We start from the raw sequence: 254,570 nt of genomic DNA, 5'->3' as shown, positions 1-254,570 counted from the left end.
ATTCATTTGTAACATTTAATGATCACAAAAAAAAGTTATCTTCTTTATAAGAGCATATTTTATAATATTTTATACTTTTATTGCATTTATTGCCATGAATCTGAAGACCTTTGTTCATATCAACAGAAATAAACAGAATATTTTATTAGCATTTAAAATAACACTTAATAAAACATGTTATCTTTTTATAAGAGCATATTTTATAATATTTTATACTTTTATTTGATTTATTGCCATGAATCTGAAGACCTTTGTTCATATCAACAGAAATAAGATAATATTTTATTAGCATTTAAACTATCTAACACTTATAAAGCATGTTACCTTCTTTATAAGAACATATTTTATAATATTTTATACTTTTATTGCATTTATTAGTCTAAATCTGAAGACATTTTAATATAAACAGAAATATACATAATATTAATTCATTTGTAACATTTAATGATATTTATCTTTATAGAGCATATTTTATAATTTTTTATACTTTTAATGTATTTATTGCAATGAATCTGAAGACTTTTTTATATAAACAGAAATATACATAATATTAAACTATTTGTAACATTTATAAATAACAAAAAGCATGTTATCTTCTTTATGAGAGCATTTTTATATATATTTTCTATTTTCTACTTTTATTGCATTTATTAGTTTGAATCTGAAGACATTTGTATATCAACAGAAATTAACATTATATTAAACTATCTGTAACACTTTATAATAACAAATAAAACATGTTCTCTTCTTTATAATAGGTTATTTTATCATATTTTATGATGTTATTGAATTTATTGTTACAAATCTGAAGACATTTTTATATTAACATAAATAAACACTTTATTCTATCTGCATTTAAACTATCTGTAACTTTTTCTTATAACAAATACAAAACACAAATCATGTTATCTTCTTTATAAGAGCATATTTTATAGTATTTTCTACTTTTAGTGCATTTATTAGTATGAATCTGAAGACCTGTTTTATATTAACAGAAATAAACATAATATTTTATCATCATTTAAACTATCTATGTAGATTCAGAGACGAAATTCCAACTCTAACATTTAAAATATTAAGAAGGGTATAATACAAACTCAGAAATATTCATTTTTCCCTAAAAAAAATTAGAAACAAGCTGTTCTCAGAGGAAAATATGTGTCTGAAGCTAGAAATGTGGCAGGGTCCGCCACATATAATACTTTAAAAGTCAAGTTTGTTTATTCAGGCATAAATGAAAAATCAGTCAGGAAGATCTTTTTAAAATACTCTTCCTTAAAACTACATAGTGCCCCTTTAAGTACAGTTTTGAGGTACTTGTACTTTACTTGAGTATTTCCATTGCATCAGATTTTTCTGTCTGATAATTGGTCAATAGTATATTAATATTTACAATAAATATTATTAAGTTAATATGACTTTATGTGATTAATTCACACCTGTGGATCATCAGTTAAGATATGTTAAGTCACAGTTACTGAATTACTATTAATAATCAATTGATATGATTCAGGTTAGCTGGATTTGGTCTTTATGAAGAGAAAATACAAGATATCAATCTCGTCTAACAATGACATTATTGACCGATTTACCCGACCTGTTCAACAAGTATGATAATGAATCTCTTTGTTTATTGAGAGTCAGTGAAATAAATCAAATAAATAAAACAAATCAGGGAAAATGAAAATGAGAAACCAGCAACAGTTAACAAATTCCTGGATAAACTCAATGACAAGGGTGCAAACTCCACTGGCTATCAACACCCTGAGATGTGCTTGAAAGCTTTATAATAAAGTAAGTGGCTCTTGTCTGAAGAGGGAGAGGAAAGGGAAGTATTTAGCTCTCAAGAAACAAGCAGAGTGCACGTTCCTTTACGTCAAGCCTCTGCTCGTCTGAACCCACACAGGTAATTTCCGTTTTATAATTCTCAGGAGCTCTTCTCAGGACGTGCAGGATGAGCTTGATTAACATGCAGAGAGCTGCATTCACATAATTCATGCCACCATCCATCCAGGCAGCGGTCTCAGCTGCCAGGATCACTGAGCACACCTGTGTGGGTGTGCAGGGCCTTTGATGAATGTGGTTTACATGTACAACAGGTGTGCTCTCCTGCACGGAATTTAATGTGGAAGAGAATAAAAAAAAAGATTCATCATTCAGAATATGACTGTGTGGTATTTCTGTAGCAGCTTTCAGAGTCTCTTTTAGAAGCTAATCCCTCTCAGGTTTATTACAAATACCCAAAAAAGGACTTAATTACAGCAATTCAAGTAACTGTAATTAGTTATTCCACCCTAAGTCGACATATATTTGACAATACATACCAATCACTGTATATAATGTATGCATATATCTAAAAATATATTACTCAAATATATATTTTTATATATTAACAGATGATTTATTTAGGAAAATGTATTTTTCAACATATAAAAATGTTATAAATAGCTTAGCTGATGTACACATATATGTATATGTGTATATATATATATAAACATATGTATATATGTGTATATTAGGGGTGTACCAAAATATCGATACTACGATATATCGCAATATTTCGTCTTAAGATTAGTTATTGATACACTGGCGCCAAATATCGATATTTAATAATATTTAAGTTGCGGTCAGTGTGTGTGTTAAGAAGAGGCACTGTGCAGTAAACACTTTGTTTTACTTGGCTGTCATTCATGTGAAATTGATTGACAATGTTTTGTAATTCCTGTGAAATGGATTCAGTGCAGTCAATAAATTCTGAATTTCTTCAGTGACACAGATATCGTGATGTATCGTGGATGACATTTCTTGCAATATATCGATTATCGCAGAATCGCTGTATCGTGATATTATCGTTATTGGTGGCAAAAAAATATCCTGATAGTAGTATCGTATCGCGAGGTACCTGGTGGTATACAGCCCTAGTGTTTATATAAACTCTCTCCATAACACTCAAATAATGTGCTTTAAATGTGTTATTACTGTAATACTGCACCTTATGTTCCTCTCACCTTTTCTCTTCTACCTCAGTATTTTATTTAAAAGGCTACTAAAGCATTTTATTGTATATAGTATTTATTTTAATTTATTCATGTTGTACATAGTATTTTATTGTTTCTATGTTGTATTTTGATTGTATTTGTATTTGAATGTACCGGCTGCTACAATAACCTAATTTCCCTTCGGGGATTAATAAAGTTATCTATCTATCTATCTATCTATCTATCTATCTATCTATCTATCTATCAAAATAGGATATATATGTATAATTTGTACATTTGTGTCTATTACTTTACTAATTAACTTACATTTCTGTACCTCTAAAGATGACACTACTTTCAAACATGAGCCTGTATTAACATATCGTGTTAGTGTAATATGTAATTAATATCTAGTAACAAGGTGATAAATCATTACACTGTTTAAAACACAAAAACCTGCAATGTTAACATATTAGATCACTTTAGATTAATTACATATGATTAATGAGACTGTGTTTTTATGCATTACAAGTTGTATTTTCTTCTGGTTAAGTAATATAAAAAATGTGATGTGAATTATTACTATAACAGGTGTTTAAAGAAGGATATACGCCTGTTTTCACATGAGTCTTAACTCTGGTGTTTGCCTAACGATGATCAGGCGATAATAATGATCCGACCTCCCAGCAGCGCCCCCACAGACTTCACACCAAGGACACCAAACTGTACAAACGGTATAGAACAGTTTATTAAATCTTAGACTTGTAAGAAGTCATCATATTCCAACGCGCTCGCTCGCATGAAGCGCATTCATAATAACACCAACCCAAAAAAAGGATTGATCACGTCATCAGAACATAAATAAAAAGCAAATAAACATATTTACAATTCAACATGGACAGAGGGATGAGGGGTTTGTGCACGAGAACACGCGACTACATCTCCAGACAGAGTCATCAGAGACTGAGAAGAGGAGGAGGAAGAGGAGGAAGAGGAGGAGGGGTCTGACTTATTAAATCGATCTATCCTCAGGAGCAGATACCTGGACGGCAGGAGCGTGAGGAGTGTGAACACAACTGAACAAAGCATGAATGAACTACCGTATAATCACATTTTCTTAGTTTGAGTAAAAAGGAGGAAATATGAAGAACCCCAGATAATACACTATTGTTAATAATGCTGTTTTCAGTGTTAACGGCATGAAGCTGATAAGATATTTACTACAGTAGGTGATTGAAGTTGTGAAAGCTTCCTTTCTTACTTGCTGTTAATCATCCACCAACAAATCTTCAAATCAGAACTCAGTCGGGAATAAACTTCTTGAAAAAAGGAGGACAACAAAGTTTCCAGATCTTTTCAGCTAATTTTGTAAGAAGGAAGGATTTGTCCTTGATTTCATTATTGACTTCCAACATTAACTCTACAAAAAAAAAAAAAAAAAAAAGGCGTTGAAACGTCGACAAAGGAACTCGGAAGAAATCCGCGCCGACACACTGTCGTTCACAAAGCAACTCCTGCCTGAATTTCGGCATCGAGTTTTCACATTTTTCCGCCTAACTTGAGGACGTGTCATCATGGAACAAAAAAAAAAAAAAAAGCTCTCCAGCTTCCACCTTCATCGTGGTGGGAGTACAGTCCAGTTCTGAAAACACTGAAGAGAGAAAAATGAGCATTTTACAACGAGAGTGACTCATCTTCAGTGGGCTGAGTGGACGGACGAAGCGAAAACATCAGTTTGACTTCCGGCTATGAGACACGGCCGAGACTTAACAGTGATCAAAAAACCCTGCAGAATAATCAAAAAACTGCGCTTATTATTATTATTATTATTATTATTATTTAAAAAAAAAGAGAGAGAGAGGATTCCTAGAAAAGTACAATCATTGAAAGCACATTACAATTAGCAGTTTGTGTGTGTGTGTGTGGTTAAAGACGGGTCATGTGACTTTCCCAGCACTTCTTATGTACATAAAACAATGCTCATGTGGATCACATGACCAGCATCAGGTCCAGGTCCCCCGGTAGACGACGCAGAGGGGATAAAAAACTGTTTCACCTTCTCGACTAAATGCTATTTCTCCAGCAGAGCTCAGTTTTTGGGTTTTTTTTCTTCTGCTTTCATTGGAAACACCAGCTGGATGCGGCACATCTCCGAAGAAATGTGAGGCGAGTTATCAGTTACAGAGAAGTACACTTTACTGACTTTCAAAAAATGGCACTCTGGTTCTCTTCTGGTGCTCGGGAAAAACAAACACTGGGAATCATTTCAAAAACAGCTAGAAGAGGTGACCACCATCATCATCTGTCTCTGGAGGTCACACTGTAACATTCAGCTATCCGTTAATGGCAGAGATCGTCTCCTCTCCCGCAGTATATCACACTATCTTACAGTCGCCTCATGGGGAAAAAAAAAAAAGCCATTTACAAGCAATGGCGCCTTACAATATGTACAGGATTGATCAAACATATCTTCTTGATTATTAAAGAAAAAAAAAAAAAGATATAAACAGATTTTTCCCTTCGATTATGTACACAGAGCAAAGAGGAGGTGTTGGAAAATGATTGAGCACCTCGTTGTGTAAATTTACACACAGAAAAACTGCTTCCAAGTACTCGCTTTAAGATCACAAACTCTCACTCACCGCTTCACTTTCCTATCAGGTACATGCAGAAAAGACGGGGAGCCCGGAGGCTCGGCATTCATTCAGAAGGGGGCCGCGGACCCCTTTTTCTAAAGGCAAATCATATCTGATGAACTGGATTCATAAACTCTTCTCTACGCAATACATCACCTTTCTCTTATCAATAAAAAACACATAGGAAAACGAGATGGTCTTTTTTGGTCTCCCAAATCAGGCATATTGGGTGTCGGAACACCAAGTTAGTGCTCGTACCAGTGATGAGTACTCGTCACTAGTCGATAGGATGATCAAGCATCAAAGGCCCCTTTGGAGTGTCCTCTTGGTTTTGATACCTGAGGTGTAGTGTGGGTGAGTGAACACTGGCTGAATGTGAGCAAGCAGCGTGTTGTGACCAGACCGGCGTCGGAAAAAATCACATCTGAAACGGTTCTCAGCGGCCTCTTAATGATCTCGGAGCACCAGATGATTGAGTTTGTTGATTACGACAATCGCAGGTTCAACATTTTCAGAAATCAATTCTAATGTTCCGCGGGTAACGGCCCGGTCCACACTGAGCCGACTGGCTGCAGTAAACGCTGCCCATCTGGCGCTCGGAGCCATTTAGAATAACCACTAAGAATTATTTGCAAGTAGCACTTGAGCCAAGTCTGGTCGTGAACATTACAGAACGGCTGTCGCTTTTTAAAAGACTCTTTCACTTGTAAGTGTGATTAAAATTGGGGACGTGGGCAGCATAATGGTGTGCAAATATGTAACGGCATGTTGTGTTTGCCAAGAAGAGGAAGTGTGCGGGCCTCCGTCTCGCTGCTCTAAAGCCACAGAGATCGATTTCTGCACATTTGTCATCCTAGGCCATTAAAGTGATGCTGTCTGAGGCAGTGTGTGATGGCAGGGGGGGCTGAGGTGTTTCTCTTGGGTGGCAAGACCAGCTGGGGGATGAAGGGAAACAATGTGGGGGGGGGGGTCTATATATTGCGTCGTGTGATTTTCAGGTAGATGATGACTGGCGCGACGGGCGGCCCATGGATGAGGCGCTGTAGGTGCGGGAGCGCTGCCTCACGGCCAGTCGGCAGGTCAGCTCCAGCTCCAGCTCCTGGAAGAGGGGCGTCCCGATGATCTCGGCTGCCTCGGGTCGCTCGCCAGGGCTCCACGACAGCATGCTGTGCACCATACTCAGCTAAACAACACAGAAAAACAGGAAAGTGAATGTCTTTGAGGAAAGCACCATGCTGCAGTATCCATTAGTTCAACTCAGTCGCTCCACTTAGCGCTCATGTAACACAGCAGAACCGGCACAAACGTGGAGACACTGAAGGAGGAAACACAAATCTTTTCCTGCACTGATCCATTTAGAGATTTTCGTCTTAGGGACTAGTGGAAAAAAAAGGTGTTTAGTTTTGTTCAGATTTCTGTTCTGAACACACATCAGAAAAAATAAATAATTTGGGAGGTTCACATGAGATTTACTAGATAAAATTGTATCCTTGTCTTCCCTTAAAACACTCTCATGACCTATATGATGAAATTCAGTTACATGTATGCACTCGGTGTTCAGGACATCTTAAAATAGGACCGTTCACGACTAGTAAAGTGGGATACTTGGACGACGGGACGACGGGATTTCCCGTGTTGGAGAATCACAGATTATGTTTTGGGATTATGTTAATCTCATTACAAAGTAAACAGGTAAACAAGGCGGGTGTGAACAGCAAACAGGCCTACGGGCGGCTGGTGTGTGTGAGGAAGTGGAAGTGACAGAAGATAAATCAAATTAAATCAAATCAGTTGATAATGTAATCACTCTCCTCTTCATTGTTTTGACCATTTTTTATACCTCAATTTTTCAATTCACATGAATTTTCATCATCTCTGTTTTTATAAAAATGTATATTTGTTACTTCCAACACTCATTGCTTGTATTTACCTAAATTTTATATTTCAATGTGTACAATTATGATATTTAACTTTATTTTATCGCCAAATAATCAACTATACATCCTAAGTGAATCATTTTGGCAGGTTTGACTCACGCAGTGAATCATTTTGTTGTGGACGGACTACATAACAGCTCTGGTTGTGTCCCATTTTTTTTTTTTTTGTGCTTGTTCTCGGGATAAACAACTGTCTGGGTTCAGGCGCAGTTTGCGTTGGCAGCCACTAGGTGGCAGCAGACAGCCACTCACCTCCTGCACGTTGTTTTTGGAGAAGACCTCTGGGAAGCGCAGCGCTCTCACCTCCGTCAGCGTCTGGAAGAAGAGGGATGTAAACACCTGTGAGTGTGAGTGGAGCCGCGCTAATGGGCTTATCAGGCCCTTTGTTAGCGAGACAAAGACGTTACTGTCGACAGCACACACGGGGGGCAAAGAGCATCTACCATCTAAACTGACTCTAGTGATCATTCGCATGACAATAGCGATTATGTAGCACTGTTTCCCCAACAGAGTTTTCACAATAGACAAAACAGAGCGATTGTCTGATGAAGAGAAGAGACACAAAGATTCACCTCCTCGTCAGAAAGTCTCTCTTTTCATCATCTTAATTAAACGGCAGCAGCAGCAGCAGCAGAGATCCTCGCTGAAGCCACAATCACATCCAATCATCTCCATTCTAACCGCCTTCATCACGGGTGAAGAAGATTTTAATGCATTCTGACTTTTTAATAGTTTGTGTTGAGTAGATTTGGCTCGTAACATAAAGCTATTCTCCAAACACACTTCTTTAATCATGCTTTCGTTGAATAAGACATTATGACTCCCGATCTGCCTTTTAGTTTGTTTTCTTTTTGCTCTGCTTAAAAAAAACTGTTTGTTTCTACCGACGTTTTGAATTAATGCCTCACAAACCAATTTGGGACTTACACTACAAACACTGGATTATAAACAGGAAAACACAATTCTAGACAAATAAAGTCCAAACTGATTATAGCCATAAAGTTCAAGGCAGCTAACAGGGTATTTGTTTTGCCGTTTAACAATCCTTTCGGAGTCTAATTAAAGGGGAGAGACAAACCAAAGTAAACTGAGCACATGATTATGTGCTCATGTGTTTGCTGACTCACCCTGACTCTCTCCATCTGGGTCCTGAACGGATACAGCAGCTCAAACAGGATCAGACCCAGAGAGTAAATGTCCACTTTGTGAGAGTACGAGTTTCCAGAGAGCTGTCGGGGGAGAACGGAGAGGAATCCAACGTGAGATTAAAGTCCACATTTCTTTTAACCACGGAGGCATTTGTAGATTCGGTTCACGTTGTCGCTGCTCACCTGCTCTGGGCTCATGTAGAGCTTGGTGCCGACCTGGCCCGTGTGCCGGGTCAGAAGCGGGGCGGGCGTCAGGGCGCTCGGCTCGTCCTCGTCCTCCTCCTGGTCCATGGCCGTCACCAGGCCGAAGTCTCCCACCTTCACCACGTCGTCCATGGTGAAGAAGATGTTCGAGGGCTGGGGGAGCGATGGCGACATGTGTGTTACGTGACATGTAGCAAACAGTAAACACCTGAAGGCAGCCATCTTTACAAGAACATGTGCAGACAATAGATCACATCATGTATAGAGATTAAACCAGAACCACGCAGCTTTGCACTTTCACAGGAATAATTTGTGTTTCTTTGAGTGATTGCAGCTTTTCCTTTCCATGAAATGCAAAAGATGTCGCGCAGGAAACTAACATGCAGCTTCACCTGTGAGCCTGGTTTAATATTTCGAACCGTAGCCGGATTGTTTTCCTTTTGTTTCACTGGTAAATACACTGGAAGGCTCACCTTTATTTGTCTGTACAGAGGACAGTATGTAGTGCGCGTGCTCACCTTGAGGTCTCTGTGCATGAGCCCTTTGCTGTGCAGGAAGTCGACAGCCTCTGCGATCTGGAGGAAGATATCCAGACACTGGTTGTGCTCTCTCTGCTCCGGGAGGCAGCGCTGGGCCATCCAGTCCTTCAGGTTCTCCTTCCGACAGAGCTGCATCTGGATGTACAGATACACCTGCAGACAGGAGGAGGTTCAGAACATTACAATTCACGTTAATATGTGCAGCTATTGTCCATTAAGGGATTTTCCCTGAATGATAGATGTGACTTTGGGAGACAAATGGGGTAATAAATCATGAATAATCTCAGTATTTCATTGTTTTTAAATTACAGCATTTACTATTTGAGCTAAAGAGGACAAACACTGTTATCTTGTAAAGCTGTACCTTTAACAACAAACCTGTCGGTAGAACAGAACAGGACTCATGATAAGATTCAACCAGCTGAGATAAGACTGGAACAACAGTTCCTTACAGCTGATTCAGTGAATGATTGACTGACCTTGGGAGACGGTTGGACCCGCTGGGTTGGAGGAGTTGTGGGGAGGGCCAGAGTAAGTGTGGTTGGTCTGGGGGGACTGGAAGAGGACGGGGGGACAGACTCCTGCTGTCTGGTGTGCGAGGAAGACGAGCTGTTCTTCTCCGTCACCGTGCCCGGGCTGGCCGCGCTGGAAGCAGAGTCCGTGTCCGCGTCGGCGTCCCGGTCGCAGCCCGAGTCCTCGAACACGATGTCGAAGGAAGAAGAGGTGCAGTCGCTGGGACCGCGCGGAGGACAGAGCTCGAAGGAGTGGGGGGTGTCCGAGGCGTCCGGGTCCGCCTGGCTGTCCCTCTCGGACATGAGGCTGTCGTGGCCCAGCAGCGGGTGGAAGGACAGGTCCGCCATATCGACACCGAACCCGACAGAACCACCTGCGCTGCTGGAGAGCAGGGCCTGGGCGCTGACGGACGACTCCAGAGATTCTCCTCCAGGTCCAGAGACGGGTGACACAGAGCTGGACACTGGAACTTTAACTGACAGCGCCTCCATGTGGTCGAGGAAGCTCATTGGCCAGTCGGTGGTGCTGAAAGAGGGAAAGGAGAGTCATTCCTGACAGACTGGTAGACAATGTGATAATATCAGTCCTGTGTCAATCAGCATCTCTGGGGCTTCTATTCCTATTTATCTATTCTTCCATTTTCTTTTGTCAGTCCACTGAACAAACATGACATGTGATCGCTGCTTATAACATGTTGGACAGCAGTGCAGGGAGATCGGCTATGTTGACGTTCGACAGTGACGACAGAGAAGAATGGGAACAATACGAGGTTGTCATATTGATGTAGAGCCACGCGACACCTGATACTAGATCCAAACGAGCTGCAAATGTGTATTTACACCTGCGACACGTGGAAAAACTGAGCAAAACAACTCTAAACTCTATTATTAATGTGGCTGCTGAAGAACAGACGCTCTGCCTCAGAATCACAGATGTTACGCAGAGCCTCGGCATCATCTCCGTGGGATAATGTCAGTGAATTTAAGTAAAATACAGACTTTAATTATCCCGTACAAATGCACAGCATGAAACCCAGATATGGAGGCGTAATAATTTGTAAATCACAAGGTCCCCTGGTAATACTAGTCCTGTGCGAATAGGGCTTATGTCAACATAACCGCTAATTATTCAAGATTAATGTGCAAAAAAAGAAGTAGTTTGTTTACAAAAAAGCTCAAATAATCAACCTTGTGCAAATAAAATATGTCCGATTCAGCGTGGAACCACCCCGACGATTCGTTTCATTTAGCAAAGACACCATTTACTGTGCACCAACTTAGTGCATGGGTGAAGAGAAATTGAGTCACTGCATGATGCATGCTGCCACTTTTAGCTCTAATCTGCCCGAGAAAGCTAACAGAAAGGAGTAAACACACACCAGACTTTCACTGAACTGCTGCAAACATGCTCGTGTGAATCCTCCCTCCCCTGGCATTTAAACATCTGCCTTAATCAACCGGTGAATTGAGGCGAGTCATGTAAAGTCGGCGGTGTAATAAATGTCTCAATTCCTCCAGAGAGGAGGGTTAAATTTCTTCGCACGGATACCAGCAGTATCAGCTGCCATGCTCCACCTGCTGAGCTGCACGGGATAACTCACCTGGCGTCTTTCAGCCACCTCTGGTCCATCTCCTCCTGCCAGCCCTCGGGTGGGCTCTCCTGCCAGGCGTTGAAGTAGCGGATGATCCCCGGGTGCTCCAGCTTGGCCAGAGCCTTCACCTCGCGCATCACCTTCTCCCGGGCCAGCTCTCTGAAAAAAAGTGAGCGTCAGGGTTCAATCCTCAGTCGGAACAACTGCTCCCAGTTATTTATTTAGCTGATTATTAGATTTTTACACACATGATTTGTTTACTAAATGCAGACACAACCGATCTGAGACCAAAAGTGAGCTCAGTCTTGACACGCCGAGGTCTAAATAAGTGCCTCGACAAAAACACCAGGCGTGAAAATAACTGGCTTGTTTGTGCACCGTGTGATGCACGAGTCAACAACACAAACGGAGCTCGATCCTCGCTTCCATTTCTGGTAAATAATGCTTGTACCAAAATCTCAGCTCAGCCTCTACACACCTCTTACATAACTCAGTCCAACTGCTTTAAAGAAAACAGAGATGAAGGGAGAGCTAATAGCCTCCAGCAAGGAAGCGCGCGGCGCGAGCTGGCGAGCGGTTGCTACCTGTTGGGCAGACGGATCCTTTTGATGGCGTAGTTGCAGTCGTCCACTTTGTTGCGGGCTTCAAACACAACGCCGAACCCCCCGCGGCCAAGGCACTGCACGGGCTCAAAGTCGGTCAGGTACCTGAGGAGAGGACACTCTGGTTGTTATTATGCAAAAAGAAGAATCACACCTCTGTCAGCTGCGGGTGACGAGCGTGCTATCAGCCGGATTCAAAGAGCGGAGATTGCACATTTCACCCCGGTCAAGGAGGTTTATTAAGTGATATCAAACGAAGGTGCCGAGTCTCTGTCGAGGCCGGCTGTGGCTGCTGAGCTGGCGGGAATCCAACTCACAGCTTCACTGTGTCGCTTAACAGGATGATTACTTTATGGCACAAAAGGCTTTCCGTACATCCCTCGTCATCCAGTCCGAACTCTCTGATGAACCGTGTGGTGGACTGGACTTCACTGGACTTCACTGGGTGCAGTGAAGCCTCGTTTTTAGGGATCAGTGCCTTGCTCAAGGGCAAGCAGAGATCATTTGAGGATTAACAGCCTATTTTGAAGTTTAAACATGTTATATTTATTTGAAGGTTCTCTGTTTTTCTGTGCAGTCTAAAAGAAATTACATAATTGACCTTGCTTCGCAGCGGGATGCCACCAAAATGAAAGGTAAAAAAAATGTCTAATTTTAATCCCGATGCTTCTGTTCATATATTAGTTATCCTAGGGAGAAACTTCCTGCTCATAGCTTTAACTTTGGTCTAAGTTTTGAGTTCAAACATTTCAAAACCGAAGACTTTGACGTGGTAAAGTGAACAGATCAGACTGAAGCGACTGACTGAGTGCTCGTGGAGGACAGGCATCCATCATCGTCGGTGGAGTCAGACCTGCAGGTTGTGTTTTCTCTCACCTCATCAGAGAGCGAGCGCAGAAGCCTCACAGGTCACATTAAAATGCCTGCAAGCATTTTGTTTTTGTCACATATTTAACTGCATCCATTATTTATTTTAAGGGAAATATTTATGTGTAAATTGGCAGTTCACCTGTTGGCTTTAAGTCACAGTGGATGAAAATGGGTCTACATTATTAACCTTAACGAATTAATACTATATATTAATGATAATCATCATCAGTGTGCATGTATGAGTGTTATATTTGGCGACATCCCGTCTCAGACTCGGGGATTAAAGGCTGTCACATGAGGGGACTGTGTGGGCACGTTTGACTCAGGCCGTGTCTCCTGATCTCCATCTCCCCCCGTAACGATCCTGACTCATGTTTGCTTCAGCTGCTGCAACAGCCACCGGTTTTATTTCGGGAAACTTCTTCGGCGAAAAGCAATTTGCATGGACTGCAGCAGCAGCGGCAGCCGCAGCAGCAGCTTGAGAGGGAGAGGGGCGGGAGGGGTGCTTGTCATTTTTAGGGTGGATCAAAAAGAGGAGAATGTGCGAGTGATGACAGGAGGAGAGAAAAAATGCGGAGTTTAATCAGATTTTGGCTGGTGTTTGTCGGGCGGGGGGGGTTAGATCCATATTATTCAGCGAACAAATGTAAACATGCAACCTCCATCGATCACACTGCAGGAGGTCGGTGGCAGCCCCATAAATTATGGCTGCTGATCATATTTGGGATGTCCGAAAATAACCAAAAAAGACTTCTGACAATGTGCTGACAGTGATGTAAAGTGACACTCCGACCCCGTGGCAGATGCTGCGGGGTATGGCGGGCTCAGCGGGGGCCAAGGTCATTTTCATTTGATGGCAAACAGCTGAGTTATCCAATCATGCACTACTACGAGTCGTATCTCCCATCTCTGCCTTGTCCTATCAAGGCAGGCTGGGAAGACCGGTGGTCACCATGGTAACAGTGCCGAAAATCTGTAGCTACACCTTGAAAGGGTGAGACTCGTCTTTTTCAAGTGTGAGGATAACACTCCCCGGCACAGCGGTGGTGTTACATGAAGTTCTCCTGAGTCATGACCAAAAAAAAAAAACATTTACACCGAGCATGTTTCTGTTCGGCCGTCACAGACGTACCTGGACACGTATTCGCTGGAGCGGGTCTCCATGGCAACGGGCTCTTTGGATTCAACAACCTCAAGGTCAAACTTGGAGTCTGTCTGGCACTGTGTCTCCGACTCTTTCCGTTGCTTTGAGGGGACAGAAGGGGGACACAAAATTAGAAGTGTCAATGTAGTTTTGGATAAAAAAGAAACAAAACAAAAAAACAGGATTAACTTCTTGTTCTTTTTGTGGGGAAACTACAGGTGATATATGACACAGAGGGCAGACATAAACAATTAAAATCAATGCACTAATGTAAAAACAACTGAGGAGAATCACCTATTTTTATCTCGCTTTAAAAATAGAGAATTTACAGGGTCAGTTCATGGTTTGAGGCCTTGTTGTTTTGGCCTCAAATCGTCTTCTAGGTCACTAAAACGCCGTCTGCAGTGCCGGTTTCTGGCACATAGCGCCAAAAAAATGTCAAACTTCTGGGTTTACTTTCTGGTTATGCGACTCACTTAATATGTCTCGCCCACGAGTTCCCATCCAGCTCAAACTTTACACTTAGATCACAAATTACTTTCAAGTTGAGCAAAGTTTCGCAAGTATAAAAATATCCATGGATCACCTGGAGTTGTCCTGGAACATTTGTACGTGCTTTTTGGGTAGCTGTTGTGTGCAATGTCTGCAGGCTGTGTCTGTGGTCTTACCCTCACGTAGGCCACGGGGGCAGGGGGGTGGAAGAACTTGCGGACGATGTAGGTGGTGGCGGCGATGCAGAAGACGATGGTGCCGAGGATTTCCTTCCACCATGGCAGCAGCAGCACGGGGTCCTTTCTCCTGCGAGTCTCGCCGCCCGCCCCGTTTCCCTTTATCACGCTCACGGCGCTGTCACGCCTGTAGCGCCTAGTGTAGGGGAAGTAGTAGCCGTTGTCTACAGAGGGGAAAAGAAGGAATCAGTGAGCGGGGGTTCTGTTCACTTTGTTGCTGTCTTTTCCAGCCACAGTACCAGGTTCTTACCGTATGGATACTGGAGGATGGACAGCGCTCCGTTGCTGTACTCATCATGGGAAAACTTGTCGTTATTCAGACACTTGTCGAATTCGTCAGAGCCGACCAGGGCCGGAGTCCGAGACGGGGAATCTGTGTCAAGGACAAGATGAGTAAGTCTTTTGATCTCAGTAGAGAGAGCCATCAAATGAGTCAGCATGACAGTCAGAGGATAGTCGAACATTAAGGGGAATAAAGACCGAGCTCTGAGCAAAAAGGGAGCAAGCCCAAAAGACTATTGATTATTTCCTTAAAAACAAGATACAGCATCACTTTGTGGTTGAAGACACAATAATGAAGTCAGTCTTTGGTCACTGCTCACAAACTTAAGTTGCCTTGGTGATTAGATGCTTAGGGACGTGTGGACTTACGGATTAGAGGCTTCCATTTGACGGTGGGGAGAGGAATTATGTCCTTCTCAGACGCGATAGCTTGAGAAGGGAACTTTTCAGTGATCCTCACAGAGGACTGGAGGTAGAGCTGTCCCTGGAACATCCCTGTGAACCAAGGGCAGAGGGGTCACACATGCGCTCCATTCATCGGTATCTAAAATCTCTGCATGTGTATGAACGTACCGAGGTAAACACTGGACTCCGCAGCTCCTCTGGTCTTCGTTGGATCGTCCTCATCCTCCTCCTCCTCGGGATCGACCTGGCTGCTGTAGGCGTTGTCGTCAAACAGGGCGATTGGCGTGACTTTGCCGCCGCCCACCAGCCAAGCCGAGGCGATGGGCGTGCAGAACTACACAAGACAAGTGATAAAGAACGAGTCGATGAAGCGTATTGATTTTTCCAGGCTGAGGGTCATACAGCAAGCTCATAGTGAACTTTATCATGCCTCACCTGACGTTCCCAGACCAGCTGTCCACCAGGCTCGGGACTGAAGGCCATGACCTTCCAATCAGGGACGGACACTTTGATGACGAGGTCCAGATGCTGGTTCTGGTTTGGCTGGTTTCTCGTCTGCTCCCTCTCTTTCGGCTCGTCGGCGATGACCCGCACGCTCTCCCTCCAGGCGTCACCATTCGCAACTTCTCCCTCCAGGAAGTTCATCCCAGACTGCATCTCAGGAAGCAGCTTCAGCTCGAAGTTTCCAACGCTGAAGTTCCACCTAACATAACGGGTGATAATACAAGTGATTATTACTTTTATCAGTGTCAACCTAAAGGCTTGATCATTATTTATTTCCCAATGTAAACAAGATTCAGTTAAAATAATCAGTATCGTTAGAAAAAAAAAAGACTTCTAACTCCCAGTGGCTGAAAAGTTACCTGACTTTATTTAAAACCACTGACAGAAAGTCAATCAAGTGTCTGCGACGCTTCCTGAAATGCCACACAAGCTACAGTAGCTGCTCCGTGACTCGCGCTGACTGACTGGCTGGCTGACTGACAACGACAGATTGATCGACTGATTAAATAAAACTCACTTCTCCATCCCTGATCGGGGCCTGATGGCTCGCACGGTCTTCTGAGTCCTCTGCAGCAGCAGCACGTCTTCGCTCTCCAGCTCTTCTTCCCCCCAGCGACTGCAGCCCACCGCGGAGCAGATGTACCGAAGCTGAGACGAACGAGACGAGAGGGGGGGGAAAGTACAAAGAGGGTTATTCTACTGTGTTAATGTGGTGAGGACCAGTTTGTGTTGGCCTCTTTCAAAAGACATTTGCTGTGATTACTTTCACTCGCTCTCTCAGTAAAACCCAGGAGGAAGAAAACGGCATTTTGTTCTTTCTGAAGCACGATGAAAACTTAGTGGAAGTGATTTCACTGACCTTGCCAGTGTAGGCCCCCAGGCCATAGGTAGTGAGGGATTTGCCCCCGACCAAGACCGTGTCCTCTCCGATTCGGTAGGACGACTCCAGCAGGGACTCCACGCTGAAAGGCACTGCCTCCATACTCTCCCTGTCCCGGTTCCACTGAAACAAGGCACCGTCCAGTGAAGGGATGACCATCTTATTGCCAAACACCTGCGGGGAAGAAGAAATTTGTTAGAAAATGTTACAATTAATACCGTTTATCCCGACAGAAAGCATCTAAAAAGCAGGGATTTGCTGCTTTTCTTGTTCAGTGAATTAGCAGCCTTCAAGTTTTGGCCTGCTGAAGAGAAAAAGCAATCCGTAGACGTCACTTTGGACGGATAAATCAAACATGACTAAGTGAAATCAGCATGAAATAGAAGCATTAGCTGCAGCTCTTATCTGAATCAAGCATCTACAGACAGGGTTTTTTTTTTTTGATGCCGTGCAGATTTAAAGCCCCTTAATTTGAGATATCTAAATAAAATTGACCCGCTGTTATTAAATCTTCTGCCTCTGTGCAGGTTTATCTCGATTTGCCTGTTGTCTGTGGTACATTAATAATACAGATGCTGCTGTGCGAGACCTGGACTCCCAGCTAAAGTCGTCTAACAAGCCTGTCGTACGCAGAACAGCATGTGAAGCACCGTTTCCACTGCTCACTGTGACACTGTGCTCCAGTGTCAACCAGCAAAAGAAAAACGATTCCCAACTTTTATTACTCGCGTCTGATGTAACCGCTTTTAACACACATTAAACCTCCTGTAATATCTTTTTTTTTTTTTTTTTTACAGTTTTCAAAAAGTCGCATTCAGCTCAGACAGACAATCGTTCGAAACACAAAAAACACTTGCCCACACAGACAACAGCGGCCCGACACACATCCACCCACACAGCAGCAGCTTTGAGCCCCCGCACACTTGGACTCAATCCACCGCAGGCTCGGGACCATTACACAACTAAGAGGCTAAGTAATTAACCTGGATCTTTATAAAAGTGTGCATCCGTGGATAAAGTGTGTGCGGGCCGTTAGGTGCTCACTGTAGGGGGGGGGGGGGGCAGCGAGGATGACATCATTGCAACAACCTGAGCCTAATCCTGATTTAACCTCCACAGCTTTAGCTCATCAGGGGGTGCGTGGACGACTGACTGAAGTCCTCGAAGAAAACAAAGACTGTCATCGAGTTTGTTTGGATATCCATGTTGTGACTCACTCCTCAACTGTTCGGTGACATAACCAACAGTTTAGGACCAATTAGCGAGTTGTTCTTTCTACTTTTTAAGTGACAGACGCACGGAGGTGCCGTTCTCGAACCAGCGACCTGCCAATCAGGTTGATTTGGAAATCCTATCTGACTCTAAAAAAAAGGTCAGAGCAGTTGCTTTGTGGTGGATAAAAAAAAATAAAAAAAAAATGCCAGGAGGGGAGACATGTGTGGCAGGATGATTTACTACAGAGCAGCCCGGAGCAGAGGTGATGTCATCTTTTTTAGATGGGAGGGGGTGGGGGTGGTTTGGAGACGAGATGAGGATAAATTTAGCTAGTGAAAGGAGGAGGGGTTAACAATCTGACCATCACACCATGAGGGGGGGTGCAAAGAGGTTTACAGCGGAGGGGAACTTATCAGAGCCGTGGATGAGTCATCCAGCTCCTGATGCCTTAATCCTCGTCTCTGATCCGGGCCCGCTGCTCTGACACCATTTACCCCGGATCTCTTCTCTCAGCTTCTTCATCTGCTGCATGTCTACAGTCAAACAGACACTAATGAGCCCATTCCGCTGATTTCTACACCGACTGGTCGACAAAACACTCAGCGCAGCGTGAAGTGAAACTGAGGAAAAACCAACAGAAGTCGCCAGAAGTTATGTAAGAGTTTGTATCTTCTGTACAGACCAATCAGCCACGACATCGAAAAGCATTAACCTGGCCTCCAAATTCTGCAGATCTCAATCTGAACGGGCATCTGTTAGACAAACCGGAACAACATTGGCTCCTGGAAGACCCAACTTGAAACTCACAGGACTGTTTATTGTTTCAGAGCAAAGTCTGATCCATTGAGGGGCCAGCAAGTCCCTGCACTCATCACAGATGCTTGATCAGATTGGGATTTAAGGACATTTCGTCAGGGTGATGCCTTAAGCTCATGTCACATTCCATGGATCATGTCCAAGTGGTTTCTGCTGTGTGGCCGGGGGGGGGGCCACTAAGATCTGGGAGTGCCATCAGAAGGGGGGTGGGAGGTTGGGCTACTACGATGTTTGGGTGCTTGGTACTTGTCAAGTGGCATCCACATGAATACCAGGACCCAAGGTTTCCCAGCCCAACATTGCACTATAACAAGATCCATCCAACCATCCTTTTTATGTTGCTTATCCGGGGTCAGGTCACAGGCTGAGCAGGGTATTCCAGACATCCCTCTACCCAGCAACTTTCCAGCTCCTCCTCAGGGGATCCCAATCTATTCGTAGGCAAGATGAGATATGCAATCGCTCCAGCAATTCTAGGCCTCGGGGTCTCCCCTCCGTTTGTCGTGCCTGGAAAACCTCCAAAGGAAAGCTACTAGTTTCTACTTCTTGCTCCTTCTGAGCTCCTGACGCCATCTTTAAGACTGAACCCAGTCATCCTATGTTGGAAACTAATTTCAACCGCTTCTATCTAGGGGTGTGCCAAAATATCGATACTACGATATATCGCGATATTTCGTCTTGAGGTACGTTATCGATACACTGGTGCCAAATATCGATATTTAAAAATGTGGCCCACCACCACCACCCCTCTTCGGAGGACAGCTTTATCTTTATTCAAACATAGGTATACAACCAAATAAAATTAAAAAAAATGGTTTAAGTAGCTCTGAAACCTACACATATAGATATTTAATGATAGTTGTAGTCAGTGTGTGTGTTAAGAAGAGACACTGTGCAATATACTCTTTGTTTACTTGGCTGTCAGTCATGTGAAATTGATTGACAATGTTTTGTAATTCCTGTGAAATGGATTCAGTGCAGTCAATAAATTCTGAATTTCTTCAGTGACACAGATATCGTGATGTATCGTGGATGAAATTTCTTGCAATATATCAATTATCGCAGAATCGCTGTATCGTATTATTATCGTTATCGTGGGCAAAATATCGTGATAGTATCGTATCGCGAGGTACCTGGTGATGCCCTACTTGTATCCACAATCTCCTTCTTTTGCTCATGACCACAGGTGAGGGTTGGAACGTAGATTGCCCAATTAGTCCTTTCAATGTTGTGGCCGATTAGATTGTATTGAAATCCAGAATTACGGTCTTCTACTTGTAAATAAATAACGGATTCACTCCAGGTCACTGCATTCTAACTTCCTCACACCAGATAATAACACACCGGTGTTTACGTCACCTGGCTGTTCAATAACTTTCTCCACTGCAGTCTGAACAGGTGGTGAGTTATCACTTTCAGCACATTCCAGTAAATTATTAACCATCTCTCTGTTGGAACTTGGTTCCAGGGGGCTTGACAACCATCACATCTCAGCACAGCTTAGTGAGAACGGGTCCGTGGAGGTTCTTGTGGCATGTGGGATGACTCACTTTGACATATTGTGACAGCGATGAAGTCTGTCTATATGGAAGCCATCAAGGAAAGGCACTTAGGGCATAGTGATTAAAAACGGCTGAGACAAGATAAGACTGATGACCTCAAGGTACTCGGCGCTAACGGACTTTACAGAATCGACTTTAATGGCCAGCGGCTGTTCCCTAAAATCCCTAAAAGATTTTAACAGATGAGAACCTCTACATTGATTTATGTAGAAGTGATGCTACTGTATGACACAACAGCTCTACTGCAAACCTTTTTTTGTTGTGGTTTAGAGGAAGAGGGGGAAATTCCAACAATCCTCTTTGCTGTGACAGATTTTTTAGGACTTTGGCATCAGCCCAGCATAACATTATCTTACATTACTCCTCTCCCAATAGATCCTGATATAATTCATGTCTGCTGGGTACACTTAAAAATCTCAATCTTTTGAGTATCGATGCCATGACGCTCAGAAAATTTCCTGCTAGCTACAGCTAAGAAAATGTATTCCATTAAAATGGAAATATGTTGCTCTGCCAATCAGAATTAAGTGATTTAAAAATTTGTAGCTGTTTAGTATTCGAATAACAAACAACATCGGAGGAAATGGGTGTTTTTGTCTGAGATATAGGGCGATACTATGATCCTGATTATAAGAAACACCCGACATCAAAACAAATTAAAGGTATCCTTTGATGAACTGCGTATGAAATTATTATGAACTTCCCACCCCCACTCTGTTCTTTAACGTCTTTGTCTTGTCTGTTTGTATTCACCAGTCTTTGTTGTTTCTGAAAGGGATTTCTGTGACGTATCTGTGTTACGCACATGAACCGGAACAGGGCTCGGATATTGTATTTTGTTTTAACCTTCACGGAACGATACAATTAAAGATTTAAAAGGAGCCCATCACTTAAAAAAATACCCTAAATGATTTAAAATGGAAAAAACTGACTTCTCAGCATGAGCGTGATCTCCGCGTGCCTCTATGAATCTATGAATTCGCAATGCTTATGAATCTTTAAAGAGCTTAAACTCAGACTCATTCAAGTCTTACCCACGCCTTCTTCTAAAAAAAACCCCTCCACTATCACTCCGATCCCAAAACCATTCAGTTATTTTGAGATATCATCACCCGTTGCTGGAGGGAGCCTCCGGCGTACGTCTCCACCGCGTAAGGTCAAACGCAGATTCACAGCTTTGTTTTTGCGCTTCAAAACCATACGTGCAAGAAATCTCTGGCGATAAATTATTCTGTGTTTGTGCCGCTTTTAAAAATGATTGTTTCTTAATTCTATTTCAGGAAAGCTGGAGCACTTGATGATTACTCGATAATGGTAATCATGTCAGCGTATTCCACCCGTGGGGAAATATGGGGGTGGAGGTTCAGAGGGAGTGAAGTGGGAGCAGGGGGGGGGGAGTTTGGTTTGTGCCGACGCTCCAGCAATCCTGTCAAACAGTGTCAGCTCTCACCCGCCGCTCATGTGCCACTGTGGGCCCACAAGGCTAGCGCTGCACTTAAAGGCGGCAGACTGTGTGAGACCGAGTGCTGCTGCTGCTGCTGCTGCTGCTGCTGCTGGTTTGAGCGTTAAGCGCAAACACACAGAACAATAATCACAACAAAATCGCAGCGGCTGGAATAAAAATCGACTTTCTGCCCAAAATATCGCCCGTCTGGCCCTTTTTTCATTTCCTCCGCCTGCGCTGGAAGAATTATTGCTTGTCACATTAGTCACAGCCGGGCGATCAATCGTCGGGGCCCATTGTGTAGCGATCAATCAAATTCTCCCCATTCATTCACGCTGCATGCCGGCAGAGGTGTGTGTGTGTGTGTGTGTGTATTGTCTATTGCTGTGATGACATCATCTCTGGGTCTGTGGCATTACTTCACCACCCTGATCACCCAACCTCCTCCCCCTCCTCCGTCCTCATCCCTTTAACCCCGCCCTCCAACCCCCCCCCCCCAGCATGACTCACCCCACGCTGGCACAGGCTCCCTGCATGTAACCCCCCACACCACACACACACACACACACACCACACACACACACACTTCACCACCCTCCAGCAACTCCTAGCTTTTTGAAAGTGATGGCTTCTTTTTCTGCAGACAATGCTGTTTGTGGCTCTGCTGTCCCTTGTTTCACTAAGGGGAGAAAAAAAAAAATAGAGAGACATAAACACACTCCGCAGGATGCAGCAGGTGACTGGCTGCTTCCTCCCCGGCGTGCCGAGGCCAGCCAATGGCACGGCAGCAGACCCCCCCCTAGCCCTCTAATCACCGAGCAGACTGGTGTCTCAGGGACCCGGCAAGCACCAATGAAACCGTTGCTAAGAGCTCAGGAGGCGTTTGGGTGGTTGGGAGACGAGTGGCAGCACCCCCCCACACGCCACCAACACACAACACAGGAAGGCATCCCAGGTTACAGAGGGCAGAGAGGGCAAGGCTACATCTGAAACTTACATAAAAGTACATGAACATGAAGAAAAAACACACAACACTCAAACAAGAGACACACGCGCAAGCACACACTCCCGAGGATCATAACAAATGACGTCACAGCGAGTCACTGGGTTCAGAGCTGACAGGCATCTCTCCTCGTTCCGCTCCGTCAGCCAAATGAGAGCCAACAGGTGAAAACACACAGATAGAGGAGTCCAACACACACACACACACACAGACATACACCACAGAGAGTCAGCATCCTCTGTCACAACACGAGCACACTGGAGGATGACAGGAGGACGCTACATGTGTGTGTGTGTCTCTATGAATCGCTTGACACCTCTTGTGAAGTCTCGCAGATGTTATGAGAAGGAAAGCAAAGCGCCGTCCTCGGAGACGGTAAAGCAGCTGTGGAAAGTGGGGACGCAAAAAAAATATCTTTTTTTTTACTCTCTTCTCCTGGTTTTGCTCTACTTCACTTTTAATTCTACATATCTGGAGTCACGCTTTCTAGAGAGAACGTCTGCTTTGTGCTACAGAATGTTCTCAGAGCATAAACAAAACTGTTAGACCATGATTTTAAATAGGAGATGTTTATTTTGTCCGACCAATACCGATATCTGGGAGTAAAGAATTCTGATATATTGGGTCGATACACATAATATGTTTTGCGATAATCTCTCAAACGTGGTTATCAAGCACTTGTGGCGAAGGCAGGAAAATTTACAGTTCAAGAATAAACTTTATCGTCCAAAAATGACATCAGTGCTCTGAACTTACTGGGAATTTAATCATTTAAAAATGAGCCCAATCGTCTTTTTCTGCACAGAGAAAAGAACTGAAAAAAACTGGTCCAGCTCTACTTTGGATTAAAATTATTACAGTTAAGAGTTCTTATAGTTTTGATACAGTTCAGTATAATATGTGTAAACTTACTTACACTCAAAGATTGAATTTGGTGGGTGGCATCTACGTTTTACGCATGTATTTATGTGTCGATCTAAGTTGAGAGAAAGCAAAGATGTGCACATTTTTTCAAAGTAAGTCATAAGTAAGTTGAAGTCTTTCATCTAACCATATAGAATCATATTATTCATGCCTTCAGTTGAAGGATATCACCAAAAACAGCAGCTCCTATATAACAAGGGGGTTATCTTTTAATTCAGCGTCGCGGGGTGCAACTTTAAATTCAAGGTCAAATTTGCATTCTGATACATTCAGCGGAGAAGCTCTACAACTGCGCTCCCACAGTCTAGACCCGCAGAAACCAACAGCGCTCCGAGGAACCTTTAGGGGATCTCCTCCACATTATAACCTCGGAGGAGCATGGGTAAAAAAATAAAATAAAAAAAATAAAATAAATGTAAAAAATGGGCTCCTGAATTCTGATTTTCTAATTCTCAAACACAGCAGAAGAAGCACGTGTTGGAAGTTTGTTTTTTTTTCTGTTTCCACTCCAGCAGCTGATTTCAGTGATTAGTTCCCCTCCTTCTAATTGTAGGTTTCAGCGAACCTCTCAGACTTCGCGGGGCTGAATGGCACACACACACTTGAGAAACCACTTCACACACGCAGGATCTCAAAACACTTGAATGAGATTCGTCTGCGGTGACTAAAACCCTGAAGTTCCTACATTTGATAGATAGTTGAAGATCAGCTCATTTTTTTAACACATTTTCATCGTTTCAGACCCGTCAATCAAACAGTTTGGGTCGGCTTTTTAACCCAACTTACCCGCCGACCAACTTTTTTTGTCTGTAAAGCCCGACCTGTCAAAAAGCGTTAACTCTGGTGAACTGCTTCTAGGTTGCTTTTTTCTTGTTATCCTCGACTAATAAAGCAGAAACGCATTTATGTGACAGAGCCAGAGAGTTCATTAAACTCAAAAACGTGCCTTAGCAGCACCAGAAGACTAATATTAAACTGATCTCAGCAGCCACCCAGACCCTTGTTAGTATCTGAGGCTTTTTCCCCGAGGCGAAACTCTTACAGACACCGAGCGAGTCCAGATCAAAGCCAAACCACGAGCGCCTCTCTGGCATGGATCTGGGAGAGCAGCGCTCTGGTCTCGCTCTGGGCTACACTTCACTTTCAGCATGTCGGTGTGGGCGGTGTAAGCTTCTGTATACATGTACAGGCGAGGGTCTTGCTGCGCTCGTATGTGTAAACCACCACAGTCAACAAAGAGGCTAATCCTCCAGGCGGAACAGCTCCTCTCAGATATATATGTGGGGGTGTACAGTATGTCTGGTGTGTGCTTGTGTTTTGTGCGTACATGAAATGAATGTAAGCAAAAGCCAACGCTCGGTCGGGCTGTTCAAAGTGCACCGAGTTCAATTATTGGTCTCCCCGTCTGCAGAGAGGTCGCCAGAGGGGACGGCCCTTTTGTTTGGAGGCGAAGACTCAGATGAGACGGCGTCCTTAACCTCAGACTGACAGGTCAGGACTGAGGAAATGGACTTTTTCATCTCCCGGTAGATTGTAATCAGCTGAGCAACATCAGTTAACCTGTTTAATTGGCTGTCGTTGGCTGTAAACTGTAATTTTTTTATCTAGATTTTTCCACGTGTGCCTGCTCAAAATGAGGGCTGCAGATAATGATGATGATTTATTTCATTGTTGATTATTTTGTTTGGTCTATAAAATGTCAGAAAATTGTGAAAAAATTTGATTTAAAGGGATATTCCGGTGTAAATTTAATCCATGGTCTAAATCACCGTGAAACTGTGTTAGACTCCCTCTCCAGAGATCAAGTTAGCAGACCGCTAATTTACGGAGTTTTATCAACCTCAGAAACGACCGCACGACAACAATACACTGCAGTAAATGGATCCAAATATAAACCGCCACCAAAAAGCCACAAATAATGCTCAGAACAGCACCAAACTTCAGCAACAGTACAAATAGGGTCTCAGCACATAGTCCGGGGCATCTAACCTCCGCTAGCTTAGCTGGATTTCTACTGAAAAGCTGACTAAATTTACCTCTCTTCTGCAGCAGCTTCCTGTTGACGGGAAGTCCCGACGAGTCGATTACCGAGTGCAGTAGAGTTCCGCGGCTCATGGATGAAAATGTATGATTATGACTCCATGGAAAAGCAATCAAAGTTCATATGTGTCTTACCTGCCAGTTTATAACAGTTATTATCGAGAGCGGACAGGGAAAAGAACGGAATTGAGCATTTCTAACTGCACTCGATAATCGTCGCGTCGGGACTTCCCCGACCCGGAAGCTGATGGAGGAGAGTTGAAGTCTGTTTTTAGCTTCACAATAGAAATCCAGCTAAGCTAGCGGAGGTTAGATGCCCCGGACTATGTGCTGAGACCCTATTTGTACTGTTGCTGAAGTTTGGTGCTGTTCTGAGCATTATTTGTGGCTTTTTGGTGGCGGTTTATATTTGGATCCATTTACTGCAGTGTATTGTTGTCTTGCGGTCGTTTCTGAGGTTGATAAAACTCCGTAAATTAGCGGTCTGCTAACTTGATCTCTGGAGAGGGAGTCTAACACAGTTTCACGGTGTGTTAGACCATGGATTAAATTTACACCGGAATATCCCTTTAAGTCCAACATGACGGCCTCAAATGTCTCGTTTTGTCTACAAGCTGATGATATTCAGTTAACGGTCATAGCGGAGGAACTTTCTGGAGACACCATCCCAAAGTGTCAGCATTTGACCACCCAAGGATGAGACTCTGCCATCGGCCATTTTTCTCTCCAGAAAGTTATATTTTGTCGCTGGAAACAGATCATTTTGACTTTTCCCCTCCTTAAGCTCGTGCTGAATTTAATGGTTGACAACTAATAGATTAATTGTTGCAGCTCCATTCAATAATAGATAGGTTTCCTCTTTCCCCCCACATTTAAAATGAATGAAACAGAAACACGGGCGTTGGTGTACCTCAGGTTTGCTGAGGCTGGAGGACACCAGGCACCCTGAGCCGACATCGAGGTCCCACTGCTTCCTGCCCTGGTTGTGAGGATCCAGGGCCGAGATCCGCCCATCCAGGGTGCTGATGATCACGAGAGACCTGTGGACGGACAGCAAACACTTCAGCACACTCACTAATAAAGACAAGTAGACGCCTATTGCAGCTTTACATACAATGTTTTCATCTCCGCCTTTTGCACTTGTTAGCTCAGAAGACAAAGCTACAGCGGCGCCGTCCTTTAACGCCATCTTCCCAGCGGGGGGGGGGTTCCAGTTTAACGCCATCGCAGACAAGACACTAAAGGGTGAAGAATTGTTCGGCGGCGGTGCAGATGTTGTCTCGCTCTCTTTAATCCTCAGTCCTTGTTTGCAATCAGGGTGACCTTCAACGGCAGCCAACAGCACACCTGTGCCACAACAAACCCTCCTGTCAGCTCGATCGGGTGGCACGTTGATTAAAGACGGGACCAGACCAGGGGATTATTAAAATCTGAACATCCCAGACAGGGTTGTCTCATTTCCATAAAGAAAAAAAAAACCAACAAGACAATATTAACGTGTGAGATTGTTAGCGAACCAAAACGGGACTCCACTTAGATCACGTCTGTTGTAGAAGGACTGTAAACTCTGCTGATAGAGTTAAAAGTTAGAAAGCTATATTCACAGCCCATCACTCGACTATTCACCTTTTTTTTTTATCATCACTTTTATCCGACTCTGACAAAGAAAGCACGCTGAAATCACCTGGGACCGAATTTAAGATAAGTCTTAAGATCCAAAGAAAACAAAGCTCCTTCTCCGTTTTTACGAGCACTGAAACTAATTTGCTTTCCTTTACAACAACAAACTTCATCATTATCCTCTTTACTTCGGCGGAGACAGGAGACTCTGGCGCACTCAGGTATGAGACGTGCACACCAACGGCGCTCTGAAACAGATGGTAACAGCGACTGTTAAGAGCACACAGGGGGATTTGACATGCCTACTTTTTTTTTCTCAGGCTTAAAACTGTTATTACCGCCATAAAATTAAGCCCCCCTTTTTTTTTTAACATGTAAAAAGTTCCAATAAACGTTTTTACGTGCCCGACAAAGAGCGTCTTTTATTTGGCGTCGATGGATTTGTGACATTTCTGATTAGTCGCGGCTCTCCGGGCGCTGGCAGAAGAATTAGCGCTCTCGGATATTGGCTTGACTGCCCACGATTGACAGCTCAGAGAGAAACCATATCAGCGCTGTTAAGACAACAACCAAAGAGAAAAAAAAAACCCCCCTTCAGAGACTGAATTCCACTGTCTCACATCTATGAGTTGAAATCATTATTTTGATTCCTCAAAAAACAGTTTTTCAGGATTCCAAAAGATTCAAAACACTGAATATTCCCATTGTCGACGCATTTTTTCACATATTTCATTCAGCGACATTGTTGACAGAGACACAGTGAGCAGCTAAAAATAAGACGCAGGGAGGGAAATAAGATGCAGGGGGTGAGAGTGTTTTCCCTTAGATGATGTATGGGCTCAGGATTCCTCTCAGCACCGGCGCGCTCCACCTCTGAGAATTCTTTTCTTTTTTTTTTTTTTTATTACGGAGGCTCTGAAGCTCCACCAAAAGTTATCTTGATGAGGGTTTTTTTTTTTTGCGTATTGGTAGTAAAGTGCACATTATCCAAACGAATGTGCCCACACAGCAAGATTCCTCACCGGTTTCTTCTCTGTTTTCGTCTGGTAACTCTGGGCTAAAACTGTCTGACTGATTTGAATTAATGGAGACACCCGGCCCCACCCTTTCGCCTCACTCTTAAGCTTCTGCCGCATTGCTTGTCAATCCCGTCCTGAGCTCTGGCAGGGGCCACCTTCTGACTATTGATTTGTATCTGTCAGGAGGAGACCGCTGTCAACGGGGCTTTTAGCTTTATTTAACCAGCGAGGGTCGGACGAGCACGCATGCGGTCTCTGAGCTCCACAGCCGAGCAGCTGGGACCCAACCTGCTTCCCTCCGTTGGCCACGGGGGTATATGGAGTTTTCTTACCGCCTCCCTCGAGGGCAACTAGACCGCAGTTACAGAGGGAAGAGACAGTGTTACACTTGTTCACTTTCCCAGCGCAGGCTGGAGAGAAAAAAAAAAAAAAAGGTCTCGTCATCATCCATCATTTTTATTCACATGCACTGCGACAGTCGTCATCTAACCCGAGTGTATTTAACGCCGGCATCACCTGCGCCACCTGTCTCTCAGACTGAGCAGGTGAAGCGCTATCGACGAGCTATAATCCCTCATTGATTTCACCTATCGAACGCTCTTCAGTCACGGCGGGGAAGGAGCATGTTCGAGGATGTGAAAGCCTCAGGAAAACTAAGAGATGGATTGTTTCAGACGCTGCAAATCAATTCCAGGAAGCTTTTTCTTATGTTTCTCTGTAGTCACCGGCACGCTCACAGGGAGTCACAACTGGGCCGGCTAGTTGCTTCAGCTCAACTAGAGCTGTTGGGTTTTGCATAAAAATGCAAATAGGATCACTTAACAGTAATGAGCCATGTGTCTTTCAGCCCCATCAAAGCCAAGATTATCTCCCCCAAAATCTGCTCCGAGCATCACCAGCCACGCCACCAGCGCTGGAGTGTGGAGCGCTAAGAAAAACATTGTTTTTCCACACAGCCACCAATAAAAACAGAGCGCCAAAGCCCGCTCTCACCCCCTCGATTGGCTGCCAGACTCTGCCAAAAATATTAGGCTGATTGGTTGTTGCTAAGCAGTCGGCTCTCTGAGAGGGTGGAAGCTTTGGCGGCCCTCGCTCAGGCGGGCCCCGCCCCCCCTCCCAAGTCATGCTGTGAATGTAGAAGTGAGGACGAAGTCACCGAGAGCATCGAGTTCAACTTCAGAGATGGAAAAGAGGGTGAGCAAGAGATAGAGGAATTTCATTCTGAGGGGGGGGATCAAAGGCTCGTGTGGACTCTTTGTACTCCAGATAAAGGATGAGGAGGAGCCGAGCGGGGGGCTGGGACGGGGGGGCACTTAACTCTACAACCAAGGTATCATGATGGTAATGGAGAAAACGAGCAGCGGAGGAGTGGAGTATGAAAATAGCACTAAACTCAACAATAAAAACAACTGGCACAAAACAAACAGCCCCCATCATTTACAACTCGGGGCAATTTATTTTCCACATCTGAGCCCCGAGACGCCACCGCTCTGCTCGTCACCAAAGGGATCACATGCAGCCTGTGGGGCCGATGCTGCTGCTGCAGCCGCCGCCGATGTGTCAGATGCAGGCGGCGGAGACGCAGATGAAGACGTTGTAAAAGGAGAATGAAGACGGAGAAAGAGGGAGAGCAGCGAGGCTGCCAGCAGACTGAGGGTTGTTAGTGTCCTCGGCTGTAATGCTGTCAAAGTGTCATAATAGTGCAGAGAGCTTCTTCAATCACAAAGCGTATGGCAGAGCAGGGAGCCAATTAGCCTCCCTCTCACCAGACCCTCAGCTCCTCAGAGACGCTCAGCCTCGGTCTGCACACACCGGCAGAACCGAGCTGCTGGTAAACACACTCCATTGAAAGAAACAACCAGGATGTTTACACAGGCCGAGTCTCCAAGGAGCGGGAGCCGCGGAGACGGACCAATCGCAACGCGCTGCTACTTTGCCACAGCCAATGGAAGGAGTGTTTTTCGACTCCCTGAGCCAATGCGCGGGCAGCTCTGCAGACCCGGAGCGAATGGCAGGGCAGGGCTGCCTGTAACCATGCAACAGCGAGCAGCCTGAATGCACGCTGGAGTGTGGAGTTCTGCTGCCGCGCAGCTGCCACTCAGCCTGCCGCGCAGCCACCGAGAGGCAGAACGAAAATACGAGAGCATGGGGAGCACGTGGGGAAGAAAGTTATGGATGAAGCTCGGAGCGGGCCGCGCCCAGCACCAGCACCAGCACCAGCAGCTGCAGCAGCACCAGCAGGAGGGGAGAGGAGAGACGGGCGCATTCCTTCAAACCGTGCACATTCTGACGGATAACGCCCGGGATGATTTAAACATTTCATTTGACATCATTTATTCAGAGTCGGAATTAATATTTCACAAATATGTGGAGAGGAAAACAAAACATGTAATTGTGGTTACAGTGAGAACAAATACTTAAAGAGCCTCGCAGCACGTTTGAAACACTATCAGAGCCTCTTTAAGTCTTTGAATTGTGCTAATCCCATCATTCAATAGAGGATATTTTAAGGCTTAAGGAGCTGCAGGCAGTTAAAACAACACAGCGTGAAACAGGAGGCTGGTCGTCTCTTCAGCACACATGAATCTGCCTCACGATACAGAATACCAGAACCAGATTTAAAGTTGACAACAGAAAAACAAACCGTCCGTCTGGTGTCACTGACACGGCAGTAATGTGCCACTAAGTCCAAAACAGACATTAATAATAATCAGATGTGACGTAACAGCCGTAGTAAACACATTTTAATTTTCCGGGAAGGTTTATATAACCGTCCTCCAGACCAGCCGAATAAACAAGATCACTTTTTAATGTCTTTGTCACAGCAGGCTGAAGCCCGGCAGACCTTCCGTGTGCAGTCGGCTTTGAAAATCGACCTCACATCCATCAGGGTCACTGCAGCACGGAGCAGAGGGTGTGGTTTTATAAAAAAAAAAAAAAGGAGAAAAAACTTAAAAAACACACAGCATTTAAAAGCCATCCCCCTCTCCCCCTCTCTCTCTCTCTATCTCTCTAACTCAGCTCACACGTGGTAAAATCCAAACTCTATGGCGCCACGCTCCTGCCAGCCGATTGGCCGGGCTGCGGCTCCGATCCGACGATCTGATTCGTTGTTGCTAAGCAGTGAGGAGCCATCGAGAGTGAAAACAAGACAGCGTGGTCCTGATAACTACCAGCGAACTCCTTGTTTTCATCCTTCCACTCCCTCCCCATCCTTCCCCTCACACTCTCCCTCTCTCTCTCTTCCAGTATCCCACCTTTCTGCCTCTGCCCCACCCATACTGCAGTGCTGCAGGATGGGTCCTGCCGACTTACCGAAATAGCCACTGACCCAATAAATTCACTCATCCTGATAATCAGATTCGAAGCCAGACTTGTTTAGCAGTCACATTTTCTTTTTTTTTTTTTCACAAAGAACTAGTTACTATCTCTGTCGTCACACACGGTTATGAAAGATTTATGAAAAACATCACGTCAGAGGCGCTTCTCCGACCCAGACAGAGTTCACCAGGTGCAGGGGAGAGTCAGGAAGTTACGAGAGGTCATCGCATCCCGACGTCAACAACCGAGGGTCTGGTTTGTTTTTGTTGTTGTTTTTTTTAGGCAGCTTCTCCACGTCGAACAGTCGGATTATTACAGGAAGCAATAACACGAGAAGGATTTGAATTAAAAGCACCAGACGTGATTTACAAAAACACGCTTACATAAGGAACAGACAATGAGGATGTAATGGGTTCAAACTGATTATATAAGCTTGTTTGAAGTGACACCGAGTTCAGCAGCAAGAGTTTTTTTTTTACATCGAGACCTCTTCAGTGTAAAAAAAAAAAAAAAAGAAAAAAAAAAAACACAAGTGCAACACGCGGTCTGAGCATCAAGAACCGGTCTTTTTGAGTGCTCAATTAAAACTTCCCGGAGGGAGTTCAATCATCTTCATCTTGACCTGTTATTCTGGGGAAAGTTTCTATTAATAAAACCCACAACATCTCCCTGGTTACAGAGAGCAGACGAGCGAAACAAAGTGAGAATGAATAAAAAAGAAAAAAAACAACAAGGAAATGAACTCTCCCCTCCCCAAAAAAATATTCCACTCCTCCTCCTCCTCCTCCTCCTCCCTCCTTCTTCTTTACCTAACTATATCCAGACCCATGCGGCCAACTCAAATTCTGAGCACTAGCCCGTCTCTCCGACGCAATTGGCCGACAAGTCGCCCGGCTTGGCCGATTGGCTGTTGCTAAGCAGTAGGCTGGTGGGAGCCAGCCGGCGAGCGCGGCGGCCCAGAAGAGCTGTTGCCTCTACAGGGCCCTGAGGGGTGTGTGTGAGTGTGTGTGTGTGTGTGTGTGTGTGTGTGTGTGTGTGTGTGTTGGGGGGGGGGGGGGTTAAGGGGATGGGAGTCGGTGGGGGGAGCAGGTTCAAACAAAGCTGCTGTCCTCTCTCCTCTCACCTCCAAGTGCTCCCTAAGGTGACGGAGGCCCCGGTGGAGCGGTCGCTGGCGGAGACATCAAAACCGTCACATGCATGATTCACACACAAAGACACACACGCCTATATACACACACACACACACGCATGCATACATGCGCGGAGACGGATGTAAACACCAAGTCTCCAGAGCAGAGTTTGTAACCTATAGACGGCAGCGCTAAAAAAGGGTGAGGTGACAGCCGTCAAGCCGACACGACGGCAGCGCTCGTCACAAACTGAAGGCCGGATCAAAGCGCACATCTGGAATATTTATAGATTACAGGATACAGGAGCGGAGGAGGAGGAGGGAGGGAAGGAGGGAGGGAGGAAACTTAAAAATGTTCATATCTGAAGCTGAAATGTTTTCAAGGGTGTGTGTGTGTGTTTGAAGTGCTCCGCTCCGACATCTCAATCGGAAAGAAACTACAACAAAAATAAAAAGGCCTTCGCTGGAGGTCCAGTCTCTCTAAAACACAAAGAGATCGGCGCTGTGAGAGTTATAACGTCGTCAACGAAGCTCTGAAGTGGAGTAAGTGGCTCATTGGTTTGAGTACAAGTTCATGATTCTTCTTTTCCGTCATTTAATCCACAGCTCTGTAAAGTTGTCCCTGCAGCCACGGTGATTCAGGGTGTGTTAGCTTTATCGTCGTCACAGGGCGGCACTTATTATCACAGCAGCCGGCATGTTTGACTTGGAGAACAGCGTCCGCCGCAGGTAAAGCCTTGAAAAGGTCACCAGAGGAGGCGGCGGCGGCGGCGGCGTGTTTTCAACAAGCTGACCCAAATAACGCTGGAGGACTAGTTTCCAAAAAAAAACACAAAACAAAAGAGGTGCCTGAATCTACCGTCTCACACCTCCTCACCACGTTCACCGTCATTACTTCTAATGTTTTACAATCTCTTTTTTCCCCCCCGTCTCGTTGTAAATGTATTTCCTGACATTTGCGCAGTCCTTTTTTGTTTAAATTGGCCCATTCGAGAGGGGAAACGCGCCTAAATCCAACCCACCGCTCGTGACTCTCTCTAAAGTTCAACCCACAATCCTCCTGACAGATGGAAGGATGGAAAGAGAGCGGTACGGTATATACTCAGGGGGTGACATTAAGAAGAGGTGTGAATGTGTGAAGGTAAAGGCGAGTGTAGGATGAGAGCGAGAGCGTAAAGAGACAAAGAGAGTAAACGCAAGAGGAGACGCGGAGGAGACGCAGGCAGACGGGGCTGATGGGAGATCTTGGCGCGTTTTTGACACTTGAAAAACATAAAAAAACTTTTCCTCAAGTTCATTATTTTCTCACTTCAGAAGCAAATCTTTCATGTTTTACAATTGGCTGTTGTTGTTTTACAGACAGGCTTTATGATGAATAATTCAGCTCTTCATTCACGCCGCAGCCGCTTCACAGCGCACTTTGTTAATTCTTTATGTTATTGACGCGTACGTATCGGGGCGCCTGCTCGTCTTTGTGACGATACGTTCAGCCATTCCCTTTGAGGAAGCCTGGCAGATATAAAACTTCATTCAATGTTGTTATTAAAAAAGGTAATTACATAATGAGACAAGTTGCTCAAAGCTCAATATTTCAAATAACACATTGAGAATATTCTGAATCTTGAAAAACAGAAGAACGAAGGATTAAGGATTAGTTTGTTGTTTTCCAGGAAACAGAAAACTTTCACATTTAAGAAGCTGGATCAGGGGAAACTACTCAAATAGACTAATCGATTATCAAAATAGTTGGCCATTGATTTAATAGCTGACAACTAAAAGATTAACTGATTAATCGTTGAAGAATAATCTCCTTTTTTTTAAACGTTTTTCTACAATATTTGGAATGTAATAAATGAAAACAAATGACGGAAAGGAAGACATTAAACTAAAGTAAAGGATTACATTCTCATTTTCTCGATTAATCCATCTGTTGTTCCGTCTATAAGTTGGTGGAACGATATCGATCAGCGTTTCCTAAGACGACGTCCTCAACTCAAAGATGTTCTACCGTCACAGAGGAAAGAAACCAGAAAACATTCACGTTTAAAGAAGCAGGACTCAGAGAATTAAGATTATAAATATTCAAGCGGACTAACTGATTATTAAAACAGTTGGCCCCTGATTTAATAGTTGACAACTTGGTTGATGGTTGAAGAAAAATGTCCTTCTGTAATATGTTTCAAGAATATTTTGAATGTAATAAACCGAAACAAAAGACAGAAAGGGATAAATTGCACTTGTTGGGATGCAACGAGGGATTAGTTTGTCATTTTCTCAATCAACCCATCTGTTGTTCGGTCTATAAATTGGTGCAACGATATCGATCAGAGTTTCCCAAAACACAAGATGACGTCCTCTGACTTTGTGTTTTGCTCACGACCGAAAAATATTCAGTTTTCCTGACACAGAGGAGGAAAGAAACCAGAAAACGTTCACATTTAAGAAGCTGGAATCAGAGGAAACTACTCAAACAGACTAACTGATTATCAAAAAAGTCGGCCCTTGATTTAATAGTTGACGACTTAAAGATTAACTGATTAATCATTGAAGATAATTATACAATACTAGAATATTTTGAATGTTATAAACCAAAAATAGAAGTCAGAAAGGAACACATTGAACTTTTAACACTCTGCACAATCTATTCTGAGATCGATTTACAATAACTGAGTGTTTGCAGACAAACTGTGAATGTGTGAGAGAGATCACGAGAGAGACAACAGAGGAAGTGGAAGGAGGCAGACTGTGGCAGAGTGAGAAAAGGACCGCAGATAGAAGCCCGACGTGTCAGGCGCAGGTACGCTCTCTACACCGGGGCGGGAGCAGACGCAGGAGTGCGAGCACAGCGAGCCGAGCGGTGGCAGGGTGTGACCAGCAGCAGGATGACACTCAGGAGTTCTCCTGCAGCGGGGGAATAAGCCTCGCTTCTACCAGAGCAAAAAAAAAGAGAAAAACTGCTCTGCTAATTACTTTCGATTTCCTCTTGATACTGTGCTGCTGATGATGGACAGGAGCCTCATCCGTCCTGAAGCCCCGTTGCCTCCACACCGCAGTTATTTCGTCATGACTCTTCACCCTCATAAGTTTTTTCTCTGCCCTCGGTAAACACCTCGTGGAAAAAAACCCATCTTTTTCTTTATTCTGCCTCGCACGATTTCCTCAAACTAACATCCGCGACACCTATTCGTCTTGACTCCAGCATCCTGCGGGGCTGACTGCGCCGCGTGCTCAGTCGCTCCCTGTTGTGACAAAGCTGGGTTTGTTTATCATCCCACCTAACAAGCGCCGGTGCGGGGATGTCAGCGCGCCTCGAAATGAGGCTCAAGATTAAAAATGTTGACAGCAAGACGGGGAACACGCCGCAGCTTTTCTTTTTTTTCTTTAAGCCAACCGGCAGCAGAAGTTTTTTGCATTAAGGGGGGAGAAAAAGCATGGTGTTCTAACAAGGTTGTCAAATCCACCGACTTGGATCCAACTTTTTCTTGAAAAGCAGACGCCACATTTATAAAAAAAAATAAATAAAACTACACAGAGAATAATTTAGCGGAAGACCTCGTGTGCTTCTGCAAAGACAAGCGAGTGCGCGGGAATAAAAGAGCCGTGTTTCAGTCAGACGTTTCCCGTAATGACTGCCATGGCAGAAGAGGAGTAACATCATGAGGAACACACTGCGCCAAACATCTAAAAGGTGGGCGTCAAACCTACTGTTTACCAAGGAAGACAAAATCAATGCCCTACCCACTGCGCCAAGAACTGCATCTCACTTTGGGCAGCAACAGCAGGTCTGACAGGGTTCAGCCAGAACCTGTGGACTCTGTGAGAGGCTGGAAACTTTTGACCTGCAGGACTCTGGGGGGGGGGGGATTTTTTTTTTTTTTCTCTCTCTCTCTCTCTCAACTTGAGTGACATGCCGTGTCAGGAAACAGGAAACAAGCACTTGTCATGTGTGATTTGCGGTTACTGCGTAGATACAGATCACAACAAATGTTAGTCAGCGATCACTTCCACGTGCGAGATAAATTCCCCTACCCAGGACAGGATCGTGCATCTAAAAAACTCCACTTTTTAACTTCTTATTCGTCAGATCAGGCAGAATCGACACGTGCAAACTCAAACACCTTCAATGTTTAATGACATTTTACCCTCCTGCTGCAGAGTCACCACCAACATCCTCACACCTAAATCATCCCCCTCCCCAATTAACCGCCATTAATCAAATGAACACACTCTGACTTTCTTTCAACTTCTCCTCTCATCTTGAGAGGCACAGCCTGCCGATCCGCTGACAGCCGGAGATAAGCGGTGGGATGGTTTTAGAGGATTGCTATCTCTGCTGTCAAGTGATTAAGGGAAAATGTTCCCTTCATGTGATGTGATTTATTCTATATATGATAATAAATGGGAAAAAAAAAGGGATAATTAACTCAACAGGGCTGGAAAAAAAACTGGAAGGCTGCATGAGGAAGAGGAGATCTGATAAGTGAGGATAAACAGGGAGGGAGGGTCGAATCCATCACTACTGGTTTTGCTCGCACACTCATGTGACTTCATGCACATCACTGCAACTGTGTGAAGAACTTCTGACAAACCTCCCAGAATAACACACAAAGCTTTGCACGTCCAATGCGTCACGGTGGAAACAGGAGGAGTCTTCATCTTCATCTTCATCAGAACTTTCAAAATCGATACTTCCTCAAAAAAACTTTCACCTGCATCAGTAAGAACTACATCAAGTGTGCAAACCTGAGAGCTGCACATGCACCCCCGCCTGTGTTTCCCTTCCCTTTCCTCCCTTCCTCCTCCCCTCGAACTTATCACGCGATTTCCATCCGAACTTGCTCGTAAACTTGTTTTCTCTCACATGTCTGCACTGACACGTCCTCCATGACCACTCATCCGTATTATAAAGAGATATTCTGCGTTATAAACAGGGTGCAACACAAGTTTTCACCGTGGCACAAGTGAAATGGTCCGATAATAGGTGTCCTGCTCTATAGCTTGCATGTCACACCTCGCTGTGTGTACTTGAACGCACCTTGTGGGTCGGAAGTTTCCGCTACTTTCTCCATATGATTCGTCGTTCTCCCCCGCCGACCCGTTGTCGTCGTCCTCCACCGTTACGTCCGCTACAATCACCGGGGCGCCCACGTTACCCAAGCCCCGCTTCATGACTCCTGTGCCGTCATCCTCCGAGGTCGTACCGGAGCCCCGAGCGGCGGACTGCGGCTCCCTCCCGATGGCGGAGCCCTGAGTTAGCGAGGTCCCGAATCCGGTGAGCGCTTTCAGCAACAACAGGAGCACCAGGGAAATGCTCACGTTTCCAAAGTGAAGCCCCCTTTCCATTTGTAAGACTGGCACATTAGTGAAATATGAGATTCACATGCCACTGGCCGTGTAAACCTGAACATAAAAAACTTAAAGTGGTAAAAAAAGAACCGCGAGGGGAAGTCGGCCGTGTGTCGCAGGACGCCCTGTTCAAAAATCTGTTCTTTAAGTAAGCATAAACAGCCGCTGGGACACCATGTTATTCCCTTTATACTTCACTCAAGACTTGCCTTAGTAACGACAAGCCCCGCCCTGTTTCTACACTGGGATTGGACGGAGATATCTCCACACTCATTAAAAATTCATACGCCCACTTTTCATTGGGCGAACTCGCTGTCAATCACGCGCACTCGCATACTAAGCAGAATATGATTGCATCAGCCGGCTGTCGCTCAAAAAGGCGGGCTCGCACTGTTCCAGCCCCCCAAACAGTGCGCCTCATTGGCTAATCCGCTGTCCGTTAAACCCGCGCATGCGCGCTGGCGGGTGACAGCAAGAAGGTGACGCAAAAAAGTCCCCGATGGCGAATCGTGTGGCGGATGTGTGATTGGTGGGATGTGGCGTCTCCCGGCCAATCAGATAGGCGACGCGGACAAACAGCGATGTGATTGGTCCAGGTTTGCCAAATGTGACCTCTGATTGGATGTCAGAGCTGTCACTCATGTGTAGTTGTCAAGACGGCCGATATTGAAAGCGTCAACGTGGCTCGAGGATGATAGGTGCGTTTCCTGTTCCTGATCACGAGTTTATGTCTCCTCACAAACAAACAGAGGATGTGACAGAAAATCTGGAGACTAAACTGACGAAGGTGTTTAGTTTTATAAAAAGGAAGCTCGTATAGAAGCTGCACGAGCTTCCGGTTCCTTTGTTGTGTTTTTTATTCACATAAGCTTCATGAAGTTACTTTAAAAGTATCATATGAAGCATTTAAAGTGTTTTTGAACAGCTGCTCAGTTCACCTGGGACGTGATTGATAATGACTCTGAGGGTATTTAAGGTCATTTATCAGCCACATCAGATTTGCAATGATTGAACACCTTGCAGCAGAATCAACCTGCTCTGCATTTCTGGCGCCCCCAAGTGGCCAAAAAGGAGAACAGCATCAAGGTTTTCATTCAAATGGCTGGAAAAAGTAGTTTTTTTTTCACATTTTCTTTAAGTTTTCAGTGCAGATGTAGCAGTGCTGACTTTAAAAAAAACAACTTTTTCAACTCTTCTGATAACTACAAGGTGATTATGTAGTTAATTAGTGGCTTTGTCTGTAAATGTAAGCAGAATATCACGACTTAACTACTTGTTTTACTTGTTTTTTGTGCTAGGATTTAATTTCAAGTTGTAACAGACTCATCAGAAATAAAAAAAAAAAAAAAACAAGGAGACAAGTTGTTAGCGTTTTTTTGGTCCTGTATTGTTTGACAAAGACAAAAAAAAAATAGTACCATCACATTAAAATCATTAATCACAGTCAAATCGTAAAGAAAGGAATCAAAAGAAATGCTGGTGCACAAAATATCCAACACTTGGAACCCCGAACGGGCCGCGTGTTGTTCATTTCAGTTCAGGTTGCAACATCCAACTGTCGTTAGAACAGAATCTGATCGCCCCGTATCTCAAAACTTGCAGACAAACACGTCAGCCGACTGCATTTGCTTGATTGTATAAAACATTTTCAGCCGTAAATGTTCTCCTGAGTCTAAAACAAGAACCATAAACAGAATTAATTCAGAGTGTAAGGCATTGTGAGCCAAAAACAGAGACGGAGATATCAGTCGTTTAGGAAAAAAATGACAAACTATCACAATTTATGTTCTGGACGGTTAAGAAACGTATCCTTGTTGTAAAGAAAAGGAACTATTTCACTCTCCTGTGTCTGTGTTCGGTAACATTTTTGATTTAAACTATAAAATCATAATTAATTTAGCTACATCTGAATAACAAAAGGATGTTTTATTGCTTCGGGGTGCCAAGGCACATAAAATGTGAATGTGGTGCCGTTTGAGCTACATCAGTTCACCGTTAACTGCGACCATTTAATAGCAGAACTGCCCATCGTCGTTATTTCTTAACGTTCATCACTTCTTTCTATAGTCGTGTTTAAAATTATGGCACAGGACGTCCTGTGACCAGAATCAGTCATGCAAAGAAAAAAAAAAACCTACAGGCACAGAAAAGACAACAAACACAGTAGAAGAGGAGGTTCATGCATGAAAGTACGTTTGTTTTGTTGTCAAACAGTGACAGGCTGCAGACTTTAACCCGGACGGGTGGAGTTTAACTCCACAGAAAACACCAGAGATTTCCACTGTCGTCTCTCGCAGCAGAAAACCACATTTTTTTCTTCCACACAGCACCAGTGGCTACATGCTAAAGTTCAACAGATAAGGTGAATCATGTTTGAAGTTCCATATCTGGCCTGTTGACTAAATAAACCAACATTTTCCAGCCAGCTCTGCAAAGAATCTCATTTGACAGAATGTAGTCGTGTCTATTTCACACGTGTAACCTGTAAGTCCTGATGAGGAGGATGTAAATGTGTTTGTGAGTGCCGCTGCATGTTTGAGATGAGGTCACATGATGTTGTCACAACATGAATCATGTGCTGCTGCAGTCAGCGGACGTTTCATCAGCAGGAGGTGGATCCCCTCACAGTGACGGGAGGTTTCACATCGTCCTGAGGTTTGATGGTTCTCAACCTGTTGCTACAAAAGCTCACATGATCCATTCTGCACGTTTCTTGTCTACTAAATTTCATTTCGGCTGTTTAAATCTCACACTTCGATCTTTGTATCATCACAGTGTTTCATGTCTCCTTAAAGTGAATCTCAACTGAGGCTTTATTTGTGATTGAATATGAGTCAAACCTTTGTGTAAATGCATAATTACGACGAAAGAGGCACTTAAGATTTACCGCAGTTTCGTTTTTGGGCGAGCAAATTTTGAAACTTTTCTCGTAGTATCACCAGGGTCTCTACACATGCACACGAGCATTGAGAACATTGTTTGTGTACGCAGAGTTTACTAAAAAGAAAGTTTTTGAACTACTCACCGTTGGAGCTGGATCCCCGAGTGCGACCTGACAGGCAGGAGAGTAACGGTGGACCTCCTGCCTGTTAGGTCGCACTCGGAGATCGACACTTTTTGTCTGCCATGACTGCGGCGTGCCAGAGATGCTACTGCTAACGTGAGTTGACCAAAAACATTCTTTTTAGTAAGAGACACTGGTGATACTACCAGCAAAGTTTCATGTTGTGTCGAGACTTCTTACTGTTTTAAAAATAGCGATTTTGATGCTAGTGTAAAAGTGCCCGTAGCACTCCCATTGAAAATTAGATTGCCCGAAAACGAAACTACGGTAAACCTTAAAAGTGCCTCTTTCGTCGTAATTATGCTTTTACACGAAGGTTTGACTCATATTCAATCACAAATAAAGCCTCGGTTGCTTTTTGTCGAGTTTCACTTTAAAACAATGACCGAGTAATGGAAGCTTCACACCTGCACCGCAGGGTTTCCCCTAAATTGCCACTGAACTCATTAATTTTTGGAGCCTGTTGCTGTTTAAATTAGCATATTAATTAGAGAAATTAAAACTTCTTTATGTTGTAGTGTACAGTTCAGATTCCTCCCCCTCCTCTGATCTAATTAAACAAAAAACACTGGAAGGCAAATCAGCCGTCTGACTGCTCACAGCGACTGGTGGACGTTCTGCAGCAGCCGGGGAGACGACAGTAGTTTGATGTATGATTATGAGATTTGTAAATGTACCTTTAATAGCATCACTTCTTTTAATAGGATTTAAAGTATAATCTCAAGGCACACCTTTAGGTTCATTCCGCAGCACTGCAGTGATTCACCACAGTGCTGCAGACATTCAGTCAAACCCGGTAATTACAGGAAGAGCCAACATTCCCAGTGACACCAGGAGGCCAAACTGGAACAAAATATATATCTATGAATATGAGATGCGCTTGATTTGACTCATCAGGCACTTTAAACTCACAGAATCAGCAGCACCACCTGCGCGATGAGAAAAATCAAGCGATCCTCGCTCGTATCTGGTTTTTGAGAGGTGTGAAAACGTCCCTGCTGCAGTTTTTGTCCAGTTCTGCAGGAGGCGCCAACACAGTCGGAGACCGAGGGGTGTAAATCGTGACCAGGGCACTTGTGAGTAAAAGGTGGAGGTCGTTTCATGAGTGAGGAGGTGAGAGATCGTGGCAGGCGACTCAGTTGACTGGAGGATCCCGAATCTGCACGCTTCCGTCCTCCATCCCGAAGTAGGCTCGTTCAGCCATGCCGACGAAAAGCCCCGTCTCCACCACACCTGAGGACGACACAGAGAGACGCTGCGTGTTCATCGTGTTCATGTTTCTTACACCACCATCATCAACATCATCACCGCAGCTCCTCACCTGGGATCATCTTGATGGCGGTGTTGACGTCCTTCCAGTTCTGAGCCTTCTCAAACTTCCAGTCCAGGATGAAGTTGCTGTTGTCAGTGACGACGGGACCCTGAGAGCAGAAAAGACACGACTCAGACACTCAACCAAATCACTGACAGGGACCGTTTACCCTCATCTAGTTCGTAACAAGCAAATCTGTCAACAACAATTTGAGTTCCACTTGATCACAAACCTTGAAATGCATTGATAACTGCTCATTCAAAGAGTCAAATGATGAATAAAATCAACACTAAACACTTATTAGTATGAATTTTGTTGAAATATGATTATTTCTGACATCTTTCTGAATAAACCCATCAGACGTGTTTATCTTGGCTGAGCTTCAACCGCAAATCTTCAAAATTAAAAAGCTAAGCGGAGGTTTAGCAGTCTGATAACTCGTCTTCAGCGCGGCCTGACCTCTGTAATTATGAAGTCAATATTTGCAAAATTATTATATAACCGCCCGTCTTTAATCATCAAGGCTTCCGGTGTAAACATACTGCTGCTCGTCCACTTAGTAATATACCAAGTAATATGTCCCCGAGCCACGGAGAGAAAAAGAACGACAGACACTTCTGTCTGCTGTCCGTTTAAAAAACATTAAGATTCGACACCACAGACTTAATGAGACACTAGTTTGTCCTCACTGCACTCTGGACTCTTGTAAGCAAACAAAAAGGTGTTTGCATTCATTGTTTCTGATCAAGAGTCGGCGTGTGTGTGTCCTCCAGGTGCCGAATGCATTTCCTTCAACATAAAACATTTACAGAGCCGATATTCTACATCTACGTCTACTAGCTTGCAGTCTTCTTCTCCCCAGTGTTTGCTGATGGATTCCAGCCTATCAGAAACAGCTTCCAGCAAAAAAGCAGCCGAGTCAGGTTTCTTCAGCCGCTTTCAGAGTGAAGCTCACTGATTAAGCTACAGCCTTTAATTTGTGCAAACAAGCTAGTTTGTTTGTTTGCACTGCAGCCTGTCTTGGATCTTATCACCACCTGTAGAATTAAATCAGCAGCACGTATGAGAGATGAACAAAAACAGACCCGCGCGTGAAGAAACAGCTGCACTGCGTCTACAGATCCACACAGGACTTTTAAACTCGCGCACGAGTTGCATTCGGTGCATCGTTTGATTTCATTAATGTCACAAAAAGAACGTGATGTAAAACGAGCCTGCATTAAAAGCACTCAGGGCGATAATACGAGTGATGTAATGCTTATTAAACGTTTTAATAAACTAAGTGGTGTGTAAGTGGTTCAGATCATTTCTGAAAAGACGATCAGATCGTTTTTTTTACTGTCACCATATAAAATAAAAAGTACAACGACTCATCATTTTCAACCTGCGTGTATCGATTTCTCTCGAATGCCTCCGGACGCGATTGGATGAACCGTCCCGTAGTTCGATCTGAGTTTCGTGAGCCTGATGTGTGTTGTGCTGGACGGATCTGCAGACGTGGACGTGATTGGACAGAACTTCAACCAATCAGAGCAGGAAAACTTGTGACTTGCTTTTTAAAAACTCAAGACTGGTGACGCTCCTCAGTCAGACGTCTTATCAGATCAGCGGTTCTGATTGGCCTGTTACAATCCAAGTCACAGGAGAATCTGTCTGGACGGGGAGGCGGGAGGAGGCTAGAGGCATTTGAGGAGAAATTAAACACGAGCTCGCAGCGCAAACTCCTGATGAAGAACCGGAGAGATCCAACAGTACAGCATGAAAACAAATATTATAAAAACATGAGAAGCCGGGAGTTGTGACAGACGGACAGAGAGGCAGTGTGGGAAAGAGAATTAAGAGTCAAGCCAATCCGCCACTTACCGCTTTACTGACAGCCATCCGCAAGTTGGCTTCCCCTCCGAAGCGCTTGGCTATCGTCCTGGAGACGGGGACGTACGCCATGGGGATCACCTCGATAGGAACTCCCTTCTTCCACTGCTGGCCCAGAGCCTTGGAGCCCTTCCTGAGAGGAAAAAACAGAAGAATCATGATTTCTTTTTCCCTCTGACGGCCGGCAAAACTGTCCTTTCACCTTCTCAAGGTGAACCAACAAACACACACCTGTAGTCGGCGATGACAACGAAATGTTTAGCACAGCCGGCTACGATCTTCTCCTGAGTCAGGCAGCCGCTGTGAGGCGAAGAGAGGACGAGCGTGAGGCGGAAATCACAGGAGACAAAAGTTTAAAGTTCTGCTGCGAGTGTTAAACTGTACTCACCCTCCGCCTTTAATCAGCGTGAGATCTGCGTCCACCTCATCTGCCCCGTCGATCGCCACGTCCAGCTGCGCGGGAGGAAAGTAAAAGACAAACAACTGAAGCAGGAAAAAACAAAGCGAACCAAAGCGTAACCGTCAGCTCCACCATCCGCGCCACGTTATAATTTTCACAGCAGCTCCGATTCAAACTGACAGGTTTTTGAGCGGCAACATATTGTGGCCCTTTCCTCATTTCCCAGGCTTTCAGTTCAATTTGAGAAGAGCTCTTCATACCTCTGGGTGCCTGTCCAGATCCGACAGAGTGAGGCCGTGCTGCAGAATCAGCTGACGGGCCTGTGGGAGGACGAGCCGAGAGAGACGGGAGAGAATGTGACGGCCGGGAAGTGAGACAAAAAAAAAAAAAAGCAAGAAAAGGAAACAGCACATTTTTATAGGAAGGCAAAAGAAAAGATGCTGTGTGGTAACGAGTTGCAGTACGTGCTGTTGCTAAATACTGTGTGTGGACAAACCGACCTGGAAGGATGTGGGCACACACACGATGTTGAGCTTCTCCTGACGCACTCTCTCAGCTGGAACAAACAACACGGATCATTAGCGCGCTGGTTTAACTCGTAACGATGAAGCAGAAAAACACAAACGTGAAGAAGCGCGTACATGCAGCGCAGCTCAACCCTGTGCTCATAAAGATTTCCTAAACTGAACCAGACTCGGGTTTATGATGGATCCACTCACCTAATCTGTCCACAGCGTAGACGATGGTTGATCCGCTGCCCACTCCGACCACCTGGTTGTTCTACGAGAGACGGGAGACGAACTCAACACTGATGTCACCGCGCTACATTTTACACCAGGCAGTGATTAAAGTGGCTGAGAGCTTAAAAACCTGCCATGAGCTACATCAGCATATATATACAGATCTGTGCATTCCTGCAGGTGTCTGTCATGTTGTTTTATATGCATTTAATATAGAACACGTTAAAGATTTATACACTCTGAGTTAATTTTGATAAAGTTTAGGGGATAAAGTCAAATCATATATTTGTTTTTACATGAATACAACCTGATTTATAAGCATCGATCATCACCGCCATCTCCAGGTTTAAGGCTGAAATTAATGATACTAATAAAACTAATTTTTTCATTTTACATTAATCTGCTGATTATTGAGATTGACTGATAAACTGTCCAGTCAATAAAATGTCAGTGTTAGACCAAAAGCCCACATACTCTTCATTTGTGTCATAAGGGTAGCAAATCCTGACATTTAAGAAGGTGAAAATAATGATCTTTTTAAGTCTATTTTGATTTGATTCTAACAATATTTGGCAATTAAATCAGCTAAATGATTAATCAACTAATCGTTGCAGCTTTCCAATATCATGAACAGTAGTCAGAGTTGATTTAATTGATTAAAATCATGGTGTTTTTTGTTTTTTTAAACAGTAAAAAGGACAAAACACCATAAACACCTCCAGGTAAAATGCTCTTGGCACATGTTGGAGGCAAACTTTTCCTGTTTCTGACATTTTTATGAGCTAATTATTGGGATGTGTGAGGTTTAAATGTCTGATTCAAGCACGTGGAACAATCAAAATAACCTCCTGCTGTGTCACACATTCACTATCCAGCCTGTAAAAAGACAAAATGCTGCTTTATTATCTAAAACTCAATGAATTACAGCAGCAGTACAAAGTTGTTAGCCTCTGTCAGGACATGTTAGCTCATCTATTTGAGGACAACCATCACTTAATGCTGTCTAACACATGCTGTAACACGGCTGGTAGTATATTTAGTTCACTATCTCGGGACAAACATGCATAACAGCGTGCTAATTCCCTCCAAAAGCGTGCTAGTTAGATAATAAGTTAGCTAAGCTAGGCTACACTGCCTGCGTGTTAGCTAACTTTTGCTAGCGTGCTAGCTAAAATAACAAATAACAGCATCTTGAATGGAGCCTGTGGGGAGGTAATATAACAGGTGAGGTGTACCTGGACGTGGTTATCCACAGCAGCATAAGCGGCCAGTTTCTTCGCCTCCTCTGCCATGTTGGCTCCGGACTGACTGAAGCGACACACGTGTTTCTGTCTGCAGAGAGTCGCTGCTGCTGCTGCTGCTGCTGCCGGCTGCTTCCTCCTGCAGGATGCTGAGGACAGATATCCAGCTGCGAGCTTACTGAAGGAGACCCAGCCCCGCAGTCTCATGACCCGGCCCCCCTAAAAACACACAGACAGGCCCACAAGAGGAGGCAGACAGACGGGAGTCCTCCTCTACCTGTCTGTCTGCTGTTAATCACCTGTCCTGCCTCCTCTCATATGACTTGCAGAGCTGAGCTTCTCCTGCGCATGCGCATACAAGTGCAAAGTTTAGCTTTTGTGCCGGCAAAATGACTTTTAGTGGATTTGTTTGTTTGTTTGTTTTGTGTGATGTTTAATTATACAAAACACGTGACGTCATCACACATGAGGAGGGGCTGCACAGAGAGCCTCAGTTTTGGCGTATGGTATAAAGTTTGTCCTGAGGGTGGCACCAGAGGAGAAGCCATGCAGTAAAGTACAAATGTGAAAAGGGGTTCATCCTCTGGGAGCATGAATGTTCTGACATAAGCAAAGTTAATGTGTCATGCTTTTGGATTAATATTGCTGAATTAAATTGCGTATTTAATTTTCAAGCTCTGGATTTTTAAGTTTGAGCTCATTTTTTTCTACTTTTGGGCAGATTATCGACAGCAAAGCGTCACATTCTGTGAGATGTTCATCATGTTTGTCGTGTGTTTGTCTTGTGAGAGTCACGTATCTCTGACAAGGAGTAAAAAGTACGAACATCACAACATCGCCAGTTCAATAAAAAAACACAGACCACCCTCTTTCTGCAGCTGTTTGCTGTCCAGTAAAGACAAAAATGCTTAAAAGTGATCTAAAAAATAAGAATTTGTATTTGCCTCTGAGATATAGTGGAGTAAAGGTATTAAGTAGCCTCGAAATACTCAGGTAAAGTACAAATATTAGTTATATTTCTCCACTGATTGATTGGGAACAATCACAGTCAATCTGCCGATTAGATTTGATTATTTTTTGCATTCAACAAAGGAAGTAGTTTTCATTTCAAAACCTCTTTTTCATAGAGATAAAAGACTAAACTTTGTTAAAATCAATAAAATGACATTTAAAAATGTGCAAAATGTGGATTTAAATCAGGCACTCTGTGATCTAAGACGACATAAACAAGATTATAAATCTGTCTCAACATAAATGCAGTCTCTCAGTAAGTGTACCAAAAAGTTTTGAGGTTACTTATCAAAGTTGATCGCCCAGTTAACTGAAATAAAACATGTAACCTTTAACTTCTTGACCTTTTTTGATACCTTGTTGCCATCAGCGGAATCGCTCTCAAACTTTTTACATCGAAATTAAACCACTGACCCCAAAATGATCTTTTGATTTAATCCCACAGCTCCCCATCTGATAAGAATTATGTTTTTAGATGTGCTATTACAAAGAGTGTATGAAGCTCCTGATCAAACTAGTCATATTCTTGGAATTATAGTGAAAATGAATTATTCCTTTTTTTTTCTCGGGACCCCCTGGAACCCTCCTCAAGGACCCCTGGAGCTTTGAGAACCCCTGGACTGCAGAAATGTTCAGTAGGTTCATTAAGATTACAAGAAATCCTCCTTTAAAAGGCCAAAAATATCCATATAAAACATTAAACGCAGCCTGCTGCGGCCCAGTGAACACAAACACACAGATATTTACATCACTACTACTTTTTATTTGGCAAACAGCTTGAGATAGTCTCTCTTTTTCAGTGTACAGTATATATATATACTATAATAAACCAACACATTCTGTTTGATAACCATTTTTTTTCTCGTTTTTACATATTACAGCTTACAAATATAGCTGATCTTTTTGACAAAAATTACAGATTCTGTTTGACACCTAAATTAGTATGCTATATAAAAATCCACACATCTTACATTCATGATTAGAAAAAGTACTGTCGGCTATATGAAATCAGGAAAGGAAACAGAAAAAAAAAAACACCACAGTACGCAATTTTTCAAACAAATCCAATTTAGGAGGAAGAGGAGGAGGAGGAGGAGGAGAGGGGAGTCAAAGGTTTCACAAACAGAGCGCGTCGTTCACTCTGAATCCAAATGTTCGAGTCATCTGAGAGAAGTTTTGCTGCTATTCCAAAAAATCATCGGTACAGAGAAGATATCAAGGAACAACAACGATACTGTCACGTAAGAAGAAGAATGGTTAAACCTCTGTACTCGGTCCAAAGTTAGAAACTAATACCTTGCCATGGATTATAAATGGATAGTTGATAGAAACTAAACTTTGCATTGCAAACTGTACATATTACTTCATACCTCTGCAATCTCTCTCTCTCTCTGTCTCTTCTCTCACTCGTGCCGTCTTAAGCTTTAGTCCGAGGATTATGTAAATGCTGCCGAGCTTTTTTTTTTTTTTTTTCCTTTCACGCCTCGCTATCTCGGCGTGAGACGTCTTGCTTAAATTGGACATCTCTCACATCTGTAAGACAAAAAGTTGAACGGAACTGCATGAGGGAGCTGCCATTTGGATATTTGGGAAAGCAACTAAACCGGTAATAAAATCCTGTGGCACTGTTGACAGGCAAAAGTTGTTTTTTTCTTCTTTCTTTTCTCTCCATGACGTGCGCAATGATTGAATCAGCGCGGAGCAGCTTTGTGTACCACGAGGACGGACTGAAAAGGTTGCTGCCTTTAAAAAAATACAGCTGGCCTGGTCTATGCTTCACTGACGGGTCCGCTGCGGGGGGGGGAACCCGGATCCCAACCAGTGAAGTTCTGTTTTTATACACAGTATTGCTGAATATTGAGCGTTGCATTCGGTTTACTGAGAAGTTACTGTTTGACTTGCTTTTTTTTTTTTATTATTCATTTATTGGTGTGTAGGATACATGACCATTGGCATCACATCGTATCAAAAAACCCCAGATGAGTCATGCTTTTTTTTAAATGCAAACCGGTGCCTAAAAATTATCTTTTTTTTTTTTTTTGGTTTTGTTTTATTTTTTGTTGTTTTTTTTTTTTGCTCATTTTGTATCGTAGATAACAAGATAATCTCTCCAGACGTTCTGGATTTTTATTACATGACAACGTTTTGCAAGCATTGATCTAATCATAACATCTAAATAGAAAAAACAAGACCGGATTATTTCTAAAACTCATCCTGGAACACTTGTTCACATAAAAGAAAAAAGAGGGATGCATTTTGTTGAATCCAAAGCCCACACGTCTTCTTTTTTAGCTTTCATTTCCCACCTTTACCTGACGTTCATTTACTTATGTATTTTTTTTTTTTTTTTACAAGCAATGCACCAGAACTGTGTTGGACTCTGACATGGAGCTGGAAGGGAACTCTGATATGTAAACACTGCGGCAGAAGCCCGATGTAAGACGACACACTCAAGATCACAAGAATCAGTAACTGTGGAATGTAAAGGAGCAAACAGACACCAAATTATCTTTCTGTACTTAAAAGATAACGATAAATAAATATTTTTCTATCTCAATTCAACCTAAAATACTTTTTTTTGTTTCTATATTGCCATAATATATTCTAATATATTCATAATTTGATAAAGATTTCACTATATGTTTTGGTTTGTGCTGTCGTTCTAAATAATCATATATAATATATATATATACCTGTGGAATGTATGTTTTTTTTTTTATTTCAGCTGAGACTTTAAATTACACCTTAAACAATGAGGTTTTTTTTCTGAGGAGCTGGCAGGAAGCTTGATGAGGGACACACACACACACACACACACACACAAACATAAGCAAACACACACACACACACAAACATAAGCAAACACACACTCCCTTTTTCTCGCCAGAATAAAATGTCGGATGTTAACGTTTCTTTGAACCATATCAACATTTCTACGATACGGCATCCGTTTCAATATTTTAAGTGTGACGCCACTTTTTAAGGTGATAAAAGGAAAATCTCCAGGAAAACCGGCAACAATGAAACAAATATATATATCTATATATATAAGTCAGGACACCTTCAGCTGCCTCTGTGGCACCGAAAAACTATATTTTGGATGAGAAGTCGAGGCGTTTCCTGCCAAGTTTGTGACGACTTACACCGGGTTTTCTTTGGAGGAAGTTGGGCATCTCCAGCTGTGTTAGTGGAGACCAAAACTAGGAACAAAACAGGCATTTTAAGCCAAAATATTATCTTTTCTTAACTCTAACCAAGCGGGTTTTGTGCCTAAACCTTCCTAGAGAAGAAGCAACAGCGTTAACCCGACATAAAAACCTAAAGAAACACAAACTTGCAGTTTTTTTGTGGTTTTACAGAAACGTCAATAGACAACATTTATTCTGGCGACTGTGTTTTACCTAAAATGAACACTGACATTTGCTGGAATGACTCAGAAACTAAACATGTACGAGCACAAGTGTCCTTGGTAGAAAAAAGAGGAGAATCACAGCTAAAAGGTGCAGGAATGTCAAGGTTTGAACACTGCACAATGACAGCAATACAAAAAGGTAAAGATTCACTTTGCAGTGGCCTAAATGCAGCGTTCATATCAGCTTATTCGCTCATCAGAAAAGTATTGAAGTACTTATCAACACAGTGTAAGTATGTAAAATTGACCCGAATGACAGTGTACAAACACAGCGTGAGTGCAAAGTGTCAAAAAAGATATTGTTCATACTTACATTGTGCCATTACACCTTTCTAATGTCCACTGGCAGCATTTTGTATTCCTTACACAGTATTAGTGAGTACTTGAAGCACTTACCCATAGCTTATCACACAGATGAACACACAGAAGTGAGGATAAAATGTTACCATTAAAATGTAAAAGGTGTGAGGAGAGGAGAACATGGAGGTATATGGCACTGAACGAGGGGTCAAACGGAGGTGAAACAGGGAGTTCTGGGCGGTTCCAGTTTCTCTGCAGAACTTTTTTTTCCCTCCGGAGAGATGCTGTCAGTCCATGTTCGGAAAAAAAACATTTTCCCACGGCGCTCATCTCTCCTCCTCACACACGCGCGACTTCCCACATTTCCAGTGCTTCACCTGTAAGAATGTTCTTATCGGATACAAAAATCTAAACAGTCGGTACTTCCTCCTTCCTTCTTCTTCTTCTTCTTCTTTTTTTTTTTTGCTTCCATACAGTTTTGCATTGAAAAATACATTTGCTTTTTTTAAATCCTCATCTCATCTCTTTCTCTCTCTCTCTCTCTTTTTTTTATTTTTTAAATTCTAGACGTCTTTTTCTCGTGGATCCAGAGCTCGTCTCCGTCCGTAGCTACATGTGTTGTGCATCCATTATGTCCAAGTATTTGGCCTCAATGATATGAGGAAGCACGTTGTTCCTGAACACAGAGGAGAAAAGAATTCATGTTAGTCCGGCGGAGACGAGAGAACATCACACCATCAAAATGTCAGATCTTATCAGACGTGATTCATCACTTCCCTTTCTCAGTAGTACCAGCAGAACAAGAGAGCAAATCAACCTTACAGTGACGGCTGATGGACGAGGATGTGATTGTGCATAATGCCGCTACAGATCTGTGTCGGAAAATGCTGCTTACTTTGCATATCAGCTAGAAAATGATACTTAATGCAGTAAAGTTAGAAAGAAAAACAGCACTGAACTGAACAACATGTCTCTTCTGCATAAAAGCTGTTACCGTCAGCTCGTCAGAGTCTTTCAGCTTGTTGTTTTGGGGATTTTACATCCAACAACTTAACTGGTTTGATCGTTGGTGTTTCAAGACATAAACCCGAATTCGAAATAAAGTTAGGAGGCAGTGTTGAACATTAAATTAAACTAAATGTGGTTACTTGCTGACATAATCTCAGCCGATTATAGAGGAGATGACTCGGCTGGTCTTGAGACTGTGAATGCAAAATGACCTGCAATGATGCTGGTTCAGTTCTAGCAAGTGACCCTCTGTTGGATGTCGTGCCTCCTTCTCTCTCTCCCCCACTTCCTGTTTGTCTCTTTACTCGCAATCCGCCATAAAAAACCCGAAAATACCCCTGAACACCAAATCATTAATCACTGATCGGGGTGTGATGTCACCACTTTTACTTTCCACCTTTACAACCTCCATTCCCCTAAAAATGTCTGGAAGCTGCGGTTCTTCTTACTTTGCAAGTTGCAAGCATCATATTCATTGCGTATACTCACAAAAAAACAATAAAGTTCATCATTTTGAACACTAAATAGGCGGTAATAATTCATGTTGTTAATCTGACTTGTATCCTGCCAGATGTGGTTCTATAAATACGGTGTGAAATGGATCTGTGTGGCCAGAGCGCTGCAGCAGAGTCGATGGAAGGAATCCCTAATACTGGTATATTTATGGTAGTGAACCCCAAACTGTGTGTTTCAGTGTGTTACTCTGAAAAACAAACTGAAAATCCAGCTGAAATCCAACCAAATGCACAAAAATAGGAAAATACTAAAGATTAAACTGAAAAAACAGTTTTTCGACTGCACACCGTGTTGTTTTATTAAGATATTCCACTATAATTTGAAGCAGACGAGGGCGCATCTGTAAATTATTCTGTGATTTTTACAAATATCATATATAATGCACTGCGCCCATCTGCTGTTCGATCCGCAGCCTCTGTTTTCATACATTCTCTTTAATAAGACTGCAGCGATGAACTGCGGCACAAAACATTTGTATCTCGACTCGGCTGCCAGATGTTTCCAGCTGAAACACAAAACTCATTACTGAAATAAAATATGATATAATAAAACCAGATCCGTCTGTTTTATTCCCCGTCACTGGAGCTGTTAGAGAGATTGGTGGTTCTGACTGTGGCTGGAACAGGTTTTTCATCCCGAGGCAGATTCAGGTCAGACGCGGCCCCTTCGTTACCTGTGCCTCTGCTGAATGTCATCCCGCTTTAAAGCCTCTTGACAAAAAAATAATTTGCCCAGACAAAAAAAATGCCGCAGTCGTACCTGATTGGAATTAGCAGGATCATGAGCAGAGGGAAGATCATCTTCATGTACGGTATCGGGTACATGCCAAACGTACACAGCACCAGCAGCTGCATCATCTGCAGGAAGGTGAAGTAGTGGATCTTTCTCTGGGGCACTTTGCGGATGTAGTGGGTGGGCGGGTAAGACGTCTGCAGGAGGTGAGAGGATCAGGACAGATTAAAATACAATCTACCCTGAGGTTCTTTTTCCCTCACTGTCCTCGAGTCTCCTGCAGTCTTAAAGAAATGACTCAGGGAGGACGGCGGCCCACACACCCCTCAGAAGTGCACTGCGGGTTTTCACATCATAAATAACATTTAGCTTTCTTTCTTGTGAAGTTAAAATCTGTGTGTTTTATAGCATGAGGCGTCTCCTGTGTGAGTATGTGAGGCGGGGTGCTCGATGAGGTGTTTATGTAAGAATATACCCGTCTTTCCAGTCTACGTGGAGCTCCGACTAAACACAAACTCATCTCCCTGAACTGATCTGGTGTCAGCTCTGAACCTCTATTTCACAGTCGTTATAAAGTTCAGAAACAAGACTCGACAAATCTCGACTCTCTGCTGCCGAGGTGGGAAAATCTCTCAAAAAACAGTCTAGATAAACATCATGAGTCATGAAAGTGAAGCTTCTTGTTCAGGCAGATATTGTGATCGTGGGATGCTGAACATTTAGGAGGAGTTACTTTCCTGTAATATTGTAAAGTTGAGAAGAACAAACAGCACATAATAGTGAGATACAACCACGATACAAGTGTCTTTGAGTGACCTTGACCTTGCAAATCATTTTGTCTCTCATCCTTCCTGGTAGTTTTTATTTTGCCCTGATGTCCCTACAAAAGAACAGATTCATCTATTTTTGAAATTGTTTTGCATTAAACTTGTTAATATTCATCATCTGTTACGTCTGCTGGTCTTTAAACTGATTCAGGCCCACTGCTGACAGCGGTTGTTCACTGCTCTGATGTTGTTTCCTGCTAGAAACAAAAATTAAATGGAAGAAATACAAATGTAATAAGATGCCGGGAGTTTTAAACGTGATCCTACTGTCCTGTCTGCAGGATATCTGGGTCAGACAGTAGAGATCTGCTTCTGTAAAAATGTTCCTTCTCCCTCTGCGAGAAGTCTAAAATCTATGAATAAGCAAATGTGTTTCATTTAAGATGCTTAACTTCTTCCATTCTCAGAGTTTGTGACGAAGCATCCGGACCCGTCAGGTCGTCTGGAACAGGTTTGCTCATTGTTCCCAGAATCAGAACCGAGCTTTTAGTTTGAAGCTTCCTGCTGATGTCAGGGCTTAAAACATCAATGTTTACTGCAGCTCTCCCAAAAGAATTAGATGGATAACTGCTTTTTAATATTCGTTTTTATTGTCTTTTAAATGCAATTTTCTTAATGTCTTACTTTTAATGTATTTACACGCCCTCTGAGTCTGAATAAGGCTAAATAAATTAACTTCCCTTGCTTCAAATCTAGCTGTAATGGCAAAAAAATCCTAAACTGAGATTTAAACTGAGCTCAGAGAAACTTTCCCCCCGTTCAGCTCATGAATCTGAAAACAGCCTTCAAGGCTCAAACATCCGAGTGAGGCAACAATAAGTCAAAGACATTTTCGAGGTTAGAGAGACCATTAAAAACATAAAACAGTTACCTCTCACGGCCATTTGGAGGCGCTAGTGTGTGGAGTTAAGAGGGAAAAGCTCTCCGTGGGAAGGTTAAATCGGACACAGAGGAGCAGAAGCACCAGAAAAAAAGAGATTCTTGTAGATTTGGAGTTTGTGTTTTAATCCGCTGGCTCCTGTTCGAGGGGGTCAGCGGGAGGATGATGAATAAAGATGTTAGGAAGCATCTTTACCCAACACTCGAATAACAATAATGTTAATTTACTGACAGATCTGTCTTATTTCACTCCCACCTGGTGGAATAAAACACATACAAAAAAAAATTTGATTTGCAAATTATTTTTCTTTTTGACTCAGTGTCTGGTCCTCCAGCACCGGGCAGCCAGTCAACTGTTTGATCTGCAGAGCCCTGCAATCGACATATGGTAACACACACACACACACACACACACACACACACACACACGGTCTCTCACCTGCTCCTTGAGGAGGAGGGCCATGCGGTCGCACATCTGGTTTCCGTCGATGGAGGTGAGGGCGATGTAGAGGAAGAGGCCGTACAGGACGGGTTTGGGGATCCACTGCAGCGGGAGAGGCAGCAGCAGCACCGACACGCCGATGAAGATGTTGGCAGTCAGAGACGTCAGCCGGGTCTCCTTCACCTGGACGATACTGAGGACACACACACACACACACACACACACACAAATGAAGGGTTACTGGACAGCGCACAATAGTTTCACACAATGCAGGACCGGATTTTCTTATCAGGGTTTTTGCACATTTTCTGTAATTTTCCGAGACCAAATGTTCTGAGTTTGAGGTAAATAGATAAATATTTTCTAATCATGGACTGTAGTGAATTAAATGACTAGAATTTGTAGCTGTTATTATTGTCTACTTAAATACACATTTATCTGTTTTTACACTGCCACTGCACTGTGCAGGCTGGTGGTTATGACAGTGTCATCCTGAGGTCACCAAAAGTTGCATGTTTGAAGACGTTGCTTCTTTCTTTCAGGGTTGAAAGTAAAAAAGCAGACCATGTTTTTTGAGGTTGTGGCTCTTGAACTTTAACAACTTGCTCCCTTTAGACTTAAGATCTGTAAACACCTTTATATAACAGCTCAAGTCCTCCTGTTTAGACTGTTTATTCATATTTATGCTGTTTTCATTCTTCTTAATGTCAAAAAGATACAAATTTAAATGCACAATCCAGTCTTTTATTTGCACCCATTTTCTAAAAGAGTCTAAAGGATTGTTTAGCGCGCGTTTTTTTGCACAATGGGGACATATTTTAAATGAATAATGTCAGAAAACAAAGCAGAGATGCATAAAAATGTGCGCAGGTGGAAAAAAAAAGTCTCAATGCTTCAATAAATGTCAAGCAAATAAAACTGGCGTCATATCTGTGTGTTGATTTTTATTTTGGACACTTTCTGCTCTTAAAATCTACGTACCAACCTTCAACCTACTTTAAGCCGTTGACGATAACGATAACAACATTAGTGCGATATGTTCTAGCATTCAAACTGGTCTTTGACTCTGGGTTTTGACTCTATTTTTGGCAGATAAATTAATCAAAATACAAGTTATTGAGGAGGAGAGAGTCATTTTAATATTAAAAAGGGTACAGAAAGAACAAGTTCACTCATTTATAAGTGAAAAGGCGGTCGGATAAACTCAGAGATAAAAGATGCACAAGGTCGAACATCTTCCCTGGATTATTCACGCCATATTATCACGTGTGTATTATCAACACAATATCACAACGCTACTAGATCGCTGGTACTGTTATGTCTTCATAATAATAAGCCAACTGGAGCAAACTGAACAGGAAACATTACGTTTTAAGCCAGTTGTTCTGCTGCCGCAGCACCAGACTACAGAGCAGATTCAACAGTTGTTGGACTTTCAGAATCTGACCCGGTGAAAGATATTAAGAATTATTAAGGTCTCTTCTGCTTATGTAGGTCATCCTGTTTCATAACCAGTTAAAAGTTCCTTGTAATAACTTCAGAAACCACAAAATTTAAAAGATCTTGAATCTTAGTTTTGTACTTTCGAGAACCCCAAGTTGGAGACTTTTCTGCAATCGATATCTCTCATTAGAGTCTTACGGAGGATTGTCTCCTCTGCCCCATTCATCCCACTTAACTACTTAACAACTCCTGAATATAACTAACTACACCTTTCACACATCTCTGTGTGGCCGGAGAGATGAACTTAATCCTCTCATCTCTTAACAAGTCCCTCACCTCTTCAACCCGGAGAGAGAAAACGCTCAGTTCCATAGTAATCATGCAATCAGTGAAGAGCAGGATACAGTAGCACTGCAACACTAAATTACAGTCACCACATGCTCCGAGGACAACCTTTAATTGAGCGCCTGATTAGCGGCGGCGGCGACGGGGGCGGGTTAACTCACGTCTCGTAGAGGTGCCCGCCCTCCACGCGCTGCTCCACGAAAGCCAGCTGGCGCACATGGAGGGTGGAGTGGGGGAAGGCGGCGTGCATCCAGGGCAACCCCAGCACCGACATCAGTATGTTAATGAGCCCGGAGAGCATCAGGTCCCAGTGGTACGCCGTGCCCTTCAGCAACCTGAGGAGGCAACACAACTGTTACACTCCGCTGCACAGTCGACGACAGGCTGAACCGCAACAACTCATCTCGACCGCAGAGGAGGGAAACACATGAAAACACACAGATGAGATGAAAAAATAAAGTTTGCATACACACACACACACACACATACACACAAAGGGCATCACTCTCCTACGGTTAGCGACGCCCTTCAACACAACCTGAGTGAACTCGCTCGTGTTTTTCACTTATTCTTCTCATTCCACATACAACAATCTCCGTGTTGTGAATCCTCTTGAATGTTTTCATGCGCGGCGAACGCACGAATCGACATGTCGGAAGCCGAGCGTGACATTATAGTAACTTTACACATAAAAAGGACGACTGCGACCTTTATGATGCCACAGAATTTTTTTTTCCCTGTGCATGTTAGTGAAGGATCACTGCTGTGCATCCTCCCCTGCTTCTGCAGCCGGCTCGGCGGGAGGGCGGCGTGTGTTTACTCGGTGTTTTCAGGGGAAGTTCACTCTGAAAATGTTTCTCCAGCAAATGTTACGTAAAGAAATATCGACAGACCTAGACGCTCGTACTGCTTGCGTGCCCTTGAGCATGACATTGAATCCAGCGCAGCGTAAATCGATCTGGATAAGAACTCAAGTTGTGATGCTTTATTTTCACCTCTTTGCATTCAGCTGAAATACACGACGAATAATTACGTATACTTTATCTAATTAGGAGCAAAATGTGTTTAAATTGAAAAAAACAACAGTTGGACAATTCATCAGGGGCAAGATGTCGTTTTGGAGAAGAATTTAAACTCTGAATTTTAATATTTACAATAATAACAAGGGAATAATACCAACTAAACAATATATCTGAATAAACAAGCTGTTCTCAGAGGAAAATAAGGTCCCCAGAACTCTGTAGGAAGCTAGAACGGTGGCAGGGTCCGCCACATATAAACAAAGTAAAACAGAAATGAAATTGCGTCGTCCTTTAAGGTCGGTTTGCTTCTTCGGTTCATTCAGATTGTTGAGATAAAAGATTGAGTGTTTATTTGCAGAATCATAATGACAGATATTTTACATAAATAAATCGCGTCAAAAAAACAAAGACGAGATGCAATAAAAGATCTGCGGAGGATCAACAATGGTTCAATAAAACATCTAGATGTCAAACAAATAAAGGAAGACGCTATAAATACGAGAATCAGGAGGGAAAGACGGGCACAGTTCTGTACAGCTGTTTTAATGGAGAATTTTATTTATTTACATTTGATTTTTGTGTAGTTTCTTGATTTAAGAAACAATACGAGCAGCGTTGAATGGGTTGAATTCCTCTTTTTAATGCTATAGCCGACTTTTGTTTTGCCTTCCGGTGACATTTAGATCCAATTAATTTTCTGCCCAACAAATGCAGATGATAAGGGCTCAAAATTCCATCATTTCAGATTTTTTCACTGTGGGGCTGGTTGATGGCTGATGGCGGCGCCGACTTGGTCCGATGCAAATTGAGAGTGAACCGCGGGTAAAAAGCTCAACATCGTGTTCTGGCTCCGAGGCGTCTGCGGAGCTCCCCGACTGTGACAGTTTGACTCAGATGTCACGTTTCTGGCTCAGTTCATCTTCCCTCACTAACAAATGTCCAAATATTTCGGCACATCCCAAAGTGGGGTCGTTGGAGCCCCACAGGTCCTTGGTGGCTTTTTAATGGGTCACAGAAAGAGTTTAATTTCCCCGGTCTCAGCCTCACTAGTGTTCTCCCTTCAGACAGTTTTGTAGTTGTATAAATATAAGATGAAAATCACGAGATGGGAGCTTTACCTGTTCTCCGGCGCGTTGGTCAGCGAGACGACGATGTTCTGGTCGATGAAGATGAGCAGGGCCAGGAGGAAGCCGAGGCCCATGGCGCTGACCACGTTCATGGCCGACAGCCTCTCGAACGGAGCCACGTTGAAGACGGGCCGGTCGTGAACTTTGAAGACTGGAACTGTTCAAAGAGGAGGAGAAGGAATTACATCAGACCTTTATCAACGAACTTCCAAAAATGAATTTGGAGTGTTGGTTGGACAAAACAAGGACGATGACATCACTTTTCAGTCCCTGCAGGAAGCTGCAATGTTGCGATAACAGCAATTAATACAAAACTAATATCTGGGAATCCTACATGACCTTTAATTCTGTCTCATTAAAGCTAAATAAATGCAACATGCATAGCAATTTTTTAGAAAAGTTGCAGTGAAGTTGAAGCCATTTTCTGCCACAACAATCCCCCCCAAAAAATGTTGCGATATCTTGGAGGGGTTGACTTTTGGCTCTGGGAAATTGTTTTCTAAATCTTTAAAGAAACATTTTCTAACACGTCACGGACGGAGAAATACATGGATACATTCAGAAAGGATCTGCAGATTAATTGCGAATGAAAATAACCTAATTAAGAGTTAAATTCAACAGATAGAGAGAGGATTTACTCTCCGTACTCTGTGTTTTAACTGCAGTCAGTTTCTTTTGTGAACTTTAAATGGATGACAGTAAGGCAATTTTGCCTCGACTTCACTATCTGCACCTCCAAAAAACACATCAGACTCCATCTTCACAAACATAACTGTCTCTCGAACTGTTGTGATGACTCACGTTCTCACACCACCGAGTGTTTTCTAAAGAGAGGCTGGACGTGTTCCAGGTGCTGGATGTCTCATTTAGGAGCCGTATCGTCCTCACATGCCGCTGAATTACGCGCAGTTGGTTAAATTTAGGTAGAAATGACAATACAATAATGGGCCTATTATCTTATGACTTATTGTCTCTGGAGGTAAAGGAACAGAAAATTGGCCTGGGCACTTAAATTTAAATTCACTTGAGGGTTTGGCGCTCGTCTCAGCGTTTCTGTGTCGACCCCTGGAGAGCAGCTGCTGCCTTGGCAACGATGAATGGAGATTCAAAATGATGCTAAACAATAGAGGATAAAAAACTGAGAATCCCCAATGTGTTTTGGCCCGCGCCTTGATTAGGGAACATAAAAAGACAATAAAGGCACCAAATAAGGGAGGCCTTCGCCGTCAGACATCCTGTCCTGGAAGTGAACCAGCGACGAGTCTGAGCGCTTCAGCAGGTTTGGAGCCCAAAAAGTGTAAACACAACCTCTGACGAGCAGCCGCTTCTTACACAATTAATTCGTTCCCCTAATGTTTCATTCTTAAGACGATGTGGTGAAAGTGTTACCTCACCAAAACAAACGCAGGGCTTTCATTCAAAGTTTGTTTGTTTTTGTTTTTTTCCAACTATCTGCCCTCGTTAACAGCACGGAAACACAACTGCTAATCACTTCCACATTCATTAGAAAGCTGTGAGAGAAAACATACACGCCCCTCGTGCCTGTGGTGTGAGAGTTTACATGTGGAAGGAGATATTTGGGGATTTTTTTTTTAGGGGTTCTTGAAATTAACGTTCTGTACATTTCAGATGATTGCAGCGTTTTCTGGTGTTTGCACAGGATTGAGACTCTCCTGGTTGAATCGTGAGGACGAGAGATGAGATACTTTGTTGGGAAAAAGTCAAGTCACAAGGAGGGAAGTTAAGATCTAATCAATGTTATCACACGATCTGCATCGTAAATCAATTCAGTTTGAGATTATGAGTCGTTACTTTTGGATGAATTTGAGACTGTCGCCTCCGACTGTCTTCTTCTTCACATCAACGGCAGCTGAGAATCGTCGTATTTAGAAAGAGAAAAGAGCTGAGATAATTAAAGCTGATGTTGACGAAATTAATCTACAGTATGATTAAATTATTCAATAGACTCATGTGCTTCTATGTTATATCATTAAGAGAAAATTTTAGATCATAATTCAGCACTTCCGTGGCTTAAATATCACTCTTGAGTCTGCAGATTATCAACTTGGAGACGAGATCAGTGGAGGTCGCGGTCAAAGAGCAGCCGGTACAGAAGAAACTTACATGTTACGGCAACATGTCTGCAGGAAAATATCCATAATCTTTACATTTTTTTAATGCATTAAATCTACAAATATAAATCTTCAAAATAAAAGCTGAACACACATGCAGGTTTACCAATCGCATCACTGCAACTCCAGTCATAAACATTATGTTTGTTGCTCGTTACCTCGGCTAATCAGGCTGTTTTCACCCACATCTGTTTGTCTGTTGGTTTGTTGGTTTGTCAGCAGGATAACACAAAAACTACTGAACTGAATTCCACGAAACTTTGGATGGAAGATGGGTCTCAGCCCAGAATAGACCCTGTTAACTTTTGGAGGATTGATTCTGAACTTTTTTACCATCAAATCCAGATCTGTCAGATTGAAATATGTTTTTTTTAGAGGGTTGTCTTTCTTCAGCCACTACACGGTGACAAATGAGATACTGCATTAGCCTTGACAGAATGAAAGTGGACTGTTAGGCCTTGGCAGAGGTATGTGCCCCTCTGAGTGCCATCATTCTAGTTAAGAAATTATTTTTATGAGAAAACACAGCCGAGACCGCATTTTAACAAGGACAGTTTCTACAGCTGTGATTCCAGGATGACTGAGGAAGTCCCTAATTTCACTGATCAGTCTTAATTTGTAGGTCAAGATGTAAAAAATAAAGACTCCCACGTTAACCTTCTCTTCGATCTAAAAAGTGTCATTGCATCCGTGGGGAAAACAGAAAGCTGGACTGTACAGATGCAGTTTCTGGTGTTTGTGGAAGCAGCGAATGATACTAACGCTCGATGTCGCTGAACAGGTAGGAGCCGATGAAGGAGAACAGCAGCACCGAGATCGGCAGGGCGCAGTCCGACAGCACCTCCCTCACTTTGGCGTGCAGGAACGGACTGAAAGAGAGCGAGAGAAGGAGCGAGTGAGCGGGGAGAGAGGAATAATAAAGGAATACAATTACTGTGGACAAGACAAGGACAATGGCTGCAATCCTGACACTGCTTAAGTACCTTGGTCCGCCTTTTGCTTACACAATTGAATCCAGCTTTGAGGTTGATTTGATTACTGGGAGCAATCAGAAGTAGAATATTAATGCTTATTAAATCACCGGCTGGAACAGAAGCTTCGACAGAAAAAAAAAAGGGAGCTTCGTGAGAGAGCCCGTCTGGAAAAGTTCCTGCGGGCTCTGTCACTCCCTGACAATCTTTAGAGTCGAGGGGGCCGACTCAGCAGTATTCGTCCTCGCCGGCGGAGCTCCCACCCAAACACAATTTAAACTTCTCCAGTGATTTATCTGAACAGTGCCGCAGCGCCGCAGTGCTGCACGTACCTCCGTTTGAACTGGTAGAGAGTGTAGCCCATCCATAATGTCCCAAGCATCAGCAGGAGGCAGAGGACGGGCCTCTCTCGAGTGCACTGGATGAGGGATTCAGGGAGGGCGTTCAGCGCCATGTTGGCCGCCACCTCGCTCCTGTTTCCCCCGAGCAGGTCTCTACCCTGAGGGAAGTCCTCTATGCTACTGTTAGCCAGCGTCGGGGAGTGGTAGTACCTGTGAAAGACTGAAATCACAGCCAGTGGTTAGTTGAGCTAAAGATAACTGAAACCAGCAGAGAACAGAAACCACTGAACTAATACTTTCAGTGAGAAACAGAGTTTTAGCCACGCTCCTTAGGGATGGCAAGGTCAGACGAGTATGTCAATAAATATTTCACAGATGGTGACTTTCCCTCCAGCATCACATGTAGATTAAAAAGTCTAAATTAGAATAAAAAAATGATAAGAAACTTGCACCAAAAATCCTTCAACAAGTAGAAATCCTGCATTTAAAACCTTGCTTATGTAAAAATATGTGAATGAGGTGCCTGTCAGTTCCATTTGATGTTTTTTTTTACTGTTAAAATTAAACTAAAGTTGTCCAGAAAGCTTCCAGACAAACGTACAACATTTACCTCTAAGATGGAGTCGAGTACAAGTATTAAGTTGCATAAAATGGAAATATTAAAGTGAAATACAAGCACCTCAAATGTGTACTTCAGTACAGAACACGTACATGTAAAGTAAAGTAAGCTGTTTGATACCAAAAACCTGCAAAAACTACATTCCCATCTTCCTGGTTAGAGCTAATTAGCAACGTTAGCATGCTAACATTATACCTGCTAAACATCAGCATGTTACTTTGCGCACATGTGCCGTCAGAAAAATTATCGGAAAATGTTTTTCCAACTGGGAAAATTCACGTGGATGCCCTCTCAAGTCGGACGAAACAACTCAGAATGTGACTGTGAAACACACACAAACAAACAACATTTAAACCAGTTGTTTATGCTGCAATCAGCACCGAAACTCATCAAAAAATGCCTAATTTAGGTGAGATATTGGATGAAGAGACGCAGGCGACGAGGGCTGTGGAGTCTGCACGGAACGAACCTCATAAAAATGAGATAAAATCTGATCAACAGGATCGTTAGTTCATTTTTCAACATTTCTGGCTCACACGCAGAGAATATCAAACAAGTTTAAAATCATCTTAATGAGAATGACAAGATCAAAGCACACGATCAGACTCCTTAAGAAAGATTTTATCTGTGCAGCTGCACCGGACTGACCCGACTCACTGAAATCAGTCCTGACACCCGTATCAGATTAACATTATAAACAACCCGGCTGTTATAATGTGTGCCTGCCCCGTTAACAAGCATCATGTTGAAGGTTGGCGTGTTAAACTCTGTAAGTGCAGCTCTTCAACAACTGTTTTAAATAAGAAGGAACGACGCAGCTTCGCCTGTAAGAGAAGAAGAAATAACGTCCAGGGTGTGACGCGACCTTCACGCCGCTCCTTTTCTCCATCAAACCAGCAGGAAGTTATGCGGCAGTTGTACAGTAGACTGGATGCACGGCCCAGAAATGAATGCACTGAAAATATTTTTTTGGGATGAAAAGTGTCAACAGAACGGCACAGGTTAATGTTATGGTAATGGCATATGAGCTCGGAGCATATTTTACAAATGGTTTCTAGAAAATTGAACTACTGCACCGGCAATCTCCAAAACAGGGACAAACATCGCATTCAAAATAAATTACATTCCCGCTATCGTCATCTGGCTTTTTTTTGGGGGGGGGAGGAAATTAAATTGTGCAGAATATTTATGATATACTAAGATGAGGGGAAGGCAGGGGTGGTCTCACATCCCTGCAGGCTGGGCTCAACATCTGGATTGATTAATTCAGTATCTCTCTCAGCCTCTCGTTCTGCTGACCCACCGCAGTAACAGAGGAAGTACTGTGTTTTTTTCTGCCTTCCCACAACTAAACTATCTGAAAACTCTCAGAAAAGAAGCACAGATTGACTCAACTTATCAATTGTTTTGGTTGAGCTGTAAAAATTATATCCGGCATCGCGATGTTATTAAAAAAAAATGTGGTCTGTTCTTTAATAAGCACTAGTTTTTAAGAGATCCTTCTGAATGACTGCATTCATCCTCAGTGGGACAATGAAGCTCGGGGAAAAAAAACAAAAAAACGCTTGACAGTTTTTAATTAAATGGCCTAAATGATTAGTTGGAGAGATCTTATGACAATCAGCCAACAAAGGATTCTTCAGTCGAGGACAGCCATGCTAATTAGTGAGCTGTACACTTAAATTATAATCTTAAAAAAAAAAAAAAAACGCACTTATACACAGTGCGAGTTTAGATTCTTCTGGGGATTTGACGGTGTCTTGTCTCGGTGTAATTGGCTGTTTAAAAATCAGACTTGAGTCGGGAGGCTGACGCCTGGCAAAGACAGGACTGGGTGCTGGATCTGACAGCAGGTATGATGCCTCTGATTAGTCAGAGCCGACCACGAAACCCTCGATCTGCACAGCCGAAATGCCAGTAAATGTGGCAGGAAGAGGGCCGCGGTGAAAAAGCAACGCGAGGCTGTGAAAACAGTGACATAAACGAGAAACGAGACATCTGCCGCGTGTGTCAGGAGCTTACTTTTCACTGTGCCTTTCACTGCGTCCACCACGAATGCAATGGAGATGAAGAGGGCGATGACCTCCTCTGTCGACCTGGAGGAAACAGAAACCGAACAGACGTGACAATCAAGGTTGTTGCAGTCAAGTGCACAAAGAAATAAGCTTACTAAAATTCCCCCTATAGCAGTGTGTTGCTGAAAACAACATTAGTCTTGGGGGGAATAACTGAACTGGAGGGGAGTTGCAGGTTTTAAACTCTGCGTGGGAGTGTCCTGGCCTACGACATCACTTATCACCCACCTACAATGCAGCACTGAGTTCCCTCCCCAGACAGCTTAATAACCGTTCACACCTGGGCATGAAGGCCAGTTAAGTCAACGACCCACATGTGTCCTTAACGACTCTGTAAGGACACTCCCACACAGGGTTTAAAACCCTGCGACTCCCCTCCAGTTAGTCAGAAGTGAAGAAGCCTCTTGGACAACATCAACAAATATTTTCCATCTCTTTCAGCTGTAGATCCACAGACATCCGTCATTTCCTCATCCTCTCACAGCACCGTTTTCACCACAGGGGGCTCAAACTCGGCATGGAGGTCAAGTGTGTGTGATGAGAATGAGAATCACAAAAAACGTGCATAACTTCCAAGAGGAGTCACAAACGTCTTCAAGATTTTGTGGAAACGTTGGCGATGATTCCAAACAGCTGAATGACAGTATTTGTTTTAGGGGAGTAAATGGAAAGATTCTATATGCATCCAGGTGTAAAAGCGCCATAAAATAAAATAAAAGGTATGATGTATGTGATGCTGCAATCCTAAAGTTGTTAAATACATTTTTTTGTTGAATTCTGGCGCTGTGCACTGGGAATGTTTGAGGCTCGGAAGTTGGAGATTTCAACTAGGAAACTCCGACCTCTGATGTTTAAAGCTGCAACACTGATATAAAACTAGAATCAAATGTAGTACTATGTCTAATCATCAGAAGCACAAAGCACATAAACACATAAAAAATACAAAGGAACACAAAGTAAAAATGAGTAAAACCTCATAAATTCATTAAGTTGAATCCAAAATAATTTAGGAGCTGATTGGGTGTTACTAGGGCGGAGTATGAAATTCAACTTCTATCTGCTGGTTTTGGTTAAAAGCGGAACGAGAAGAAAAAGATCTGAAACTCTTGATGTTTGGGAACAGAGAGGGCAGTTGTCGCACAGAATGGACTCGGCTTTCTTTTAAAAAAAAATGTCTTTGTTGTAGCAAACAGACAGACTTTCTGTTGAGAGTCAGTGATTTCGCTGCAGACGCCGGCGTGACCGCCCAATTTAAAGCATTTTCCGTTTGACAGAGAAGGAAGCGCGACGACAGATAAAAGAACACGTTAGAACGGCTCCAATAAATTGGATTTGACTAAAATGAAAACAAATAAGGTGAAATCAGTCTTTTAAATAAAAAGTGTGAGCGTGCCCGAGAAAATACCTTTTGAAGAGCTTCATGAGCAGGCTGACGTTGAAGATCCCTCCCAGGATGAGGAAGAGGCAGTTCCACAGGCCGATGCAGGCGTAGAACGCTGGAAAGTCCAGGTTGTAGTCGTCACAGATGCCTCGGATCACTGCACAAACGCACACATGCACACAGAAATCAAACACAGACTCTGAATCATTTAAAACATTATCATCATCCTCATAACGAGGCAGCAGTAAAGGAGTCGTGTGTGATCATGCACAGACACTTTAGCACCAATTTAAATATAATCGGTGCCCTATTTTTATTAAAAGTTGCATCAAAATTCAACCAGTTGTGCCTGGGACACAATGAGCCCACAGAAGGCGACTGATCGATGCTTTAATCAATAAAATAATAATAAAAGCAAAACTAGGTTAATAAGGAGCAGTATCGATCATCTTCCTGCTCTCTGTACATACAGATGCTTTAAAAGACCATATTTCCTGCTGATGTCAATGAAAACTGAGGAAGAACTTCATCTGAGATTTTCACATCGGCTCTGGCTGACAATGCTTCAATACTTGCGGTGACCCTCATTGACGTAGCGCATTCCCCCTGATCCTCATCCCGACCTTGACCATCACAAATACATTCCTAAGCAGGCCGATCATGCATCAATAGAAACGCGTCGCCAAGAAAAAAAACATCAACCCGTAAATTAAAGTCTCAGCAGAGACACACACGCACGGTTAACAAACACATTTCATTCAAACATAACAAGGACGGCAGAATTGTGAAGGGTTATCTTGAAAAACCAAAACACTCGTGTTGTAATCTCGAGCAGATTTGCGCACAGATGAGCTACAACTTTACAAACAAGCCATTGTTCTGCTCAGACAGGCTGCTGGAAATCTGGTATAATTATCCCCATGAGAATGTGCTTAGCACAATTCTAACCCATTTACTTTAAAGATCATCACACCACAAACCCAACAAACAGCTTTTGGTATTAAAACTACATCTTGGCAATCGGAGCCGCCGCTTTTCCTCATCGCTGCCCCTTTCTGCAGCTTCCAGCCGTCAACATCGTTTAAATTCCACCCAACAAAATGCCGCTGTTGGGTAAAAACCCATATAACAGTTTATGTGTTGTTGTCTCTCTCGACTGAATATAAAGTTTACATGTTCGTGTGTGTGATGCGCCAGTTTCCCCCCGAAACCAACCGTTACATAACATCAGCAAGAGAGAGAGAGAGAGAAAAAAGAAAAAAAAGTTATTTTCCTTATTTCTTGAAAAACACAAGTTTTTTTTTTTGGAGTGATGTGCTTCATGCTTGACTGCACTGGGAACACTCATCTGGGGCATATGTGTGAACAAGCAGGCTAAATTACTCCAGCGGTGGTGTTCCCTGGTTAAAAGAGGGCAGCTCACGAGGATGCAGGAGTTTTCTGGCTGCTGTTCGAACACGGTCGGGTGCCTCCTTCTCTTGATTTTTTGACGTAATCTTCTTAGCACCCCTCCCATCTCCCTCCCTCTCTCCCCCCCGGCCTCCCTTTTTCGAATCAGCCGTCGGCAGGAGCTGTGAAGAGATAAGTGTATTTTGGCTGAGCTGAGCCCGAAGAAAAAAACAGAGGGGGGAAAGCCTACCGCTGATGAAGATGGCGAGGGGAGCCGTGGTTAGAGGGATGACGAGAGGAGAGCCGGCGAACAGCGAGTAGATGACCCCGCCGATGCTCTGGCCGATGATGGTCTTCCGAACATCTGGACGGAGAGAGCACACGCAGAGAGAAACCTCAGCAGGACGTGCAGATGTGCATGACTGTCTGAATGACTGAGCAGAAGCTGAGTTAGATACATGAAGCTAAACATGTTTTATCATCGCTGTCTCATCTTAGCAGACGCATTCCCGTGTTTTTATCCTGGTCTAACGTAACAAAAAGCAATAGATCCTCCTCAATCCAACAAACCGGACCTTTAAATATTAATAAATGGCGTCTGGGATTAGTAGTTTATCCCCTCTAGTGCTCTCTCTCTGATCCGTGCTGTCAAATTCTTAATGCCTGTGCAGCATCTGAGAAAAAAAAACCTCCACATGTCATCATCGTACCTATCTCGCCACGTGTGCTCTCGTCGTTGAGGGAGCCGAACGCGATGGCGGGCAGGAGGATGGCGATGTAGAGGAAGATGGCGGTGGTCATGTACTTCAGCAGGGTTTTATTACTGCCAACGATACCTGCGGGGACACGAACACAAACAACATGAGTCACATTCCGCCTCATAATGGAGCGGAGGAGGCGCAACACTTTAATTTCAAACCGACAGAAACATTAAGCGAGTTCATCGTTCAGTGCCTCGACAACACGGAGCATCCGGCATGTACAGTAAAACTCTTTCCACCCTTTTTTAAAAAAAAAAATACAAGTAATTTGTCTCGGCTTTGTGCCATCCATCATTTTCTAAGAACAGTTATCGCTTTTATCTGAAATGATGGATAACTCATTTTGGAATAAAACACTTTAATTGGGCTCTAATGTGATCACAATGATTTTGGTCCTGTGACCTTCATCAGATGATCATTATCTGATGACACTCACAAGACAGAAATATCTTGATTCTGTTACAGCCCGATGAATGTGCTCGGATATTACGAAATGAGAGGACGACTGAAAAGAGAGCAGCTGAGGAGGAAGATCGTCTTCACCTCAGATGTGCTTTAACTCCTCTTCGCTCTGCTTTACGCTTTTTTTCTTCCGCAATCAAGGTCAACTGAGTCAATTCATCCGGTTTTAATTGAGTAGCTGCAGTCGCTTTAATACAAAACTTCTGAAGTATCAGCAATTATGTGAAATTCACAAGAATCTCAGCAACTCAGGAACATTTTCTCCTTTTAAAATGACCAGAATTTCTAAAAGTAAAGCAGGATATGTATGTTTGTTTGACTGGGGAAATAAATAAATAAATACGATGATTCTATGAGTCAGTAAGACCACAAGTCTGCATGTATACGGCGATGTCCTCGTCTGACGAGCTGGGTAAATTACAATAACACTGAGCGTAAGGGAGCATATGGAAGCAGCGAGACATCAGAGACGGTCGTTTTAGCCGGAGACGACCCTCGATGTGACACAGATGCGGCACAGATGTATCTGAGGCAAAAGGTGACAGACAAATGAGGAGCTGCCAGAGGCACCCCGGCGTGGCATAATAAGGAAGATGATTCACTTTCACTACAAGTCCGCGGTCCAGCCTACCATCTGTGAAGTCAGAGGGGTAGAAAGGCAGCCTGCGGCAAAAGTCCTCATAAATCCCCCGGCCGGCTTTGAAGAAATCTTTACACTGTGGACAGAAAAGGGAAGAGGTGAGATTTTACTTCAACAAGGACACAGTCCAGTAAACTGCAGCAGCAGCAGCAGCAGCAGCCAGAGAGTGCAGGTGAGGATGGATGTGAGTGTGCGCCATCTACAGGTGAGGAAAGTAACAGCTGCTGCACCATGAGGCACTTTGTTTGTTTTAAGTTTAGCAGATTTTATCGGTGGACATGGATGAATGTAAAGATTTAAGGATTTAGGGCTGGAAAATATTCTGATATATGCTGGAGAAAGTACAGATTTGACTCTGAGGGCCAAAACAAAAAGCAAAAAACAATATTAATAATTGAGGTTGACTATATTTTGTTCTTACCCGTGAATATTTGAAAGGAAAACTTGAGTTGATTGATCCAAAAAAACTTTACTAGGCAGGTTTGTTTCCAGGAGTAATAAGATAAATATATCTTAAATACAATCTTATTATTGACTGATCTTATATAGTTTATACTTTTTAACGTGCACATACCCTGAGTTAGTATGCATGCAGGGCATTGTGTATGTAGCCTGACAGGTGAATCCCAGGGCGAGAAACACTCATCACACACGACTGCTCGTTAAGCTTGTTGCTCGAGGGCACGTAATAACAAAAGGAGACTCGCCGGTGATCAAACGTGACCTTGAACATGAAGGCGTACTGTCGTCGTCAGCTGATTTTACTGCGTGTGCCGTGTTATACTGTCCTGCTATACCTACTGTCAACCTGGTGAGAAGAAACTCCTATTTGTTAGCTCGCTGTCATTGGCTATTGCGGTTTTTCGGCTCAGTATCCATCACTGTTCCTTTCACATTGCAGGATTTCAATTTGTAAACATCAAACTGGAGATGTTCTAAAAACAAACCCAAACACTTTGAATAGAAAAGTCATTAAAACCACAGACACCTGAAGGCTTCTCACACGTAGTACAAATATAACCTGAGGGGAAAAAGCATTTTTATTTATTAGATTTCAGTTTTGGCGTGGTGTTAACAGTGAGGATGTGAAGTCAGGTAGACTCCAATCCAGTCGGTAACATAAAGATTATGTCTGTAAACAGCGTCACATTCGAGGATCATCGGGGGAAGATAATCTGTTCAGACTGAACCTCGATTCGGGAAAACACCCCTGCAGTTGTCAGGAGGGACGAATCGGTCGCAAATTACCCTCCAGAAACTTTCTCCCCCTCTCGAGTGATTTTTCCTTTTAGGCATTTTTTTCTAATTTATCTTGTTTTTATCCACGACGTCCTCTTAAAAAGAAAAATGCAATAGCCTGGAAAAACCCGGGGCTGTATTCCAACTCCATAAAATTTCTTTCATCCTTGCACAGCGACGCGGACGCGAGGACACAATTCAGATTATGAAATTGCCCATTTTTATGATTCCGCTGAGACACTGGTCAGTTCCAAAGGGGGCTCTCCTAAAAGCTGATTTGAATCATCGAATTTAACGAGATGGTCCTGGGGGGGGAAAAAAAAAAGCTTAAAAATTGCGTAATCCAAAACAAAGTAAGCAGATAAACTGGGGGGGACGGATGTACATTTAATAAAGATCCTCGTGTCTCCAGGATGATCAAGAATGATGGAGGGATGACGGCAACAGCGAGGGACGGACAGATTTATCGTATTTTTAATGGAAAAGATTCACGTGATTCAAAATGAGAGACGTGGAGCGCTTCTTAGAAAGATGAGCTGTTCAGGTTACAGACGACAGAGAGTAAATGTGCAGCCCTGACTGAGCTTATTAAGTAAATTATCCAATTAGCCAATGTTTCATTTTCCTGTTGAACATAGCATTACATAATTAAATGGAACGGGTGACGAGAGAAGGTGTGTGTGTGTGTGTGTGTGTGTGTGTGTGTGCGAGTAAGGAAAAGCCCCTGGGAAAATTAATTCCCGGCTCGTTTGTCGCCTAAAAAACAAGTTTGGACAGTTTCTGGCAGAACGAAGCCATTTTACCTCGACGTAAACACCCTGCAAACAAACAACAGCGTCGACATTTCTTCTTCCCCCCCTCGACCGAGCGGAGGCTGGCCGGTTTTTATGAAGCCACACACGCTTGTTCAACAACGACCGCTCATCCATTAAATCCCTATACATCATGGAATCATTTATTATTACAAGGGAGCCCGTGTGTGTGTGTGTGTGTGTGTGTGTGTGTGTGTGTGTGTGTGTGTGCGGCTCAGGTTCGATAAACAAAAAAAGTCTCAGAGAGGAATTACCGTCCACCTGTTTGCCATTCGTTCTGAGCGGTCGATGGAGCGAGGAAGGGAAAAAAAACATAAAAAACAACGATTTGGCTCCGTTTTTTTTAAAAGTATAGGAAAGTGGTTTGTTCTAACGGGTGGTCTGATGTCGATTTGAGATGAGGTGGAGGGAGGTGGAGAAGGCGGGTGGTCTCTCTCTCTTTTCCATCATTTTCCTGCTCCCTCCTGATTTCACCTGCTCTCTCTCTCTCTCTGTGTCCTCTCTGCCTCCACCATCCCTTCTTCTCCCCCCCGCTCCCCCTTTTTTTTTTCGCTCCATCTGTCCTTCTCCATATATCCCTCTTTCACTGAGTGGCACTGAGCCTTTCAAGCCCTGGGATAAACACCTAACAAAATCCTCCTATAAAAAAAATAAAAAAAACACAAGGGGAAATGTCTGGGAGCTCTGGCCTGTCAACCGCAACATTAGGAGGAGATGTTGGTCCGTGGCGTTGAGCAGCAGCCCCTCTGGAGGTGTGTGTTAATGCATGTGTGTGTGTGTGTGTAGCTAAAGGGTGGGCAGCTCTGACAGGACTGTGAGAGATGTAAGGTCATTTACCCACTGAGGAGGCCTGGCAGGAGTTGATGCTGATTGATTAGGGGGGAGAGGAAAAGATGGGCGAGTCAAGCGAGCAGGAGGAGGAAGGTAGAAGGAAATGGAAGAGAATAAAAATGTAAGAAAAAAAAAAAGGTTGAAATGTGTAAATGAATGTGCATAGTTTCGCTTCTCTACAGAGCGCCGTGCAGAAATGAGATGAGGTAAAAAAAAGTGAGTGAAAGGTGAGGGAGAAAATCCTCGACTCTGACATGCGGAGGAATATCAGGGAGCGCTAACCAATCACCATCAGGGGGCGCCGGGAATGACTCATAACGCCACAGGAAGACACGCCGCTTCTTAAATCTGTGTAAAATGTGCTTCATCGCCCTAAACGCCGCCGCCCACCTTGAGGGGTTTGTGACTGCGGGGGTCGGTCTCCTCCTTCCCCAGAGCGGTGGGCTGCGTGTTGGTCGCCGTCAGCTGGTGCCTCTGGAACACCAGCGCCTCCTTGAACTCCTCCTGCGTCTTCGTCTCCAGCAGCTTCTGCCTGAAGGAGATGTCGGAGAAGAGGGTGGCGAACGTCCGGCCCAGCTCCATCGCCGTCTTGGTGCTTTTCTGTGAAGAGCAGAAGAGAGTTTCTCATTAGCAGAACAAAACGTCGGTATTTCTTGTCATGATACTCTGATATAGAAGGAATCACAACTCAATTGTCTTTCAGTTGCAAGACATCTTTTTACAAGATGCACCAGAACTTCACGCTGGAGATGAAACAAAGGTGGGTTGGGTAGGTGTCAGGATTGGAGCTGGGTATTTTTTTCAGGGGGGAGCTTTTGTCAATAATCCCACATCTGTTACAAATAATGCTGTCACAAGTCACAGAGTGATGGTAATAATGCGTTGGCAGGCTCCGAGACAGCGTGGTGCCAGGGAAGCCTTGTTAGCCAGGTGGTGATGATACCAGCGTAGCCCGGCTCAGCGCGTACAGCAGCAGCTGCAGCAAACAGAATAACTAAAGCCTTTAAGCTTTTTCACAGTGGTAACTGAATTTCAAACCGGGGCTGAAAGAGCTGAGAGAATAGATGTTGATTAATCTGAAGGCTTCTCTTTCCGAGTGAATGCACAGGATACCCTACCTTCAGTCAGGCTGTAGGTTTCCAGGCATCAGAGATCTCACAGGGGGGGTATTAAACACTCTCCCTCGTTGTGCTCTGAGTCACAGAGTACAGCAGCTATAGCTGGAATTAGAGCAGATACAATGGACTCATGTGGAGCCCAGAGTAACAGCAAAAAAACAAATCTCGTTTACCACCACGCTTGCAGCTCTGTGAGCTCTGAGTGTGCTCTGAGCTAAATGCTAACAAATGCCCCGCATGAGATTTTGATCCAATCCATCAAGTCTAGTTGAGACCATCATCCCAAATCTGACACAACAGATGGTTTGGTACACAGAACCACCAGAGAAGTCCTTCTTGGTATCTGCTTAAAAAAAAAAGGACATTCGGGCAATTCATCTTCTTGCCTTCTTCCCATCGAGAGCCTTCAGTGCGGCTCTTTGTGCCTCCTCCAGTGACAGAAGACTCTCCAGTTCTGACATGAACGATAGTTCAGCCACAAGTGCACAAAGCTTCAAGTCTGGAAAGATGGATTCTCATGTGATCCCGCTGCCTGATGCATCCAGCTGCCTTCGCAAGATTAGCGTCTCATTGGATGAGTGAAAACTTTGAGTCCCCAGATTAAATAGGATTCATCTACTGGGAATGATGAACGCCTGCAGGAAATTTTGTTTTAATCCATCGATGTTGAGGCGTTTCTATAACCGAACGTACCAGAAGGTTTGGTGCACAGAACCATCAGAAACCATGAAAACTGTTTGGGTGATTGGATAAACCATCTTCAGAAAGACGTAGGACGAGAACAGAAACATCATGTTCATCTCGAAAAGCCAAATAGTTGCTTCTCTCGCTGGTCGTCACACCAAAACCACGCCTGAAGGGTTAGAGCTCTCTGATCGGTCCGAACCACTGAGGTTCAGCCACGGGCACATAGCTTGCAGCCTGGCAAGATGGATTCTCACATCATCTCATGAAGTATGCAGCTGCCTTGCAAGGTTAACGTTGCATTGAAAAGGTTAAAAATGTGACCTCAGGCGATCACCAAACTCGGTAGGATTCATCCTCTCAGGACCACGAATATCTGGGCAGAATTTTAATGGCACTTCATTCAAAAGCAGCTAGTAACAAGGTTGCTTGAAAGAAAGAACATGCTCAACATAGTGGTGATGCCGCAGACTCCACAAGAATTCACTGTAACTGCTTTGAGTCCAACTCAACTCCAGCTGCCGTCCGCCTCGCATTTCACACTCAACAGATAACTTTTTTCATTCTGGTATTTACTCAAGTTCTGAAGGTCACCCGTTTGATTAACCAGGCGGACTAGTAAGAATGTGCCATCTGCATCAAAGGACCGAGAGGCTGAGAGGAGTCTCTCTCTCTCTGTCTCTCTGAGGGCAACGCAACGCCAATGTGTTGACAGACGCTTTCAGGTATGTGTTTAACTTAGTGAACGAGAAACAGAGCATTTCTGAGGAAAAGGTCACGTCTGTTCGGCACATTCACGCTGGGTAAAGAAGAAGGAGAAAGAAATGCCACAAATGCTCTAAAGCTCTCTAAACGGTGGTTGATGGAAGCGATCCACCCGCACACACACCAGATTACATACATTTGCCAACCAAAGGAATTTCCTATTATCATTATCATCATGCCCCTTCAAAGATCTTTTTCTTGCAGAAGCATCCACCATCAAGGATAATTGAGACATAACAGTGCTTTATGTTTACTTGGGGGCTCAGATTAATGTCTTACAGAATGCCATTAGTGGTTTTTTTTTTGCGATCGCTGCCTGGAAGACTGGCAAAGGAGGGTGCTGGGAGCATTGCGGAGGGCACGCACACAAGGGAGGATTTATGGAGGGAAGAGACAGAAACCAAACAACAAACAAACAAAAACATGATGCAGTTAGCTGAGGCGTCGCTGATTGCCAGGGTCACTCCAACCCCCCGGTGGTTCCACAACTCTGATGGTGGGTTTGCTGAACACGGTGCACGACGCTCAAAGTGGACGCCAGCACCACAAGAAAGAAATCCCATTTTTTTTGTGAGCAGAAAAGAGGTTGAGGATTTGAGGGGGGTTTCCAGACAACAATCAGAGCCAGGGGAGTGATGTGTGTGTGTGTGTGTTCTCAGGATGAAGCAGTAGAGGACAGGAGGGTTGAGTGGTTTGATGGGAAGCAGAAAGAGTTCATGTTTTCGATGGGAGGGAAGGGCATTACAGGATCCGTGGCGCTCTTCACCGGCTGCAGCGAGCTCTTCACAGCTGAAGAAAACAGCAATCCTGCACACGACGGCGACCCGACAGGTTCTGCCGACAGCCGACACTTCACGCCCACGCAAGATACCGAAAGAGCCTTTAGACTGAAGTCATGTTCAACAGACATTTGGAGTTTGTGAGAAGAATTTAAGGGACTTAAAATATAGAATTCACCTGAATTTGAGTAGTGAATGACCTTGAAATGAAAATCAATACTTAGAGATGTGTTCGACGCTCAGAGGTGATGGAAATCAGATTGTAAAACAATGAATCACATCCTTAACTACAGTCGTTTAACTGCTTATCATTTCTAATTAATAAGGATACAAATGATGTTTTATTTCAGTTGATTCCCTGGTTCTCATGGCCGAAACAGATAAGATAACTGATCATTTTAAAAAAGAAGTTCATAACCTGCGAAATACGAGCCTCAAGGTACAAAACGCTAAGATGGGATGAGCAAAAACAAATTATATTAATGGCTATAATTTCACTGATATGTATCGAGCATCTCTAATGATTACTTTAATAATCAGGAGAGAATTTGTGCTTTCTTCCCATTTGTAATAAATTATTTGTGATCACGCATCGTGACGTCACCCGTTGTTATGAAACCTTAGAAGTTACCACATTTGGACGAGAAGTAGGCGGAAGGTTGATCTTACAAAGATCCTCGAGGATGCACTGCTAGGGATCCTAAAGCTGCTTTATCATCCATTTTACTCTAAATGGAAACATAATTTACTAAATAAACATCATGTTGTATTGAAGAAGACTTGAAACTAACATTTGAGACCATAAACTCATCAGGAAACCGTTTACTGAGGTGATAAAACAACTGAGAAGTGGGGTCATTTTCTCATAAGCTTACATACAATCAGACTTCTTTTTGCAACCTGAAGAGTCACAAAAAGTTTCCGTCCATATTTTATACAGTAAGTAGGTGACCAGTGTCTTCAGGAAGCAAGAAACGTGAAAGGATTCGGAAAATACTGTGACAGAAAATCTGTTTCAATCAATCTGAGATATCCAAAAGCAGAAACTGGTAATCCTTATTCATCTATACTCTCAAACTAAACTTTAATTGGACTCGTGACAGGTGGCTCACTGTAACTACATTTGCTGGAGCGGACTCATTAAAGCAGTTTTAACTGTTGAACTGAATCCACATTTCCTTTTTAGATACAGTAGCTGAAAGCAGGGCAGGAGGGTATGCAAATGATCAATTACGTGTGCTTTTAGCAGCGGGATGCTTTACATGATCATATGGTGAGTTGGATTTTAATAAATCCATACACCTGCAGCCAACGCAGCGTAAATTACCTTTAATTTTCAGGCATGATGAGCGATAACAGAGCAAACTCACTGGCAGTGCGAGGATCTCTTCTCAGCGCATTATCAGTGTGAAGGGAATTAAATAATAAATGAATAAAATGCAGAGGAAAACACAACATAAAGGGATGAAATATGTGGGTCTGTATCTGCCTCAGTAATCCAGCAAAGTCAGACAAATCCCGCGTATCATTTCCTCCCTCTGGGGGCGGCGGTTACCATTTTGAGCGGGGCCAGTATCAGGATGACATAGCGGACCTCGCAGCAGTTCTCCCCCCAGTTTTGCGGCCTCTCCAGGCGGGAGATGCACACGTGACGCCTCTGGAGATGCTTCACGTTGCAGCTGGAGCAGAGAGAGAGAGAGAGAGAGAGAGAGGGGGAGAGAAAAGAGGAGGTTTTTATAAATGTCAATGCCTCACCTCACCAGCAGCACCCCTCGATACCCGCGGATTAACCTCCCTCTCTCTCTCTCTCTCTGCAGCAACAGGTAGACAGTATTCAAATGTGCACACACACACACCTGAATCTACACATAAATATATTGCAGAGACAATTCCTGCAGTTCTATAAGTGCAATTCATACAAGATTTAAATACTACATTTTGTAAAATATGACCGAATTCAATCTCCAAATTTGGTGATTTGAAATATTTCAGGTAAGATTTAAAGATCAAGTGATTAAAAGTGACGAGATCTCCAAATTTAATGACAAAATAATTTGTGTGTGTGGGTCAAAATCATGACAAATCACTTTAATGATGTGATAATTCTTTAGTTTAAGCTCTCGTCAGTTCAAACCCAACTTGGTTAGGTTGATGGAAACATTGTGGTTTCGTTTATAAATTATAAATATCATTGAGGTTAGGGCACCTTTGTCATGTTGCCGTAATAAACATGTGGTTAAGGTTAAAAACTATGTCGACTGTTGGTATGAAAGTCAGATTTTTGGTGAAATCTGTCCTCGTTCTTCGTCGCTCTATAACAACATCATCTCACTTCCTGTCATATCGTCACATTACGCTGGAGATACGAGGGCTTTGCAGTGACATTATATAATTTTATTTGTGAAAGCTTTTGTGATGATGCTTGTCATTAAAACTTGGGAAATTTGATTAATACTGCACTGATTATGTTTGTTGTTATTCGCCTTACCTTTAATTCAAGTGTGAGCTCGGTAAAATACATTACAGCCCATGCAGAGGACATTTTTTAAAATAATTTAATCTATTGAATATCAAAAGTAGAGAGAACATTGTCCTGAAATCCAAAATGGTTTCTTAAGATTGTAGTTCCAAAATAAAAATATAAAATTTATAATGAAATAAAAGAGAAAATTCAGATACCTCCAAGTAAGGCATCGATTAAATACAATTCTGACAGAGAACTTGAAAAGTGATATTCTGAAGGTCTTTGTTTCAATCTATAAATTTGGGAGTGGAAAGAAACTAATATCTAAATTATACAAAAGCTTCCAAGATTCCTCGAATTTGAGCACCCTACACATTAAAGGTAGATGGGAAAGGGAGGGAGATCTGGCTATACCTGAGGATGAATGGGAAAATATTTGTAAATTACAATGGAAGACCACAACTTCACACAACTGGCGGGAGTTTGGATGGAAAAATATTATGAGATTTTTTATAACACCTGCTCAGAAGAGATATCAGGGCAGCGGAACAAATTGTTGGAGGATGTGTGGTTCAGATAAGGCCAACCATTATCATCTATTTTGGGATTGTCCGAAAATTGTGTCTTACTGGCATGACATTCATGACTGTCTGGAATATATATTTCAAATTACGATACAATTTGATATTAGTTCAATGTATTTTGGTACCATGGCATTCCATACCCAATCAATAGCAGACAAATATCTAATGAAGATATTACTGATTGGAGCGAAGAAAGCTATAACAAGGAAGTGGATACAACCCAACGCTCCGACGCTGGAAGACTGGCAAGGAACTGTGCAGGAAATCTACATCATGGAGAGACTGACATTTGCTTTGAAACTACAATCAGAGAAATTTAAGAGATGGTGGTCAAACTGGATCAGTTACATAAGATCACGGAGACCTGAACTACTTTAACTACCTCTATTACATGCCTTGGAGTACCAGACTATTTAACAATCAGGACAGTTGAAAATTGTTGGCAGTAGATCTTGATGAGAAAATGAGGAAGTGTGACATCCATTGTTCAAATGTTCCTATTTTACACATTGTAAAATAAAATAAAATAAAATGAAAGGGAGAGTAATAGCATAGAGAATATATATTCTTGCAATTACTGTGTATGTGTATGTAATGGTGCTGAAATGATTTTGTATGTTTCTCCCTGATAAAAATAAAATTATAAAAAAAAAAAGAAATAAAAGAGAAAAGCAGAAAATGTAAGAAGCAACAATAAAGTATGTTTTCTTAATTTTATTTCACCAGATAACTGAACATAAATAATCAATTAAAACACACACACACACACACTATAGCTTACAGGATGCAGAGCCAGGACTGCTGGTACTGGATCCCGGTGGCCGTGGCTGTCACCCCCTGGATCGTCTCTGACAGAAGGTGGACTGTAGGGGGGGGCAGAGGTCAGAGGTCAAACACGGGTTAACTGAGATCAACCTCAGGTCCAGTCTGATCCTCACACACTCCTGTTTTTCTCCTACACAGGGTTGAACTCTTCCTCTCCTCTGTGTGACTGTGCATGTCATCCCTCCACTCGGAAATGTATACTCACGCGTTCATTTAGCCTCGACTGTTTGGATCTCAAATATTCAATGTATTGGAAAAATAAAACCTGCCTCTGAATTCCCTATCTGGCCCTGATGGTGTCAGCCAAATGTCTCAAACGTTCAATAGAAATCTAGAGTCTTCTCTGCCGTGCCAAGCCTCCCAATATGACGCCGACATCAGAGGCGTCTAACAAGCTCGCCTTCTGCTTTAGACGCCGATGCCAGTCTGCGCTGTGCGCTAACGCCGCACCACGACCCGCTAATAACGATGTCCATCCAACCCCAGAAAACACCAACGCTCAGATCATAAAACGAAAACAAAAAAAAAACACATTTCATTATGCTGCCGTGTTTACACAGGAATCATTAAAAATGGACAACGAGGGGCGACTGCTGAAGCCAGTGTGTTGCCTCCTAATAGGAGGAATCTCCCTCCCGACTCCTCACGCGGCGAGAGCGATGAATAATAGTGTTTTGGGGGGATATTCTTCAGCAGCCCTGACTATCCCAAACCCCTCAAGAAGATTCGGCGTGCCTTGGCTTGCAACGTCCTCTTTGACTCATCAGTGCCGAGCAAATTACAGGGTGGAAATGTTTTGTATCGTAAGCAGCGGGGACGATCATTTCCATATCATTCGGATTTTCCCTGCCAGTGGTTTTTCTCCCTTTTTTCTCTTTTTCTGTCTTTTGTCTTTTCTCTCTCCATCACTCCCCCCTTTCTCCCCCATCTCTCTCTCTCTCTCTCTCTGCCATGCCGTCTCATCAATAAAGTATCCTCCATTCATGCCAGAAAATGATGGGCGTCACCATGACAACAGTATCACAGTGCTCAAGGAGGGAGAGAGTCGGGAGGGGAGAATGAGAGTGAAGGGGAGGGAAGGGGGGGGAAACAGACAAGAGAGACGGAGAAAATAAGAGAGAGGGAGCGTGTGGAGGGGAAGAAAAGGATGAAAGGAAGCCTGTAAAAGATGAGGGGCATGTAGGGAGGAAGAGGGGGAGAGAGAGATGAGAGGAAGAGGAAAAACAGAGACAAAAAATAAAAGAAAGGAAGCAAAAAGGAGGAGACACGCTTAGAAGAGAGAGAGAGCGAGAGGAAACAGGGGCAAAGAAGGACCGAGGGAATGAAAAAAAAAAAAATAGTCACGAAAAATAAAGAACGTGACAAACAAGAAGGAAAATGAGAGCGAGACCAGACGAGGAGAGGAGGAGGAGGAGGAGGAGGAGGGAGAGACGGAGGGGAGGGTCGGAGAGAAGTGAAGGAGGTGGACTGGGATTCAATTCAATTAATGGCAGTAAGCCTGACAGCCATGTAATAATCAAAAACCATCCAATTTCTCATTGACGTCAGGGAGGAGAAGAACCGGCGGAGACCGAACGAGAGAAAGAGACGCAAACGGAACAATGGAAAGATGAAAAGATAACGAGAGGAGGAGAGAAAAAGAAGGAGAAAGAGGTTACAGGAGAGAGGTAGACGAAGATGTGTGGTCCCTCAGCACCGACTGGACTGGGTGGGCCAATGTCAGAACCATTCGAGGGACGATAACGGCTAATGCTGCTAGCCGCCAGCCTTCATTTTACAACCACTTCAATGTTTTTTCTTTTTTCACTGACGAAATCTCTTCTCCAAGTGAGAGAGATTGTTTCAGTGTTGAGAGTAGTTCAACAGCCGGAGCAGAGCACCAACACTGACTCAGTGTTCAGGGTTAAAAATCACTACTACTAAAAAGTGGGAAGTTTCTACCAAAAAGCGGCACATGACTGAACACTTTGTCATGAATCTCTCTCTCACTGTCCTCCGAATCACTACAGCCGAGCAGCATCCCTTCCTTCCTCTCTGCTGCTGCTGATGTTATTTTTTTGTGCGTTTATTCTAACAAAGGTCCCCTGCAGACATGTTTCAAGACAAATACAAATGCTCCGTTCGGAAGAATAATTTGGAAAACACAAGTTTGTCGACCATTTTCACGGGTCAACCAGACGTACATCTCTGCTTCGCCAGCGGATGCAAATGTTTCATTTGAAGTGAACCTGAGAAGAATATAATCCCCGGTTTTCCACGTGTGACTTTGCCCGAAAAGTTTAGCTCCTCAATTTTCTCTGAGAGGCTGAGCAGCAATCCGATTGGACGAACCCCCCCCGCAAGTTTGTGTGAGGTGGAGATACTACAGGAACAACATGGCCGCTGTCTTGCAGAGATGGAGGGAGTCTTTTCCTCTCTAAACGGTTGCTTCTCTTGTGTTTAACTGATATGATGAAGTCATGTCAAGGATATGAATAGCCTACAATGCTGCACTACCACCCAGAGTCTACCCTGACCCTCCACCACCTCGGTCTCCTTTTCTAAATGGTCAGGATCATGCGTGGGTTACTGGAATACGCCGCGCGCTATCTCAGGCTGAGGTGAACCAACCTGCCTCAGATGTAAGAGGAGAGGCGTGGGAGTTAAGGTCGCCGATGTGATCAAGTGGGAGGCTAATTGAGACGTGCACCTTTGATACTTGTCAGTTATGTGGGGATTTCTGCGGGGTTTCGTCAGCTTTGGGTATGCAAACACCACTGTTTCCACACATAGACTGGAAAGAAAAAAAAAAGAAAAAATCACAGATGCTCACACGCGGCATATCAAATGTGACAAACTTCAATGGAAAGTGATGAAAAAACACGAGGAAGGCGAGACTGGATTGCCCTCTTTGATCTTTATGGATTCTTGGTGAATTCTTTGACTGCATTATCCGCACGGTTTCGGTCGAAAAACAGATTGCAATTTCTGTAAATCAAACGGGGGATAATGCAGTCTGTCACAAATAAGGAAGAGACGAATCAATAAATATGCTAAACCGGGTTGAAGGAAACGTGACAGCGGCAGAAACACACACACGGATTCGCCGTCTTCTCTATCGCGTTTCGAAAAAAAAAGGCCACGGGTCCTTTTGGCAAGGAGACTCGTTACATTAATTCTCAGAGGTGACCTCGATAAAACCTCATGATCTCACGCTGCCTTAAAGATTAACTGTGGTCTCAACCGTCGGTGGAGCTGCCAGCGAACACACACCCATAAACACACACACACACACACAAATGGAAATGATTGGTTTCCTTCAAAGTGTGGCGTGTGGAGGGCACTTTGAAGGAGGTGATTAACACACAGCGGGGCTCCATACAGCAGCGAGCAGATGAAACACTTACTGTATATTAGGTAACCATCGCAGCCAATCACCATGCGGGACACGGGTACTGTGATGTCACATGACGATGAGAGGGAGGCCACGAGGACTGGGTCAACGGCGGAACCTCGTTATCTGGAGAGGTTGTCAATTCTAATCTTCGACTTGCTCTCGTGAAAGCAAATCACATTAACGGTAAATAAATCAACGCCCTACACGCGTGTGGCATCAAAGTCAAGCGCTGAATATATAACGAGCTAAACGCCAATCATATCACAGTCTGACAGCGAATTACCTGAATGTGAAATTTAGAAAAAAATAGAAAAAAAAGCTAATTAGGAGACACGACAGAAGAAAAACGTGCAGTTTGTGACGAGATATCAAAATGAAACATCTCCGTTTGAGTTCGTATGTTTCAACATTTGCATTAACGGACGGATTGAAGCAAGGTTGTTTCATTTAACTGTCATGTTACAGTCTAATTTAATTACTCTATAAGTCACACAATACAGTAGGGATGTTAACGATTAATCATAAATCAATATATGACGATTAAATACATTTATTGACATTTAGAGATGGGTAGATATGCATCAGAATGCACTTTATTATCAAATTAATCAATATAAATGATCAAACTAGCAGCAAGAATTTATTTCCAAAGTCATGGATGAGTACCGTTCAATATGTATCAAGATCTTAGTGTTTCTGTGATATTGTCAATATTCGCAAAAACAACAACTTTTAGCAGATTTAACTTTCAGGGTCAGAGTTGCCCCGATGGACAACATTACACTACCGAAAACATAAAAATCAATTTTCGCCATATTTTCAGGTTTAATGTTTTTTTTTGCTGCACAGAATGATTCATGAACAAACCGCTCTATAACAACCTTCAAAATATAAATGGAAAAAAATAAAAGTTTGGACTGTGAGGGCCACTGAGGGAGATTTTCCGTCTCAGGGTCTGAGAAGAAAACTTTATTTTGTGAAAAAACAGCCTTTAAAGATTTTTGCTGAGGAATTTTAATACATTTTAAGGCAAAAATTGTAGACTAATGTCAAAGTTTTTAGCTAATAGATATTGGTTACTTCAGATCAAGTTTTCTGATGCTGACCAGTGTTTCCACCTGTTCGTGTCTCCCCTTATATCCAATCTCAAGCAAACTGATTTTATTAATCACTCACACAGACGCAGCATTTATTTAATTATTTTTTTTTTCCACAAAAGGAGCTGAGAAGATTATCGGACAGTTGGGCGTTGATTTGAGGGGGCAGCTGAAGAGGCATCGATATCTGTGACACGGGAGCGATTGCCGGTGTCTGTAATCATTTGATGACTCAATGGATCGACCCAGTCCCGAGTGTGTGTGTGTGTGTGTGTGTGTGTGGAGAAGGAGATGAACACAAACGGCATACTGATGGTGATTGGGTACAGAAGCAAAAACCACTGATTGCAGCCCTCGTGGCGGCTGATGCTGACATTTTCATCCAATTAGCACAGCTTACCGTCATCAAAGAAAACGAAACTTTGAGACTTGTCTGCATGGAGGGAGGAAAAAAACCAAGAGGAGAAAAAAACCAGAGTCAGTCACCTTTTTTTTTTTCTGATCAACAGGCGAACAGGTTCTTGGATTTTACACACACATGGACACACTTTCTGCTTAACAGGCACGCACATAAATATCTCGGCTGAACAGAAGCTTCATTTCCTGCCCTCCTTTACCTCATGCATATTAAATATCATTTTCCAGAGAAAATCCCTCAATGTCTCGTCTTTGTTGGGGCGCAGCGAGATTCTTATCTTGATAACCGTCTACAGGCTATTAACAAAAATTGGATTTTATCACCGATAGCAGCTACGTGTTTCGGCGAGTGCGAGGAAGAATACGTCAATGAAGAGATCAAGATGGGAAAGAAAAAAAAAAAAGGACACATATGGGTCTGCCATTTCTCATGTGGTAAAAAAAAAAAAAGAGCTCGAATTAATGGCTCCGGATTAGTATTCTGATCATTCCTGCAGAATGTTACAGGGAGATTTTCATAGTGGAGTGTCACGCCTGCCGGGCCTGGAAAAAAAAGATATATTTATTATAAGAAGAGAGGAGAGAGAGATTCAGAAACACACGGCACCCTTTTCCTGTTGAAGAGAGTTAATTATGATTCAGGTTATTTACAGTAGCTGCTGTCTTGTATCTGCAAAGTGTGTTGTTAAGAACAGAACAGATGCTCATGTATTTTTCTTAATCAATAAACGTGTTGGGAGGGTTTACAGAGGCCTCAGGGTTACCGTGGTCGAAAAACGCTGCCTGCATTTTGTAAAGTTTTGAAGTCTCACCTTTGCAGCTCACAAATCACGACTGTTTTTCCAGTTTTGATTCGAGCTGGCAAACGTGTAAAAAGAATAACACAGGAGGAAGGATTATGCAAATCGAGGCGAAGTGGAGAGCCGGGCGAGATCGATCAAAGGTGACAGCAATTTAGGGGAGAAATTATGGTACAGTCATCACAAATAGGGCAGACAATCAGCAGAGCGCGCCGCAAAACGAGCACTGTAGCTCTGAGCGGCGGCACAAAGGAAAGAGAGAGGAAAATACAATTACACAATACATCATTACTCAAAATATTAACAATTAGTCACTGCGAGAGACAGCTGCTCATCACCGCTGCACGCGCCGTCATCATCGCCAGCATCCTGCCATCGTTCATCGGTTTAAGACGTTGGACTATCTTAAAGGATGCAGTGTTATTTTTTATATTATAGCAGAGGCTGTAGTAATAACATTATCAATGCATTGCATCATTCGTTACTCGGCACAACGAGCGTATTGTGCTTCATCACCGAATCCCAGGAGAGAAAAAAAACAGCACAAGTTGGCCTCCGAAAAAGAAACCCGACTCCTCTGTACGAGCCGGAGCAGGACTAATTATCTCTGTGGGCTTTCATCTTTTTTTTTTTTTTTCATTTCTGTAATTCTCTGTTCTTTCTGTGCCTGTTATAATCTCGCCCCTGTTCTCTTTATCTCACAGCTGTACAGTATTACACTCCAAATGAGCTGGTCCGCTTCGCCAGCCGTATCACCCCGCCGTGGCAGAGTGAACGCAGATACGGGCAGAAATTAATACCTGAAGAGATGTGTCCCGTTGATTACATACTTACGCGCAAAAATATGAATGTATTCGCCCCCCCGAGGAAGGAGTCTTTGTTCCGACCTGCCCCGGAGATGTTTTTTGTTTGGTGACGGGAACGTTCGTGATTTCAATTCAAGGAATCTCGACGTGTGGGGATTCTCACTCTGAGCGAACTATGAGTCACGGCAAAAACAACGAACTGAAGAGAAGGATTTAAAACCCTTTTGAAGCGCTGCATATTCTTATTAAATTATTAAATAACAGCAAATCAAAATGTGAGAGTCAAAGGTAACAGGAATCCACAGACGGCCTGAAAAACAAACCTTCCTCCCTGACGTGAATACATCATTTAATGTCTGAATTGATTCTATATGTTACATCCGTCTATAGATATAATTTAACAGCTGAGGCACAGTACTGACGCTCATTTACATCTTTGAAACAGTAAATCTTTGTCTTTGTTGCATAATTGTGGAATTGTTACATCATCTGCAGCGCAATTAATTATCACCCGGTTCTCATCTCGACTATTATCCTTCTGCTGCGGCTCGTGTTTTTCCCCAGAGTGACGAGTCAAGTTGCAGCTGAGTTAAAAGAGTCGTTTTAAAAAAATAATAAAATCACGAGTATTGTCTCTGAGAATCTTTAGTTAGTTAGTAACACGCGTGACTGTTGACTGCTTTCTTTATGCTAATATTTAGGATCTTCGTACTGATAGTAAGGGTTAGGTTTTAAGGTCAGGTTAGGGTTTGTAATAAAGAATCAGAGATATTAAAGTATTATCCTTTATTTTTCTATGCGGCTTTAAGCCACTTCAAATTTCACAGAGACCCCTGAAAAGCTCACATTGATCCTCAGACAGCTCAGACCTGCGCAGGAAGCCTTTTTGTTAAGATGGCAGCCACAAAGAAAATCTTCCCCTTCGCCTCCGTGCGGGGTATTCTCAGAGAGAACCAGTCAAGTAGCCGCGGCCATCGCAGCTTGAGAGTCTCAGAGAGGCATTTGAAAAGCTAAGTGAGTGATCGATGACAGAAGTCAATTATCACCTCGCGGATCTGTCGGAGGCGGCTGTGCAAGGGCTGAGCGTCACACACCACCCACCTCAGACTAACCATCAACAACTGCGGACGCCCGGGCCTGACCAGACAGGAAAACACCGGAGTGCATGACAGGCAGCTCGTACGCAACCATTACCTCCACACGCTCTTATCGTGCAGAGAAAACCCCCTCGTGTGTTTTTTCTTCAAACATTTTTACAGCCAGGCAAAAGGCAAAATTAATGCACTGCAAAAAAAAGAAAAAATACAAAATCCGATTCTTTGTGACATCGTTTGATTTGCAGAATAATTACTTTTGTGAGAGCGGCGTTCCTGCAGCAGACAGCGAGGCTTCAACAATGGATACATACTGTTATGTAAGAAGGCGGATTTCTCCTGCTCTAATGGGCTGAGCAGATTCGCCTTAACCAAGAGGCTTTGCTACTCAGCCAGAAGGACCTGTGATGGAGGGACTGAACTAATGTGACATGGATCTATAAGCCGACAAATGGGGCACCAAAACCTGTGGAAACTATGCTACATTTCAGATATGAATTCATGCATTAGAGGAGAGGGAGGTGGGCAGAAAACTTTATGCATATCTTAAAATACTTTCAGGTGGAATAAACTTAAAGCTTTTCAGGTCCAAAATAGGAGGATTAAAACGTAGACGTGTGCTAGCAAAACCGCTTCATCATTTTTAACTAAACCCTTTTTATCTCCTGAAATATTAAATTAAAGTGGAGCAGTGACAATGAATCGCTGTCGACTATTACATTAATCTCTATTTTGATGTCAATTTTCTTTTCCTTTTTTGAGCGATTTTCTGACATTTTAAAGGCAAAACATCTATATAAAAATATGTCTTTTTATGTGCGTTTTATGTGCATTAATGTGCATAAATGTATACGATTAGCACATGGCAGTAGTCTCTGGAAATTATGTCTGCACGTGTAAATGGTTGCCAGCACGATTCAGCACATTGAGCTCTATTTGTGTGCGGGGCTGCCGGGCAAATGAACGGCCTCGATTCAACCATCACAAACCTTCCTTTGGGTCTTAAAAGCTTCTTGAACCATTCTCGAGTCTATCTGACAATCCTGCTCCCGAGCCGGAGGTGAAGCCGTTTTTTCAGGTAGGTGTTGACATGTGAACACGTCAGATGTTTTTAGGTCAGGAGTCACATGTCACGGGGTCTGATTGTGAGCACGCACAGGCGGTGCAAGTTTTCTGTTTTACTGTGCTCACGTTGCCTTTTACTCATTCTGGTTTATGCATGCAGGTCGGCGGGTTTGTTTGCTTACCGTTAACCTCCTGCGCTCCTGCGTCTGTGAAAAGCATGCTCATCACCTCCTCGAAGTTGCAGCTGGGCTCGGATGCGTTACTGTCCTGGCCCACGTGGTGCAGCATCCTCTTCAGGACGTCATCCAGGGAGGCGGCGGTCTCATCCAGCAGGATGGTGGCCCGCGCCAGGAAGCCATCCAGGTCCCGGTGTGCCCGAATTTCCTCCTCGAAGTTCATCAGCTTCACATACTGGAGAAAAGTCAAAATTGTCAAAATGAGTCTTGTTTCTGCAGAACTGGACCACATAAACAATGCTAATTGTATACAGTTTTGGTTGCAAACTCCCAGCAAACAGCAAACACCAGAGCAGTACAGAGACCACAGCTCTCCAAAGTTCATCAAAAATGGACTGGTGGTGTCTGAGGATCACCTGAGAGACGGACAAATGGACAGAGATGAACACAGCTCGATTAAGAGCCCAGACACCCAGCAGCGCTCGGCTTCATCGATCATGTGATTTAGAGAAATTCTAAGGATGAATAGCGTCCCTGCTGTTCTTTTCAAAATAAAACAAGTACTAGTCCATGTCTGGAGTTATTTGTGTATGAAGCTCTATAAATAAATCTGATTTTGTTATGTTTGTTTGAGTAAGGTCTGGGGTTGTCTTTCGTCTCGGGTCAAGTGACTAAAAGGTTGAGAAACTGAATTAAGTTTGATTTGGTTTTTTAATTAGAATTTCATGATATGAAAGAAGCTGCATCAAACATCACCACATCAAAATGAATTCTATTTGTAGACCGCTGCAGAGGAGAAGATCCGGAACATAAAGTTCTTGGCCGGGAAGTCAGTGTGTGAACGCATGAAGATAATATAAAAAAAAAAACACAAGTCGAGAACAAACAAACAGAAGTCTCAAGTCGTACTCTTCACATCTGTGGTCACCAGTTTTAAACTGATGCCCTCTGGGTGCCACTTCAAACTCCCTGAACTGTGAAGCCACAGAAAACACCCATTTATCTCCATCACAAAAGACGGCTTGTTGCACACACGGGAATCTGTTAATATTTCTACAACTTTAAAAAATGTGTCAGGCCTGTCTCTGAACCAAGCCCGTAGCCTAGGTCGAAAAAGTGTCACTACAAGTAGATACCAGTGGGCTCTGAACGACCTGAAACATGCTCCTAAGCATCTCCTGGAGGAACAGTTTTGGTCCTGATCCATCACATTCACTTTGCAGGCCTGCAGAATACTCACTGGCATCTAACTAGAAGTTTCTGTTTAATAGTTTTGGATGTTTTTGACTTTTTTAAAATATTTTTTGGATGCTTCATCAAAAGGAAAACATTTTTTAAAGCCTTACCAGTTGATGCGAGCTGCTGAGGTTTGGGGATTTTGACTGTAGAGATGTCTGCCGTCCCTCCAACATAATGGAACTTGACGGCACTCGAGGTGCTTAGAGTGCCAAAAAAATATATTCTCAAGCTCAACACCATTTATCTATCTCCAGAAATCATGGCCCGCTTACTCAAGATAATCCACAGACCTTGCTGTGAGCAGTTTCATGTGCAGAAGGAGGCGTGTGTCTACACTCGTCCACAAATACATGCACGCTCCCTTCTGCATGGTTTATACCTCGGTTTACAGAATCAGTAGTGAAGTTACAGGTAGTTGGTGCAGTCTGCAGTGCATGAAGCAGTAAACAGTGAACATACAGTTTGGCATACATCAAAAATGAATGTAATTGTGATGTTAATGGCAATTGCTTCTGTAATATCTTTGGCTCCGTCTGCTTTCACATCTAGAGCAGCAGGACACGTTGTTGGAGTCCTGTTGTTTTGCCTCGGGTTAGGGTTACAAGTCAGTGTCCTCTTCATCTTGTTCTATTGTGTCTTCTTCTTCTACTTCTTCCTTTGCTGTTTGACAGCGGTTGAAGAAACAGGACTGGATTCTAATGTGGATCAGAACTGTTATGCTCTCACTACAGTGCGACAGGCAGATGTATTCTTCACAGGACTGGATGCACCGATCCGTGATGTCTGCAGTGTGACGGTTCTGGGTGAATACGTGTACCGTTACTCCCCTCGTTGCCACATGAGACAGCTCACAACAAGGTCTGTGGATTATCTTGAGTAATCACGGCATTGTTTCTGTTGGTGTTGAGTAATCAAATGTATGTTTTTGGCGCTCTCAGCAGCACAAGATGGCCAGAATAAATTAAAGGTTGGTAGTTACACGCGCTCACATTACGTCGTTATGACCCGACTTTCCTATCAGGAGTTGGAGTGGATGTTAAGCTCAAAGGCTTCCAAGAAAGTGACCGCAGTTCCAGACTGTGTTTCAACATCTGCATGTGTGAAACAACTGGATATCTTTAAGGAGACACCAGGACATTTCCAGCCATGTGTTTGGGCAAACACAGCAGGTATTTAAAGCCAACACTTGATCTTTTCTTAACCCTTACAGTTTTATGTACTAAAACCAAACCAGAGCATGATGACAGCGTGCTGAGCCTAAAGAAACTCAAAAGTTGCGACATAAACACATGTAAAGTTTCTGCATATCTGTGGTTTGCAGATACAGATACACTGCCAACATGTATTCTAGTGCTGGGGTTGTAAACAGCACTACAAGAGGAAAAATATGTGTTTTTGATTTTGCGGTGAACTTTCACTTTAAATATGACTGTTTCCTTTGGCAATGCAAACATATTACAGATGATTTATATTCTAACTATACACCACATCCTTTTTTTAGTCTGGCTTTCATGCTCACTTGTGTTGTTCAGCTTTAACGTGCTCCCACTGGGAAATATTCTCGGGGACCTTGCGACTGATTTACAAAGCTACGGTATGCAGATGATACGCAGCTGCAGCTCCATGTGAAACACGAGTATTTACTCCTATTGATAAAACGGTTCACTGTATGGATCAAGTCAACCTGCAGATCTCACAGAACGTAATGGCAGATGTAAGATAGAAGTTGTAATTATTGGTGCAAATGCCCAGAGAGAGAAGCAGCAAGTTCTTTTTATCCTGATTTTGTAGTATATCATAATATATTCTTTTCTCTGTCAGGCAGACTCTGAAAAGACGTTCCCCACTTGCAGTCTTGATTACTGTAATTCTGTCTTGTCTGGTCTATCCTGGAAAAGCCTTGAAATGCAGATGATCTAAAATGTAGCAGCAGGTGTGCTGGCCGGGTCCAGAGGCAGAGGACGCATTACAGCCTCTTTAAAGTCCCATCACGGGGCGCAGACTTTAAAATACTGCTGTTGGTTTCTGAATAACTCAAAATCACTGATTCAAAGTGTCAGATTCTCTGTTCCTCTGACACTATTTGGTCTCTATGCCAGGAATAACACTCTTCGTTTGGCAGTCAGAAAGATGAACTGAGAGGATCTGCAAACTGTTGAAACCTTAAATAATCGTTTTTAACTGAGAATTCACATGGACAGTTCTAGTTTTTTTATTGTTTGGGGTGAATATGAACCTTCATTTTCGTTTTATCTCCTTTATGAAATACAATAAAACAACGGTTTGATTTCTTTGAGCACTCCCTCTGGAATTTCTAATGAAATCAGCCGCTATTGTGTTTGTTTGGAATGAAAATCTGCATACAGTCCGCAGGTCTGTCCATCAGTGATTGAAGATTTTCTTCCCATAATGCATTGTTCATTCAAACAGAAAGCCAATTAAGATGGCAAGCACATGGGGCCTCAGGCTAGCCGTCACATCTACAGAACCAATCGGACAGGCGATACCATCGGAGATGCTTTTTAAAACGCCCTGTATCAGCAGACGATAACGATATTATTGGGATTCCATGAGCTTCTCCATAAGATCCCTCTCCGATTGATCAACTGTATCAAAACTGATCAGATTCTGATGCTCTGCTGCAAAGTCTGGATGCACTCGCTGCTGTAAAGGCATCATTAAAAAGGTATAATTTGTAGGAAATGGCCACCACAGCTGCTCACTTCACTGGACTTCCTACTCTTAGCTGTAGGGCAGGTAGCCATGGAGCTAAGTGACCCTATTAGGTAACAGAAGCCTGACCGCAAAGCAACATTGGATGACCCCTGGTCAACAATCACAGTCATCCAGCTTCCGAATGACAGTGGCTGGACACCCGACTGGGACTGAACACAGCCTCTGAGACCGACAGATGGAAGAAGACAGGGGTTAAAGTATGGAGGTGATTTACAGCAGCTCCTATCAGGACTCATGACTCAGGGGACGAGAAGAGGCGGCAGATGGGTTTGGGAGTTTGCATTATCATGAGGCGGTTCAGCTGATCTCAGTTCCGTGAAGGAGAGAAATGTTTGTTAGGAAAACAGGTTTTAAAATATAAATTTTCTTGGCATTTTGTTATTGTTGTTTGTTCCTCTAATTTAAACGTCAAAGACCTTCTTTGTACATTCGATCCTCCACCATTTCAGATGTAGAGTTTAAATATTGTAACATGCTGAGATACTTGACTGCAAACGCCTTCTCTTTTAAGTAATGATGCATTAAATTCAATGGAATAAATGATTTACACTTACCTTTCTTGATGTGTTCAGCAACACGCAACCGGAGTCGTCAGCCTCTGAAGAGAAAACAAGACGAGAGGTGCGATTAGACAAAACATCGTCAAGGTTCAAGTTGATTTATTTAACGTTATACAACATAGGGTTGCAAAAAATAACGTTTGTGTCACAATGTCTGGCGGCCAACCTGGTAACCATTTCTCAAAGTCGTGCCCTCCACATTTTAATAGTTTCCAAAGCCATGTCTACTGTATTTGAGCCGTTTGATGGCCTCATTAGAGAGTCGACGGAGAAGAGATTATATGAAATGAATAGCAGGACTTAAGGCGAACCGTTGCGGTATACGGTCGACTCTGCAGCTCAAGGACGCTCCATGTCTTCAGGCTTTCTTGCTTTTGTTGAATCAGAATATTACAAGTTAAAATCCTTGAGGTTTTACTGCAAATCTGTAGTGACACGGTAATTGTCACGTTCTGCATTTGCATTGAAAAGCAACAGAGCCCTCATTACTGAGGTCTGAAATAAAGATCACAAGAAACAACCACTCAGCCAGGGAAGAAAAGAAGCCCGGGACCTCTTTTTTTCTAATAGTGATGAAAATGTCAAGAGGCAAGTCTCTAAATGCTCTCATTGAACAGGGATTGGAAGTTCTCTGCTGATAAGGCTTTAATACACATGTCTGTGGAGCTGAGGCGAGTGCTCAGATAAAGTACAAAAGGTCTGGATTTTCCCAGTGCTGGGAAAAAAAAAAAAAAAGGGAAGGGAGGAAAAACCTTTTATGCTAGAAAACAATACGGGGACAAACGGAGGGAATGAGGTTTTCAACACACTTCAGTCCCTTAACCAGCAGACTGTCAGTACCCTGCTGACTCTCATAAAACAGTCCGCCACCGAGTTACATAACGCGGTTATCGCCGTTTACTGTGGGGAGGACGTTATTAGGTTACCATGGGCTTTCCTCCTCTGCTCCGCGTGATGCACTGTGTCGGCTCCGTCTGGAAATCAATCAGAGCTTAACTCCACCCTCCAGCGTCGGAAAAAAGCAAGGAAACCCCCTTTTTAACAAGCCAACGAGCCGAGGGAAAGCGCCAGGATATCATAATATCAATAATCCAGCCACAAGTGTACATGTTTGAGTGCAAGTCTGCAAAGAAAGGAGAGGGGTGGCTTTCATCGGCACACCAAACACCTTGCCATCATAAAAACCCTGCAGGCAGTGGAGGAAGAAAGAGCGCCCCAGCTCCCCACCTCTGTGATGAGACTATGGCAGGGGGCACGTGTCGTGTGCACTGGATTTGGTTCATCAAAGCTTCACAATCAAAAAGCACACGGCTGGGCTTATCCGCTCCCAGAGGGGAGAAGGAGCCGTGGCTCTAATTGCTGTCAGGCTGCAGCCGTAAGGAGATATTCATATATTCATATAAGATTACCTCTTCCCCGATGATCACCTCCTTCTAATGGCCTCTGTACGTCTCAATATACTGTGTGGCTTAAAGTAATCCAGGAGAATTTCAGGGTTTAGGGATTAGGGAGAGGAAGTGTTCAAATGTGACACCGGCTTGTTTCCCTACTTGGTTTCCTTATTTGATCAATGTGACACTACAACTGTTGATTATATTCTGTCCGCCACAAGTGTTATGTAATACCAGAGTGGAGTGTTGTATTATTTTAGTCATTAAGGGTTGCAGGGTGCTGACTGAGAATGGATGAATTACTGTGTGATAGGACGGATCTCGTATCCAAACAGGCTCAAGTGTCCTTGGGCCGGGGGTTAGTTTGAGACACGAACGTGATTGAAATGAAAGTAACCCGTTCCCTCGTGTAGAAAAAAGTTCAATTTAACTGGTATGAAAACACCAATGGGTCACATTTTCACACTCCCAGCATACTAAGAATACATTTACAACCAATCTCCCAAACTCTGCCTTTAAGAATTGATGCGCACATTAAGATTTAATGTGCTCATTGCTTAAGTCAGAGTGAAACAGTAGGGATGCACTGATCAGACCAGTGTCTGAACTTATGAAGCAAATTTTTTTTCCATCCAGAGCTGGATCCATTCTGCATTAAAAATAAATACTTCATTTTTATGTTATGTGTAAAATATGTAAATTCTGGGCTCGTCACGCTGCTCATGTCCATAAAAAGGAAAAGCTGAAGTGGAAATAGACAACCCTTCTACTCTAGCGTTCCACAGTGGTGACAAAGACAACCAGATTGCCTTGTGTTTCCTACAAACTACCAACAAAAAAGGACAAAATGTGAGTTTATTCATTCATTTAGTCTCTAATGGAGACATGAAAGCAGATAGAAAATGGTGCCAGCGCTTCCAGCTTTTCATTTTCCTCTGAGATTTCCTGCCCGGTGGCGGACAAAACAGCACAGTGAAAAGCGAAGTTCACAGGGAACTGGTTTAAACACTGATGGAGTCATTATTCACTTGAACTGCTGTTTACAGTAGACAATGAAACGTCCCTGAAAATTCACAATCATTAAAACAAATTCGATGAATGCCTATTCAAGAGGGCTTCCGATTTTATTCAAAAACCTGCAATAATTCTGCACAGAAAGAAAATGAAACTGGCAGACTGCTTTGCCAAATACCACATTATTCTGCACAAAATAATCAATTCAGAGGCAAACTGAAAAACTCAAACCTTGACCTCTGAATGACATGTCCCTGCAAACGCGTTAATATTTTAGAAAATTGCCCCTGAGGCAGCTGTTCTCAGGCTTTTCTCTTTTTATCACCACCAGAGAAGATTTGTATGGAATTGTTTTACCTTCTCTGTTACCTCCAGTCACTCTGTATATATCTGTGTTACATAAAATTAAATAATCAGATTGCCATAATGCCTTTTAATACATTAACAAACATATTCACAACAATTTCTGACTAATAGAGGAAATCCTATACCATCCTTCCATCCATCCATCCATCCATCCATCCATCTATCCATCCATGAATCTACCCATCATTCCTTCCAACATTCATCCTTCCATCCATCCATCTATCTATTAAACCATCCATCCATTAATCCAACTATTCATCCATCCATCTAACCATCCATCCATCCATCATCCATCCTTCCATCCAACATCCATCCATTAAACCATCCATCCATTAATCAAACTATCCATCCATCCATCCATCCATTTATCTATAAACCAGCAATCCATTAAACTATCCATTCATCCATCCATCCATTCAACTATTCATTCATCCATCCATCTATCCATCCAACCATCCATCCATCCATCCAACCATGCATCCTTCTATTCAACCATTAAACCTTCCATCCATTCAATGTCCATCCTTCCAACATCCATCCATCCATCCATCTATTAAACCATCCATCCATCCATCTATTCAACATCCATCCTTCCATTCAAAATCCATCCTTCCATCCATCCATCTATTAAACCATCCATCCATTCATCCAATTATTCATCCATCCATCCATTCATCAATTCAACATCCATCCTTCCATCCATCCATCCATCAATCCATCTATTAAACCATCCATCCATTAATCCAACTATTCATCCATCCATCCATCCATCTCCCCTTCCAACCATCCATCCATCCATCCATCCATCCATCCAATCATTTATCTATTAAACCAGCAATCCAAAACTATCCATCCATCCATTAAACCATCCATTCATCCATCCATCTAAATGAGATATAGGTCTCCTTCCATCTGGATGTGCCTGTAAAACCCCCCCAAAGGAAGGAGTCCAAGACACATTGTGATTAGATGCCCAAACCACCTCGTCTGGCTCATCATTGGCTCTACTGCCTTTTCGCCACAGTGTCTGGATAAAATACCTTCATCACTGCTGGTGCCTCTCCAATTCACCTGCCATTTTACCATCACTTGTGAACAAGACCTTGGGACTAAAACTCAATTTTCTGGCAGAAAACCAGGGTGTTAAACTTTGAGTTGCAGACTGATTGCTGAAGGTCAAGGACTGATGAAGCCAAACAAACCACATCAATCAATTGCAAATGTGGCAAGGTCATCCCAACACCAAATGAAAGACTGTTTGACTTCACCGAGAACACGGACACAGATGTCAATCTGGTAAGATAAGGACGAGATAGCTCACATCAATGGACCTGTGTCCCATACTTTGGCAGTATAACCCCACAGGTCATTAGCCTTTTCCAAGCCCACAAACACATGTAACCTGGATGTACGATCACCCTTGAATCCTCCAATGGATCCAAGCTTCAATGATCTTTTAAGGACCCTAGCAGAAGCATTCCTGGGGAGGCTGAGTAGTGTGATAACCTGATAATTGGAGCACATCTTCCAGCTTCCTTTTTAAAAATGACAACCACTATTCTGCATTGCCATTCTGCATGCATCGTCCCTGACCTTCACAAACCATTGAAATGGTCTGTTAACCAAGAAAACACCTACAATACAAGGCTAAAGTTCTCAGTTTACCCAGCGTATTGTCTGTTAATGAATCAAACCCCACAGAGAGTTATCAAGGTCAGTAAAATGACCTTGTTCAAAGCCCAAATCCTCAAGTTTCCAGTGTGAGACACGCCTGCCCTTCCTCGTGACTTTTCCACTTCAATATTCAGCCAAATCGATTGAAACTAAAATGGAAGCGAGCCCAGCGCTGGCAGGAATATAATCATGGAATCAATTCTATTTATGGAGACCATTTGACAGTTTTATGACAAAGTTCTCTGAGGAAAGAAGAATGGATACAATCATGTCAAAACACTGAGAGACTAAAACAAACATCCCTGCATTACCAGCTGACAACGCTCTCAACAAGCTCTTCACTTTCTGATCTTCAACGCTCACTTGAATAACTGCCATCAATCACTTTGATATTGGTCTGCTGCCACTTATACACTGATACCTGCATATTTTACTGACGCTGCAGACCTCACACGAGGATGGTGAAGCTTCGGCAGATACCTAGACTGTCATCGTATGTGTGTGTAAAGAGTGGAATCCATTGAAAACCAAAAACAGTTCACACAGCTAATAGAAAAATGAGAAAATCACTAACGAGACAGGGGTCGATTATGCTTCTCTCCATCATAGATGAGCGTTTTAGCAATGTTAATATTTGCTAATCGGCACTAAACACAAACTACAGCTGAGGCTGATGGGAAAGACATTAGTTTTTTAGGCACTTGGTTAAAAACTAAAATACTGGAAGAATATTTTAATAGGTTTTTAAATCTTAAGTGATCCAGGAGGTCACTGTAGTTCGTCCAGAAGGGACCAAAACAACAAATAAAACCTCACGGTTCAGGGATGAATTTCTGTACAAGATTTCATGCCAATCGGTCTCATAGAAAATGAGAAAATGTAACAAATAAGCCAAAACTTTGACCTTCTGGTGGCACTAAAGGGATTCAGGATCCCTTTAGTCTCGGTAACAATTGATATCTCAACCAAATGTCATGGCAATCCATCCAAGAGTTGTTAAGCCATGTCACTCACAATTTCAAAAGGAAACTTAATGGTAGCACCAGAGGGAAAGTTGAAGGAACACCTCTTGAATATATGGTCTAAAGTCAGTAAAAGACACAGTTTTAGTCAAGAGACAATCGTTTTCTGAACAGTTCTTCCCCAAAAACTAGACATTCAGAGCTATTAGAGAGTTTTTTTGTCCATTTGAACATTTTAAAAATAAACCTAGAAATGCTGGACAGGTTGCCAATAGTCGTTTAAATTAATGCATTATTAACCACTGATCTTGCAATTCATATTCTGATCTGATCGAGGTCGTCATCATTTTTTCATTTATAACTTCGCCTCATCTTCTGTCTCACCATTCAGTAAGAAAGGACCATATTTTTGACGATGACTACATCGAAAAAACACAAGAGATTATAGATTATATTTTCGATGAACTGAGACAGACGAGGACAAGAACAATTTAGTGTTTGCAACGATGAATCCTGTTTTCCCTCTGACTGATGACGCAACTGTGGTAAAAAAAAAAAAAAAAAAACAAGACCGCTGCAGTACTTAGGATGCAGAGCTCGTATTGGGGCATTAAATACAAATAAAGCTCCTTAAATAACTCAAACAGTGGGAGCCATTATAAAACATATCTTTAGTATGCTACAAATATACAACAGGCATGGTTTCATAAAGGTCAAGATTGAATACTGTCCCAGAAACCAGGGACAGTATTACAGATTAGAATCATAAAAGCATCCAACATTTTTTTCATGAAAGAAGCCACTGTTGGATATAAACTGGGGTATTAATTAATTACAACAGACATGTTTTTGAAAATTAGATTTAGGTAAGAGCTGCTGTCTCGGGGTCTGATGTAATCACTACGCTATTTCCTATTCCAACCGCTGCTTATGTAGGCAGACAGGATGTGATTAAAAGTCCTGTTCGGAGTCTTACATTGATTTGATACGGTGGACATATTCCACAGCGGCCTGCTGATGTGGAATAATAACATAACCTAATAATTAGTGACATAAATTAAAGAGCAGCAACAGGCACGCAAACAGCTAATGACACCGGGATCAAATGTATGTGACAACCCGGCTCGGGGAGAGGAAGAGGAAGAGGAGGAGGAGGAAGAGGAGGAGGAGAAGGAGGAAGAGGAGGAGGGGCAGTGGGAATAAAAACAAAACACACTCATCAACATTCAGCTGCACTGTCAATGAATAATGCACTGAAAATTTGGGCAACAGACACTGCTGGGCATGACAAACATTCTGCACCTGCGGGTGAGAATTTTTCTGCCTGATGACAGCAGTGAGAATTCAACGTATTACAACGATTTGAAGAAGACGGGCGCAGTGAGAAAACACACCGCCAGGCTCAAACTGAAGCCACGGCTGTGAATCAATGGCGCCATGATTAGGTGTTGAGTGATTTGGCGATTATGTAGCATGAAATGATATAACGTATATCTCACCCTCAAGAGATTTTGCCACAGTTAACAGCCTTTTTATATTTCAGGATGGATTATATAATTCTGGGCAGTGTTGGGTTGAAATTCTGTCCTATTGAACGGAAGTACATTCGCTGAAATAAATATGTGCAATAATGTGAATCTATGTTCATCCTCATGGCTCCTAGAGATGAAGAACTGACTGCTAGTTTCTACACTTCAGGGCACAAATACTCTATTTTCGCTCTGCAACATTTGTTGGATAACTTAATTGTTGGGTAATGGCCAAAAGCCACGGTGACCTTTGACTACACAAATCTGATCAGTTCATCTGTTTAATTCCTAAAGTCTAGATTCCAGGGGGGTTTTCCAGGGTGAGCACTGGTTTGAGTTCAGAATATGTAAGTCCAAACACCACCCTTCTGTCACACTTGTATAAAAACTGAAAGAGAAGTGGAACGGTCCAAAAAGAGGGCTGGGAATATGCAACTTCACACTCATGATAACAGGCATTGACTATATGATCTGTTCTGCAGCCTGTGACAGTTTACACTTCACCACTCTGGTGTTCTCACGCTCTTATTTTAGACCCGACGTCCACTCGGTCCAACGTAAGATGGAGAGTTATCCCCCTCCTTTGTTTTCTTCCTCTAACTTGTCTTCAGCTTACACCGCTCCGGCTCTCTTGTCAGATGCCTTAAGTGTTACTATGTATGGAGAATCAGCCCGAGTGACATGGTCACCTGTCACATCTCCCTCTCCCCCCGGTGCACCTGGGACGGTTACCGTGGCAACGGTAACCTGTTGACTTGTGGGGTTTCTGGTGATGGGGTCAAAATCATCTGCACCTGCAGCTGAGGAGCTGTCCATCAAGTCAACACCTGCCAACAGGCTGCGGATGGACTCAGAACACAGTGAAGTCCACAGAAGAGAGTTGAAAGTTGTTGTTTTTTTGCTTCCTGCTTGAATGATTGCTTGAAGAGACAAATACTGTTCTTTGAAGAATGAGCTTCATGTTATGATATAAAACATCTCCAAAAAGTGCCAGGAGCAAAAATATAAAACAAAATATAAAATGTGATATTGATCAGTCAGTTGAAACACAGAGGAGTTATTGACTGGAAGAGGCAAATTCAGAGAGGCAGCTGCCCGAGTTTGCTTTTTCTTTAAATCTGCACAAGCTGGTTGTGACACATTGTCCCCGTGGAAATGAGACCAGGTCAGAGGTTGCAGTGCAGCAGCAGCATTACACTGGCTGTTTAACATGAGAGGGTTCTGCATAGAGAGCTGGAGGAGAACTAGAACTAGCTGGTTCTGTCTGCAGTTCGGTGCTCACCAGGTAGAAAACGACGGGTTTACCAGAACTGAGAACATTTTCCTGCTTTAACTGGAAATGACACTGAGGAAAGCAATGACACCAAAAGTAATATGTGACAGTTTATTGATTATATTTTTGAAAAGGTATAGTTAAATTAGGATAACAACATGCTGTAGTGGTGGAATTACTGGTGATCCCTGTGGTGGGTAATTGCAGACATAAATTAATGCAGAGTTGTTCGGTAATTACACACAACTCTGTGATTGTTACTGAGTATTTAGCAGTTTTCTGCTAAGTTCAACTGTGAAGATGTTAGCAGGTAATACCAAATGTTGTGGTCGTATATTTTAACATATTTCATTCTCGTTGCACCGAATAAATCCAGCAGCCAGTTTCCACAACATCGTGTTTCAGTATAATAGACCTGATGTGTTTGTAATTTACCTGTGTGTCCCTGTAAGAGTTCACGTCACACTTAACAGGCGGTGGAACGGTAACAACATCTTTGTGACAGCTGACATTTCATGGTACCTGCCTTGTCTTTGTTTACTTTGTGGTACATATTTAGATACAGGCGGTAGAAAGGTAATTACAGGTGTTGGCGGTTCATATATGTGACCACACAGAGTTGGTCTTTGTGATGTAATAAGTGACAAGAATACTAAACCAAAGTATTCAGTTAGCTTAATTCCCATAATTTATTCTGCATTCGTTTTGCGCTGTAATTACCCCGTACTTTAAAGTCATTTCAACATAATTAACAGCCTGTAAATTAAAGGGTTAGCCCTACTTTATCTTATCACTTCTCAAGCGCTGTTCCTCCTCCCCGTCTGTCTCCCTGACTCCTTCTCCCTCCGTCTCCTCCTCCCTCTTTATCCCCACCACACACTCTCACCCCCGCCGCCCTCTCACTCTCCACCTGTCTCTCTCCCTCACTCTTAACTCCGTCTCTCTCTCGGTACTGACCTGGCCCAGGGCTGATCTGGTTGTCATAGAGGTGGATGTCATCTCCGCAGGCGATCGGCGAGTCCTGTCCCTCCTCTCGGCCCTCGCTGCCCTCCTCCTGCTCCACCTCCCGCTGCTCTGGGGACACAACAGCACAGGGTCACATCCTGGACCTCAGCAGATACCAGTAAACTCTGTTGTTATCGTCTTCGGTCAAAGTAGCTGGCGAGTCCAGGAATTCAACAGGTTATTAGTGTGCGTTATTCCACCTTTCAGCCTTATTTCATCACCTTTGTCCTGAAACTTGAGCTAATACAGTTGTCAAAATAACAAAAATGTAGTTTTCCCAGTGTTCAGTGAGTGTCTACAAATCTTTTTTCTTATATTCTTAAATAAAGACAATAACACGATAAGCAAAATCTCCCATTTCAGGACCCCCTACAGTGAAATCCTTTCAGAATAAAGCTTACTGAAAGTTTAGACAGCAACGAGAGATTAAGACAAGACATTCTGCTATTTTGTGACAGCATATCTGACAGCCAGTGAACCATCCTGACACCGTGATAAACAAGTGATGCTTAAAAAAATAAAATAAAATCCTCAGAATTATATGCAACTATTGCAGTAGTGTCTCCTGGAGGATGTCACGAGGAGGCTCACTTGTCAGATTTCACGGCAGCTTTTCGTTTTGTCGTCATTCCACAAAATATAGTTTGGTTGAGTGTGAGAAAACAGGTTTCAAGCACAGGTTATTGTTAAGGATGGGCTTCATTGATCAGGTTTGTTGATTCATTATTAAAACATTTGGTCTTTCTGGAGTCTCAAATCGCTTGTTTGTCTGATCAACAGTCCAAAACCCAAAGATATTAAAGATCCTGCTCAACACAGGCATCAAGGAAAACAAATAAATGTCTTTCTGACGGTATATGTTGTCCCTGCAGAACTCTATAGGTCACATATAGATCTTTAATCAATGTCAAAAGCTAATAAAAGCATGCAACCGTGATTAAATGTCGGTTAAGAAGCTGTATCGAATTATTTTGGGGTGGGAACTCTTAAAAGTAACCTAAACATTAATCAAAGATGAAGCAATAAACCCAGTCAAATCCAGTAAAAAGAGAAGATATGTTGATCATTATGTCATCTGTCCTTATTGTAGCTGCTGTGTGTTGTACTGTGGCATTATGGTGACTAATTTGCAGTTTTCTCTTTTATCCTGAGCACTGTTTGTGTCAAAATAAAGGTACTGAGTCCCCCGTGCAAAGAAAAACATCTATAGAAAAATCTCTTGTCCTTCCTGCAATTAATCATCTTAATCAGAAAGGACAGCGGCTTTTTGAAGCGAGCCTTTTACCCTCAGCACGCAGCACATCTTCTTTTATTTCCCCTCCAGTCCGTGCTGCTCCTCTTAATGCAGCCTCCATTGTGTTTGAATGTAAATGTGTTTTCCTGCATCCTTTTTTAGCAGCAAAGACAGATATTTGTATTCTCCGCAGACGAGAGTATCTTCTATCTTATTCCATCTGAAAGAAATGATATCTGTTTGTGTTTGTTTTGATATGAAGACATGTATCCCATGAATCAGCAGGTAGACGGGGTCTTCTGGTGTGTAATGGAAATGATTTTGTACGGTAGGAAGCATCACAGGACGCAGCCCGCAGCCTGTTTGTATGACTCATCGCGTTCTCTCCTTCCTGACACAGCAGCCCCCTTAAATCCAAATCTACAGCTGCTGGTGGGCTCCCAAATATCATCGGGCGATCGGCTCGATGCAATGAGAACAATATCTCATACTCGTGCTCTTTATCTGCTGACCTTATCTGCGAGGGGGGGCCCCCCAATTTCAGTTCATTCAGTTTGCCTTGCATCAGGATCATCCCTCAGCACTTGACATTATTTGAACCTCGCTGTGTCGTCGCCTCGCCTGCATCCCTCTGCGCCTCAGACTCACCGGCTGGGCTCTGACTTTCAAATCACCTTGGGGAGAGAGAAGAGCGGCTGCAGAGCCGCAGGAACAAATCGACGGCTTTACTCCAAGACGCATTTCGGCATCGAAAAGTTTAAATGTTTATTTTTTATATTAAACTCCAAATATGCAATGTACTTTTTCACAATGTCAGCCCAATGATAAATCGAATCGCCTCTGCAGCATTTAAATTTAGACGAGCTGTGCGTGAAGCGAGGCTCGGTATCCGTGACCCGTCAATACAAACATGCAACATGCAGAAGAAGGAGCGAGTGATGTTTGATATGAAAACACTGAATGATTGATGCGCTTCCTTCAAACGGTGTGCAGCGTTCTGCAGCAGCCCTTTGAGCCGTGACATACAGAAACACAGCAGCGTTACACACAGACACACTACAGAACGCTTGCATCATTAACCATGTTTAAAGTTTTATGCTTTGTGTTCTGGGAATTACTCGAGGAAAGATGCGCAGCAGGTGTCGTCTTAAGGTTGTAGAATGAAAGAAAGCATCATTTTCACGGATGGATTCATCTGACAGTTATGTTCCGATTAATGTGTCCATCAAACACCAAAACTAAGTGTTTTAAAGTGTTGCTTTCTGTTGAACCAACGGTCTAAAATAAAATACAGCCAAAAACAATTTCCAGTTCCAGCTTTTCACTTTTAAAGACCGTTGGTTATCCTTTTTTAATGTTTGAAAGTAAAGTGAATATTTGACGAAACAATTTGAGGAAATTAGGATGGAAATATTGACTAAACAATTACTTGAATGGCCAAGAAAATTCTCTTCAGACTCGATCGTGAAATGAAAAAAAAAACAAGGATGAAAACAGTGTTCAGCTATAATCCACGTTTAAACATGAAGACGGTCGATGTGCGACGATATAAAATGGAGAAAAGGAGCAAATATTCACATTCGAGATGCTGCAAACACTTCATCTTTGTTCCGAATCTGATTTCTGTTCTATTGATGGACTAATAAACTCTGAAGCCAACAAACAGGATGTCCAACGCACTACTAGCGTAACGTAAAACAAGAAACCAACCTCAGCTGATCATCTTTATATCCATGGAGTACTGGTGTATTTGACTTAACATTAGCAGCATTTACAAACTCTGATACAGTCGGTGGCTGTTTGCACCTTTAAACTTGTGATCTACCATCGACAGTTTCAGTTTCAGAGGAAGGCTGCACGATTGCACTCTGCAACACATGAACACGAAGGTTCGTAGAGGAGGGAAGAGGTCGAGCTCGTTGAAGTTCTGAAATATTAAATCGTCCATCCTTCCTCGCTACATGTTAACCTTTCCTACCCTCAAGTGTGCAAAACCTGCAGGCTAGGAACGTCTTTTTCAAATACAAAATGTGAAATTATTAGTCATCTTATCAGTTTTGGCCATGAAAAGCTTAAAGGGATTGTATTTGACCTGAAAAACAATACTGCAGCTAAATAACAGGGTGTCCCAGTATTTAAAAGCGATTGACCTGCCAGTCTCGCCTCAGCTAAACACCACCTCCAATCATAAAAAAATTATGCATGTACATAAAGTGAGACAATAAGCTTCAGGGAGGAGAGCTGAGGTGTTATTCCACATGGTGAAATCCCTGCACTGAGTGTGGCTGTTTGTTTATTTACCCGCTAAAAAAGATCAGACGATAAGATGTGCCTGGATCTGTGGTGCTTACCGCGTCTGCTCCACAATTTCCTCGGGGGAATCCCCTGAATTAAGTCCTGAAATCCAACAAACTCACCTTTAAAACCACCTGTAGCACTTTCCCCTTGATGCATCGCTGCAGAAACTGCTGTTACTGAAAATACAGTGCAGCCCCCGTACCCCCACATCAAGGAGATCACATGGGAAAAAGCCCATCACGACATTACTTCTGCAGCCATTTTGTCATGATTTGTTCATGTTTCAGGTGTTTATTCCATTTTGCACAGTTAAAGGTTTGTTGTTGTTGCAGCCATGATCAGATTCAATATCTCTGGGTGACGTATTAATAATCAACACACTAATGAAGAATATAAAAGAAAAAACATACAACAAATATAAATTTTCTCGCTGCTTTTTGTTGCCTGGTGCATTTGAGGAGCTTCCAGACCAAAGCTTCGCTAATGGACGTCTGAGATGACAATGGCGGATAATGCTTACATGCCAACAATAATGTAATTGCGTTTATATCCTGATAAAGGGTTGCCTAATAAAGACGCTTATGCTCATGTGCAGCGGGGGGCCTCCTGTGAATCTGCTGAGTGAACCGGGGTGTGTTGCAGGAGGGGGAATAATTGGCCGGGGGAGACGGGGAGATCCAATGCGAGCATGTTCTCGTCCGACTGCTTGTGCTGCACGTACTAATTGGGTGTCTCTCCTTGGCTTGAAGGTAATGAAACTGCCGTTATCATAACAGCCGAAGCAAAGTTCATTATTTATATCCCAAATGCATTGGAGTGTGAGAGCTGGGAGAGTTCTCTGTGTCTGTCCTGCAGCCTCCATCTTTAATTCACATCTTTTGTACTGTGCGACGCACATTATTGGCAGCATTTAATAATAAAATAAAATAAATTCCCTCGACCTCTTTTCCCATTATCATGCAAGGATCACACTCATGGAGCCTTTATTATTGGTGGCGTTGTTGTAATGTAGAGTGCTATCATATGTCCTGGTGGCGGCTCACACTCACCCATTTCTTGAAAGAAGTATCCATTCTTGGACATCCCGGTGGGAGGCGCCTCTGCAGGAGAGAGCAAAACAGAGGAAGACAGAAAATTACTGAGGTGAAACTGGGCAACAGCATCGGCTCCTGCAGGGGGTCATTTTCATTTGAAATGAGATTACGCGAGGTTATTTTTACACAGTAATTGTTTATATGGCAGATGGGGACAAAAGGAGCCATTATCGGAGCGCTGTTAGATATTTAGTGCTGATGTTCAAGAGGGAGAGACTTGGACACACAGGCATGAAGCATCTCGTGGTTACGGGAGGTAACTCATGAGAACTCGTACATTCACGTACTCGAGCCTAAAATACCTCCCTGCTGATGGCCATCTACAGACGTAACAATGCCGAAGAAGAAGGACACAGTGAAAACTGCGATGCTTCTAAAACCGTGAGAGTGTGTTTTTCAAGGTTTCAAATGTGCGTCTATTCAGGGATGAGAGGTTCGTCCTCATGACCAACACGTGATGTTACATTAATGGGGTCTTTTAGATTTAGAGCCCCGATGATACGATGGTTATCTGTTATTATCAACCAGTATCACAGATGCGTCTGTTTCCAGCACACTGATGTGATTTTTAACCATTAAGTTGATTAATAATCTTTGAAATCTCCTGTCTTTGTTACATATCTTGCCACAAGTGTTTGATAACCAAATGTGAGGGATCATTGTGCATGTGTGCGGACATCAGCCGATATATTCATTTATTGTTTAGTCTTACGTCCACAGTACGTATAGCAAGATCTCTATAAATGTCCTTTGGGCTGTAGGTTGACGGTTATAAAGCATGTTCGTTTACATTTTTGACATTTACATTACATTTAAATCCCGCTGAGTAAGAGCGGAAGCAAAAAAACGTCTTAAATGATGCATCAGCTACCACAATTCTTGCTGATAAGACACCCTGTGTGCCCTGTTCAACCTGTTGCTCTGATTTATTTGATTTAAATAATGCAAAGCAGTGACACCCTGGAGTGCAAACAACGTTAATGGGAAGAGCCGCCTGACCTGTCTTAGTCTGATCAGCCCGACAGAGACTTGTCAAGCTTTGCTAACGGAGAAAAAAAGGAGCTGGTAAACAGTGAATAGACTGCGTGTGTGGAAGACGGGTTGGGTAAGTTAAAATATTCCGTCCCTAATGGGACCAGAGCTGTCAGACAGACTCAACACAGACTGGGTAACCCCGCAGTTCAACCAGAAGGTGAAGAGAAAAATTCCCTTTAGGGGGGAGCGTTATCAGGAAAATGCATAGGCTTCATTCCTGACATGTTCATTAAGTAGAAGAAAATGTTAACAGGCTCTGATTATGCGCGACGCACACTCTTTTCATCAGCCAAAGGTCTCGACTTGGCTCGTACATTCGGCGATAATCCACAGTGAGTTTTTTTTTGCTTCCAGGCAGGGAAATCGTTTTGCAATGGTCGGGGCGCAGCGCTTTTTTAAAATGGTGGATATCTCATTTTGGAATTAAACTTAATCTGGTGAAGAGGCTCCACTACAAATACACACAGGGAGGGAATTCAGAGTACAACATTTCAGAGGGGTTTGTCACGCGGCCCTGTGGATGCGTGCAGCATGCGGATGGCACAGAGAGACGAGGCAGATATGGGAGAGGGGATACTTTGAAGGTTATTGAGACATTGTGGGCTGAAGGAGGGAGGGGAGGGAGGGAGGGAGGGAGGAGGGGAAGGCGGGAGGCGACTTCTGTGAAGCTTTTCTTCAGCATTAAGCCAATATGTTTACATATTCATCCTATAACCAAAGATCAACGGCATGTCTCGGGGGCATTTCCCTGACTTGACTTCTAAAAATCAGAGCCATCCCAGACGAATGGGCACACACACACACACACACACACACACACACACACACACACACACACACACTCATATTCCTCATACACAAGCAAAGAAACTCTCTGGCACAGAAAAAAGGGTATACAAGTATACAACATCTCTCCTTGTGAAGGGATTCTTCGATGTGACAAAGCCCAGCACACCAGAACAATATACAATTTTAATTACATGTAATGTTCCTTCACTCTTGGGGTTAAATCTGGAGAGGAGAAAAAAAACAAATCAAGAGTAAAAGAAGCTGGGATTCATTTACCCCCATAACAATTAGCTTTTCTAATCTGCACAGGTACATTAATGATTCTCCGTGATAGATATTTAAATTGTGTCTCATTCTGTTAAGCTTCCATCCTCGGCACTTGGACTGCTCTTCAATCCTGTATGCAAACAAAATATCCAATTTTAAAGATGTTGTTTGTCATTCTGGGAAATATATACGCTTATTGTTTTCTTGCAGAGAGTTATATAAGAAGATCTCCTACCATTCTCACATCATGTACGGTAAATATGATGATACTGCCAGGAGCTGGTTAGCTTAGCTTAGCACAGAGATTAGGAACAGGGTGAGAAACAGCTCGCCTGGACTTTCTTCAGCACCTCTAAGCTAAAAAATTAACACTTTAAACCTCACAGAATAGAATAGAATAGAATAGAATAGAATAGACTTCACTGTCCCCTAGAAATTTGTCCAGGACACACAGTGCGTACTGCATAGTAGTAGCTGCCCTAACAGACAATAAACACACATAAAAATACATATAACAGCTAAAGGCGTACACGTAGACTACATACACTCTCTTGACACATCCAATAAAAGATAAACAAATTAAAAAAATAGGCCTAAAGAATAGATCTAAATCTAAATGTTAAAATGACAAAACTGGGTTGTAAGGGGGCAGCTTCTTACCCGGTCTTCGACGCCTTTACCTTCTCATCAAACTCCGTGCGAGAAAGAGAATAAGCACAGTTTCCAAAAATGACTTTGTCTTTTAAGGAAATGGAAGTGAGAATAAGTGAATTGAATTTGCTCACCCAATTTTCTTTAATGGTATCGTATGATGTGGAAGCATTTCAAAGCTCTGGTAAGATAAAGTGATAATTGACGGATAGGATGCAAACTTTGTCCAATTATAATAATTTCTTTATCCTGATTTGTGACTGATTGTAAGCTGTTGGCCTTTGATAAAGTTCGTCACATCGTTGGATCCTTTTAAGGAGATTGAAACACTTGGTCTCTGCCTTGAAATTAGATGAAATGGAATAAACTGATTTATTAGCGACCTTCACGACCGCCACTCCGAAGGGATACTAATGGAAAAAAGAGTTTTTAAATGTCAAAGACCTTTAACCGTGTGAGTGCATTCGAATTTTAGCTTGCAACTCTTTACCTGACACCCCTACACTGACATTATTTCTATGACCTGAAGGGGAGATGCTTCCAGGTGAGTCGACCGTGTCAAGATGAATCCTGACGATGATGTTTGGTTGTAGATCTTCCTGATTTGTGACGAGAGTTAGCAGAGGGAAAAAAAACGTTCCGGGTGATTTTTTTTTTCTTTTTTTTTTCTACCTGCGCTTCCTCAAATACCAGAATGAAAAACATACAGATAAGTAAAACAAACATGTGGGAACATTTCTCCGACATCCTCGGCTGCTTCTGTGTTACCGGGTGTGTTTGATTGTGATGTTAGTCACACACACGGACATTTTTCCTTCACCTTCCCACGCAGCTCACACAGGTCGATCGCATATATCCCCGTCAACAGTTTGCTTACTTGCCGCTGCTGCATTAAACACATATCTTTCAGAGCGCAGGTCCTCGGCTACACTACCGGCACAATGGACATTCAAAGCATATAATAGTTTGCATATCTGGGGTTATTTTTCCTCACCAACAAAATCTGTTTTCCTGCGCAGCTCAATAAACTTGTCACTCAGCTCAGCAGCCTGAGGCAGACACACTTGCATCATCGTGTGCCCTCTAGAACTGTTTCTTTTTGCTTGTCTTGACAAATAAATCTCTCTCCCTCAGCTGTAATGTTATTTATATCATCATCACTGCCGTCATTATTGTGGTTGTTAGCACCTTTTTCACGTAAACATGATGTCAGTTTCACACGTCAGCCTCACTCCTGACTCGTGCGTCAGCGATCTTACACATCTTACTCCGCTGGGTCGATTAACACTAAACGACACGAGTCTGTATTAAATGCTGTCACATTAACGTAAAAAAGGCTGCGGCAGCATGAGGTTAAATAAGCCGGGAGATTAAATGCACGTCATGTTCCGCCCCATTAAGAGTCCTGCAATGACTGTACCGCTCGGTTATCATCTCTTCAGCATCAGTCTAATAAACAACTAAATACTGAGCGAGCCAATTTTACACCACGGTTTTTTTTTTTTCCCTCCCTGCAGTGTGCGAGACATGGGAGACAAAACAAAAGTTGTATAAACACAATAATTACAAATTCACCTGCCAATTATGTTCCTGTTATTGTTCGGTCCAGGAAATGCCAAAGCATTGTGAAAAATACATCACAAATGTGTCCAAAAGACAAAAGCTATTCATTTTTACTCTCATACATGACAAAGAGAAGAAGAAAATCTGCACATCTGAAAAGAAGCTGTGACTTGCTGGTGCACTGCTGTATTTTCTAATTTCATTCACGTCATAAAATGCATAAAATATCCAGCACAACACTTCACAGCCTGTGAGCAAATAGGAATAAAAATCAGCGTCGCAACTTAAAGTCTCCTTGGGCGTCGTAAAAAAAATAGGCCACAGAATTCTCTGTCCAATAAATAATGAAGTTTGTAAAAAAAAAACACGTTTATTTGGAGATTTACTGGAGATTCCCCCCGACGCAGCCAGAGAGAACAGTGAACGGCGCTTCCTCTCCCGCGCCGAAATATTACAGCCGCATTTTAATAATCAGTTTCATCATCAGTTAATCTGCCAATTATTTCAAATCAGTTGCTAAATTACCGAGAGCTCAAATGTGACGTGTCCCGTTGTGTCGGACCAACAGTCCAATAACCCGAAAACACTGAGGTTGCAATAATGTCGAGGCGAGGAGAAGCTGTAAAGATCCTGTCGTGTCTGAACGAAGCTGTAACTTGTAACTTATTATCAATTATTATTCAGTAGTGGTGAAACCAGAAACAAAGCGCCACACTGTCAAAAAAGCGTGCACGAGAAAACTTAGATGAAATCAATAACACGCGGGTCAAAGAAATTATTTTTAGGACACACGCAGCTGTTTGAAAATCATTGAACAAAAGCAACTGGCTCTGTGTCCTGCGGGGGCTCTTCTCATTTATTTATGGGGCACATCACGCCAGCTTCCTGCGGACGCCGCGCTCCTCTGAACTGCGTCTTCGTCTGAGTGCTGTGATCATCATGAAGATTCATGTGCTCTGCTTGTATTGAGCTGTTTGCCGCTGACAGATGCAGAAGGAGATTTAGAAGGATTGGAGGGAACTGCGTGTTACCCCGTGTTACCGGCTTTGCCAGATCAATGGAAAGTACAGCGGGAATGTTTCTCTGTTGTGAGACGCCGGGCCATCGCATCATGAGCAAATAAAAGAGCTGTGATTTAAATCTAAGCACCCAAATAAGCATTATTAACTTAAGTGAAATTAATGAAGGTTTTTGTAGATCATAAACTCCACATGTAGACAGATTTTAGTCATGTTCAGTCAGGATGTGAAGCTCAGACTGCACCATTTGTTTCTGTTTCTGTTCTCAGTTAATACTCTCTTCCCCCGTCTGCTACATGCATGCACATAATTGTTAGACAGCTGATTAAGGACCTTTACATAGTTCATGCTCTGATGGTCTTGTAGAGACAGGCTCATTAGCAGTCATGGAGGGCTATTCTGTTGTCAAACCAGAAGCAGATTCATTTAAAAATTGTGCAAATTGAGACGTAATGACAGCCAGAAGAGTCTGAGAGGCACGAGGACACCTGCATCTGTGAGAGGCCAGGGGATAGCATTTGAAATTTTTTAAAATGCATGCAAATGATCTGATGTTTGACGTGGTCATGGAAAGTTTTCGAGATTGAAGGTAAAGATGAAGCATGCAGAGATGGTCATTTGCCTATCGATGTTGTTATGTAGCCACTGGCTCCGTCTCACTCCTCCTATTTCCTGCCTTTATTGAACTTAACAGTCCCATTTTTATGTTTATTTCCAGGTATTTTGGGTGTCTACTAGAAAATGTTTCCATGCTTGACCCTCAGTTTGAAAGCTCAGTTTTTATCTCCTGTCTCTTTAAGCCTCCCCCCTTCCTGAAAAGCCCAGTCTGCTCTGATTGGTCAGCTCTCACAGGCCTTAGCAGGCACCGCCCATCATGTCTCTGCAGCAGTTTGCAACCACAGTCGCGTTGATGCTGACAGTAAAGTTGTTTTTTAATAACCTCACAGTATTTATTTATAACACCTTGACACCAAAATGTCATTTCCTTGAATATGGGACCTTTAAAATGTTAAATAAACGGATGTAACTGCTCAATTAAAAACTGAATACATCGCTCAGATAAGGTCTCTGTCAGTGATACTCAGTAAACACACAGAACAGAGATGCATTGATAAGGTAGCTGTGTGTTTGTGTCTGGTGGTTTTTCTGCATTTTGAGACATTCGGCGCAGCAACACTGAGTATCAATCACTGAATCAACCACATTTTGAGAAGCAGAAGTCAGATCTGTGCAAAAGCTGCGATTACATCAATGCAGAGGAATGCAATCTGACACAAGTAACGTATTGTGCAGCGCCGTCCGTTCTGTAATTCAACTTTATTCTCCTGCCGCAGCTGCGTCAGAGCAGTTTCAGTCGGCCAACGCAGTGCTGGTCTTTGCAGTGTCACCACAGGAATAATTCCTATTGGCTGTTTTGAAACCTTCATGGGGAATGCAAATGCTTTTCTTCTTCTTTTTCCTGCTGCCAGGTCATAGATTTATACTTTTACTAATCCCACATTTTACTGTCAGATTAAACGTCAATCAATGAGCGGCTTTTACAACCTTTTGCACGAGCTCCTCCGCAGGGAGACAATCGAGATCTATTTACAATTATTAATGGTGTTGACTTCTTGCGACAGGATGTATCATTAATTAGCACGCACAAAAAACCACGCATCCGCCATTTCCCCACGCATAGAAGGCTAATTATAAAGACACAGTGCGGTGAGAACGTGTGAACTTCATACTGCATACTGACTTTAATACAACATTTATCACTTCTTTAAGATTATGTGTACAATGTGTTGATTGCATGACTTCTTTCTTGTCGTATACACAGTAACGATGATGCCAAGAAGGTAAACGACTCCTGTTTTATTATTCTGTTTATGCACATCGTTTGTTCGTCTGTGGTCTGTTTTGATTGGCGCTCCATCAAACTAAATCCTTGATGGTTGGCGTATCTGTGTGGATCATGTTTACTGATACATGTGCTGAATTAATGATAACGCGGGCTCTATTAATTACTAGCAGCTTGGCTCTGTTGCTGTCAGCCCTTCAGCCGTCACTGACATTGTTACCTCCAGTGTTTTGTCAGATCTGTGACCAAGAAAACACTGACGCCTTTTATTTACTCCCAGATGTCCTTGTTGGGGCTCAACAGCTGTTTTCTGACCCTCATTTTATTTAATTATCGACTTACAGCTATCCGAACTCGTCACAATACATTCAAAACATACAGTATGTTCTTTTGTGTGTCACATTTATTATTATTCTGCTACCATTTTTATTCGTGTAGATACTTTATTAAAACATGAACATATTCAGCACCATACGGACATTCCTGTGATTATAACTCCTCGTACTTTTAGAAATATTCAACTTTTTTTTTTTCTGGGAAAGGTTTTTCATGCATTTTTAACTCTTATCTACCCGTCGTGCTTTCAGCTACAACATTCCCGCCTTCATGTTCCAAATATTCGAGTGAATTTTAAAAAAACCCTTCCAGCCAACTCATCTCCAACCTCTTCCCGCTTATAAAAAACCCTGTTTAAACTTTCAAATGTTCGACACAGTTGGGATTTTCTCACATCGATTCAACCTTTTGATATCATTCTTACTATTTGCACGATCACATGATAATCGATGCAATGAACAGTCCTTCCCAGGTTTTTCACGTTAGTGTGTGCAGAGGGAGAGCGAGTGACACTGTTGAGAGGAGCTGTGAAATCATCTAAAAGTATTTTCTCTCTTACCTTTACTTACTCATCATATCAACATTACTAATTATTACTTATTGTGGTGTTATTTTAAGGCCATATCATCCAGCTCTATTACAATTTGCAGCTATACCCGTAACATTTAAAGAAATTTAGTAAAACTGACATTTCTACTGTGCTTATTTTATGTGCTGTGCTGTTTTACCAGCATCTTAGAGATCTACACAACAGCGACATCTCAGTCTACCCGCTAGTTTTAGTAAATCAACATCCGATGGTGGCGCGTAGATAAAGGACGTTTTATTACTGGACACAGCGTTGGAGGAGGAGCCCCGTTCTTTCCTAGGAAAGCTGTGGCGGCGATTTCCCGGCTACTAAAATTCCTGGATCGCCGAACAAAACTAACTAAATCTTCCTGGTTTAGCACCTGGCTAACTTGAATGGGGATAAAACATTTTTTCAATGTGCAGTTCAGCTCAGGGCGAATGGCTCAAATTACGGCCACCAAAAGACCCTTGCTCTTAAGAATGTATCATCGTTTTACAGACGCTTCTGTCATGGCGGGTCTGCTGTTGTTTTGTCCTCTGTTACAACTGTCTCCGGCACATTTGTGACGTCAGTGACGTGCAACATAACGCTTACAGGCTGCCTTGCCTGCAGAAAGTAGGAATGAGGTCGATGCACGATTTTTTGCAAGTGTGACCACGGTTTAATTTTGGTGGACAGCATCGCACGTGCATCTTAGATGATGATGCATCTTTAAAAAAGACAATTAAATTGTAAGCTAATGCAAGACGCGGGGGATTTCTACCCGGATGTTATTTTAAAAGAAAATTCAGTCCGTAACAGATTTAGAAAGAGTAAAACTACCTTCCTCATACTGCAGATATACAATACAACAACAAACCCACAACTACAAATGACAAAGCAATTTGTTTGTGTTTAATTTACATCTGAGGAAAAAAAACACTTCATGTAGTTTATCCTCATGATTGAATCTATGTAGAAATAAACAGATTCGGTGTTTAACAGCAGCGACTGATAAGACATCTCTACCAGGAACAGACACTTCAGAAGGTCATGCAAAAAGAGATGTACGATAACGTTCTGCAGAAAAGAGGAAGAAGATTTCTACTTGCGAGCAGGAAGTCAGATCTGGTTGAGAATAGTATCTCACATACGTCTCATCACTTTCACTGCTCTGCTGTTTGTGTGCATGTGGGAGTTTGTGAGTCTCTTACTAAGCGTCGGTCCTTTCATCATCGCCCAACATATACATGAGGGGAAATATCTGTCAGTCAGCCGAGTTTACATGTCACAAACCCACAAGCAAAGGCAACATCTGCTCTGCACATCACTTGATGCAGTGTCGGGATATGCCACATGACAAACTCTTTCTTCCCGATAAACCCAAGCCTTCGTCTGATAGGATGTTATCAGCGTTAAAAAAAAGATGGCAGGCAGCTGCTTGTTGCCTTCGCAGCGATTGTGGTTTTCTTTGCATCAGTTTGAGGGAGCAACACAGCAAGATATAACTGTCTGACAAAGACAAGCAGAGGGGGTTCAGCGGCGAAAATACACACCGCAAATACGTCTGTGGGCTACGAATCAAACGCCGTTCAACCCCTCCCTCCGCTTTGAATCCCCTTTTTGATCTGTGCGTACTCAAAAGAGAATAAATGTGAAGGGAACATGACTTCCCACCGTCCTCAAGAAGAGGAAATAAAACATCTGTACATTCAGGGATCGTTTGAGAGATTTGGATGCCCCGGGCAAAGATTGAGACGAAGCCCACGCGGTGTACAGTATGCTCGCGCCCACATTTAATATGATTTACCTCGACTCCTATCAAGTCACAGAGGACCATTACAGCTTAACACCGCAGGAAGCCCGGTCCTTCCCCACCTGCCCGGACACAGTCATACAGAGAGCAGCGCTATTAACAGACAGCTTGTTTCAGTAAACAAAGCCAAGTAAGAATCCTCCATGAAGGGCTGTAAATGCTCTTTACTCAATTATAAAAAGATAATGGGGCCAGAAAAAAAAAAAAAAAAGATCATAAGCATAAACTTTACGCTCTAATTTCCTCTTCCCGTTGTAGATTACTATGCAATTTTGGTGGCTGCTTTATGAGCAGAGATACTTCACTGACTGATACCACACGATTTTTAATTTGTACTATTTGTGGTCGTTAAATCAATTAGGAGCCCGGGAAAAGTCTCAACTCAGCCCACGAAGTTCTGATGACCACAGGAGCGAGAGCCCAATCCACAATGCACCATCTACAGGAGGCTAAAGCAAGGATGGATATATTTTTAGAAGTACAGTATCAGCGGGATGGAGCTTAAATAATGGCCATTATCTCTAATCCCCTTTAAAAGCAGCGGGTGCTTTAGTCGTTCAGAGAGGAGCAAGAAACAAATATACATCACTAAGTACTAAAATCCCCCAAAAAGAGCTCTGGAAGTTACATTTAATTTCATCAGTCACATGAATTCAATATTAAAAGTGTCTAATAGAACATTTCAATATGCTTTGATGTTCAAAAACACGTTACTGTCCATTGCAGATCCATCTCTGTTCACACTCTGTCTGAATGCTCCATTTTAGTGCCTTTGTCTTCAAGGCCCTCTGTGATTGGTCGACTCTCACAGGTCTGAGCAGGAACTACCCACCATGTTTGTGCATCAGCTCTGCAGGTGTTTTTGTCAACCACGGCCGTGATGGGGGCGTGGCTGAGGGTGGCGACTGCATAGTTATGACCAGAACCGTTAAGTAGACGACAGAAGTCCAAAATGCAGATCGTCACGTGACTCATTGAGACTTCACTCTGTGCCAGGAATGTATTTTTGTCTCATATTTGACATGTGGCATCGCAAACGCTGGGACCAAAGAAACAAGCGGCTGTTTTGATGGATTAAAACAACAGAAGATGATGTGAATTATCTTAAAAGGACGAAGCTGGAACCATGTGAGAAGCCAAAAACCAACATTTTGGCCGTTCATCTCCTCTCAGCTTCCACAGCCTGTCCGCGGCGCTCATACTAAAGATGTAAATCTTTAAAAACAGCTTTCATATATGCTTTCATTTTTAAAAAAAGGCTAAATAATAAATCAGCTGGGCGCTGTATTTTCTGTACGAGTATAAAGTGCATTCGATGGGAGCTATTTTTATCGGAGCGCTGTAAGAAGAATATAGAATAACCTTATCTTTGATACAACGCCTCACGGTTTTTTTTTTCTACAGCACTCAGGACACATTCTGACTACACCTGCCTTTATTGATTAATTAGATCCAATAAATCGTGCGTACAGAAGCACGGGAGGCTGTCGAGCTATTGTGCTACATCAAGATAAATCAATGAAAGGATACTTTTATACAGCGAGCTACCCACAGTGTTTGACCTTTGTTTAATTACAGTGCGTTGCTTCAAAAATGCAGATGCAGTGCAACACTCCTGCTGCTGCTGCTGGAAGGAAAGGACCTTATACAATCTACAAGCAGTCTGTGGACGGCTTTATTGGTAAGAGGCACTCATTACTCTAACCCATTACAGACTCTGCCTTCAGTGCATTAAGAGAAAACCAGGATTTGATGTGTAGTTAGATGCTCCGAGACAACAGGAAGTCAACTTCCACGACGCTCGGTGTCTGTACGAACCAGCCAGGTTGAAACTCAGCCAACCATCCTCACAATCCAGTTCTGCAGGTATATGCAAAACAGATGCCAGGAGGGACAAACCCTGGAATTTAAGGAAGAGGAGGTGAGGCTGAGAAGTGAAGAGGGCAAGAGATTTTTAAAAAGGTGCCCATGCTGCGTTTGTAGAGGGGGAATCTACGAGGGCTGGGCCGGCACCGAGGAGGGGGCCGGGCTCTTGGTTGGCTAATTGTGCCCGCAGGCTTTCTTGGCATCAGTCCTCTGTGGAGCCGTGGTCGCTGAGAGAGCCCGGGCGGAGAGGGAATTCCTCACGATGCTCTGGGCTGGTCTTTTAAAGAGCAGAGCAGTTACTTGTCTTCTTTCTATTCCAACGGTATTTTAAATAAGTTCAGACGGCATGTTTATTACACACACATTGTAAACAGTCAGTTACAGTATGTGTTTGGATGGTATTTTCCCAAGAAGCATTACTGCTGTAGAGGTGTACCGCGGCCCACTCAGGTCAGAGGGCACACCTACGCATTTTTGTGCTCCATCAGTTTTGTTAAGTTACTTCGGTTGTTTAAGGAGAAAGCTGCAAAGCTGTTTTAGCTGTGCAGTAATGTTTTACCCGACTTTCCATCGACTGAACTGTCAGTTTTGGGTGAACTTCTAACCGCACTAAAACATTTATTTACTTTAAATGCTGGAACGAGCTGCATTTTCTTGCTCTCCTCTACGACATGCAGCCACTCAGCACTTCCTAATAAATCCAAATAAATGCTGTTGTTCTCAACATATAGTACACAAGCCTTGTTGTACTCATATTTTAATAAAAATCTAATCTTTCATGCCCTAAATGTATGATTTTTTTCCTTGAAATAAGGTTTCAAATACTATGTTATTAAACCCAGATTGGTGAAAAGCTTCTGTTTGATATGGATTTCCACATTTTTACACACGAGCCGTTTTGGGTTTTACACATCCATCTTTACTTGGATGACGGCCAACTGCAAGTGCTCTCCAAGCTCCTCCCGAACATCTTAGATCATTATCCCGTCTCTCTGGGAACTCCTACACTCCTCATGAAGGACAGCTTGTATTTGATCTTATCCTTTTCCATCACCAGGTGAGGGGAAAATCCACATCACGCCGGCCCAGCTGGGAAAGCCTCTCGAGGAGCTGCTTGGTGGAGGGACACCTCTGTAATCTTGATAAGCAGCCCAAACCGGCTGGAATGATTGCAATACTGTAACCACGCGAGTGTTGAACAGCAGCCAGCGGGGTGTAGTTTTTTTCCGGAGAAAATCTGGGTTGGATTGTGTAATGTGCGAGGTGGAGAATGATCTGGTTTACGTCTTAAACTAATCTTAACCCCGCAAGGTCACGGTCACTTCCATCAGGACGAGTCTCGGCCCGTCTCTCAGCTCGTTTACACTCTCACTGCTATTTGTTTCTGTCGGCTCCACTCGGGAGAGAAAAACCTTCCAACAGTTCAGCTTCTTATTTTCCGTATGTAATCTGTGATGTCAGTTCATACTGAATCTTAAACTGCAGCAAACATCGACCGACAGATTTCATCTTCAGAAGCAGGCGGTCGATAAAATCTCACCTTTCCAGAGGCGATGTATTTACTGCAGACGTGAACCTGCATTTTTAATCTATATTTTAAACTGAAGCAGTCGTTATACCACCGAAATGACAAGATTATCTTCAAGTTTAATTGAATAATTATCTGTAAAATGGAAATAAAATGTTGAAAAATGCTCCTCAGAGCCCAGATTGATGTCTACATGTTGCTTATTCTGTCCAACTAACCATCCAAAACCCAAAGATTCTCACAGAGAAGCAGGAAATCCTCACATGCAAGAAGAAGCTGCACTCTGGATGATAAACTGATCCATGTTGTCGAGCAGCCACCTTAAAAAAAAATCCTTTCAGTCCATTAATTGATTTGATTATCGACATGAAATAAATCAGCAACTATTTTGAGAAACGGTTAATTGTAATTTAAACATTGTAAAGGTTTCTTGGTTAATCTCAAAATAGACACAATGTGAGGACTTGACTTGTGACTGACACCAATTTAAACCTAATAAATAATCAATTAGTTGACAGGAAGAGATAATCTATATCTGCAGGCCTTTGTGCTTCTTTTTCTTCTTTTTCTCACATCTGTTCACTATCCCTTGTTTTAAACCAACTTTAAGGGACTCGACCATAAACTTGTTGATCTGGAAAGTGAAGTGTCTTATACCTGCATTCTTTCTAATAGCCAGCAGGAGGCGACGCCACTGGTTTCACGAAAGGTGTTGCTATGTGAGCTTATGAGAAAATTATCCTACTTCACACTTGATTTACAACCTCAGTAAACAGTTTATAGTCTCGATTGCTAGATTCACGTGTTCTTCAGTAAAGGATGATGTTGACGAGTCACGACCACGACGTGTCTTCTGGTTCTCAGTCAGATCCAATCAGGACATCCTCCCCAGCTCCACCCTCTGATCCAAACATGGTCCCTTCTGGTTCCAAAAACCCAAGATCTAAACAGCCTTAATTCCAAACTCTAGGCTTCAAAACAGCAGTACGCAAACCAGTATTTCCTCTCTGTCCTGTATGTGATGTGTTGTTACTCTCCCACATGATATTCAGTGTTATCTTTAGGTTTTTCAATGTGTTTTGCCAATTAAAATCCGCCGAGCCAAACAAGCCTGTACTGAACCGTCCCCCGAGCTCGTCATCTGAGGTAAACGCCACGGTTTTTTTTTTGATGGTTGCTTTTATCTGAGGAACCTTGAAGTACAATGAGTCACATCGACGGAAGAGGAATCTGTTTTTGTCCTTCAGTTTTTCCGCAGATAGGTAGAAAAATCCTTATTCAAACTCGAGGGTATAATGAAGCCCTGTGTGCGGCATGTTTCCAGCGAGGGATGCTTACAGTGTTAACAAGGAGATGCAGAAGGGAAAATGTAAGATTGCTACTTCGCATTGTCAAAAAAAAAATTATAATTAAAACCACCAAATGTCAAAATATGACAATTAAACTGGAAGCCTCCTTTTAACTAACTCTGGTTTTCATCGCTGATCGTTTCATCCGTGACATTTTTTTGTTATTTTACGCTTCACTGATGTTGAAAATGTTCACTCAGTCGTCCACACGAGAGACACTGGTGAGGCTTCTTTTTTTTTTGAAGAATATGACTTTGGTTGATTGTTTGAAGGGGCGGCTGGCTCTGCTGCAGACAGCTGTGTCCGCGGGCTGCTGTCTGACGTTGATGATGTCACAGCAGAGCCTTGACCACGAGTCTGGCTACGAGCGAGCTGTCTGGCAAGCAGGTGGACTCTGGCTGGCCCGGCGCTGGACGGCATGAGTGTTCGCTCAGCCATACGCTGTCTCTGTGTGTGTGCGTGGGAGTGTGTTTTCTATCTTCTCCCGCAACCTTTCATACATCCGTGTGTATAAAGATGAGTTTCAGCGTTTGTGCACGTATAGGATATGCAAAATACGCTAAAGAGTTGCTGCAGGCTGACGTGCAGCACAGCCCGAGTGTTCAGAAGACACAAGTGCAAGAACTATTGCAAGAATATTTCAAACTGTGGCACGCCTCAGCCAGAGAATAAAGAATGAATACTCGTGGTTTAGCCCCAATTTGAGTCATTTTGAATAATTGTCTAATTTAGATTTTAAATGTTGTGCAAAATATTCCATCCTGCAGCGTTTTTCTGTTGTTGTTTTTTTTTTCTGATCCCTTTCTTGGCACCAGGTCTGTGCACTGAAAGGCTCTGCAGTAATCCTCTGCTCCTTTCACCTGAGAGGGATTGATAGTTATAGTGAGCTGGCGAGTGTGAGTTCACAGATGAATCCGGCCATGTCTGGCGGCGCGGCGAGACGAGGCATCGTGACCGAGATGGGGGGGGGGGAAGAGAGCGCAGCAACACGCTTCAATTTAAACCCCCTCCACCCCCGGCGCTTCATCATTTCTTACCCCCCCCTAATTTTTTTTTTCTCGTCTGGCCTCCCTTCATCTATTTGTATGTTTCATTTTTCTATTTTTCATCCTCTCTCAGGCTCTAAGAGTTACACACAGGTACGGGATTACGCTCAGGTGCTGCAGCAGGGATGTTGAGGAGTGTGTGTGTGTGTGTGTGTGTGTGTGTGTGTGTGTGTAAGCCAAGCTCGGGAGTGAGTAAGTGAGTGACTGAGGGTGTTGTTCCACTACACGCACACACCAGCCAACCGCTCGCTGAAGAAATTGGCTGCCTCGATTTTCATAAAAGTGGGGGGGGGGGGAAGACGAAGACGAAGAAGAAGAAGAAGGAAAAAAAGAAAAAGCCAGTGCTCGGGGATTCCTGCTAATTGCTTGCACATTCCCCTCTTCCTCCAGCTCGATTAAAGCCAGGCCACCATCTCCCTTTCAAGTCTGCTGTTCCTCCACACAGCCCCTCTCTACTGTATGCCGCTCCAGCCCTGCCCGCCAACCGACAGCATATCTCGCTGCTTTTCATTTTGTGGTGTCCCCCCGCAGAACTACACAGGCACAGTTTCGACAGGATCGATTGTGAGGCAGCGGGAGAGAAAATGCCAGCAAAGTCTCGTCTACTGTATATCTGTCACACTGTCTAACCTTGTGTGAGGTCCTTTTTTACGTGTACGCTGTGTTTGGTTCTACACTATGCCAAACGTGGACTAGACCGGTGACTTTTTAAAAAAGCAGGGGGACATATAAATTCTTAGTTTTCATCGATGGATTCTTTCAGCTGAGTATTCATATCTGCTGGAGCCCCCGCTGAGAATCAAACCACCAACCTCAGCAGTGTCAGCGCCCTGCCCTGCCCTGTTCAGAAGCTGTCTGTCTCTTTGCTTAGCTTAGTGGTATCCAGCTCCACACTGGCAGAATTTAAATGAAGAGAACCTCGACTTGCCGACTCTCCTCCGGCTTATTGTCCTACAGTACGTCTCACTGCTAGCTGTCTTGTTTAATCCTCCACCTGACACCGGTGGAAAGCGATTTTGTGTCGTCTTCTGTCCATTTTGTGTCTCGAGGCGTCTCTTTACACTGCAGGTGAGATCTTTGTGCCCCTCTGTGCGTCGCTCACTCTGACCTGTGCCGATGTCTCTCCGCACCAGAGCCACTTACTAAGCCGCTCTGTTTTAAATGTGCACTTCACGATTCAGACAGACTTTAAAGGTTAAGTTCACCCAAGAATGAAAATTCAGTCGTTACGTACTTACCCTCAAGTCATGTTGAAGTTTTGCAGTCCACAAAATATTTCTGGAGCTTCACGGCAAAATATCGTCGGAGCCAATGAAGTAGCCGAAAGCATAAAATGGCTCCATCAAGCTCGTTCAGCATAATCTTCAACAGAGAGAGTCTGATAATGAAGAAGCATTCCTCATCAAGGGTGACTTTACAAAGACCACCGCTTCATGCCCCAGATAGACTATCGCTCTCTTCAGGATCTCGACTCCTTTGTTGAATCTCTCTGTGCACTCGTCTGCAGAGGATTGCCGTCCAAAAATTCACTGAACAAATGGAAGTGTCTGAGTTTGTGCAGCCGGTTCAGATTAATGCTTTTAGATTAGAGGCTACAGAGAAGAAATGGTGTAAATAACATCTTTCCAGATAAGTTTGGTATCTCTGTTCTGGAAACTGATGGCCTGTACACACTATACAACTTTAAAAGTTGTTAGGTGTCCTTTCTGCCTTTTAGTCGACGGTCGTTCAATCGGTGTGGTTTTCACACTATGGACAAGATCGTGCACGCGAGACGAGATGCGGGAATGACGCGATCCAAACAGTTCTGGTTGTTTGTGCCCTGATTTTGCAGCAAAAAACACCAGGAGGAAAAATAAAATAATACGACTGAGAGGATGGATAAAGTTGCATGGACTGGCTCTGCGACTCAGCGGGATGTTTTGTCCAGCAGACGTCGGCGACATGCCGGCACGCTGTCCCCCGAGCTCCTGGTTCTGGTCTTTGAACAGTTTGCACATGCTGACTGCTGCACGCTGATCTGCCCCTGATCTGGAGGAACTCTCTTTTTGTCAGCGAGTTCCAAAAAATCCATCAAGGACAGCGAGATCAGGGCTAAAATCTCACGGTGTGAATTTGGGATTCGATTACCAGACGAGCTGTAAGGAGCCATTTTAAAACTCTGCTTCAGTTGTTAAGAAAGAAATGACTTTCCATCAGCATGAGGGTGAACAGATGATGTCTAATTTTTCATTTTTTGGTGAACTGCATAAATGTGTGAGATTATGGATGCAATTTTGGTGCTGCGGCACGTGGATAGCGTGAATGACACTGTCACAACATGCGACAAGGACAAAAAGGTCATCAGACGGACGAGTTTGAAGGAACAGTGCACAACAACACTTAAAAAAGACCGTCGCTGCCATGTATGCAAACAGCAGCCAGGTATAAATAACCTCAGTCTGCAGAACTCATCGCTCAACACGATGCAACTTGTTTTCTACAGTTCACTTTGCATCTTGTTTGACTTGCATGGATCATACATAATAAGACGTGTGTGTGTGTTTGTGTCAGCGTGCTCATGCAACAGTGACATTATAATAAAGTGTGCGTGCTAACACCCTCCTCACTCTGCATTATACCTGCCGTACATGCCGCCACACTCTATTTAGCACATTGGTATTTCTGCTCTGTCACGCGGAAAGGGGAAGCTTCACAATCAAGGTTTGGGAATTCATCGACACGGGCATCCTCAGACATCTTGGAATAATTACTATGTTTGGGAGGAGGGGGGGAGATGCACATATTGAGAGGAGAGGAGGGGAGGGGAGGGAGCAGCAGAGCGCCATGTCTGCCGCTCCGTTGTGTTCTGTTTGCTGGTTTTTAAATTAAATTCACTGCAAAAAGGAGAAAGTACTCGGCACAGTACAATTTGTTCTGCGCCTGAAACGCTGTGCAGCCTTAGCAGACCGTACGAGAGCAATATTAAACAGGAACTGAAACGTGTAGCTCGCCCTGTGCACAGTGCTGCTTCCTGTTGCTGTAACCTGTAGAGGAGGCTTTAATCTGCGGCAGAATGGGTGTGTGCATGCTTAAACTAAAGGCCTAATTACACAACAGCAAGCCGCAGCAGCTGTCACGACCGAAGACGTGAGAGGACCACCAACACTGTGTGTTTTATTCTCTAAACATGTGCATTTATGTGCGTCTGTGTGCAGCTACATCAACATCGTTTCAGCTTGACTCAGCGAACGATTCCTCTACTTTTAAATCTACAAACTGGAGCCGAAAAACATGTTTTATTCCAGAGTTAAAAGCATGTATTGGATTTTTGAATGCGATTAGGACGCGACCTCTGTGTGAAATCAAATTAAAGTGGATCAGGCGAACGCTAAAGGAGCGGCTAACATCGGTTTCCACTTTTCCTCTTTCTCTTTTAAACACTCTGAAATTCAAACGTGATCTGCTGCTAAAAACAAAACGAGAAACAAAAGCTTTACATCCAATTTTGTGAATAAAACGACCTCCCCATTAATTGTGCGCAACAGAAATAACTGTGTGTACCGGTGTAACTTGATTTATGATTACTGGTTGTTCTTCTAGGATGCAGCTAACTGGTGTTTAGCCGCCCATTTATCTGACTGTTGTAAAAGGAGGCAACACATTTTCCCATTCATCCTCACAATACCGATGCTTTTTATACTCGCTCTGTAAAGCGGCACAGACATGTGGAAGTAGAAGGTTTTTGCAGAAGTAACACGTTAAACACCACGTTTGAACTACGGGGGTTATTTTTGTGCATGCCACTAATAGAGATGCTTAAATAGCATGGAAATTCCTCATTAGGGTGTAATTCAGAAAAGATTCTTAGTACAAACCCATCATGTTTCATGTTGTGCCCACTGTGAAGACCAGAACTCAACGGAGATGCCAACCGTAGTGTTAGTTGGACTTCACAGCGGTGTGAACTGACGTTTGGCTGAATGTTTGACGGTACGACAGTTTGTGATTGATTTAATCGAGATTTTGAGAGGAAGCTTGTGTTAATACATCACAATCTCTCTCCTGCTCTCCCTGCAGATGTTTAGTTTAAGGTGTGATATAGTCTTCTTGTCCTTGACTGGAAATTACTTTGCTCGTGGTCTTAATGTCTCTTTAGAACAAGCGGCTAAATGAGCTCAAATAAACAAGCGAGGAAATAATTGGCCATACTCGAGTACTGCTAATTTTAATTGGTAAAAACAACACGGAAAATTATGTCGGGGACAGTCGCTGCACTTAATTACGCCTATGTTCAATTTTTTTTAAATAAGACGATACAGAAAATCTTTTATTATACAAAAAAATGACTCAAAGTGTATTTTTAAATCACTCTGTTACTTATAGCATCGTTGTTCTGTGGTGATCAGCGTCTTCTTCTGAACTTCAGTTTCAGTTTCAGTTTGTACCAAATGGTTGAAGAACCTGAGTCTTACTTAAGAAAACACATTAGCTCAGCTTTAACCTCAAATTTTGCTCTAGTGGGGTCCTGACTTGACTCGAAAATACAATATGATAGAGCTGCATTGATTTTTATTATCGCTTGATCCGTGCATAATCATTTTTTAATAGTTTTGTCGACACAATGTCAGAAAATAGTGAAAAAAGCAGTTTGAATTTCATATAACCCGAGGTCATTTCTTCAAATGTTGTTTGGTCTGACAGTATTTCTAAAAATATCTATAAAATCTTCATATTTAAGAAACTGGAAGCAGCAAATTAACATTTTTGCTCAGAAAATGATTATTCAAACATAATAGCAGCTGCTGATTAATTTTCTGTCGATCATCTGGTTGATTAACTGTCTCATCTTGCTCATCATGATCTTGATTGCCATACCATCATTCGACAATGATTCTGCCATGTTTGCTTTAGCGGGGAGATCACCAAGTGCAAAGGAAAATGGAGGCAGGACGACGACAGGAGTAAAGTGCAAAGTAAAAGCTTCTTGGCATGCACACCTCGTACCCATCGTGCCATCAGTGTGGATAATCACGGCAAGAGGAACAAGGTGCATCTGCAGCAGCTAAACACCTTGTTGAGGTGAGGGAAAATCTTTATAATCCATCTTTATAATAAACTGTATGTGGGTGTGTTGGGGTCTGGTGTCAATCGTGACTCCTGATTACATCAGTTACTGTCAGCGTGCTGACCGGAGGGCCAGACTACAGTTTGGCGGAGGGGAAATTAAACATTTTCAGGACACACGCAGAGAAGCAAAGTATGAATAAACAGCAGCGGACCTCCGTCTACTAAAGGAATGGAAACAGAACGCAGCATCGGAGTTCTGTGACACAGTGAGTCACCAAAATTGCACCAAAATACCAAACAGCTGCATTAATGTGAGCAACTGCATCCGAGGGAAATGCTGCAGTCCACAGTCCACTCAGCACTTCACTGTGTTTATGTCCTCCTCGTTGCTTTGCAGTCCTGATTGTGTTACCTCAAGGACATAATCTGGTTTTCTGATACATAAAGGCCTTTTTTATTTAATTCTTTTAAAATATCACTGCACAAAAAGAGACAAAATACAGAAATATTATGATCCAATAAGTCAGAGACTCTCTGGAGAATACAGAAATTTCTGATTTTGATATGAGGTCAAATAAAGACTCAAGTCAGATGTATCCATTTTGTTATTGACATTAGCTAAAAAGGAATTTAGAAGCACGCAATAGGAAATTGAGAATCAATCGATCAGAAAATAGAATTTGGATTGATGCGATTGCATAAGATCAATATTAGTCCCTGGTACCTATATATATATATATATATATCTATATATATATATATATATAGATATATATATATATATATATATATATATATATATATATATATATATATATATATATATATATATATATATATCTATCTATATATATATATATATATATATATATATATATATATATATATATATATATATATATATATATATATATATATATACGCTCGATCTTGTGTATATTATCTGGTATTGAAAATCTATAAATAATAAATAGAGACAGTTATGTAAAGCCACATTGCTTTCATTCAATTAACATGGCAGCATCTACAAACTCTGAGACAGTAGGGAGCCGTTTGACCATGGAAGTTGCGAAGAAGAAGAAGAAGAAGAAGAAAAAAAAGAAGAAGAAGAAGAAGAAGAAAAAGAAGAAGAAGAAGAAGAAGAATGAATGGCCATGAGAAAAAGGTGTCAGCTGAAAAAAAATTCAAAATCGTGCTTCCCTAACCATTATTGTATTGGATCAGATTCAACTGAAATAAAAATAAAATAAAAATGTTAATGGATGAAATCCTCTTATCCTTATTTATACCACTTTTAGCATCAGCTGCAGTTGTTGTGCTAATTGACGCTGATTGATGTCAGAGTGAGAAAACTAAGTGACACGTTCAACAACGAGGACGACGACCAGAAACTCACCACGCAGTAAATAACTGACGTCACACAGGACGTCTGCACACTGACAGCAACGTATCACCAAGACTAACTCTGTGTGTGTGTGTGTGTGTGTGTGTGTGTGTGTGTGTGTGTGTGTGTGTGTGTGTGTGTGGGTGTGCGTGGATGTGTGTGGTCGTCTTCACTCTGTGTTCCTTGAACTGTGCATGATGAGTGTCTGTGTTGACACATCTACATAATTGTTTTGTGTGTGTAAACCAACAAATTATGTAGATAGAATGAATTGTGTATGTAATTACGTGCTGGTGTGTACGGACAATATCTGTGACACCGTCCGTGTGTGTGTGCGTGTGTAGATCGTCAAAAAAAAAAAAAAAAAAGCTTGTGCGTGTGCGGCTATCTCGGCGTGTCTCGTCTCGATGTGTATTTGTTTTTTTGCGTGTTGGTACTGTATAATAATTTGTATGTGCGTGTCGATGTGTGTTTCTCCTCTGCCCAGATGGCTGTGCTCAGAGGCTGGAGCTTCTGAGATCTGTTGCCAGCGGTGAATACTGATCAGAGATCACTGTCACATCTACAGGACACACACACACACACATGCATGCACACGGGCACACGTCATCCATCTTCACACACACCTCCACTTCCACATGGTCGAACTACTAATTCACACAGCCACTATGTGTCCTCCATGCTGATGGTTTCGGGCTCTGCAGGTCACGGCTGCAACACTGATTACCAGCGCTCTCTGTCACACCTGAAGATTGACACCCTGCAGCACGACGCTGGGAGAGAGTCTCTTCTGTTTTTATTTTTTTGGTGTTGATGTTTAATCAGAAAAAGAGGATTTGGCTCGAGCTGAATCTTTGTCCTTAAAAATGTGAATTTAAACATTTTAATCGAGAAGCCGATGGACAAAATTTGCAACCAGTTTGATGCTAAACCTACAATATTTCACTTTAAAGGGTTTTTGTCTTTAATACGTTTTCTCAGGCTTGGACGCTATCAGGGCGCTAATCCTGATACCAGTAATGGAAATGTCTTCGATACGACCCGAAACACTGGATTGAGTCTCTGCACCAATTCTGGTACCACCTCATTTGTTTCTTAGAAAATGGAACCCTGCATCTTCCCAGCAGCATCTGGTCCCACTTACAACAACAGATTTTTACTGCACCAGTCGTCAATATCCATAAGTGGTGAGGGACTTGTGTAACTTGTGTAACAGATCCATTACATAACATGGACACAGGGACGGCAGTATACAACGGTTAGCAAATCATGTCTATATATCAGAATCAGAATCAGAAATCCTTTAATGTCCTGAAAACGGGGAAATTTGTTTGTCATTTATCGTTTTGATGACTGGTACCGGATCAGAACCTGTTCTGTCATCTGAGAAACATCAGTGAATGAATCAATTATGACAACAATTACGAATTTGACAGCTAAATACATTTAATTCCATCTGCACAATATGGCTTGAAAATGATCACGATATTGATAACATGATCATAATCGTGATCTATATGATGAAACTTGAGGTTTGATGCACATTTCCTACAATATCTGCAATGAATTTTACAGTTTTTAACACTAATTTACCTCCATAACAATATCAAAATATGATTCCACTGAAAGTCAATAAACTAGCCAATAACAAGCCCATTGATATATATATTGGTTGACTGATATAATCGGCTATTATTGTGGATATATTGTATCAGCATATGTGTTCAAATATGCACAAATTTAGGAACATTTTAGTAGAAAATAATGATTGGGATAATATGAGTGATGTCGTTTTGGACAATAACAATTAAAATGTTCCGCCTCCATTGCAGTTGTGTCTCAGTTGTTGATTACCACATGTGAGGGATCAATACAAAAATGTGTGTGTATATATATATATATATATATATATATATATATATATATATATATATATATATATATATATATATATATATATATATATATATATATATATATATATATATATATATATATATATATATATATATAGCGTGTGTCTGATTATCAGCTGATGTATGGACAGGCATCATAATCTATTTTCCACGACACGAAGGGGAAAAAGCGCTGAAGGAAACGGTTCATCCTCAGCGACACAGTCTCACACTGCACTTTTAAAAGCTGCAGTAATTTGTTGTTGTTGCATTTTTGAAGGCAAGCGAACAAAAAACTCAGAAAGGTAAATACAATCTGCACCTCCGGATGAGATCAGGAGCTCACTGCAGTATTATCACATCATGTAATGACACGGTGAAGCTCTGTGGTAATTTACAGCTCCATAAAGTGAATCCCGTATCTCCTGACCTCCTCCCACGGCTCCAGCTGCTCCTTCACCTGTCAGCAGGTTGCCACTGATAATGACACGATCTGGAAGATCTGCTCGCAAAGTGCTGCAGTGAGGTCTGCTAATACTCATAGACAACACCAACAAGAAAAAAGCTTTTTTCTGTGATCTGTATAGGCAGCTTGAGGCGAACATTGTGATGGACAACGTGTTCCTGCTACGTATGCTGAAAAGATGCTGCGCAGAGAAGCTCGCTCGGCTTTGTCTGAGAACCCAGAGGGCAGCAAAGTGAGTTTGGAAAGCAAGAAATCTAATCCGCTGGCAAAGTAATTGTTGAGTCACTGGTGGTGATCAATAACTCCATCACATTCCTGCAGATGTATTTTTTCATCAATTTTGTTCTGCTGGGCGGTGAAATGTTTCTATGCGCATTTAAAGCCAAGGTTAAATTACACGATACAGAATATTAAAGACAATTAGAAAGAAAACGGAGGAGATCTTCGATTAAGACGCTTCAGGATCAGACGTCAGGATCCTTTTCAAACCTCAACCTCTCTTCTGATTGGTGACAAACCTTTTTGAAAAAAAAAAACCTTTTCTGTTTCGCAGAACCACATTTTTTTTTTTCTTCTGCTGCACGGATCCAACCTGCCCTCCTCTCCGCCTCCAATCAACACTAAGCAAATGAATGCAAATGACTCTTCAGAGGACGAGACACAGCAGTGTCCATCACGCCCCGAAACACACTGAGATGTAGTTAGTGTGCACAGTGCATGACGCTCACGCACACACACACACGCACACACTCTTACACATCTCGTGAGGGAGAGAGAGCACGACTGAACTCTGACACACACACACACACAAAAATGCACAATATATTCCCACACATGATCCCATACACAAAGGGTTGTGTAGAAGCTGTTCGTGCACACACACGCACGCACACACACACACACACTCAGATAATATTCCCGCACTCACATTATCCCACATAACGTTCTCCTCACACACACACAGACACACTAACACACACACACACACACACACGCTGAGACGCAGTATCCCGCTCTGCCTTCCCAGACAAAATGAAAGTGAGGAGGCAGCCGCATCACACCTCCAAATGGGCTCCGGTCTCTCTGAGGACTTTCAGCGAGGGGGAACTCGCTGCTCTCCTGTGGCTGTCACCAACACTAATCTGTCCGTCTTCCTCTATCTCACACACACACACACACACACACACACAAACACACACCGACAGCGATACGTGGATGAACACATCTTTTTCTCCCTCGTGCACACACACACTAATTCAGTAAACACAGATGCATGTGCGTGTTCACACACGCCTCTCACGCTGTGTTGATCCTTCTCCGCACTTGCACGAGCGCCGTCAGTGCAACACATGAGAAAGTGCATTATGAGCTCAGGCTCCCCTCTGCATTCCAGCTGTCTCCCCCGCTCGACAGGTATACTGCCGTTTTTACTCTGGGAGGAGGCTTTTGCGATGTGTGTTTTTTTTTTTTTTTTTTTTTTCAAGGTTCAGTTTCCTGAACTGAAGAGAATACAACGAGGAAAAAACGTCTGGTGTCGCATACCAGCCATAAACAAAAAGAAGGGGGAAAAAAAAAGAAAAAAGGAAAAAACGGCAAACGCGTTCTCATACACAAACATCTGCATTTCTGTAAGCACAAACAGGCGTATACAACCACACCTCCCCCGGACAAAAAACAGGATTTCTGTCACAAACATTTGCCTAAGTACACAGAAAGAACAAACACACAAAACACCAAGTATGTACAGTCGAACACATGCACGCCCGAACATCTGTCGTCCCTCAGAGTGGAAGTGGAGGTGGGCTGCACATGTTTTTCACAGGGGGTTCTCGGGTTTCACTAGGTAGGGAACCCCAAGGTTCTCCCAGTGAACGCTGTGTCGTGCACAGCTGAGGAGCAGCTCTCAGAGCTCTGATCCACTTACCCGAAGGCACAAAATGAAGAACTTTGTTGGTCTCCATGGCTGAGCAAGTGGTGGCGAATGCACACTTCCTCTCTCCAACCGCCTCCCCCCCAAGTCAACCCATCATGGTTGTGTTATCCTGTGCTGATGAGTGTGAGATCACCTCTGCTCCCTTGCTCTGCTCTGTTTCTGACTGCCTCTCAGACACATGCAGTGACTCAGCCCCACTCTGCCTGCCTGCTCGCTGCCTCGCCGCTGGGTCCTAGTGCCTTCTCCCTTCCCCACTCCGCTTCACGAGCCCAGCTCACCAGTCGGCAGCCTATGGGAGGGCGGCATGCAGCGAGGCAAACCGCACGTCAAGACACACCTCCCCAACACGTTTCTCTCAACACGGCAAAATGCAACATGGCATCTCGTCGCCAGCCACGTCAACTCACCTGGTCGCCATTGCTGTGTGCCGCAGCCCCGACTGACCAAACTAGTTTCACGAGCTTATCTGTGTCCGTGATCTCACCACATGTGTCTATACTTGCACACCAACACTGGCCTGTGTCACACCAAGGATGGTGCAGGGGGGAAGTACTAGTCTAACATGTTCTAATCGTGTAATCTGTAGCAACATCATGCATTTATTATTTCTGGTCTGGTCTGTTGTTCAACGTCCTGGTCTGATTCCAGCTTCTCAAATATGAGGATTTGCTTCTTTTCTCAGTTTCATTAAGATTTTTTTGTCTTTTGAATATGGACAATTGTGATTTTTCGTTACTGTAAGACATACAAGACATATTCTAGTGAGTGAGTAGTTGATTAGTCGAGAAAATTTGAAATTAATTAAATCTAATATCCGTTAAATTTCATGAATCAACCCAAACGTCAGAATTTTTTTTTAGCCAAGTATGTTTCCACTTTTACTTTGTTTAGGTTCAATTCTCTATTTCTCTCTTGCCACATTCAATATCCACGATCCGGATGGAGACGGTCCAACAATCCTGTGAAAATAGCAAGTTTTGTTTGCAACAAAATTTGCTGGAAATGTCCGCCTGGTTTCTTAGAACTCGAACCTTGTAATTACACCACCACTATCACCTCCACCTCCTGAAGTGAAAGGTGGTCAATAAGAATATGTCAAGAAAATGTCAACCGTGGATGTATACGTAGTTTGCAGAACTGACTGCTTACGTTACATCCTGGAGACCGGGATGCATTAATCTCCGCGAGGGAAACTACTCACAAAACGTCTTTTACGCAACTGACACACGAGGCAAAGCTACTGAGGAGGAACATCTGGCTTGATCATCGACCGTTGTTGCCGCTTTCTTCCTCCATGTTTCCTGACTTAATCTTTATTCTCATCAAATGATTAAAATAAGAAGCGACTGAAGGTCGCTGCATCGCTGATAAAAACTGACTGAAAACTCTGCCGCGATATGGGAAGAAGATCACGTCAAACATCTGCCGACACAGCCAGAGAAATAAAGAAATGTCGTAAGGAAAAATTAAGGAGTAAACCACTGTTAGACCTACTGCTAATTCTAGCTGTTGTACATGTTGTTAACTGGGACCTGAGTGTGTAAATTATGGCAAACAGCACCGACAGGTCCATCATGCCTAGCTAAAGTGACAGGGACTGGGATCAGATTTGTGCCGACACCTCCGCATTTAGTTGCCAAAATCTCCAGTCGTGCATGATGACAGGTAAACCTCCACTCGGTCCAAAAAAACAAGCCGATGCCGAGAGCATGTGATTCTGGTTTCCCTGTGAACTCACGCGAAGCCAAAACTCACAAATCAAATCAATTAATTACAGTTTGTACTGAAGAACACAAACTGAATCTGAATCGTTGATATGACATCAACTGCACAGAGCACAAAGACGTGTCAGGCAGCCTTTTTCAATTCTAGATTAATACTTCTCGGTGCAAAATATTCCTCAGAACGTCTTTTAAACAAATTATAGATTTGAAAGTGATATTTAAAAAAGCTGTGGGGCAACACAGACAGACTGAATGAATCTACAAATAGAAAAGGATGAATTTAAAGACGAGCTTTGACTTGAGGATTTTGATTTTGTTTGATTACCATCAATCATCCGACCAAAGTTTACCATGAAACCCGCTGCGACCCTTGCATCAGGTCTTCATTTGCATCCTTTCCACAAGCAATGTAAGTTTAGAGAAAATTGCTCTGACATGAACGGTCACAACGCTGGATACAGTAAAGAACACAAATAATATAACAACCCAGAATAACTACACAAAGCAAAAACAATACAAATAACGTGCAAGATGTGGTTTCCGCCTCAGCAGCGTCTATAGCAACCACCATAGCAACGATATCATACGTAACAGTCCCGGTATTAACCTTCGTAAGTGTTAACGAACTGAAGGCCACATACGTTCACTGAGCGAGGATTAGGAAAGTAATGTGCATATTTCTCGATAAAAATGCTATCTAAACAGCCATCTTAAAATATAGCATTTTTCACTCGAAACAAAAAAGGAATGGCAGCCAGAAAGTTGACGATCACGTGACGCCAAAAATAATTTAGACATCTCTAAATTGTGAATATACTGCATGTTAAACATTTTCATGTTTGGCTGGGTTGTGATACAATAACTGGACTCCCTGGCACTATAATAAAGTCGGTTTCTCTTGTCGACCTTCAGGCTTGTAGAACAGGAACGTAATCTGGAGATTTCATGTTGGAATTGTTCTTTTCTCACGCTAAAAACTAATCACATTAAATAATAAATACCACTAAAATTCCTACCACAAGCGACTAAAAGATAATACTGAAGGTTAAGCAGTGGTTCACGAGGCTGCTGCTGCGTTTTCTATAAATCCACACATATCATTACATAACAATATATAATATCTGGAGGAGGAGATTAAAACTGACCTTTGTTTTTTTTTTTCTTTCCTATGACGCAAACACTGCTGTAGGCTTTTTTTGTTAATATGATAATGGGTGAGGTTTTGTTTTAAGTACACAGCATTTAATATTGCATTATAATGCTGGTGAGCTGCAAACAACACGCAGCGAGCGAGAAAGAAAAGACAGATCTGTTGTTGCTTCAACAAAACATACATTTAGTTGGATTTTTAAATAATAACATGGTTTAAGAAAATTGCTTCAACTTTGATTCAAACGTTCCGATTGTTTACGCTGTTAAATGTCTTAAACCGCAGTGTTTTCCCTTCACAGAGTCAGATTTGAGAAGCTCTTTGTTTTTAATGGAATAATGAGTAGTTTGGTTGAACGCAGGAATCTGCCAGACACGGAGGCTACTGGATCAAAAAGTTAATTTCCCACCCCTGATGTAGATGCTCTGTGAAAGGTCAGTCATTTGCATAAGCCAGCATATATAACATCACTGTGTGTGGTATGGCCGGTGGGTCTGCTTTGCATAAGAACTGTTACGCGCTGCCAGGGCAAATGCGTCACTGAGTGAGCCGGGGCGTATCCTCGCCAGGAGGATAATTCAAGTGTTCTCACCCACCACCAACCTGCAACCCAGGTGACATGACGGGGGCACTCCAGTTAAACACCGAGCGGCATGTCTGCGCTCGCAAACAACGTCTTGGTAAATGTCAATAAGAGCGACCTGGAGAAAAAAAAACATGGCCGTACAAGCGGTCTGTCACCTATAGGTGGTTGGAGTGATGCGTTGAAGCCTTGAGGTGACTCCTGTTTTCATCTACTGGAGCCAGAGAAGTCAAATCTTATTAACATGGCGACTGAGGTCGATAGAGTGGAAATGGGAGAAAGAGAAACCGGCAAAACATGAACTCAAATTGAACGCAGAAAAAAGGAAATACGTGAATCTTCTGCTCCTGTTTGTCTTTCAGTTCATGCTTTCAGTCTGGAACCTGTTTTAAGTGGAGGATCAGCTCAGCGCCGAGAGGCTGACGGAGATCGAGTGTCATGTCAGACCTGAACTACTGCTTCTGTAACAGCCGTGGCTATTGTTTAGAACAATGTCGGGGTTTGCTACCTTGAATCCAGTGTTGGACAGTAAAGATGACAAAGAATATGTTTCTATAATTAGTTAAAACAATTACACTTCCACCCTCAAAATATTCACTTCACATGAGAGCAATGGAGCGATGATAACTGTCTTCATTCTTAATTAAAATACACTTGAATCGTGTTTATAGAGTTTAAAAAGTAGGGCTTTAAAAAATAAAGCCAACATCACAGGGCCATAAACTGCAGTTCATCGAATGATGACATGAGGCTGGATCCAAAACCAGTCAATCCCGTAAGACCCCATTCTAAAATACCTGAACTTTACAGCAGAACAAACATGTTTTGGTCTCTCTACTAATCTATAGTGTTTTAATCATATTAAAGTGAAACTCTCGCCAAAAAGCAACCGAGGCTTTATGTGTTATTGAATATGAGTCAAACCTTCGTGTAAATGCATAATTACGTCGAAAGAGGCACTTTTAAGATTTACCGTAGTTTCGTTTTCTAATTTTCAATGGGGTGCAGGGGCACTATGATGCTAGCATCAAAATCGCTATTTCTAAAACAATAAGAAGTCTCGACACAACATGAAACTTTGCTGGTCGTATCACCAGGGTCTCTACACATGAACACGAGCATTGAGAACATTGATTGTGTACACAGAGTTTACTAAAAAGAAGGTTTTTGGACAACTCACGTTAGCAGTAGCACCTCCGGCGCGCCGCCGTCATGGCAGACAAAAAGTGTCGATCCCCGAGTGCGATCTAACAAGCAGGAGTGCCTCTTTCGTCGTAATTATGCATTTACAAAAAGGTTTGACTCATACTCAATCACAAATAAAGCCTTGGTTGCTTTTTGGCGAGAGTTTCACTTTAAGGCTTGGAATTATGCAAAACTAAGAGCGAGGCCGCTTTGTCTGACAGGAAGCTGCTTGCTATCAGCAACCAGGCTTCGTTCTGTTTGCCCGTTTTTTGGATTGGCTGAGAATTAAGCAGTCAGGCGCTGCCAAAATGGCGACGGATGGAGCCAAGCCACTGAGCTTCACAGTGGCTCTTTATAAACCTACGGTAGACAGCGAGACCACGTCCATGTTGTATAAAGTTCAAAGACGGCGTGCACCTAATAAAACTTTCTTGTAGATCTCCTACAATCTCCAGACTGCAGATTCTAGCTCAAGTAAATTCTATAAAACGAACCTCATCACAATATATCGGCCAATTCATTCATACGTAAAATAAATACATATTCTTAAGAAGAATTGCCTAAATTTGGTTATCAGACCTACATTAACGTATTCCTTTGGCCACTTGGGGGCAGCGATAACAATCTGTAAAACACAACATCAACATTTCATCACCTTTCGGGTGGATTATTTGTCGAACTTATGGGCAAACAGCTCCTTTATGTGCACATCCTGCATATATATAGCATCATTAACATGCATGTGGAGAATGTAAGTCCAATATTAACTCTGCTCTCGTCGTTAGCTGTCGTCGTCTGTTTGCCGTTCGGTCCCGAGCAGAAAGCGAACAGCGAGTAAACAATGAGCTCACACTCAGCGTAAAGCTCCGTAAGCTGAGGGGAGCCGCAGATTCAGGTAATAGTTGTTTGTAGGTTTTTATTGCAGTGGGAGATCCCCGACTCGCTGTTTTCACTCGTTTGATCCATTGTTATGATAAAAACACATTAAAGTGGCTTTAATAAACTGTATCTGAGACGTGTACTGAGCTCCTGTAATGCAAGTTTTTGGAAGTATATTTCCAAAATCACGGAGCTGAAATTCAACTTTGAGGACGTTTTTCTTTAATTGTTTATTTCTGTTTTATTCAGCGTTACTTGAGTGCATCTCAGATGGAAGAGTTGTACATTCTAGGCCTCTACGTTCGTTCAAAAGTAAGTAATTTATCAGATTTTATACAGAAAACATTAAAGCAGTGTATAAACTACACACTTACATGAGGAAAATGGATGGAGGTCCCTTCAAGTAAAGGATCTGAAAGCTTCCTCGGTCAACAAATAAATGGGATATGTGATTAATTAACCTTGGCCACATATAACTGCCATGCTAATATACGTGGGCGGGGTTTTATAAACACCGATGTGCATGTATTTCTTGTTAATCTCACAATAATATTATTCCAGCTTGACTAATGAAGAGATTTGACAAATTGGACAGAGCGTTCTGGCGCTCTGCTGTCAAAATACGATGAAAAAAAAGGGGGGAATGAAGTTATATAAACAAAATATTTAACTCATTTTTGTACTCTAATTATAGCTGCCAGGAACCAGACGTCTGTTCAAAACAAAACAGCTACTATGTTTGAACAAAGATAGTTTTCATGACCTCATCTACACCGCCCGAACCTCGAGAACAACTCCCTCTCGACGGTGTTACATGTTTGATTGCGACAGTCGGGCATGAGAGGCTTCACGTAACCTGCCACGGCCATGTGTTAACGCTCAACTGTCCCTGACACCGAACCCTCAACGTCTACTTACAATAAGTCGTCGTGGAAAATAAAAAAAACCCTGAAGATTAGAATCTCTGTCCCTAATGTCGTTTGACTACGATAATGCTTTTTTTTTAAGATCTGGTGCTTTGTGTTTGTTGATGTTTGTTGTTGTTGTTCGATGCTTTTAGTGTGAAGGGGAAAGTACAGTAAAGTGCTCTTAATGCTGCTCCCCGCCATGTAGAACAACACAGCGTCACCGGGCAGGACACATTTGTGCAGCTACGACATGCAGTGTCTTATAATGCTTCTTCTTTGAGTGCACGGAAGAGAAAAACAGAACAGAAATAAGGTTTGTTGACCCAAACTGATATTGCATTAATAGTTTTTTCTTTGGTTCCGGCTTCTAAAATGTGTTTCTTGTTGTCAGATAAAATATCTTTTGTTATTTTGCTACGAAAACAAGCAATGTGAAGATATCCTGGGGGCATTTTTCACTATTTTTGCACTAAATTAATAAAGAATTGATAAGGTTGATCGATAATGACAATAACTGTCAGTTGCAGTCCTTTATTAGCTCGACGGAGACACACAAGGCACCTTTACGGTCGTAATGAAAAAGAAGACGAGAGCTGCTATTTTATTTTCCCACCCAACAGTGTGGTCCTTTTTTTAGTGAAAAGGTTAATTGAATAGTTGATGCACAGAATCAGATGCTTTTAAATGTCTACAAATGTTTTTCTCCTCACACACAAGCATCGTTTTCAAGGACACGCTTCTCCGGGCGTAATCCTTTCATTTAAGAAGAGAATTCTTCCCCTACGTCATGACGACCGGGTCAATATCATGTGTGTTAAAATATAAAAATAAATATATCTCACGATGAATCTGCCTTTTCTCAATGCCAGCTACAAATATTGACAATGATTGTTTACATGTTTAATCAGAGGTTTGGTGTATAAAATGTCGAGAGAAATAATGCTCAATGCTCGTCACAGTTTCCCAGTGACGTCCTGAATTCACATCTCTGGTCCAGCCGACGGTCAGAAAACAAAAAGAACCGGGCGCCTGGCGGAGCATGTGACCCGTGTGAGGAGGTTGAGTCCTCGGCAGCGTCCTGGGTTGATTCCAGCCCGTGGGCCTTTTTCTGCAGCTTCACCTCTCTCTCACCCGCGTTTCTTGTCTGACTCTAACAGCCGTTCTGTCTAAATAGAAGCCAAAACGAAATAATCCTTAAAAAAAAAGAAAAGAAAGAAAGCCAGACTCTTCATTTACCGTCATAAATGAGAAAGAAAAGCAGCAAATCCTCAAGCTGGAACCAGCAATGTTTGACATTTCTGCTTGTAAAAAATGCCTGAAACAATTCTGAAAAATTTAATTAATTTCCTCCTTGCAGCTACAGTATATTGGTAAATAATTCGACTCGTGGGCTAATCAACAAATCCATGCAGCTATCGGTAAACAGTTGATGCAATTTACAGGGTTCTCGAATGCATCAGTGCCATGTTGTGCGTCTATACAATAAAATGTAAATTCCCAGTAAGCTCACTACATTCCTGAACTAGCAGCAGCCTGCAGAGGCTTCGGAGGAAAAGGACAATAAACAAGAGTTTATCTCTGTTTGACGAGTTCATAATGCTGACGCTGTCATGTCGTGCACACGCAGACGTACAGTAAACATTTATTATATTTGAGCTCACAGTTACTTCATTGCAGAAATATGTTACTAGTGTTTATTCGATGTCTCAGTGAATGAGTTGTGTTGTATGTGGACACACACATTGACCTGTATGTGTGTGTGTTATTAATGCCTGACAGCGACTGCTGTCAGCTTCCCCCCTCCCTGAAGAGAAATCCCATCATGCTCCAGCTGAGGGCTCGAGGACAGTTTCTGCTTCCTCATTCCCTGCAGCTAATTGGCATCAAGAAGTAGTTCCACCACATAACTTGAACGAGAGGTTTCCGTGTGCAGTAAAAAAAAAACAAAAAAACAGATGAAATTTCAGAGCTGACAGTGCAGAGAGGCGTCTGGAATGACCCCGCGGCTTCTCTGCAGCTCGTCATCAACGGGGTAGATGAGACTGGAGGTGGGAATGGCCTCCAGGAAGCTCACAGCTTGGTACGTGTGTGTGTTAGTGAGTGATGAATCACCACTTGTGAACCGCCTTAACCACTAAAAAGCAATAAGGTGCAGAGGGAGAGTTTAGCAGTTAGGACCCCCGCCTCTGGAACCACACGTTCCCCCCCGCCGGCCTGGGATTGAGTCCTGTGAGAAGCGTCTACTCCGTGTATGTGTCTCTCTCAGCCGCCCTGCTGTTTCGATAAAAAGCCGCCAAAAAAATAAAGTAAGGGTTTATATGTGATGGGGTGTAACGCTCATGAGGCCCACGGGGGCGGCTGCACATCAAAAATGTGCGACCTTCATTCAAGACGCCTCGGGTAAGTCAACGCTGAGGCAGGTTTCAGAGTTATTGTGCTTAAAGTCAACAATCAACAGTTATTACAAAAGATGGACGTTACATCTTTTCTAAACAGCAGAGCCGGAGCTCTACGCCGACAGTCTCCTGGTTTCACGGTGAATCCCACAGTGCAAATAAAGCTGCACGTCAACTCAGTGGCTGTTTTTACAGAGACATTTAATATGAGCCCGACAAGGACGAAGAGGAGAGAACGATCCACGCTGTGAACGCTTTCATGTTTAGATCAATTCAGTGTTTTCTCCTAACTAATTGAAAGAGATGCATATTAAAAAAAGGCGCTGTGTGTTAACTTCCTGTCACAGTTTGCAAAATGGTGAGGACGCAAACGCAAGACACGAGATTTAATAATGAAGCGCCGATCAAACTCAAGAGTCAGCAAATCCAAACAGAACCAAAGAGAAAGACAAAAACCGAAAGATGTACAAACCAGAAGCTCTGGGAACACAAACCCACCACTGCCAATGCAAATCTATCTGATGTGACTCCGACTATCTAAGTTTGACATTATGTTTACTATTTGCATCGCTCTGAGTAAAATCACAGATATTTCTCTGTATAAAGATTGTTGAAGACTTTTGTACATAACTCAATGAAATAAATAAAAAATGTCATCTCGTTTTTTTAGACATTTTAAAGCAGAAATATTACATATCTTGATTTTTCTACTGTCTGTTTGATCTATAAAACATCAGAAAGCAGTAAAAAAATAACAACAATGATAGAAAAAAATCCGAAGATCCCAGAGTTTATGGTTGTGTTGACTTCAGAACCCAAGGATATTAAATTTACTATAAGGTTAGTAACGTGTGCTTTCATCAAAATAGCTATTAATTTTCTTTCTGTCTACTGTAGTGCTATTACAGATTAATTGATTAAATCAGATGTTGTTTTTAGGTTATTTTGTTGCTTGTGCTCAAATCATCTGCAGTTAAATGAAGTAATATTTCTTATTTCAGGTCACTGTAACCGTCCTGATGCTCTGACGGCTACAGGTTGGTGTGACTGCTCCACTCAGCGAGGGATAAGAGGCAGCAGCAGGCCGGCAGCTGCGACACTTGTTCTGTTTACAGTTGAGGCGACGTCAGACGTCGATGCTGGTCGGCTTCGGCAGCTAACGGCTTGGTGCATTACGCAGCAACGGCAGTGAGATAAACACTGAAGGTTGTTCTGTTTTGATTTTGGATAAATGTATTTGACACACCTTCAACATAAGATGTCAGCAGAGTTGCACATGAATCAGCTCAGTGTTATTCGACCTGTTCCTGCCAGGCTCTGTCAAACTATAAAGATATATATATATAAAATACGCTGAGCGTTAAGTGCACAGCCCTTTTTGTGCAGCCAGGCTGCATATCAGCCTGCTGAAATTATGTGATTTAACTGATTTGCAGTCTAGTATTGTACGGCGGCTGTGCTGCTGCAGCGTATGTGCTGTCCTTTTGTCCTTGTGCCAGATGTCAGGATGGGGTGTACGACTCATTTGGATGCCAACATGCCTCTGCACCAGCGTTGAGACTTTTTTCTTTTGTGCCTGGCGATTTTAAAAGCCCGTTCGGCGAAGCGGTGGGGCTCCTGAGGTGGCTGCAGCAGTGTAGTGTTAATGGTAACACAGCATAGCAAGTAATGATGCACAAACAGCGACAGCTATTGCCTCAATGAGTCATCAATCAGTGAGGGAATCCTGCTTCTTCCTTTTGACTGGGAACAACCTTCATTAGCAGTCGACTGCGTGTGTGTGTGTGTGCGCGCTTGTGTGTGTGTGTACTGTACGTGTGTGTATGGGCTTTAACTACACACCCTGGCGTCTGCATGTGTAGGCGTCTATCTTGTCTTCCTGTCTATGTGTAGGCGTCTGTTTTGTCTTTCTGTTTGTGTCTGTGTCTATAAGCTCGTGTGCCTGTCAGTTTTTGTGTACGTCTATATTTGTGTGTGTGTATGTGTGTGTCTTCTTCTTCCTTCAGCATCGTCTTTGTTGTTGTTGTTGTTGTTGTTGTTGTTTATGCTTTGCACAGGAAGGAGAGAGAGAGAGGCAGAGCAATAATCATAATAATACTCTGGAATAGAGGAGAAAATGGAGATGAAGGAAGGAGTAGGAGGAGGAGGAGGAGGAGGAGGAGGAAGAGGACGATGATGATGAAGAAGAAGAGGAGAAGGAGGATGAGGGGAGCAGCTGGTTCTTGTTACTCTGCTGCCCCCACATATCACTGCAGGAGCTATCAGAATATAGCCTCCCGCAATTCCCTCTCTGTATGGGCATGGGCGTGTGTGTGTGTGTGTGTGTGTGTGTGTGTGTGTGTGTGTGTGTGTGTGTGTGCGTGCAGCAGCGTTTAGCACAGAGCTGTAAGTATTGCCGAGGGGATGAGGGGCATATTTCAGGTCACAAACTAGCTACAGATTTAATTTGGAGAAGAACAACTTGATTATGTTCTCTCAGGCAAAAACTGGCTCGGGGAGATGTAACGGAGACGACGCAGGTGAACACACACACACACACATATCAGCGCAGGGACACACAATTCAACACGTGTGCATGTGAGGTGAATATCTGAGGACTTTTTTGTGGCACTGCAGTACGGACTAAGTGCTGTTAAAACGCCGTCGTGCGAGCGCTTGTCTTTCACTTCTTTGCAGCAACATCAGGGCGGCGATGCCTCCACTGTCATGCTAATGTGGCTCTGCCCGCCCAGTGCCTCGCTGCCTATGTTTCCTGTGTCCATCAAATCAACATTTTTCTAAATGTTTTTGCCAACCCGAGCTTTGCTTTGCAGCACAAGTACCAGACGCTGAACAATATATCATCTCAGCATCGACGTCGCATTGTGTGCATGCACAATAGTGAAGTAAGGAGGGCTTTATCTCGAGGATATGGAGAAACCGGTCAGTGGGGGAAAGTTGTCATGCAGCCAGGGGGCTCTGAATCAATTCTTAATCATATAAACTGCTCTTAATTAATGTTTTTCCTATATTGTTCTAAAACATGAACAACAAGGCTTCTCGTGCACTGCAGCCCACACAGTCTGTGAATAATTATTATGATTGGGTACATCAAGCAAATAAGGAAACATAATATGTGAGGCTGCAGCATGTGTACACGTTCTCCGTCGAGGACTCAGGCCTGTTACTTTGACAACATCGCCTGTTTCTAGTGTTCATTTTACTTGATTAATTTGTTCATTCATTAAGCCAATAACTGTGTTTGCAACATTATGTTGCTAATATCCATCAGACACTGAAGATGACTGTTATCAAGACACAGAGAAAACACAAGCTCGTCCTGCTACATCTTTTTCCTGACTCGTGGATTCAAGACAATTTTTTGATGGCTGATCTACAGCAGACGTCTTTCTGATATGATATAATTTAGTCAGTTTTAAGGGTTCTTGGATTCGTGGGAGTACATGACTGTGCATGCACAGCAACTATCAATCATTCCTAATTAATGTATGGAACAAAGCAGGGCCTACTTTGTTTTTTTGACTGAATGCAATGTCAACTTTCCACGTGCTTCCTGGCTTGCTATAATAAAAGTAGTTAAATGTTAAGTCATTTTCTGTTTATTTGAAGCCTCATAAGGAAAATACCTTTGAGGGTGTTCCAACCTTTTAAAGGAAAATACTACACGGTGAATTAATAATGTGATAAGCTCTCCCTGTCACACAACACTGTGGGCAGAACCCGCAGCGTGTTTTGGGGTTTATGTTCCGGTGCCAGGCGCGCTCTTTGACCTTCCATTGTCCTGAAGTCGGCTGCTTCAGCACGCTGAGACAACAGGAAACGTGCCCACGCAGCAGCTCGATTCCACAAACAGTTTGGTCAAAAACAGAAGCATTATTAGTGACTTCCCATCGCCCTGTTTTGAGCTGCAGCTAAGCGCAAGTCGACCCTGCCAGCAGACAGATTGTGACCGTCTTAGCGCTAAAACTGACTCACTCCTTATGAGATCGTGGATCGAGACACAAAAATGATTACACGCTTTCTAAAAGACATCAAACAAGTTTTGAGCCACTGATCAAATCAGTTTTTTTTGGAAACAGCAGAGGAAGAAAAAACTGAAGAGATAGACTGGAACGGTACAACTGTACCCAGCATCTAACATTTTACATCTTTCTTCTTTAAGGTATCCCTTTATTTTGAAATTCCTGTGGTGTGTTTGTGTCACCTTCTCTGTTTTTAAGCATTCAAACAGTGCCAGCACCGGGCAGGTGATGGCAAAGCACAACAAGAATATTGACTTCCTACGTCTGGGTGCATCTCATCCTAAATGACTTCTGTTTCGGTGAACTCTTGAAGATAATGGATGCCAGCGTGACCTGGTTTTTGACAGAATCAATCCTCACATGTGTCCGATAACAACCACGTGCCACACAGTAAATCCCACCTGCTCACTTAGAGTAAGCTGTCCTGGAGACCTGCATCACATATAAAACTGCCTGTGGGTGTAAAAATGAGGATCCCAGTGCAACAAGCGCAGTGGTGAAGTTTCAGCCCTCATCTAACCAGGGAAGGCTGACTGAGCACACAGCACCTCCCTTCCTCGCTGCGCTCATTCATTCACATGCAGAAAGCTCTCCTACGCAACAGCCTTTGCTTGCTCAAGGGCATGTAACCGCTTTTCTTGTTCACTTTCTCTGCCTCGCTCTGCCCACGGGCGCTCACATCTGAAACAGAACTCCTCTGGTCACAAGCACACACTCCTCAAAAACCTCTCCGCTCAGACGAACCCTTATAAATATTCCTCGCACAACGTCCAAATAAAAAAATGTGATAAGGATGGACTTTATTGTTCCCTGAGGGGAAACAAGGTAAGCGGCAAAGAAAAAGGTAATAAACCGGGAATAAAAAATGACATTTTAGCATAAATGTCTCTTTGATGCGAGTGTAAGGTTTCTGGATAATTGCTGGGACTGATATACAGCATGCAGATGTGATCAATAACTCTCAGTCCTCTGCAGACGCAATGCAAAGTGCCTGCAGAGAGTTTTTACTCCCACTAGCAGCGATGCAGAGGAAGGCTGAACCACCTCGATGACTAAGGATTTCTAAACATAAGATTTTTCGAATATAATCACAAACGCACTCAACAGGATAAATGGTGTTGTCCAGTGAGACACACACACACACACACACACACACACACACACACACACACACACACACACACACACACACACACACACACACACACACTGCCCTCTGCTGGAGGGCTCAGAACAGTTTCAGTGTCCAGATAGTAAAAAATATATTATTTATTTCCTGTTTTTTTTGTTCTAATGTGTTGAAACTTGTCTGAAAATGAGTAGAAGAAGATTTAGGTCTTCATGTATTTATATAGGCTCAAGATTATAGTGGATCAGAACCGTATAGTGCACGGACCGGTTATCTCAGTGAGGATGAGCTAATCTGGATTAGTCAGATACAGAAATGAGCAGAGTGTGTGTGAGTGTGTGTGTGGAAGCAGCAGTGAATAGTAGACAGCGGCCGTGTCCTTTGACCTCCGGCTTCCTCTACATGTTTCCCGTCTTCAGTGTGATACCCTCCACACACACACACACACACACACACACACACACACACACGCGCTACTCCACAGGAAATGTTTGTTGTCTTTACGTTTCCAAAAAGCCCTGATGGGGAAGCAATGCTGACACAGACACTTTCAAACTTCAAGCGGAGTGAGCGAAACGGTCACATCAGCAGCGTGGATCATCCTGCCACCTCTGACCTCGCTGAAAGTCGCCCTCTTACAGGAAAACCTGCCCGAAACACGGCAGTACTTTTAAAAAAGGTCCAGAAGTGGCAGGTAATTACCCTGTAACAATTGGACCACAATAATTGTCTTAAAATGTACTAAAACCAAATGATTTCATAATAAAATTCTGTGTTTTCCAACAAGCAGTTAATGGACAGCTGGTCATTTCTTTAAAAACTTTTCCAGGAAACTTCAACTTTCTTCATTCCAACTCGCTGTAAATTAAAATGCTACGATCAGCAAATCTTAGCGATGAAATGTAAAAGTCTTTTATCAGCAGAATTAGCTGGAAAGTTTCCTTTTTTAGATATTTATCAGCTCTTAAATACCAAATTATTACTAGAAATACTGTTAAGGTCACTGTCAAGACTTTTGGGTGGAATTATTGTCTTAATTTGATCAAAATGTCATATGTTACTTATTAATAACCACCCACATACCATCAGATATGCAGAATTGTGACATTAAACAAATCTTTACAGTAAAAAGCTCACTGTTATGCTAAAATCCTTATTAAGTTACCATATTTCTGTAGGACGCGCTGTGAACAATCGTATCTGTGTTTGGGTCGTACTTCACTTTATCCTTAATATGTCAAAACTACTGTAGATTAATTATCCTGCTACATCCAATAACACTGCCATGTGCTACTTCTACATTATCTGATGAGTGCTTAAAGAATTAATTTTGAAATCTCTCGCCCATCTCTTTTGTAGGAAAATTATAATTTCCTGACATTCATCATTCAGGAATCCAGAGAGTCTGCAGAAGTGTTCTCGCTCTCTCAGCCGGGGGATGCAGGATCCTACTTTGTGCTATTAATATTTTTCTTTTTTGCCAGAGTGCATGTCACTATTATCAAAATAGATTAAGCTGCCTTGTTTTTTGAAAAAGAAGCCTGCCCCCCTTTTTTGCTTTGTAGAGAACTGCTTCTAAAAGAGAAAACTGCAGAAAGCTTTTAAGATTCTGTGCAGCGACGAAAGCGAGGACGCCTCGTTTGTGTTTGCGCTCCGAGCAGGAAGACAGCAAAGACACAGTCGGTGGACAAACAACTGGGTGGGACTTCCTCTCCTCGCGACCGGCTCCTGCCTCGCATTGTCCGTTGTTTTTTAAGATGCTGGCCAAGTGCCGCTTGGCAAGCAGAATGTACAAAAAGGCGGCCGTCATGAAAGCCGCACATAAACACACGCAGGCTAATTCAAACAAAATGGAGGCTCTCGCTCACACAGCACGCACTCTGAATATGGGCCCGCATGATTTATCTGCTGCCGGTACCGTACAGCACTATGAAACGTCTTGATCTTGTATGCATTAGGTTTTATGCTAATGAAATTACGTCTCAACATAAATCAAAATGTAAGTATTATTTCTGCAATATCCTCACAAATTTATATGATATCCGTTACACACCATCTAAGGCTGCAACCAACAATCATTCTCATTGATTATTCTGCCAAGTGTCATAAACTGTCAGAGAATAGAGACACACGTCCATCCTCGACTCCCAGAGAGCCGGCTGATGTCTTCAGATGTCCAAAAAAAAGCAAAGATAAATAGTTTATAAAGACACAAAATGAGAAAAACCAGCAAACCTGCTCCTCTGAGCAGCTGGAACAGATATTAGTTTGTTCTGTTGGTGTATTGATTGTTTGATTGACTTGTTGCTTCAGCTCGTTGAGGCGTGTCCTACCTCGCCCTGCACTACAACTGCTGAAATCTGCTGAAATGTAAAAACATTTCAACGAATCCTTGACAGAACCGAAGTTTAACGTGACTGCAGAACGAGTCGTCCTCCAAACTTTTTATTGAAGCACTGTCAACAGATAGAAATCATAAATCTCCTTCTCACACAAGGATCTGCAGAAGTCACTGTTGATATAAGTTCAGATTTAGACTTGAAGGTAACTTCTCCAGTGAGTGATTTTTATTGAGGTGACCTTCGGTGTCACTCCTCAGTTATTTCTTAACGCCTGCTCTCAGCTGTATGTTCTCCCTGTGTGCGCCTGTTGTTGTTCGTCAGTGTGTAGCGTGTTACCGGTCCGACATGTGACGTGTGCGCTGTACGAGCTGACAACTGCAGCTCGACAACTAGCACGAACACTGCTCTGATTGTGGACATCAAACGGCCTGACAGAGTGGAACAATATATTTATACGACCCTCAGAAATAGTAGAGAGAGACACGTGTGGTGCGAGTTGATGGTTATTACGTCTGTATTTTTGGATAACTGCTCAGAATAACGAGCCGAAGCTAAACAAGGCTTCAGCTTCTGATTTGTGACATTTTAAAGATTTTACAAATGATTTAGTTCTTGCATTTAAACCATTAAATCATGAGCATCTGTCATCATATCACACTGTATGTGTGTTCATATTTTTACAAAGCTTATATGACATTTTCTAACCCGGACCCGATGTTGTACCCTTTTTACTTGTCCAATAAAGCAGGACTGAGGGAGCCGGGCGCTAAGTGAGTCACTGATTGATTAATGTCTTCACCAGTAGCTACTTGATTCCAGCGCAGTCCCACCAGACAGCAGTTAATGAATGACACTTAACAAACAATTAACTCTGTGAACCGAATCCCCACACGTCCATGAACAGACCATCGACATCGCTATTTAGCAACGACAGAGAGAAGCTGTGGAGGTAAGTTCAACTCGTGGTTCACAGAGAAACACAAAAGAAAAGCTCTGAAAATACTTACATCACATCTGTTGCTTTATATCACAGAGGACACATTATTAAATCCTGAATGTATTTGAACCTTGGGTTAGCTGCTGACTATCACACTAAGACTATTGTAAAAACCTTTCAACAAGGTTTGTTAGAACTGTACATGTCCGAGTTCAACGAGGCTGCGACATAATATACCTTCTCCACAAGTAAATCAACCTTTTCTCTCTGATGCTGCCAGATGTTTGTCCTCTTTCACAAAAGGATACGTGTCTGGAAATGCAGCTACAGACTCCTGCTAGAAATATATTTATTTCCTTCCGCAATTTCGCAATGTGGAATTTGATTAATTTTCGTGACACCCCTTTAACGTTTATCCCAACCCAACGTTTATGTTCCTGTAAAGTGTCTGTATGATGAACATGGATGACACTATGCAAGACACAATCAACCCTAAGTGCCAAAGCTTATACGTACGTTATGTTTTGCACTTACAAAGACACAGTCTGACTGTAATTTAAAGAGTTTTAAATGCGCCGAACCAGAGACGGACAGGACAAACAAGTCAGAACATCTGCACACAAGAAAAAGAACAGAAAGTTAAAAGTTATATACGGGTTATATTGTGATAATATAACAAACCATCAGTAGTCCATACGGTTTGACCTCTAGACTGTGACTTATCTTTCGTAATGTGTACCGTACTGTACCGACAGGGTTGTGGGTGTATTCTCCAGAGTGGGTTGAAAACATGCAGAACACGGTGTTAACAGCGTCAGAGATGGAGGCTCGACTCCCGCTGGATCAAAAAACAAGCCATGTATGCACTCTCAAGTCCATAAGGAGCTCAGGATGAAAGTGCCAGCCAAATGGCATACACAAAAATAAATAAATAATAAAAAAAAGAGGTATAATCCTGGTTAAGACAGTTACACAATACACAATGGATGATGTGCAGCAGCAACAACAACAAAAAGTGCTTGTTTGGGGAAATTAAAGGTCGTAAGAGCACAGAACTTTGTGAGGATTCAGGACTGTAAAGCTTCAGTACCAATTAAAAGTACAAGATAAGACAAAGCGAAGGTTCAAAAAGGTTAATGTCTTTCTGTCGAGTGTTCAAATTACTTGCACCTTGATTTCATTTTGATGTAGATATGAAAAAAAATCTCTTTACTGAAAACCTCTCTGATTGACTGAGTGATTAATAACACTTCATATGGTTTCTATAAGGGCTCAGCAATATATCAGCATATATATTTTAAATTCCCGACAGTATTGTACGGCGTTTGTATAGATCGCTATCTCGTCCAGATCTCCTCACCGATCCGATAAGGAGAAAAAGTCTGGACCCATTCGTTCTTATCTTGCGCTGCTCAGCGGCGCGTGAAGCTGATAAAAGTTGGGACTTTTCCGACTCTGCTGCAGAGTTTCCAAATTGTGCGGCTCACAGAGCATCTTCTGGACTTTTTCCGAATATTATTGGACTGAATGGATCGAGTTCTGATTGTGAAACGTGTCATTTCAAGAAGCTTGTTATGCTCCAAGAAGTTTAACCAGCGTGTTGACGCTTTCCTCCTACTTATATCCTAATTAACTGTACATTACTTTTTTTAAATCATCACTGGATTGTTATTTTTTGGTCTAAAATACTGCAGATCTTATTTCAATCTTATTTCACAGATTTCGCGAGGCTCAGAAATGTAAATGTGGGGCTGGAGACGCCTTCAAGATGCCACATTTCTGTGTTTGTTGGATTTAAAGCTTCTTGTTTACATGCATTTCTGGCACCAGTGATGCTGTTTACTGTTCCTGTGTGTTCAGCATTTCCTCTACATCCATACATAATGAGTTACTGCTGTATTCTTCACATTTCCTCCTCAAACATCATAACATGTCTGCGAAGATAAGATAAGATAGGCTGATATTATATATTATACTATTATCAAGTGTTTTCTTGAAGTCTGATAAATTAATCTGATTTAAAAATACAATTCTCTGATGCAGCATCTGTTATTTGTCTGCAGTCAGCACTCACTCATGCCTACAACACCATCTGACTTAGGGATGTTATTGATTAATGATTAAGGCAATGGTAAAAAAAATGCAGAAACTGACAATCAGAGGTACACAAATACATTAAAAAGTGTCTTCTTACTTATTTAAATACTTGCTCATAAAATATGTCAACATAAAATGCCAGATACTAGTGTGATAGAAGTATTTTGTTACAAAAAGATCAGAAAGTACAAAAAGACTGGAGTAAATTGTAGTTGGTTATGGTCCATCACACGTTATTTTCCACTTTGGGACTAAGACTTTAATTTTTCATCCAAATGTTTATCAATTAGAATATTTTCCAATTATCTTACATTTTACATTTAGCAGACAATCTTGTCCAAAGCAACTTACAGTAATTCAAACATACATTCATGCATCAGGAGCAGTTTGGGGAGTTCAGTATCTTGCCCAAGGATACTTCGACATGCAGACGAGGAGAATCGAACCAGTGACCTTCCGATAACAAGACACTGGCTCTACTAATGAGTCACAGCTGCCCATTATCTGCTAATTCAATGCTCTGATGCAACAGGTAACATGTAACAATCAATAACTTACGTACACTGAATTATCTGCACGGTAACTACAAACTACAAAAGTGGTGCAGAGGAAGTATGAAGTAGCAGAAAATGGAAATACTCGAGTAAAAGTACCTTGAAAATGTACTTTTCCATCCCTGGTTGTTCAGAGAGAGTTTCATCTCTACTACAACGAGTATCGGTCACAAATATCGGTTTTCTGTCTCCTTAAAGTGAAACTCTCGCCTAAATGCAACCTAGGCTTTTTTTGTGAATGCATATGAGTCAAATCTTCGTGTAAAAGCATAATTACGACTAAGGGGCACTTTTAAGACTTATCGTATTCTCGTTTTCGCGTCAAACTCCTTATCAATGGGAGTGCTACCGGCAAATTAGCCATCAAAATCTCTATTTTTAAAACACTAAGAAGGCTCGGCACAACATGAAACTTTGCTCGTAGTATCACCAGGGTCTCTACACATGAACAAGAGCAGTGAGAACATTGTTTGTGTACACAGAATTTACTAAAAAGAAGGTTTTTGGACAACTCACGTTAGCATTAGCTTGTTCCTCTAGCCGTTGTCATGGCAGCCGAGAAGTGTCGATCTCTGAATGTGACGTAACATGGAGGACAGTTAAGGTGGAACTCCTAAAGCTTAGTTCCATTTAAATGCACTGATAATTAGTTGTTTTGTCGTTAGCGAAAACAATATTGACCTTGAAGTAGAAAAAGGAGCCTCATATAAGAAACAATGCTAAAATCAAAACCCGGAAGACAGTAGAACCTTAACTGTCCTCCATGTCACGTCTCGGCTGCCATGACAACGGCTAGAGGAACAAGCTAATGCTAACAGGAGTTGTTCAAAAACTCTCTTTTTAGTAAACTCTGTGTACACAAACAATGTTCTCAATGCTCGTGTTCATGTGTAGAGACCCTGGTGATACTACGAGCAAAGTTTCATGTTGTGTCGAGCCTTCTTACTGTTTTAAAAATAGAGATTTTGGTGCTAGCTTAAAAGTGCCCCATGCACTCCGATTGAAAATGAGTTTGAGCTGAAAACGAAAATACGGTAAATCGTAAAAGTGCCTCTGTCGTCCGTAATTATACTTTTACACGAAGGTTTGCCTCATATACATTCACAAAAAAAACCCTAAGTTGCATTTTGGTGAGAGTTTCACTTTAAGAAGCCTGATTAAGTCTCTCAATATGTCTGTTAAGGAAAAAAAATTTAAACCGTGAACATCTCGACAGTTTAAACGCATTTAAAACCTTTATCAAAGTCACTCAAACGCATCTTACCTCGTGTAAATCGATTAACCGACAGCCCGGTCGACTCTCCATCGTCTCTGACCGTCCTCATGTCTCCAGAAGACGTCGAAATGTCTCCTGACAGCCGCGTTGTCTCTTCTGTCCACAGGCAGCAGGTGAAACCACAGGCAGGTGTCCACTGTCTTCTACATTTAGTACAAAAAAAGTAAAGTATCTTGGAGTAATCACCGGCGCCACCAGGTGTTGATGGCAGCACGCGCCCCGCCGAGTGCCCCGCAGCTGCGACCACGCCCACCGCACGCTGCAGGCACGAGACCCGCCAGAGTGACAGCAGGCTGAGCGGGACTGATGGAGCTTCAGGTCGGAGAGGAGAGTGTAGCAGGTAAAGTTGCAGCAACACACCTGCTGTGACGTGAGCCCACCTGAGGACACAACACTCAACCTGACCTCAACACAAGAAGCTAAAGTTTAAAATAAATGTTTTTTATTATTATTATTTGGGTAACTTTGTGTCTTTATTTCACACACAACATGAGCAGAAAGTGACTCTTTCCTCACTGTGATCAAAAAATACATTTGGCAGCAACATTGTCGGAGTTTATTGATGGTAAATGTAAAAAATCTGCCATTAAACAGGAAATTTCAGTGACTGACTGTCACAAAAGAAACAGGAAGTCATAAAGAAAAGTTTTTCATTCATAAACTAAAGATTTTTGATGTACAAACTAAATATTTACCTTGCAAACAAAAGTTTTTGATCCATAAAGACAGTTTTTTAAAATAATTTTACTCTTTTAAAATGTACTTTTGCTGTCAATAAAACAATTCTTGATTGCAATGTCCTTGTTTGCTCTCAATATTCCATATTACTGTGTTATATAATAATATAATAACAATCATATAACAATAATACTATTTTTTTTTTTTTTACATATTCATATTGTGTTTCTTTCTCTCTTATCTAAATCTTTTTTAGTATTTTTATATCTTATACTTATTGTATGTCTGTCTACCTGCTACTGTCACAAGTGAACTTCCCTGATGTGGGATGAATAAAAGTCTAAAGTCTGAAGTTATAAAGACACAAAAGTAACTCCATCATGGTTACGCTGAGTATTTACTTTTTCTACTTTCCTAAAACTTTATAGGAAATTGTTGAGGCTAAACTGAGTGTCTCAGCACATTATGACCTCAGCAAAGGAGGGAACATTATATATTTTCTCAGTGTAACATTGTGAGATTTGTGTTATTTGACATTTTAGTTGATTTCTCAGGGAACAATGGATGGATGGATGTCATACGTGAGTAAAATTTGATGCGGATGTGTCAAGGAGATCATCAAATATGTTTTATTCGATGTTGTTGGATTAAGCTTGATTGAATTAAAGTGGATTGTTGGGTCTTGGCAGAGGTATACGCTCTACTGAGTGTGTCTCTGTCTGCTTGCAAACCCTCCTGACTTGGAGGTTGCGCAGTGATTCCCTCTCCTCATTTTTTATTTTAAATAATTTTAGAGGCCATATTACGGCTGATCGTTCACAAAAATGGCTCATTGTTCCCTTTTTTTATTGTTCGGTGGGCGACTGTTAGCAGATTTATCCTTAAAATACTCACCAGGATGACGACGGGGGAAGATCTGGATCAGATTCAGGCTTTAAAATCCACCAATATCATTCCGCATATGTACTAAATTATCATTATCTTAATCTTTTACAGCACTGCTGAGTTTAAAGCACAGGTATTACCACAGTAGGCTCACTGCTACTGGTGTATTTGAAATATTTTAATTACAATGCACAATTTATTCATTATTTAAATACATTTTTAGAGGCGAGGTGTCCGGATAAAGCTGTTTTTCAGACACATTAGAGAGCCGTTATCAGCTGCAGGAGTTCTGGGAGTTGTTGGTTGTTAATTATTTCATGCCGAGCGCCCTCAGGTAGACGTGCTTTATTCACCGCAAAGGTTGTATCCCAGAAACTTTAAAGCATAAAGCCGGTCTTATGAAGCTTTTATTTGTATCTGTAGGTGGGAATCAAAGCTTTGATCACAGCAGTCAGGCTGCACGCTGCACCTTTCTCATCTGCTGAAACTAAAGTCCAAGTTAGAAAGTGTTTTTGCCGTAATGGACTCAGATTGTGGCTGCAGCTGCAGCGTCAACACCGAATGATCATAGTAATGATTCAATCGCAGGTCTGGTGTCCACGTGAGATTTAGAGACACTGATTCCTGCCTTCATCTCTTGTTTCTTGATCTCAGAAAGAACAACTGCAACATATTTCCACTCAAGCCGCTGCTGCAATAACGAGAGCGGCCGAGCACATTACACCGGCTCCAGGTTTGAGATAGAATGGGTTTCAAAGTGCGTCCGCTGGTTTATAAATCACACAACAGCCAAAGGCCAAAACACGCGTCCGATATGTTTGAGGAATATACACCCAGGTTGGTCCCTCAGATCTGAAGGAAACAGGTTTTGCGCCTCCGGTCATGAGCAAACTCGGTGGAGATGCGTGCAGACGGCGTGCTGCACACACCGACGACCACCTGATGATGCTCCTCCACTGCGGACACTTTCAAGTCCACATTTCAAACGATCGGAACGATTAAAACACCTTTAAACGTGTCTGGCAGGAGACATGTTGTATTATAAGTTTAGTGTGAAAGTTCATTCCTGAGCTGAAGGAAACAAGAGAGATCTTAACTCAAAGTCATCTCACTGTGTTCGTCTGCAGATGGAGTTTGTGTGCAGTAGACACAGACTGAATGAGTCGTTTTAGAGGTCGTGTTGATAACATTTCGTCTTCTTCTTCATCGTCTTTTCCTCTTATCCTCAAATACACTATTATGACTGTAAATCGATTGTTTTAAAAGTTCTGTTGAGTCCAAAATGTTTGGTTTGCTCATCGCTGTGAAAGAATTCTGCTGGTTTCAGCTTTGGTTTTGAGACGTTTGTATCACGTGGTGTCCATGTTTCGCAAACATCAGGAGTCTTGTGCCGTGTTCCGATATTCATACTTCCATGAGTACACTTAAACGTAGTACACTATCCGCACTTATTAAGTACGCAGATTTCAGTAGGTGAGTGTTGTTCCAAATCTAATACTCCGTGGTGCCCTTACTGGAAATTATGATTGCGACAGCCGCCGCTAGCCGCTGCGGCTCATCGCCCGCCAAAAACATCCCGCTTTGAACGGTGAACAAAAGACATCTACGACTTTACTTTTTAACAATTACAATCCTACAATCCTGTAATATGGCTCTGCTGCAGGCGCTGTTGTCTCGGTAGCTATTTAAAAAAAAAAATCTGAGCCGAGCGTCTCTGCCTGGCTCCGCTTCTTCCGCTACGTAGACAAGATGGCAGCCGTCGAGTGCGTAAAGTGTACATCGTTGCACCCTCAACGTTTTTGCCGTTATGAGGGCAACATCCGAGTCCTTTAAGTACACTTCTTTTCGCCACGATAGATATCGGAACACCCTAAGTACTCAAACTAAGTATAGTAAGTACGGGAAGTATGGATATTGGAACACGGCGCTGGTAGCTGCGAGTTTGCAGGGAAGTTAGCGAACTAGCATTAGCAACATTAGTGTTATCTTCACGTGCTTTTTTCACATGTGAATTCCTCATTTTGACGCATTTTCACATGTGAAAATAAAATAATATCACATGTCAACTGAGAATATACATATACAGTGTGAATAAACATATCCAAGTGTGTTTCTATGCAATTAGCTTCGTTTCAGTGTCACTTTTTCTATGACCTGAGTCTATGACCAGTGTTTGAGTGTATAACAAGAAACAACTTTGCGGAAAAAAACAACACAGTCTGTTTTTTAAATGAACTAAATGCTCCTGATAAAATTAAGAAAGCATCCTGACACTCTGACTCATCCGTCTGATGGTTTAATAGTGCGAGCGGTTCCTGAATTTTAGAATAAACCAGGAAAAAACACAGAATTCCAACATCTGATGCTCCTGAACTCCAAAGGGACTGAAATCCATATTTTTTTCCCTCACTGTAAGAAATTCACCCGCGCCTGGAAGCGGATTAACATTTTCTCAGCCTGCAGTGATTTCCTTTTCATTTCGCTGCCATATCGACGCTTCACATCTCCCCTCCATGTGTTTCACCTCTCTTTGAGCTTGGAGAGAATCCCCCTCCTGCTCCTCTGCTTTCCCTAATAAGCCAGAGCGAGATTCCTTGGCTGACAGCTGTTCCAGATGGCATTATTACTCCACGGTTTCACAGTCAGCTGGCTCAGGATCCACCACCGACGGAGCTGTCCCCCTCCGCCGTGCCCACGAGTCAACATCAACACCAGCATATGGCGGCGTTATGTAACACTGTGTCTGCGGGGTTGGGTCTACGTTACGGTGATCGGTTCTGTTCACTCCTGTGGAGGTTCAGTTGGAGACAAAACTGTGCTCAGGTGCTGATTTCCTGTCTGCAGTCTTTACATTTGCACAGAAGTGCTGGTGCTGACAGGTAGAGTTTTATAGACGAAGGTGAGAAAACCGCAGAGTTGGTGGAGCTTCAAAAGTTTGCAGCGCCTGCGATGAACATAAAAGATGATCCACTGGACTGTTCTGTGATTAAATTACATTCTGGACCGTATCCCTGAGAATATATCAGTTCTGCTGCATGTCTTTTTCACCATATTCAAAGTTTGTCCTGTATTTCCTGCTGGGTTTTTCACCACTTATGTGTAGACAATGTTCCACATTTGCATCTCCTCTTCTTCAACTAGCTGAAGAAGGAGATCTTACTCTGATCAACCTCATATATTTTTAACTAAAGTGCCTATAATCAATATAATAATAATAATAATAATAATAATAATAACAGCCCAAATGACAAGAGGGAAGGTGGGAGGCGTCACTGCTGCTCCCCTCAGCTCTGCAGGTGTTTTTTGAAGCATGTTTCACTTCATTCGTTTTGTTTTCAGACCCACAAATGTTTTTATTCATTCCCATTGGTCTCATAATGTAGAATATGTCTGCAGCTGCTTGTAGCGAAGACGAAGCGCTGATAAACCAACAATACATAGCTGGTTTAGCCTTTCATCGAGAGTTCTCCAAGTAAATTTGATACAGCAGAGCTCCCGCACGTCTTCTTCTTCCTCGTCCAAACCTGGAGCATACGTTACCCACAATGCAACTCAAGTGAAGACAGTTTGGTAAGTACATAAGTAGAGAGATGTCGCCATGAACATGACATATAGGGGAACTCTACGTATGTTGATTTCAGGCTGTTTGAATAAAACTAACTTCTTTCTTCATCTTTGTTTGTCTCCCGTCTTAGTGATCGGCTTCGATTCCGACTGCTGCCCTGCAAAAAAATGCAACTAAAACAGATAAAAGTGTGCATCCTCATGTGTGTTGTGCCGTTGATGTGGCCCTTCGTGAACCCTTCAGCCCCGTTTCTTTGAACACGCGACTCTTCGTTGAATCCGACCCCTTCCGATCGCGGCCAACACGTGCTCACGCGCCAACCGTCCAAAACGGCGAGCACAAACGCTCGCTCACACTCACTCAGATATGCTGCATTGTGTACACACTGATTAGCACACACGCGCACATCAGAACATACATCTGCACAGCACACAGTCACACACTTCTGATACACACACGCACAGACGTCACACTCCTGAGTTGGGGCTTACTCTATTGGCTGGTCTTAACTGCTTTGTAGTATTTTTAGGCCTGTTATTCTGGGGCCTGTCCTGGCAGGCCACTGGGAGAGTATATAAGCCTCCCCCTGCAAGTGGGGACCACTGAGAACACACAGTGGAAACATCTCCGCCCGACACTCCGCCAAAACATCCAGCAGGCATTTTAAATCCTCTCAGGGTGAGTAAAAGCCTCCGTGACTCTTTAGGGATGCAGCGACAGTTAAACCTGCCTCGACTGCGTCTGCTTCGGTGAATCTGACGCAAATCTGACGTTTTCAAGAGTTATCAGGGAACGTTGAAGGAAGTATCGGTGATACTTAAATGCTCGAGGACGTAAGTAGTGTCCTGAGAAAAGATCGTGATTTTATTTGAACTTCAGGGGGTTGGATTTGCTCCAACATGAGGGGCGATACCTCACGCTATCCTCTGGGACTTTCACTTGAGTCGCACTCCAGGGAGGTTGGAGGTCAGGGTCAGCCGCAGCCCACAGAGCTGAGAGGACTGCTGAAGGACACTTGAGCCGGGCAGGTCCTTGCCAGCCTGGAGGCTTCAGCCCGGGTCATCTGGATGAAGAACAGTTATTGTCCCTTCTGAGGATTATGTCATTTTCCAGCACATATATCAAAATATGCTCAAAAGTGTTGCATGCGAGCATCAATCTGCAGGTTCATCACATGCGGGACTTTAGAAGGTCAAACTATTCCGGTGAAGACTTTGACTCTTCGCGCTGTTCGCTGTGACACTGACTAATGAGTCCAACCTTTGTGTTAATTTCTGGTCATGAATAGACACGATATAATTGCCAATTCATCACTGTCGTACGCAGAATGTACTGTATAGAGTATACCTCTGCGTCTCTCTGTGCAGCACGTGTAGAAGTGTGTATGGATCTTGTGTGACGAGTTCCCGCAGCAGTCGTGTCTCGTTTTAAGCCATCGAACGAGGCGCCGAAGCGCTACCTGCTCTCGGGATTAAGAACATTAAGCTAAAAATAGCTCAAAGAGAATGACTTCTGTCTTTTGTCTACCTTCTCTCCGGTTAGGACGCCATGCTTCCAGCATAATGTCGGCTACAGTCGCATCTCAGAAGTTCTCCTTCCCCTTCTCCTGTGCTGCACGCCTTTCCCGGCCAGATGAGGTGACCCAGGCGGGATGCGTTCAGGTGAAGGCCCTGGCCCTCCACGACCTTCAGGAGACGACAATCTTAAGCAGCCCTGTTGCGGTTATAGGAGCTCTGGTGCATGGTGAGAACCAGGGTCAAGAAGGTCCAAAGCCTCCTCCTAAAGGGGAGAACTTCGCAGCCGCCCAGGTCCTGGTCCGTGCCGAATCCTCCCAGAGTGCACTGCTCTCCAGGCAGAGTGTGTTTGAGAAGCTGGCGGTTGAAAGCGAAGACCAGCGTCCCGCCGCGAAGAGGCAGCTGTCGTCCGAGAGCGCAGCCAGGACCATCACAGCGGTGAAGAAGAGCGCGGTGAGGAAGGAGGCCGAGGAGCCGAGGCACCTGAAACCAAAGTCATTCATGGGACAGAGGGCGTCACTGTGCGCCGGGGTCGGAGGGAAGAGGAGGCGTCGAAAGGACCTCTTCACCAACTCTGAAGTCTTCCACAGGGTTGATTCACACGTCATCAGGACCGGAGCAGAGGTGACGACACACACGCAGCACTTCCTCATAAAACAACAGAGTGAGCGCCGACACTTTTACTGATCAATGATTCCCCCCCCCCAAAAAAACAGCCCACGCATCACCTGTTCAGCGACACACAACTAAACACATATACAGCAGGATAAAATCAGAACTGAGAGCAACAAAAACAAAACCACAAAAGAAACTCTCGGTCTTTGTGTTCCTGAGCTCTGCAGGGAAGAAGAGCTCTGAGGGATGATAACATCTCATCTGCTGCGATAAAACCATAATAAAATACCGCAGCTCTCAGGCAGCACTCGCATCCTTGAGCGAGGAGGGTGACCTGGTTCGCTCAGCACACTGAATGACACTGAGAGACGCAGGCGAACAGAATGATGCTGTGAAAAAAAAAATGGGGGGATGGTTTAAATGAAAGTTCTTGATGCTGGCTGAATGCAGACTGTATTTCGTAATGAAAAGAAAACTCTGTGACTGTCTTTTGTGTGCGTTTGTTTATGTTGCAGCTGAAGGAAAAGCGCGTCCATGATGTAAAGGTGATCGTTCAGAGCATCACGCAGGGAGCGAGGAGCGAGCTGGAGAGACTTCGCGCCATCTGGGTCTGGTTGTGCCACAATATCGGTTGGTCCTTTGATGACACATCACGTGATGCATGTTAGGATAGGTAATCTGAGGAGTTGAGAACAATTATTATATTCATATCTCGCTCTGGAATAAGAGGGATTGGTGTGTTCATAGAGTACGATGTGGGCGGATACCTGGGACACTCGGAGAAGCTGTGCTCTCCAGAGGAGGTGATCGCAGCCGGGCGGGGTGTGTGCTGCGGCTACTCCAGCCTCTGTACGGAGATGTGCAGGTAAACACGCCCAAACTAAAGTCTTTAAATGAATGAGAGTGCTGTTACAACCTTCTAGGCTGTTATATTTAAAGGGATATTCCGGTGTAAATTTAATCCATGGTCTAAATCACCGTGAAACTGTGTTAGACTCCCTCTCCAGAGATCAAGTTAGCAGACCACTAATTTACGGAGTTTTATCAACCTCAGAAACGACCGCACGACAACAATACACTGCAGTAAATGGATCCCAATATAAACTTACACCAAAAAGCCACAAATAATGCTCAGAACAGCACCAAACTTCAGCAACAGTACAAATAGGGTCTCAGCACATAGTCCGGGGCATCTAACCTCCGCTAGCTTAGCTGGATTTCTATTGGGAAGCTAAAAACAGATTTCAACTCTCCTCCATCAGCTTCCGGGTCGGGGAAGTCCCGACGCGACGATTACCGAGTGCAGTTAGAAATGATCAATTCCGTTCTTTTCCCTGTCCGCTCTCGATAATAACTGTTATAAACTGGCAGGTAAGACACATATGAACTTTGATTGCTTTTCCATGGAGTCATAATCCTACATTTTCATCCATGAGCCGCGGAACTCTACTGCACTCGGTAATCGACTCGTCGGGACTTCCCGTCAACAGGAAGCTGCTGCAGAAGAGTGGTAAATTCAGTCAGCTTTTCAGTAGAAATCCAGCTAAGCTAGCGGAGGTTAGATGCCCCGGACTATGTGCTGAGACCCTATTTGTACTGTTGCTGAAGTTTGGTGCTGTTCTGAGCATTATTTGTGGCTTTTTGGTGGCGGTTTATATTTGGATCCATTTACTGCAGTGTATTGTTGTCGTGCGGTCGTTTCTGAGGTTGATAAAACTCCGTAAATTAGCGGTCTGCTAACTTGATCTCTCGAGAGGGAGTCTAACACAGTTTCACGGTGTGTTAGACCATGGATTAAATTTACACCGGAATATCCCTTTAACTTCAAATCAATTAAAGCTCCATTAATTGTTTTTTTTTGGCCACTTGGGGGCGACGGTACAAGCTGTAAACCCAACAGTGACAAAATATAATAAAACTGTTAGGGCTGATGTGTTTTGTGTTTCTTTTAATTGCATATTCAAGAATTTGAATTTGTGCAATAACTTGAGGGGAAATGTCAGGATCTTAAAGGATAAGTTCACCCCAAAAATGAAAATTCAGTCATTATCTACTCTAGTTTCTTTCGAACCACACAAGTTTTCTGGAGCGTCACAGCACAACAGAGCTGCGGACTGAAGAAGGTGGGGACATAAAACAGCTTGTCAAGCATAATCCAAGTCTCCAGAAGCTGCAAGATACCAGATTTATTCGAAAAGACGTTATTTGCACCGTTTTCCAAGCCAAAATCTTCACTGTAGCTGCTTAGATAAAAGTATTTGCGCACATCGAGAGTGTAAATAACATCTTTTCAAATAAATTTGGATTTTGGAGCTTCTAGAAACTTTGATTATGACAGACAAGCTGTATGGATGTAATTTTATTTTTATTTTTTACATTTAAAAGAAGTTGGCAGCTACTTCAATTGTTTAGGAGAATGCTCAGAAATGTTTTCGAGGGTGAGTGGATAATGACTGAATTTTCATTTTGGGGTGAATTTACCTTTAAGCTGCTAAATGCTGCAGTAAAATGTGCCACTTTACCCTCCAATTAGTTGCTGATCTGCCTGCTGTTTGGTTTCTTAGACCTCTTTTGCTTAAAATAACCAACTACAGTTGAAATAAGGTTGATGAAACTCCTGCGGTGTACAGGAAGATTTCCATTCTGCTGAAAAGCACAGGATTTATTCATCCATACGTCAACATACACTCATGCTGGAGTATCCTTTATTTCAATTCTTTTATCGTGCTCTTATTCTGCATCCTTGATCCCTCCTGAGTTCAAGCCAAACATTTCCTGTATAAGTTCTGTGCACTGAGTCCCTTTAATGAAAGACTGACAACACAAACAACAACCTTGAACTCGAGTTTCAGGACGTGGGATGTGAAACAAAAGGCAGTGAGTGTTTTCTGTTTGTCTTCTGTTGACAGAGAGGTGGGCATCGAGTGTCAAGAAGTGCCAGGCCACAGTAAGGGCATCGGGTACCGCCAGGGCCAGAGCCTCAAGAATGTGAAATCCGATCACCTGTGGAACGCCGTGCTTCTGGGAGGACAGTGGTTCCTATTGGACGCCTGTTGGGGAGCAGGACGAGTGGACATGGAGCACGAGAGTTTCGTCAAAAGGTTTGAAAAGGAAACCAAAGAGTGATTCCGCTGCATTCACCGTCCAGTGATGACGCAGTTATAGACTGAACGTTTTCGATCCAGACTAGATATTTAAAATGAAATCACTGGAGCACAGTTTGCTCTTTTGTTGGTTTTCACACGACCGAAAACCTGCTGCGAGTTGGGTCTCAAACCAGTCTGCTGTCTCCATCTGTTGCCTCCAAGGTTCGATGATTTCTATTTCCTAACGGACCCAGAGGAGTTCATAGATTCACACTTCCCCGATGAGGACAAATGGCAGCTTCTGGACGTGTCCATCAGCCTGGAGGAGTTTGAGAGGAGGGTCTTCAAGACCTCAGCCTTCTTCACCATGGGGCTCCGGCTGATTCAGCCGCATCACTGTTACATCATCACAGGTCTGTTGGAACTATTATTTTTGCTTCTTTGACTGAAACAAGGCAATTATGTTTGAAACAATCTCTTCTAAAATTCCTTAAAAGTCTTCTGATTTCATCTCCAGATGACGGCGAGGCGAACGTGTCGCTCGGCTTCTCCAGGCCGACAACCTTCACCCACGAGATCACACAGCACCAGGATCTTCTCCACTGTGGAGCTTCAGAGCAGAGAGAGTCCGGCAACTCCTCCTACGGCCTCCTGACGGTCTCGCATCGGAACATGAAGCTGCAGCTCCTGCCGCCCGCCACCGGAGTGTACGATGTGAAGGTCTTTGCCAGACCTGAAGCGGCCACCACGCCTCTGATCTGGGTCTGCTCCTTCACACTCGAGTGTCCGATCCCCAGGGCCATGGAGGAGATCCCGGAGAACCCGTTCTTGTCGTGGGGGCTGCAGCCCGTTGCAGGATCTCTGGGCGTCGCGGGCAGCAGCCAGGGCAGCGAGGTGGCCGAGGTGGAAGAAGGCGTCTTTGAATTGGCGTTGAAGACATCCAGGCCTCTGATGGTGCTGTGTGAGCTGGTGCACCCACAGCTGGACGCTGCCGTGGCCAAGCGGTGCCTGGTCACTCAGATTCAACCGAACGTCCTCACCTGCCACGTCCTGTGCCCCGTGCGAGGCTTCTACCGGCTGTCAGTGTTCGTGCGGGACTACGAGAAAACGGAAGTCAAGTTCCAGAACGCTGCAAACTTCCTGCTGCACTGCAAAGGGAAGGTGGCCGGTCCGGATGAGCTCTTCCCTCCTAACCTCGGTTCCGCGTGTGGGCCCGGAACCCGCACGACAGAGGCGGGACTGTCCAAGTTCAGCCACACGACAGCGCTGGTGAGCACCCAGCAAGGCAAGTGCAACATCACCTTCCACAACCAGCGCGACCTGGAGCTCCACACCGTGCTCGTCAGAGAGGAGAACAAAACGGCAGCCCTCCCACTCTCACGCTACCTCTTCTGCACGTACACAGACAGCAAGGTGACGGTGAGCGTCAGCCTCCCCGATCCTGGGGTGTATCGGCTGGGCCTGTATGCTAAGCTAACCCCTGGCGGAGATTTCAACCCCATGTGTGACTTTGTTCTGAGGAACAGCTGCGATCAGCCGGGGCCTCCGTTCCCCTGCGTCTACGCAGCCTGGAGGAAAGGCTGCGTGCTCTTTGAGCCTCGCGTGGGCCTGCTGGAGCCCCTCTCGTGGGTCCGCTTCAGGGTGAGGATCCCCGGGGCCCAGAGGGTGAGCGTGGTGGGAGAGACGAGAACTGATCTCAAACTGAACAAGAGCAGAGTCTGGGAGGGCGACGTCTCCACCGGAAACGGTCTCCAACAACTCAAACTGGCCGCCGCCTCGGGGGAATCCAGTGACATGGACGTCCTGATGACCTTTGACGTCAAGCAGTTGGAGAGAGAAGTGTGAAAACTCGAGGCCAGTGGAGAGCAGATGGATCGTCGTCTCAATATAGCTGTTAATTGCCTTCTGATGTTATTGATACGGACTGATGAGAATCAGACCGGGGTCGAACATTTCTGCACATAATTCAAACTGTGATCCGTTATCCTTCAGGGTTGAACTGCATCATCATCATCATCATCATACAGATGGAGTCAGGTTACTGCCAGTCATTTTTAAAGGTGTATAAAATTGAATTTGAAATATGATCCTGTGAATGTGTGAAACTTTGTAGCAATCAAGTGATAGAAAATGTGTCGCCCGACTCTTCTTTGATCCAGGTAGCCTCAAGTACAAAAAGATGGACAGTGGTGCTCAGCTATGGTGCTTAGTGGTGATGTTGTACCGATCAAGAGTGCATTAGTGCATTGCTGTTATGTAATATGGAGTAAATCTGCAATATGAAATGATGGTCTGCAAAAGAAATAAAAAATAAACTGTGAAAATAAAATCTCTGAGGGACTCTTATTTTTCCCCATCATGTCATAGGCCTATCAGAGATCTTTGAAGATATAACATGTACAACTTCTGCTTTAAAATGGCTAAAATTACATGACTTTTATTCTATATTTTATTTATTTTAAACAAATTGTTCGCAGGCTTTTGTAGGCGAATGAGAGGGACGGGGAAGGTCGATAAAATAAATGGCCGATAAAAAGAGATTAAAACATTTAAATTGCAGCAAATTGTTACGTAGAGCCTTTAATTAATATATCCAGGCAGATTATTTGTATTATCACGTAAACTACACATGCAAATCATCATCTAACAGTTAATTCTCCCTAAATCAACATAGTTTTCTGTTTTGTGATGCGAGACGCCAACTGATGTCAAACCATATGTGATCTTTGAAACACGCCGTCACTCAAACTCAAAGAAAAAAAGGCTTCTTCAGATTTAACACGTAGTTCTTAAGTTTCCCCAAACCGTCTACAACTGCTCAAAAGTAAAAATGATAACAGATAATAACTTTTCTGCAGCCTCCACTTGCTTCTGTCACTTAAGTTCCTCTTAATTATATAAATGAGACAAAATAAGTCAGAATAAGACTTCTGCTTTAAAAGTACAAAAAATACAAATACTGAACTAAAATCATCATGAATGCAGGATGTAGTGCAGGAGTGTTGTGTCGGGCAGCAGCTGAGTGTGTTTCTCGGTTAACAACATGAATTCAGGTCCGTCTTTGTCCTTTGCAGCCGGAAAACAGTCGAACCCAGAGGGACAGTTAAAGTCGAGATCAAGGCAGGCAACGCTTTAACAGCTTCAGTTTAAAAGAAGAAGAAGAAGAAAAAAAAACTCCCCCTCAATCCCACTCAGTAAAAGTGAACAGATCCAGCTCTGTACAGTGCACTATTGTTGCAGTGACCTGGGCCCACTCGGCAGGCTTTGGCAGACGCCAGTGAGAGTGATGAGTGTTTACATGTGGCTGTCATAATAGCCCGCAAATAGCCTGGGCTCGCTGCCTCAGTAAAAATACAACAATAGTGGGGCGGGGAGGAGAAAAAAGGGCGGTTAACGGTGGAAAAGATACGGTAAGAGTGTGTTTTAAGTGCTCTGGGCCGCGGCGGGGGGGGGGGGGGGTTCGCCTTGAGTCGCTGGGGAGAAACTGGCGGCTCGGTGGTGGCAGGAGCGAGGCGAGGAAACGCTGATGTCAGAGGTTAGCCATGTGGAGGGCTGTATCTGCCTGGCAACAATACAAGGACACACACACACACACATACTCAATCTTCCTTTCTTTGAAACACCCAGAAACACGTACAAACACACACACAGGCACGAAGGGCTAAAAGTGTGTTATGTGGGGCAGGATTCCTCACATTCTCTCAGCAACGTTTCAGCTGCCATTTCTCTTTAGCGAAGTGTGTTAATAGCCGAACCACTAAACACACACACACACACACACACACACTCCGCAGACTGTTTCTGTTTAGTCTAGCTCTCCCAGGCCCAACAACAGAGAGCTCACCGCCTCAGTCGGTGCTGATACGGAGGGTTTGGATGCGCAGAGTGAACCCGTGTCGTCTCACCAAGTGTCAAATCCACTACTATGTCAAACGGGCTGCATGCGAGGCGGCTGACATCCGAGAGCAAAACTGTTATCGCACAATCGCACAGCAACAGAACGGAGACTTTCTTTAGGAAGTAACAACAAACGGGACAGGGATTGATCAACCATATAAATATTTAATGGATTACGTGGTGCAATAAAAACAACAGTTAGATTATAAAAGCATCAGTCACAGGAAAAAAACAGAAGTTACAGTAGTTTTGTGCAAATGCAATTCAGTTTGACTTCACACGCTCGCAGCATGTTAACACCCTCAAAACTAAATGCGGAGGTCAGTTTGGCACTTTTGAAGTTTTTGCTTCTCATCACAATAGAGACAATAAATTATTTTATAAGTTAGTTTGTTCTTTTTTACTTTGGACGGCCTTGTAGATGGCAGAGAAAGAAATGAGCCCTTTGCTTTTTTTTCTCCCCCCTCAGATCTAATTCTGCCATCGTGACATCAAACACCTCCCAACTTGAATCGTTACTGTTCCTCGACAGCTGCATCGCGGCTACAGACAGAAGATATTAACCACAATTTCACCCCCATCTTCTTCTGCAACACTCGAGATTGATGGGACAAATATGTAATCTCAGGTTTGGAAATAATAAGTAGACCTGAGCAAATTCCTCTCGCTGTCTGTGAGGACGGTGGGGTGAAGAGCCCGTGATTCCCTTTTAACCTCTATAGGACAGAGCGGCCCAAACAATTAGTACCAGCGGTCCCCTGAGGCCTGAGCAAAATTTGGACAGTTAAAAAATCCATTTCCGAGCCGCCTTCCTCCAATAAGCACAAAAATACCACAGAAATATCCACTTCGTCAAGAAGTGCATACATTCCACACCGTTGGCCCTTTTGGAACATCCGAGCCAATCTTCAAAACTAGAAAAAGAACAAAAACTTTCTCGCGCTGCGTTATCACGCTGCAGCACGAGAACGTCACATTTCAACCCCTTTATATAAAACCAATTAACACCAAACTTTGTTTTTGTCCTATAACTTCAGCTACAAAAACGGCTAGCCTCCACGTACAGGATGAAGACACCAGGGTGCTCGGTCTGCCAGAGAGTTGCGTAGCGGTCGCGCTGAGAGGCTCGTGGAGGGCTCCGTGGGCCCCCAATGTGCAATAAGAAGGGGTCACCCAACTTTAGTCACAAACTCAATCTGCATTTTTCTTTAATCCATACTCTGATACAAAACTTCAAGGTTTTGTATCCATACTAGGGCTGGGCATAAAAAATAAGTGTTTCTATTTCAATTAGCTAAAAGAACATGTACAAAAAGCAGCTTTGCTTCTAGCGTTTGTACATTTTCAATAAAGAAATCAACTGATACGATGTGTTGCTCATGAAATTAATTAAAATGTGCCACCAATAAATGTACCACTGTGAACATAAATTAAACTAGTCTCAGAACTATTCTGGTTCCAGCGCTCGCTGTGGTACCCAGCCCGTATGCTGACATCTTTTTGATTAGTTTGCAAGAATACCTGAATCGTCCCCGAGCCCTCCAGTGACCAACCCCCCCGCGTGACGGCGCCTACTTTACCCTCTGGCTTCGTAAAAACACATTGCTTTAAAGAACAACTCCATGGATTCCTTTCACCAACACTGTTGAAGGACGGATCCTTTGCCTGACAACACCTCCTCCCCCTGTGACGGAGGGAGGGATGGAGCTCTGAATGCAGCTTTAATCTCTGCTCTTCTTAGCCGTAGCCAAGGCACTGCTGGATCAGAGAAACCTGACATCTCACAACCGATCAGATTCTCTCGTGTTTTTTTTTTCCCTACAAAAAAAAAAAAAATTGCATCTGCTTTTGCTCTTTTTTTTGTAGCTTGTGCGAGCAGAGACGTTTCGCTTGCACCTTGAGTGTTCAATTCTCTTACAAAAATACTATTTGTCGCGTCGAGGTAATTCAAATTTCTTCGCAGATATGTAAAATAAAGGTGATGATTTTTTTTCTCTTTGTTGTACCAGTTTGGTGAAAGGCAATTTTTGTCAGAATATATGTGGCATCATATTTCACTTGACATCTCAACACATGCAAAATAGTGTAGACGTACTTAGTAGTAGCAGTCGTGTATATGTGTGTCTATATGTGTTAGTGTTAATTTGATTTAAATATCACAAACATCTTACGTAACCCTCGACTCTTTAAGGACTGTCTTCTGATCTCTCGGGCCAATTATGGTTCGGATTCTCTGCTCCCTGACGTGTGGAGCGGGTTTTCAAAGTTGTGGCGCCTTCAGTCTCCCGTACATCAGCCTCAGACTGTTCCACTGTCAATCAAGGTAACTCTCTGCAGTATTACGTAACTCCAGAACGACAGCAACTGTTGCTCAAAAAAGAAAAAATACGGCTTTGAGAGTGCATCTCTGAAACGCTAAACAGGGAATCCAGCTTAAACAAGAGTTATGATTTTGTCAACAAGCGGATTTATGTTCCATATTATCCTGCTCTGCTTTAAAAAAAAAAAAAAGCACTGTAATCTGTTTGCATTTTGTTCTATCAGCCATCTGTAAGTGGAGGTAATGCTTTTTTATGTGTGTGTGTTTTTTTTCCTGGTGGCATCTCATTTGGCAACAGAAAAGCCCTTCACCTGTTGTTAAGACTCGTTACGGCATTACGTGAACTTATAAGCACTCAACAACAGAACAAAAGCTGTGAGAGACTGAGAATTTAGCGGCTCGCTTGTTTTGCGCGGCGTCGTCCTTAAAGAGCTCTTTGAGGATTCTGTAAGTAGACTATATAAAAACCACAAGGTACAATTGCACTTCTTTCATCGAGTAAAAGAGAAGGACTGTCAGAGAGGAGCTAATGGAATGAGTAACGCGGGGTGAGCTGCTCCTCCTCTCCCCCTTCTTTTGCCGGCTGGAACATGCCAGGATAATACATGTCATTGCTATGTTATGTGCTATTCTATGCAGTCGTGTTATTCATCTAAAAAGACAGCGGCACATCTAGCATAGGATGGTATGGCTTGTTCGGATCAAAGTGGACGGATGGGGCCAGCAGTGTCAGGATCATTTGAATCACGATCGATCTGGTGGGGAAAATAACTCGCTAACGATGCTTTCACTCTCGGTTTGTCCGCCAGCTGAAAAACAAAGTTACTGATTCTCTCAATCTTACTGGCTGTCGACGGCGCTGACAGGCAGACATGGTCCCACTGATCTAAAAATATCTGCATCAAACAACAGTGAATACTAGCAAGCATTCCCCCCCCCCCCTCTCCCCTCCTCTGCTAAGGAATAAGATTAGGGACTTAAAATATTCTCTTAGCAGAAACACCCTTCCTCTCTTATCTGAAATGGGAAAAATCTCCCAGGACTCATCTTCGAGTACAGGCGCTTATTTTTTTTGGTACAGAGTTCAAAAGGCTAATGTAATAAATCGTACCATTGTAGTAGCAGCAGTATGCAAGCACCTTCATGTGCATTTAAATGTTCCTTTTTTTTTTAGTATCAATTCAGAACCCTTTGACCCAAAGATTGGTATTAAGTCTGTGTAGCACACTGCTGACCCCATAAAGAACGAAAGCCATTACATCTCCGGAGATTGTAGCAGGGTTCCTACACATTTTACAGCTTCAAGCGCACTTATTTAACACGCTTTTACTTTGAAATTCTTATTTGGTTAAGTGGGTTTTTATACAACCCAAATATGCAGCAAATGACAACGTTAAAGTGTCATTTCACAAATGTTACTAAGAGCTTATCAAATACATTTTTTTCCTTTTAAGTTATAACATTTCAAACATCTCTGTGGAGGAACCCTGGTTAGGGGAAGACATGCATAGAACATTAGTGTGACACACGATCGCAGAGCAAACAGGAGCATAACTACCCATTTAAGCAGGACATGAAGTCTGATTCTCCGCAACATCACACCACTAATACAAAGCCTTGGACCTTTCACTAAAGGCTCTACTCGTGTTTACCCACACCTAACCACCAAACAGGAAACTGAATCCAGGTTTTTTTTCCCGGCTCTTATCATTTTCCCCTCTTTTCCTACCCTAAAAGGAATGTTCACATTAATAACAACAAACGAACATTTGGACCGAAATGGTGAAGTGTGTGATCCCAACCTGCTGCTGTGAGCCTTAGCTTAACTTTCTGTGTCTTCCTGCGTTCTCACTGTTCACTAGCAGCATTAAAATGAACAGAATACAGTTTCTGGTGGACACGTAACCTCAGGAAGTGAATTAATGTGTGTCGGCCTCAGCTGTTTCATAACTACGACACTTTGCTGCAGGGACTGAAGTCCGCTTTATTGCACTTTCATTAGATTCACTTTAGGAGTCTTAAAATAAAGCACTGGGACGGCGTTTAGCTATGTGATTAATGGCATCATTCATCAGTTGTCTGCAGCCAACAGGCTGTCCAATGTTTACAGCTCTATGGCCAAGCGCTCCCTCTGCTGCAGCGTGGCACGCAGACAAGATAACAGGTGGGCCACGGATTGGGTGACAACAGAGGAGGAGCGATTCTTGAGAAACCCCACCAGGGAGCCCACCAGAATCACACGGCTATCCATGCCTATCCAGAAATAGAGGCATTAATTTGCCAACTGTGATAAACAGAAACGCACAAGCTGCAGGAGCGTGGGGTTGGAAATTCCCTTCAATTGTGAAACGTCTCATAGCTCTCAGGCTTAGTGTCGTAATCACATCGGGTTAAAGACGGACTCTTGTGTTGCGCTATGTTTCAGATTTATCTGCAGTTGTGAGCCACTCTCATTTCTCGCTTCTTAATTTTGCAATGACACCAGTGACCGCAGCAGTTTGCCACTTTTATCTGATTAATATGATATCCAACTCGCCGAAGTGCCAAGTGTACCGTTGGTAGTGTTGCAGCGAGGCAACGTGACATAACTGGCTTATCAATGTGATGTCATTGTTTAAAATCTCACCTGCACTCAACCTTTCCATGCTAACAAAGTGACATAGTGGATAGATAACGAATGGACTGCAGCGGTTTGTGCAGATGCATGTGGCGTGAACACACATTGACCATGCTAGTGGAGCGTTCAGTACATAAACCCCATGTCCCCTCCCTGTCCCTCCCACTGTGGTTCCCTCAGACGTGACCGATGGAGGCAGTGGACGTACGGACAGATTCTATCACGGGTCAAACAGGTCAGGCTGTCGCTGCAGCTCCAGCTGACGGTTGAACAGCTCGATCTCTTTGTTGGCCTCAGTGATGTAGTCTTTAATGAACTCTTCCATGTCTGCGGTTACAGCAATGTTGAGGGAAACAGCAACACAATGACCACAAAGAACAATGCAGCTGCAAGAATACCTGCAGAATGAGTCATGATCACGGCTTTCTTTGGTCCAGAAGATCCAAAGAGTAACTGTTTGTTTCTGTTAGCCTCTGTAACACACATAAAAACCTCTCCAGTGCAGTATTACACGTGTAAAATTAGATATATTTGAAGTTCCAAACTTGAACCTTACTCTAACCCTAACCCTTGGCAATAGTCACTGAGAAGGATACTGGGATGGAGGTTTGTTTTTCCTCCAAAAATATCCACATACTGGTAACCGTTGTAGAAGTAGCCTGGCGGTAGTGGATCCAAGTGCCTGTTGATCTGAAGAGAAACACACAATATCAAGTTCAGTCAAGGTTATCGACTGTGAAGGCCCACATCAATATCAGTTCCTGACCCGAGCCGAGCTCTCTCAGAAGATAAGGAAAACCTCCAAACAAACAAACAGAAAAGCATCAGACCACCAGGAGAACATTCTGCTGAGGCTTGTATCTAACATCAAAGATTTCAAACCCCGTTCGCTCCTGCCGGGGCATTTTATTGACAATAAACCTAAAAATAGTTTGTTGGGTTTTCTTCCAAACAAACACCGTTGCGATGTGTGCATGTCGATGTCTCCCTGTGGGAACCGTGTTGGATGGATGTAATGTCACACATTTACAAGGCACATTATCGGGGAAATGTTTTGAAAGCTGCATTATTTACATCCACGTATTCTTCTTCTTCACACTGCAACATTTCTTACCACCACCGAGCACGACACTATAAACAGGGAAGTGCAAATGTGCATTGCGCGCATACATGCCAGTAATTCAATATAGGCACAACAAAGCAGGTGCTAGCCCATAAAAACATTGTTCCTAGTCGACACCCCAGAGGGGCTTTAATGTACTTTTGTCGTCACATATTCCACCTCTGGTAAATATAAAATTGTTTTGTATATAATTATATAATTATAAATATAAACACACTCACATGTATGCGCTTGATTTCTTGTGGTGAAAGGGTATTTTTAGTCCTCCTCGGCTTCTTTGTCTGCCTCTGTAAACATCAAACCGGAAAAAACAGCCTTTAAGCTGTTTATTTTCTTACACAGTATTTGATTGATGCTACAGACGAATCTCAGTGTGTATTGTCATCAAAAACAGCAGGGACACTTCAATGCCAACCTGCTTAGCGCACAGTCTGAGCCAGTCCTTAAGGCCGTCTTCAGTGAGGCCGACACCATCAAAGATGAGGAAGATGGAGGTGTTGGTCGCTTTGGGGCCCGAGGCCAGAGGGCCGCTGGTCTGCTCTGGGACGACCCTCAGAATCCCGCTCGCCGCGTTGTAGCTCACCTCCATCAGTTGGTCTGAGTCTGGAGGTTCCAGAGATAAAGCAGCTCACACCCAAGTCGCACATACAGTTTACACCTTGTGTGTGCTACGGCAGCTTCATATGGTAACAGCATGGTGTTGGTGGGGGGTGTTAATGTTTTAACATACATACAACCTCTCTGTTCCCAAAAATGGCTCACAGAACTCACGTGCGTGGCAAAAAATAAGATTAAACATCTCAAATATGTCCTGACTTAATGTAAAAAGTAATACTGAGAGTGCAACAGCTTAAATTAAAATGAAGTAAAATCAACTAAATATAAAGTGATGTAAATGATACACTGCTCTACGGACAGACTGAAAAAACACTAAAGGAATGTGAGTATCAGGATAGGATCATACAGTAGAGTCTCCACACTCGTTCCACACGCCTCTGTCTTCACAACTCTCTACAAATATCTGCACGCTCTCTGCACAACTCCTCACAGGCACCTGCACGCTCTCCTCATGCAACAACGCTACACAGTCTCCAAATGAAAAAAGAGTGAGAAAACTATGCGGAGGAAACCAAAGCAGTGGACTATGAGCTGAATTCTAAACACCAGACACCAGAGCAACAACCGAGCAGCATTCCTACCGTCAGGAGCTTCTTGCCCGCCTTGAGGGCAACCTTTTCTTTAATTATTCCCAAAACTGGGAAATGCAAATGCAGGTTAAAATATTTACCAAGGAAAGAAGTCATATTTGTTTAGTAATGCTGGACAAAAGCAAGTTGTCAGGAATTCAAAATCTGATCTGAGAAAGTAAAATAAAAACAAGTCGTTCCTACCAGAAAATCGGACTTTTCCCCAGACATTGTACACATTTCCTCGGAAGGGGCTGGGCCTTAGCGTCGACTTGAGTGCTGCAGAAATATTATTAGAGTTTAAGCACAAATTATAGGATTAAAGAATATTAATTTACATTTTCCTAAAAAGCATAGCTGTTGGCAAGATGTCGTAAGTGCATCTTTTGGGAAAACAGATTATTTCACAGCAACCGCAGACAATTACTCAGAGACCTCAGTTGTCTCCATATTTGGAGGGAGAGGCAGCTTATGTAATCATCCCCAAACCCTGCCAGCTCATATCTGGAGCTTCTGTCACGTGTAACAGTCAAAAAAAAAGGGGGGAGAATTCTTTTCCATCTCACCTTTGCAGCGGGTGACAAATAGAGGCCTCTCTAGGGGGCGGCTGAAAGCCAGGCGGTGCTGGGTGAAGACCAGAGAACCAGAACCGGTGAAGAAGCGGCCTTTGCACCTGAAACACAAAACACGTGCACATGACACAAATGGTGAGAAAGTTAAGTCTGGAGCAAGCCAAGTGTTTGTGCTACATTTTGTCTTTGGCTGGAGAGTTGTTTACTCTACCAGCTGCCCACAGGAAAGAGGCCAGTGTGTGATTTGCTGGTATCACTGTGCATGTGGAAGATAAATCTGTTAATGCTGATACTCTCTTCAGCAGGTGAAAAAGATTTAGGCCATGGTCAAATATTTAAGAAAGTATAAAAAGCATCAGACATAAAATAAAGCCTGAAGATGAGTCAATCGGAAGAGCCAGACTGTGGCCAGATATGCAGTGTATGATCTGACTGGGGGATTTAGCAGAGGTTCATATTAGGCTGACCACTGTGGCATGAAGGCTGACTGGACAAGCTCCAAAGGGAAGGAGAACCCCTCTGTGTACATGGCAACTGTATGGCCAACAGCTTGTTACTGTGCTGCCAGGAGGCAGCTGGTGATAGAACACAAGATGCCCTGAGGGGCTTTACAGCAATCAGCAGCCGATACCCTCACCACTGCAACCGAGTGGCAATTAAACCGCAGGGAGGGAGCAGAGGCAGGACGGAGAAACGCCGAGGCAGGAATCAACACCAATCTGTCGCTCAACGGCCAAAAGGTTGAGTGTGGACACAGGGGGACACACGGGGGTCACAAGCAGTAGAGAGGAACGTAGAACGAGGTTCTTACCATCCAGGGTAGAGGACATAACGGGCTCTCAACATCTGCGGCTCACTGAAGCTGCTATCAGACAGTATCAGATTCACATCTTCATTCCTAGGTAATGAAAAAAAAAAATCATTACAGTATGAATACGTAACGCTAACCCTAACCCACACAGATTGTATAAATATGTGTATCATAGTTGCGTAAATATGACGTGAAAAAGCCACACAACTGCTTGAGGAAATGTCCTACTTTTAATTACTAAAAATAAGTATTCTTTAAGTACAGACTGCACGGGGAAATGTTCATGACACATCACTGTGCTAACTGAGCAGTGCTCTGACCTAACATATTCAGACACACACTCAAAAGCAGAATAAAATGTAGCCTGAAGTGAATATTTTAGGCCGAGATAAAAAGCAGTTAAGTGACTGTTTGCGGCATTGATCACAATTCTGTGGGCGCCTACCTGGTGACAGCTCCTCTCTCTGCCAGTATGAAGGCTGCGGTGGGGTTGGCAGAGCGTACCAACTGCTGAACATGCTGCATGAGAGGGTGCTTCTGCTCTGCTGTCAGCCCGGTGAACACCACTGTACTCACAATACCTGACATAAAACGAGGCACAGAAAGGGAATATGAATTCCAAGAAAAACTGGCTCACTTTTCCTGAAAATACAAAACCACATCTGTAATGCCACTGCAGAAATAGCTTATTTTACGCAGGGTTCAATTTACTGCAGCTGCGCTCCACCTGCAGGTTGAATTTTTTTTTTTTAGGGGAACTGACATTTTGATTCCTTCCAAAAGATTGCTCGGATATAAAACGCATGATAAATAATCCTTTGACAGATTAAACTGTGGTGTTTGCTCCTCAGCTCTGCCGAGCCAGACTTTCTCCCTGCGGCCCAAATTGGGATTTTTCTGATTCCAGTAACAAAGACAGCGAGGATAATAGCAATGAAATCTTCAAACTGTCACTACAGAGCACAAGACAGACTGTGTGCTCTCAAACATGAAAGAACGGTTGGGGCAAAGGTGTCCTGAGCCTTTCGTGGGACGTCCAATTAAACTTTCATTTTAAGACTTTTTAAGGACCTGGAGCTCCGAGGCAATAGCGGTGGAGAACAGCTGCATAATGAGTGATTGTCGGACCACCATGAGAGCAAGTTCTGTGCAGGAAACTCAATCTCAAAATGTTAATGTTCTTGGACTGTGTGATATTACAAGGTGTACTAAGCCCTTCACTGCACCAACGAACACAATGACCTCCATATTTGTTTTGGCCTTTGTCAAAGATGGGAGGATTGTTCTGCTGGAGTGTGAATCGCAAACGTTAACCACAAAGCATTGCTGCTGTGAATTTATCACTTCACCGCGTGCTTGTGTTGGATCTCTAATTCGCTTCTTTACTCTGCTGTGAGAGTATGACTGTTATCATTGGATGTACATGCAGAACTCCTCCTCCAGACCCTTAATGGTGATATTGTACAACCTGACAGCATGAGATATGTTTGGAATGGCAATGTTGAACGGCTTCCAAAAGAGCATTACACTTCTGGAAAAAAATCAATACCAATGAATATAAATGTGGTGTTTCCTCAGTAATACGTAAAGTAAAGTTCATCCTCGACGTATTTTGTCGTTGGATGGTAGAGCAGTGCAACAGAGACGGGACCTACCTTGACTGCATTGCTCCAACAGCTTAGGGAAAGCAAACCTGATAAGACAAGAGACAGCAGGACATCAAATTAAATCATAATATACAGAGTACTGTTGGGGTTAGGGTCAGATTGTCACTGATGCATTGTGGGAAACATTGTACCTAAGTGTACACATACAAGAGCTGTGTTTTAATCTATAAAATCCTCAATCCTCTTTATTTTAACCCATGTCTTTTCCCACAATATCATCACAAACAATAACTCTATTTATGACTAATGGGTGCTTGCCAACGTTGTACAGAAATAAACAGGCTAATTCCATGTTATGGCCCCTGGCGAGCGATCCGGTTATCAATCGTGAGGCTTTTTTCATCAGATGACATCATGGCTATGACTGGCAACTGACCAATGTAAAAGCTTTCTGTAATCTCATTTAATCTTAACATAATTTATCCTGAGTTTTCACATCGATCAGTGTTATACACAACTTCTCCGAGCCAAGTTCGTCCCCCCCCCACCCCGCCTCCAGCCTTAGAGAGCCTGCAGGCTGGGCCATCAGCAATTTGAAAGGCATTTATCTTTCCTGTCCTGATGTAATGAACTGTCTACATTCATCACAAAGAATGGATCATGACTGACTGATGAGCTTCGCTGAGGAGGGTGTGTTGGTCGCGCATGTGGACCTGGGGGGATTAGAGGGGCTATGCTGAGGGGGTTGACAGGCAGGTCAGACCTAAGCTGGGCTAACCACACCCAATTAGCGCCATAGTGGGCCTTTGCAGACCTCCACACAATCTATGGCAACAGACAGTGATAGGGGGCTTGTTGAGGAAGACTCAAATGGAAAAGTCAGTGCTGACCAATTTGCAAACTAAACCTCTTATTACACATTTTTCCACTGCTGAGCCGACAAGGCTCGTCAGACTTTGACTGGAGGGTCATCACAGCATGTTTATTGCCCAGGATCCAAAACACATTTAAAAATGTATTATTAAAGTTCAGCTCACTAGACAAGCATCTTGTCTGAACGAGTCTTGGAGTTTTCATAATCCTGCATATATGTTCTATTATATACAAACGTTACTGTGCAGAACAGTGACCCGGGCATTCGTTTAATTAAACACTTTTTTAAATTAAATATCTGGTATAGAAAGATGGCAGCACCATTGTTGTAAAAGCTGGACCGTCTTGATTGACTTCATCTGTATGTAAGTATCACTGGCCAACCATGCTTGGCTCTGCAGTGGAAAACAGCCTATTAACCGGAGTGGTATGTCATATTGTGTGGAGCAGCTCAGTCAATCTACGGCAGCGAGAAGCTCTGTAAGCTTCATCTAAAGCCTGTAACAAAAGGAGAGTGAGATTAAATGTAGGATTGATCCTCTCTGTAAAAATGGACCCTGCCTCGACCTCGTCCTGGAAACCTCGAGTGCATCAACAATTTATCAACATCCGGGCCTGTCTGTCATCATCTGCTCTGTCCATATGTTGCTTCAAAACACTGAGCTCCATGAAACCCTAAATGTGAATTTCAGGTTCCTCCACTGGTGTGTTTTAGCTTATTCCACCTCTTTAACTTTGTAAAATACAGCTAAACATACAGCTAACATTTGCTGCTAGACGCTCACCTTTGTTGCATGCAGCTACATTTACAGGGAATGATTTTAAACCAAAAAATGTAAGAAGCTAACTGTGCTAGGACCAAATGGAATCTATTTTTGGTTAAAATATATGTTTTTTGGAACATTCTGAGCACACAGACGGATAGCAGAAGAGCAGATTGTGCTCCAGGAGTGATTTGAGTAGTTTTTTTGTTGTGAAACTGGGTCACTGAATCTATTGTATCTGCTGTGAATCCTGGTTGACTGAACTGCCGTTCTCTGGAGCAAGCTGCAAACTTTTCTGTGTCACATTTCACACCTACAAGTGCTGAATATTTTTCTACACATTGGATAGATTTTTGGAGAAGGGTTCTTTCAGATGCTGTTAATACAAACTTGATATATATATACAGTTTCTTCATAGTAAAAACCTGACAGTTATTAGGAAGCTGATATAAACATTGGCACAAGGCAGAAAGCAGTGCCTGAGGACATTTACTGAAGTGTTAAGTTTGCAACTGAGTCAATACTGAATCAGAACAATATAGAAATCACTGGTCCTACATTTTTTATTTCAACAAAGCAAACAACACAACTTTGAAACCTTTTCTTCTGCATATGCAAAGTAACTGACATCTTTGTTTGGTCTCATTCCATCACACTTCAAATAGTTTCATGCGTATGAAAAGCCTATTTTACCCATCTGGAAATTGATGTTTGTGGACATGAATTAATCTGATATATGTTTCTTTAGGCTGCTTGAAGCTTATCCAAACTTGCTCGCAACACAAAATCTCACCTGTGCTCCATACAGGAAGTGAGGGGGTCCACACAAGCAGTTACAGCGCCGATGGTGAAGCATGCTTGGACAACTGGGTCGGGGTGAAAAAGCACAGCTTGGACCACATCCAGAACGTCTGTGTATCTGCACAAGTCAAAACACATACAACTGAATAAGCCATCACTGACAGAGAACAGCAAATTAATTCAGTCTTTTCTTTTTCTAATGTATTTAAATGCTGTTTGATATTGTTCTCTAAAGATGCAGAAGCTATGAGTCCTGACTTCTCAGTTCCCAGCTGTGTCAGGCTGTTCAGCGGGCTTTCTTACCCAGGTGAGAGCACCAACAGACGGGGTTTGCCTCCGGGGCCTCTCTGGCTCTCCAGGAAGCTGGACAAGTACTGCTGCAGGTGAGAGGCTGAGAAGCTGTCACAGCTGTCGGGGCCGGGCTCGTACACCACCCACCTACAGATGGACGAATTATTTTTGTCGGTGTTGTTCTTTTCTTGTAAGATTAATTAAAAAAAGAAATGTAATGGATAAAATCTCTCTCACCTTCCACGTTCTTTGTTTAACTGCACCAGGAAGTCGCAGAGTCTCTTCTTATGGCTTCCAGGCAATCCAGTGATGACGGTAATCACAACCTTACACACAATAAAAAGCCCACGTCAGATTTGAATAGTCTCAGCTATGCTTAACAACGATAACAATATTTCTGAAGGAACCACAAGCATTGAAATGAAAAGAATCAACTTCACCTTGTTCAACATGCTCACCTTGTCTCCTTGACTGCTGGCTGGATTCCTCAGCTCTGCAGAGGGGAAGAGCACCCCCAGGTGGTCATACAGAATTGGCTCCTGACCAATACTACTCAAAGCAAAGTGCTGAAGAAACCTGGCATAGACCACAATAAAACAATCAGTGAGCAGAAATTGGGTCATGACTCACTCGCACAACTAGATAAAAATGTATGTAGGGACTTAGCTCGCATTTGTGCAGCACAATATCAAAATGAGTGCAACAATATTACAGCTAAGACTTTAAATGTCCTTGCACCAGCCACATCTTTAATTCTCATCACTTACTTTGCTTGCATTTTTTACAGCTCAAAGTTATCAATCATGTATCTCTGTGGGAACACAGCAATTCAAAATGAGACTGCAAAATTGTGCAAAAGAGAGCGACTCTTTTTTATAAGCACTGTACTGTATTTCCTTAAAACAGCCGGATGTCTATTTATACTAGGTGACAGATTTAGGACGGATTTGGGAAGAACATGAATCTGCCAAAGGTGCAGAGTTATCCTTTCATGTATTCTTCTTTGTTTTAGGTTCAGTGGCGGGAAAGAAATGTGTTTATTTTGGCCTAGATAATGAAGTTACGTGATGTTGTATTCTTTCTTTAAGCAGAAAAGACCTTCCAAGTTTGGATGTGGGCTTACTGCTATTTTGAGACATGCTCTTGATTAAGCAATACCTAGCATTGAGTTTTATTACTTGTTCAGTACAACTCTGGAACACTCTACTGAGTGATTTGAGTGTATACTAACATGTCCTGCTCTGGCAGCTGGGAGTTGGAAGTCTTCAGGCTGCCTCTGCGTTTGGCCACTGGTGGCTCCTGGCTGTCGTGCAGCTTCTGCAGTCTGGTGTGCCTGAAGAGAAAAATGTCAGAGTCAGACAAATCACAAGCTATCTTAACAAAGTGGTAAAAATGCGGCTGTAACAGGGAATAAAACAGATGTTTAGTTGAAAAGGAGATAAAGACATCTTACATGTTTTTCTGGTTCCAGGTCAGGTGATCTTTGTCCACCAACTGCAGAGTAAGTCCAGAGTCAGTGTTCTGCCAAACTGACAAAACCTGAAACCAAGAGACCAAAAGGTTTATACAACTGAAGCTTTAACAAGTACTAAATCAAGAAGATGAAGAAGTACGCCACATAAATCCATCTAGAAATAAATCCAAAGATTCATGTTTTATAGGCATGATGAGAGAAACAGCTATACTCAGATGGTCAGGTGCATCTTCAGTCTAAAACCCTTACAGGGGTCATACCTTGGAATAGAAGGCCCTGTGGCTCTTTGACCTGGGCTGAAGAGCAAAGACCAGACACTGGTCCGAGCTGTGGAGAGGGAACGGGAGGTGGGGGAGCAGACTGCTCTCATACTCCACGAAAAGAGACGCCACAGCGCTGGAGTCCTGGTTAATAAGAGGACACTCAAGTCAAACACACGTTGGTAACGTTTTATCAAGGTTTTGTGAGAAACAAACAAAAGAACTGTCTTTTAACTGCACTGTAACTATAAATATTACCGGGTCGTAGAACTTGATGTTGCTGATGTGATCCTTGGACAGGGTAATGCTTCCATATTGGGAATGGATGAACAGCAGACCCTCAGAGAAGAAGATGATTTTCCCTAAGATGAACATTTAAAAATGTTTGTTAAATTATGCAGAATTTCTACTTTTTGTAAGATATATTGACTAAAGTTGCTAATCATTTCAAGGCTAAATTAGAAATCGAAGAATCAATGATTATACACAAGTTAAACCAATTGTAAATGACTGTAAATCAATATCAACTACTACTAATAAATGCTGATATTAGTAGAAAGTATCACCTTCTTCGTGTGTGGAGAGCTGGCTGCTGGAGAACACATATGCAGCATCTGCTACAGTCAGAGCACTTCCCAAACAAGTGCTGTCCTCTTTCTGTTGAAGGAAAACACTGTAAGTGATGAGGCTCGTACATAAGAATGTATTCTTGCACAGTGGATACACAAAGCTGCTCAACTTACCTTAGCAAGATGTTGGGCTTGCTCAGACTGCTTGACATCAGATTCCATCTAGAAACAACATGGTTGTAAGACAATGTTGGAATAAATCAATTGTTTACCCCTGAAACTGAGGATGAAACATGTTTGTTTTTTCATTTTGTTTACACATACCAGCCAGCATGCATAGCGCGGCACAGTTGTAGTCAGGATGGTGTAGCAGCTGTCTGAAGACACAGTGCCATCTGCAGGAGAAGGAAACACAAGCAGAGACAAATAAAACAAAGACGCGCAAGATGAATCACGATTCTCAGGGAAGGATGAAGGGTATTTTTCTCTACTGCTCTATTGTTACAAAATGACTGTTGCCTTTTTGACCTGTGGGGGATTGTCTCACTTAATATATGGTCTGTGTAGTATATCCGTAATCCATTCTAATTAGACTTAATCTAATCAATACTGTACCTTTCTGTTGAATGTTGATGCTGGACTCCAAGAAGGATTCAGAGAAGACCACAGAGCCCAGGTCTCCGCCGTCCCACTGCAGGTCTGGGATGTCATGGACAGTCATGGAGGCCTTAGGAAAAAAAAGCAGAATTAGTCAAAATGAAAACTGCAAGAAGCTTTTGATCAAGCAAAAAAAAAAAAAAAAATGCTTCTCTGACATACCGTTTTTATGACATAACGGCTATCTTCATCAGTCAGAGGAATAATCCTGAAATAAAAAACAGGCTCTTTAGTTTTACAAATATCAATGAAGTGTTAAGGAGCTCTGACAGAAAATAAAAAATGTGTGTATATGACCAACAACACAAGTTATCACACACCTTCCTTCCTTATTCACTGCTTGAATGTTGAATTCACATTTTGACCTGAGGAGAGAAAAACACAGAAACCGGTTCAAACAATACATGTCATTTCATGCTTGGCTGAAAGCCTCATATACTGGACAACAGTGAGAAGTTCAAATCAATCTGTACCTGAGGGAACTGCGGTACTGACTTAAATTCATTGAGTCCAAAGCCAGAAGAAAGGTGTTCTCTGCCACATCTTTAGCCTGCAACAATAAACGTTTTGCATTTAGCAACTGTGCAAGCTACGGAACATTATGAAGGATTAATTTTAAGATGAGTGCTCTTCTTACCTTGGTGGCGCTGGTGGTACAGGAGTAGCATTTGATTCCTGAAAGGACTCCTTGAACAGCAGCTGAATAAATCTGTGACAGAAGTCTGAAAAAAGTGAAATTCATTCAGACATTGTTGAACATTTAACAATGATCAACCAATCTGTTACAGAGAAGAAGAACAAAACATAAGATCCAAAATTAAATCACTTACAAGACTTCTGTTTTCTTTTGCTCTGCGTTTTGATTTCCTGTGTGTGAAATACAGCAGAGTGTAAACAAATTATACACCGACGGTACAAATAAGCACTTCTTATATTCCACTTAAAACCAAGTCGGCTATGCTCCTTATGGGGCCTGGATTTAACTTCACACGAAGCAACATTTCACAGAAGGATAGCTCAATATTCAAAAAAGTAAAGCCTCACCAAGGTACGGAGTGTGGGTGCTCCCAAAGAAATATGTCCGAGAGCAGGATAGAGGTCCTTTTGGAGCCACACACTGCAGAATCTAATGGACAGAAAGGTTACATTAATGACATGTTCCCCCTTCACAAAGTTAAAATAATCTCTACTAGCAGGAGACATAAGATCAGTGATCACTTGTTTGTTGGCACAAGATGTTCAAGATAATTTATCAAACACTGCTCTGCACGTTACTTTCCACTGGTTGTACCAAAGTACTTCACCAGGTGGTGCTGCAGGTCACTTCTGTACTTTAACTTGAGCAGTGTGTTTTATAACATCAAACCCTACTCTACTAACCATTTTGGCAAGTGTACAGTCATTAGTAAGGACCCAACAGTAATGTGCGTGGTTTGCAGAGTTAGCTTTGTTTTTATTTCACAACAAACTAGTTATTATTTCTAGTTATTCACCATGTGTCTGGCTGTAGAACCTCGAGGTCCTGTGCTGCGGACCTGATGACTCTCTGAGGGAAAGTTGAAGGAGTAGCTCTCCATATCCTCTGAGGAGGAATGCTTCCCGAACAACACAAAGGGCTGCTGACTTTTACTGAAATAAAGAAACATTTGATGAGATAAACTATATTTCTTTGCTCTACAAACTAAGACACTACAGATGACATTGTGGAATATGATTGGTACCTTTTATCTGTGATGTTGCTTGAGATCAGTCCATGAGAGTAATACGTACGGAAAGTCTGTGGATTAATGAAATCAAACTTTATGCAGACCAGACATTGAAAAATGACATCTAGAAATAGTATTTGTGTTTCTTGTAAACTACATTATATTTCTTATATTCCTGCCACAAGCCATCACTTTATACAATAACTCTCTCACCTCTGCCTGACAGAGAACTCTGGTCTCTCTACTGTTTGTATATATTATTACTGTTTATAATATATTTTGCATATCTTGTTTCGTTGTATTTATGGTTATTGCTTATTGTTTATAGCACACTGTGCATTGTATATATACACTATGTATATATTGCCTTCTATTTATTTTATGTACAAAGTGTTTTATTTGCGGAGCCACTACTGCTGTAACAAAATAATTTCCCTGTCTGGGATCATTAAAGTAATTCTATCTATCCATCTATCTATCTATTTACAACAAATGCACAGGTAGTCATTAAAGCAGATATTGACTTAATTTCCTCCCAGTCACTACACCTCCACTCCTCCATTTGCACGTTCAATTTGCAAATTTTCTTCAACTTAAGAATTAATAGTTTTTTCACTCTTCTCATGCTGTACTGCATTTCTTAAACCACATAATTGTAGGATGATATAACACTAAATGCACCTCTCCTGCCTGCGCTTCAGACAGCTCCAAGATGGAGAGATGGCTCTCCAGGTCCATGCTGGAGAAAAAGCCGCTCCACTGCTTCTCAAAGTTCACCAGGTCCTTAAATAGAGCAAACAACACCAAGTTAAGAGTACATATCATACTGAATGGTCATGTTTGCACACTAAATATGACTTTGGCGGCCTTTTAAATATTTAATGCAACAGCTGATGAAAATAGGAGCTCAGTGTTACCTCTGTGAAGACTGTATCCAGGGACACCGGGTCGAGTCTGTTGTAAACCTGCCACAGCTTCTCACTCATGTCCATAAGCTGGAAAATCAAAAGGTAAGTACAGTGTAGTTGCACAGATACTTTATTTAAAACAATTATTTCTACACTCTACCAGGTACCTTGTATTTCAGGGTGAAAAAGCTTCCTCCACCGATGCCTTCCAGGGCAAACGCTTGGATCAGGGGCCACTTTTCCACCATAAACATATCAAACCTCTGGATGTGTCCTAAAAGTAACAGCAGGACAGGTATAATTACTGCTGTTGTTGGTGTAATTATCCAGTAAGTACATACTGCCGACAAGGTGAAACTAGCAAAAATGACATTGTATTCTTGTTTACTAAGATGTAATGTCATGTTAGTGTGTGGGACACATTTCACGATCTCTTTCACACACATGGAGCGAATGAATGAGGAGATTAAAAATGTGATGATTTGTACCTTGGGAGCTGTTTGGTACTCCAATACGGTAGCAGTCCTGCACCATTGTGACAAAACTGGAGATTTTGAATTCCTCCGCTGCCTCCTCATCTTCATACTGTGAGTAGAGGTGGAAATATAACAGGAACTTAAAATTCTGATTATTTACACTGCTGCAAAAAGATCATGTTTACAATGTTGTTGGCTTTGTGAGTTTTCAGAGCAATGTGCAACTAACAGCTCTGAAAAGGCTTAACTACCTGTGCAGAACACATTGTGTCATTGAAAAAGAACCCTGCAGCGGTTAAACCTGTAGCCAGGTGGATGGTCAACATGCCTAAATAATCTTGATAAGGTTCCTACTCCTGTCTTACGCATACAGGAAGCATAATTAACATGAATAATAGCCCTGTAGGGGAGGAGGAGATCTTTTTAACCTCTGCCTCAGTCATGCAGTAGAGATGCAGGTTCCTCCAGTGGGACACGTAGGGCAACAGGTAACTGTAGTTCATTGGGTTGCAGTACAGGTGGACACACTCTGCCTTGATCAGCAAGATTACATCTAGAAAACAGACAAGTCATGTGTCAGAGTAGAGCATTTAAGAATAAAGCAGGTACAAAAACATGATTCAAAATCTAGTGCACAACACTTGGGACAACTCACCATCCAGCATTTCTTCAGGAAATTCCTCAAGGACATGTTCCAGATTGAGCTGGTTTCTTCCATACAGTCCATAGAACAGGTATTTCGCCAGCTCAGTGCATCCCTCATTATATCTGCTGTCAATTCCTATGACACACACACAAAAAAAAGTTTGTTTTGGGATGACTATAAATTGTTTTACCCAGCATCTGTGATACAAAATAACTTCCTCGAGACATGACAAGCTTAAAGATAATAATTTTTGCAACTTGACATACCGAGAGAGCAGAGGATGCCATCAGGAGTGGCAGTGCCACCCTCGCAGAGCAGAGACTGGACCTGACGCAGACGACAGCAACTGGAAAATGAAAAAATAAAACAACAGAAATAACTAGTTAGTCACAACTTTTATTCGATTATTTGGGAAAAGCTCGGGAGACAGACAGGTCGTCCAATAATCAGAAAGTTCATGTCAAAGTACCATGGAGCAAGTTACTAAACCCCAAATTGCTCCTGATGAGCAGGCTGGCACCTTGCATTGCAGTGTCTGCCATTAGTGTATGAATGTGTGTGTGGACAGAAGAATGTGTCAAGTGTTAGAAAGTGCTTTGGCGGTCTGTAGAATACTTTATAACAGCAAACAATCCGAGGAGAAGTGAACTATTCCATCCTCTCTGTGAATAGCCAGTAACTTGGACCTTATATTTAATTTCTTTGTCATACTTCAGATGAAGTTTACCAGTAGGAGTGAATCTATTCAATGCATATTTTGATAATTTATGAGAAAACTATAACTATTATAATACCCCAAACTAACTCTAAGTCACGAGTTCACATCTGAAGACTAACATGCATTTCGACCACTGTTTTTATCATAATAACTAGAAATAATCTCTCAACTGATTATGGGAAAATGAGGAATATGTAATTATGAGCACTTATATGTGTAATTATAAGCACTGCATATTATTTTTTTTGGTGTGTGTGTGTTTGTTTGTAGGAATACAGTAAAAAAAATCCTACACAATTCATTAGCTAAACGTTATGATAGCATGTTTCAGGTTCTGACAATAACAAATAACGGGGAATTCCTCGACGTGGGTGTTATCAGGTAGATGACTATGTATCTTAACCAGCTAATCAATATGACCTGTAGCTTGTCAGGCATTTTGCTAACATTAGCATTAGTGTTTTTCCGGGACCGTTAACATTAACCGTCGATCACAAACCGACAAATATCAGATAGCGGCTGCGGCTAACGTTAGCCTCGTTAGCTTAACGGCTTCGCTCAGCCGTTTGTCGTGAACACAACTCGATGTTAGCGTTTACCTGACAGCCGGGTTGACTCCCGATAATTTCCCGTTCACTCTCCTTATACCGGCCATTGTAATTGTTGTCACAGTTCACACAATTGGCGTTTTTAAACCGATGTATTTTCAGGCTGAATAGCTACATCTCCTCCATCACCCTGGAGAATGTCCACACAAGATAGCGGAGCAACGGAGCGAACCATTTGATATTTAGGGGAGTCCAGAATACCATTACGATATTTTAGACGTAAAATCGAATACATACACGACAAATTATTAATATTTCTAAAGTACTTAATGTTTATAGCTTCATATTACATATTGGCCGAATTAAACGATTAACAAATGTGAATGTATCTGAATTTGTCAGACGGTTTCCCCCCCGTTTCTCGCTGTAGTCCTGCCTTGTTTTGGGCCATTTGACAGCAGCAGAGGGAGATGGTGCAATCCCTCAGTAATCTCAGCTGTTGTGTGTGCAGGGGAACTCCTGCATTTACATCTGTGCAACTGTTTTATGTTGATTTAATTGTAATGACATTTTAATACAATAAAAAAAAAATAAGATAAATGTTTTTTTTGTGAGAAAACACCAGTGATTTTTCTTTTCAGTCATCAGTGTGATGTGGTGCTCACCAGGACATTGGCCCACATTTTATCTGGCATTTCATGCCACTGCTTTTCCTGTTTTGGCAAAATATCTGCATCGAGGCTGATTCAGCAATAAGTGCAAAGAAGAAAACAATCACAGAATGCCTCTCCCGCTGGCCTTATTGTGCAGAGTGCAGATGCTTGATAGAGTCAGGTGGGAACAGGAAATTGTGCTAGGTCAGCTGATTAGGTGCCTGCAACTCACCTCTTACTTACGCCTGCATTGTGGGGAAAAGATTGGCTTCAAACAGTCATATTGTCTGGGATTCACTGACTGTATTTGAGGGCAAACAGCCGGTGACCATTAAGGTGAATGTGGTTTCTGCTTGAGGTGAGAGTCAGACTTGGGGTTAGGCCTGAAAGTGGTTGTGGCTTATGTTAGGGTTAGTCTCAGGGGAATGAAGTAAGAAAATGAAATGAGTCACTAAAGCAACTTTATGTGAGTGTTTGTAAGACAAAAAGGATAGAGAAAGTTTAGGTATAAGTAAGAAGTATTGCTTATTTGTGAGTAAAGCAAAGCTCCTGAGTTGAGGAAGTTTAATTTAAGCGTGACAGAAGCACATAAAGATGCACAAGGACAAGTGGCTGGGTCATTCGGAGTTGTGCTGTGGAATGCACTTCCTCGTCAATAAAACTGCAGGTGACATGTGAGATGTTGTAAGCAGGAAGCATCTTAGTTTTTTTTTCTGCCCATTATCTTGTTTGTTGAGGAGCCAGAGAATCCAGTTTCAGGTTATCTTGAGCTGACAAGCATCTCAGACCAGTGAGAGCACCTGCAAAGACATGTCGCACAGTAAGTGTTTTTCTAAAATGCATACTTTCAGACTTATTCAATGTATTAAAGGTTGCAAAACATATCGAACATGCTAACATTTATTGATGTGTCATTACTGTGTTGTTTGGCAGAGGGCATAACCAGCACAAGTCAGAGGATGTTGGTCATATCCGCAGAGGAGGAATGGCTCGCTTTCAAGTCTCTGCTGCAGGATAACTCTGGGAAGAAACATGTCCAGTTCAGACTGGGATCAAGTCAAGTCTGTGACTTGGCTGTAGACGGTCACTCCATCAGCTTGCACTATGCAGATTTAAAGGAGGACGTGACGGAGGAGGGCATCAGCCAGGCGATAGATGGCTGCTTTAAATCCTGCACAGATGGAGTCATTACATTTCTGCTGCTGATCCAAGGTGGACATTACACAAAGAGGCAAAGGAGAATGGTGGAGACGCTGCAGGCTCACTTCGGAGCCGAGGCTTTAAAATACCTGGTGGTGCTCTCTTTGGAGGATGGAGAGGTTGCTGACACACTGGAAGACGCCCTCCTGGAGCTGATAAACATGTGCGAGGGGAGATACTGCCGCGTCACATCATCCAATGCAACAGACAAACTCCAAGCCCTGTTTGAGATGGTCGACTACATGCTGGCTGAAAACGGCGTGACGGGCTACACGGACGCCATGCTGACCGAGGCGAGGAAGAGGAGCACGGAGGACTCGGCCATGATGATGCTGAAACGGAAGGTGCAAGAGGCCGAGGAGAAGGAGCAGGCCTACAAGCAGCTGGTGCAGGAGCAGGAGCAGAGGAGAGCTAAGGAGATGGCGGGGCTGAAGAAGAAACATGCAGAGGAAAGAAAGAGGGAGGCGGCTGAAAATAAGCAATACGAGACAAAAAGAGAGAGCCTGGAGGAAGCCGTGATAAGCCACAGAGCCATGTCGCAGCTCCACGTGAGAGGCGCTGATGGTGAGATGCATTTTTCAGTTTTAAAACAGAGTTAGTTGAGATGAAGACAAACACATCTCTTTCCTGTGCTCCAAACATTCACATCTACAGTATGATGGTTGCTTAAAATGGACTATGAGATATTCTTGATCAACTTTTATTTCATGTAGGACACTTTTCTGATGAGAGTGAGTTAACTGCAGACTTCTCCCACTAGGGGGTGATAGAGTTACACACCAGTGTGGGTCATCTACAGCAGGGCCGCCCACAGTCTTTACTGCAGAGGGTCAAAACTGATCGTTGATAGTGGACCAGGGGCCAAGAAACTGCGGTCTGGCGATCCATTTTTCAAGTCCAATCAAAATATTTTTCTCTCCTGTGTTCATGGTGTAAGAACAGGTGAAGGAAATGTTTTGCCGGGCTTATCTTTGGAAGTTCCTTATTGTTTTTTTCATGCACTCTGGCTGCCGTGCTCAGATTACGGAAAGAAAATGTGAAAAACTAATTAGGTATGCTCCTGCAAGCCTATTTAAAGAACATCTTATCATGCAATGTTTTTTTTGTGTGTGTAATGTTTGCTAGAAACATCTGGCAGGGCAAATAAAACCTGATAGCAGGCCAACTTTGGGCAGTCTACAATATCAAATATTGATATCTATAACATCCTTTAACCCCAACAAGGGAAATAATGCATTAAAGGTTATGAATCACATAAAAGTGTTTTAGATTTGTCCAGAAATAGGCTTGCAAGTGTGGGTGTTTTTATTTTTCTACAACCAAAACACAGAAACGGTGTGTGTGTGCTTTCTAACATCCAGTTTCTTTTCTTTCTTTGCTTTAAGATGACGACACAAAGAAGATGTCCATCATCCTGTTGGGACTCTCCGGCAGCGGGAAGACTTCCGCACTAAATCTAATTCTGGAGAGAGCAGGTAATCAATACTCCATCAGTGGCTCTGATCCTGAACCGCCTCAGCCCACCTCGTCTTGTGAGAGAAAGGAGGTGTTTGCAGCAGGGAAGCCGCTCATCCTGGTGGACACCCCCGAGCTGTGGGACGAGGACGGCGTGGAGAATCTGGAGCTGGTCAAGGACTGCTTGGCTCTGTCCTTTCCTGGACCTCACGTCTTCCTGCTGGTGCTCCAAGTGGGGCGCTTCACCCAGGGCGAGTGCGAGATGCTCGGGCACCTGCAGAAGATCTTCGGACGAGACTTTGCAGAGCACGCCGTCGTCCTCTTCGTCCGCTTTGACTGCAACCAGCACAGGCCTCAGAGGATCGACGACTACGTGGCCGGAGCGCACGCCACCCTGCAGGGTCTCATCCAGAAGTGCGGGAGCCGGTATTATGAACTGAATCTTACAAAGACCCAGAATGCTCTGAGCTACCCTCAGGTGAAAGACCTGCTCTCTGGAATCAACAAACTGGTGGCTTCACACGGAGGCCGCTCCCTCTCGGTGAGGAGGTTCCCTGTCAAGGAGCTGCAGGAGAGGAAGAAAATGATAGAGGAGGGGAAGGAGGGGGCTTTAGAAGGGAACTACTTATTAAGAGATGCTTGATTTCTATACTCACAGGCAGCGGGTGACTACAATAGATGCAACAACTGTACCATGTAATAAAATCAAACACAACATGCCTGTGATTAATATCATTAGTTTATTTTATTAAAACAACTACAAGATCTTGCACTGGATTTATTATTTGTATATATTTTTTTCAAATGAATCGCCAGAATAAATATATGTTGAAATTTTGCAACGCTAAAAAAAAATCAGTGGTGTTCTTGGGGAGTTTCCCAACGGAACAGGAGAAGAAGATGGGATGACATCAGGGATTACTCATGTCTGTTTATCTGTGCAGCACAGAGGGGAGGAGAAGAAGGAGTACAGCTGCAGATTTTATTTACTTTTGGACGTTGCTGCTGGATCTTATCGGACGAGTTCACGAGATATACTCGCTGATCTCCGCCTAACAGTCGTGTCCTTCAGATGGACTCTGCTGCCAACTACAGCTGCCTGAAAACAAGACTGATGCACAACTTTGTTTAGATTTCATCAAAGCAGATATTGTGTAACTCTTACATTTTTATTTGTTTGCAGTTTGCTCCACAACTGTTTATCTTTGTACTCATACCCGTCTTTTTTTAAGTGAACTTCGGTGTTGATGTTTCGTCCCTGCAGATTTATCTTTGCTCTGGTTTCTGATGTTCATCGTTCAAGATGCGGAAGAAGAACTCAAGACAAACGTGACACCTGAATGAGATCGACTGTCTCTTTATTGATTTCTTTATAAAGTGAGCTGATAAAATGATGTCAAATGTATTATTGTGGCTAATCAGAACATACACGTACACTGTAAACACTTTATTATACAAGAAGAGTAACATGAGTCAGTATGTTGAAGCAGGAGTGTGGCTCTCCTTTATTTTACATGCTTGGTTCCGGTGCCGAGGTGGTCTGTGGGCCCATGATGCTGTCAATCCACTCGGTGTAGTGCGAGATGACGGTGTAAATTCCAGGCTTTTTCAACTGACCACACTTTCTTCCTCCGTTGGATGTGATGCCCACCACGATGCCGTTGTAGAGCAGAGGACCGCCAGAGTCTCCCTGTGGGACGACAGAAAGACAAGCTGAACAGGGCTGAACAGGAAGTAACGGTAACCTACGCAGACCTGCATCTAATAAAGAGAAACAGTGACTCCAGTAGGCAGGAAACACTGAATGACAGTGAAAGGTCACTGACAAATAAAACTGTAAACACCCGGGTATCACACTGCAAGATCTACAGCCGGGCCAGCAGCTCTGTGAGGCTCTGCAGCAGAGCTACGTGCTAACTTCAGCAAGCTAAGATGTTTAACGTCTCAAGAAGTTTAAAGTTTGCAAGAAAAACTTGCAACAAATGGCAGAAGTTCATAAAAAGCTCACATAGTTCGCTTTGAAATACCCAAAACTGCATCACAGAGCACTGTGTGATATCAAGGTTACTGCATTAAAAACATTAATGCATTAATGGGTTCCTTCAGTTCTGATTCAAAGTTGATATCTGGCAAACAATTTGTAGTTTATGTCAAGCAAATAGAAATATTATCTGACTTCACCATAAATTATCTAAAGTTTCAAGCACAGAAAACAGAAGAAAACACTAAATTTACTAGTTTACGGTCATCATAACTTCTTATTTTTTATCCCATTTAAAAAAAACAACAACATTTATAATCAGTGGAAGAGAAGGAACTCAAACTTACATCACAAGTGTCTTCTTTCTTCAGCGGTTTGTCGCAGGGGTCTGGACACACTTTATGTGCACACATCATGTTACTGGTGAACTTTCGGCCAAAGTAGTCAGAGCGTCTGCACCGCTGCCAGCTGACGATCTCCAGGACCACCTCCTTGAGCTTATCCGGTCTGGACCCCAGGTTATCCAGGGATCCCCAGCCGGCCGTCTCCACCTCTGCGTCTGTGTCGGGGTTCGTGCCGCCTGCCCGCAGGTACTCCACAGCCTGAACAGCTGCAGTGGCGTTAAACGGACGATCCAGCTGCACAAGAAATAAATAAACCACACATTATTTGACTCCATCTCTAGATCTCAGGCTTCTGTTGATGAGTTGTTCCTCCTACATAACACATGTACGCAAAATATACACTTACTTTAATTAAAGCAATGTCATTATCATAATTAACGTGGCTGAATTCTGGGTGATTGTGAAGCTCCAAAATATCGAATGTCTGCTTCGTCTCTTCAGGTTGGCTCAGAGAATGAACACCCAGCACCACTTTCCTTCCATTTGGCCTGTGGAAGAAAAAAAAAATCACAATCAGAAATATTATTGCCAGTAAAACCCGCAAACAAAATCATGTTTTAATTGCATTTCCACAGAACTACATTCATAACGATCAGAAGAAGGTGGCCTCACCCTGTTGGCAGACAGTGCACTGCAGTCATCACCCACTGATCGGCAATCACAAACCCTCCACACTCGTGTTTCATGTTCTCGCCTTCTGGCAGCTGGATGGAGGCCATGTAGGGCCGAGAGTGTGCCGCTGCCTCTCTGCCACCGATTATACCCTCGCCTGGGTGTGAGCAGAAGAAGAACACACTGTTTTAACATTTCTGAGTGTAAACAGTAGCACACACAAAGAGCAAATACAAGGTAACACAATAATACAGTAGAAACAAGACAATGACAAGAAGTGAACTCCTAAATGTCGAATCGTGGACTCACTGCGAGAAACGAGGGCAAAAACAAAAACAGCGGCCGCCACCAGAACATCTCTCCCTGACACCATGATGCCGGTTTAACAAAAACCTGCAACCGACCGCGGCGTTTTAAAGACTCCCACTTGAACGAGAGGAACCATAAATCAAGCAGATATGGTGCAAGACACGAGTGGGAGTCTGGCAGTCCTCCTGCTCCCCCGTTTCCTGGGACGAAAAACAGGAAACCCAAACAGCATGTTCACTTTTACTACTTTTCTCCCTCGTTTATAAATTAGTTGACGATTATTCTTCTCGTTAACTTCTAACAGAGTCGATGAACGATTGTATGTGTCTAATTCTCCACATCTGTTACTTCTCCCTCACATCTGGACGAAGTTATAAAAAACAGAAATATACGCACAGTCCTTCACAACAGACACATACGTTTAATTCTAAAGCGTTTATGTGTATCGAGAGAGGCAGAGAAGATGCAGAAACTTTCACTTTCTGAGTCGTCTAATGATGTCATTTCGTGTTGCATAACGCAGAGTTAGACGACCCTGTGGCATGATGACCTCGTGCACTCAAACAAAACACTCACAGGACGAGGACTCCGTCTTTTCTTCCCGTAAATCCAGCAGAAGAAAACATGAAACCCAGCCAACCAGGAACAACAAGTACGCTTGAAGTACTTTGCAATTACAGTAGCTCATAAAATACCACACCAAAGATAACACTGTGACTTGCATTGTTTGTTATGTTGTTATATTCAGTGTGTGTGAAGACTGAGTGGAGGGTATGGCATCCTCTGAGTGTGAAGAAGAGAGGCGACAGATTATTCGGCATGTTTCAGTTCGAGAGAAAATGTAAACACTGCATATTTATAGAACATTTTAAATCACCACGTTAATCATCACCGAAGCACTTGAAACATCCACGTACAGTTTGAACGCGTATCAAAGCAAACGCGTGAAGTCTGTCTGGTCCGGGCCGCTCATCAAAAACCTGACATGACTACTTCATCTGTTATCTGCAAACACACCGGGCCGCTGCAGAGGCGGTACACGCTGCGAGCTGATGGAAAGGAATTCCTCCTTGTCTTCAGCACCTTCTGATAAAGAGAAAAAAGGCCAGACACGAGCAGAACCAGACAGCAGACGTTAGCCCCTCCAGGCTTCATTAGAAAGGTGACAAAAGATGGAAAGCTTATTACAAACGGAACCCCCGCAAAACACCCAGAGAGGGAACCTCACGCAGATCCAGATCAGACTCATGAGGCTGACATGTTTTAGCCAGTTTTGCAACTTTTTTGTAATTATTCTCCGCGTCGAACATTATGCAACAACTGCCAACACGTCTCTTTCTCAAAAACACAGCTCAGGTCAGGATGTCACTTGCCGGAGGGTTTTATACGCAGCGTCTAAGTGCTCACAGCGGTAAAGACTATAATTGTAGTGTCGTGAACAATTCCCTCTATGTCTTGAATTAAATATTACACCCTTACTTCCACCTGTCTTTACCTTTTGTCTTTTAACTTGGCACCAGTTTGATGTTACTTGTCCAGACAAACAGTTTTTTTTTCTCTCTCTCTCTCTCTCTGCTTCCAGAGCGGCTCTGAGAAACGTTTGTTTAACTGAACCTCCTTGGCTCCTCGGCTGCTGTTTGGACAGAATAATCCTGTTGTGAACTTGTGAAGAAATATTGCCCTCGGTCTGGGAAATCTTCCGTTTGGCTGATTGTATTTGGGGTGGAGGTGCAGTGCAGGGGAAGAGAGGTCTTTCCAGGAGATTTAGAACTCAAATATTTCATCCAGCGTCGGTTTATTTCAGCAAAACGTTCCGCCGCACCGTGTGATTACTGAATATTGGCGCTCTTGTCAACCTTGATTTACTTCTTTTTTAGTGCCACCACATTGTGCAGCTTGTTCCAGCAGTTTTTTTCTTCGTGGACAGGGGTATAGATACATGAAGAAGCCTCTGTGCTGCTTTGTACTGTAAATCCATGTTGTATCTGTGCGGCCCACATCAGTAATTAAGCACGAGAAATTACACAAACACTCGCACCATACACAACATTTTTAGACTCCGAGTTCCTGGTGGGTTCAGAGACCATCGTGTAATCGAAAGCTCCCTCGTGCAGAAGAACAAATCAAAAAGTTTAGCTGCTGCACCTTCATCCGACCTGATCTGTTGTGGCTTTATTTTCAGAGTTTGTCACAGTGATTCGTTGCCAGCTGTTAGGTTATTGTTAAAATTTGCCACTGAATTCTCTAATTCCTGCTTCTTAAATGTGAATATTTTCTTGCTTCTTCTCATCAGTGTCTTCTCGTGCTGCTGTAACTTGTCACAAATCTTTAAAGGCACAAAGGAACTGCAGAAATAAGTCAGCACAAACATAAGATGTGCTTCGGTTTGATTGCGTTTTAGTCACGTCAGAAAACAAAACAAAAAAACAAACTGCGACAAAATATGTTTGATTGATTGTTTCTCATATTGAAATCAGACACACAACGTCATGTTTACACTTCATTTTACTTCATTTAACTATTTTATTTAAATTTCCTACAAGGTTTATTATAAAAAAGATATACTAAACAAAATATCTAAGAAAAAATTGTGTTATTTGTTGAATTTTCAAGCAGTTTAAATATATAAGTAAATATAGCGTTTAATAAATGTCGTCTTTTTGGACACAAATTCAAACCCTTTGCACGGTCAGTTGACCTGCTGTGTGTTGGCTAACAGACCTCTTTATTATACTATAATTGGAGCAATTGAACGCTGTGTTTTCAGTTAAATTATTAACAAATCACATCGTTCTTTCCCGCTCACCTCTATTATTTTACTCCCCGTAAAATAAAGCACCACAGACGTCACTTTTGCATTGTGTGTCAGCCAGGTAACAGATCATTTATGGTATTCTGGTGGTCTTTGATAGACTACCCTACAGTTTATTTTGACAATAAAGCCGTGGAGCCTGTTTTTTAATGGCACAGAGACATGAAGCAGAGCAGGCTGTAAGTGTAGAGCTGCACTGTCCTCTGCAGGTACAAACAAGTACTGCTAGAAAAAATGAATATTACAGGAAAACAAAACAAACAAGCTCATCAGGGTTAATGAAAAAGTCTGCCTGCTACATTAACATGTAACATTTCACCTGCACAGTGAGTTAAAGTGAGTAAATGTCAAACAAATGTCTTGTCCTGTTGTCAGAGTGTAACAGCCTATTGACTGAAAGGCCAATTTAGTATCATTATGTGCATTCACTCAGAAATAGACCGATTATGAGCATTAAAGTTGCACAAACGCCTACGAAGCGCTTCCTTAGCTAATCTCTCAGGGGTTTGACCTCGCGCCCATCATGCGGTCGCATTACTGTAAAGTGGGGGAAATAATACCTGCTATCTCTTTATAACATTTTCCAAACTCCTCGCCAATTAAGTCGTGACTCACGCGCTCGCAATTACAAGTTAGGGAAGAAGATAATAGTCAGAAATTACAGGTTCAAACTGACAAAAACATCTGTATCCACCGAGATAACGAGGAGTTCATTTAGCTGCAGAAATTTAAAGCAAATGAATGAGTTCGTGAGTATATTGCGTTTGATGAATTTGTGATATTTTCACACACAACATACACACATCTGATGTAAAGAAGGACCTGTTTCCTGTCATCGCTCCATCAGACTTTTGATTGGCACCTGAGCATTGTTGTCGTTGCCACGGAGACGAGTTACAACTGCGACTGTAGCCTGGAGCACCAGAGCCCACCCAGCCAGGTATGCAATGTGTGTGTGTGTGTGTGTGTGTGTGTTACACGTGTTCATGTGTGTGTACCTGTGCAGTCATCCATATCTGTTCATCCGTGTGTATGTGTGTGTGTGTGTGTGTGTGTGTGTGTGTGTGTGGTCTGGCACCACACCAGCTATCAGAGGTGAGTTAACAGAGTCATTTTCCACTTTATGTTCTCTAAATGTTTCATTACTCTCTCTCTCTCTTTCTCTATGTCTCTCCTCCCTCGCTCGCTCATTCCAGCCTCTGACTTTCATTCTCAGACACTGAGTCAGCGCGGCCTGTCAGTCTGCCTGGCAGGCCTTCTATCCGTCAATCAATCATTCGCTTCGTCTGTCTTTTCATTATTCAGTCAGTTTGTCTGTCTGTTTATGTCCTTGATCTTCTCCTTGTCTGAGCCTGTTCCAGTCTTATTACTTCTTTTTTTTTTTTTCTAAACTATTATCTTAGTGAATTTTAAAGCGATAGACATTAGATGCAACAGTTCCACACTGACAGGCCGAGAAGTCTGCAGGGCTGCAGGGCGTCCCCTTTCTTAGATAACAATATTTAAAAGCCCCTGACTTTATGTACACGTCTTATTCTTGCATGCTTACAATCACAACTTCACTGTGAAATCTTAATGAAGCAACCAATTAAAGAACAGATCGCCCAGTGGAAGCATTAAAAGTGACACGGCATCGTGCATTCTCGGTCTAAATGCACAAAAACAGCACATTTTTACAACTTTGCATCATTTATTCAGCCTCCCTGCGCCCTCCTTGTTATAATGAAAGTAAAGATATCGTGCTTAAAGTCTTTAAGTGTCTGATATTAAATGTACTTAAAGGGATATTCCAGTGTAAATTTAATCCATGGTTTAAATCACTGTGAAACTGTGTCAGACTCCCTCTCGAGAGATCAAGTTAGCAGACCGCTAATTTACGGAGTTTTATCAACCTCAGAAACGACCGCACGACAACAATACACTGCAGTAAATGGATCCAAATATAAACCGCCACCAAAAAGCCACAAATAATGCTCAGAACAGCACCAAACTTCAGCAACAGTACAAATAGGGTCTCAGCACATAGTCCGGGGCATCTAACCTCCGCTTAGCTTAGCTGGATTTCTACTTGTGAAAGCTGACTAAATTTACCACTCTTCTGCAGCAGCTTCCTGTTGACAGGAAGTCCCGACGAGTCGATTACCGAGTGCAGTAGAGTTCCGCGGCTCATGGATGAAAATGTATGATTATGACTCCATGGAAAAGCAATCAAAGTTCATATGTGTCTTACCTGCCAGTTTATAACAGTTATTATCGAGAGCGGACAGGGAAAAGAACGGAATTGAGCATTTCTAACCGCACTCGGTAATCGTCGCGTCGGGACTTCCCCGACCCGGAAGCTGATGGAGGAGAGTTGAAATCTGTTTTTAGCTTCACAATAGAAATCCAGCTAAGCTAGCAGAGGTTAGATGCCCCGGACTATGTGCTGAGACCCTATTTGTACTGTTGCTGAAGTTTGGTGCTGTTCTGAGCATTATTTGTGGCTTTTTGGTGGCGGTTTATATTTGGATCCATTTACTGCAGTGTATTGTTGTCGCGCGGTCGTTTCTGAGGTTGATAAAACTCCGTAAATTAGCGGTCTGCTAACTTGATCTCTCGAGAGGGAGTCTAACACAGTTTCACGGTGTGTTAGACCATGGATTAAATTTACACCGGAATATCCCTTTAAGCATAATCTCCTTGCAATAAAGTATTAAAAAGGGCAAGTAAAACTAAATTAAGAACAGTAGTTGACTAAATATACTTCGTTACCTTCCATCACTGCTTGTTTATCATGTTTTTAACGGTTGATCTAATATGTTTATATGACAAGAAGAACTAAAATAAAAGGCTGTGATATATTTATGCAGAGGTACCCGCAACTTAATTGCTCAAACATATTCAGAGTGTGCTGTTCTAACCATTACTCATCTCAACATGATTCACTTTTATGTGTCACTGTGATTTAAAGAAGTCGGTGAGCCATAGCTGCATCAGTCACACATAAACACACGTTTAGGTGATGTGTTGAAAAGTTTACAGAAATAATTTTGACAGACACGAACCCACTTAAATAATGCATTTACCAAAAAATAAATACGGTAAATAAATCTTCATTGGCACCAAAACAAACTCAGCTGGTTTTCTGAATCAAATTAATCATAAACTACACGTGTCGTCTCAAAAATGACCATGAATTTCAACAGGAACAACAGGAATATTGAAGACTTCTATCATAGTTTTTGGCACTGATTGTGAAACAGTAAAAAAAAAAAAGAAAAAAAAAGGAGCAATACACCCAAACTGAAAGAGACACGAAACAGCTGCAGGCTGTGGCTTTGTAGTTCTGTTGTGTTTCAGGTGAACCAGAACTCTCAGCTGCTGCTATTGGTCTAAAACTTCACCTGAACATCAGTGTTTTATTCATGATGCAGGTGAGGAGACTCATCACAGTCTGTAAAAAAGGCAAAAATCACAAGCAGGACGTAGTTCTGACTGAGCTTTGTGACTTTCAGACATCAAATATTAACAGTTTCTGCAACACAACAGATGAATGTTTCCTCACGATGCAACTTTATGATTTTTTTAGGCTGAATTTTCCATTTCTCTCTTCGTCACAACGCTACTCTTAAACTCAGGTTTGTTTTGACAAACCTAAACCACCTGGTTAGGCTTAGGACAACATTGAGGTTCGACCCTTCAATACCTGTTTTGGTCGGCACGCTCATGAATGGAGAAAGTCCAACTCCACCATGACAATAGCTGGTTCTGGACGCCACAAAAACAGCTGGAAATTAACCCAGGTGTCTTTCACGTAAACAGATGTGACCAGATGTTTTGGTAGGGGCAGGAGGTGTTCTGGGATTGGGCCAAAAAGTTCTACCAAACAATTAAAGTGAATATAGACGCCTGGCGCTCCATTTAAACACTATTACAACAGAAATCATCGTTAAACGATGTGACAGTCTGAATCTCATTAAAGTCGCGGACTCACCACCTCAGTCTGCGTCTCTCTTGTCGAGCGGTGGTCTTGTGCTCGGTGCTGGCGTTGCTCCAGAGGAGGGGGATTACTGTTAAACGGGTATAATCTCTACTGTTTCCTCCATCAGTCCAGGCCCATCTGATGGGAGCTGGTGTTTAGGAGGGGCTCCACAGGACGAGATGCTCTTTAACTGTAATCTCTCTAATCTCTCGTCTTACTTCAGGCCGGGGTCCCACAGACCTGCCGTCCTCACACTCATATTTCTCCCAAAGCCATTTGGAAAACACGACAGCCTGTATTTTCACTTCGGAAAACACAGGCACTCTTGAAAGGTGTGTATGTGTTTTTTTTTTGTTCAAGTGGGAAACCATAAAACATAATTATTGTGCTTTAAACCATAATCTACTGTGTGTTCCAGGGAAGACTGATGATGAATCTTCATGTAATGAGTTTGGAAACACATCAAACTGTACATGTGCGTTTTAGACTCTGGTTTTTCTTCTTTTTCTGGATATTGTTTTGTTAATTGTCAGGATAATCATGCTTATACGTCAGTTTTTTACTGATGTGTGTGAGAAATAAATAACATTTAAAAAATAAGAAGAAGGGAACCGGACAATTACATTCACAGTGTGTAATATAATAAAACACAAAAATAAAATAAAACACAAGACGTCTGCCGAGTGTTTGTGGTAAAAATTTAAATTTATCTTCACTCCGTGGGTGTGACCTTCATCGTTGGGTGTTATGTTCTGTAAAATCAGCCCCTTTAGATAGAAAAGGCGGCACATTTGCAGCAAGGTAAAGGTGCCCTGTCTTTCTAAAAGGGAAGTGTAATATTCCTCCTTTTCCAAAAGCCGCCTCTGAGGTAGGCGTAAACATGTGACGTGACGTGAAGCACGAGTTGGGCTTTGAACAGTGACAACGAATTTGTCTTCAAAATAAGAGCTTTACATTGCACCCCAATGGAGTTTAGAACTGGGTTCTTAGCGGGGGGCTTTTAATTTGAAAGTAGCGACCGTTCCTAGCTTGCCGCTACAACAACAAGCGGACAACGAAGACAGCTACAGAGACCCAGGAGACGCTAGCATCTCCTGGATCTCAGCGGCTGTCCAGTTGCTCATCTAAATCCGCGGACCGAGCCACAAAAAGGACGGGCAAATTGGCGGCTTGCTGCCCTGTCTAAAAACGGCTTTTGACTTTTGACTGGAGCTGGAGGGCAAATTGACTTTACTTCATAGATGTAACATTACAGGGAGAAGAGGGGAAAAGAAGTTTATAGACGAGGTAGGTAATTAAAAAATTAATTCACGCAACATTTAATCCTGTTTGCAGAAGTCCTCACTCTCTGACTCCCTCCTGGAAGTTCAGCCCGTCCTCATCAGAAAAATGCACAAAAAGGTTGACAGTGAGCAGTTTATCCAGGCCCATATTTACATTTCTCGCCAGGTGGCGACATCTAGTGGCTGTGGCGATTATTACAGCAACAAAGAAGGAAGTCCATGATGTTTTCCTAAACCTAATCATGTATTTTTTTTTTGCCTTAACCCAACCAAATAGCAAGCAGATGTTGAAAGATTGAGTCTGCTCGTCACTGGTTCACTCCGAAAGTGATCAATATTGTTTTAGGAGTGACTGACAATCAACACATTCAGTCTTTAAGAAATGAGGAGAAGAAGTTATAGCGACAGACGACCAAATTTACCCTGAATAAAGTTGTGAATTTCTTTGGGAGCACACAACTCAACAAAATATACAACAAAAGGTCTGTTAGTTCTGAGATATTTGAATGCAGAAATCCTAAATACATCTTTACGTTTCCGTACAGGAACATGAGCAAAAGTTTCCGTCTTCAATGCAAAAATGACATTTCCATGTCTGTCACATGTATGGCATTTATAAAAGATTTGCATGTTAAGTAAAACATGCTTCATGTGAGTCCAAGAATACATTCAAATGTTCACATAAGAACATGTTCTTTGAATTCATACAAGGAGTTTCATCCCTCTACATTTAAGGCATGTTTGTGTGCACATGTGTGAGTTTCCCATCAGCCGGCGAATCCTGATAATCCGACATTATTCTGAAATTTGTGTGAATGTGTCTTCCTGTATTATCACATGCCGACAGCGTGTCAGCTATTCCAGACAGATTTTTGAGCAACTGTGTGACTCTACAGGTTTGAATGTGTGTGAAATCCATCAGATTCTTTTCTCATGAATGGTACGACGTGTAAAAGCATCCGTCTACTATTGGTTTATTCCATTTTTCCCATTAAGCGTGTGTGAAAATGTGTGCTGAGTGAGAGTGCGTCAAAGCCTCCTTGTTTCCCAGGCGAACGCTGAATCCTGTAAATCTGACATTTCTCTTCCTGGTGGTGGTCCCAGGAGGATCTCGGGGAGATTCCACCTTTCCCACATCGCTCCTTGATCCACCTGACTCCTCCTCGCCTCGCCCATAAGCCTGCCTTTTGTCCCCATCTGCGCACAGCGCTCAGTTTGTTTGTACATCCAGAGAGCAGGGTGAGAACGAGCGACAGTCCCACAAACCTGAAAAAACTGGCTGCCCATGTTCCCACAATGAGCCAATTCAGAACACGTGTAAAGAAATTAAGACAATATGTGTCTGTAATTACGTCTGGGAGTAAAAATGAAGCCGTGAATCAACAACAGACATCACAAAGAGATGTTACAGCGATGTCAAGGTCCAAAATCTGACTTGGGAACAGAAAAAAGTTGGAAAAGAGAAACTTTCTGAAAAGGAACGACTGTTTCTGATTATTATTCTGCCATTCAATCAAACTTTCACAGATCCAAATACAACTTCTACACCAAAACAAAAAAAGACATTACTATATTCAATGTTTTCTGTTGAAGAATGCAGACGGGATCAAATTAAAGGGAACAAATCTGAATTTTTGAGCGGAGAAACATCAAATGCAGACGGTTTGATGTGTGTTTTTCCTTCTATCTGTTGTTCTCAGGCCTCGTTTTGCAAAAGAGAGCTGGATCTCAATAACAGTACCTGATTAAAGTAAGTTTATCTGTATATACGATGAAGTATCTCCCTCCAGTAGACTTCCATTGACTCCTAAAGCGTCACTTCTTGAAGCGGAAGAATATACTGTGAGAAAAAAATTGGTATTGGGGCTGGAAGTGTTGGACGGGTCAAACAGTGGACTTTCTTGCCAGAAACCGGAGTTTAAGGACTGTTTGTAGCTTGTATGTCAATTAAATATAGTTATTTCAACCCAAAGAATGATCTTAAAGCCTAAATCTAACCAAACCACAACCTTTCGAAAACATTTGTCAGCCTTATTTTAAAAAGTAAGCGAGATGGAGTGATACAAACAAACGTAAAAGGAATAAAAGTTGACAAATTATGATATTTCCAAATATAACAGCAGGAGAGAAATGACGAAACATTGTGTACAGGCTGGTCTTTGGATTAAAAAAATGCTTTTATCTACGTAAAAATACTCATTTTCTACTTTGCCCAGTGGAAAAAAAATATATATCATATTTCATTTTAGCTGAAGGTGGCAGAAGTGAATCTAAACTTTTTGGTATTGGATCAGTTTGTACGACTTTGGAGAACTGAAAAAGGAGAAGACTAATTAAAGAGAAATATATCAATAGCGTGGGGATAAGAGAGAGGACAGAACGAGTGGGACACGGCAGAAAGAGAAAGAAAAAAGGAGGGAAACAAAGAAAAGATTTGCATACAGACAAAGAGAGCGAGAGGGAGCGAGAGAAAGACCTGCGACCGAGAGCCTCGTCTCAACATGTCATGAAAGTGAGGTTTTTCAGACGCTGTAATTTACACAGATTCAGATTCAGATCACTTTGGCAGAATGTCGGACCACCTGCACTTCAGCTCATGCGAGCAACTTCCAAAACTCCTGAGAGCGGAGAGGACAGAAAACCCGGCGAGCGAAGAGATCTGAGGCCAAAAAAAAAAAAAAAAAAGCAGCGCTGCTGTGAGAGTCTGACAACTCGAGTGTGTTTGGATGAACATGTGTGTGTCTCAGCCTCGAGGGATTCAGGCGGTTTAAAGCTGCTGTCACTGGAGACGAATCTATTGGAGGCTGTCAATGCTTTAATTGTGGCGAGACTCTGGTTCTTCCCTCCTCCAAGTGTCTTCGCCTCCCTTTTTATTCATTTTTTTTTTTTTTTTGGTTTTAGCATTCTAAGATGTTGTGCGTTTAAGGGACAGATTAGAGAGGAGATAAAGGGGTTTTAAAGAGAAAGCTGAAGGTCCTCAGGTGGATTTGAAAGCAGAGTGATTTATGGCACGGACGTCTGCCAAGTTTCTTAAGTAATACGAATACACAGTATATCATGTTGGTGTTATCTTACAATAGAAGACACTTTGTGTAAGCTGCTATAAGATGTTAATAATGATGATTTATGGACGCCCCGAGGTGCGACAGGCGCTGAGGTGGGAAACACAACGAAATGATCGAACGAAGATGAACTAAACGGAAAATAAACTATAAAATGGACTGAGCCAGAGAATCCCTGCCTCCATATTTGAGAAACGCTGCAAAAGTGCCCTTTAAGGGTGCCCTTGAATGCATCACGACCACCTGGTGCCCCCTTTTCATTTTTAGCCCCTGACCCTCAAACATCCCGAGTCCGCCACTGCTTCAGTGCACAGTCAGCGCGATCACTTCCATCCAGTTCCATCCTGATTCGTCTCCATCACCTGAAGCATTACAGTATGTGAGCTGTCATTGTTGCAGTAAGGCCTTGTTTACTGTAAATGGCGGGGATCAGTGTCCTCTTGCAGCAGGAAACATTTGGACACGTGATGACATGACAAAATTGGTGCGTGTGTGTGTGTGCTCGGTTAAAATGTAGACCTGCAAGACCAAATCCCTTTTGAATGGCTCTTTTTCAACAAGCATCCTCAAATATTTTGAGCTGATTCCTGAGTATTTTGGTCCGTACTTGAATGTGCTGTTTCATTGTTTCTCATGCAAACACCTGATAAAATACTCTAAATGACTCATACAACTGCGGTTATTCAGTTTGATGAGTTAACTGTATAAGAATTGATGGATCTTAACAAGGGAGGGTACAACTAGTTTCAAAAAGGAGTCCGATTGTGTGTAAGCTTATGAGAAAGTGACCTGTCTTCTCACTTGCACCTCAGTAAACAGTTTCCTGATGATTTTTTGGTCTCTATCGCTAGTTTCAAGTCTTCTTCAACACAGCTTGATGTCCATTTAGTAAATGATGGTCCGATTTTGACTAAAATAGACGTTGAGTTCTTAGTCAGATCCACCTGACAATCTTTAAGTCAAAAAGAAGTCCATTCTGGCTCCAAAAAACAGAAATGGCGACGACCGTAACGCCAAACTTGAGGTACTTCACTTCCTGCAACAATTTGTTAAGCTTGGTTTGAACAAATATATCAAACAAATGTGAAAATTGCTGGTTTCCTGATGGGCTATGGGTATAAGGGACACTAATGAGGAAGGAACCTCCTGTACAAATCTGTCAACTCTCTAATAATCACATAAAATTCCCTCCAAACTATCTTCAAAACAAAAATAAAATTGCTCATTCTTTGCAGGACAGGTGCCGTTTTAGATCCCACAGGAACGAGGACCAGCTCGACGTTGTCAACGTCGCATCTGGTCCGTTTCGCAGGAGGTGACATCTGCGTCTCCTTTTACAAAGACCCCCTCACTCGTACAGTTTGACCGGCGCTGATGTTGACAGTGTGCGTTTGATGTGCGGGCTGTGACGGGCCTCCTCCTTTGAAGCCGCTGCGACTCAGTGTTGGAACAATCGGGGGAGCGAGGGGATAGCGGAGGGTCACTCGCAGGCGCTGACCCTTCCAACCATTTTCACACATGATGGAGACTCACTCAGCGGGGGGAAGACACCGACTAAATCTTCGGACTAGATAGACCGGCGCTGCTGATCTTTGATATATTGTAGGATGAGTGACAGAAGATTAAAATGCTCACGAGAAAATAAACTTAAGGGGAATTTTCTGTGACTGGCAGCCAAAGTGACACCAATCCTGACGTTCTGATTTGCGCCGTAGTAAATCTGGAACGCGATACAGGCCACAACAAACGCCGAGAAGCGTTTGCAAATCACACACTTCAGATCCAAACAAAATCCGACTGCCATGTTGGAGTGGGCTGTCATCCGCCGTGCCCGTTCGCAACCGCGGCAATGAAAATAAAAACACAAAAAAAATCTGAAGGATCCCTGCTGTCAGTCAGGGGAAAGGCAATCTCTTTCATTTCAAGGAGTGTAAACACCAGGGGACTCTGGGGCTAATTTGTTGAACATAGTTACAGTTGTCATGGTAAAAAAATCTGCCCCATTTGAAACTCCTCTCGCCGCGCTGTTTACGTTGGAAGTGGTTTATCGAGCGCCTCGGGTGTATTATGGCTAGACGGGGCCGATTGTCAATAACTGTCACCCGCAGAGGGGAGGAGGAAACGGGGCCCATCTGCCTTCGCCTGCCGTATAATTAGCACTAAAACAAAACACTTTGTGTTGAAATGCGGAGACTGGCACCCCTGCCAAGCACACATAGCATCGCATGCCCAGAGAAAACATCCATGGGTGGCATGATGGAACATAATCGCCCTTTTCCGACTCATGAGTTATGCTAATGACGCAGATCTAGGACACAAAGGCACTATTACCCGCTAATTAAAAACATTTGAACTATGCCATCCATTCTGTGCTGCTGTCTCCTGGTGTGTGCGGGTTTATGAACGCACCTTAAAATCCACCTGTTCCCCCCAGGGCTCTGCGCTGATAAAGCCCTCCTGGAAAGGAGGAAAAGCCTGCAATCTAAACTGGTAACAGATATATGCGAATATTAAAAATCGCCTGATATTATCTTCCCGCAGCAGAAGAAAAACAATTGCACCATTGTGCTCGGCGCTCACCTGTGTTTTGCTCGGTGGTTTTTACTAATGGGTGTGATAAATGCGCCTCTGTAAATGGCTTTACTCTCTCGCACACTCCACGTCTCTGCCAGATCATCCTCACAGTTGGACCGGATTCATCCGTGCAAACACACCCAGCAGCCAAAACACAGCCAAGACTAATTATTAACAAGAAAGATTATTTATGCATATCTAGTGCTTTGATATTAGTTGCTATAGTTCATGTTTTGTTGCTAATGGCTTCAAGTAAAACACTTTCAAGATGCTTTCAGTAGCCCTTTTTAGATAGAAAAGGCGGCACATTTGCAGCACGGCATCCTTGTCTTTCTAAAACGGAGGCGTAATATTCCTCCTTTTCCAAAAGCCGCCTCTGAGGTCGGCGTAAACATGTGACGTGACGTGAAGCTTGAAGTTGGGCTGTGAACAGTGACATAGAATTTGTCTTCAAAATAAGAGCTTTACATTGCACCCCATTGGAGTTTAGAACTGGGTTCTTAGCGGGGGGCTTTTAATTTGAAAGTAGCGACCGTCCTTAGCTTGCCGCTACAACAACAAGCTAACGCAACCAAACAGCTACAGAGACCGAGGAGACGCTAGCATCTCCTGGATCTCAGCGGCTGTCCAGTTGCTCATCTTGACGTCTGTGGATGAAGAGATGGACTGACTGCTGTGATCAGCTGTTTCCTGGTTTTAAAACTTCCCGTCTGTGGGTCGCATTGACACCTCCGCCCACCTCAAGCAGAGGCCGGAACATTGCTGCCTTGCGGAAATAAGTGTACCCTCCGAGGCGGAAAATCGGCGGACCACAACAGACCCCCAATTTGCTGCCCTCTGTCTAAAACCGCGGACCGAGCTGCCAAAAGGACGGGCAAATTGGCGGCTTGGTGCTCTGTCTAAAAACGTTCAGTGACCTCTCGAGTGTTTTGAGCGTGTTCATGATGCACACTTGTTTGTTTTGTATAAAAGGTCCAAAGACAGAAGGTTCTGTTGTCATTTCATCTCTGAGCCTGCAGTGGAGGTAGTAACAGAGCTGAATCTCTCATAAGATATCGGTTGAGACGTTTTGATGTTATGTATTGTGTCATAAAAGTTGAAGAGCAAATGGAAAAAGTGTGCAAATGCAGAAGACAGAGGACGAGAGGACGACATCACACATGACGGGTCTTTATTGTGGCCGCATTGCCTTGAAATGTACAAAAACTGTTGTTTTGCTGATCTGTTTTTCTTCCTCTGGCACGACACTGACACTCTGATGTAATGTTACTTCTATGATATATGAGATGTGTGTTGCCGTTGCCTCAGTCGATCATAAAACACAGCAAACCCCAGCGGAAGATGTTGCAGTTTTGTTCCATAGCAGCATCTAAAAACATTTTGTTCCTCTGACTCCGTTACAGGGCGATGAAACATCATAATGGTTAATCAACATAAACTGTGGAGATCAAAGCGCTTCCACCCCCCCTCCAGTCCACAAGATCATAATTAAACTCCTAATCAGCCATAACTCAGGAGGAGAAACAGTGGCAGGATTGTTCAGCAACAACACCACAAGGAATTTAACCCCTTCACACAGACAAATCACCAAAATCCAGACAAAGTAAAACAAATCCCAGATTGGCTTTTGATTATCGCGACGCCGCAAGACGCTCTTTGACAAATTGTTTCAAAGCAAACCACCGTGGAGAACATGTGTGTATGCTAATTATGAGCAACCAAACAATTTGCAAAAGGCTCTGAGGTTAGTGATCCCGGGTGCTGCACTGCACGTTACACAGATTAGACTGGGATACTTTTCTTGTTTAGCTTTCACAGAGAGACACCTTTAACTTTTTGGCCACGGTGGCGACGAGGCTTGACGTCGGTCCGTCCGTCAGGCATTCTGCGAGTTCCGTCCAGACTGAAATACCTCAACAACTGTCGGATGAGTTACTGCGGCTTTTAGTGCAATCAGATGAAATGTTACAAGTTTGGTGTCCTCTGACTTTTCATCTAGCTGTTGCTATGAAACAAAGACGATAACCATTATCAGTGGCGTGCACAGACTTTTTGAAGGGCAGGGGCGAAAAGAAGGGCACTTTAGCGTGCGTTTTGGCTCCCAAGAGGGCACTTTAGCACACGTTTTTGCGACCCAAGAGGGCAGTTTATCATGTTTTAACCAGCCTTGGGGGCAGTTTAGTGTGTTTTGCCAACCAAGAGGGCACTTTAGCGCGCATTTGTCTCCCAAGAGGGCACTCTAGCACGCGTTTTGTCTCCCAAGAGGGCACTCTAGCACGCGTATTGTCTCCCAAGAGGGTACTTTAGCTCACGTTTTAGCTCCCAAGAGGGCACTTTAGCGCGCCTTTGGCTCACAAGAAGGCACTTTATCATGTTTCAACCAGCCAAGGGGGCAGTTTAGTGTGTTTTGCCAACCAAGAGGGCACTTTAGTGCACGTTTTGGCTCTCAGGAGGGCACTTTAGCGTGCGTTTTTCAACAATTGGGCCCCCCCTTTGTGCACACCACTGACCATTATATCTACTGATCATCGGGATGTTAGCGTTGTGACCACGTTAGCATGCCATTATTAATTTATGCTTTGTAGGCTCACACATTTTTAACAAGAAGTCGGGAAGTTTCCAGCCGTTTTTGTGGTCGCTTTGCAATAAACTCTGTCTTATCTTATGACCGGCCCTCCTCTTCTCATCCCGCCGCCAGAACCAGTTTAATGAGGTAAACCATTATTTTATCAGACGGGCGGCATCTAAAAAAGATAAAACGAATAAATACAGAAAGAAGAAAAAAAAGAGAAGTCTCTGGATCCATAACTGACATGTTGCTGTTGCCAGGGTATTTTTTCATTTTCACCAGGCTGCCTCGCTGCTCCTAACCTGTCTACCGACCTACCTACCTGTCTACCCACTTGTCTGTCTGAACCCATCACACCTTGAAGAGCCTGTTTGCTCAAGCCTCGTTTGAGCCTGTCAACAAGCACAGGAAACTCCTCCCTGCTTCTCTTTACCCTACTTCTTCTCTCCCCGCTGCACCCCCCCTCCTCCCCAAACACTGGTTTGATTTATGGGCCTGTCGAGCTACCTGGCCCGGGACGACAGGTTATTTCCATTACTGCTGGGATCCTCTGTAATAAGGGGATCTGATGTAGGGCACAGCATCGGCGGCCAGCTGTCTTGTCCCCGGCTGCGAAACAAAAACAGACCTCTGGAGAGCGAAAATATTCATAAACTCGTGTTCCAACGCTCGACGCTGCTGGGTCGATCTGCGGTAACACGTGTTTTGAGCTGCGTTTTACTCATCGGAACTTGAATGATGTGACATTTTGTAATCTCCATCTATAATTTATGTTTGAGTCATAAGATGCAAATCCACCACACACAGCCGCTGACGTCAGCAGGCAGCTGGGGAGCTTGTTCACATTCGCCCAGAAGCTTTTGGCTCCCTGCACACCGAGATATCAACACTGAAGCCATTTTGAGACATATCTGAATGTGTGTGTGTGTCTGTGTGTGTGTGTGAGTGACACCAGAGAAGTGACATCAAACCCGGAGACTTTTCCACGGCTCGTTCACTGAAGCACCTTGTCTGTCAGCGAGGCAGGACAGCTTGTTTGAGGGAGCGCACGTCCTCTTTGATTTCCAGCTCCGAGTTGTTTTTGAATCTCCAGGCCCGACGCTGCATCACTTCCCCTCCACCGCAGACTCAGACAAAAAGTGTCACTCAGTTGTCGTGCCGCCAACTGACAAAGGCGAGTTCACAAGTCGTTTGAAAAGCTCAGCACCTCTAACGGAGACGCGATCAAGGGGTTTACCTTACGTGACTTAGCTGGAGGCACGGCAGCACTTACAAATAAAAAATGTGGCTACGTGACATCCAGAGGTGGCAAAAGTACGCACATTCTTCAGTCAAATAGAAAGAACAGATACTTCAGATACTGCAAAAAGTAGAAGTACTGATTCAACTTTTTTTACTCAACTAACAGAAAGACAGTACAGGCGCTTATTTGTCCAGAAAGGTAGTTGACCAACTGAGAAAATTAGAAAATCCAGGTGAAGGTTTGCAGATAAACTCACTAGCACACACTTCTACTGGGTCATAAATGATGATTTAAATGTTAATGTGAGTCTACACATTGTGTTGCTTATTATCCCTTTAAAAAAAAAAAATGCAACACCGCTTTTCATCCTCGGCAAAAACAGAGTCCAAGGTGCACTGAACATTCCTGGTTGGACAATAAAGACTGAACACAACTGAGGTCGTGATAGAGTGCTGGATAATGTTTTGTGTACTTCTGATATTATCCTTAGAAACTTCAAACAGCTCTGAAATAAGATCATTGGTGGGGGAATGTCTCGTCTCTCAGAATCCGCTCTGTGGTTTTTTTTCCGCGTTGCCTGGTTCACTTTCATCCATGTCGCTGCCTTTGTCACTACATGCCTTTTCCTAGCCTGTGTCCGTCTTTTTTCATTGTTTCTTCATGCTACGTCTGCCTGAAATCCGTCCTGTGATGCTGGAGTTGCGTTCGTCGTTTTGACCTCATCTGGACCGTCAGAAACAGTTAAATATTAAGTCATGACTCTCTCCAGCGCTGACTCAAGTTTCCAGTGTCATCTTCCTGCCACAACTCCCCTCTCCGGCAAAACATGTCTTTGAACACATTGCAAAAAGGATCTCATAATTTAACAAAAACATCTACTTCCATAGGAGAATGTTGTCGGATACTTCAGCCTGTCAGTGGCTAAAACAAGCACTTTTAGTGGTCAGAGTTCAGAAGGATTATGTTGGAACCATTATAGCTGTGTCGCCGCTGCCAGCTTGGCAATCTACTGGACGGATACCAAAACTTTTGTTAAGTATGAGTCATTTACACTCCGAACCAAGTAATTATAGAGCCCAGGTTTAAAAAATACTGGAATTCCCCTTTGAAGCCACCATGTGTAAAATCTGGAAATGTTTTAACACCCCTGGTAGGATCCCCTATTTGCATGTAGTAGTTGAGGGCATCAAAGAAGAAACGTAACCCACCCCGTCTCCCTGAGTGACGGTCTGCGACATTATGCAACGCGATGATCGCATGAAGCATAGTTTTGGCTTAAAAGCAGGATCCGTGCCCAGTATTGAGCCAGCAGTGTCCAGGGCGAGGCGCAACCACCAGATGATGAAAGCGACAAGGCCTAAAAAGTTCATTAGGAAGTGTAAGATGAATTGACAGATGTTTGGCCCACGAGGCTGGAAACTATGCCACACGAAACTTTTCAGCACAGCGCACGCATAAAACACTTGGCTGAGCCCGAGCAGCAGACCGCAAGCCCTCAGTGAATCACAGCCGTCTTTAATAATGGGAAGTTGTTTATGAACCTGAAGAGGTAGATGACTTATTATTTTCATCAGGCTGCTGACAGACGTGCTGTCTGCTCTGTCTGGCTGTCGCGCTCTGTCAGTTTGTTTACGGGGCAAATTTGTTCTCCGACATTCAATCGGATATTAGAAGTCAATTTAACAACGGGAACATTTGTAAATAAACAATCTGTTTATAATAACTGATTGTTATTGTAGGTTACCTGAGCGAATCGTCTTCCGACAGCGGTTTCAGGCACAAGTCACAGTCTTAATACCTCCTCCTCTCCGACAGAACCTTTTAACGCGACCTCGTAGCTCGTAGCAACGGCTCTTTGTTAGTTCAAACTCAGCCGAGTTATAACTAAACACGTTATTAAAGCAACATTATGTAGTAGTTTGTGTTCTGTGCAATCTAGCGCCCGCTACAGTTACTCATTGCATCATCTGCAGTTATTACAAATCCCAGGTTTTTATAAAGTTAAGTGCCAAGTTAGCACAAAGGTTTCATATTTAGTAACGGTGTCGCTCAGCATCTGTCGGCGTTATCGGCAGCCTTTTATTTAGCGAAGCTGTTCTGAAATGTACTTTTCTTCTGCCTCACAACGTATATGCTACCAGGTGAATTCCTGGGTAAGCCTCGTCTGCGGTTTCTATGCCTTTATTGATTATATCACATAATGCATTAATAGTGCTAACTCTTGTAGATGTCACCATGCATATAATTTAAAGATGTTTTGAGTTTAGCCTCTGTAAGTTAAAGCTAGTAGTGCCACATAGATATAGTACAGATTAAAGGTGCAATTTGTAAGATGCAATTTGGAATTTGTGCGTTGTTAAGGCAAAACTCTCGCCAAAATGCAACCGAGGGTCTTTTTGTGAATGTACCCGAGTCAAACTTTACTTTTAAAGCATAATTAAGAAGAAAGCGCCACTTTTAACATTGACCATATTTTCGATTTGGGGTCAAACTAATTTTTCAATGGAAGTGCTACGGGCACTTTTAAGCTAGCATCAAAATCGCTATTTTTAAAACACTAAGAAGTCTCGACACAACATGAAACTTTGCTCGTAGTATCACCAGGGTCTCTACACATGAACACGGCATTGAGAACATTGTTTGTGTACACAGAGAAAGTTTTGGAACAACTCACGTTAGCAGTAGCTTGTTCCACTCCCAGTTGTCATGGCAGCCGAGACGTAACATGGAGGACAGTTAAGGTGGAACGCTCCTAAAGCTTAGTTCCGTATAAATGCACAGATAATTTGTTGTTTTGTGGTTAGTGAAAAACAATATTGACCTTGAAGTTGAAAAAGGAGCCTCATATAAGAAACAATGGAGTCCATTCATTCGCATACGGAGATCGACACTTCACTGGCAGGACGGCGGTGAGCGGAACAAGCTACTGCTAACGTGAGTTGTTCAAAAACCTTCTTTTTAGTAAACTCTGTGTAAACAAACAATGTTCTCAATGCTCATGTTCATGTGTAGAGACCCTGGTGATACTACGAGCAAAGTTTCATGTTGTGTCGAGCCTTCTTACTGTTTTAAAAATAGAGATTTTGATGCTATCTAAAAAGTGCCCCTAGCACTCCCATTGAAAATGAGTTTGACCTGAAAACGAAAATTCCATCTTCAAAGTGCCTCTTTCGTCATAAATATGCTTTTAAACAAAAGTTTGACTCGGGTTCATTCACAAGAAAGACCCTAGGTTGCATTTTGGCGAGAGTTTTGCTTTCAGGCGGCTGGCCCGACCTACAATCCCAAAGTGTCAGTATTTGAGGAGTTGGGTATCAAACACAAAAATCTACTTGTTCTGACGAATAGCACCTTTAAAGTGAGCCGTTGCAGGTCAGGTAACTAAAACTTGAGGGAGGTCTGTAGCTGCTGTAACACAATCCTGCCTCTCGCCTCTCCTGTGAAGACACATTCTCCTCACTTCGTTGTTTGTCAGCGTTCGGTCTGTGGTTTCCACGGCAACCGTCAAAAATTGGCGTCTCCATCTTCGGAGCACGGGTAGAAGTTTCGATTGAGATTTTGAATGAAACCTTAACCTGTTTACTGTTGCTCCACGTCAGGATCGCGTCTGCGTGCCAACCCCGAGCGGTACACCAGGAATCCGTCTTAATTAATTGGTGCTGGCACATTACAAGACAGTTACACAACGCATAAGAAAATCTGGAGGGACCTCACATACAGCGCAAGACAAGATTTACTGCGTGACAGGGCGATGAGACACGCAATATTAGTACGGCTCGAGATAAGGAAGTTTTGTTTTTTGCCTGACAATAAGAAAACTCTGTTGGTAATTATACATGACTGCGTTATTACACCACAAAGCAAAAAAGGCTGGTCGAGCATCTGCAATATGCAGATGTATGCACGTACCTGTAAAGGATAGCAGTTGTTGGAAAAATGTTAAGATTTCAGCCATGAAACATATATATGACATTCAATATTAGATGAAATCAGTTCCTGGAAGTCACCTTTGTAACTGTATACACATCCTGGCACACGATTTTGACTCGTACTACTTCTTATCTAGTCTTGAACATAGTTTTTTAGTCCATATGTGATTAGAAATGAACTTTGAACCATATACCCCTCATTTCTACGTATGTTTGGTCCCTTCCGTTCATCCGTATGAGTGTCCGGTTTGTGCTCTTCTTGCACACCGTCATCCAGATGACCCGAACCTTTTTAATCGCCTCAGCTTTCTCAGTTTCTTAACTTTTTTTCATATTCTCACATGCACATTAAATATACCGCAGAGAGGTTATTTGTGAAGCGACCTCCCGCCAGGTCAGCCTTACCGTCCTTCACGTAGTTCGCAGCCCGGCTCTGGAAGGCCCACCTGGCAGGGGGAAGGCAGGCCAGGGGTGGGGAAAGCGTTGTGGGTGTTCTGCGGTGTCTGGGCTGGACCGGGCTAGCGCTGTCTGTGGCTCGGCGGGCGGGTGCGTGTTGTGTAACCCAAAGCTGTGGTTGGATGTTTTTCCCACATGAGCTGTCAACTGGCTTCATGGCACGCAGAGTGAAAGAGAGAGAGAGAGGGAGGCCAAAAGAGAACCATAATTAATTCAATTAATTCCCACAGTGACAGTTTTCTTAATGAGAAAATAATAAATCAAGTGTATTGTTAAACTGGAGCTCCAGAGAAATACGAGATTGTTGTGTTTGTGTTGTGAGGCTTTACTCGGATTCCTAAAATAATTTCCTCTCCACAAAAACAAATGTGAACAAAAATCAGCATTTTGTGCGAGGGAAGCGCTTGTTTGTGCTTCCTACAAGGCTGTAAACCTGAATGACTGACATCAATTTGATGCAACCTGGTGTAGTAAACTCAATAAAGATTTTATGAACCTCATAAAAAAAAAAAATGAACCAGTTAATTAGAAGGTGGTTCCATCGGATCTGCCCTCCATTACACGTTGAAATCTGCCTTGGATTGTTCATAAAAGGTGGGTGAATGGGACCGGGGATGTAATTGGGTGTAAAAACACAGCTTTACCAGCTAAATACTCTGCTGGAGAAAGTCTAAGTGAGTAAAAAATAATTATGTAGATGCAGATTTTTACCTGCAACCGGCCCTTTCTCCTTCTATTTCCCAGACCCGACACTCTCACACACCCAAACAGGCAGTGGTTGTACGCTGCGAGTAGAGGAGGACAGGGGGGTAATTTAAAGCTGAATTAGGACCTTTTATACTGATGCTATATTGTCAACACGGCCTGTAAAACCTCCTCCTCCACTCCTCTTTCTCCCCCCCCCCCCACTTCTCTGCCATTCTCCCTTCAGTTCCTCTTTATTTGTTCTAATTCCAGGGACCAGCTCGGTCTTGCCTGGATTTGGAGAGTGCTTGGTTTCAAAGGGTAATTGACACCTTACCTGTAATTTCATGGTTTCACTCCACCTGCCTTTGATGTCTGGGTCTCGGTTGGGGCCAGGATGCGGAGGGAAGAGAGACGGTGTGCTGCTGCATGCTCCGCCGCGAGTCTCTTCCAGCCCGCCTGAGCGGTTTTCTGAACATGAATGACGTCTCATGCGAACCCGGGTTATTAAAGACGAAGAGGGGGGTTCCACGGGCTGCTGAGAAGCTTTTCTTGTGGTGGCAAATCGGCCCGTAGAGTTGTCAAGACTGAGTTGAGAGACAGAGGGATCAGAGATGAGTCAGGGGCAGAGACGATGACCTAAAATACTACAGCAAAAAAAGTCAAAGATGAACTTTTGTGGAATTTTGATGAGAGAAATAAGAGAGCTTTTGATGACTTCCTAACATTTTGGAGCCAGCATATGGAGGATCCTGACACCATGTGACTACTTGTGGTTACTTTGCTGAAGTTCATTTCTTAGCTCATGCAAAAACACCTGAGCTGGTTCCATTTACTGAAGAAGACCAAGAGATATTGTTAAAAGCGAGGAGGGAAATCTTGAGTTTGGAGAGACATGCAGGTCAAGAAGGAACCTCCAAAAATAACCTTAACAATCTTTTTGTGACCTTTTTTTTAACTTGCCAGCTCCACCAAAGAGACAAAGAGTTCATTGAGTTATGGAGTTCCTAAATTTTGTAAGAAGGATGCGAATAAACCCTGTTAATTCTTGGTGCGGATCCGACTAAAGGGATGTATCCAGGAATTTTCTCTCATTTGCTTTAACGCTGCAAGATTTTTTAATCCCTTAGCAACTGTTGGCTACTACAGTCGGCTAATCCCGGCTTTTACCACCTTGGTTGTGAACCCTCGTCTGCATGCTCACACATGCACGCTGCCTGGAAGTAAAATGGGTCAGATAGTACATCTGAATCATCCTGCTCGCTGTTTATCGGCAGCAGATAATCGTATTCACGGAAGCAGCTTGTTTTGGTGCGAGCGGTGAAAGAAACGGTTTGCGCTGGAAGCTACGGCGCTACCAGAAACTGCGCAGAGAGGACGTCGGAATGAACATTAGCGGAATGAACGGAAAGTTTTTTGAGGTGTTTAACGTGTCTGCTGAGCACTTTGGAGATGCTCCTCTGAGGGGTGAGGGGAAGGTTACCTGTAGATCCAGGCGAGCAGCAATGAGTGATGAGAGGGGAGTGACAATGAAAATTGCATTTGTGCAACCATGAATCATTACAAACAACCCTTTAAAAGGCTGCCTTCACTGTAATTACCTCCTCTGCGATGCTCTATTACGGGGTACTTTATTACCTTCTATTACTTTGCCGTGCCTGCCTTGGCAGATACAGACCTCACACTGACTAACAAAGCTTGGCAGGTGAATCTACAAGTCTGCTTTTCTGTTTGAGTGCAAAAAAAGAGCAGTGTTTCATATCAGCAGGGGGATTACGTAGTCTCTGACTTGTTGATACCAACAATGCTGACAGACCACAGGTTACAGCAGCCTGGAACTGACAATAATATTCAAATCGAATTTTAATTAGATGCCATAAAAACTTCATTGATCCTCCCACGCAGATCATTTTCGTCTTAAATTCTTAAATTTTCAGTTGCATGGCACCATTTAGCCAGCAGGTGTGGAGGCAAACGGTTAAGGCGTTGGCCGTGTCAATCAAACTTAATGGGTTCAATCCCCCTTACAGGAGAACAGTGCTGTCATTCATGACCAACTTTGTAATGAGCAACAAGAACTCGTTTCATAAATTAATTCTTAATCCTCAAAGCAAACCGATCATGCAACTTGTCCTGTGACAAATGTGGCACTTTTGGGTTGTCAGGTAGGCTACCCCTGATTTTTACAGAATTACCTAGCAGAGAACACGATGTCCTGTCACTAGAAGCACAACGCAACGTCAAGGTAAGACTTCATTGGCAAGGTTTTGTTTCCAGCCTTTAGCTATCATTGGGAGGGCAAAAACTAATTTAAAAAACATTAAAAAACTGGAAATGAGCAAGCAGGGAGCAGGTGTGGTGGCCAAGTGGTAAGGCGGCCTTCATAGATGAGGAGTGCCGCGCCATGCCATTGGCAATGTTTTGATGCCGGCCTTTAGCCAATGTGTGTACAGCAAACACTAGTAAAAAATAACATTAAAAAACTGGCAGTGAGAATCCGTGGAGCAGGCGTGGTGGCCAAGTGCTAAGGCGTTGGTCTCATAAACCAAAGATCATGTGTTCGATCCCCATCCATTCCTCTCAGGGCAGCCGTGATGAAATTCGTGAGCAATAAGATCAAGCTTCATAAATGAGGAAGAGGTGCGCCATGCCATTGACAATGTTTTGATGCCGGCCTTTAGCCAATGTATATCCAGCAAAAACTAGTAGAAAATAACATTAAAAAACTGGTAATGAGAGTCCATGAAGCAGGCGTGGTAGCCCAGTGGTAAGGCGTTGGTCTTGTAAACCAAAGATCATGGGTTCGATTCCCATCCATGCCTTTCAGGACTGCAGTGATTACATTCATGAGCAACATCTTGTTTCATAAATGAGGAAGAGCACAAGGACAATTGAAAAAAACAGGTAAGTCATAAATGCAGTTGCAAGGCTTTGAGTCCAGCCTTCAGCCAATGTAAGGCTGAGGGCTGGACATCAATACATGTGTGGTGGCCAAGTGGTAAGGCGTTGGTCTCGTAAGCCAAAGTTCATGGGTTCAATCCCCTTTCATGACAGAATGTTAACATTCCTGAGCAAAAAAAAGATCTTTCAAGCAGCGCACAATATCCAGCTTGCATAGACAATTTAAGTAGATGTCTGAGTCGTCAGTTATTTGATTCCAGCCTTTACCAATCGTAAGGAGGGGGAAAAACTAACATTAAAAAATTGGTGATAGGTGAGCCTCATTGCAGGCGTGGTGGCCAAGTGGTAAGGCGTTGGTCTCGTAAACCAAAGATCATGGGTTCAATTCCCATCCATGCCTTTCCTGAGAATTGTGACATCATTAAGAAGCAGCAAAATGTTGTTTCATAAATGACTTATTAATCCAAAAAGCAAACCAGTCATGTAACTTATAAAGACTAGCCATGAAGTAAATAAATAACTTGACCTTGAAATTCTTTTGGGTTCCTTGGGAGCTCAACCAGTAGAGCACTTTCCCCTAAAGGTTCGTGTCCACAGGGGCTTTTCTGGAATTGGACTTCCATTGGACTTCTCTAGTTTTTCCAGGAGTTTGCTGAGGTGACAAGCCATCTCAAAACAAGGCGTGGTGGCCAAGTGGTAAGGCGTTGGTCTCGTAAACCAAAGATCATGGGTTCGACCCCCATCCATGCCTTACATGCAAATTTTGTGAACATTTGTATAATTGAAAGTCTCTCTGAATTCCATTGATCATGTAACTTCAACCTGAAAACATCAATCTCTTGGCATTTGCTGCTTACTAGCAACAATTGTGATATGTTGGCAAGTCCCATAACACCAAGACGTGGTAAACAAGTGATAAGGCGATGGTCTTGTAAGAGGTGAGCGTTTTTGTATGAGCCATGCAGTTGCTAAGTCTTTATTTTAACTCAACAACATTTAGTAGTTTTTGATGGGGACAGCGTTTCATCCAATGACAAGGCGTGGTGGCCAAGTGGTAAGGCGTTGGTCTTGTAAACCAAAGATCGTGGGTTCGAACCCCATCCATGCCTTTCATGAAGTTTGTACAACCTTCCTTACCCGTTTGGTATAGTTGAGTTGCTCTTGGAGATCATATAACTTTACGTCAGACGAACTCTTGGTCTTCGTTGTTTACTACTAGACGATGGTCTTGTAAGACGTGAGTGTTTTTGGATGAGCCATTTAACTTTTCATAATTTTTGTTGGGGAAGGCATTCTAATAGCTGACAAGGCGTGGTGGCCAAGTGGTAAGGCGTTGGTCTCGTAAACCAAAGATCATGGGTTCGACCCCCATCCATGCCTTTCACATGAGCATTGATATCTCTGGATTAAGTCTGGTAATCATGAATAAAAGGTATTTTGGGGGTTCTCAGGGACATCAACTCATTAAAAATGCTCTTTCCCGGGCCATGGGCTTGATGCTGATCCCCAAATTGCTCCTTCTTGCTGTTCTATCAATGTTTTCATTATACAGCATGTTTTTGTACTTTTTTAAAATACAATTTCATTTAATATTTTAATACTTTTTCAATATTTTCTTATTATGATAAGACAAAAGAACGTGTTGGCCAAGATAAACTGTATTTCCACTGGTATGCACTGTCAACAATGGAGTCGATGAACCGTCCGGGGGGAGTCGAGGCAGACTAAGCTGATCACAGAAACGCGGATCAGTACAGTGAGAGAACAGGAGGGGGGGGAGGAGGAGAGGGGTGAGAGGCATTCTGAGGAAAAGAGGAATGAATGAATGAGTGAAAACATATTGGTCATCCTGAGTTCAGCCCCTCTCCCCCGCTGTGAGCCCTGACCGCGGGCTGCTTCACTGCCTTGCTGCCCAGGCTCCGCTGGGCACAAATCCAGTTTTCTGTCCAAATTACCAGCTCCGCTTCGCAGAAGAAGGCCAGCGGGGTGAGAAGATCTCACCCTCCACCCCCCTCTGTCTGAACCCCTCGCTGGCCCGGCGCGAAGCTGACGGAGCGTCGCGGATGGCCCTGGATTGCACCTGCACTGGGGGCTTTCCAGCTCTTCCCCCCTTCAGTTCACACACACATACACACAACCCCCAGACCATAACCCTTTTTTTCTTTTCCCCCCTTTCTGTGGGTTTCAATCAGGTGGCCTTCAGATTCACCAAGACCCCAGAAGCTGTAACCTGCAGCAAATGTTGGGATGAAAAGAAACTTCAAAATACTACAAAGAAGCGCTTCCAGGCCTGAGAAATAACCTCAGAAATTAAATGTTTAACATGAAAAAATGACATGAAATTTATGACTTTGTCTTTGATACAAGCAAGGAATCTAGTGTTTGATGATGTCGAGCTGTCGAGCTTGACAATCGTGTCTCAGTGGACGTGACGAGACTGGAAACAATATGCAATATGTAAATTCTGGTGCATATTATAGGGAAATGTCTTGTCTCGTCTTGTTGCCAAGTGGTTTTGCAACTTTACGTCTCTTGCTTCATACTGCACCACGTTTCTTTTATGATTTTAAATATCATCTGTGGATCTTGTGTGGTCACTGTGGTTGCACGGAGTAATTTACAGGAAATTCCCTAAACCCAAGTTTCAATAGCTCGATAAGAAAATGTCTTATTTCTCATGTCGATGCAACGAAATAAAACATATTTCGTTGCATCGACATGACTCACATAATCAGCCACACACAAAAGCACCTGCACAAACCACACAAAGGTGGTATTAATTCTTTAATACAAGTGTTTTTAACCCGTTAATATCGAACCACTATAATTCAGCATGTTAAGCAAAGCCACACAGATGTTTTTAACATTCAAGTGACATTATAAAGATCAGATTTTCACCGGATCCAAGCACATATTAAAATTAAAGTTGTTTGATTTCTTTTTTTACTTTTACATGAGAAAGGCCTTCAAAGACGGGTTTGACACACGTAATCTGGTCGATGTTGCATCTGTAAACATCTGTTTCATTATGTATATAAGTACGTATATAAACTGTTAGTCACACTGGAGTTTTCTGGATCTGAAAGTCTTCCCCCTGGAGGTCTGGAGCGTCGTCAGGGTATCATGGATGATGGACGGCCCCCCGGGGCTCCGCTGTTTGTCCTGGCCCTGCCTCAGGGTTGGGGGTTGTGTTTACCTCATAACAAAAAGCAACATGGTTTTGATGCTCTGCCAGTGTGCTGCTGTGTAAACTGTAAACAATACACACACGCCCACACACACACACGCACACACACTCACCTACTTGCTGCAGCAGCCACTCCCCCTTCCTGTTTCTTCTCTGTGTCACTGTTGATCTCTGGTAAGAGTTTACACGCATTAACACCGTACCTCGCCTTTTCATTACCACCGTTGTGATGCCCTTGAGCAGGGCACTTACTGTTAAAGCTGCCAACTGTGCTTGTACTGGTAAGCGGGCTCCAGGTGTGAATGTTTTAAAGGTGATTTCCCGCCTTCCACGTGTTCGCTGGCTTCAGGTCATTTCGTGACGGTATAAAGGTTTAATCTTTACATGGCACGCTTCAAATCCAAAGACTCTACTTTGGCTGCAGAATGGCAATTTTTGCTTTTAGAAAATACACTTTTGCAGGACTTTTAAAGAACACACAGTAGCTTTTAAATGTAACATTATAAGGAGTTGATTGAGGAGCATTATTTTAAAATGAAAAACAACCAAATTACATGTTATTCACAAGTGAAAATTCAAATTCTTGGAGTCAGCAGGATTTATCTCCGGGGGATCTGACGCAGGATGTCACAGCGTCGGTTGAGTTGTGTGAGGTTTACTAACTGGAGTCTAAGGATTTTCAAACTTGACTAAAAGAAATGGAATGCAGTGTCTTTATATGAAAGTCTGGAAATAATTTAAAGACAGTGACTGCTCTTTTTATACTAAAAATGACCATGCAATGGTTTGGACGGCTTCACAAATTAACAAACCCATTTAATTAAGAGCTGAATGGCAAGTTTTGCTTTTAGAAAATACACTTTTGCAGGACTTTTAAAGAACACATAGTAGCTTTTGAATTTAACATTATAAGGAGTCGATTGAGGAGCATTTAAAATGGAAAACAACTAAATTACATGTTATTCACAAGTGAAAATTCAAATTCTTGGAGTCAGCAGGATTTATCTCCGGGGGATCTGACGCAGGATGTCACAGCGTCGGTTGAGGTTTACTAACTGGAGTCTGATGATTTTCAAACTTGACTAAAAGAAATGGAATGCAGTGTCTTTATATGAAAGTCTGGACATGAATTTAAAGACAGTGACTGCTGTTTTTATACTAAAAATGTCCATGCAATTATTCGGACGGCTTCACAAATTAACAAACCCATTTAATTAAGAGCTCTGCGTTCCTGTGACCCCCCCCCCCCCACGAAAAAAATTGTCTTTTAACTTTGCCGCCACGACCAGAATCTGACCAGCAGCTCTCTGCCGTGACCTCGGAGCAGACACTCGGAGCAGTGAACCCAGACGAATGTGGGTGAGGAACCTCAGAACCAGTCAACCTCCAACACACACACACACATGCAAACAACCCAAACCAGCCATCACGCCTCTTCGTAACCATCAGGAACGATGCTCCCTCTCACCCTCACAGCCCTTCCCCATCCCCTCTCCTCAACACACACACACACACACACACATGCAAACTCTTACACACCCCACCACGTTAACTCACCCCCCTTCCACTGAATGCCCCCTTATTTCTTACTTTGCCATGGAGGCTGATTCCGCCCTCTGGATGAACCTTTCCCCGGGACCCTGAGCTCAGAGGGGGCTGGATTAGAGGGTGGAGGCAGGAAGGGTGTGTGTGTGTGTGTGTGTGTGTGTGTGTGTGTGCCTCTACCCATAGCTAGATAGATAGGTGCACAGATGAATGAATGAATATGTATGACAAACATTTGTTTGAAGAGTCTCTAAAGTTTGAGGAAGTAAAGATCCCCTACAACCGCCACAAGATCCAACCACTCACACGCTCCCACTGCCAACCTGCCGCCGAACCACCACACGGGGCTCCTCCCTGGACTCCCACCCCATCATGCACCTGTTCACAGCCCTGTCCCGGCCTGCCCTCCTTCCCCCCTGCAGCATTCCTCCACACGAACACACTCTGACATCTTTGTTATCCTTAAAAAAGGCATCGCTGTTTTTTTTTTTGTTTTTTTCCCCCAGCAGAGTAATTAAGCACCGCGCCCCATCAGTAGACTTCCTCACGTTTGATTTATGCGTCTGTATAACAATCCTGCATCAGCAGAAATTTAGGAATCTCCTCCTGGTGACAAATGAGAGATTGACACTCGACGCTGAGTGTGAAGTCTGTACATCCCCAACATAAAATACAGCTCTCTCCCTCCCTCCCCTGCCAGAGCTGTGTGCAAGTATAAGCTCCTCAGACAGGCTGCAGCGCCAAGGCCTCGTCTAACCCCTTCATTTTGGGCCTGGAGGTGTTGGGACTTGTTCAAGAGATGTAGCGCGGTTTAGGAAGGTTCCCTCCACGGCCGCATCGTGCAGAGCAGAGCTGCACTCCTGTTAAGTACGTTTTGACCTGCGGGAGAAATGGACACTACACATTTCGGGACACTGTGGACCAATTTATCTCAAAAGCTATCGGATGGATCCTTATGTTTGTTTCTACACGTATCACTGGAGTCCCTCACAGCCAAATCTGGCTCCACTATGAGATGGATAGCTGTGAGACGTGCTTCAGATCTCGAGTTGAATTGTGATGACTTTGGTGATGGTCATCTTTCAGATCTAGTGCCACCCGTGACCTGCAAAAACCAACATCCTCCCCATCAGTCTGAGCTGAACATGCAAACATTAGCATGTTGAGATAAAAGACATGACCTGTAGAACAATAGCATGTTAACGTTTACTCTGTGAGCATTTTGGTTTGATTGACAGACAACTGGTTTGTTTCCTTTCTTGTTTTCTGCTTCTTCTGATCTTATCACACCCATTCGTGACACAACCACTTCTGCTGAATCGATGCTTTGTGTAACCTGAAACCGGCTTATAAACAAATTCGTTTTCTTTTTTTGCGCAGTTCAACAGTTTGCTTCACTTTGACTGGATCTCAGATTGAGACACGACTACAGAGCTACTAGCGTGACGGCCGTTAATGTGGTTTTTAATCCACCCGGTCCTGGACGTGCCAAATTCCGTTTTACACGTTTGTGTGCTTTCTTGCTTCAAATATTTGTTAACCCTGCAATAACCGACTGTGTTGTTTACCTGCAGGAGTCTTCTCGTCATCTCAAATAACAGAAAACTGAGCACGCTGCAGATAAAATGAGTAAAAACCAGAGCCGATAACGTATGTTCGAGACGAGTTGCGTCGTTAATTGCTGCTGTAGTTTTTGGCTGACGGGGGGTCCGATTTTCTTTCCAACAGGTGCTCCATTGTTTTGTGACACGGCACAAAGTCATATTTTTGCCAAAGCAAGATAACTGAACCAAAGGTGTTACAGTTTGTTTTGTTGTTTCCTAGGGGGCATTGAGAGAGAGTTCACCTCTCCTTGATCTCCCCCTCTGTTTACCCCCGCGCCGTCCTCCGCCCCCCCAACCCAAAACCCCTCAGCGAGCCAGGGCATTGGGCGTCCGGGGCTCCGAGGTCCGGGCAATAACAATAGCCGGACTGTGCTGTCCTGAGTCCCAGTCCCACACAATGACCATGTCCATGTTGATTAGCGCGGGGTGGCGGCGGAGCCCGGTCCGGCCGGGGCTAATAGCTTATTACGCAGTGTAAAGTGACAGTGTGATCTGGAGAGGTGCCAGAGAACGGGCCCAATTAAAGGAGAAAAGAGGGGAGGGAGGGAGGGAGTGTGTGTGTGTGGAGGGGATGGGGGGTGAGGACGAGGGCAGCAACGTGCATTCCTCTGAGCTTCGGTCTAATTCGCCCATGACGGGTTCCCTGGGGACAGACACCCTCCTCCGTCGAAAATATTTGAGTATCCTCCTGCTCTGTTGTTCCAAAACACATCTGAAACAAACCCCAAACACGCTCGCAGGCTGCGTTACCGCTGCACAGTTATGGGTAAACAACGCTGTTTACTTGTTGATACAGTGTGAGAAACGGGACATGGAGAATATGAAAGAGTAGTATTTCTTGTTTACATCAATACAGCGGTGACATACAGAACATACAGTACAGTTAATGACATTTAGGTTCGAGCTGACATGATCAGAAGATGCTCTCACTCAGTCTGAGCACTGTGTGTTATATTTTTAGTGATGAGCTCATTTTAAAAGCATGTCGTACATTTGTAAAGAGATTTATTGGCGCACCAGCACCAGAACTTTAATATATTCTGTCTTTTAATCACATGACTCCATCTGATTGGGACCGACAGAGCCGCCTGCCTCTAATTTTCCCAGCTCCTAACTTCTTGTGACATGCTGCTATAATTAATCATTGTAAAGACAAAAAGAATAATGTGATCACTGATCATTTCCCCGATTAATCAGATCCTACATAACATGAGTCGTTAAGATTCAAGATGTATAAACGGCTGCATTCTCAACATCGGTGGTGATATACTCTCAACACAAGATAATAAAAACACCCTGATGTGTGTCTCATGTGGTTTTTGTCTCCTAGTTCACTGTAAAGTTTATTCTCGGGCTTCAAGATTCCACCTCACACTTGTATTTGCTGAATATTGGACCAAGATCAGCTCCCAAATTATTTGTGATGTCACAAATCGTGCTTGTAGGCCCCGCCCCTTAAAACCAATGAATGTGAAAACAGCTTTCTAATGTCAAAACAGTGAGGCTCAAATACTGGACTGTACAAACAAGAAGAAAACAATCACATTTAAGTCTAAATGATAAATAATTCTCCCTTCACTTCACTTGACTATCAAAACGAGTTTCACACCGACTGCGATGAAGCCGTCCACATTCTTTGAGGGTTAAAAACTAACCATGACCCGCCAACACGCTTTCACTCCCAGCTCGTCAAATACGGAAACTTAAGTGGACTTAAGCTTCAAACTATAACGCTCTACCTACCTCACCTCAGTCAGTTCTGCAGCTGAAGGCTCCACTGGCCTTTCAAAATAAAGGTTCTGTGGTCACGTAACAATACATAAGAAACAACGTCTGCTTACACTTTTAAAATAAAGTTAGTGACAAACAGTTTGCATGATGTGGCATGTTGTGCAGTCGATCATACTTTGTGTACTTACTTTACAATCTACTCTTGCCGGGTGTTCACAACCGGGACGAACCCCGATCTGTGGAGGGAAAGTCCCGTGAATAAACCCATCCAACCACCCCAGCTTCTGTCTGACTGAAGCAGAAGGCAGTCGCCCCCCCTTGTGGCCCAGTTGTTGAAAAACGTGCGCTAAAGTGCCCTCCTGGGAGCCAAAATGCGTGCTAAAGTGCCCTCCTGGGAGCCAAAACGTGTACTAAAGTGCCCTCTTGGGAGCCAAAAAAGCATGCCAAAGTGCCCTCTTGGTTGGCAAAACACACTAAACTGCCCCCTTGGCTGGTTAAAACATGATAAACTGTCCTCTTGGGAGCCAAAACATGCACTAAAGTGCCCTCTTGGGAGCCAAAACGTGCACTAAAGTGCCCTCTTGGGAGCCAAAAAAGCATGCCAAAGTGCCCTCTTGGTTGGCAAAACACACTAAACTGCCCCCTTGGCTGGTTAAAACATGATAAAGTGCCCTCTTGGGAGCCAAAACATGTGCTAAAGTGCCCTCTTGGGAGCCAAAAAAGCATGCCAAAGTGCCCTCTTGGATGGCAAAACACACTAAACTGCCCCCTTGGCTGGTTAAAACATGATAAACTGTCCTCTTGGGAGCCAAAACATGCGCTAAAGTGCCCTCTTGGGATCCAAAACGTGCGCTAAAGTGCCCTTCTTTTCACCCCTGCCCTTCAAAAAGTCTGCGCATGCCACTGGACTGAAGTGAGACAACATGGAGTACCTATGGCGTCAAACGTATTGAAGCGTATAGCTACTGACCATGCTGCTGGATCTGGTGTGTTGGGCGTGAGAACAACTTGGTCCGGCAGTAAAAGTCATCCCCACTGTCTCTCCTCTCATTTCCTGTCATCTCCATACTGTTGTCTCTCCATTAAACGCCCCAAAAGAAAACTTATCTAATATAAACTTGCCACAATTGCAACCGATGAGAACTTTGGGTGACCACTGCTTCTGTAAAGACGTGAAGTAAAAGGTTTACAGCCACTTTTCAGGTCCACAAGGCGTGTTTGTTTGAGCCCTCTGTGTTGGGACACCTGACTCATTTATTGAATTACTCCACCCTCACACACTGAGAGCATCTTGTCGGTTCACGGACATGTTGTCAACCGTCTCCTAAGACACTTAATTATAAACTGAGCAGTCGTCCTCGCACTAAAGCTGCTTCCTAGCTTAGTTGTGTGTTGCCTTTACTGTGTTTCTCGGTCTTTTCTGTCTGTTTATCACAGCTAAAGTCGGGTCTTTGCTCTGTTCTCTCCAACCTGCTTTAGGACTTTGTACAGTCAACAATAAGTAATGTTCGTAAAAACCAGCCGGTTTCAGCAAGTCATCGCACAGTGAAGCAGTGGAGACACAACACTTCCCCATTGGTGGATAAACCGGAATAAAGCCGTTGTAACAAAGTGTTAGTGGGATTTTTTCTCAATGGGATGTGGAGTCTGTCAGTTCGATGTTTAAGCTCCGGGAGGAACAACAACAGAAGGGGTTAATGTAATCCATTTCATTGGTGGGGGGACTCTAATAACTGGTCTCTCCCTGCGTCTCCATTGGCCCGCGGAGTTTCCATTGTGCTGGCCGGTGCAGGTGTGGGACATGCTTTGTTGATCATAATCCCCCAGGCAAGGGGAGAGGCTTTGAGTGTGTTTGACGTACCCCACCGGCAGGCCCTTTGCTCCTCGGCCGCCGAGCAGCCACCGTCTCCAGCGGCCGCTCATGGGATCCGACAGGCGGAAAAATAATGAACAACACCTCAACCCGGAGCTGACCTGGCTCCAATTCACCGGCTCCACACGAGGGGTAAACGAACCACTTAATTGAGCCTTCCAGGATCAAATCATACTCAGGACCCCCCCAAGCCAAACCCCAACCCGCCTCCACCACGTCCACCTCCTCCCCGGACACAACCCATCAAGATGTTTTCCTACACCGCCCGCCCCCCACCCACTCTCATTCCTCCGCTTCTTTACTGTTTTCTTTTGTTTTAACAGTTTATTCAACATCTTTAATCTACATCTTCTCCTCCAGGTTTCTGATTTGTTTTCGAATATTATGAAATATGAAGATACACGTGCAACAAGTTCTGAAACCACCAAGTACATTTACTCAAATATTGTGTCTGAATTAGACATTTTAAGATGCTTTCAATTAACTTTTACATTTTAGGCAACTAATCTTCAGTGGGGAATATTGTATTCATCATTCTCCTACATTTGTTTCACAGCTACAGTAACAAAAAATATGATAAACTGATAAAATATGATGCATCATGCAGATTAAAGTTTAATTTGTTCTGTAGTTTAATGAATAAACTATGAAACCGTGTACAAAACAGTTGAAATGAGCTCCTTCATGACCAACTACAAGAGAAATATGTAATGATATTGGACTCATGAGACATTTTTCTGCATTTCTTTTTGAATATGAACTTTTCAGACTTTATTATTCTTAAATTATTGCATCTTTACTAACATTATTCAATGTTGAAGTTCATTGTGTCGCTTTTATTAAAGGTAAACTGACTGATTTGGGATCTTGCGCAGGTTTACAACAGTTTTATAAATGTATTTTATCTAACTAAACTTTTATTTTATCTGGCAAAATAAACATGAAGTCTTTAAGACATTCAGAATATTTTTAATATACTGTGACGGCCTGACAGATGCCAGACGAAACATCTTGAAAAAAACAATCTGCGAGAATGATAAGTATAATTAAAATACTTGTTTAACTAATTTTTTCCAACATATGACTGTAGAAAGAAAATACACAGCAACTGGAATGAAATCATGAACCCTGCATGATGATTTTAAAAAGATATTGACAACTTTTGATTCATGCAGGTGACACAAAGTTCAGCAGCGTCACTAAACGACCTCACCTACAGACTCTCTTTTAATCTGCCAAGTAAAGCCACCCTCGGCAAAAAGCAGGGGGTTATTTTATTCTCACTAGCATTCAATCCACAAGTAACACATACAGAAAATATGATTCATTTGTTATCGTGTTGTTATCGGCCTGTAGTTGAATTCATGTCAGACGCTGAGGCTGCAGCACACAGGAGCATCCCAGCAAACACCTGAGAGTCAGTCAGGGTCATTTCCACCGACAGGATGTAACGAAGCAAAAGTTAACGGCGAAGCTCGAAGAGTTTTTCTCCTTTACGGGTGTTAAATCTTTTAAATTCTCTCAGTATAGTCAGCGTTGGTCGCCCCTGTTTGGAACCACCTTGATGCACCGTTTGCCCAGGTTGCACATTTTTCATTGTAATTAATGATTCTCAAGGCTTCTGCTTCTTCGTGTAATAACCTCTCAGTAAGAAAGCGTTTCCTACGTTGATGAGAATCGAGTGTGTCGTGGTTTGACCGACCGCCCGTCTGACGCGTCGCTCTGCTGTCCTGATTTAGCATCACAGTCAGACATCCCGGATGAAGTTGATCTCCAGCCCTTCACCTAAAACATGCTGACAAGACCAAACAGTTGCTTTCTGTGCTCCCTCTAAGACGTTTCTCATTAGCGAGGCGTCACCTGTTCCCTGGCTATTATCGGGAGGAACAATTTGGGTGAGGGGGTCCTGTGGGGTCGTTTAAGGACATGAACCTACAGTACAGTCAGACCATCGAAATAGCACCCACGGTCCCGTGTTCAACCCGCTTCCCAGCCGGAACAACAATGGCGCTTTTCAAATGTCACCCGATAGAGCCGCCCGAGTGCCAAATTAGGACGGGGTGCCTGGTGTTCCAGGCGCAAAAGGAGGTGATCAAACAGAGCCTGGGTCAGTGGATCCCCTCTAATTGAGAAGCTCACACTTGGCAGCGGGGGTCTTCATTCAGCAGACAGCGCTGGTGCTGTCTGCCAGAGTGGAAAAGTTCTGGAGCGCCTGTGCGACTCAAACAGCCGAGCTCGACCTTTACAGTCAGATCCGGGTCACTGGATTGTCGCTCAGGAGTCACCGTTGGCGGCAGTGCCTCGCTGATGAGGAAGAAACTCAGATTTAAGACGAACTAAATGGTAAAATAAACGCCAACGTGCCGCATTGTGAGTTTCGGCACATTAGATCACGACAGAATGAGTCTTGGCGAGGGAGTCGTGCTCATTAGGAGCTGAATTCATTGGTCTTAATTAGTAAGTCAGAGTCTGATTAATTAAACATGGGCCACGAGGTGGAATACTTTCAACAATGTTTTATCAGTATCAAATGACAATTATGTTTTTAACTATATTTAGAAACAAGGACGCTTTCTGCTCTTATTCATATCATTTTTAAAAAACTCACTGAGGGCAGGAGCAGCACAAATAATCCAAATATTACTGATTTTACAATATAACCAAGTGCAAATATCCAAATCATGGAAGCTGCGACTCTTTGATGAAGGTAGAATATGACAAAACTAAATATTGAGAGTGGTCCTGACCTACAAATCTTCTTCTTCAGATGTCAGAAACCACGTCACAAATCACAATCTAAGGTGTCGCTTTGTGTTGATAAGACATATTACTTGTTCAGATATTAAACTATACAGTACGCTGATCCAGTAAGCAGTTTATTTGGACTGGAGTTGAAATCTTATCACACTTAACACCAGAACCAGCAGCAGCCGGTGCCAGCTGCAGGTTCTGATGGAGAGCAAAGCATTAGCTCTCATTTGTAAGTGAACATCTCTCGTGGTCAGAACATCTTTAAGAAATTATGATGGATGCTGAAATGACAGACGATGACGATATTTAAAGGCAGTGCTGCAGGATGTGTGCACAAACAAACAGGCGCTCATGCAAGTGTAGTATCTGTACAGATGTCTGAGTTCACAGCAGATTGTGCAACACTTTTTACTGCACAATCTATTTTACAGGGACTTCCAGTAGCGGATGATGACACCTTGAGATTATTTCCAAAATAAGACAAAAGATGGAGGAGTCTAAGTGAAATATTCATGGCTGTGAGTTTGAATACTTTCTGAGCTGTCATCTTAAAAAGAAATTGTCGTGCTTTTCAGTCCAAGTTGTGGAGACATCGTCACAGTTGTCTCTTTGTCAGACACTAATATAAGTTGTTTTTTTTTAACTATTATCCCCCTTTTAATTGTTTTTTTCTTGTCCTGTTTGTCTTAAACTTTAAACTTGACCATCATCGTGATTCTAACAGCTTTGTTCAGTTAAAATAACGCTCTGATGCAGAAAAGCGATCCTTCCCACTAATCTTGAATCACATCGCAGCAACAATATCTGTCAGAATATCTTTTTATCACATCACGCAGCCCCACTGAGGAGCCGCAACAGACGGCACTATCATATCAATTTCGCGGTGTAACTCTCAAACACCCTGAACACAAACTAAAATGATCAAATCATTTGTCCTTAATCTGCACGATGGGTGGCAAATATCTGCAGAGGGAGCTTCTGGATGCGTCATTTCTTAGCAGGAAACAAAGCAAGATGGCTTCCTCTCAATTTGGGGCAAACAGTGGTGCAGAATGGAGACAAAGGAGATGCTTAAACCCCGTCGGTCTGAGGGGGATATCTTCACCTCTGTTCAGAGAGTCCCTAATTGATACGTGGGGATTGGCGTGAAGGAGCGAGGACAATACCTCCATTGTTTCACTGTTTTCTGAATCAAGACGTCTGTCAAACGGCGGTGTCTTTGCCGGCGGCTTGGCTCGCCTCCAAAACTTGAACTTTCTCTTTTGATTCACGACAGAAAAGCTTCCCCCGCCCCGCCAAACGCACGGCTCGTCCCCGCCTGTCGCACCGGAAGACGCGTCGGAGTGCGTCAGATATCGTTTTTAGAAAAAGCATGTCATGATTGAGTGTTTTTTGAAACGTTTTGAAGCATTTTGGAGGATATAACAGATATTTCTACTAACAAAAATGAAGACTTGTGAATGTTTTTTATCTCCTGTTGCACAAAAAAACCCTAAACAGTGAATAGAATGTAAAAAAAAGGAACTTTTGGCGTTAATTGTAGAGAAAATAGGAATTTCCTTGACAGAAAAGCTCCTTTAAAACCCACTAAATATCTATTCATTAATCAGTTCTCCATTCATATCGACTGTATTTGTTCCTGTATCCTGACCACCTTTGCGCTGAGTAAACACTCCTTGATTATGCAAAGCGTTTCCAATGAATGAAGCGTGGAGTTAATTGGAACATCGTCCCCATTTTCCATATGATTCGTACACAAGCCACACACTTTCTCCTTCTGGGGGGAATTTCTAAGCAAACTACTGACCTGTAAAATAAATCATTATCATGAACACAACACATTTTTGCAGCTCTCATATATATATTTTTTTGACCCGCTCCAGTTTAGCGCCTTAGCCGTAACAGATGAGGCAGTTTTTTTTTCTTCTTTTTTTTTTTTTTGGAGGGTCGACCAGAGTTAAGTGGGCAGCGTTCCCACTTCCCAGCGAGAGAAAAGAAAGCGAGATCAAAATGTAAATGAGTCTTTACACGTTTTCCAGCAGCGAGACTGTCCCAACACTAACGACTGATCCGACAGGAAGGAAAAGAGATTAACTTTGTTTTACTTGGACGTGAACTTGAGCTTAATAAGCGGCATGAAAAGTAAAAATTTGGTGTTAGAGGAAGATTGAGGGATTATTATTAAAAAAAAAAACAAACAAAAAAAACGGGGGGCTTGAGGAGAAAATTCTTGCAGACATAAAGACAACTAAAGATGAAAATAAATTGTTCTGGAGGTCATCAAGTTTAGAAAAGGAGCTCAACTAACTCATGCAGGCTTCTGTTGTTTCTGGCTACGAGGCTGCATTGAGCTGAAATGGAGTAGAAGTAATGAAATATGAGATTAAAGTAAAGCATTCAGATGATAATGAGCCCCCCTGAATACACTGACGCTCCTATTTTTAAAATGATGCATGACAATACAGATCGAGACCACATGATATTTATTAATAGTCACAGTTGAAACTGCCTGGAAGCTGAATGTACTGTATAAAGATAAAAAAAAAATAAAGACATTAAAAGATACAAAAAGCCATTCAATGATTGTCACACTGAATCCTGAGAGAAACCATGATATAGCATATAGTTTTTAATATATATATAGATTTATGACATCTGGGGTTTTTCTTTTCTTTTTTCTTTTTTTAAGTGATACTGTTTTCGGCGCAGTTTTATTTTTGTAAGCTAATATCATTTCACTTCTGCTTTAATCAAACTAGACAAACAGTAGAAAACAATGCCTATTAGCATAAATAGCATAAATAGTCACAAACTATCTTTTTTTTTTTATAATTTACAAAAATACACATTTTTGTTTGCTTGTATGTATTTACATGAGCCGTAGTGCTTGTGGTCTTCAGTCAACATGGAGGATTTTTTTAAAAAATAAGAGGCGAGTTCTCGGATCATATTGGTATTAAAATCAATTATCGTTACTGCATTTGGAAGAAAAAAAATATATCTATATATATAAAAACGCCTTTCGCAGCAGGGAGCGTTCATCTCATGTGATTGTCGTGTTTTTGAGGTAACGGCGGTCTCATAAAGGCAACTTTGGCAGATTTGACTTGATTGTGAATAAGAATTTGCTCCATATGGCAAAAAAATAAAAAATCTAACTTACATTTTTACATCTTAAAAACTTATCAGGGTGTTTTTTTTTTTTTAATCCAAAAGATAGATGTTTAGAAAATATTACAAAAAGGACTTTAAAAAAAAAAGAGTTCAGTGGTTGACTTACTTTGCAAGAATATTTTTTTTTAGCATTAAGTAGCTTTGATATAGTGATAAAAAAAAATAGTAGAAGAAGAAGAGTAAAAAGATAAGTGCTCATTTTCTGTGTTTTCGACTCTCCGGCAGTTTGAGTGCTTGTCAAGTTGAATCAAGTTTACCTAAAATACTCTCTCTAGTCGTCTAATCTCTCCGGTGAAGTGTTCATGATGCCGAGGAGCTGCAGCCCGGCCTGCTCTCTGACCTCTCTGCTGAAATGCACATGTGTGTGTTTTTCGTGAAAAAACGCCGGAGCAGCGACTTCCCCCCCCCTCATCGAACACGGCGGAGCGAATCGGCTCCTATAGCTCTGTCCCTTCCCTCGGATAGATCAAGCTGTTGACGCTGAAGCTGTTGTAGAAGTGGCTGTTGAACTGTCCGCTCTGCCCGCTGCCAAACGTGTTGTAGTACACTCCACGGTTGAAATGCAACCCTCCCTCGCCGTGCTCCGACGTCCCCGTGTCCTGCCCGCCGTGGTTGAGGTGGTACGGGCTCAGGGCCGTAATGTTCCTATTCGACAGCTCGTTCACCAGTCCCAGGGAGCCCTGCCGGCTGGGGGCCCCCGAGCTGAGCGTCGACATGCTGCTGTAAAAGTTATTAAAACAAGGAGTGGCCGAGGACAGTCCGGGCGGCGAGGACGAGCCCTTGTGGTTGTCGTTCATCGCCTCCATCTCCGGCGAGGACGGCCCCAGCAGCTGAGGACTGTCCGAAGGCTTCAGCGAGGACGCCACCGCCGGCCTGCCGTCCTCCACTTTTGTGGACCCAGCTCCCGCCGTCGCCACCGACGCCGCCGCTGCCACTCCCCCCGCGCTGCTCGGATCTGAGCGTCTTTTCCTTTTCCTCCGGAAGTTCCCGTTGTCGAACATCTTCTCGCAGTTTGGGTCCAACGTCCAGTAGTTTCCTTTTCCTGTAACGGAAGACGAGACACAAAACATATAATTAACTTCATTTATACCGGTCTTGTTGAATAAAGCCTTACAGAATATTTCAGTTATATCATTTAAAGTGGAAATTTGTAGTTTTGGACTCAGAACTTTATAATATTAATAAGGTAACAACACAATCTCAGAATTATCCATCTGTTCTATAAGTGAATAAACAAGAACACTGTTTGAAGATAGGAAGGTGGCAGGGTCCGCCACACACACAGAGTAAAACAGGGTGAAATTGTCCTTTAAGGTCAGTTTGTTTGTTCAGTCAGGAAAATTAAGAGTTTGTCTGAATAATTTAGGGATAAATAAATACTAAAAATGAAATTAATGAAGATCTTTCTCCCTTAAATCGTCTTCCCCAAAACTACACACTGCACCTTTAAATTAAAATACAACATTTCTTTTCACTTTAAAAGCAACAAATTTCAGACTTTTCCTGGCAACACATGACTCCACAAATCAACGTATTCTGAAGACAATTATAATAAAGCAACTTCTGTCTCACATTCACAAATTAATTGTTTGTATTCATCTCATATTTCTTTTAAGTTTTAAGCATTTGTAACAACTGGAGTCTCTGCATTATAATAATAACAATAATAATAATAATAATAATAATAATAATAATAATAATAATAATAATAAACACCTTTTCTGAGCTGACTGTCAGCGTTCCAGTCATGTTTAGGGAAACGATGCATGTAATATACTCTCAAGTATTCTTTCTAAAATAAAATATATTATAATTTAATATCCCTGTGCAATTATTTCACAAATATCTGTATTTCTCTTGTATTACAGTACCTGTGTTATTTTTTATTTTACAGTCTTTTTGTGTCATATTTAATAACTTTTAGTTTTTTTATATTTTAGATCCCCAAAAAGCATCAATCAGTGTTAGTCAGGATTTTTAGAGAACATATTTAGGAACGTATTGTTGATAAACGTCACAGATCTGATTTATAATGCATGAAAACTTTATATTTGGTGTGAAATCATAATAATTACTTTAATATGGATTTTCCTTTTTTTCTTTCTCACATACTTCCTCATCCAGCTCATCCTCCCTGAGACCCCCAGGTGACTAAAACTGTCCCTAAACGCAGCATTATGACAGAACCTATTGTTTTACGGTCGTAACAGTGTCTCTGGTGCGTTCACGGTACCTGGATCGTCCTCGTCCCTCGGCACTTTCTTGAAGCAGTCGTTCAGAGACAGGTTGTGCCGGATCGAGTTCTGCCAGCCGGCTTTGCTCTTCTTATAAAAGGGGAAGTTGTCGGCCACGTACTGATAAATCTGACTCAGGGTCAGCTTCTTCTCGTGCGCGTTCTGGATGGCCATGGCGATGAGCGCGGAGTAGGAGTACGGCGGCCGCACCAGCTTCAGCAGCTCCTCCTGGCTGGCGATGGACAGCCAGCCCAGGTCGGGCCCTCCAAAGCCAGGTGAGTTCGTGATGAACTGCCGCTGCGAGCCGTAGGAGGGCGGGATGAACGACGCCGGGTTGTTTCCGTGCAGGTAGGATGCGGAGGAGTTGACGCCCGGCCCGTTGAGCCACAGGTACGGGTTTGGAGACGATGCGTAATCCCCGAGGCCGTAGCCGGCGGGTCTCTGCGCGCCCTGGAGGCTCTGCTGGTGGTACATGCTGCTGAAGTTGTCGCAGTACACAGCGGCCATGTCCGGGGCCTCCTGGGCGCCTTTAGGTGGGAGAGAGCCGACGGTGGGGGACGTGTGCTGATGGTGCTGGTGATGGGACTGAGGGTCGATGGAGTTCATCACTCCCCGCGGGAAATCCCAAAAGGAAATGCTGAAGCGGTTCAGGTGGCCTCTCCCGGCGGTGCGCAGGCAGCAGCAACAAGTGTCGGGGAGGATGGAGCAGTTTGGGGAGTTTTAATAGTATAAAGCCTTGACAGCAGCCACATCCAGGCTCAGGATAACTCCCAGCAGCCAATAGACACACACTGAGTAACAGGGGGGTGTGGTCATGTTCCACCTCGTTCAGCAGAGACTGGGTCAGTGGTTCCCCCTGGCAAAACCTCCCGGAGAGACACAACAGGCTGCTGCTGGGCTCACAGTGTCTCCCAGGGGCTGCTGGGATTATATAACCTCAGGCAACAAGCAGCAAAACTGCACTCACACTGAATTCATCACTTTCTCTGGTTCCTTCTCACGTCAGAACACTTTGGATCGTCAGTGGAGGGAGGTCAGGCAGCCGAGCTCTGACGGACATCTGCACCTTTTAAATACTTTTAACCATGTTTCAGCTTCTTTAATCCAAAGAGAGGATGAAGAAGATATTAATTATTTGGGTGATGAGGATATACAAGTTGAAACAGATCTTGTATCATGCAGAAGATTGTCCAAAATAAAAACCCCGTGCCGAACGTTTCCAGGATGAATCGATGCACAAAAGACACAAATTGGTGCCTAAAAAAATCACCAGAATGCAGGAAAATTGAGTGTTTGATGCTCATTTATTCTCTCGAAATGTTGAAATGAAACCTCGGCTCCTGTCTTCTGATATCAACTTTGTGTTTTCCACTTCGGTTATGTATATTAAAACTCTCCTTTAAAGACACCATACACGGGTTTTCCTACAAATGAAGCACTGAACTAACAACTAGTTGTATTTTAAAGTATTTGGTGCCTCTATTACAAAAAAACCCACAACTCAGTAACCCCACCATCTGTATTTATGTCCCAATCATCCACTTTATAATCACTGTTCGAAAACCAGTGACTTGTTTAGTTTTGGGTGATTTTTCTAACCAAACTCTCACCACGTCTGTGGTTCAGAGTTTTGCACGGAGAAGAAGAAACATTTGGTTTAGTTTGCACTGAACAAAAAGTTTCACGGTTCACAGAAAAAGAACCAAAGAAGGAAAAACTAATGAAAGTCGGAGCCTCGAGCCGCCAACGTGTCTTCAGTTTGGTTCAGTTTAATCTTTGTTCATGTGATATTAGTCTCTAAACTTTCAAAACAAAAGACTTCTTAGTCAGGCGTGTGCAAACTGTGAGAATAAAAAGTTAAACCATTTGTAATTTCTTCCGACAAACTCATAAAAAATTCCCAAATATGACAGAGAAGCCTTGCCTCTCTTCAGCTTTACGTCCACAGGTCAGATGTTCAGCACCGCTTTAAATAACCGACGATTATAACGATATACCTCATAACTGCATTAATTATATCTGATCGTATCCATCCAGACTACAACATGAAAACTTCGTTAAAATTAGGGCTGATTGACGTAATTTCTCAGCTCATGTATCCCGGTCGTACTGCCAGATTATTCTCACACGCATCATGATTTCTGAGTCTCAATCCCAACACGTCACACATTGACGCTGTAGGTCGGGACGGTCGCCACTCCAAAGCATTCAGAGTAAAGAGTAAAATATATATCTTCAAATATGAATCTCCAGAGTTGCTCGCTCCACCTTTCAGTGCTGAAGGCAGCGAGTCAATTACGCGTATGAATATTGTTAACTGTCAAAAGGTCTCATCTGAAACTCGCCTGACACGCCAGACGTGTTGTTGTATTGTTACATGTCCCGAGGCCAGAAACAACAAATCTGTTTTCTTTGAAGCGTTTAAAACCTGGTTCCGAGGCTAATTAAGGTGTCTGGAGAAAAAAAATCAGACATTTGCTTTTTATCTTTTCATCACGGCATTGCTTAACTTTCCACGAGGATGAGTCTGCTGAGAACCAGGGTCGATACTGTGCAGCTGAAAAAATACATTTTACCCCTCAGAGTAGATGATGAAGAACATCTTCTGTCTGTACGACTGTAAACATGGACACCATAAGTTTACTGGAGAGTATTATTAGTCCTAAATTACAATATCTGCAAATATAACAGCCGTCTGATTTGATGAGTTGCATTTTGGAAAGCGTAGTCTGACATGATTCATTCGAATCACGTATCAGCTTTTACACACATCTTTGTTTTCATCAGTGGATTGATTTTATCCACATGTCCTGGATATTTTCTGTAATTTAGATAATATTACTAAAATGCTAACTGTGCAGATCTGTTTCACAATTCAGCCCGACATGTTTGGTATCTTTAGAAAAGTTTTCTTCTCCTCTAGACTTTGGAATAAAGTTCTGAACGATGGAACAATATTTGGCTGCACAGGAAGGAAGGAAATGCAAAATACAAGAGTGAATATCTGACGAATACTGAGATGTTGATGAAGCCAAAACACAACACACGCACACACACAGCCTGTTTGAGGACACAGCTTCTATAGAGCTGGAGATGAAGTGTGTCCAGGTGAAACAGCTCCACCTGCTGTCCATGTTACATACAACAGAACCAGAACAACACCATCACAGTGTGGAGAAACTTACACCTTCTTATCAGCTGATGAATGAGTTGACATGTTGATTAAAAGCCTTCAGGTCCTCATTTTCTATATTTTTCTTTTATTTGCAGTCTCAGGATTTAAAAGATGAACAGCTGTTGATCGTTACTTTGCAGATTGCTTGTTGCATCGGAGCCAAAGTAGCACATTTTAAAATTAATTGTTGTACCAGAAATCAGATAATTTAATTTAGTGATGTTGGAGAAGTTATTTCCAACTGTCATGTCGTCCTGACCTGATCAGTCAGTGCGTTTACATGTGCAGCTTAGTCGGATTACAGCTATAGTTCCACTCTGCTGCTCAATCAGACAACTGCAATTGTCCGAGTATACATGCCGGTGAGAAATTCGGATTATTGGCTGGAGCATGTCATACCCGGTACGCTAGGTGGCGCTGTACTCGTTTCAACTAGTGGTAACAGAAACACCTCCGGCTGACCTCTTTACGTCACCAGCAACAACAAACTGCCTCGGCATTCAAGAAAGATGGCGTACGAAAAGCGAGACGAAGCTACATCTTTGTACATTTCATATATGGTGTACATGATAATTACACAAACTAGATGCACAATGGCGCTCTTTCTCTCTTTCTTGTGGTGATTTCGGAGGAAAGACGTCGCCGTCCTTCTACTTCCGGCTCACGGCCCCGGGAAAGAAATCTCGCGCCTGCGCAGAACGCAAAATCCGATCCGATCTGATGGAACGTATACACGCAGGAGTAATGCGACTATCAATCAATAATCTGGGTGCTTTAATTCGACTATGAGAAATCCGATCCGGTCCGATTTTAGTCAGACTAAGGTGTATACATGCATCTTAAAGATCCAATCATAGTCGGACTAACACAGTAATTCGGTTTTCTTGAGTGTCACGTAAATGCAAAGTGTTTATCTTTTTCCTCAGCTGGTGCTTTTATTTTATTTTATTTTTAGGGTTGTTAATTAGTTTAGTTATGTTGTCTTTATAGTTTTGTGAGGGACGTTCTGGTTCCTATAGGTTTGATTAATTTAGCTATTATTTGTAAATAAAACATATTTATTTTGCAAACTTGTTCTCAGGTACGACGTCCTCCTTCACATGATGTCGGTCACAACATGGAGCCGACTGGATGTTTTATTGTGGCCATAAGAAATATTTAACTTTAACTCAAGAACATTTAATATCAGATACAACCACTGTTGTGCAACATGTTTAAATCTCTGTGTTTTAAAATGAATATTAGTGATAAACTAGTATTCATAGTCGTAATTTTTGGTGTTTTTTTTTGTTCTTTATACAAGCATAGCTTTTTGATACAGTGCTCTGATTGTCTGTCTATAAAATGAGATCTTAAACTCAAAACTAGATGAGTGATGTTGAGTCTTGACTTGGTATCATGGCTGAAAACAGAACATGGTTGAATAAAAATACTAAAAAAATGTTAAAGAAGTTCACAGCTCCTCACTGCAGCCTTGTGCCTCAGAGTAAATCCTCTCAGTCTCTCTGTGGCTCACATATTTTATAGATTAAACCACTGGTGGAGGCACACTGCCACCTTCAGCTGCCTTAGTTTCTGTGTCAGACCCCTGCAGGCCGGCTGCCCTCAAAACAATACAGAACCCACCACAAGATGGAGGCAGCAGACTGCTCAGTGAGAAGTCTGGACCGACATCAGTGCAGACGATGAAGCCTCCACAGGAGAGAGCTAAACACTGCTGTAAGTGTCTCTGGATTGGACGTGCCAAAGAGCCGTCAAACTCCTGGATGTCTCTGGATGTGGAATCTAATATGAAAGTGTGGTTTGTCCGTGACAGCTCCTGGAGATGCAGAGAGTCTTTGAAAACGTTAAAGTATACTCTCTGACTACGTTAAAGGTTATTCCAGCCCAGGGAGTCCAGCGTCAGATGTTTCATAGCGTAAATACGTGTCGTTAAACAAAGGCAACCAGTTCATAAGAACGTTTCTTTTGGTCAGACGTCCTTCTGCATTAAGCACAAAAACACAGCGGTGTTGAGTTTCTTCCTGGAGAGGAACCTTCTAATAAAGCCGAGTCAGACCCCCTCCGAGCCCTGCAGTGATTATTTTGGTTGGTATTGACACATTATCTGCCAACACTTCCCTGTTTTTCAGCATCTGATAGACTGAGGTTTTTTCTCTCTAATGCAGCTTTTCCACTGAGATCCAGGCCGCAGAGTAATTGTCCGCGCAGCACCAGGAGTCGCTCTGTCTGACTGTAATTCTATAATATCGGGGTTGGCTATGACAATAATCCCCGGGGCTCATCGCGCGTCGCCAAAAAAACTGTTTCACAAACTCAGATGTATGTATGAGAATGTGAGATTGTGGAAAAGGGAAGACTCTCTGGCTCTGCAGCCGCCGTCAGCAGACTGTGTGAAGACGAGGCTGCTCCAGTTTGGGAATCGTGAGTTTTGCTTCTGATGTCTGAGTGAGAGAAAACCCAGAGGACAGAGAGAAGAGACAGATGAGCTTCGAGTGTGACAAGAAGGATGTTTTAACTGATTATGAAACAGCAAAAGTTGGAACTGAAGCCTCTTTATGATCATCAGAGAGAATATCGGCGATTTCTGCCCGTCCCTGGGTCCAATTCTGATGTATCGTGGTCGGATAAGTCATAAAATTACAATTATTTGTATGTAGTCTGGAGGTACGGCACGTCTAGTAGCTTTAAATACCGTCAGTTATCTTTACATGAATATTTTTTCTGAAGTCAGTAGATTAATGTCCCCTCTTCTCTAAACTGTGCTAGGACACGTTCTGTGTTTTGTCAGAGGAGAATCAATAAAAGATCGATTTTGTTTTTCAAAAGCCCACAAAAATGTGCCCTGCGGTCTGGGAAAGGCTGTCAAGGTGAGCAATCTGTTGTACTTCTAGCTAGTAGTTGTACCTTTTATGCTGTAGTTAGTCAAATCAGATGACTCTTTATGGATTTTTGGGGGATTGTCCACCACGTTGGTGTATTTGGCAGCCCATCCGCGTAACGTACAAGTATACATACGTAACTTAAAGGGCCAGCTTGTAAGAAAGTTGATTTTTGAGTCTCGTTCCCAACTCGTCAAACACTCGGTCGCATCCCGCAAGTTCTCTTCTTCATCGTAGCATGTAATGAATGAAACCATGTGATGTCCCGTGTTGTTGTTGTTGTTTGTGTATGAGGAAAGCCGAAACAATCCAGTTGTCTTTGCAGTAATACCGCCAGCGTCTTGTTATCGGAAGGGTCGCTGTTTTGATTCCCCTGGTCTGCATGTCGAAGTGTCCTTGGACAAGATACTGAACCCCAAAACTGCTCCTGATGTTCTGATTTACATCTTGCATGGCAGCCACCACCATCAGTGTATGAATATATTAATTACTGTAAGTCACTTTGGACAAAAGCATCTGATAAATGCCCTTAAATGTAAATGAAAGTTGTCAACGTAACTTAGTTGTTTAAACCCAAACCTTCTTCTTCTCCTAACCCTAACCCAACTGTGCTCGTGCTCTTCCCCGTGTGATTCCTCACCACCTTTACTCACAGTATTAAGGCCGAATTTGTGTTGATAAAAACAAAACTCAGTCTTAAAACCTTAATTGGATGTCACCATTAAAAGGACAACAGGAGGCAGACTGCGAGCCGAGCTCCTTCCAGCTGGTGCGTCCTCACAACAGAGTCAGAATCGGGCCTGTTCAAAGCATTTCATCAGAATATCTACGAAAAAAATGCTCCAAGATGTTGAGGAGCTCATAAATAGTTCAGGCTTTCACTGCAATATCAAGTACTGAATGTAAATTTATGTAGAAAAACATGCAGAGATCCGACCCAGACAACACATTTTAGATCAAATGGGTTATTCCTGAAAAGGTAATTTTAGAGAAAGCTTAAAGAGGCAGACGAGGACACATCATGGGGACGTTATTCATACGGTCTTCTTCGATATGAGACGTGTAATTACAGATGAAAGATGGCAAAAACAAGAAAATGACAAACAACAGGATTTTAGATTGCTTTGTTGTGTATTTTCTGTCTGCGTGTAGAGATGTCGGAGGGATTATGTATCGTGGCGGACAACAGACTGATAAATCATAAAACCCCAAAAAACTATAATTTCACAATTAAATAAAGAGACACAGATGATGAGTGTGATATACAGAGCAAGGCGGGAAAGGATGGAGAAGTATTTTAATTTGCTCAAACGTTCTGAAAAACACAACAAGGACAAAAACAAGTGCTGAGAGCAGAGAGACGGCACAGCACGATTTTATACTGACGAAGCTTCAAATGTCAAAACAGAACAACACGACACACCGTTCTGATCTCACAGGTCTCATCCAGACATATATCTTGATTTGATTTTGTATTTTTGCCACCTTGTTATAGTGTGGGAGGTGTTTTTCTGTCATAATTTGCGTTTCCTCAGAGGGAAGGGTCGCTGCAAATCAATGAGAAGTCTCTTCCAGGATGACATCTGGACACTGAATCGTTTGACGGTAATGAAAACGATGTGAATAATATACAGCAGCCTTCACAGTCACCGGATCTCTACAACTACATCATCGAAGCATTAAATGGGTTGAGGAGTTCCAGAGACTTCAATCAATACTAAGAAGTAGTGAAGCGGTTCTGGTGGTACATGGTGGCCCGGCACATTACTCAGCACCTTACAAAGACACTTTATGATAAAGTATTGCGTAGATAACTTACCTTTATGATAAAGTATTGCGTAGATAACTTACCTTTATGATAAAGTATTGCGTAGATAACTTACCTTTATAATAAAGTATTGCGTAGATAACTTACCTATTTTGTCACTTTTGGGGTGAACATCTGGAGAAAAAGGTCCAAACTTGTGAGTCAAGTCAAAAAAGTTCCCGTGATATGAAAAAAATAACAGGTACACTGTAAAAACTCAACAGTAATATTCTGGCAGCAGGAGGCGCCAAAAATACTGTAAAATAATAGATACGAAATTGTAAAAATGCGGTAATTGTTTGTTAACAAAATACAGTTTTTTGGTTTAATTTGACATGTTTGTTGTTAGTTTTTTGGCCTTTTAATTCTTGTTTATAAACAATTAAAAATTAGCCTTAAATACAGTCAAACACTGTTATAATACAAATAACCAAGCTTTAAATTGCTGAACAGTGTGTTTTCGATTAACGTGGATAACCATATAATTGAATGAGGATAAAATGTTATAAAAAATACATATATAAATAGTTAATTTGGTGTAAATACATTGTACACATGCAACCGTTAACATACAAATCTATGGAACTGCACAATACTTGTAAATATAACTACAGAATCAATACTTCTTATAGTATAGTTTATCAGTTAATAAATGTGGAGAATCAAACTTTGTGAAAGTATTATTAGGTGAAAAAAAGAGGAAATGTTATGGTAATCAAATAAAGTCAGTCTATTTTGTAATTTTAAAGATATTTTGTGTATTTAAAAAATAAGAAATCTGTAAAAAAATAAACAGAAAATGTCATTAAATCAACATTTTTACAGTAAAATGTAGTCTAATAACACATTAATGGTGTAAAATGTTAATTTTTGTGGGAGAATGATGGCTGACATAAACGACAGTCAGCGACGCTCTTGGAAACTTGATATTACACAAATATTGAATGATGAACGTGTGGTGGAGACTTTTTTCCGTCTCTGAATGGTTTCACTGTAAATGATCAATAAAATCCTCATGTACATAAACAGGTAAACGTGTCAGGCTTGACTACTGGTTTTTGGGGGAGGCTGAGCTGCAGATCTGTGCATGCAAAGACCTATTTATTCCTGTTTCCTGGACAGTCGGGTCCATTCAGCCGACACACAATCTCCACCATTTACCTCCCCGTTCTATTTCTGTGACATATTTACGCCAGCGCGTCGAGGCTCCGTGAATCTACCTGTGTTCGGAGCCGGAGCGGGGGATCGTTTTACACAGGAAAGCCTTTGGAAATAAACATGTGCGCTTATTCTATGTCGCATGCAGATGTGAGAGCACAGCAGAAGACTGATAAGAACATGTATGTGCACACAGACGGCATTCAGAGCAGGCGGTAATGACACAGTGCTGCTTTTTTCTGAGATGCCGGCCACAGTTCTGCGGGCAGAGAGGGCACATACAGGAGATGTTATTGCTCTATATGTTTATAACGCTGCCATGGAAAAATAAGAAGGCTGAGCCACAGGCATTTCCTCAGTTCCCCTCTCTCTCTCCCCCAGTCACCTCTCCGAGCCTGCGTGGGAGGGAGGCGGCGAGCGTTTAGATGAGGGCTGAGCACATGTCACACTTCATCATTTTCAGAAATAGGCGTTCTAATTTCTTTTTTTTTATTTTCTCCCTGCGTGTATTCACAATCACAAGCTGCTTTCACCGCCCCGGCTCTCGTTTCCCAAACTCTTTGTTGCGTCTCATGCGGCGCTGACCTCCGCAGTCGTCTTATTTACTCCGAATGCTGATTGAGTGTAATGTTAGAGAGATGGGAATTCTCCCAAAGATAAATATTTGAGGGGGAATATTTGGTTTTTCTATTGTTTGGTTTGACCCTCATGCTGCTAACTACTGGTTGCTTATATTCCCGGGGCCTCCGAGGAGTTCACGTTTGTTTTACTGCTGTTTGAGTTTCAGCTGCTGTTGCAATATCAGAAAATGAAAATATAATGTCTGGTCTGAAGATTGAACCCAGCTGGGAATCAGGTTTTTACTCCTTAAATCTTGTCAGGCTTGTTGTCAGAGTAAGAAGCTCAGGCTGTTTTTTTTATCACCTTGTAGTTCGGTCAATCTTAGCGTGTCAGTATGCTTCCAACAAACCGCGTTTTTACCACTGAAATTGGGAAAGTTGCATCTGAATTTTAGTCCGTTTTTCACATAAATCGGACAAACAAACCTCCTTCATGCAGCAGCTGACCAGCTGTGCAGAGTGTGGAAACAGGCAGGATTTGAATTTTTGTCTCAGGTTTGTTTTATAGGCTGATTTTCACACTATCTCTCGAGCTGTTAACCCAATATTTAAAAGATCATTGTGTTGATTACAGACTCTTTGCCCTGCTTTCAAATTAAGCCCTTCGGAGGAGTTAAAAATACACAAGTAGTTTGATTTAAGCTCACCAAGACCTTCATTTCAGTAACAAGATACACCAGATTAAGTATTTCTGGGCTCCGTAATGAGTGTGATTACAGCTTTATTCGTCAATATTGGATAGTTTCCTTCTCTTGGCCAACGAGTTAAGTCACTTTTACTTCGATGTTTTGTTCTGTTATGATTCATTAACCTTCTATTTGGACACATCTACACGGTCAGTAAATTAAATATGGGATCACATCTGTTTTAACTGAAAAACACAGATAATTGCTGTAATTTACTCAAACATTTAAGTGCATTTTTTAGAGGGTACAACTAAAACTTCCTGAGGTTCTGTCCAAGTTTATTCTGGTAAATGTGTCCATTTTTTAGACAAACCAAATGTAAAACTGTAACTTTAAATGAGACACACTGAAACTGAAGTTTCTCCTGAATCTAATGATGTATGACACTTGATGCTGATGGCTAGAATATTGGAAGGAAAAACAAAAATAAATACAGGAGAGTCGAGCGTCCCAAAATTGTTTTGGTCTTTGAGGGTTTGGAGCAGCTATAAATACTTTTACCTTCAGACGAGGCCTGGCAACGTATTATAAGTCTGACTATGTTTTAAGAGGAGAAGTTTCAGAATCAGATTTTTGAGTGACCAAACTTCAGAAATGTATTGTACTGGCAGTATTTGTGGTTCAAACATTGAGCATTACATCAAGGTAACTTGGATTTTAACACGCCTTGTTACTGAATAGACGACTGCTGTTTGTAATTGATGTAATCTTTAATTCACTTTATGACTCGGAGCAGAAAACCTGCAGAGGAGACGTCTCTGTTAGGAGCGTGTTGCTGGAAAGGAAGACGATTAGTCCTTCAAGAAAACACCAGGCAGTTCGAGCTGACTCGTGGCTCTGAACTCGGAACAGATTTATGATTCTAAGGATAACATTCGATGATTAGCTTTCTTTTCAGCTCTTCTCTTGGCCCGGCTTTCATTTATTTCCCCCTATCATATCTCTATTAGACGTGCACTTCAAGGACGCGGGGGAAGCACGGAAAAAGAAAGTTATTCTACAGTTGCACTTAGTCATCCTAAGTGATAGTGTCAGCCCATAATGTGAATGTAAATAACAGCTGAAATCATGTCACATTTAATTATTTTAAGATGTAGCCGTCCTCTGCTTGCGTCTGCTCCTCTGAAACCCGGCTCTACTGTTTGTGATCCAAAAGGATAATTAGGCCTGGGAGCACGGCGGTGAATGTTTGGTCTCAGTCTGCTCGGCTTTAAAGAGAATGCTCTTTTTGGATGCGGCACTACGAGCGCATATATATCCCTTAAAAAGGCAGAACTGTAGCTGCTCGTGCCTCTGATGTGCCATCCAACTTTAAAATACAGCTTTGCGAGCTCAGTCTTCTTCAAAGCCTTCTTTTTCTTTTCACCCCCTCCTTTGGCTTTTTTTTTTTTTTTGCCCCCTTCTGCCAGCTCCGACTCGGCTCTGCCTGCTGCCTCGACATGATGAGTGGAGCCGAGTGAAGAAGAAGAAGTCGGGGCTAATTCATGAAACATGCCACTATCTCATAAACTTAAAAAAAAGGAGTTACCGCAAGATGAAACACGGCGAGGACCCGCCATAAAAACGGGACATCGAGCCACTGGTGTTTTTGTGTGTTGATCACTGTTCTGTTTAGAATTCACTGCGAGTAATCAGCGTAAAAAAAAACCCCACTCCTTTCATTCGCCTTTGACTCCGAGGCCTTAATGGCTTTTTTAGTAACGACTTTGTGTCTTTAACGGCACAAACATCATTAACCCAGGGCCATTGTTATTCTAATCTCTCTCCGTCAGAGCCCTCGTCGTCTCGTTGAAACAGTTTCCTCATTGTGAGCTCGTAGGGAGAGGAGGAGGAGGAGGAGGAGGGGAAGTGGATGGAGGTGGTGATGTGCCTGCTTCAACCGCTGCCACCTGAGCGGGCATCTCCGTCCAGAAAAACCTCACATTAAGGGTGGTCCAACCTGCCATCTCCAAAACCACGTCCTCCTGGCTCTCTCCTCTTTATGTGGTCCTGATTCCCCACCTCCCTCCCCTTCACCCCGCTCTCTCCACACAAAAAGCCCCTCACACGACGAACAAAGTTTCACTGGCCCTCATTTGTTGACTTATCTGGCACGGCAGCAGTTCGCCTTGTAAAAAAAAAAAACATCTTTAAACACCGTTTGTTGGGCTTGTTTTGCAGCGGGGAGGCGCCGGACTGTTGTCGTCCCTCCCCCCAGAGACACATAGGAAGAGCCTCTGCCATCTCCTCCACGACTCGAGCAGGTGCAAAGACACAAGGCTCAATGACATCTTTGTACCAAATGGACCAAGTTTGGGGCTTTGACAGCGCTCCTGGCCGCTGCCTTAACTGCACCACCTCCCCTCCGTCTGCCGGCGGGGGGAACTTAAACGTGAGAAGTTAGCGGTGACAGGCCGCAGAGGGGGGAGCCATATATCCTGTGACACGGACACCAAAGGTAGTTGGTTTTTTGGCCTCCATGGCTGCCTGTCACACTGGTCTTTTACTGGCTGTGGTAATTCATGTTGGCCCAGTGTTGCCTCTAAGTCCAATCACAATGGAAACTCACTATAGAAAGTTCTGTTTCGTAAACCGTGACCGAAGAGCAAAATGCACTAACTGAGCTGGGGTCTCCATGGTGAAGCACCTCTGAAATCATTAATCTTACTCCCTAATCAGGGAGGACATCAAAATCTATAATTTCCAACACTTTAGAGCATATTAGTTCTTTGATTAATAAACCATGTTATTAATCGCCTACCTTAGACTCACAGGTACTGGTGGAACATGTGCTGCCGGGTGGTTATATGCTAAAATGCTAAGAAAGTGATTTCCTGTGTTGGCTGGCAGCTTTTTTAGGACACCATCCCAGATTTATATCCACAGGGACGCCTTCCAAGATTTCGTTTTTTCCTCCTATACCAACATGTTGCTATCAGATGTGACAATCCTGCTGCCTGCCAGTCCGTGATGTGAATCCCTCTCGACTGCAGTGATGTGAGATTTTTTAACCCTGTCGTCTAGAAATGTGTTTTTTCAAATGTTGGAAGAGCTAAAATCCAAAACATGAGGGTTAGGAGTGGGTGAACCTTACAGTAAGTTTAACCTTTTAACCAAAACCAAAAATAATAAAGTGTAAATGCATCCGAGAAGCATTTAAGATCATCACG

At 42.9% G+C, this 254,570-nt stretch overlaps 8 protein-coding genes and 5 non-coding genes across 17 annotated transcripts; 7 read left to right on the top strand and 6 right to left on the bottom strand.

The window, feature by feature from the left end:
* Nucleotides 1–3,702: 3,702 nt before the first annotated feature.
* Nucleotides 3,703–38,617, bottom strand: eif2ak3 (eukaryotic translation initiation factor 2-alpha kinase 3). The gene is made up of 18 exons (XM_030391749.1): nucleotides 38,090–38,617; nucleotides 26,876–27,005; nucleotides 16,941–17,135; nucleotides 16,599–16,729; nucleotides 16,013–16,280; nucleotides 15,746–15,911; nucleotides 15,542–15,667; nucleotides 15,141–15,263; nucleotides 14,831–15,054; nucleotides 14,151–14,263; nucleotides 12,131–12,253; nucleotides 11,556–11,705; nucleotides 9,922–10,480; nucleotides 9,422–9,595; nucleotides 8,883–9,056; nucleotides 8,679–8,780; nucleotides 7,804–7,866; nucleotides 3,703–6,797 (listed from the first exon to the last, which is right to left on the bottom strand). Exons 1-18 carry the CDS (start codon nucleotides 38,395–38,397, stop codon nucleotides 6,609–6,611), a joined length of 3,318 nt encoding a protein of 1,105 aa, XP_030247609.1. The 5' UTR covers nucleotides 38,398–38,617; the 3' UTR covers nucleotides 3,703–6,608.
* A 3,506-nt stretch (nucleotides 38,618–42,123) lies between these two features.
* rpia (ribose 5-phosphate isomerase A (ribose 5-phosphate epimerase)) lies at nucleotides 42,124–47,397 on the bottom strand. Its single transcript, XM_030443433.1, has 9 exons — nucleotides 47,024–47,397; nucleotides 45,768–45,828; nucleotides 45,549–45,604; nucleotides 45,309–45,368; nucleotides 45,037–45,101; nucleotides 44,880–44,948; nucleotides 44,640–44,781; nucleotides 42,786–42,885; nucleotides 42,124–42,697 (listed from the first exon to the last, which is right to left on the bottom strand). The coding sequence occupies exons 1-9, from the start codon at nucleotides 47,234–47,236 to the stop codon at nucleotides 42,600–42,602; spliced, it is 864 nt and encodes a 287-aa protein (XP_030299293.1). The 5' UTR covers nucleotides 47,237–47,397; the 3' UTR covers nucleotides 42,124–42,599.
* Nucleotides 47,398–48,782: 1,385 nt separating this feature from the next.
* On the bottom strand, nucleotides 48,783–155,985 carry slc4a11 (solute carrier family 4 member 11). 3 transcript variants are annotated; one of them, XM_030443429.1, is made up of 21 exons: nucleotides 155,727–155,985; nucleotides 108,127–108,177; nucleotides 103,498–103,614; nucleotides 94,326–94,369; nucleotides 89,803–90,031; nucleotides 85,839–85,871; nucleotides 80,922–81,003; nucleotides 78,648–78,771; nucleotides 74,137–74,346; nucleotides 70,856–70,940; nucleotides 69,712–69,837; nucleotides 69,252–69,365; nucleotides 67,637–67,769; nucleotides 66,179–66,252; nucleotides 63,529–63,757; nucleotides 62,988–63,094; nucleotides 60,085–60,250; nucleotides 58,106–58,279; nucleotides 56,154–56,349; nucleotides 54,036–54,205; nucleotides 48,783–52,428 (listed from the first exon to the last, which is right to left on the bottom strand). In XM_030443429.1, exons 1-21 carry the CDS (start codon nucleotides 155,785–155,787, stop codon nucleotides 52,362–52,364), a joined length of 2,592 nt encoding a protein of 863 aa, XP_030299289.1. In that variant the 5' UTR covers nucleotides 155,788–155,985; the 3' UTR covers nucleotides 48,783–52,361. The 3 variants fall into 3 exon arrangements, with proteins under 3 accessions (XP_030299289.1, XP_030299291.1, XP_030299292.1); XM_030443431.1 differs by lacking the exon at nucleotides 155,727–155,985 and adding an exon at nucleotides 134,548–134,787; XM_030443432.1 differs by lacking the exon at nucleotides 85,839–85,871.
* A 5,488-nt stretch (nucleotides 155,986–161,473) lies between these two features.
* On the top strand, nucleotides 161,474–168,405 carry ky (kyphoscoliosis peptidase). The gene is made up of 7 exons (XM_030392231.1): nucleotides 161,474–161,544; nucleotides 162,409–163,004; nucleotides 163,511–163,625; nucleotides 163,743–163,860; nucleotides 165,905–166,096; nucleotides 166,304–166,494; nucleotides 166,599–168,405. The coding sequence occupies exons 2-7, from the start codon at nucleotides 162,429–162,431 to the stop codon at nucleotides 167,924–167,926; spliced, it is 2,520 nt and encodes an 839-aa protein (XP_030248091.1). The 5' UTR covers nucleotides 161,474–161,544; nucleotides 162,409–162,428; the 3' UTR covers nucleotides 167,927–168,405.
* Nucleotides 168,406–170,123: 1,718 nt separating this feature from the next.
* On the bottom strand, nucleotides 170,124–191,152 carry dnaaf9 (dynein axonemal assembly factor 9). The gene is made up of 37 exons (XM_030392230.1): nucleotides 190,958–191,152; nucleotides 189,907–189,986; nucleotides 189,650–189,775; nucleotides 189,423–189,547; nucleotides 189,007–189,103; nucleotides 188,686–188,792; nucleotides 188,528–188,605; nucleotides 188,292–188,393; nucleotides 187,626–187,681; nucleotides 187,398–187,533; nucleotides 186,949–187,030; nucleotides 186,735–186,771; nucleotides 186,542–186,626; nucleotides 186,378–186,454; nucleotides 186,225–186,269; nucleotides 186,067–186,112; nucleotides 185,863–185,974; nucleotides 185,572–185,642; nucleotides 185,422–185,469; nucleotides 185,245–185,335; nucleotides 184,937–185,040; nucleotides 184,679–184,822; nucleotides 184,398–184,483; nucleotides 184,176–184,277; nucleotides 183,403–183,520; nucleotides 183,182–183,270; nucleotides 182,957–183,091; nucleotides 182,646–182,771; nucleotides 180,264–180,301; nucleotides 179,054–179,189; nucleotides 178,609–178,695; nucleotides 177,792–177,898; nucleotides 177,430–177,504; nucleotides 176,454–176,641; nucleotides 176,260–176,325; nucleotides 175,512–175,605; nucleotides 170,124–175,242 (listed from the first exon to the last, which is right to left on the bottom strand). Exons 1-37 carry the CDS (start codon nucleotides 191,011–191,013, stop codon nucleotides 175,136–175,138), a joined length of 3,459 nt encoding a protein of 1,152 aa, XP_030248090.1. The 5' UTR covers nucleotides 191,014–191,152; the 3' UTR covers nucleotides 170,124–175,135.
* LOC115566392 (GTPase IMAP family member 8-like) lies at nucleotides 190,669–195,700 on the top strand. Of its 3 annotated transcripts, none has more exons than XM_030392232.1 (4): nucleotides 190,669–190,739; nucleotides 192,300–192,379; nucleotides 192,493–193,323; nucleotides 194,145–195,700. In XM_030392232.1, exons 2-4 carry the CDS (start codon nucleotides 192,370–192,372, stop codon nucleotides 194,855–194,857), a joined length of 1,554 nt encoding a protein of 517 aa, XP_030248092.1. In that variant the 5' UTR covers nucleotides 190,669–190,739; nucleotides 192,300–192,369; the 3' UTR covers nucleotides 194,858–195,700. The 3 variants fall into 3 exon arrangements, with proteins under 3 accessions (XP_030248092.1, XP_030248093.1, XP_030248094.1); XM_030392233.1 differs by having other exon boundaries at nucleotides 190,680–190,739; nucleotides 192,297–192,379; XM_030392234.1 differs by lacking the exon at nucleotides 190,669–190,739 and having other exon boundaries at nucleotides 192,174–192,379.
* Nucleotides 195,556–197,668, bottom strand: cfd (complement factor D (adipsin)). The gene is made up of 5 exons (XM_030392235.1): nucleotides 197,521–197,668; nucleotides 197,212–197,368; nucleotides 196,946–197,087; nucleotides 196,543–196,833; nucleotides 195,556–195,904 (listed from the first exon to the last, which is right to left on the bottom strand). The coding sequence occupies exons 1-5, from the start codon at nucleotides 197,582–197,584 to the stop codon at nucleotides 195,725–195,727; spliced, it is 834 nt and encodes a 277-aa protein (XP_030248095.1). The 5' UTR covers nucleotides 197,585–197,668; the 3' UTR covers nucleotides 195,556–195,724.
* Nucleotides 197,669–222,843: 25,175 nt separating this feature from the next.
* On the top strand, nucleotides 222,844–222,915 carry trnat-ugu (transfer RNA threonine (anticodon UGU)). The gene has a single exon. It is a non-coding gene; the product is annotated as a tRNA-Thr (tRNA).
* Nucleotides 222,916–223,322: 407 nt separating this feature from the next.
* trnat-cgu (transfer RNA threonine (anticodon CGU)) lies at nucleotides 223,323–223,394 on the top strand. The gene has a single exon. It is a non-coding gene; the product is annotated as a tRNA-Thr (tRNA).
* A 279-nt stretch (nucleotides 223,395–223,673) lies between these two features.
* On the top strand, nucleotides 223,674–223,745 carry trnat-cgu (transfer RNA threonine (anticodon CGU)). The gene has a single exon. It is a non-coding gene; the product is annotated as a tRNA-Thr (tRNA).
* A 286-nt stretch (nucleotides 223,746–224,031) lies between these two features.
* On the top strand, nucleotides 224,032–224,103 carry trnat-ugu (transfer RNA threonine (anticodon UGU)). The gene has a single exon. It is a non-coding gene; the product is annotated as a tRNA-Thr (tRNA).
* A 199-nt stretch (nucleotides 224,104–224,302) lies between these two features.
* Nucleotides 224,303–224,374, top strand: trnat-cgu (transfer RNA threonine (anticodon CGU)). Its single transcript has one exon. It is a non-coding gene; the product is annotated as a tRNA-Thr (tRNA).
* Nucleotides 224,375–238,151: 13,777 nt separating this feature from the next.
* On the bottom strand, nucleotides 238,152–241,804 carry foxi2 (forkhead box I2). Its single transcript, XM_030443350.1, has 2 exons — nucleotides 241,093–241,804; nucleotides 238,152–239,901 (listed from the first exon to the last, which is right to left on the bottom strand). The coding sequence occupies exons 1-2, from the start codon at nucleotides 241,697–241,699 to the stop codon at nucleotides 239,297–239,299; spliced, it is 1,212 nt and encodes a 403-aa protein (XP_030299210.1). The 5' UTR covers nucleotides 241,700–241,804; the 3' UTR covers nucleotides 238,152–239,296.
* Nucleotides 241,805–254,570: the final 12,766 nt, after the last annotated feature.

The sequence above is a fragment of the Sparus aurata genome, chromosome 16 (assembly GCF_900880675.1).
Source record: "Sparus aurata chromosome 16, fSpaAur1.1, whole genome shotgun sequence".
Taxonomy (NCBI): Eukaryota; Metazoa; Chordata; class Actinopteri; order Spariformes; family Sparidae; genus Sparus; species Sparus aurata.
Note: the sequence above shows the minus strand (reverse complement) of the source record. Positions and strands in the feature narration are given on the sequence as shown.

Coding starts and splice junctions, on each gene's coding strand:
- ky (XM_030392231.1), top strand. CDS start 162,429: ATGTCGGCTACAGTCGCATCTCAGAAGTTCTCCTTCCCCTTCTCCTGT. Junction 163,861..165,904: donor CTCTGTACGGAGATGTGCAG/GTAAACACGCCC, acceptor TTCTGTTGACAG/AGAGGTGGGCATCGAGTGTC. Junction 166,097..166,303: donor CACGAGAGTTTCGTCAAAAG/GTTTGAAAAGGA, acceptor GTTGCCTCCAAG/GTTCGATGATTTCTATTTCC.
- eif2ak3 (XM_030391749.1), bottom strand. CDS start 38,397: ATGGAAAGGGGGCTTCACTTTGGAAACGTGAGCATTTCCCTGGTGCTC. Junction 11,706..12,130: donor AGGATCCGTCTGCCCAACAG/GTAGCAACCGCT, acceptor ACTTTTTTTCAG/AGAGCTGGCCCGGGAGAAGG. Junction 9,057..9,421: donor TCATGCACAGAGACCTCAAG/GTGAGCACGCGC, acceptor TCGCTCCCCCAG/CCCTCGAACATCTTCTTCAC.
- LOC115566392 (XM_030392232.1), top strand. Junction 193,324..194,144: donor CCACGTGAGAGGCGCTGATG/GTGAGATGCATT, acceptor CTTTGCTTTAAG/ATGACGACACAAAGAAGATG.
- slc4a11 (XM_030443429.1), bottom strand. CDS start 155,787: ATGAGGACGGTCAGAGACGATGGAGAGTCGACCGGGCTGTCGGTTAAT. Junction 94,370..103,497: donor CCAGATCAGCCCTGGGCCAG/GTCAGTACCGAG, acceptor TTTTCTCTTCAG/AGGCTGACGACTCCGGTTGC. Junction 74,347..78,647: donor TACTGGCCCCGCTCAAAATG/GTAACCGCCGCC, acceptor TGCTCTTCACAG/AAAAGCACCAAGACGGCGAT.
- cfd (XM_030392235.1), bottom strand. CDS start 197,584: ATGGTGTCAGGGAGAGATGTTCTGGTGGCGGCCGCTGTTTTTGTTTTT. Junction 197,369..197,520: donor TTTTGCCCTCGTTTCTCGCA/GTGAGTCCACGA, acceptor GCTCACACCCAG/GCGAGGGTATAATCGGTGGC. Junction 195,905..196,542: donor AGAAAGAAGACACTTGTGAT/GTAAGTTTGAGT, acceptor GTCGTCCCACAG/GGAGACTCTGGCGGTCCTCT.
- rpia (XM_030443433.1), bottom strand. CDS start 47,236: ATGAGACTGCGGGGCTGGGTCTCCTTCAGTAAGCTCGCAGCTGGATAT. Junction 45,369..45,548: donor GTGTGCCCACATCCTTCCAG/GTCGGTTTGTCC, acceptor GTCCTCCCACAG/GCCCGTCAGCTGATTCTGCA. Junction 42,886..44,639: donor GGATGGCTGTCAGTAAAGCG/GTAAGTGGCGGA, acceptor TTCTGCTCTCAG/GGTCCCGTCGTCACTGACAA.
- dnaaf9 (XM_030392230.1), bottom strand. CDS start 191,013: ATGGCCGGTATAAGGAGAGTGAACGGGAAATTATCGGGAGTCAACCCG. Junction 189,987..190,957: donor GGAGTCAACCCGGCTGTCAG/GTAAACGCTAAC, acceptor TTCATTTTCCAG/TTGCTGTCGTCTGCGTCAGG. Junction 183,092..183,181: donor TTAAACAAAGAACGTGGAAG/GTGAGAGAGATT, acceptor GTCCATCTGTAG/GTGGGTGGTGTACGAGCCCG.
- foxi2 (XM_030443350.1), bottom strand. CDS start 241,699: ATGAACTCCATCGACCCTCAGTCCCATCACCAGCACCATCAGCACACG. Junction 239,902..241,092: donor GAGGGACGAGGACGATCCAG/GTACCGTGAACG, acceptor CTTCCGTTACAG/GAAAAGGAAACTACTGGACG.